The 288358-nt window shown below is 42.8% G+C and overlaps 16 protein-coding genes and 1 long non-coding RNA gene across 32 annotated transcripts; 12 read left to right on the top strand and 5 right to left on the bottom strand.

The window, feature by feature from the left end:
• Positions 1 to 6609: 6609 nt before the first annotated feature.
• Positions 6610 to 19883, top strand: LOC310876039 (sialoadhesin-like; the record flags this gene model as incomplete). The annotated part of the gene is made up of 15 exons (XM_083789486.1): positions 6610 to 6668; positions 8907 to 8986; positions 12859 to 13016; positions 13406 to 13523; positions 14484 to 14762; positions 15430 to 15726; positions 15874 to 16122; positions 16637 to 16879; positions 17177 to 17308; positions 17420 to 17435; positions 17534 to 17625; positions 17994 to 18071; positions 18510 to 18572; positions 19018 to 19555; positions 19667 to 19883. 14 exons carry the CDS (start codon positions 6610 to 6612, stop codon positions 19269 to 19271), a joined length of 2118 nt encoding a protein of 705 aa, XP_083645612.1. The 3' UTR covers positions 19272 to 19555; positions 19667 to 19883.
• Positions 19884 to 24125: 4242 nt separating this feature from the next.
• LOC310875538 (SLAM family member 5) lies at positions 24126 to 30737 on the top strand. Of its 2 annotated transcripts, none has more exons than XM_083788812.1 (7): positions 24126 to 24196; positions 25084 to 25410; positions 25880 to 26155; positions 26334 to 26459; positions 28983 to 29032; positions 29282 to 29368; positions 29977 to 30737. In XM_083788812.1, the coding sequence occupies exons 1-7, from the start codon at positions 24127 to 24129 to the stop codon at positions 30079 to 30081; spliced, it is 1041 nt and encodes a 346-aa protein (XP_083644938.1). In that variant the 5' UTR covers position 24126; the 3' UTR covers positions 30082 to 30737. The 2 variants fall into 2 exon arrangements, with proteins under 2 accessions (XP_083644938.1, XP_083644939.1); XM_083788813.1 differs by having other exon boundaries at positions 28986 to 29032.
• A 1116-nt stretch (positions 30738 to 31853) lies between these two features.
• LOC310875831 (SLAM family member 9) lies at positions 31854 to 37548 on the bottom strand. Its single transcript, XM_083789229.1, has 6 exons — positions 37430 to 37548; positions 34462 to 34677; positions 34238 to 34354; positions 33456 to 33725; positions 32821 to 32928; positions 31854 to 32132 (listed from the first exon to the last, which is right to left on the bottom strand). Exons 1-6 carry the CDS (start codon positions 37470 to 37472, stop codon positions 32011 to 32013), a joined length of 876 nt encoding a protein of 291 aa, XP_083645355.1. The 5' UTR covers positions 37473 to 37548; the 3' UTR covers positions 31854 to 32010.
• LOC310875830 (vang-like protein 2) lies at positions 37535 to 60847 on the bottom strand. Its single transcript, XM_083789228.1, has 8 exons — positions 60023 to 60847; positions 50347 to 50607; positions 50088 to 50217; positions 47669 to 48279; positions 45100 to 45236; positions 44013 to 44148; positions 42559 to 42808; positions 37535 to 41833 (listed from the first exon to the last, which is right to left on the bottom strand). Exons 2-8 carry the CDS (start codon positions 50415 to 50417, stop codon positions 41573 to 41575), a joined length of 1596 nt encoding a protein of 531 aa, XP_083645354.1. The 5' UTR covers positions 50418 to 50607; positions 60023 to 60847; the 3' UTR covers positions 37535 to 41572.
• A 1818-nt stretch (positions 60848 to 62665) lies between these two features.
• arhgef11 (Rho guanine nucleotide exchange factor (GEF) 11) lies at positions 62666 to 101033 on the bottom strand. 4 transcript variants are annotated; one of them, XM_083788862.1, is made up of 42 exons: positions 100677 to 101033; positions 99380 to 99719; positions 94733 to 94824; positions 93995 to 94099; positions 93414 to 93463; positions 92796 to 92853; positions 92385 to 92584; positions 91548 to 91619; positions 90981 to 91088; positions 90753 to 90801; positions 90535 to 90572; positions 89372 to 89476; positions 88773 to 88841; positions 88531 to 88635; positions 88279 to 88377; positions 87773 to 87815; positions 87521 to 87617; positions 87015 to 87137; positions 85526 to 85549; positions 84934 to 85063; positions 84654 to 84750; positions 83236 to 83265; positions 82774 to 82903; positions 82019 to 82255; positions 81099 to 81146; positions 80600 to 80748; positions 79372 to 79512; positions 77836 to 77912; positions 77138 to 77263; positions 76186 to 76303; positions 75122 to 75270; positions 74917 to 74992; positions 74374 to 74556; positions 73833 to 73914; positions 73357 to 73443; positions 72925 to 72980; positions 72538 to 72690; positions 71863 to 72111; positions 71247 to 71354; positions 70289 to 70641; positions 68405 to 68537; positions 62666 to 67292 (listed from the first exon to the last, which is right to left on the bottom strand). In XM_083788862.1, the coding sequence occupies exons 2-42, from the start codon at positions 99412 to 99414 to the stop codon at positions 67219 to 67221; spliced, it is 4458 nt and encodes a 1485-aa protein (XP_083644988.1). In that variant the 5' UTR covers positions 99415 to 99719; positions 100677 to 101033; the 3' UTR covers positions 62666 to 67218. The 4 variants fall into 4 exon arrangements, with proteins under 4 accessions (XP_083644988.1, XP_083644990.1, XP_083644989.1 ...); XM_083788864.1 differs by lacking the exon at positions 99380 to 99719; XM_083788863.1 differs by having other exon boundaries at positions 62666 to 67271; positions 99380 to 101033.
• A 1267-nt stretch (positions 101034 to 102300) lies between these two features.
• On the top strand, positions 102301 to 105879 carry LOC310875404 (myeloid-associated differentiation marker homolog). 3 transcript variants are annotated; one of them, XM_083788623.1, is made up of 3 exons: positions 102311 to 102415; positions 102544 to 102630; positions 104178 to 105879. In XM_083788623.1, the coding sequence occupies exon 3, from the start codon at positions 104307 to 104309 to the stop codon at positions 105150 to 105152; it is 846 nt and encodes a 281-aa protein (XP_083644749.1). In that variant the 5' UTR covers positions 102311 to 102415; positions 102544 to 102630; positions 104178 to 104306; the 3' UTR covers positions 105153 to 105879. The 3 variants fall into 3 exon arrangements, with proteins under 3 accessions (XP_083644750.1, XP_083644749.1, XP_083644748.1); XM_083788624.1 differs by lacking the exon at positions 102544 to 102630 and having other exon boundaries at positions 102301 to 102415; XM_083788622.1 differs by having other exon boundaries at positions 102359 to 102630.
• Positions 105880 to 113173: 7294 nt separating this feature from the next.
• Positions 113174 to 130734, top strand: LOC310876040 (uncharacterized protein). The gene is made up of 8 exons (XM_083789487.1): positions 113174 to 113317; positions 119240 to 119915; positions 120359 to 120556; positions 120666 to 120709; positions 121810 to 122108; positions 128320 to 128851; positions 129325 to 129598; positions 130220 to 130734. Exons 2-8 carry the CDS (start codon positions 119250 to 119252, stop codon positions 130634 to 130636), a joined length of 2430 nt encoding a protein of 809 aa, XP_083645613.1. The 5' UTR covers positions 113174 to 113317; positions 119240 to 119249; the 3' UTR covers positions 130637 to 130734.
• Positions 130735 to 141315: 10581 nt separating this feature from the next.
• On the top strand, positions 141316 to 155824 carry LOC310876041 (solute carrier family 12 member 3-like; the record flags this gene model as incomplete). The annotated part of the gene is given in 24 exon segments (XM_083789488.1): positions 141316 to 141342; positions 142468 to 142593; positions 142720 to 142795; positions 143201 to 143296; positions 143641 to 143780; positions 143873 to 143983; positions 144353 to 144464; positions 145482 to 145612; positions 146634 to 146736; positions 146739 to 146746; positions 147329 to 147455; positions 147842 to 147943; positions 148096 to 148251; positions 148631 to 148730; positions 149054 to 149165; positions 149872 to 150006; positions 150112 to 150218; positions 150350 to 150432; positions 151535 to 151603; positions 151810 to 151867; positions 152734 to 152820; positions 153084 to 153213; positions 154189 to 154256; positions 155686 to 155824. Coding segments are annotated over 24 exon segments (2403 nt in total).
• Positions 155825 to 157194: 1370 nt separating this feature from the next.
• LOC310875229 lies at positions 157195 to 160161 on the top strand. Its single transcript, XR_014570624.1, has 3 exons — positions 157195 to 157230; positions 158103 to 158163; positions 160004 to 160161. It is a non-coding gene; the product is annotated as an uncharacterized lncRNA (long non-coding RNA).
• Positions 160162 to 174474: 14313 nt separating this feature from the next.
• LOC310876042 (protein mono-ADP-ribosyltransferase PARP14-like) lies at positions 174475 to 187753 on the top strand (the record flags this gene model as incomplete). Its single annotated transcript, XM_083789489.1, has 16 exons — positions 174475 to 174652; positions 175190 to 175377; positions 176487 to 178604; positions 179073 to 179309; positions 179474 to 179698; positions 180453 to 180519; positions 181061 to 181210; positions 182067 to 182126; positions 182675 to 182851; positions 183310 to 183448; positions 183711 to 183763; positions 184242 to 184787; positions 185727 to 185942; positions 186379 to 186506; positions 186913 to 187090; positions 187465 to 187753. The coding sequence occupies 16 exons, from the start codon at positions 174475 to 174477 to the stop codon at positions 187746 to 187748; spliced, it is 4944 nt and encodes a 1647-aa protein (XP_083645615.1). The 3' UTR covers positions 187749 to 187753.
• Positions 187754 to 192093: 4340 nt separating this feature from the next.
• LOC310875532 (kelch-like protein 33) lies at positions 192094 to 197502 on the top strand. Its single transcript, XM_083788804.1, has 4 exons — positions 192094 to 192994; positions 194245 to 195202; positions 195990 to 196160; positions 196605 to 197502. Exons 1-4 carry the CDS (start codon positions 192139 to 192141, stop codon positions 197122 to 197124), a joined length of 2505 nt encoding a protein of 834 aa, XP_083644930.1. The 5' UTR covers positions 192094 to 192138; the 3' UTR covers positions 197125 to 197502.
• Positions 197503 to 198301: 799 nt separating this feature from the next.
• LOC310875425 (immediate early response 3-interacting protein 1-like) lies at positions 198302 to 199450 on the top strand. Its single transcript, XM_083788651.1, has one exon. It carries the CDS (start codon positions 198656 to 198658, stop codon positions 198899 to 198901), a length of 246 nt encoding a protein of 81 aa, XP_083644777.1. The 5' UTR covers positions 198302 to 198655; the 3' UTR covers positions 198902 to 199450.
• Positions 199451 to 208791: 9341 nt separating this feature from the next.
• On the top strand, positions 208792 to 210255 carry LOC310876043 (phosphatidylinositol-glycan biosynthesis class W protein-like; the record flags this gene model as incomplete). Its single annotated transcript, XM_083789490.1, has 1 exon — positions 208792 to 210255. The coding sequence occupies one exon, from the start codon at positions 208792 to 208794 to the stop codon at positions 210253 to 210255; it is 1464 nt and encodes a 487-aa protein (XP_083645616.1).
• Positions 210256 to 210779: 524 nt separating this feature from the next.
• LOC310876044 (mitochondrial glycine transporter A-like) lies at positions 210780 to 211709 on the bottom strand (the record flags this gene model as incomplete). Its single annotated transcript, XM_083789491.1, has 1 exon — positions 210780 to 211709. The coding sequence occupies one exon, from the start codon at positions 211707 to 211709 to the stop codon at positions 210780 to 210782; it is 930 nt and encodes a 309-aa protein (XP_083645617.1).
• Positions 211710 to 222360: 10651 nt separating this feature from the next.
• LOC310875706 (uncharacterized protein) lies at positions 222361 to 233813 on the bottom strand. 2 transcript variants are annotated; one of them, XM_083789020.1, is made up of 7 exons: positions 233589 to 233813; positions 227941 to 228026; positions 226163 to 226252; positions 225891 to 225965; positions 223229 to 223299; positions 222955 to 223126; positions 222361 to 222770 (listed from the first exon to the last, which is right to left on the bottom strand). In XM_083789020.1, exons 2-7 carry the CDS (start codon positions 227995 to 227997, stop codon positions 222570 to 222572), a joined length of 666 nt encoding a protein of 221 aa, XP_083645146.1. In that variant the 5' UTR covers positions 227998 to 228026; positions 233589 to 233813; the 3' UTR covers positions 222361 to 222569. The 2 variants fall into 2 exon arrangements, with proteins under 2 accessions (XP_083645146.1, XP_083645147.1); XM_083789021.1 differs by lacking the exon at positions 225891 to 225965.
• Positions 233814 to 237105: 3292 nt separating this feature from the next.
• LOC310875381 (FH1/FH2 domain-containing protein 1) lies at positions 237106 to 245566 on the top strand. 3 transcript variants are annotated; one of them, XM_083788589.1, is made up of 9 exons: positions 237106 to 238276; positions 239525 to 239665; positions 240872 to 241054; positions 241163 to 241282; positions 241594 to 241755; positions 242307 to 242560; positions 243558 to 243783; positions 245004 to 245112; positions 245320 to 245566. In XM_083788589.1, the coding sequence occupies exons 1-9, from the start codon at positions 237788 to 237790 to the stop codon at positions 245346 to 245348; spliced, it is 1713 nt and encodes a 570-aa protein (XP_083644715.1). In that variant the 5' UTR covers positions 237106 to 237787; the 3' UTR covers positions 245349 to 245566. The 3 variants fall into 3 exon arrangements, with proteins under 3 accessions (XP_083644715.1, XP_083644716.1, XP_083644714.1); XM_083788590.1 differs by lacking the exons at positions 245004 to 245112; positions 245320 to 245566 and adding an exon at positions 244625 to 244962 and having other exon boundaries at positions 241594 to 241635; XM_083788588.1 differs by lacking the exons at positions 245004 to 245112; positions 245320 to 245566 and adding an exon at positions 244625 to 244959.
• A 3839-nt stretch (positions 245567 to 249405) lies between these two features.
• hnrnpc (heterogeneous nuclear ribonucleoprotein C) lies at positions 249406 to 267524 on the top strand. Of its 7 annotated transcripts, none has more exons than XM_083788868.1 (10): positions 249406 to 249536; positions 253401 to 253438; positions 256400 to 256445; positions 257126 to 257391; positions 261887 to 261962; positions 262113 to 262166; positions 263204 to 263361; positions 264017 to 264130; positions 264821 to 264978; positions 265726 to 267524. In XM_083788868.1, the coding sequence occupies exons 3-10, from the start codon at positions 256441 to 256443 to the stop codon at positions 265822 to 265824; spliced, it is 930 nt and encodes a 309-aa protein (XP_083644994.1). In that variant the 5' UTR covers positions 249406 to 249536; positions 253401 to 253438; positions 256400 to 256440; the 3' UTR covers positions 265825 to 267524. The 7 variants fall into 7 exon arrangements, with proteins under 7 accessions (XP_083644994.1, XP_083644992.1, XP_083644996.1 ...); XM_083788866.1 differs by having other exon boundaries at positions 253401 to 253434; XM_083788870.1 differs by having other exon boundaries at positions 253401 to 253434; positions 265729 to 267524.
• Positions 267525 to 288358: the final 20834 nt, after the last annotated feature.

Consider the following 288358-nt stretch of genomic DNA (forward strand, 5'->3'; position numbering starts at 1 on the left):
TACTGAATTTATACAGACATATTTTATTCAAATATTTTTGTATCTCTATTTTTTTCAAAACACTTATACATTTATAAAATGCCATTATAAATAGTGAAAATATGTGATCTACAAGGTCACAATGGGATCGCATATCTACACATTTTAAGCTTGTCAATCGGCTGTTTTAGTTTATTGTTGTATGAAGAAATAGAGATTAAGAGGTTGATGACATATTTTTCTTCATTACTTTAGTCAAATAAATGTTTCCACATTTTTTTAAAGTAGGCTTTGTGAAGAAATGTATAAATACATTTTTATATTTGAGAATAAACATGCAGTAGCTTCAGTTTGTTAAGAAATTTGAATTAAATTTGAATATAAACATGGTTCATCCGATCCGTGTGCTTGTATAATTTGCATTTTAATTAAAACCATTTTGTTATATGAACTCCTCCCACTTCTCTTATCAATATTATTATTAGTATTATGTCATGTGTCATGTATTTAAGACAATTTTAACAGTCTCTCCAAGTAGTAATGTTTGAAATGAGGCATTAAGTACATTTATATACAAATATACTTTAGTACTTTTACTTTTACTTAAGTAAATTTTGAATTCCGGACTTTAACCAGAGTATTTCTATATCGCAGAATTGATACTTTTAAAGAGGTTTCCTACTGATATGTCATTGTAAAAGGGGTGTTACCGTGTTGCTATCCAGTCCATGCACAGCATCGCCATGCTAGAAGACTGTGGGGTAAAGTGTGTTGGCCTTTGGGTGGCCCCTCTACTGCCTAATGTAACAATGCACACCTCTGAAGATAAAGACGTTTCATTGTGCAACAAATGCATTTAGCCTGTCAGGCGCATGTACTGCATTTCAATGCTCATTATTTCGTTCATACTTTAACTACTTTTTAAGATGTTCTTCGTAAACAGTTTACTGCACTGCTACAGCATGTAAAACAAAAACATTGCTGTCTAAAAACATGCATAAACTAAACTTCAATCCACCAATCTTGCCACATTACTTTATGTTTTGTCTTTATATTAACCTATCCTACAAGTGATCATTTTACTTCTGTGTCTAATACACTTCTTGCTATTCTACGTATGTATATAGGGTTTCACAACAAGCATGTAGAGAGAAGTAGGAAACCACCACAAACAAACAAGACCTGAACAAAACCACATCCTCTTTAAGTGCTCAGACCCTACAGTAGCTACACCAATTGCACATGATGAGTCATAGCTCTGGCCTTTGCCCATTTATTAAATATGTTTTATACATGATCTTTGTAAATATATTTTATCACTCCATTAAATTGCTCATATTTCATATGTAGGACATGACCGCTACAACACTACCTCTACTGCACTGATAGACACTGATAGGGGTGTTTGGTCCATGGGGGGGGGGGGGGGGGTCCCAGCACCAATAGGCTAGACCTCAGAAAGAAAGATATCTAGGCTGTACCACCACAAGAGCCATCCCGTCGCTGCACATCTGCCACGCTGGAAGACATTGCTGTGGTAAAGTGTGTTGGCCTTCGGGGGCCGCCTCTAGACAGTGCCTAATGTACAGTACACCTCTGAAGATAAAGATTGAATTGAGCAACAAATGTATTTAGCCTGTCAGGCGCATGTACTGCATTTCAATGCTCATTCTTTCCTTCAGACTTTAACTACTTTTTAAGATGTTCTGTGTAAACAGTTTCCATAATTTTATGGTTATTTATTTACGTGTTTAGTGTATTGCACTGCACTAGCTGCTACAGCTATGAAAATAAAACAATGCTGTCTAAAAACATGAATACACTAAACTTCAATTCACCAATCTCAAGTTGCCACATTATCCTTAGTCTGTCTTTATATTTCCCTACATCCTACAAGTGATCATTTGACTTCATCACTTTGTTTAATAGGCTACACTTCTTGCTATTCTACTGTATGTATTTACGGTTTCACAATAAGCATGTAGAGAGGCAGGAAACCACCACCAACGAGTGAGGAACAAAACCATGTCCCCAGCACCCAGGCTAGATCTCAGAAAGATAATTAGGCTACCACCACAATGGCCTATATACTGCAGCTGGTTGTGTTTTCCATCACGTATGTGACACCATCTTGTCACACGCGTCCAGTATACCCTCGCAGGGTACACTGCGAGGGTACATTATATTATATTTCACAAAATGTGAAATATAATAGAAATATGATTAGGAGATTATTTTAATTGGTAATTGCATTTACGGATGTCTATATCATTCTTTCATAAGAGCTTGCAGCTGAGTCCAGTGATTCATGATTCCAGATATTCACAGATTGAACTAAACGATATGGGCGAGAAAAATAAGGGTGAGAAAACAAAACATATGAAATGAATAGAAACTATTATTAAGGTGAAGACATCTACAGTAGTGGTTTGTTTGAACACAGCCCACATCTGGTGTGTATGAGTGGGTTCATGTACCGGTATGTTGTTACTCATGCACATGAGGAAATTACACCATGAATAGTGTCCGAGCATGCACAGTGTCAGTCTATGAACATCATGAAGTAGACAAACTTTTGCACACTGTCCACCATATCAAGCACGCTGTGTCTTTACAACAGTGTTCAGTTATTGTATAGTATGAAATATTAATATTCCAGACAAGCTGTACAATTTATTGAAGAAGATTCAAGCTGAAAAAACAGCATTACAGCATCATAGCCTTGGCCTCCTGGCCCCAGCAGGGCAAAAGCACCCAAAGCACCCATCTCAGACAGTTCTAGTAGTTGTCCACACTAACAAGATCAAAGTCAAAGTCATACGATTTGTCACACACGTTACCGCAGTGAATTTTGTTCTCCGCATTTGACCCATCTCTTGGAGCGGTGAGCCGCAGCCAAGGAGCGGTGAGCTGCAGCGTGCGCCGCACTCGGGAATCATTTGATTAGTAGATTTGACCCCCAATCCAACCCTTTGATGCCGAGTGTCAAGCAGGGAGGCACTGGGTCCCATTTTTACAGTCTTTGGTATGACCCCGGCCACCGGCCGGGGATCGAATCCCGAGCTCCCAGTTTCAGGGCGGACACTCTAACCACAAGGCCACTGAGCTGGTATGATGCTATTCTAAATGGTCTTATAAAGGATATGTGCTAAAGATAAGGTAGTAAAAATAGTTAAAGTAGTACAGAGTGTAGGAGTAAGCAGCATGCAGGCATCAGTTGTTATATAGACAACCAGCATTCAAGTTAGAATTAGCACATTGGTGTGAAAAGTTGCTGACTAGACATTCGATGTGATTGAATGGAAGGCAAACAAGTACATTTGTAGATGGTGAACATTGCTCATGTCTTTATGTATGTAATATTGTTTTGTTCTTTGTGCCATGTCAAATGTATACATATATGTGTTTCTAATCTGCATACATGGCTGCTGGGCCACAAGACAAATTTCAGTGTGAACTGACAAGTACTAAAGTACTATATCATAACATATCATATCATATCATACACAATGATACATTTGTCAATCTATCAACTCTGCCAGCTATATCACTCTATCACATATGCAGTTGTTTTTTTGCAAATTTGAAAATCTTTCAGTTACAATAATAGACTTATTGCAAATTGCAATGCAAGTTATTTAGACATTGAATGAACAGCTTTATCATTGTTACAGTACTTTTTACTGTTGCTTGTTTTTGTCTGTTTTCATACTGCTACCTGTCTGGGCCATGGTCTCACTGTGTTTTAATCTCGTGACTTCCTGGTTAAATAAAGGTTATGTTGTATTCTAGTCTGTCAGTCTAGTTATTTTCTGTGAATGTCAACTTCAGAGGAGCCCACCTCCATAAATAAGTTTAAAAAGTTTAGTTACCCGACCAATAATAAGAGGTAACCTGACTCTGTCAAATGGTGGTGAGATTGAGTTCACATGTTCACAAGGATTGTGAATAGAAGTCAGGTTAAAGGTCTTTTTTTTTAGGTTTTCTGAACTCAATTGCACACACAAAAATTAACATTCAGGAGATTTTCTGTGGTCTGGGTTTTCTGGCTCAAACAAGTGCTCTGATTTGCCTGTGGACTGCGATGAAACAAACAAATAAAAATAAATTAAAATGAATGTCATGAAACCTTTAAATAAGAGGTACCAGGGCACCCTAACATAGCAGGCTACACCAGGACTGGTGAACAGATTTAATGGAGCCAAGGTGTTTCAACAGGAGCTTATTGGAGAGTGCAGGAGGCCCACATTCATTTTAGAGAGATTGATAACTACATCTGCCTTCATGGGGAGTATGACATGCTGTTATGATGACAGCCGGGGTCCGAATAACACCCACTAACCCCACTTCCTCTCATTTTCTCACGCCACACACCACCACACACCACATACCAAACCACTCCCCACAGCCCAAACCCTCCTCTCTATGCACCTTCCTCTTTATGCCTCAGTGTCATATAGCCATGGCCGAAACTCGTTTGCAGTTAAATAAAGATGTATTTGTATTCCATCTGAATCTTAATCCAATCCATTTTTCATTTTTTATCAAGAAATGTATTTCTACTTGTCTTAATCATGTTGTCTTAGTAATTAGTATGCATGATTTATACTATGTATAGGCCTGATATGTACTGGCAATGAATGGACTCAGCTATAGATCACCTCCTACAAAAAGCAGATCTGAATTTACTTAAGAAGGGATTTCTCTCTTTCGCATTTCCCCATTTCACAAAGCAGTTACTTTTGACTCACTGTGTGTAGGAAGTAGAACGATTTGTTCATCTCCGAAAAAAAGATAAAGAAAAAGATGGGGCACACGTTTCCCTGTGTGCTCCTCTGTGAGTATATCACTATTATTACTATAGTACTGTAGTGTAGGTCTATTGAATTAGTATTTTAACTTTAACATGGTTAGTGTCAGTATAGCAACATTAAGCTAAAGATAAGCTGCTGAGTTCGAGTACAGTATAAACATGTCAACGGTCATCAGTGTTATTGTATGAAGGATCTCCGTTCTCCGGTCTCACCAATGTTATCACAATGATGTAGATTTATACAATTTAATGTAAATATAATTTAAACCATATTTTTAAATACTGTTAACAAGAAGAACCAAAGTAACAGACTAGAGTAGAACGGTAATGATGCAACTATTCAGTTCAGAGACGGCACATTTTAGCTTCCACTTCTATAGTTCCACAATGTATTTACTTTAACATTTATTACACATTTCCTGGACGGGGTATCCGGACGTAAAAGCTAATCCAACAGATGATGATTCTGTAGCTACTTACAGTTTTAAATGGAAAGCAAGAAGGTGCTCAGCAATTAGCTTTTTTGATTGATTGAAATAATTATTAACAGTTTGCAGAATTACAGTACAAGCACAAACTCAATACAAAGACTGTTAACTGTGAGTGGACGACCCAATTAAGCATTACACTTGTTTACAAGAGGGTCCACCTTGTTCAATTCATCAAAACATTTAGAGACGTACAAATAGACACTTCTATATAGCCAAAGAACAGAACAGGAATTCATCATAAAGGAGGTAAAAAGGAATACAATGAGGGGAAAAAGGGGTGGTTCATAAAATTCAGATTTTACGGGGGCCAGTTTCGAATTGCAGCCGTCCGTCGGTGCCCTTTGAGAGCGGTTTTGAAGGAGTCAAGGGATTTGCATGTCTTAATGACTGTTGGTAGGGTGTTGGTAGGGCGTTCCCCGTCTAGCTGATCTTAAACCACCAAACCTGAGACATAGGGTAGGTAGAAGCTCATTTAAATATACAGGGGTGGAGAATTGGAACAAAATCCCAAGGGAAATTAAATTTGCCCAGTCTTTGAACATTAAAAAAAAAGTTAGTATAGTGCTGTATTTATCTATTTACCGGTATATATATTTATTGTCTTTTGTTTATTGATCTATGACGGCCGGTTGTAAATGTCATTAGTATTGTAATGTTAGTACACATGTTCTTCTTATCATATGCTGTAACCATTTATTTCTTTATTTGGATCACAATGGAATTAAGTCCTCTGACTTTTTGTGCAATCCTGATGATTCTGTACTGCTCTTCTATGAATTGTATCATGAATATATCAAATAAATCAAATCAAAAGTTCCTGAGATCTGTTGATATTAATAACAATCTTTTTGCTTGTTTAGGTTTTATGTTCTCACTGAAGTAACTTAAAAAAAAAAAAATTGTATCAAATTTCTTTCAGTGCTGAGTAGCTTCCTCTCCTATGGACACAGTCAAGGTGAAGATTGATTTACGATCTGTTCTCTTTATTCACTCAATCAAGAGCACATTTCCACCTGTCACATATTTCATCCTCTCAATTGTTACGTATATTTATATCAGTTTGCTATATTAAGTCATGTTTTGTATTGTACATACTTGACTTGCTTGATACTCTGATTTAGTGCCAGAGATAAGAATGTTTCTAGCAATTGGAATCATTCTATACTTGTGTGCTTGTGGTCTATGTGTTTGACTGTTCAGTGAGACCAGAAGCTGTTCTGACCCTGGATCCCAACCGGTCCCAGATATTTACTGGAGAGTCTGTTACACTCACATGTGACATGAGAGAAGGAGAGAAGACAGACTGGTGGTACTGGATGTACCACAATGGTCATAACCTTCGCTCTCACTACAGTGATCAGAACACCATTCAACTTCAAGGCGTGGTAGTGTCTCACAGTGGCGAATACCGTTGTACTGGTAATCTGAAAATGGACACCCAGCATCAAAAACAAAGTAGTCAAGTCACTTTGATTGTGTCGGGTAAGTCATATCATCACACACTTTATTGTCACTGGCATTATGTTTACGATCTTTATCATAGAACTCTCATATAAACCATAATCTCTTTGGTCATTTTATTGTCTACTCAGGCTTATGTGATAGTTTTTAAGTTGCTCGATTCAGTATTTAGATATTTGATATTCATTTTAGCTGCCCCCGCCCCCTTCCTATACAAACTCATTGTAACTTAATTTATTTTTTAATAATTATTTTAGATTGTTTTGTCTCCTGTGTAGACTCCTGGAGTATAATTAATTATAAATTAGTTATAAATAATTATAACTAGAAAAAGTGCCCTTCTGGGCACAGGTCTCCACCAGGATTCTTCCTCAGCCTAGTGGGAATATGCATGCACAGTTTCATCGCAATCGGACGCTGCATTGAGGAGTTGTGGCGATTTGTACAAAGCGGGCTACTCCTGAAAACTGTAGGAGCCAATCGTGGTCAATCAGGATGGAATATGAGAAATCAAACAAACCTGTCTTGATCACATGACTATGGAGATCATGTGTACCGATTTGCGTGAAATTTGGATAAAATGTGAAGGAGTAATAATAGAAAATGTGTTTTACATATGTCGGCCTCCTGGTGGCGCTATAAAGAGCAGATGTGAAAAATTCCAGACAAAGGTTTTTCCTTGGCCTCTAGGGAGTTGGCATACAAAGTTATCCACAGATCCGTGCAGTTAGAGGTAAAAACACTTTTCGGCCAGTTATAGCGCCACCTTGAGGCTGGGTTGAAATTGTTCATGTGGCATTTCGTCCTCGGCCTAGTGGGAATGTGGGTGCACAATTTCACTGAAATCACGCGATGTGTTCATGATTTGCACATTTTGCAGCATTTTGTTTGAAACTGAGCACTCCTGTGAACTTTGGAAGCCAATCTTAACCAATCAGGATGGAGTGTGAGAAATCTGAAAGACCGGTTTCGTTGAATGGCTCTAGAGAGACTGTGTACCAATTTGCGTGATGTTTGGACAAAATTTGTAGGTGTACTGTGCAAAAACTTGTTTTGCACAAAGCGGCCTCCTGGTGGCGCTATAACAGGCCGTTCTGGAAAGTTTGGGGCAGAGGTTCATCGTTGGCATCCAGGGAGTGTGTGTGCAAAATTTGGCATCGACCGGGTTAACGGTGGCCGAGATTAGCTGCTCACGGACACACGGACGGACACACACACACACGGACGGACGGACGGACACACACACGGACGGACGGAGTGCAAAACATACTCTCCACCCATGCCTTCGGCCTGGTGGAGACAATTATAAATAATAATTGTTAGAGTTTCTATGAAACATAACATGTACAGGTTCCATAATCCATGTACCCATGATGTTTTTGTTAGTTTAGTTGTTTATTTACATCCGAAATGAGATTGTGTATCGTTAATATCACTATCAGACAGGATTTTTTTTACATAAGCATACCGCATTTGCAACCTCTGTGGACTGTGTGCTTCAACACGATCGCAAGCTTGCATACTACAAGGCAGTGCTCACCGATGGAGTATACCGACAGCCGGTGCTGCTTGGTGGTGTGTCCGTCCACTGGCGGAACAACAGTGGGTGGATTTTGGGCCCATGGGATCAGGCACGCTACGGAGAACGATATGACACCGGGTGGAAATGCAGGAGTGGACTGGGAAATTGTTTTCCTCTGGTGGTCCAGCCTGGGACGTACCACCGCGGACTGGTTGTTGGAGGGGGTTTCGACTTTCGAACTCAGGATGCCTACACTACTTGTGCCCATGGAATGCTGGGTGACATGACATGCTTGTTGTATCGTGACTGAGGACATATGCCTTGATTTTGATGTAACTTTGCTGCACCTGAACTATTTATGTCCTCTGTGTGGACATAAATAAATTGTTAAAGTGTGTGTGTGTGTGTGTGTGTGTGTGTGTGCGTGCGTTACTTCTACAGAGCAACCGGTGCCTGTCCTCAGCAGACACCCTGACTTGCCCGAGAATTTCCTTGGAGAGACTGTTACTCTGAGGTGTACGATAGATGAAGGAAGTGCCTCTGACTGGGAGTACTCATGGTGGAAGGATAGTACTAAAAACATCAAGACTTACGGAGAACATGATGAATATGTAATAGGTCCTTCTGAGATCTATTCCAGTGGCCAATACGTGTGTATTGGACGCACGCATGACCAACAATTGTCCAAAGTCAGCAACAGCATCACTTTGTCTTTTAAAGGTAAAGCTATACTCTGCATAGCTTTGATGGTTTAAAATTGCAATTATGTTCTTTCTTCACACAACTGTTTCCACACACACACACACACACACACACACACACACACACACACACACACACACACACACACACACACACACACACACACACACACACACACACACACACACACACACACACACACACACACACACACACACACACACACACACACACACACACACACACACACACACACCATTTTAATTTAAAGACAAACATCTGTCTGATAAATAACGCGTCAACTCTGTGTCCACAGCTCTGCCTACCGCTACGGTCTCGGTTTCACCAGACCCGGCCTACACTGGAGAGACCGTGACCCTTACTTGTACCATACAGCCTGGCTATAGAGACTGGACATACACGTGGTACAGAGGAGGTGACACTCCAACCGAAGTTAAAGCTGGAAACACCCTCACCGTTAGTGAAGTGAAAGGTTCTGACCAGGACGATGATAGCTACTGGTGTCTGGGTCAGAGGCTGTCCCGTCCCACAACCTCAGCAAACAGCAATAAGAAAAAGATGGTTATTATTGGTAAGAAACCACTGAATGTTACACATTTACAGCTTTTAATGTCTGTTCTGTTAACTATAAAAGCATTCTACGGTATAAGTCTGCCTGTAACCGAGCCCTAAATCAAGGGCTGATCTGGTCTGGGAGTTGATGCCGAGAGATACCAACCTTAGCTCAGTCGTAAGGGATGGAAATGGGGTCTCTTGAGGCGAGCTGGTATAAAGTCCTTAGGTCGAAGTCACGATCGTAGTTCTTAGCTTAATTCCGTCTTTACTCGCTAGGCACCTATATTTATAGTGTTGAGATGTCAGGGGTGACGTCACCTCTGACACCACGGTTATGATGTCGGAGAGGCACTTCGTTCCTTCGTAACACTGCCTCTTTGCTGTGTGTTTTAACCCATTTTAGGCGGTTGTTATAATTTAGCTATTGAAAAATAGCAGATCTACAAGCTCAAGCTAAATGTGCCGCAAATCTTTGAATATATATTCTTTCAAAGTGAATGTTTTTAACTCAGGTCTAAATGGGTTAAATAACTTTTTAGAACATTTTTATTTTTATTTATGATGTGGTTATTTTGTTTCATCGTTCAATTTGTTCAAATTAGAGGAAAAGCCAAAGCCTAAGCTGACATCAGACAGAACAAGCGTAATTACATCAAATGGAGTGACCTTCACCTGTACTGTGGAAGACAGTACAGCTTCATGGAACATATACTGGTACGGAGGCAGCAGTCCAGTGACGGTGACATATGGATCAACCAACACATTGTTGCCCTCCAGTGTTTCGGAGAGTGGAAACTACTGGTGTCGCGGAGGGAGAGGAGACCCACCGTACTACACAGATTACAGCAACACAGTTTATATCTCTGTCTCTGGTGAGTTATACTATATGCTATATTGTATAATGTGATTCTTGTGAAACAACCAAGAACTAAAAGGTTTTAACCACATGAACCCTAGCATCGCTATAGTTGTGACACGTTGCGAGCTTGTATTGTATATCTTCTAGTGGACCAAATTCACCCCTGGGGGACTAGGGTTTACATAGTTATGGTCTATACTCACACCAATAGGTAAAAAAATATTTGACCTATTGTAATTTGTACAACTTCAGCATTTAGTTGTGTAATTCAAATGTGAATTTAGTTTTATATATTTAGTTTTATGCATGTATTTTAACTAAATGTAACCATTGTTATTCTGTGCATGGAACAGTGGATGAGTGGATAGCACTGCTGCCTCAAGAGTGTGTAGTTTTCTGAGTATGGTTTACATGTACTCCTACAAACAACATGTAGTGACATACTAATGACAGTGCTCTTAATCTAACCTCGCATCACCAGGCTTTCCACATGGCTGAAAGCCTGGTTTTAAATTTAAAGTGTGCTATAGGCCTACAGAGTTCAAAAACACACAGCCGAAAACAGTGAGGTATAGGGTCTATGGTCCTGGGGTGCCAGTTTCAGTTGTGCTCAAAGGCCAGAAGTTTAGAACTGTCTATACTGTCTACGGACTGGGAAGCTCTAAGACGCCCCTTGTTTCAAATCTAATTATTTTTGGAAGCATAGGCTATATCCGTATCTCCTGTTTCTGGATCTACTGGGTCAGAAAATTGCTAAACCTGTTGATCCCAGTCTATACTCTGGACTAAGGGTGGGCCTTTTGGATCTGGCCCAAGTGCATCTCAGTGGCTGCTATTAACTATCCTAAAATAATATAAAAGCGGTTTCTGACAGCTAGCGAGTGAGCAAACTGGTGTTGAAAAACTGCAGATATGTAGTAGCCTCGTGTAGCAAAACCAATATCACTGTGTGGATATATAGTCTCGTCCCTCTCAGTATTAGATTTCTTTCTGCAATGTCCCGCCCCAAATTTGCATACTGGGCCCTGCCTGGTTGGCTCGTCACCACTTCGGCCGTGAAGTCCCACAATTGACTTAATCTGCCTGGGGGAATATGCATTGCAAAGGCAAATGCGAGGGTGTGTGTGTGTGTGTGTGTGTGTGTGTGTGTGTGTGTGTGTGTGTGTGTGTGTGTGTGTGTGTGTGTGTGTGTGTGTGTGTGCGTGCATGCGTGCGTGCATGTGTGTGTGTGTGTGTGTGTGTGTGTGTGTGTGTGTGTGTGTGTCCTGAGCATGACGTTAAACTGCTCCGTTGTAACTACCATCGTTAATGTATCGGGTGCAGATTTAAGATGCATTTGCAACCTCTGTGGACTGTGTGCTTCAACACCATCGCAAGCTTGCATACTACAAGGCACTGCTCACCGATGGAGTATACAGACAGCCGGTGCTGCTTGGTGGACCTTCCCATGAGCAGCTACTGGGAAGAGAGGCATTGGACCTGGCCTTTAGCGGTGTGTCCGTCCACTGGCGGAACAACAGTGGTGGATTTTGGATCAGGCACGTTACGGAGAACGATATGACACCGGGTGGAAATGCAGGAGTGGACTGGGAATTGTTTTCCTCTGGTGGTCCAGCCTGGGACGTACCACCGCGGACTGGTTGTTGGAGGGGGTTTCGACTTTCGAACTTAGGATGCCTACACTACTTGTGCCCATGGAATGCTGGGTGACATGACATGCTTGTTGTATCGTGACTGAGGACATATGCCTTGATTTTGTTGATGTAACTTTGCTGCACCTGAACTATTTATGTCCTTGTATGCAATTTCCTCTGTGTGGACATAAATAAATTGTTAAAGTGTGTGTGTGTGTGTGTGTGTGTGTGTGTGTGTGTGTGTGTGTGTGTGTGTGTGTGTGTGTGTGTGTGTGTGTGTCTTCTACAGAGCAACCGGTGCCTGTCCTTAGCAGACACCCTGACTTGCCCGAGAATTTCCTTGGACAGACTGTTACTCTGAGGTGTACGATACATGGAGGAAGTGCCTCTGACTGGAAGTACTCATGGTGGAAGAATAATAACTACATCAATACTTACAGAGAACATGAATATGTAATAGGTCCTTCTAAGATCTATTCCAGTGGCCAATACGTGTGTCGTGGACAACGTACGCATGACCAACAATTGTCCAAAGACAGCAACAGCATCACTTTGTCTTTTAAAGGTAACGCTATACTCTGCATAGCTTTGATGGTTTAAAATTGCAATTATGTTCTTTCTTCACACAGCTGTTTCCATTCTTCCACCTTGTTGACTGCTCAGTTCACTGTATTCTTAGTGTTTTTTCTATGATTACGGAGATTCAAGTTGGATGTATTATAGATTCACGCACTATCATGAAGTGCGCACACGCACACACACCTCAGATTTCTCCAGAAAGAACCAGATTTTTAGTTTTACATTTGTCTTGCTATGAGCAGATCAACCAAAGGCCACACTGAAAGCTGACCAAACAGAGCTACCAGTAGGGGGCAGTGTTACGCTGACCTGCTCTGTAGCGGAGTCATATGGATGGAGATACTCATGGTACCAACATGAACACCCACTGATCATACAAGATGATGCTCAACACTCTAATGTAAGGCTGCACAATATATCGTTATCGTATCGTTATCGAGGTATGAACATGCGCAATATCAGTATCTAAAAAAAAAAAAGACAACGGTATCACAATATTGTCGATATCAATTCATCGATAAAACGTCCGCTTCTAACGCCAGCAACATTCCGCTGTTTTAGCCCGTGCCCCTCGGTAAATAAAGCACCACTCTGTTTCTCCCTCTTTCATGCGTTTTAGCCCTGGTCCCGTGCGTTAGCGAACTCACTAACACACTTTTTTTAAATAATGTTTAGTTTTCAATGTTGCAACAATTAAAATATAGAATGATTTTTTTAAGGTAATATTGTATATCGTATCGATATTGCAAAATTTGTCATAAATATCGCGATTTTGTCCATATCGTGCAGCCCTACTCTAATGGACCAATCAGTGTGTCTAAAGGAGGAGTGTACAGGTGCAGAGGAGGGAGAGGACAACCTGTTTACTACACCCAATACAGTGATGAGGTCACCATAGACACAATTGGTGAGTAATTTAGTTTGCTTTGTTATTGGCTGAAATATAATTTTTTATACATTTTTACGGCATAGCTGTAGACCACGTCATCTAGAACAGTGTCCGTCTGTACTGTAGAGCAGCTGTTTTGAACCAGTGGTCCTTGAGGGGTTCCAGGCAATCCCCAGCTAAATGATGGAGAGTTGGTAACTAAATGGACCCTTATAGATCTTTAACTCTGGAGTTAACTCAAGAGTTACATTATTGTGCACCGATTTCTTTATGCACGGTGACTGGATATTTGGTACCGGCAATATCACCCGACACCGTACCTGTAACCTAGTCAGAATACCTGTATTGTTATGCTGGGCAACGTGTCACTTCAGGGACGTATAGCTGACAAATTAGTTGCCCTACTCGTAGGATATTTGTGCTCCCCCCCCTCGACGAGAGCGCTGCATTTCCACATTCAGATTGGCTATTTTCGCCGTTTGCGAGGACGCACAAACAGCCGCTTGTTATTACGCGGAGAAATTTGTTATTATGAGGGTCGGCTTGGCACTTTTTGGCACATTTTGTTGCCCCCCTCGGCGTGTTCCCCTACTCGCGTATTGCGCGTATACGTAGAGACGGCACTGTGTCACTTTACCATTACAACAGTGCTGTATGAACAAACTGCTGAATACATTTTTTGAAGGGTGCTAGTCCCTCCTATGTCCAGCTATTGGTGTGTGTCCACAAACTGTCCTACACAAAAATTTAATTCCCATTGACAATGAAAGGACAATTTTACATCATAGTGTAAAATAGACATCATGATGATGTATGACGATAGGAGCGCCCCACACTTCATACTCAATGTTCCTCCGCTCTGGCTTCAACATTAGTTTAGAATGAATCAAACTTCTAGAGACAGACATACATAGAGATCTGCAGTATAATCAATCATGTTCTATGCTAATATGGACTTCTTAATGTAAACAGTGTCAGTGGGCAGGTCTGCTGTGATCCTGCAGCCCAGTTGGTCTCACATTTTCCATGGAGAGACCATCACTCTCAAGTGTGAGATACTGGAGAAAGGGGACAGAGACTGGACCTATGAATGGAGCACAACCAGTTTGTCTCAATATAGACCAGGAAACCAAGCTGAATTCAAGATCAGCCCTGCCTTTGAGTCTCTCACTGGAGACTACAAGTGTAAAGGCCGTCTCAACGATGACCTGCAGTCTTCAACAGCGTGGAGTGATGTTGTTACATTTACTGTGTCAGGTAATAAGTCAGAATATGCTGCATTTAATATAAAGGGTTTTAAGGGAACATTCCAAGCGAATTGGAGAGTGAACTTCCCCAACTAAACTCAGTAACAAAAGATCGGAAACTTAACTTTGGTCCATTATTTCACCACTTTAATAATACCAATTGGTATTGTATTTTATATAATTTTAATCGTCGATTAGTCACTGAGGTATAGCTTGTAAGCTGTTGGCTGTTGTGGCTGCGTTTGGATCTTCCACCCGCTACCGAGTTGCCACTGAGTGTAAAAAATAATAGTGTACAAATTGCCAATATGTGTTGCTTTTTAGTACTGTGTGAGAGTGCAATCATTCAATCCACTAAGCAACTCAAAACAAGGATGAATACCAACCACTTGCCATTTTGGCAAAATGTGTGGAGGCGCTACCCACGAACCCCATGAACGCCCGATCCTTACAAGCTATAGCCTACCTTGTTGTAAAGGTGACCAATCAACGATTAAAATTATTAAATAATACCTATTGGTAAAGTGGAGAAGAAATAATGGACCAAAGTTAAGTTTCCAAACTTTTGTTGCTGAATTTATCTTGTGCAGCCTCCAGGCATTGCATGAAACATCAATAACAATATCTTCAACTACAACATGTCAAATTTAAACCAGAGAAAATGTGCTTTCCAACAGCCAAACCCCAGGCTGCTCTGATAGTGTCTCCTCAATGGTTGAGTCCTGGAGCCTCAGTGACTCTGAGCTGTAAGGTTAAAGAATCTCCTGCAGGCTGGATGTTCGACTGGTACAGAGCTGTTCCTCAACCACCATACAACTCCTACACTCTTGAGCTCTTATCTGGTAATGGGACTGTAGATGGATCCTACATCATCCATGGTGCTACAGGCACAGGAGGATATGTGTGTAAAGCTGGGAGAGGAGATCCAGTTTATTACACTGAGAACAGTAAACCTCAGTTTGTGTGGTCTGGTGGTGAGTGCAACTCATAATAGAACATAATTAATTTGTCTAGATTGTTTTCTTGACATTCTACAGCACAGACCTATAGTGAATGAATGATTCATTATCTCATTGTAACGCTGCTGTCCGTTTGACCTCTGATCCTGTGTTGTGTTTTAGATCCTTTGAATTCTTCAGCTTCTCTCACGGTGAGATCTAACAGAACTCAGCACTTCATCTCTGAGTCTGTCTCACTGAGCTGTGTGGGAAATTCTACCAAATGGAAAGTGAAGAGATACACCGATTCATTGCGCGATATTTCGTATGGACCTTCAATGACCAGATATTTATATCCTAGTGAAAGTGGAGTGTACTGGTGTGAGTCTGGATTGGGACAGTCCAGCAATGCTGTCAACATCACAGTACATGGTGAGCAGTGTTGATTTTGACAGTTTTAGTCACATTTTACTCATCTGTTTTAGTTAGTCTAGTTTTAGTCGACTAAATGTCATACGATTTTAGTCGACTAAATCTACAGTTGATTTAGTCGACTAAAATGCATTTTGGCAGGTCTTGATGTCATCATAAAGGCTGATTTTACACTTTGTTACATGCTGAAAATTACCGATCTACAAGCTTGTAGCTTCTCCACTAGTCCCTCCTTATAACATTTTAGTCTAGTTTTTATTTATTTATTTGTTGAAATTGTGAATATATTTAGTCTTGGTTTTAGTCATCGTAGATTAGTTTTTATTCAGTTTCTATTTCTCATGTGTAAAAAGGTAGTCAAAAGGTAGTCAAAATCAACACTAATGGTGACTCCAGTTACTTCATTCACTACCTGAAAATAGAGCAGCGATCCATCAATTCATTATTGGCATATTGGTTTATTTATATTTGCTCAGCGTGAATCCTAACGTGTGGACTGTTAACTGTTTTACAGATGGTTCTGTCATCCTGGTGAGTCCTGTCCACCCTGTGACTGAGGGACACCCTGTGACTCTAAGCTGCAAACACAAAACAGACTTGTCACTTTCCAACGTGGACTTTTATAGAAATGATAAACTGGTCCTAAATAAAACCAATGGAGAGATGGTCATACCAGCTGTATCTAAGTCTGATGAGGGCTTCTACAAGTGTAAATACTCTGGAAAAGATTCACCACAGAGCTGGATGGAAGTGAGATGTGAGTAGACTAGACTGACAACAATTTAATGAATTTACCATTGTATATGGACTATGGAGAGGAAAGTACAGGCATTGTTTTACTTACACTTAATTTAGGCACTAGGCAGGGGGAAAAACACTCAAGGTTTTCTAAATTTAATAATAATAAAAAAAGACAATCCAGCTTTGTTTGTAGACTTACTGTAGATGGTAACAAACATGACAGTCGCAATTTTAGATAACAGTAGTTGAATCACAATTTTATGTATACGCTATAGAGCTCAAATTTAAATTGTTATCTTACTTGCTGTCCTAGTGTCTCGCATTTCAGTGTCTGGGCCTGCAGAACAGATTTCTCCACATGTAGTGGGACTGACTGTGGGACTTCTTGTTGTGATTCTACTGACTATCCTTCTGCTCCTGCTGTATCGATACAGAGCAGCTAAAGGTGAGAAGAACCAGTCAAGGGCTTGTATCATTAAAAAGAAAACACTCATTATGTGAAAGGACTGGCTTGTAGAGTAAAACACTAATAATATAGTTTGCTTTTTTTGTACAGAATCATGTTGTCTCAGGTACAGTAGGTATAACTCTCTTAAACTCTCATCTTAAAACATGGTCACAGTAGATGTTGCATACTACTTCATGCTGCTAAATATCTACCTTGAACTAGATCTGTCAAGTCCCAAGGAACCAATCAGGACTCAGAGAAGACAACCCACCAGAGAGGAAGTCCAGGCACCGTAAACTCCGCACTTGTGCAAGGTTAGCCATCGAGTCAATTTGCATGAAATGTTCTACTCACAATGGACCATTACCTGAAATCCAAGTTGAAGAGAAGTTTGTACGTGGAAATGTGTACAAAAAATATAGCTGCAAGCAGTGATAACAGGCATAATGTGTTGTCTTTCTTTCTGTCTGGCCTGTCTGTATGTATGTTTGGGGTACGAACATCTGCAATACCGCTGGGTGACCTAAAGTGGCACTGTTGAGCAGCCTAAAAGGGCTTATTGCTTGGTCCGCTGCTTGCAGCTATATGTTTGTATTGTAATAGGGAGCTGTTAGAATTTACAGAATCATAAAGTAACAACAACTGGTGATTATTTTGTTATGTCTATGTTTTTTTCTTTCAGATAAGACTACAGCCGAGTCCAGTGATGATGTGACATATTCACAGATTGAACTAAAAAATGTGGGCAAGAAAAAGAAGAGTAAGAACAAAACAACATTATGAAATATTAAGAATATGAAACATGATTAGGTGGAGGTTATGGTCCGTGTAGAAACTGTAGATTATTTGAACACAGCCCACATTGGGTGTGCATGGGTGGGTCCATGCGTGCGCCATCACTGCTATGTTGACACTCATGCACATGAAGAAATAGCAATAGGCCTACATTGAGTCTGAGAGCCTGCTGCAGAGAGTCAGTCCATGAACTTCACAAAGTGAGTCAACTATCACACACTGGCCATCACGTGAACCATGTTCTGACAGGCTGCGTCTTCCTAACACTGTATAATCATGTGAATATAGGTAGCATAGTGTATACCTAAACATAAATGCAAGTCTTCATAGCAGTGTATAATAATTTGTAGTATAGCTAGCTAACATGAATAAAAGTGTTTCTAACAGTGAGTTTTCTCCACAGAGAGGCCTGCTGATACACTTGAGAGCTCTTTGTATTCTGAAGTGAAGACTGGATCAGCCACAGGTAGGCCGGCCTAGATTGTGTTTTTTATAACATTCATAAATCTTCAACCACAGGGTGATTTAATGGTTATGATTTTGAACTGTGGCTGGTGAAGTTCCTTATAGTTTCCCTTTCACTTCACTAGACAAAACAGCCATTGGACAAGGTTGAACTCCATGCTAGAAATATGTTTGTCCTTGAAATTGTGTTTTTAGTTTTCTTTTCTTGGAGTCTTAGATTTTATTTTCAGAAAACAAGACCATATAGCATTTCCAATTCATTCATAATGTTGCCATGTTGTCTTTGGTGCTAAATATATGACATGAGTGCATGTGTCCCTTTCAAGTTTGCATCTGTGTGTTTTATAATGAGTTTAGGGGTGCATACAGCATGATGCATCACATAACCTAGTCTAATCCTGCATAAAGAATACTATGGTATGACGTGTGTGATGTGTTGTACTGTAAAGGAACAGGAGAACCAGATGTGACTTACGCCCAGGTTAACATTCAAAGCAAACGCAAAGACAAGAATAAGAAAGGCAAGTGGAAAATGCATATTCTCCTACTATGCCTTGTCACCATCGCACCTGCTCCAAATTGTCTACCGGGTGCCTTCTCTCCATACACTCTCAAGAGTAAAAATATTGTTAAACAAATGCATTACTTAATATACAAGAAGTCTACACAATTAGAGAATGTAGAAGAATTGTTATTTTGATCAACGTTTGCCTGTTATCACTCCTATGTTACCAACATCTATTCAGCAAGGAATTATCCAACGACAACAAATTATGAAAACGTTTTGGGTCATCAAATGGTGGTCCATGGCTCAAATGCTGAAAAAATAATGGGCCTTAATATGAAAAGGGTTGAAAACAACTGACATATACTAATCATTTCTGCTAACATCTTCTGTGTATACATTTCCATTCACTGAATCACCAGATCCAGAAAAAACTGAAGATACAGTGTATTCCCAGATCAAGCCATAAACAGCCCGTGGTAAGATGAATTTTCTTTTACAGGTGAAATAGAAATAGCCAGTCTGCTATGTAATGACAGCGAGTCACTATATTGAGTTTGTAAAGTTTGTCTGCTGTTGTTTTGTTCCAGGGTGTAAAAAAAAAGGGTGTCAGAAAAACGACGTAGAAGATGACGTGAAAGAAGCTTTCAAGAAGAGTTGTTTGTACACAGACACTATAATGAGGCATATACTAACAAATTGAATCCCATTTCAACAAACCATTTAAACTGCATTGTGTGCTACGCAGAACCCATAGATGAACCAGATCTCCATAGCATGTCTCCCCATCCCTTGTCTATTAAAACAAAGAAATCACGTCAAATTATGAATAGTTAAACGTATCAGTCAGTTAAATTGATTACTACATTTTTGCACAGTTACAGAACATTTCAACAGCTCTTCAGTCGGTATGCAGTTAGAAGTCATCAGGTAATCGTAAAATCTACCATGACACAGTAGGAATCATAATCTTAGACAGGGCCCAGGGGTGACAGGTCGGATGTAGATAGGGGCAGGGGTGGGCTCAGCCGGCTCAGATGTTTCTAGCCCACCCAATCAATAATTAATTACAGAATAACAATAACTCACGGCAGCAATCTGGGGCAGGCCGGACTGTAGACTGCCCCAACCAATCACAACATAGAACCAGTTTATTTTCTGTGCTATTTTTCCATTGGCTAACCACAACAGGTTCTACACAATCAATGGAAACTGGTCACACGCATCTCTCTCAAATTTCTACTATTCTTGCAGTGCAAATGCAATGCAATGACTACATTCTTAAGAAGCACGGAACAAGCCGTTCTCAGTACACAAACTTCATTAAAAAATACACAGTATATTGCCGTATAACTTGCGTAAGGACCTTGATTCTGTAGAATTACCTTTGTATAGACATTACAGCAAGAGTACGTGAGTAAATGCATTCTAGGATAGCATTCTATGAATATTTTTTTACTTCTTTGTATATAGTTGTGGATTGTAGATAAAGGGTTACAGTAAAAATCTACTAAATCCACTAATGAATATACAGCTAAATAATTTGAATAAGTATTAATAGTGTTGCAACTTAAGTTATTTAGACATTGAATGACCAGATAAAGCATTGTATCTTTTGTATTATGTCTGTTAAATGTTAATTAAAAATACATTTTTCTCCTGAATAACTGTCGCCTGACTGGCCAACCTGTCTTGTCTGGATGATGTTTGTGACCATAGATCTGCTTTGATCAAGCCCCGTTGAATGCTTGTTCACTGAACTCTGTCGGTATTCTTATTTTTATTTTTATCTATTACATTGTTGTTATTTTTATATTGCATCTTTATACTGCTGCATTTATTAATTGTGTTCGATTTTCCTGCTTTTTTGTGAATTTGCTGTACAGCACTTTGTGACTTTGTCCAGAAAAGTGCTATATAAATAGTTATTATTATTATTATTATTATATTGACTATATTGGAGTTTTCTATATTTTCTATATATATTTTATATTTGTTTTTTTATTATTTTGTTTTGAAACTTTTGAATATTCTTTGGTTGTCTTGATTTGGAGTTTGTGTTTTGTTGTGTGTTAGTTTTTTGTATTTGTTACTATTTTTAATCTTTTAATCTCAGCACCTCAGCAACATAATGTATATTAAACTATGATTCCTACTTTGAATAAAATGCACTCAAACTTGAATGTAATTTATTTATGTTTGTTCTAAAAAATAAACTGAGTATGTGCAACAACTAGTCAACTCAAGCTTCTCTCTCAATTATTGCTGCAATATCCTTTCAATGCAATCCCATTCGTGAAGCACTTCTCTATAATTATGCTAGTTTCCACTGGTGCCGGTAGTGTGGACTGCCATTCCCAGCAAACATGAAAATGTTCTTCTTACACAGGAAAAATGCAATGTGAAGGCAGAAGAGAATATTGCTGGGGGTTATCCACCTAACATATCAGTACGGTTTGTATTGTCTCTTGAACACAATCTAAAACAAGGAGCATTTATAACATAATCTAGATCACTAGATTGTTTTTGGAAGAAAAAAACAAGACAAGCTAAAAAAATGCTAATCTCAAAGCTTGTTTGCCAGTGGCTAAGTCTTCATAGCAGTGTATAATAATTTGTAGTATAGCTACTGTAGCTAACATGAATAAAAGTGTTTCTAACAGGTGCCTGGCTAAAAAGGCACTTGATGTGACCTCCAGTCACCACATGGTGTCGCCAAACTACCAAACTGAAGAGAGTACTGTCTTATGGTTGTACATTTTGTAGGATTCATTACCCAACCAAGCCCTTTAGTTATTATAGAGCAGGCTGTTTTTCATATACTGTACAACTTTCTGTATGATTGTAAAGAAATTGTTTTGCAAATAAAGTTCAAGACGATGTTTTAAAACTATGGATGTCTAATTTAAGATCTTTGCAGGTTCTGTCTGAGTGCTCCAGTAGTTTATTTGGGTAGTCTCGTGCCCGGGGAAAAAACTATCTTCGTTAGTTTGTTGTATGTATGTTGGCTAGTCCTCCCTCCCACCTTTGTTGAAGCTGCTCTGTCTGACTCATTGCTCACAAACATTACATTCAGCAATACTGAACTAGTGGTCCCACTGGTATCACTTCTTTTTCCCTAAAAATAAAGAGTCAGAAATCACTGTGTATGGGTATGGGCAGCCTAACTGATTCCAAGATAGTGAGCCGCACATTTGACAGGGTATACTCACAGCCACAGGGTAGTGCAGTTTGCTTATAGCCAGTCTACAATGCAAAATGATGTGTTTCAAGCTTGTAGATCTGTTATTTGTGTCATTGAAAGTTATTGACATTCTGATTTCTGCATGCATACATGACACTTACAATAGAATGCCAAATATAGGGAAGCCAGGTTGAGAGTGATATAAGGGCCTATAACACTGTCAACCTGGCATCCCTATTTTAACAAACATTAAAAACGACATTGACAATGAAGGGAAATTCACGTCATCTTGTCCCTAACACAAACATTAAATACCATTAACAATAAAGAGAGTTTAATGTTTGTTTTACATCACCTAATCATAGCAATATGAGTTAGACTTTAATATATTAGCACCCCTCACTTCAAACAGGTGTGATTATTTATGCCTATATACTAATATACAGTAGGCATACCCACCATGTTGTAAAACAAGCTAAATGCATAACAACCACAAATCAAAGACATTCACAAGCTCAGACATGCATTATTAATGGTAGGAGCCAAAACGCAAGGAATATTTCGACATCCTGACTAGATTAAAACAAAACAAAAGTGCGCAGCACCCCGGTAGCTCAACCAGTTCATGCTTTCACTTCCCATTATCCCCGTAGCTTTTCACTATCATGTCCACAGTCTCCACACTTCCCGTTTCTACAATGTTTGCTTTGCTTAGCAGGGAAATAGGTCTGCTTTCCCTGGGCATTTACAGTCATAGTGACCAACTTTTGGTATGTGACAAGTTCCACTTTCTCTAGATAATCGTAATCGTAAGTTTTGTCATCCTAGGATGCTAGTGCAAACCCTATAGTCACCTCCAGCGCTCTGGAAGCAAAAAAACTACTTAGATTATAGTATATAGTAGCCTTCATGTTTTCTTTATCTGTTCCAGGAGGTCCCAAGATAAACTAGAAAAAGTTCCCCTCGGGGCACAGGTCTCCACCAGGGCAGGTCAGGTTGTGGCCTCCTGGTGGCGCTATAATAGGCCAATGTGAAAAGGGTGACATTTCTTCTTACGCCTTGGATGGCAATTGGATGATTTGAGGCATTTTGTTCCAATAAATTGTTTAGCAAAAATCCACCTCTTGGTTGCGCTATAACAGGCCAATGTGAAAAGTTTGGGATATATTCCTCAGTCCGTGAAAGATTTCACGTAAATTGCACGCTGCGTTCATGATTTTAGGCTTTTTGTTCAAAACGGGCCAATCCTGCAAACGTTGAAAGCCAATGTTAGCCAATTAGGATGGCATATGAAATATTGGACAGATCTGGCTTGAACACATGACTATAGAGATAGTGTGTAACTTGGCATTGACCAGGTTAATGGTGCCGGAGATTAGCTGTACACAGATGGACACACGGACGGAGTGCAAAACATACTCCCTCCATAAAAGTACCATAAATCATATAATTGTTGTAACTTGTAATGCGGATAAGGTTTTATGGACAAAGGTCTTAACAGAAATGGCTCAGTTTGAAACATTTCATATCAGTCAGCCCTAAAACCACAGACAAAGACCTTCCTAATAGACGTTTCAGTGCTGCTCAAACCAAACCACACATGGTTTTCTGAACAGGTGACTTAAATACAAAATACTGGTGCATAATGAGGTAAAATGACTCATAATCTACCTCTCCATTCCACATATACACCCACCCACCATGAAACATTTTTCATCTGAACTATTGTTCAATATAGCCTGAGAGAGAGAGAGAGAGACAGAGAGAAAGTGTGCGTGTGCGTGTGTGTGCGCGACTGCGCGTGTGTGTCTCTTTCTGTCTCATAAGGGCTCCAAAGAGGAAACAGCATTGATAGACTTCACAGAGATGGCCCGTGGTCGCTTCCCTTGCCTGCCCTGCAAATTAATTCCCCTTCTGCTCATGCTATTCTTCCACGGTAGGTTCCTGTTCTAAACTGTTTACTTGAAAACGTTTAACTGTCACTCTGTCAGTAAAGATCTGTTTGATCAGTGAATTTATTTTTAACAGTGAAAGATAGAAATATATATGTGAACTTGCTGCTGTCTTGTGTTTGAAATATTTTTTTGAAGTTTGCTATTTATACAATATATAATTAAAAAAAACATTTAATCATAAAAAGTAACAATTAAATGATTAAATGAGCAACTGACTCAAAGTGCCGATGGTTTCACAGCCATGGAGTTGTGCAACTCCATGGCTCCTGGGTGAAAGGGGACTTCAGAGAACCAATGGGGGAAATAGTTTCTACCATGGCATTTATTAAATTTTTATTTTGTTAAAAAGTGTAATGCAATTTGAATAAAGTTTATGTGTTATGATTAGGCTTATAAAGTAGGCCTATAATGATTATTTATCAGCGCTTTTATGAGAAGATTATAAATATCTTATTTTTGTGTGTTCATAATGCGTTATAAACGTGGGATGCAGAGCAAGTGTTACAGAATATTTTAGTGACTATGAGAAAAGCGTGGTTAGATATCGTTGGAAGTGGTATGAAGAATGTTGATGTCAGCAGATTTCCTGCATCTACCATGCAAACAAAGAGGGGGGAAAAACAACTTTAAACAACTTCATTAACACAAGGGTGTAGCAGTAGGGGGATTATTCATTATGTGAGTTTAAAATATGTTAAAGAAAATATGACATGTACAAAGGATAGGCATCAATAAGCTATGAGCTTCAGCCTATGCCTTTTCGATCAACTATAAGAGAATGTGAATATTCTAGGTAATGATTTGTTACAATGTTGAATTGATCGAAATAAACTAAACCTCTCTCTCTCTCTCTCTCTCTCTCTCTCAGTGGTGGACACTGCCAGTTGCAGAGATATTAAAAAGAAAGTTGGGGAAACTGCAGAGTTTTCAGTCAATGGATGCTTACAGGAGGGAAATATTATTACACAAACATGGAACTTTGGAAAAGATCAAGTTGTTGTGGTAGAAATGGACGAAAATCGTTATATACAACCATCAAATAACCCTCAATTTAAAGGCAGAGTAGAGATGAACCCTGACAATTTTAGTTTGACAATAAAACACCTGACTCATCAAGACTCAGGAGAGTACAGCTTTGTCTCGGATACAGATGAGGGACAACATCCTACAATTGTCATCACTCTGCATGTTTATGGTAAGACATTCATTTTCCACAATAACGTGCTCTCTAGTACTTGTCTTTCTTTGATAGAGATCATTGTATTGTGGTATGATATGGTTATAATATAGAATTAATTGTCCTAATGTCTTATAAGATAAATCATGTGCCAGTGCAACAAAAACAGCTAGGCTACCGTATCATGGCATTTTGCAAAAGCTTGAAGTTACAGCATAAAGTATGTTTAATTCATTCAAAGAAAGAAAAAAAAATCAATTTTGTCATTCTTGCATGTGCCACTTCATTTAACAGGCCCCTTAACCAGTGGTACCGCTGCCATATATCAATTTGGGAGTCCTTGGCACAAAAACGTTTGATAAGATCCACTGATTTAGAAGGCATTTGTAAAATCGGCCTCAGGTCTTGGGTTGAATGTACCAATTTAGTTTAACAGACTTTGTAAAAAATATGTTCCATCTGAATCTGTCCCCTTTTGCTTCATCAGATTCCATCAGTAAGGAACCTGATGTGACAGAGTCCGCTTATACCTGGCATGCAGAGAACAACTCCTGTCTGGTTTCACTCGAATGCCGTGCTGCAATCCCTCATGCTGACAACATCACCTACAGCTGGACCGTAGGGAACCAGACCTTAGAGGGGGGTCACAACAAGGTGAACGTGTCCCTCCTGGCAGAAGAGGAAGATGCCACTGTCCACTGCACAGTTACCAATGCCATCAGTCAGCAGTCTGCATCGAAAACGGTGTCGTGCAAGCACCCGGGTAAGAAGAGCAGGATGGGGTCATTCGAACAGCATTATGAGACAGCCTGTTGGCCGAGACTGTTATTGTGCCATATTATGACACAAGCGTGTGTGTGTGTGTGTGTGTGTGTGTGTGTGTGTGTGTGTGTGTGTGTGTGTGTGTGTGTGTGTGTGTGTGTGTGTGTGTGTACACACAGTTAGTAATTTCATTACAGGTTCAGAGTCAGAGCAGTTGTTTATCGGCGCTATTACAGCCGGGACTGTTGGTTTGTTGCTGGCTGTGGCTCTATCTGTTGCCTGCTACTATAATCGAAGATCAGCAGGTAAGGAAGAACACCTAGTTATTAGTTAATTAATATTAATGTATATTTGAAATTCTTTATACCGTAAATAAATGATCTGTGTCATCGGACTGTCCTTCGATTTAACGGCTGACTCCTAGCTCGAGTCATTCATAGATGATCTGTCAGTGGTAGATGAGGGTATTGAGTATTAGTCTACTCATTCAAGATGTCAAAGTAACGGACCACACGTCAGCCAATAGCAAGAACTTCTTCTTCATCTTTTTCATTTTACACTCTCAACAGTTACCTTATTGTTAAACATGTGCATTACTTAATTTACAAGAAGTATACACAATTTGCCTGTTTTCTCTCCTACTATGGTACCACATCAATACAGCATGGAATTGTGGACAAAATCTTATCCAACGACAACAAAATATTCTTAGTTTTGGGTCTGCGAGGCTAAATGTCATCAAATAGTGGTCCGTGGCTCAAATACAGAATAAATAATGCGCCTTGATATGAAAAGGGTTGAAAACCACTGGAATAGAACATTTCACCCATTATGTGACCAGACCCCACTGGTCTCCTCCATCCATCCTCACTCTCATTATCTGCCTATGTGTACTCCCTGGCTGAGCCACCAGGTGTCCCCTCCCAATGTCTTTTGATGATGTCTTCATGACTAAATCTCATGTCCATTGTTGCAATAGCAGGTCAACTGAGCCATTTTGATTGTAAAATGTTAAAACCTCAGCAAGAATCAAAGAGAATAGAATACTTCACTCATGGCACAGCAGCCATTCAGAAAACTATCAAGAATAGAACATCAAACTCAAAGGCCACCCAGAAAACTTTAAACAAGAAAATAACAGAGCAACACAGACCTAATAGAATAATTCACTTACATCTCTCAGTAGATCTGCATGGGTGGTCCTCACTGCTCAAAGTGCTCATGTCCTGATGGTGCCACACTGCCAAGTCTTGAAAATCTGAGTGCTCGTCCAGCCATAAGAGTCTGTGTCAATGTTCTCTCTTCAAACTCAGACACACCATGTCAGTTCAGTTCCAGAATCCAACAATAATGGGCTTAGGTTACCGGTCCATCCTTAGCGGGTGCTGAAAAACTGTCTCCTAGGCCTAGTCTAGTTCAGCTTCATCTTCTTCTACTGACCTTCTAGCTCTTTCTTCCAACCAGCTTTGAAAGCGTCTGTCTGGAGTCTTTAGGCTTGTTTTAGCTGCCTCATGGACTTGAACTTGCTCCAAGAGGACCAGGACCAGCCTGGATACTTTCCCCCCATTTTCCTTTGTAGTTTGTACTGCTGGCTTTGTCGGCTACAGCATACATAAACCCCATACATTTGACTGTGGGCTATAAGAAAACCGACATCCTACTCTACACCAGCTACCTGATAAGTAGGTGATAGTTACACCAGTTTAAGTCTTTGTAGATGTAGGACCAGGTAGTAGGCCTATGGAAGCATTTGCACCACTTTCGCTAGTTATCTTATTAAAAGCCAGCCCAGTGCTTTATTTATCTACCTGCGTAACCATGTTGAAGTAGGACATACATAACATTTTATCACTCAACGGACCAGTCACAACATAAACACACCTGGCTGTGATTGCGCAGAATGCACAGATTGCGCACGCAGCTCTCGCGCGACAACAAAGCACCAATGGAGGGAGCCTAAAGATATTTTTTACTACTGAATTTAATAATACTACTGTACGTTATGGCCATGGAGTTTTGTTAAAGGAAATTCGCTAGACGTTCCTCCTCGCGGTCAAGCTAGGGACCGTCAACAAAGTGCAATATAGAAATGTATTTAAAATGTGAATTATGGATTGTTTCATTGAGATGTTTCTGTGTGAAGTTAACACACACGCCAAATGTATCAGGCTATGTCCTATACCTTCAGCTGTGATGTTTACGTTTTGATGTCTAGTGCAGTGGACAGTAAGGTTCCCAAACTTCGTCGTGTCAAGGACCCCCAAATTGACTAATGAGCCTGTGGATTTGAAGAGATATGCCAGGGACCCCCCATAACAGTGATTCTCCACCAATTTAATTTCAAGGACCCCCAGTTTAACATGCATTAGGCTACGGACCCCCATTTAATGGCATTTCTATCTCTGGATGGATCCCAATTTATATTGTAAAATCAATGTTTATTTTGAGTGTACACATGGAACCAAATGGACCTTGATGGGTCTTTACTGGTTTTAATGGGTTAAGGGAGGGCACAGCTCATTGGCCACAAGATCCTCATGTAATATAGGCACATATTACAGTTAATTGCCACAACATTAGGAACTTGTGGGCACAATTTACAGTTAGTATAGGCCACAAGATCAGGATCTTTATGGGCACGTGATGTCTTATATATATATGGTTTTCAACCAGTGGTCCAGGGACCACCAGTGATCTGGACCTTTTACGGGTCCATTTGGTTTCATTTTAGATTTTACACTCCTTGATATGAAGAGGGTTGAAAACCACTGTCTTATATCTTGTGGCTATTGTCAGTGGTTTAAATCGTAAACTGTCTCCCATGCCAGCAGGAAGAAATGGACCTGAAACAATATATGCTACTGTGTCTGACAGTGAGGTAAGTAATACCTGCCTTAATTCATGTGCTCACATGTGTGCTTCAATATACACACATACACTATCAGCAACTTTCATACTAATCCTTATCCTTTTGAGTGAAGTGTGATTGTTCCTCCTCAAAACAGCTCTCACTGTGTGTGTGTGTGTGTGTGTGTGTGTGTGTGTGTGTGTGTGTGTGTGTGTGTGTGTGTGTGTGTGTGTGTGTGTGTGTGTGTGCGCGCGTGCGTGTGTTTCTTCAATATTCCAGGTGAGATCAAATAGCTTGGTGGTGAACCAAAACACAATCTATGAATCCATTGGAGAAAGGATCAACTTAGTAACAGTTGGGATTGGGGTAAGATAATTGATTGAATACTTTATTAACAGTATGCGAATAGTACAGAGGTACGATAACACAAAAAGCCCTTATAGGGATTTGTTTCCATTGTGGTCCTGTGAACTTCACCCATTTTCAGAAGACAGCAAACTGTCTTCTTCTGGATCGGAGTAGTGAAGAAACACGGGAAGGTTGCCGTTGCAGTTAACATAAAACTAACATTGATGAGGAATAATTATATGAAGATGAGGTTGAAAATAGTTGATGCGCTCCTTTAAGCTGAATAAATGACGGTATTGTTTAATATTTCATTGCTGTCAGGCAGAAACAAGCTCATGACGTGTCGAGAACAAGCAAAACCATGTGGTGAAAACATAACCTTCGGCTAATATAAAGTTGGTTCTCCTAATATGCATTCCCCTGATTATCAAATGAGCATGTACATTTTTATGATGTTTTATATTGCTGTTACACACAGCCAGGGATACTGTGACACAGATAAGAAAAGAAAAAAACACACAGAAAATTAGACACAGATTGGTATCTATATGTAATTGCATCTGGTTATGACCGCGTCTGAGCTTGACTTTGTCTTCTGTGTTCTTGCACTGCACTTCTATCCTCAGTCTGTCTATGACAGGATCAATTTTAATCGTCCTCCGGTAGCCTCTACCTCTTCAATCCCGGATGTCTGCCAGACCCCAAAGCACCAGGTGACTGTCGGACCCTAAAGCACCGGACTGTCGGACTGCTAGACCCTGAAACATCAGGTGATTGCCAGTTCCATCAGGTGTCTGCTAGGCCCTAATCTCTCAAGAGCAGATTCCAAGCTACACTGCTGAATCTGTCGTCAGGGGCATTCAGAACGTGTACACATTGTCGTTAGTGGAAATTAAAACATAGGCGCCCCGCCGGAAGAGGAGGGTCTAAGGCGGAGCAAATGGGCAACATCCTGCTATCCACATCCTGTTTGGCGCCGCCCCCAGAGGCAAATTCAAAGGAAAACGGGGCACTTTTTTAATCATGAGGTGTCTGCCAGGGCCTAAAAACCATCAGGTATCTGCAATGCCCGCCCTAAACCATCATGGTGTCTGCCAGTCCCTATAAAACATCATAGCCTGTCCTAAAGGGGGCTCAGGCTTTTAAATGCATACATGAATAAGAAAAACAAATTGTAAATAGACATATTTCTATATCAGTGTTATGCTGCATGGATACAAAGTATACTCTTTTTGTAACATTTCTCTTTCAATGTTGTTGAGATCATTTCATAATTATTTCATTCTTTGCACGTGTAAGGAGAATAATGACAACAAAACGTGTCTTTTGCTGTTGTACCTTCTATTCAAGGTATTATGTTATAATAATAAATCTCTCCTTGAAATGAGTATTTGAAATGTTTCTCTCTTTAGACTGGTTATATGTTATAAAAATATGCCGGAAAGCAGTACTGTGTGTTTGATTTCATCTTAAATCCTAGTACTGTATATACTCCGTATGATGGTGACACTTGACAAAATAAATTAAGCTTAAAGCTGTTTCAATATAAATTAGATTTTAATGCACATACAACATAATACAACTTTCTTTTTTATAAATTGAAGATGCAAATATTTCTCCTTCATACTGGTTTTGTGCTTAAAATTTAAATACGTTTTCGTTATAGAGGGTAAGAGGGCAATTATGTATTAAGGCATATAAAGCTTATTAGCCAGGGATCCTTTTGAAAACAATAAGAAGAACTTTGTTTTGCTGAGAGCCGCTAAAACAGGACTGATTGTTCAAAATTGCATGGTTTTAGTTTACACTGACAGCATTGTGAACAGGCTGGAGTTTATGTAACCCCTGCTTTGTCAGTCCGGCATAAAGTGCATTACTGTAATCAAGTCTACTGGAAAATAGCATTGTGAGCCAGACTCTGTAACATCTCCTGTACATATCAGATAGATCCATCAGTAAAAAATAACAACAGTGCAAACACGCTAATAATAATATACTCAGAGGGTATAGGAATTTCATGAAGGCCATATACTACGGCCTCTGTTTGTCTCTTTGACACTCAAATCTTTATCTCTCTATGTCTTTCTCTCTCCCACCTATACTGTCTCTCTCACCATCTAACTATAAATGAACCAAGTCTCTGTACGTCTGTAATCCACGTAACTTGAGAACCGTTCGACCCACCTACTTCAAATTCAACACACGTGTTCCACACCCCCACAGGGAGTGAAGTGTCCATATCGCCATACTGTATATGGGCATACAAGGGGACACAGCTGACTTGCATCGTTCCAAGTAGGCCAGTGCCCAATGGGCACCGCTCTAGTTACAAATAAAGCAGTGTGTGTGTGTGTGTGTGTGTGTGTGTGTGTGTGTGTGTGTGTGTGTGTGTGTGTGTGTGTGTGTGTGTGTGTGTGTGTGTGTGTGTGTGCGTGTGTGCGCGTGCGTGCGTGCGTGCATGCGTGTGTGTGTGTGTGTGTATAGCATTATGATTATAATTGCCATTGTGATGTTATCATTAACACTTTATTTTCACGGACAGATTATGAGGCCAATTGATCAGGGGTTGAGTGGGAGGTAGAGCAGCCAGATGGGAACCATGAGGTTCCCAGTTCAATCCCTGTGGGCTTCCCCAGAGTTACTGTAGTGTCGAAGTGTCCTTAAGCAAGACTCTGAACCCTAATTGCTCCTGATGTGCAGGTTGGTTGCATGGTTTCCTCTGGGCCTTTATTCATGTCTTTCGTCTCTTCTGCATTGCCTGACTCTCTGTTCTGTATTTTTGCTGTTGAAATGAAGCAGAAAATGTGGAAAAGGAAAGAAATCGTAACAACAAAAATAATATAGAATCTGGAACACAGGGGAAAATATTTCTATGTATTGATTTTACTGTGTGTGTGTGTGTGTGTGTGTGTGTGTGTGTGTGTGTGTGTGTGTGTGTGTGTGTGTGTGTGCACGTGAATGCGTATGTATGTAGGGGTTGCTATGCGGGAAGGTGAACTGGAGATGGGTTCCTCACCCATCACAAACCCAAAGGTTGGTTGGCCTTCATTGGCTAAGAGACGAGAACAGCACTGCACTGTTTTTAGCTACAAAGCCTTACTTAAAAAAAGGCCTACATATCTTAGCAGCCTATTACGTCCCAAAACTGGACATCATCACACCCATTCCCAAAACTAGAAATCCCCAATGTGAATTCCGAACTGGGTAACAGCCTTTCATTACTATGCACGGAACTGTCTACAATCTATTTTAAAATGGATTAACTTGATTTCACTTGAACGATTAAAAAAAACTTTGAATTGTTTATTATCCTGTAATGTATTTGTGTTTAAAATTTATGTTATGTTTACTGTAATCAGGGCGTCATTGGAAAAGAGTGCTTGCTCTCAACTGACGTCCCTGAATAAATAAAGAAGAAAGTTAAAGAAGAAGAAAGCAGTCGCTGAAGAAGATATTTGCAAGATTTTCACCTTTAAAACAGTAACACACTGCTATCATGGCAGTTACAGAGCAACCAACGAAGAAAGCCAGGAAATAGCCTCCCCAGGCGGAGCTTCTTGCCTCCTTTAACTGCTCTGCTAAGAGGAAAAAGAGGGTTTTATCGTGCAGTTTCAACGCCCACTATATACAGTCACATCCTGCTGCAGTGTATACTTGAGAAAGACATTAAATCCTTTGCTGTTTATAACTATAATTGTACTGCGCTAGATAAAGGTATACCAACTGTCAATGTAATGGCTATAGGTTTATAAATATCACATATCAATATACTCTGCAACTATTATATTTTTGTCTAACCCCACCAAGAGCTCTACACAGAGTTATGGACATTCTAGTATCATATTATCTAATGTCAGTTTCAAAATATTGTCATATATATTTTTTATTTACTTTTTAAATTTAGTTTAGTTCTTTTGCCATGTAATTATCTTCTCTATTGTTCTATCTTGTAGCCTATACCATAATTGTCATACATCATATTTCATATATATTATTACAGTGCCATATCATCACATCACATCATAAATATATCCCACACACAATCTCTTGTTGCTGTTAAAAGTTTATCATATCATCCCATGCAATTCTGATGTGGTCTTCTTACCCAGACAGCCTTTGGTCACAACCCTGGAGGTTTTCTGTCCTTCCATACTCGTGGTGCAGGTGAAATTGACCTTGTTGTCCAGGCTGAAGGTAGCCAATAAATATGAGATGTTGTTGCTCGATGTCCAAAAAGAGATGTTTATGGACGGTTGAGCCTGCCAAGTGAAGATGACCCCTTTGACTGGAGATGTGCACTGCAAGGCCATGCGACAGTGTCCCTCGTTAATTGCCATACCAAGGAACGGCTGAATGATGGGCTTACTAAGGCGATCTGCAGACAGAAGTACAATGGTTATCAACAATAGCTAGCTACAGTATATAGATACAGTATCTACTATAGCCTACATATAGATGACCACGGTCAGTGGCCTTAAGAGTGGGGGTCTCAGGTCAGGGCACAGTTCCCAGCCAAGTCAAACTAAAGTCTATAAAAATGTTACCAAATGCCTCATTGCTTGAAACTCAAGGGTTGAACTGGGGTTAAATCCATGCGACATACTGGCGTCATGAATAAAAATCAAACGTGAAAATGTTGGTCCTGGGATTACTGTTAACTAAATGAATACTTCTCATTGGAGAGAGCATTAACTTTAATCATGGGAGACAGATATATGATGTTCTTCTTGGTAAAGGTAAAGATGTTCCACACATACTATTATGCATTGGTCCCATTTTTCAAAGAGTGGACATTTCACTTTGGAACAGACCTCTTTACCCATTGGTTCATTTTAAATGTGGATACAGGCATAATGAATGTTGTGTGAATAACCGTGTAGCCGTTACCATTGATTATGAGCCGGACTTTGTTGCGGACTTTGGTTTGGTTCCTTTCTGTGTTTTTCAGATCTACAGTGTATACCATAGCATCTTCCCTGGTCAAATCATTGATACCCAAATCACCTGAGATCAACAATACAAACGAATGAAATTACATTTATTATGAGTAAAAACTAAACGATTATGACTCAATATTGAATTCAAATTATTCAATAATAAATTCTTGTTACCTGAAGAAATGTTAAGTGTCAGCCTTCCTTTGTACCTCCAGAAACGGTTAACATTTGTCTTGCCACTGCGATGACTCGCAATCCAAGTGTTGTTCGTGAGTATGGACCACTCGATCAAAGAGATGTTCCATGAGGGGTCTACCCCCGATGGCAAAGTAATATCCTCGCCAATGTAGCCCGAGACTTCCTCTGAATCCTTGGTGGCAAGTAACTCCACTGTGAAATAAAGCAACATTTCTCAAAGGATCAATACATATTGTTCATTATAGGAGTCATTTACACAGGATAGAGAATCCCACAAGTCACCCAAAAAGGATGACTTTGTATAATTGGTCCTCAGTATCTCAGAGGACTGTTCCAGTAACATCATTGGTAGGCAGGTTTTTATTAAATCCTTTATTAATGCAAGAACATCCATCCATCCATCTTCAACCGCTTATCCGTACTCAGGTCGTGGGGACAACAGCTCCACCAGAGAGCTCTAGACTTCCCTCTCCAGAGCAACATTAGTTTAACTTCCTAACATTAGTTTAACATCCAAGGCCAGTGAGTCGATGTGATCCCTCCATCTGTGCCGTGGTCTGCCCCGGGGTCTCCTCCCAGTGGGGCGTGCATCGAGGACCTCCCTATAGAGAGACGCTCGAGAGGCATCCTAACCAGATGCCCAAACCACCTAAGCTGGCTCCTTTCCAGGCAAAGAAGCAGCGAATGGAAGAACAATGCTTCTATTATAGCATGATAACTTTCCAGGAAGAGAAAGAGAAAGAGAAAGCCTTCCGTTTCTATTAGCCGGGGAATCCAATCCCTATCGATGATGTCACTGGTAGGCGGCTTTTTGAACAGCCCTCTTCTGAGACACAAACAAATATGACAAAAATTGTACCATTATTATGATGAGTATTAGTGACGACCAATTATATGAAGATGAAGATATGGTTGAAAATGGGTGAAGGGGTCCTAAGGGAAGTGGTCAAATAGTGCACCTTTGAGGTTTTAATTTAGCTTCGCACTGTGTTTTGAGCTTGTATATCTGCTACTTTTTATACGTCTGTGTGACACTGTATTTAATAGAGTATTAACTCCTTGATGGCCAAGGCTACGTCAAGCCCATAGACTGCCATGTTAATTGACGTAGTAAATCAACAAATCCCTCCAAGCCAATGACGTTATCTGCGTAGTAGACGTACTGCCCTGTCAGTACGTCTTTTTATAACAAAATATTGCAATTGTTTGACATTTTTTTAATTATTTTTATGTAATCTACCAAAAACCGGCCGAAACCCGCGCGATCGTGCACTATCGTGCACGCGCGCCGTCTCTATGTGATCCGCGGCAAAAAATGTGATATTTTGGGATGTTCCTGGCCGTTTTTAAGCTTAATCTGACTAAATTATGACAAAGCTAATGATTAGTTTAGCAATCCGGACGGACAAGCTATAAGCTAGGGGTCAAATTAGCTTCCTTTGTTTACCTCGTTTGACAGGAAGTGATTTAGCCAGATTTAACACTTTTGTCAAAATCAGAATAATGGAACGTTCCTGCCATCAAGTGGAACATCTGGGTATTACTTTGAAATCGAAAGTAAAAGTTGATGTATTGTATTTAGATCGCTGATCCCTCTTATTGCATTAAAATGACGAATTAAGAAATGGGGCATTGGCCAGCATTGGCCAGATTTGGCGACTTTTTGAATGGCAATCGAAAAATGTGAGATATGACCACAATGTCACGAAATGTCTCATTTTATAGCTCCAAGTCACTACTTTACAATGAAAAAATAATTATGATTATAGCTTGTTCCATCGTTTACTTATAAGCTTTTTAGTAGACCTTGGTTTCAGTGATAAGTCAAACCAAGGTGTACTAAAGTGCTTATAAGTAAACGAAGGAACATGCTAGGAACATATTTTGTTTTTCGGTGTAAACTAGAGATGTGCAGCTTTAAAATGAGATATTTCGTGACATTGTGGTCATATCGCACATTATTCTATTGTCATTCAAAAAGTCAGCCAAAGCTGGCCTAAGGCACAATAAGATGTTATTAAGGTTGGCAACTTGGCCATTAGTGGGTTAATTTACGAAAAAACACAAAAGGTTAGAATATGGAGAATGGAGATAAGAGGTTTCTGGCCTGACAGCAACAATAATAATTATGTGTCATACGTCCTGCGGTGTGGAGAGACACGACATATCATATGCTGTCTATACCCACAAAGAAACACACTTCTCTTTTTTCAGCATAAAGACAAGTTTTAACATTGTACGTCATCATTATAATGCCTATTCATTATAATTATTATAAATATATGACAACTAGTTTATCAGCCAGTGAGCTGGTCATGAACACTTGTGTGACTTGGTGACAAAGAGGTAATGGTTGATACTAGCCAGTTCGATTCCTCCTAAAAGAAATGTCGTTGTGCTCAGAAGGGGGCCATCCTTATGATCCCCAGGTTCTATGTTCCCCTCTTACCTTAGCGTTTAGGGTTAGGTTAGGGTTAGTGTTAGGTTTCTGGTTTAAGGACTTCAGTGTTTTGTACTATACAATTGTATGTACAGAACAAAGAATGTTTGTTTTTGCCATCTTTGTTGAAAAGTCTGAGCAATTATGTTTTAGTTTATTTTATGCCAGTGTTAATTTTAGATAGTTTAAGTAGCCTAGGCAGGCCTAGAATTACTAAAATTAATAGGTTAGGTTTCTGGTTAGGGTTAGGTTTATTCTAAGTGGGGAACAAAGAACCTTTTTTTCCTCAGAAGATCTTTCTTGTATATTCGTAAGCATGTCTTTTATCAAATGCTAGAGTCCTCCTGGCAGTGTGCAAGCTCATATTGGTAACCATTCAGTTGTGTTAATTTTCCACATGGTAAATTCATTATTTATTAATTCAGCTTGATGGTGTCATAGTAATAATTGTATAGTCTTTATGTTGATTTAAACAAATGTCACTTGATGAAAGCGTTAGCCTACCTTGAAGGAGTGGAATCAAGAGAAGTAGAAGTTGAACCCTCATTGTCACCAAAAGGTTAGTTTGACTTCCTTTTCTTTCTGTTTTGTTGAGCCGTGCCAAAAAAGATCAGCTGCTACCGTAGTTGTGACGCAGAAGGGAGGCATCAGAACTTTCATTTCAACTTTCATTTATTTAAAAACGTTTCTTTTTTTAAAATCAACTCAGTCCTAAATGCATCAAAAGTGAAAAATAAAATAAAAAAAGAAAAGTCATTGTAACAGCAGTACAATCATATTTTTTTACAAGAAAACATTCTTTAGAAAAATGGGTTAGGAAAATGGGATCAGTACAAATAATACTTTAAAAAGTTTGAATTCAAATGCAGTAAAAGACAAACAAGACGTATGTGTGTGCAATGCTATTTTGTCAGTGTTTTTTTTTTGTGGGGGGGGGGGGGGGGGTGACAGTCAATTATTATAGAAAAGACATCTTTGTCTATCTGAACGATACATATAAAATTCCACACACCTGTGCCTACATCACATATCCACGCACGCACGCACACACACACACACACACACACACACACACACACACACACACACACACACACACACACACACACACACACACACACACACACACACACACACACACACACACACACACACACACACACACACACACTCTCTCTTTTTCTCAACTATTTAACAAACACCAAAGTCACTTGTGTCAAACAATGCTACTGTAGTTTTTGAGCTGCCAACAAAGATGCACATTGGCCAGACTTGACAATTGCGCTAGACCCCAAAGATGTCAGTAAGTCCTACTTATATTTGGATAAGCAAACATATCCACCACCAGTGTCTATGTATGTACAGCAGGTCACACTACATTGTGGCACATTGGTTATACTTGAGAATTGTGCTGGGGAGAAGGAAAGATAGGTGTCAGCAACGGATCCATGTTTACACTCTCAGAGTGTATTTTCTTCTGTGTACAAAGTTTGTGCTTCTCAGCAATGCTGTAATCACAACATAAAATCAATTCTGCGTTCAAACAGCAGTCATATCTGCAGTGGCAATGACAGTGAGAAGAGGTTCAAAAAACCAAAACAGTATAAGAAACTACAATCACTTGTTTACATTATTGTCCATCCAGTGTTGGAATTTCTCTGTGGTGTCAGTTTATAAAGTACAGTTGATTTCAGAATTACATTCAAAACCTGAATCATCCTTATGCAAACTTCCCATTTAGGACAATGAAGTGATATGTTTTAGGAAATTAAACTCCAGTAAGTAGTGCTTCTGCATGCATACTTCCCTATAGACCTTATACTGTAAGTGGAATTGCGTTGCTAGGGAACAGCTTGGGTCCAAGTTGATTTATTTCCAGCTATTGGTATTTACAAACACTGCAAGAGGAAACAAACTTGGAGCCATTTAGGATGTTCATGTTGAGTCAACAGGTCTATCTCTATTGATGTTACCAGGCTAACAGTCAGGAAGGAGGCCAGTACACAAAACAGTACCAATAAAAGCAATAAAAAGTAAGCACATTACGACTTGGAATTGTAATTTATAGCAAACCCACCTTGGGGAAAAAGGCATCATCCTAAATGGGAGGCAGGCTACATACGTAAGCTTTGATTGAACAATGAATGCCCAGTGCTTTATCCTAGGGTGTAGCTAGGCTATGTGCTATTTGGAATAGCACTTGGCACATTCTTGGTTGCAAGAGGATATTCAAATGACACGTTGTAACTGTAACCTCAACAGGGACAGGAAACATTATTTCAGCTTAAGGGGCCATGTCCACAAAAAAGGGTTTAAAATCTGTGCTGCTAGCACTAATACAGTAGCCTATAGTATAGAGCGTCAAAGTCCTGACGTCACTCGCTCATCCCCTGGTTCCAAGGGGTTTTCTCTATGGAGAAATGGGGGGGGGGGTCATCTTAAAATCATCTCATATAAGAATTGTGGTCCAAACAAACTGTCTCTGCGGTATTGTTGGGGAGGTGTCTCTGTATCATTTATGACAGTCAGCGAGTCATATTTGATACAGTCTGTTTCTAGTGAAAATGTTACTAAATCGGCAGCAGTGACATGTTTTCTCGCAGTCAGTTGATTCTTCATATCCATATGAGTGAAACAGCAGGGATGATTTTTTATTTTTCATGAGGTGATCTAAGATCCCTCTATGGGGATTATAATACAAATAAAAAAGTACACAAACCCGTGGGCTTAGCGCCCTCTAGCAATATTGACGTCAGACTTCAGTGCTCTATAACTGAAAGTGAACAACGGTAAACATGGGACTTCTCATGACTGTGGTAACGATGCAATGTCGGGTCGTAAATGACCGAGTTGTCAGACACCGCCAGGAGGATTGTATGTGACACTGATGAGCAGCAAAAAACGTATTTTCAGTTTGATGCTGCCCAGAGCCCCAATAAATTGCTGGATGCCGAAAGTGCTGAAAAGCAAAGCTCGGCACTGGGAAGAGGAGCCCTCGAGCTATGTCTTTACCATAGAATGCATGGCAGACAAAAAACACTTTCTGTGGAAATGGCCCCTAATTCAACCCAATAACATATTACTTTAACTCAGCGGTCCCCAAACTCTTTTGGCCGTGCACCCCCTGTTACTTCCATTGTATTTGGCCGAAAAGGATACATTTTTTGAATATGATTATGGCAAATAATCACAGAATGTCACTGCATTGAGAGACATGCAGCTGCTGTATACTCCCACAGCTTTTTACCGGATTTTGCTTTATTTATCTTTTTACCATTTTCATGTCACGCGAGGGCATTCGCGCACCACAGGGGGTGCACGCACCACAGTTTGGGAACCCTTACTTTAACTTATAAGCAGTGCAGAGCTACTTGGGCAATCCCCTACTAGTCTGTTGCAATGCGGGAACTGAAAGCTGCAAGCAGTGCATTGTTGTAAACAGGAGTAAGCAACGCTTCAAAGCATCAAAAAGGCACACGCAAAACAAATGCTAGGCCATCAGAGTGGATAAAGGTCGACACCAAAGAATGTCCTCCAGCCTTTCTAAACAGCCATGTCAGCTTTATGTTTCACTGTCTCACACCTGTCCACCGATTGCAGTTCTTCACATAAACACTCAAACAAACCATGTGTAATTGTGTATTCAGATCATCCGTGACCTAAACTGATCCATTTACTTATTTTAGTGATTGATTTTAGATTTATTTTGTTCTGATCGATGCCACTATACTCCCAGCAAAGGTTTTACATGTTTGGTCGTCTCTACTATGTCTCTCCTTCTTTCTTTCCGCCTCTCTCCCTCGACACGGACGAGGCAGATGGCCGCCCACCCTAGAGAGTCGGGTTCTGCTTGTTCTTGCTAAAGGGGGAGTTCGTTCGTTACGACTGTCGTAATAGTGCTTGCTCTGGGTGGGATCTCTGTCGGTATTCTGCTCTAACATGTAAAGTGTCTTGAGACAACTTGTTGTGATTTGACACTTGAATAAAATTGAATTGAATTGAATTACTGTGCTGTCCAACAGACGGTAAAAACGGTAAAGGTTGAATAAGTGTGAAAGGCAGGTGTGTGAAAGGCAGCAGCATCACACGACCATTCACAAGCAACTGTTTGGCCTGTGTGTGTATCTACACCAGTGGTTCTCAACCAGTGGTCCTTGAGGGGGTTCCAGGTGGTCCCCAGCTAAATGATGAAGAGTTGGTAACCAAAAGGACCCTTATAGATATTTAATTCTTGAGAGCGTAAAATGAAACGTTTCATTTTACCCTCTCAAGAATTAAATTATTGTTAAACACCTGCATTACTTAAGGTAATTTACAAGAAGTCTACATAATTAGATAATGTAGAATAATTATTTTGATCAACGTTTGCCTGTTCTCTCCAAATGGTACCAACATCAATACAGCATGAAAATGTGTACACATTCTTTAGTTTGGGGGTCTGAGAGGCTGAATGTCATCAAATGGCGGTCCGTTGCTCAAATGCAGCATAAATGATGGGCCTTGACGTGAAAAGGGTTGAAAACCACTGATCTACACCATAGCACACTTCCTTCCTCCCTCCCGTCCGCCTACTGCTAAGGCTCGTAATCTCAAATCCGCCCCCCTCCTCTCTCCTCTCTCCTGCGCCTTCTCTCTCTCTCTCGCCTCCTACACGGAGGTCTCTGACTGCAGCCTCATGACAAACTTGTGGCTTTTGGGGTCGATGAACTCCTCCCCCAGCCGCAGGAAGGGGAGGGGCGTCACCGTGACGACCAGGGAGAAGTCGAGGCGCCTCAGCGAGAAGACCTGCTCCTGTCGCAGGGCGGCCGTCACCGGCTCCTCGCTCACCAGCGTCCACTGGCGCCCCCTGTCGTTCTCCTTCTGGTACTGCAGGGTGGGGCCGGGCGTGAGGTAGCGTTCGAGGAAAGCCTGGGACGGGGGGGAGGTTGTACTTTATTGTTACATCTTGTGTAAAGGTACATAAGAGTACTTATTTTTGTTTGGCTTCCTTCAGACAATGCAGCATCATAGATAACATAACATTAAAAACAACAAAAACACAGCAAGCACAGGGATAGAATAAAGAGTGCAAGAAATTCAAAGAGTCAAAGAATAGTAACATATGTACATGTGCATGTTTTCCCTGTAGTAGCAAAGTTAGGTAAAACTTTACAATTTAGTTTAAAAAGGTGCAATTTGAGGCTATGTTCCATATACAACACATTTAGTTTAGAAAGGTGCAGTTCGAGCATAATGCGAGAACACATGCACCACTTAGAAATGTCATACATTGACTATTTGAAAATAGCCGATCTATAAGCTCACATAAATTGAGTTACATACACTAAAAGCTGCACATAGCCCTCAAAGAATATATATATATATATATATATATATATAGAAAATAAAAATCACACCCATGTGAAGTGAGGGGCGCTCTTATCATCATACATCATCTCAATGGCATTTAATGTTTGTGTTTGGACAAAGTTTGTGTTTACACGCACACTAAAAGCTGGACACAGGAGGGGGCCTGTGGGGGGCCCCTCACAAATTGAATATCTTTGACATTTTTTAACAACACAAATCCTGCATGGGAGGATCCACTAAATATTTTCATATGGGGGCCAAATCCATGAAACGTCTCTCCTCACCTTGGGGGACATGTTGTGGGTGATGCAGAACTGCAGGTGGTTGATGATGCTCTCCATGCTGTGGTAGGGCTGCTGCCGCGTGGTCCTCAGGAACTTCTGCATGGCGCGGGCCATGGGGGCGAAGATGGCCTGGGCCGCCTCCCGCGGGTCCATCGCCTCCCGTGGGTTTTTGGGAGAGGACATGCCAGCCACCTCGTCCTCCTGGAGCCGCTTGATGTGGGTGAAGGCCTCCTCTACGGCCACCACCAGCCTGGGAGGAGAAAGGACAGTGTCTACTGTATGTGTGTGTGTGCACATGATGCGTCTTTGAAGGTGGTGCAGTGGATGGCAACTTTCTCATGTAGCTGACAGGGGTTCAAATCACAGATGATATTTGGGGTTTTGTGTGTTTGTGTGTGAGAGAGAGAACTGTGACTGACTTTGCACTCCTACGAAACAAACAGTCTGATGTGTGGACTGATCCATTTTAAATCATTGAATCGGATCGCCATAATGAACCAATATCGTCCATGTATCGTCTCTTCAACCATGTTCGGGATACGTATCGGATCGCTATTAAAATGTATCGTTACATCCCTATTTTTCTTTTACCCCTTTTGTTGTTTGATAAATGCACATGACGCTTTGTAAGTCACTCTGTATAAATAAGAGCATCCTCTAAAACAGTGGTTCTCAAACTTTTACATTTCAAGGAACCAAATGGACTCTTTGATGTCCATTTGTACACTCTCAGAGTTAAATGGACTCTTTAAGGCCCATTTGTACACTCTCAGAGTTAAATGGACTCTTTGAGGTCCATTTGCACACTCAGAGTTAAAGACCTACACCCCACTTTGACAACCACCGCTCTAAAACAATTACTGAACAGATAACGTGGCTAAACTGGACATAAAGACGATTTTACATGTTGTGACTCTGGATGGATCTTTACACTTTTGCTCACTTTGAATTAACCCATTCTGACCGGGCACCCATTTTGGTGTTGGCATCATGTTGTGCTTTAGCTATTGAAAAATAGCAGATCTACAAGCTCATATCGCGCCACCGAGTGGCGCGATACGAGCTTGTAGGTCTGCTATTTTTGAAAAATCGAAGACACTTTTAGAATCTGATCTCAGGTCAGAATGGGTTAATAATGAAACTGTCAGGATGTAATAGACATTTTTAGAATCTGATCTCAGGTCAGAATGGGTTAAAACCAATAAAAAAAGTGTGTGTGGTGTGTGCGCACGTGCGTGTGCGTGCGTGTGCCCACGTGCATGTGTCACCGAAAGGTAGGAATGCACATTTGGGAGTGGATAAGGGGCAAGCTCACGTGAGATAAATTAGATCAGATTCTTCTTTATTGTGTAACACTGCTGCTGTGTGTGTGTGTGTGTGTGTGTGTGTGTGTGTGAGAGTGCGTGCGTGCGCGTGCGTGGGTGCACGTGTGTGTGTGCGTGCGTCATCCCTACCTGGCCTTGCGTTTGCGGACTCTGCGGTCCAGGTCAGCCTCCTCGTAGTAAAACTCGTTGTGGGAGTTGTCTCTTCTGCGAGCAGCGGCGGCGATCATGGCTCTGGACTGACCCGTGGAGTTGTTGGTGCTGCTCTCTGCAGATACAAATGTCACTTTAGCTCTAGCCTCGGAAACCCAGACGTTTTAATTTCCAGGGAGAAAAACAAAATCTGTGGCCGAGTCCACTTCAATTCGGCATACAGTAGTGCAAACGTCGCTCACTCTCTGCTGATTTCTGATCGTCTGCACCTTTGTTTTTTTTTTGTTTTTTAAGATATTTTTTTGCGGCTTACGCCTTTTTTATTAGTTTTTGAAGGGACAGACAGTAGGCTGACAGGAAACGGGAGAGAGATGGGGGAAGACATGCAGTAAAGGCCGTGTCGGGCTCGGGAGTCGAACCCGCGGCACACTGCGACTGGATTACCAGTCGGGTGCCCAGACGGTTACGCCACCGCCTGGGCCAGTCTGCACCTTTGTTAAATTGACACATGTACACACACACACACACACACTCCTCTCTCTCTCTGTCGCTCTAAGTAATTAGTCTCATGTCCAGCAGCTGTGCCTGCTGGGAGCTGCCTATGCCATAAAAAGCATACTGTAGGTGAGTTCCAGTCTACTTTAGCTCAAACCTGCTAAATTAGGGATCTGAGTCATGTGCATATGAATATAAATTTGTAGATACAAAGAATAAAGAAGAAAATCTGTCCCAGGGACAGTGACATTTGTTATTTTTTATTTTGGTCAGTCATGCACAGACCCCTAAATGAGACGATATCCAGTGAGAGTAGATAGACAGGATGAATTAGAGAAACATAAAAAGTGCAAGAAATCCCAAACTTTTCAGGCTGTGACCCTCCCAAAAATAATCATACTGAACTGGGGACCCAGTTCTGGAAATCCCGATTCCGACTCCCGACGACCTTTGCTGTGTGCGTGTCAGCCCTCCATTTCCTGTCAGACTACTATAAACCTATCAATAAAGGTAGAAAAAGCCCCACCTACACCCTAAAAAAATCTTTAGAAGAGAATAAAGCATGGCTCACCTTCCCCGAGGTTGTAGACCTTGAAGCCGGTCATCTTCTTTGTGAGGATGGACTTTGGCAGATTGAGCAAGGCAGGGTTGTAGACTGGGAAGTCGCTGTAGTACTGCTCCAGCACCCAGACCGCAGCACGCTGGATGCTGCGTGGAACAACAATGGTGTCAACACTTACTCCTTGTTGACCATTTTAACAGATGCTAGGCATTTGTGTAGAATGTAGATGCTAGTTATGACTTATGGTACAGGTGAGGGGTATGGCATTAGTGCTGTGCAGGAGTCTGCTATACGCACACCAGTCTTAGTAGTGGTGTCAGCACATGGCAGAACAATCTAAAAAGTTAAGTCTTAAAAAGACAAAAGAGGCCTGGGCTATGGCTCAGCGGTCCAGGCACCTTGGCCGGTAATCCAGTCTGGCAGTGCCGCGGGTTCGACTCCCGATTCCGACGGCCTTTACGGCATGTCACTCCCCCATCTCTCTCCCCCATTTCCTGTCAGCCTACTGTCTGTCCCTCTATAAAAAATATAAAATAAAGGTGAAAGCCGCAAAAAAAAGACAAAAGAGTGGCCGCTATCAGTGGACACTGATAGCCAAAGTGACACAGAGAATGAGAAACCAACGTTTCGGCAGACACTTCTTCAGGGTATGGCGTTAGTGCTGCACAATTAATCGAAAAAAGAGTAAGATCTAGATTCAGACACCTATGTGATCTAATTTCAAAATATGAGCAAGAATCATGAAGCACTAGTTGGCTGTCCAACTCTTATATTTTTTGCTACAAGACTCAAGAGAGAGACTTTAAGAGAGGTTTAAGTCAAGCTTTGATGTTGTCTGTTTAATGCCACAGGTGGTCCAACATTTTGAATGTATTAATGTTCAGCAACTACAGACGAAAGACAATAAATAATTTCACGGAAAAAATGATAATTGTTTGTGTGAGAATCGTGATCTCAATTCTTGTGGAGGAAAACCAAGATTCACATTTGAGCAAAGATCGTGCAGCACTATCCCATTTTTTTCACCCAGTGTCAATTATCTAATGTCCCCCTAAGGACATAACAGTCACATAATCAGACGCACAAACACAAATATTAATTATGAGTGTCTGTCATACCTAATTCAGTGATGACTGAACTTTAAAATATCCTAACTGTGTGCAAGCAGGCTACACAGAGACTTACAGTGCTATCCCTCGCATATAGTCAGTTACAGTAACACACTTAGACACAGTACTGCACACACTAGACAGCAGACCGTAATTACTCATCATGGGCATGGCTCATACTTTCCTATTCATTGTTTGCTGTGAGCACCCTGCACATCAGAAACAACAATGCGGTTCCTCTAAACATGCAGGCATTGACACTAAGGCTTGCCCACCTGCCCCCCAGCACGTAAATAAAACTTTCGGGCAGGTGGAGTTTGCTGTCAGGTTGCCCGACCTGTGCGCAACCGTCTAGAGATGTCTGTCTAAACTCCTGAACGGGGCCAGAGTGCCCTGTCTTCTGGTCTGTGGAATGTAAAATAAGAGCACTGTTTACAATGTGCTGTTTTTCACTAAATATAAATTAACAAGTGTGAGCCCATAGTTATATTCATAGTAGGTATTTGGCATAACAATGGAGGTGTGACAGCTTTTACCGCAGTCCCAGAAAGTAAAAGAATGAGTGTTAAATTGAACCCGTAATTACAAATTTGATCTATCATATAATATATAATGGATGATTTACTTTTCGGGCAAGTGGGCAATGTGGGCATGACCTTTGGGCAAGTAGAACATGACCTGCTCTTGCCCGATGGGCAAGTGCCTCCGAGACTTTAGTGTCAACCCCTGACATGTGTGTGTGTGTGTGTGTGTGTGTGTGTGTGTGTGCAGGAACTAGCATGACCACAGGGTGTGGTCAAGGAGTAGTCAGCTACAGACAGTGAACCACAGGGGTGTCTCTGCAGACCAGCAGCAGTGTAGCATAGGCTAATGTTTCTCTCCTCTCCACTCCACTATATATTGTTGTTTTATTTGTTCTTTCTCCCTTCAGAACTAGTAGGTACAAAGACAGTAGGAGATCAGATGACACGAGATGGTCACAAAACGTATGAAACCAAAGCACATAATGGATTATCGATACCACCATGTGCATGACCACATCTTCTAAAATTGCCATTCAGAACGCCAATACTTTAAAAAAACATGGCAGGCAGTAAGAAACATGAACCTGCAAATAAATACACATTACACATGAACGTGCTCGCGGTTCGCGTCGCAGCCTCGGCTATGTGTTGAAGTGCCCCCCCCCCCACAAACGAGCCCTATAACCATCTGAGCAGCTCTCAACCTCTTTGCTTTTATGACATTTCCGAGACCATGTCTATGGTAGAAGCTTCTAAACTTGGATTCTATTGTTAGTTTGATCACTTCAAAAACTCTTTCCCTCTTAAAATAACTAACGATCTACAAGCAACACACACCACGTTCACAGCACGCTTTCACAGAAGACACTATGGAATCCAAATGACTGAAATCGGAGAACGTATTAATCCATGGGGTCTCCCCCTCCCTCCCTCCCTTCGGCTAACCTGAGATGGCCCACGGTGTAGAAGCGGCTGGCTCCGTCGGTGGTCCTCACCACCTTGAGGCAGAAGGCGGGCTGCAGGTGCCTGACCTCCAGCAGCACCAGCGCCAGGTACTGGACGAAGAGCAGCGCGTCCACCAGGGAGGCCGCGTAGCCCACGATGCCGCGGTAGTCGCGCTCGCGGGGCTCCAGCACGCGCACGCCGTAGAACAGCCAGTAGGACGCCACGAACAGGAACACCAGCGCCGCCAGCAGGCAGCGGAAGGCGTGGAGGCGCGGCAGGGTGGCGCGCGGCGGCCGCAGGAACAGCGCCCACGTGGAGATCAGGAGCACGAGCAGCTTGAAAGCCAGCGAGACGTACAGGCCCTCGCACGGCGTCCCGCAGGGCTCCAGCGTGTCGCGCCACAGCAGCTGCGGCAGGGCCAGGAAGGCCAGCGGTGTGAGCAGGGCGAACAGGCCCAGGGCGGCGGCCAGCGCCGGGCCCAGGAAGCGCTGCCGGCACTCCAGCGGCGACGACTCCTCCAGGTCCTTGGAGAGGCGTGTCAGGTCCTCGTTGGACGCGCTGTCCACGGACGTGCCCGTCACCACCGTGGTGGTCTCGCCCCAGTTGTCATCCTTTAGTTCAGGGGGGGGGGGGGATGGAAGGGAGAGGATTTAGGAAGGTGTGCTTAACCCATTCTGACCTGAGATCAGATTCTAAAAATGTCTTCTACATCCTGACAGTTTTCTGAAAACGCTATGTTTCTATGTCAGTGGTTCTTTGATTTTTCAAACATAGCAGACCTACAAGCTTGTAGCGCGCCACTCGCTATGAGCTTGTAGATCTGCTATTTTTCAATAGCTAAAGCATAACGTAATGCTAACACCAAAAGGGGTTCCCGCCCAAAATGGGAGAAGGCAGAGAAAGGTCGGAATTTAACATAGTCTATTAGTTACGTATAAAAAGGTTGTTGGATGTTTTTTTCCCTCCATTGTGGTGTGGAGAATAGAAGATTTCTATTTCTCAGCATCAAGGGTTGAATTGGGACAAGTCCCTGCGACATACTAGAGCCATGTCTCACGCTAGAGAAACAGGAGATTACCTACTGTAGATTCATCATGTGTGACGTGTTTCCCTTTAACTTTCTAAAAACTTTCTATGGAAATACCAGCTCTGTGTCTTTTGTTGTGTGACGTTACATTTTAGGATCTTTATCGGGACACAGTAAACCAAAGGCTAGCAGCCGTTTTTTCTTTTTCATACACAAGGTACACAAGTTACTATGATGAAGTAAGAAAAAAAGATGATGAAGTGATGAAAGAGTAAAAACTAAAAAGTAACACAGGAAGTCTATAAAACTAAAAGGTAACAGCCCATGCAGAGAAGATTAGCCCATTAAAACCGGCATTGGCTATTCAGAAATGGCAGATCTATAAGCTCGTGCCGCGATGCGAGCTTGTACATCTGCAATTTTAGATGCTTCAAATGGAGAGTGTGGAAAAGAGATCAAGAAACGAGTGCATGCAGGTTGGAATCTTAGAGTATAATTTAGGAATAGAGAAGGCACCCAGAGGAAACCCTGAGGCGAAATGGACATAGTGGCCGAATTTGTCATTGCAGCTCGAGCCAGCGCTGCTCCGTTGACTATCATTGCGCATGTTCATGTGATTGAGGCCATGACACGTGAACGAATGTTTCATACGTGAACGCGCACAAACGGCACAATGATAGTCAACGGCAGCGCGTTCATGTGTTTGAGGCAAATCCATCCCAGAATGCACTCTGTTCCTACCAGGAAGGAGGAGTGAAATCGCCTCATGCGCTTTTGAGCAACTTAATGCAAGTGGATGGGAGGAGAACTCGGGTGTCTTCTCTATTCATATATATACTCTATGGTTGGAATGGGTGGGGAAAAGTGTCATGTGTTGATAGGAAAGTATCAGCATGAATGAAAGGGAAGGTGTACAAGACGGTGGTGAGACCAGCTATAGTCATGTTGTATGGTTTAGAGTGTCTTTTCCTCAGTCGCACTGAGGAAAAGACAGGAAGCAGAGCTGGAGGCTGCAGAGACTACAATGTTGAGGTTCTCTCCCTCTGGGAGTAACAAGGATGGGTAGGATCAGGAACGAGTACATCAGAGGGACAGTGCATGTCAGATGTTTTGGAGATAAAGAGATGGTTTGGACACGTACAGAGGAGGGATAGTGAGTATATCGGTAGAAGGATGTTGAGGTTGGAACTGCCAGGCAGGAGGCCTAGAGGAAGACCGAAGAGAAGATTTATGGATGTAGTGAAAGAGGACATGAAGTTAGTTGGTGTGAGAGAAGAGGGGGGCGGAGGACAGGGTGAGATGGAGGCAGATGATTCGCTGCGAACCCTTGAAGGGAAAAGCCAAAAGAAAAGAAGTTGTTTGAAAAATGTGCTACTGAGCGTGAACTCTGACCCTGTCGTCTCCTCTGGTGGACTCTGTGTCCAGCAGGGGCTCTCCGGGGGCCTGGATGGTGACAGACTTGTCCCCGCGGATGCTGCTGCCATCTCGGCTCTTAGAGCGATGCTGCTTGTGACTCCTGTCCCTGGAGACACAGACACACACACACACAATACACAATTATAATGAAGTAGAAATTGTAATTATACAGTTATTTGAGTTTATGGGGTTTGATTATTATTAAAAAACGTCTCGTCCCGTCTCAACCCTTTACCTGGGTTTGCGGGAGCTCCGGGAGTGGGAAGACTTGTAGGAGTAGCTGGAGTACGTCGACTCGTTGTCCATGTCGGAGGCTGGTGGCGGTGGGCGGAGCTTGCGGGCCCCGACTCCTCCTCCTCCGCCCTTCTCTCCGAGCGCGACCCTCAGCTGACTCTCCTTCTTCTTCTGCTCGATGGACTTGGAGAGAGGCAGAGGGAGGCGCAGCAGCTCCACTTTACTCCTGAGGGAATCTATCTTGGAGGTGCTGGAGTAGTGCCTGTGTGCAAAATAGATTATACTTAAACCAGTGCTTTTAAACACTCAAGCCACGAAGCACAATTTGATGACATTTAGCCTTGCAGACCCCAAACTAAAGAATATGTCCACATTTCCATGCTGTATTGATGTTGGTAGTGGTACCATATAATAGGAGAGATAGATTGATCGAAATAACAATTCTTCTACTTTCATGTGTAGATTAAATTAAGTAATGCAGATGTTTAACAATAATTTAACTCTCGAGAATGTAAAATTAAAACAAATAGACCTGTAAGGGTGGGGTGCGCACGCTTTTCCGACGCACCAAAGGTCCGAAGCGCGGGGACATGCGATGCGATAAAATGCGATGGTGGGACATGCGCTGCTCCCGTGCTTGCGGTTATGGTTAGGTTATGGATTGAGGTTTCATTTTACACTCAAGAGTTAAAGATCTATCAGGGTCCATTTGGTTACCAACTCTCCATCATTTAGCTGTGGACCACCTGGAACCCCCTCAAGGACCACTGGTTGAAAACCACTGAGTTTAGAACCAACAACCGATTTAAAACCGAATAACTGAGAAGTAGTTGTTTTGTTCTTATACTGTATCAACGAAGATTGTATTATAGATTTTTTTTTTATAATCTACAAATCGATTATAATAACCCAGTACTTCGTTGTACAATGATGGTGTACGCCGTAAAACAATTGCCGATCTACAAGCTCACAGCATGTCGCATTGTGAGCCTGTAGATCTGCTATTTTCACTATACATTCTTCTTTTTTGTAATCATTAATTTATCGTATTCGTATTCGCCCAGACCTAGGTGCTGGAGCGAGGGGTGTGGTATGTATGGGGGTGGAGAAGAGAGGGGATAAGAAGAAGGGGGAGGAGAACCCAGCCTGAGAGAAGAAAAGAGGGGAAGGGGGAGGGGGGGGATGCGAGATGGAGCATGAGAGATAGGGTAGAGGAGGAGGGGTGAGGGTGTGTGTGTGTGTGTGTGTGTGTGTGTGTGTGTGTGTGTGTGTGTGTGTGCTTTTTAAAGTCCCTGCATTGGTTGCCTATACATTTTAGAATAGATTTTAAATTAATTTTACTTGTTTTTAAAACATTGAATGGAAATGCACCTGTCTATTTTTCAGAAATGCTTCCTAAATATGTGCCCGGTCATCTAATTAGATCATCTAGTGCTGGTCTCCTAGAGATTCCAGAGACCCCTAGTACAAAGAAATATGGAGAAGCCACCTTCTATGCCCCTGTGCTGTGGAACAGCCTGCCAAGGGATCTACGCATTCTACGGTTCTCTGAATCTGTGGACAATTTTAAACGAAATCTTAAAACACACCTTTTTAGCATTGCTTTTACCTAGATCATTGCATGTCCTTTTCCTGTTTTAGTCGCTCCTTTTGTTTTTGTTATTACTATGTAGTTGATGCTCTCTTGTTGTGTTTTGCTCTTTCTTGTAAAATTTTTGCTCTTACTGTAAAGCACTTTGAACTGCACGTCTGCAATGTGCTATATAAATAAAGATTGATTGTGTGTGTGTGTGTGTGTGTGTGTGTGTGTGTGTGTGTGTGTGTGTGAGAGGGGGGGGGGTGTCACGTGTGTTGGATGTTGGAGTGAGTCGGAGTATGGGCGAGAAAGAAGAGGTAGAGGTAGAGGGAAACTAGAAGAGAAGGAGGAAGGTTGCCGAGAGAGAGAGAGAGAGAGAGAGAGAGAGAGAGAGAGAGAGAGAGAGAGAGAGAGAGAGAGATTGAGAGTGAGAGTGTCGAAGTGAGAGGAGACATGCAGAAAGAGGAGGAGGAGAAAGGAGAGATGTGATTTGTCACATCAGACAGGCTCTGGATAAAACAAGAGCCTCTGAATGACACAAAATACTGTGTGTGTGTGTGTGTGTGTGTGTGCGTGCGTGCATGTGTGCCCTTCGAGGATGACGTAAGTGTAAATGGCCACCGTGTGCATGCATGGGAGACTGCAATCTCTCTCAATGTTCTGCTTGCACAGGAACAGACCCAGTTAGTTAACAGTTCAAACGGGTCTGTTCTTTGTGTAATATGTCGCTTTTGAAACTATATTAAGGGATAAAACAGCCCACCTCAGAGTCTCTCTTGCGCACACACACACACACACACACACACACACACACACAGCAGCGTTACACAATAAAGAAAAATTAGATCTAATTTATTTCGCGTGAGCTTGCCTCTCATCCACTCCCAAATGTGCATTCCTGCCTTTCGGTGACACATGCACGTGGGCACATGCACGCACAGTCGCACACACACGCGCACAGCACATTCTCCTACCATCCCTGTGGTCTCTAGGGGCAACAGAGCACCACCATCACAATGGGAATGAATGGGAGTCTATGGGGAGGGGGGTTACCATGGGAACCCCCCCCCCCCCCCGTCTAGGCCTGTAGCCCCCCTCCCCCACCACAAACACAGACTACTGACACACACTGAGACAGTTCACATGAAAGTGGTGTAGTAGGTGATATTGTTTGGTTAAGTTAAAACAAAGGGTTTTTGTGTGAAAAGCTTTGTTCTGTTAGTAATCATTGCTACAGTGCAGTGTTTGCTCAGTAACAGGGGTCTCCCCGTCTCTCAAGCTCTTTAAACAGACAATTACATTTTCAGGTGGGTTGCCCGTTTCATCCAATATGGGGAAAAGTACCCATTTATCAGCTTCAATTTTATTAGGCGGTCCAGTTTACATTTTCAGCTCATTTCTTTGAGTCATCACTTCCAATTTCACTTGTTCATCCTGCATGTTCCTGTGTGAGTTCTCCCTCTTGACTGGAGAAAATTGGTATCCTGATTCCTGACGTGAACATGCTTTTTCCGTCAACAGACAATTACTGGGAGACCCCTGTTACAAACACTCTTATACCAACGATTGCAATCAAAATATTGAGCCATTTAAAACGTATTGTAACAAAAGAAAATAGGGCTGTCCCCAACTAAGGATATAGCCAAATCTTATTGGCCAAATGTTGCCTATTAGTCTAGTAGCCAGCCCATAGAGCCCCATTGTGAACCCAGACACGTTGAGTACACCAACGTTTTATGTTAGAAATGGTCACATATTATGCCAATTGTGAAAATTGCTCAACATATGCAAGTTAGCATCCGGCAGTTTCTACATGCTGGGGACCCATACTAAACATTTCTAACATAAAACGTTGGTGTACTCAACATGTCCGGGTTCACATTCTGGCTACTAGACTATAGTCGACTAAAAAAAGAAAGGAAGAAAAAGTCGAATCACGCAAAAGAAAAAAGAAAGAAGAAAAAAATCATGAATCGTCTAAGACTCCCTTGATTGATTCGTCGACTATTCGATTAATCGAGGTCAGGCCTAAAAGTCTGTGACTGCACCTTTCTTGAAGTCCCTCGACTTCTACTGCCCCCCTCTAGCCTCGCGTAGCCAGCCTTCATCTGCCTTTGCAATGCATATTGCACCAGGAAGACTGATATCCACACGTAGTGATATTAGTATCACTACGTGAGGCTAGCCCCCCTCCCCATTCACCCTGTGGTCCCCTAGCCCCCCTCCCCATTCAACCTGTGGTCCCCTAGCCCCCCTCCCCATTCACCCTGTGGTCCCCTAGCCCCCCTCCCCATTCAACCTGTGGTCCCCACAATGTGTGCGTTTCTGAGCTGGACAGCACAGTGCGTGGATCATCAGACAGGTACTTTCCTCGATCTAAATAATCCTAATCTAATAGACCCTAACGACCATAACCACCTCGCGCTCACTATTTCTGTCTCCCTCTGTCTCTCACTCTCTTCCCTATGTTCCTAGTCTGACTCTGGACAACAACTGCTTTTTGGATGTTTAATGGGTTTCATGTGAGTGGACACAAGACATTCGATTATAGACATTTACCAAGCTGATGTGCTTTTAAACTTGTTATATGCAGTGTTTTATTGGTTTTACTCTTTTAATTGTTTTTTTTCTAATAAAGTTGTGCTCTTTCTTGTTCCCCCCCGCTGGCCCCCACACATGTGTCATGAAAAGCGCTATATAAGTCCCAGATATTATTATTATAGTGACAGCGTGCACACACACACACACACACACACACACACACACACACACACACACACACACGTGCTACAAGCATGCATGAAGCCAGCCATGGATACATGTGTACACTTGCGTGCCGTGCATTGTATGCTTGCACACACACGTGCGCACACAGAAAATGCACACAGACATGACCATATGTGCCGCACACACCCCTCATAATAAACACTACTGTTTGTGCATGCATGCTTAAGTTTGTGTGGGAGTGCCATTGTTGGTCATGTGTTTACAAGTGGTCAATGGTCATGTGTTTACAAGTACAGTAAGCCAGCATGTCACATATATCAACTACACTGCAGAAGTCTTTAGTCCTGACTTTGATTCCATAGAGAGTCTATGTAATCAAAGTCAGGGTCTATGACTCTATGTCATAGACATAGAGTCATAGACAGTACCCGCCGCTATTGCATATGTGTAACTCTCAGTGAACACTATAGGAAGGACGCGAGGTGGCTCACTCCTTAGCCCACATTACCTCCAGAAAAACTAATTAACGAGTATTACATTTGTTGGAAACTTATTTTGTAATCTATGTCCAGCTTTTGGTGTTTGTGCCAAGTTACACAAACTTAGTCCTACACAAACATTAAATCCCATTGACAATGAATGGACAATTTTGAGTGTTCGTGTAAACACAAATATTGCATAACACAAACATTGAAGACGAATGTGAGGACGCAAATTCTGATTTGAATGAGATGATATATGCTAATAAGATGACGTCCCCTCACTTCACACGGGTGTGATTTTAATTGTTAATTGGATTAATTAAAAAAATATGACCTTTGTGACTGGATGCACACCCAGACCAAGCCCAGCTCTCACAACAGCTTCTTGGCATGTTGCTCATCGAGTTATTTTAATGCTATTTCTGGAATTGGAGCACATGCAATGTCCCGGGGGGCTAATATAAACTAGTCTTCTGCTGGCTGCACCAATGCCAGGGACCTTCAGTAAAACATGCTCTATTAGGTTTCTCAACTATTACCATTTGGTACTACTATACAGAATAGAACCGTTTACCAGCAATATTCAACTCCGGTCTTCATGGGGTTTTTACTCCGAAAGCCCACAATATAAATGATGGACCTAAAGATGTCAAGAAATTACTTGAGGTCAATGCCTGCACTCCCAAGTCGTCATCGAACTGTTAATTGTCTGATTATAAAAGGGAAATTATCCTGATCGGGGAGCCAAATTAAACTCCCCAGTGTATGATGCAGGAAATTAGCTCTGGTTCATTAGTGTCTCTCTCACAAGACCAATGCCCCACTCTATTATACCAGAGGGAAATGTATGCTGGCAATGTGCCATTGACTTGTAAGTAACATACGGTAGGCTACTGAAGCTGTCAATCACAGAAGAGATGTCCATGTTGATGGCATAATGCTTATGCCACTCATTTTCAGAGTCATGCTGTTTGTGGCCTATTTCGGAGGTCCAGTGCCGAATGAACCCATCCGGGGGCCCTGGCGCTACACCAAATCAAAAGGCCCCATGCACGCTCGTAACACACATCAAGAACGACACTTTTTGCATTTGCACGCCCAGTGAATGAACTTCAACGTACATGCGTTTAGCGCAGCGCCAGCACTATCGCCCCTGCTCCGAGTTATAAGGCTGCTCCCAGACGCTGGATTTGCTATTTTTGAGTCTCCTCCCACTGAGTGGTTTAACTGTTGGATGACCAAAAACACTAGCTGGGGTTCCTGTGTTGCGTTGAATACAGTTTTGACAGAGGCAACAGCTGAAATAGTCTCACACAGGGCCATGCAAGCAATAAGTTCCATTCTTAATCTGCGCCTGCTACTGTCTATTTTAATACATTACAAACTAGAAATGCACTCTGTCAAGGTGCCAACTTGCGCCTTGCACACAAGTAGGCCATACATGGCCTACCTGTGCGCAAGCAGAGCATGCAAGTACTGCTACTAACTAATGTCTATTACAACTGCTGTTCTAAATCCTTTAGACCCGTTATAGACCTTATACCAGGGTTCCCCAATAGGCGGCCTGCGGGCCGGGGGGGGGTCCCAGATATAAATGGCATTAAATGGGGGTCAGTAGCCTATGCATGTCAAACTGGGCATCCTTTTCAAATGGGGTCTTGCCCTGAAAATGAATTTTCAGGGCAACCTCAACCTCGCCTGTGCGGACTCGGCCCCCAGCCTGGTACCCTAGTCAAAATATGGCGCTTGAGGAAAATTATTTGGGGAACCCTGCCTTATACCAACCTTGAAAGGTGGCGTCACTTGGTTACGTCAGCCTGGGTATATGTCATATGCGGTCGCACGCGTGCACACACGCACGCACACACATGATCATGAGGATTCCGATTATACACCATCTGAGGAAGATGTTCAAACAAATGGTGAAATACAATGGTCATCAACCCCTAAACATCAAGGAAGACTGAATGCTGAAAATATCAAGAAAGATGAGGCCTCATGAGGCCCTTCAGGGGAAACGGCACGCTCAACTCAGACAGTCTTTAAGGGTTCAGGCGTGTGCTAAGTGCAGATTCAAAGAGAACGTACTGTATATAGGAAGAGAATAACATCCGCACTCTCAGTAGTAGTAAGCGTTTTGTTTAATAATGTTGAGGATCCACAGCAGCAGTCAAACCAGACAAACGCGTTTAATGAGGCCCACCAGGATGGCAGTGGCTCAAATCACTGAAGTGAAATCAGATTTTCAGCTGCTCATCCACAGATCACTGTAGGTAGAGGCTCATACTAAAAATTACCAATTTAGAGAGGGGGGGGAGATCGTGATCCACCAATAGATCACAAAGGCAGATAGGTAGGTAGGTAGAGCACGACATATATATAATCTATCACTTGAATTCAGGCAGGGATTCCCAAACTGTGGTATACAGCGCTCTGCATGTCTCTCAGTGCAGTGACATTCTGCGATTATTTGCCATATATATAAAAAAATTAATCATTTTTGGCCAAATACAAGACTGAGCGTTGGGGGGTGTGTCAGCTAGGTCAGGAAGTAACAGGGGGTGCACGGCCAAAAAAAATTGAGGACCGCTGAAGTAAGGTGACTTGATTGATAATGATTTACATAAAAAAGGGCCTGAGAGCTCAAACCCACACTGCAATTTCAAGTTTCACACAAACGTCAGTAGCATTACTAAGTTATAAGAAAACCTACCAATTCCATTCCTCCCCTCTATTTCCTGTCCCAAGTGTGTCTTATAACTTTAAAGTATTTCCAGCAAAAGGATAATAATTATTTTGGTCAGTAGATCTTGTTGAACTGGCAGTGGTCATGATTAAAGTAGCACTCAGGTCAAAAAAGTGTGAGCACCCCTGATTTACCCTCATAGTACCAGACTAGTCCACACAGACATGGTGGGCTAGGGCTACTCTGTCATTCTCTTTGGTGTGAATATTACAGTTGTCAAAGAACATCAGAAAGGTGTAAAATAAACATGCAATCTCGTTGCCTCCCCACATGTGTGTGTCAGTCATGGGGGAAGGCGCGCGCACACACACACACACACACACACACACACACACACTACAGTGGCATGCATTGTTTTCCAAGCAGGAGGCCAGTGTGTGGTGATTTACGGTATAGGAGTGGTCATGGGAGTGTGTGTTGTGGTGGATATTAAATTTCCTATTATTCTCTCCATTTCCTCCGACCGGCAGGCAGGTCTCAGGGTGGAACAACGCTCCCTCCAGACAGAGTAGACAGCTACATTGTCGTACTTGACTTTGTAATTTCCATGTTTACCATATAGTGCAATTAAACCACAATATATGATGGTGATAAACCTAAACACAAAACACATATTCCCACTTCTTAAGTCACAGTACTGTAGTACGTAGTAGTAAGTACTAAGTCAGTCTTTGCCTTATAGATGTATAATCCAGTCTGACTTGTGCTTTAGCCTTTCGAATGGATTCGCAAATGATTAAATTACATTTCCCTGCATACAGTACTTTTAAGTACTGTACTTAAGTACAATTTTGAGGTATTTGTACTTTACTTGAGTATGTAAAATTTCCAGTAATTTTACTTCTACTCTGCTATCTCAGAGCCAAAGATTGTAATTTTACTCCACTACAATTATTTGAAAACTTTAGTTACTGGATATTTTAATTTTGATTAGAAAACATACATTAACCACTTCAACTCTATATACATTTCGGCCATTTGAAAATAGTAGATCTACAAGCTCACAATGCGCCGCATCGGCTGTTTTCAAAACATCTGTAGACATTTGTAAACTTGAAATGGGACATTCTGCATTGTGACTATTGGTACTCAAGTACATTTTGATGCCAAGCAATACATTTGTACTTTTACTCGAGTACATTATTAATTCCGGGCTTACTTGTAATGGAGTAGTTCTACATTGCACTGATTGCAGTATTGATACTTTTACTTAAGTAAAAGATTTGAGCAGCCTACTTTTTCCAACACCACTGCTGAAAAGACGCGACCAAAGTTGTGGGATTTTCACTTTTCCAGGTGATCGGACGTTGCTGGTCTTTCACTCAAGAAAACGGCTCCCACCCACGGGCCTCTAAAGCCCGGGGGTGTCGGTGGGCCAGTGAGGCGTGGCGGAGCGACCCAAGCGTGACTACTGTAGGAAATCGAACCCCGGGCTTTGAGGCCTTTCCATTACGCACCGTCTCTCTCTCTCTCTCTGTCACCAGACTCACCACCAACAGACAGACACCCCCTGGCTGCCTCCTCCCAGTTCCAGCAGAACATATAACTGCTGCAGTCTGCAAAATGACATGATTTCTATTGAAACCATGCATCATGTTTTATTAAACATATAGTATCCCTGGGTGGGCTATGCGCGCGCGCGGACACACACACACACACACACACACACACACACACACACAGCTGCGCCGGTATATAAATTATGCATTGCAGAATGCAGAGCAGACAGCAACAGTTTACAGTGTCCCTGCATGAATCGCTGCCGCCGGTAACACATGACGCTTTCAATTCAAATTCACGTGTGCACACACAGCATGTACTGTAGTGTTTATTTTTTTGCAACTGTTATTCCATTTGGCACACAGTGCGTAAAACACCAATGTGTGGATACATACAGTCAATAGAAAAGAGACCCTTCGAATCTACAAACTGTAACTTAACAATCTTCTCATATCCTAGTGGTGGGTAGGCTATATCAGCTTACTAATGTAAATATACGCGAATCAATCACCTGGAAGTGGAAGCAAAGCAACCCCAAATTGTCAAACGTTGGCATTTACTTGCCCCCCGGCGGAATGTCTAGTTTTCAGACAACTAAGGAACATTGATACGGCAATAATACAATGTCATTACGAAACAAACTCACCTTAAATCGCGCTACCCGAACTGAAGAAGAACATTCAATGGGACACCGTCTCTCTCTGAGAGCAACAAAGGACCCAAACAACAACGCAGTGAAATCCAAAACGCTTTAAAAAGTCACCCTCTCGTTACGCCCGCTTCTGGAGATTATTATAGAGTCAATTGCAACTCGAGTCAGAACGATCTGCTCGTTTTCAACTTCAACTCAACAAGGATCAAACGACCATACAAAGGCACCGTCCGGGACTGATATGCATCAGATTCATCCTGCATCTGTTGTCACACAGGACAGGAGCCCCGCTGCGCTGCAGCGCTGCTGCCGCGTTGGGAAACAAAACTTCAGTCCGTTGGGTTTGCAAATTCAGTTCCACTTTAATACGTGGAATTCTTGCTATATAAATCCACAAGAAGACATGCAACAACACGTCGTCGTGCCGTGCCTCGTCGTACGCTCGGGACAATAATTATTGCTTGCTTGGACCCTCCTCTCTTCGCCCAAAGAAAGAAGAGTGAAATCTGGCTGGTTTCCCTCGTCTTTACTTCGACTACAAGGCGCTTTGTGTTCTGTTGTTTGGTCCACTTTTAGTCAGATGGTTATAACGGCTCTCTGCTCCCTGGTTCGAAATATACCGACGAAGGGTTTCCCCAAATTCAAAAGAAAATCCCGTCTCTTCAGTCTTCACGGTGTCCCAACTCTCTCAAATCCAAATGAATGGCCTCACTGTGTCTGTCTGTCTCCCCCATTCGGTGCTCCGCCCCTCACATTGAAGCCCCTTAGCCCCCACTCTTCTTCCCACCCCTTCTCATGCATGGTCCCAGCCCTGTTCACACCTTCCCATGGAGGCTACAGTAGGCCACTAGGCTACCAGAAATCAATTAATTAATTAATTCAGACATGAATACTGGGAGGGACAGATTCTCTAGTTTGGCTCACCAGGGCACCACAGCAACAATCCTATTATGTGATAAACACATGCCACCTTCAAACACCTGGCATGATCTGGGATTCTACTATGATCTTATATATTGCAGTGGTTTTCAACCATTTTCATATCCAGGCCCATTCATTATTTGGCATTTGAGCCACTGACCACCATTTGATGAGATTTAGCCTTTGACCCAAAACTAAATAATATTTGTTTTAATCTTTGGATATGCATTGATGTTGGTAGGCCTACCATTAGGAGAGATAATAGGCAAACATTGATCAAAATAACAATTCTTCTATACAATATATTGGGATGCCAAGCAAAGGTTGTTGGTTTGATCCTTATTATTCCTGTAACCAGGTGCATTCCAGATGTAAAATGGTGAGGATGTCACTGGAGTGTGATTGGTTGGTTGCCTGTCTACAGGGCCCATCAACTCTGCTAAAGTCACGTGATCTCCTGGCCTTGAGCAAGGCCATGTACGCCCAAAATGCTGCAAGGGGCCCTTGCCCCTTGTGTATGAAGTGCCCTTCATACACTGGCCTACTGCTTGCTGACTGTTATGACCTCTCCGATGCAAAGGTGTAGTAGGGCAGGCAACTTGTATGTAGTTGGTGTTGCGATAAACTGTTGTGGAGTATGCTGACACAGTATGATCATGTCTTGCATTGACATTCAGTCTCTTTTGTTTTTCCTCATTGCTGTCATTACAGCCATTGCATGTGAGCTTTGCAAATAAAATTCAGAATCTTATTTACATCTAAATGCAGGTGTGACATTTGTCACTTTTTCCAATTGAAACATTATCCAGTTGAGCAGTCTTTTGTGACTGAAGCTCATGCATTCATCCATTGCCTTGGCAGGCACCCTCTTTCAGTCACTTAGATTTTTACCAGCTGTTGTGTAAGCACAGCTGGTCTATGTTCTCTCTGCTTGGCTTTCACACCCACTCGACCTCTCTTTCTCATTGGCTGCTGTATTGACTAGTGACTACCTATCGCCTTGATTGGCTGCCTCGTCTCTAGGCAACCAGACACTTTTTGCCTCTCGCCAACCTCTCAGCCAATGGGATAGCATTGTAGCCGGCTGCGTCTCAGCGTTTCCAGACCTGAGCAAACAGCCTCGGCCGTGTTCTGCTGTTGGCCAGCGTCTTTTCCGGGTTTTTAGGAAAAGGAACGCGGCCGACGCGGCTGAATGCCACAACGGCCAGATTCCCGGAAACTCTTGCCCCCTCGGCAATCAGCCGCGTGGGTGGAGCTTAATTTCCATCCACCAGTTGTCTAAAAACCCGGAAAAGACACACCAACAGCAGAAAACGTCCACGCCTGTCTGGTAGGTCTGGCAACAGCTTCTGTGTACGCTTGTGACTGGCTCGGCCAATCAGGGATTGTGAATTGTCACCGGCACGCTCGGCCAATCGGAGATTGTGAATGTTTTGGTGATACCCTTGGCCAATCAGCAACCACTGTTTTTACATAAACATACATAGTTACGTCATCAGTCAATCCCTGATTGGCTGATATACATAGAGCCTGTTTATTTTTTACCGGAAGTCTGAGGAGCCCTGGCAAATTCTTTTACTGTCAATTATTTTTAAGGTATGACAATAGTCTTTGAGTCCCATCTGCACAGAGCAAATCAATAACAAATCTCTACAACCAAGAATATTTTTGGCCATTCACTATTTACACAGACACAAAAACACATTTCCAACTTTTTTTTGTATCCAGTTTTCTTTTTTTTAATTTCACAAAACACGTGAATCTGAAACATGAGTTCATTTTACCTTCTGTGCAGCTATCAATCTCACCATTTTTAAAAACAGGAGAAGAAAAATAATTTACACATCTTTTAAAAATCATATCTACAAAAATAAAATCAAAGATGAAGACTAAGGCTTTACAGAACGAACAAAATGAAACCAAGAAAACAAATAAACATATATATATATATAGAAAACAGTGGGGCTGGACTCTATATTACATTAGTGGACAAGATTGTGTTCTCTTTAAAAAGAATACAACGAGATGGTGGTTAAAGACGTTATGTGTATGCATACAGTAGTTTGCACTGTGCAGGGGGAAGGGATTCTCTGTGCAATATTTTACAAAAACAAAACAAAAAGGTATAATGTTATTTAGCTAAGTTATAGCTTCAACTGTCATGTCATTTTAGAAGATATAAAGAAAAGAAAAACACTGATGAGTATAAAGTTAAGCAAAAGAGGTAGAAATTCCCAAAATGAAGAATGCTGTAGGAATGAGGAAAAAAATGGTGGGAAAAATAGTTTTACAACAGAATTTGTGCGTTTCATTATGGGTGACATCTTGCATTGATTTTCAACACAAGCAGTTTGAGACAATGCATATTTAGTCCTTTGTTAAATCAACCTGACATGACGGAGATGCTTAATAATTAGCAGCCTTAGAATTCTTCACTGACTGAACTCTCTTCAATTGGCATCTCATTTAGATTTTATTTATTACTTTGTAGTGCATGCAGTTCTACTGGAGTCCATGAGTGGTCATGACCCAATACAGGCTTTATTATTATTATTATTATTATTATATTATTACTTTCATTAGGAAAACCTCCTCTGTAAGTTGTTTGAACCTGCTTGGGTAATGCATGTTTTTAAATGGTCCCTTGTTTTTTTTCTACCAGTACACATTTTTCTCCTGCTATTCTTTTAATTAAGCTTAAAAGTTTTTAAACACATAGCATTTGTTTTATCACAATGAATGTGTGCAAAATGAAAATCACTACAAATCTTGTATGCGCTAACACGGGATTCAGAAGGAAGACAAGTGACAGTTAATTTTCCCTCTCCTCTGGGCAAAAAACATTTTCTACTCAAGTAAAACATCAGCTGAATCAGTGATCTGATTAAACTCAGATAAGAGGAGCAGTTGGTTTAGCTTAATTTTGGCAGTAATGTTTCCAGTTTCAAGGTTGGAAAAGAGCCTAGGTTCGTCAATAATGCTACTCTTCAAAATATTTGAAACCAGTTCAAATACAGAGTGAGTGTGTGTTCTGTGTTGGCTCAGCTAGATAGACAATGGGATCCTCAACGTAGGACTTGCAGTCTAGAACCATAAGAAAACCAAAAGCATGGGTCTGTACGGTATTGAATCAAAAAATTCAACATTTGAAAGCACACCGGTTGCACAGACCTAAACAACAAAGGCCTACAAGATGAGTTACACAACGTTCTTTTCTCAAATACAAAGAAACAGCACATTGTGTGATACAGTCAGCAACGAGTATTATTAAATGGCAATTCAAATAACTGTGCTGCTCCAATATAACGATACAGCACAAGTATAACGAAAATACACTTTAACCATCTATGCTGCGGCTCTGGACAGATCCACAACGTTACTTTGCCCACATGTACAGACTCTTTCAAATGGAATCTTTCAGACTTATTGGGCCCTGTTTGTCAGTGCTAAACCCCTTATCCCTAAACTTTGCCTTTATCATTTGGGAAAAACATAGTAATAATAAGCCAAAGGTTTAGGGATAAGGCGTTTATTACTGACGAAAATAGGGCCCATTATCTCTGGACCAATCAGTGTTAAATGTCTTGTGCACACTACTAGTAGGCCATATGCTTACTTTTCTTTTCATACATTATTAATATTGCTTTACTTTTTAGAACTTTATACATTTTATATGGGAAAAGTCAATGGAAACTGATGAACCTTTAAGTTTGCTCAATATGGTAGATGACTAACGTCATAGTACTGACGTAGATAGTCTGGCGGAGATAGGCGCATGCACATTTCAATATTTTTTTTTCTCCTTTTCTCCCAATAAATATAAGTTCTGTTCTGTGCACGAGGGGAAGAGGGAGTGTGTTGCTACAATGCTACTTGGTAAATATAACAGTCCCTTCATGGTTTTCAGGCTTGGGCGAGGTGGTTAGAGTAACATAAAAAACGCTATATCTAAGACAGTTTTATGCGAACATGTGACACTGAGGCCCGGGAGAATTATCTAGACATTCATTCCAACCGACGAAAGGCCTCAACAGATAAAGTCCCAGGTGCTAGACAGTGAAACAGTCCAAAAAAGGACATTTATGTTTGTAATTTTTTTTTTAATGTATTTATTTAGCTGATCATAATTAATTCGTGGAGCTTGATCCAGTGTGTTGCAGACTATTTCACCAATAGCTCATGTTCAATCAGAGAGGGTGAAACCAAAATAGTGAAATGGCCCTCCTGGTTTGCATTGTTCTGGTTGGAATGAAAACCTGCATAGCCCATTCAGGACGGGAACCCCTTTTGGGGTTCTTGTTGCCATCTACAGTATATAGCAAACATCGGCCTCAGTCCTAAATGGGATAGACACCCACCATGTCCCATGGCTGAATAACACTGATCTATGCATATTACTGAGTGGGACAGAGGGATGGCTGGTTCACATGTGTTACACTCAATACAGTAGAGACAGGCCTGAGTGACGCACAGGCAATTTCTAAGACAATGCAGAGATTCTACTTTTGACTTTGTTTTTTGGCAAGCAGTTTTTCTTCTCCTGGTAAACCTGCCACAGAGGGTTCAAGTTTTTTATATATAAGCCTCCCCCCTTCAGTTTCTAAGCACACTAAAAAATTGCCTGTGTTCCATCTACCTTCTTAACAAGAACAAAAAAAAAGATGCATACAACTATGTATTCACTGAAACTGTTTGTTGTGGTAATCCCTGTGGGTCTCTAGAACAGCGCTATGGAAGGAGGGCCACACACAACACAGCTCTTCAGTAGCAAACAGCGCAGTAGTAGCAGTAGTGTTTTCTTCTATAGTCTCTCGAAGTCAGACCGTCGACTCCCACAATTTTCAAATGCTTTCGTCATGCAGTGCAATGTGCAATGGAAGCTCCAAATGTAAAAAAATAATAATCAAAAGCCTATATAGCTTGTTGCTATAGAAATGGAATTTAAATAAAGTGTAGGCCTAAAGATAGTTTAATATATTTTTGTGAACGGAAATGACCAACTTCCCTTTTCTTTCAGCTTCCAGGGAGGCGTTGTTCCAGACTCTATATACTGTAGCATTCGGAGATTGTGGAATAGTTGTCTGGCTACGCAAGACTATGTTTTATTTTCTATAACTTAATCTGTGATCAACAGGAGCGATATAGTGATCCATATGTTGCACCGACTAGTGGAGTCGGACAACGCTGACATGCGTAAAGCACTGAGTTAAACGTCAGCGTACGTGTTCCCAAAAATAACACACAAACAACATTTTTATTGTCTCTACCACAGTGCTTCTCAAAGTGAGGTCCAACTAAGGACCCTCTGTTTCTCTGAGAGTGTACAAATGGAAACCAAATGTTCCATTTGTACCCTCAGTCGAATGTTTTGAGAACCACTGCTCTAACCAGTTGTGAGGGAGGAGGAGGAGAGCGTAATAATGGGGCCAGGTTGCGTGAATAACACAGACAAACGTTTGAGTGTTGTGTTATATTGGTATCCTCAATGATGATGACCCAGTGCAAATAACCTGAATTATATACAGACACAGTCCTTCGGCTTCAGCGGTAGGTGAATTCAGTGTAAAAGCAACCGAAGATGGGGAGGGAGGGGGGGGGGGGGGGGGGGTAGGGATGCATAATTTGTGGGTAAAGTGCTGGGATTGCGGGTCCCTTGGTCTATTATTTACTTGAACAATTCAACACTTTCCTGCTCCCGTTTTCCTTCAACCAGCTCAAAGTACGCAAGTGACTACTAGTCCTCCCATCTTTCAAAATGTCGCCCACGTACGGTTCTCCTTCATGAACCTCCCCCGCACGCACGCACGCACACGCCCCTCCGTTGTCCAGTAAGGGTTCTTCCAACTTTTCCCCTTTATTTGTTCTTCAAACAATCTTCCCTTCGCCGTTTCAACATTTCACTTCTCCACCTTTGATTTTTAAACGTTTTTTTTCTTCTTCTTCCTTCATGTTCCACGAGTGCAGCAGGTGCTCGTCGCGACCTCGGCAATCGTGGGAGGTAAACCACCCCACCCCCCCCCCCCGATTGGTCAGGCGTCTAGACTTCCTGGTATCCCAGCACAGCGGTCCTTCCTGGGTTGTTACAGTGGGTGTGCATGCAGAGGCTGGAGGGGGGGGGGGGGGGGTGCAAAGGGGTGTGAGGCTGAGGTGCCTGACTGAGTCTGATCGCCAAGTACGTTACTGTATATGTGCGCGTGTGTGTACTTGTCTCTTGTTCACGCCAGCGACCAAGTGTGTGTGTCCGTCAGTTCACAGACAGTGAGGTGACGTCAGAATCCAGTGGACTGGATCTTGAGTTCTGCTGGACTGCTGCCCTCCTTGCCTGGATTAGATGACAAAAAATCTAAAATAATAAAAAGATTCATCCGTTACCGTCTAAATTATATCAGCTCTTCTTTCACAGGTATATCCATTTAAGCCATTCTTTAATTCAACCAAAGTAAGTTGATTTGAAAAGATTTGTAACGCTGAAATAAAGTACTTTTGCACACCTACAAGGACAAATGCCTAGGATAGAACAGCCAACATGGAGAAACACAAAACAAGTCTCACGTACAAACTTTTATTTATTCAGGTATCACACACATTTTTTACCAATGAATTTTTAAAACTTTTACAAAAACATTCCAGAATATTTAACCCAATTTCCAGACACAATAATGAGTCTCTTACTCCTATGTGTAACGCCCAAAGACTGTCTGGCATTGTAGCAAAAAATAAGGCATAGAATATAGAATATGATTCCATTCCAAATTTCATGCCAACGTTTTTGCTACACCACCACTAGGGCATAGGATCACGCTGCAGCACGTTGTGAGCTTGTAGATCTGTTCCGGTAGACATTAGGCTGCAATCGCGCAGCCCGTTTGGCGAAAAATGACTTGTGTTACATAGTTTGTGTAATGTTATATTATGTTCCATCTCGCCCTTGTTTTTTTTTAACGCTGACCTCACGCCGACCACTCGGTGCGGCGGTTCTTGTATTCTTTATTTTGTTTTACTGAGAATAAGGTTACCAATAAGTTTAGGGTTAGGCATAGTTTTACTGGGGTTAAGGTTAGGAATAAGGTTAGGTTTAACCGTTTAAGCATAATTTACTTAGGTTACTTTAGGAATACTGTACGCCCGAGCGAAGTCGCCCTTTTGGTAAAAGGGCGACTTCGTTGGTATTTGTATGAGGATACCCTGATGAAGGACAGTGACTGAAACGACACCCAACTACGTACCCCGCCGCGTCCTTCGAAAGCCTCCACGGGTTGTGCAAGGACGCGCTGTGATTGGCCAGTAGTCACTTTGAGTGGCAGTGGGGGGGGGGGGGGGGGGGCAAACACTCTTGCTACAACATTATTTACTATATCGGGTTGCAACTCGAACGGCCCAGAGGCTATCCTTTATAACTCTATGGTTGCGAAATCCAAACCTGCCACAGTGAACTTGGGAGCCCAACTCACTCACCGTCCCCTGAGCCGCGGTCCAGAGATGGCGTCCTGGAGACAGTTGTCGAAGCACACGGCCGCTCCTCTGACTCCTGATTGGTTGAGGACTCTCTGAGGGTTTTAAGGAGCTCCTGGTGAGCCTTCTCAATGTCCTGGGGATGGATGGAGGGAGGGATGGACACAAGACGGTGAACTTAAAACATTACAATTATTAGCTCTGGTCAAATTATATGCAGCATATCGTTGATGCAGGCCAGAAAACTACCATTTCCATATTTCTAACGCCGTGCTTTTCAACCCTTTTCATATCAAGGCCCATTATGTATTTGGCATTTGAGCCAAGACCACCATTTGATGAGATTTAGCCTCTCAGACCCAAATAATATTTTGTTGTCGTTGATAAAAAAACCATACTACAAGCCTCGGCAGCAAGCCTCGCTAATCATAAAGACTTTCAACCCCAACGTCCTGGGTTCTAAACAGTTCGGAGGAGCGCCGTGAGATGCAGACTTGAGGCACGAGAGGTACCACTGAGCGAGCTAAAGCGAGCGAGTTGGCGTACCGAACGTTGCGAAGGTTGGCAACAACCTAACCTACCAGAGGCTCCTGGAGGGCCAGTAGGGACTACTGAACCACCATAGCTATAATAATAATACAATTTATTTATATAGCACCTTTCATACATAAATGTAGCTCAAAGTGCTTTACAGAGCAGAAAAGATAATAAAAACAAAAGCAAAACAAAACAGCATTAAAACAGGCATGCAGTTAAAACTAGGGATGTCAGTAACGGATAGTTTCCCAACCGGTTACCCGTTAGGATTAACCGGTTCATTACCGGATAGTGGTTGATTTTTTTTCTTTTTTTAATAGGCTACCCCAAATGTAATATGCATGTATTGTATAGGCTACATAATTAAAGTTGGTAGACGAATGGTATACATTTATTTATGCTCCTTTTTAAAAGACAAACAAAAAAGCAACATTTAACAATATAAATAAATTGTTGTCAATAAACAACGCATCGCATCTGCATGATGCTGATGAATGCATCTGCGCATCTACAGTACAGAGGTCCGCCGGTTCTAGTCCAACACATAAATAAATCCAGTCCAGAACTGAGCAACCTATACCTATAAAGCCACTGGACGCATGAGCTAAGCCTTTTTTTATTATTAAGGAAGATCAGTATGCATGTCACCGTGTTCTGTTTGTTGACTTTTCGCTGACGAGAAAACCCTCAAACATCGATAGCACATGGCTAACTTTTGATAGCCGTAAGCCATGCCAGTGTGGAGACGGATAGGAGAAGGCAGCGGCGGCTGTAAACGTTCTCCCTCCAGGCCAAATGGCCAATAATGGATTTAATAATGTAGGTCTCTGCATTGATACGGTCGACATGTGTTCATCTCGTCTCGCTGTCACTCGCTAACATTTTGACTACCGCAAAGCTACCGTTGTAACTTGTAGCCAACTAGCCATTGAAGTACAACAGAGAACGGGGACATTGAGGGGGCAGAGCCCGAGCGCTGTTCATGCAGCCTGGAGTGCGACAAGCTGGGCGGCGCAAATAGCAATTTTAGGCATGTGTGCAACATGACAACTGTTTTAAAGTATTGTACAGTGACAACTACAGTCTCTGTAATGTTTATGTTGTACTATTACTAAAAACGATCTAAAATAAAGGGATTTAAGATCAGAACACGCATTTATTATTATGCAAATTAACCGTTAAAGCTGATAAAAATAACCGGATGTTTCTTAACGGTCGGGTAACCGGGTAACCGGTTAACCCCTGACATCCCTAGTTAAAACAATGCCTATGGGATGATAACGGGAAGATCGGCTGACCACACATTCAATGGCGCAAGGCAACTCACCCTGGCTGGTATTAGTAACTCACCCTTAGCCGGTGCAACTTGCCCATCAGCACCTCGATTGTGTGGAAGATCTCATCTACGTTAGTGATGACGTGACTCTGGGGGCCCGCCTGCTCCTCCAAATGGCACAATTCCACGTCCTGCTCCTCCTCCGGCTGCACAGGGAGGTCCGACAGGTCCGTGTCTGTGGCGCAGCGTGCTTCCTCCTCCTCGTCCTCCCCAGGCCGGCCTGGGGAGGACGACAGCACCTCCTCCTCTGGGGGCAGAGGGAACAACACCGCTGCGGTAGTAGGGGCGGTGGGGGTGGCGGGGTCGTGGGAGTCATCCGTGATGCTCTCGCCGTGCTCCGTTGGCATCACCAAGTAGAAGACGTTCCCTGAGACATACAGACAGGGCCTCGTCATTATGAGAGCGAGGACGCGGGGGGGGCTGGGTGGTTGGGGGAAGGAACTAAAGTACATTTACTCTCAGACGCTGTGACTCTACCCATTTAGACCCGAGGCTGATCCATTCTACAAATGCCTTCTTGATCAGTAGTACTCAAGCACCCAGTAGAACTAATTAGGCTAAAAGCGTATCAACATTTTAAATGAAGCGCTAACCTTCCTATGGATTTCTTGTGTAGCAGGAGACTGACGCGTGTTTATGACTGAATTAAACCACCGTCTTTGTTCTGACCTGCATGGACTACCAGCAGGGAAGGAGTAGGCCTCATCAGGACTATGCATGCAATGTCATATGACACATACAAAAACATATGCGATACTTTCCTGTGATTGTCCAAGCTTTCCAAAACTCCCTGTAGTCTATAGTGTATTGTTTAGTGTGTTACGCAACATTCAGTGGGCACAAAAGAAGTCGAGAAACTAAACCAGTATAGTATATTTGGAAAAATACTATTTGATCCCAGTTTGGCAGGACAGAAGACTTTCAACAAGGATGTGACTGCATTGAGGTGCCTACAGGACACTATCTGGTTACCATTACGCTGCTCTGTGGCCTCGCCTCTCGGCTCAGATGATTGGTCGAAGGGGAGGCCGACATCATCGGTGATGTCGTCAGGGATAGAAGGACAGCCCGCAACCACAGCTATGCAGAGGATAGACGTGAAGAAGAAGGTAGTGCATGTGTGTGTGCGTGTGTGTGTGTGTGTGTGGAAACAGTATGGGAAGTGTTTGTGTGTTGCACATTAAGTGAGAGGGAATGAAGAGCAGGCAGAAAAAGAAGTAGCAGAAAAAGAAGTGAATGAGAAACCACCACAAAAGAATTATTCAGAGTGTGTGTGTGTGTGTGGAAATCATGCAGAGGAAAAGCCGGCCTTTGCAGAAAGTTTACCCACACCACAAAGGGCCAGTTGCCAAGTTCATTCAAGTCTCTATTCACCTTTAATTCAGTCAATTAAAATACTAACCAATACCCAGGCCAGAAGTGTAATTAATTGCAGCGCCTAAGGGTATGATTATTTTATCACACCGTACAGTGAATATGTAAAAAAAATAAAAAACAAACACGTTTTGTTGAATTGGCTGAATAGAAAGTGAATGGTCAACCTTGGTAGAGCAACGGGACACTCAATGATTCCTAGAAGTATCTTTACCTTTCCTCATAACCTGAAAACTACGCTGCTGTTGCTCCGCCTCCTCCTCGGGGGGCGGGGCCTCAGGAGGAAGGCAGTCGTCCTCAGGCTCTGCATCCCATTGGTCGGTGCTGCAGCTGAGGACGGTCTCCAGGGACTCGGGCCTCTGCCGGTCATTGGCTGCCTCGTTGGTGGGCGTGTCGTCCGAGTCGTGGCTGCTCCAGTCGTCCTCTTCCAGATCTCTGAAGATGAGCTGCCTCAGCGTTTCCACTGTGAACAACAAGCCAAAGAAACATGCATGTAGGAGCAAATAACACAGTCCGTGTCTGCGACTCCGAATGATATGATATAGTACTTTATTGTCCGTTCGCACTGACATTTGTCTTACGGCCCAGCGGCCTTGTATGCAACACGTATACACACACATTTGACATAACACAAAAACAGAAATAAAAAAAGGGCACAGAGCAATGTCCACAGCTCAGTCTAGTCCTGGCCAAAAACCTGACTAAGCCTCAAAGTCGACTGATGGACAATGGATTGTTGAAAAGTTGATTAAAGAAATGTCAATAACATCACATCCTTCTCAACTATGTCCGACACTGAATGAGGTTAAGGGGTATAAGTAACTAGATAATTTCTGTGGCATGGTAATTAGTGGTGTTGGTAGAACTGCCAACAGGCTTTCATTCTCACCGTCTTGGAGAGCGGCCTCTGCCACGCCAAGAGCTTGCACATCACTGCAGAGGAAGGATGCCGATTGGTCCGTGGGTGTGGTGGGTGTGAGAGCTTCATCGCCAGTGGAGGAATCCGTCCCCATGGAAACCGATCGCTCTGTCATAGAGTCATCTGGGAGACGAGTTGAATCAATTGTTAAAAACTGAGAAGAACATGATACCGTTTTCATAAAGCAAAATCCAGTTACACATTTTACTAGTGCTGTTTATCAGTGGAGGTTACGGTAGATCATTTGTTGCTGACGATAGCTGTTAGGAATGAAGGGTTGACTGAAATACTGTATAGATGCTTTTGCTAAAAATGTTATACTTGTTAATGTCTACTGGTTAATGAAGTAACTCTCACCTGAGGTGAGATGGCTGCTTGGTGAAACCGGGGAAGAATTGCAGATGCCAGGGGAACTGTGAGAGACACGAGACATCGTATTTACCAGTGCTTATTAATTCAACAATTGAAAACAAAACTAGAAGTGACGTGGTCCTCCACATACACACAAGGAAATCTACATCTGCATTCTATTGATTGATTGATTTAAATTTTTATTTCACAGTATGCAGATTGGGTACATTTCAAACGAAAGTCAATACAAAAACTGTTACTTTGTGAACTTATTGTCTTATTTGTCACAATTATTCACAACAGGGTCCACCATTTTCAATTCATCAGAATTGAAAACCATTTTCAGTTCATCAGCATTAAAGACATTTACAACAGTGACTTGAAACAAAAAATGACATTCTTGTATTTTTGATAATGCATTAATCATTAGTCACTCACGATATAGGTGTGGTGGATCCGTGATTGGTTAAAGGTGACGAGCCTCCTCCAGCCAGTAAGATAGTCTTTTCAAGTAAGTCTTTCCAACTGGAAAATGGCACAAACCGTCAGTCAGGACGAGTTAAACTAGCGGAGACAGACAATTTAACCCATTTAGACCTGAGGATACGTCTGGGTCGCCTTAGCTTTTAACCACTTTATTTTATACTTTATCTGTTGAAAAATAACAGATCTACAAGCTCATAGTGCGGCACCGAGTGTCGTGCTACGAGCTTGTAGATCTGCAAATCTTTGAATTTATATTCGTTCACAGTGAACATTTTTTACTTTAATCTTTGCTGCTGGGGGGGGGGGGGGTCCATGGAACAAAATATTTTCAGATGGGGGTCGGCGGCCTAATAAGAATTATTTGGTGGGGTCCTTGACATGAAAGGTTTTTCAGAAAAATGTAAGTAGAATCTTGTCTCAGGTCTTACGTGTTCTTCTCTGAGGAGGTCCCTGCTACCAGCTCATAGATCTGCCTCTCCATGGTGCTGATAACATAGAGGGCCTTAATGTCTGGGGAGAACAAAAACCAAACACACAGAAATGTCATCCATCGGAGGTCCAAACTAATCTTTAGAAATGTATAGATATAAGGCACAAATTAAAATAGAAAGTTAACTGAATAAGAATGAAAGAAAATTGAAACGTTTTCAATTTTAAAAAAAAAGAGCAAAAAAAAAAAGCTTTGCAACGTGTTGTGAGCTTGTAGATCGTGACACTCAAATGACAAAGTCCTAAATAGTTAAATGTTAGTTAAGTTGTTATCATACAACATTAAAGGAAAGACAAATTCAGAGGCAAGGAACAGGACATGAATTCATGTCCGTTTGTTGATTTACAGTATAAGAAAAAAGGAAAGAAAAGAAAAAGAAAACCGTGCTTCTCATTTTATGTGATTTAACCCACAGCAATATGAAGTTGGTTATTGGTTCTAATGGCCCGATCCCCTTTACTTGACATGCTTCAACAAACCTGTGGCCACATCGCGAACCAACAGCGAGTCCAGCTTGACGAGGGGGCTGAAGGAGGTCTTGGTGTCGGCGCCCCCGCCTCCGCCCCCGCCCAGCCAACGGGACGGGCAGCGGAGAAGCAGCCTCTCGTCTGGGCCCCTCTGCAGCAGGACCAGGCAGTCTGATAGCAGCAACGCCTGGATCTCTGCATGTGGTAGGGAATAATAAATGGTGATAGTTAACACCTATGATGCCCAGGACGTTTGCACACGTCTCCATAATTACACCCGTAAGAGGCCCGGGACGTGTGGACACGTTTTTAGGTCCTTTGATTAGTAGTAATGAAACAACCTCCCGGTTTTGGGGGCTTTTCAGAGACGTTTCATCATCATTAATTTCGAATTGATTGTACAACGGAGCTATACGTCTTGTTAATTGGTCTTAGACTAGTTACATCATGACATGTTAAGTACACAGTAGAGCTGTGAACTTCATAACGTCTTTCGTGTGCATGTTTGATTCTGTATCTTGTGTTTTGTGTATGTATACATGTATAAATCCGTACCTAATGTCTTTTCTTTGCTGACTTTCCAAGTGAGGGGACCCTCGTGGATCATCGTCTTTGTGCTCAGATTAAGACTCTGTTGGAAGCAGCAGTAACACAAAAACAATAGATTAGACAGGAGTGTGTCTGGACACGCATACACGCACAGTCGCACACGCACACAGCCACACAAACACACACACATATGCCAGATAAAGTTGTTGACCTTGAACTGAGGGGCAGCATCCAGCCTGCGCTGGTACTGGTTGAGTCGTTGCCGGTGTTCCGTTATCCGGACCACCTCGTTGACATCCTGCAGTATACCACGACAATATGCCAGGGCCTGCTGGAGGTACGGGAGATCCGACGAGCCAGCTGGAGGAAAACCAGAGGGTCCACGTTTTATTCGCCATCTAACTATAAATGCACCATGTCTCTGTGTGTACGTCTGTAAACCACATAACTCCAGAACCGTTCGCCCCACCTTCAAATTCGACACACGCGTTCCACATCACCACAGGGAGTGCAGTGCCCGGCCTTGAGTCGGTCGGACCCACGGTTGTCCAGAACCGCCACAAAAGGCCTCTGCCCAGGCTTTGGACGAGGCCCAAATTAGCCACTATCACACCTGATCACCCCTAGATCTCCATATATGGAGCTGGCCTGTTCTGACATCACAATGATGTTCTGAATCTGCATAGATAAGACTCCATATTTGAGCATGCCTGACAAAGAACACCATACTACAGTATGGAGTTCAGTAGGGGCATAAAAGGGACACAGATAAAATAACTGTGTGGGGCATGCATTTCCAACTTGCATTGTTCCAAGTAGGCCAGTGCCACCTTTCCACCAGTTGGTTCCCAATGGGAACCGGTTCAGGTGTTTTTGGTTCTTAGTTCATGAGCCAGAGCTCCAAAATTGGAAAGTTAATTATGAATTGAGTGGGCAAAACAATTCCTTTATTAAATTGTTTATAGGATCAATATAAGTAAATTAATATATGATAACTTACCTTCCACAGTAGTAGCCATTTCATATTTTCAATTTTTTACTCATTTGCATATTTAAAAATAAAATATTGTCTTCGTGTAAGTAATCAACTGGGGAAGTTTCATGGTGAACAATTTAATATAGGTATGGTTTTGTATACTCAATTCATAATTAACATTCCAATTTTGGAGTTCTGGCTCATGGACTAAGAACCAAAAAGAACTGAACCGGTTCCCATTGGGAACCAACCGGTGGAAAAGGGGTCTGTGTGTGCGCGTGCGTGCGCCCTGCACTCACCTTCTGTGTGTTTGATGATGTTGTCCAGCAGTAGAGGATACTTGGTTAGTCTCTGCATCTCTGACACCAGCAGGTCTTTGAGCTGCAGTCTCCTGCAGTGAGGGCTGGCTTCACACTCCTATATGAAAGCAACACATGCACAGCTCAGTTCACTAGTAAACACTAAATGCTGTTTATTTATTTATTACCTGTGGAAGAGTTGGAAGTCAAAATCTTGTCAGACACACATGGAAAATATGTATACAATATTATTTATTATATATATTATTTATTTAAATAGTGGAAAAATTGCATATAGGCATTAGGAAAATTGTGATTTTTCAATTTGTGTCCCAAATTGTATTGGTTGTTGGTTTCAGGGTGACGCCAACAGGCGGACCACCACAGTTATGTGGCTGGTTTATTTTTCTCTTCAGTGGGTTGGCCAGGCCTATCAATTTAAAATCTTTTACATAATTTACTATTGGCATATGAAGAGACCAGTGTTAATTCTTTTCACAATATTTTGATTTAGTCTTAGTCTTTTGAATAACACACCATTTAGTCTTAGTCCTATTTAGTCTTCTGAAAAACCTTAGTCGACTTAGTCTTTAGTCTTAGTCAACAAAATTAACACTGGAAGAGAGACTGATGAATAAATGGTAAATGGTGCATTTATAGATTTACATAGATTGTGCATTACATTCACCCGTTCACACCGATGGCGGAGGAAAACATGCTAGGCACCAACCTGCACATCGGGGGCAATTAGGGCTTCAGTCAGTGTCTTGCTCAAGGACACTTCGACACAAACTCAGATTCTTAACCAATGTAAGCCATCTATTAGCACTTATCTGTCAATGTTTGTTCTGACATCACAATGATGTTCTGACATCACAATGATGTTCTGACATCTACATAGACTCCATGTTTGGGAATGCCTGACAAAGAACTCCATATATGGGTGTGTTACCTGGATAAGGTGCGCAAAGCGTGGATCTTTCCGCTGCTTGTTCTTGATGAGCTCCAGTGCCTCAGACTGCTGATTACACAGCTGGGACACGTGGTCCAAGAACTCCTCTCCTGCTGGCCCCTCAAACTGAGACACACACACACACACACACACACACACACGCTAAAGTGATTCCCTCCAAACAAGCTTTACCATAACAAGTAATCACTCAAGCTTAGCTACTAAGACTTGCGTTCATTCCCGTTCAACACTTTTGCAGAGCGTCGCCGTCCCGCCCTCTTTCAGAACGACCAGCGGCCCAGAAGAGAGTTTCCCATTCATTTTTTCCATAGACGTTTCAAAAAGTAATTATTTAAAGACCTTTAAGCCTCAGACAAAGCCAACTCGGCTCCTGACAAATCATGACAATAAACAAAGAAATTTGGGGACCGAACAAATAATTAGCAAGTAAAAGTCTAAGAAATAAAAGAAAGTGTTGTACCTTGCACTTTTGTCCTTTCTAATCATTTGTTCGTTCTTTAAATAAATACTTTCTGAAACGTCTATGGGAAAAATGAATGGGAAATTATCTTCCGGAACTCGTCGGGGGCGGGACCACAACGCTCTATTACAAGCACAAAGTAGAGACGACAGGTTCAAAGTGGCCGAGACACAAGGGGTTGGGTTGTACACAGATGCATTAATAAACAAACACTCACCCTGGCAAACATAATGTCCCCGATCTTCTCAACGACAGGAGACTCTCTTCGCTTCTTCATCGCCTCACAGAGGTTTGCTGCAACATAACACCAAAACAGATGAATGAGAGAACTGAATCAAGTGGTGACTGTACTGTTCCCAAGTGGTTGCACCACTCAAAAAAATATCGGCAGGGAAGAGGGTTTTCTTATCGATTACTCAAGTGATAAATGTGTTAAACCACTTTGGTCTGGCCGGGTTTTACAACACACCTGTTTAGGTTCAAACTGAAACGTGGCTCAGTCAGACCTGACCTGAACTCAGCTTGAACACCAGCCTGTTGCAACAGTTGTGAGAGCAGTGACTTTGGACTACATGCTTTAGAACAGTGAAGAAAAAAAAAACTAAAACATGAATAGCATTTTTATGGCGCTTTTCAAAGTGCTCAAAGCGCTTTACAATGGTTCATTCATTCATACATTGGGAGGTGAAGCGGCGAACAGTCGACGCCAGCGTCCTCACTTCCCACATTCACACACCAATGGTGGCAAGCTCACACCGACCAACTCATTGGAGGCAATGTAGGGTTCAGTGCCTTGCCCAAGGACACTTCGACATATGGACAGGAGGAGCCGGGATTCGATCCGCTGACCCAGGGATCATTGAACGACCTGCTCTACCTCCTGAGCCACAACCGCCCTAACTAACATAGGGGCGGCAGACAGAACATATCACTCAGTATTATGCCTCAACAAAACAGCAAGTGTGCCTCTATGTTGAGTGAGTCCATTAAATACAATCATACATATTGTGCCTATATGTTGGGTCCATTAAATACAACAATCCATATTGACAAAGCAGGCCTATGGGCAGAGATTTACCATTACCAGTGCCACACACTGCTCTGAGTCTGAATACATATTTGCTCGGACGGAGTCTGAATACATATTGACCCAAATGACAACTGGTTTCAGTGTACACAAAGCAGAGCTAGTGTTACTAATGCAGGCATAGTATGAGAGGCAGACTGTAGACACGTATGAGAGTGCATGCAGAGACAAGCACACATACAGGTCATGCACGCTCATACACAGTACATTTTGTTAGATATAAGGAAATTAGGACGACAATGATATTTTTAACCATGACCTTAAAAGCCTTACTTTATACTGAGTTATACTCATTTGCACGCCAATGTCACAAGCTCAAACAGACACGGCATTGTGACCTTGTAGAGCTTCGGTTTCAGTTTCAGCTTCACCAAGCAGATGGCTGCTCTGGGCCCCTAAACCTAACCTCTATGCCTAATCCTAAACGAAACCCGAGAGAACTCAAATTATATATATTTTAACCATAATATTCCTCTTCTTTTCTACTATACTTCTGGGGACATTTGGTCCTCACAGGTATAGAAATACAAGCGCACGCCTTCAACACACACACACACGCTTGTAGATCTGCTATTTTTGCAAAATCGTGAAAATGTGTGCAAATCTTTGGAAATGTATTCTTTCACATTGAACGTTTTAACACACTACACACACGCACACACCCACCATGGAGCTCGTAGACTTGTTTCAGGTTGGGGAAGATGCAGGACAGCTCGTCTGGCCTCAGGACGTCCCTCATCTTCTGGAAGAACACCTGGTCTAGAACCCTCAGCGTCCTCAGGTGAGATGCCTCCGTCGTAAACAGTTCTACGGAAGAGGACAAAGGGGAATTCAGTTGGATTTTATTACGACCTTTTTTTGTTTAATGGATCTAGATATTTTTGAGTGGTGCAACCACTCAAAACCACTCAACCAGCTTGCAATGTCCTCGTACCTGTTTGTTTGTGTGTGTGTCTGTGTAAGCATGAGTATGTGACTTAATAATAGCAGTAGGGGGCGCCAGAAACAGTGAGAGGGGTAGTGACTCTAATGAGAGAGAGTGAGAGAGAGAGAGAGAGAGAGAGAGAGAGGGGGGGGGGGGAATTGCACCACTCAGTTCACACGTGTGTGATTTTTATTTCATATTCGACTGTCTAAAAGACTCTTAACTATTAGGGCTGGCAACAGACAAGTTGCTATTTGAACATAATGTACATGATCAAAGGCATTTTAATTAAACACTTAAACCCTAGGGTCCCCCAGTCGTCGGCTCCTTTTATCCCCCCCATTTACACCAAATGTCTTCGCAGAGAATAGCCAATCTACATGCTCATGTGTGTTGTAGCACTATGTGTTGTTGTGAACTTGTAGATCTTCTATGTCGTCGACAGATGTTCTAGGACGTCTTTGTAAAAAAATAAATAAATTTGGTCTAAATGTGGGCACCCCACTTCGCTATTTTGAAAGAGTTAAAATGTCAATTCATTTTTTTTGCCCTCAACTGCAAAAATCGCTTTCCTTCAAACTTTTACATAGGGACACTGAAGTGTCTTGAACAATGCCATTGATTGGATTTTGATGGGGACAGAGAGATGGAGAAATATATACAGAGATAGACAGACCACCATTTGATGAGATTTAGCCTTGCTGACCCAAAACTAAAGACTTTGTTATTGTTGGATAAAAATGTGTCCACATAATTAACTTACATTCTCTAATTGTGTAGACTTTTTGTAAATTAAGTAATGCAAATGTTTAACAATATTAATAATTCTTGAGAGCGTAAAATGAAACCAAATGGTTTCATTTTACACTCTGCGTCATTTAGCTGGTTGAAAACCACTGTTCTAAATCAAGATGGCTACTAGGCACCAGGCTGTAAAAAGAAGCCATGGTTCCGACGGTGGGTTTTTACCGTAGATGACGGCTTGTCTGTCCACCTCCCGCGGGCTGAGGGTGCAGAGGAGCTGAGGAGACACGGTCTCCTGCCAGTTGTGACCGTCGCTCACCTCCTCCTCCAGGGCCGAGACGTCTGGGAGCAGGGCCAACGGAGTCTCTATGCTCCTGCATGGGAGGCCACACACACACACACACACCGTTGTCAGTTGTCACTCATTGACATTTTGGCAGCAGCTATGCCGTCACATGCTAATGCACAGGTGCAAGTTATATTATTCAGAGCAGACAATCATTGCTAGTTATTTTGTCCTCCTTTCAAGTGCTTCTGAAATTTGACAATTCACATCTTGACACACATCTCTCATGATAAACACCTGTCAGTTTTAAGTGTAAAACTGGAGCGCAATCTCCAAGTTAAATGAACATTACGGACTTTCCCCCCAAAAAAGCACAAAAAGAAAATCTTAACCAATGAAATCAATTGATCAAATCTATGCAGGCTTGCAGGAACCCACCTGCGTCTGGACCTGGGGGTGTATGGGGGCGTTGCAGTCTCTAGAGACCTGAGGATGAGAAAGAGCAGGGAAATTGGAGGGGTGGAAAGAGAGAGAGAGTGCCTAAGCAACACAGGGATCCCAGCTATTGTTTTTGGTCGTCCAACAGTTTCTTAACCGGTGGGAGGAGAGAGGAGACACAAATATACCAGTGTCGGGGAGCAGCCTTATGCCTTATAATTTGATTTGATTTAGAAAAGCAATCATAATAATACAACATTATAATGAGCGATTATAGCGAAGTCCAAAGACTTATTTCCACTGAGGTCCTCTCACACTGAACGGAACAATACTTTAACCTATTTTGGGCGGGAACCCCTTTTGGTGTTTTAAGCATTATGTTATAATTTAGCTATTGAAAAATAGCAGATCTGAAAATATTTATTTCAGAAAACTGGAGGATTCGCCTGATGGAGGGGAAAGGAACTGGTTGGAATAACGTGTTCCTTCCACCCGCTACGTCCAACAAAGGAAACTCCCCCCTGTCAGGTGTAAAGGAGCAACTTGGACACTCAGGCATGAAGGAAGCATGAGTTCAAGTCCGTTGCTCTCCCCAAGTTGGAGGAGGGTGTGTAGAGCCCAGGATCACATTAGATGATTGACACAGGGGTGAAAAATGGGTTACAAAATCGTGGGATAAAACATATATTGAAAAAAAAAGAAAAGAACTGAGGATTTAGAAGATTCTTTTTTTATTTCGAGGTCAGGCCTAAATGGGTTCAAATACATCACAAATACATAACAGTACAAGTACGTCCCTATCCATCCCTCTAAGATGACCCTTTATAGGGGAACCTGGTATAGCTCCAGCGCCCTCGGAGGGGTTGATTCAGCACTGTGTGTGTGTGTGTGTGTGTGTGTGTGTGTGTGTGTCCTCTCACCGTGCAGAGCTGCTGGAGGCCGAGGACGAGGCGCTGTGCTGCAGAGGTCTGGGCCCTGCCGGCCCCTCCCTCTCCTCCCCTCCCCCTCCACAGTCCTCCATGTCCACGTCGCTACGGGAACGGGGCACCACGAAGTCCGGCCCGGAGGAGGAGGGCACCACGCCTCCCCCCCGCCGCCGCCCCTCCCCCTGGGCCTTCAGAGACTCGCTACGCGCCAGACGCACCGAGATGGTAGGACTGAAACACACAAAACACACACACACACACACACACACACATTGAAAGAGAGAGAAAGAAGAAAGATTGTTATACAAAGTTTGGTATGATTTGAGAGCGAGATGGAAAAGAGTGGAAAGTAGTAGAGAATATATAAAAATCGTTATAGATTTTATTTCAAGGACAACAATGGAAATTAAGTTAATTTATTTGGTTTAAATATTAAATTAAACAGGGATGGGACATGTAAGATTGGTTCATTTAGTTCTGGAATGAAGTCTGCAGTCAGGAGAAATGATCTTAAAGACATAGTGAAATGAAAAATGAAATGTTTTCTGTCTCTCACTTAGAAACAGTCGACTCACGCGTCGTGGATACTAACGTCCCATAGCCTGAAGGGTTGCAATGCTCTAATTGGTTCAGAAACACACAGACGTCCGTTTCAGACTGAAACTTCAAAATAAAATGCCCCCCAAAAAAAGCCATTTCACCCCATCTTTAACCAAGCCACCCCCCAGCAGTAGCACTCAGTCAGTCACCTCTCCATGCCGTCGTCTCCCAGGCTGCTGGTGGACAGCCTCTGGGTGTCGGGGCCCCCCTCCTCCTCCCCCGGGACCTCCGTATGGTTCTCAAACTGCTGGATGATGTTCCTCACATTTCCTGAACGCACTGTAATAAATGGAGTTAAAAGAAATAAAGTTACTCCACATGCACACAAAATGAAATCTCAGGACTGAAAATGTAATGATGATATTACAGCCGACCAGCTGAAGAAATCATGACATTTATGAGACCATTCATGTTTCTGGAAGATGCTTCTAAACTTGTATTCTATTGCTAGTTTGATCACTACAACTAGAACTTTAATCCATGCATACAACCATAATAAGAACATGAACGCACTCACAAGCACAGCTCAAGTTTTGATGAACAAAATCAATCTATAAAAAAAAAGTAAAAAAAAAGGCAACAAGCAGGAAAAAACAAAGAGGAATGTGTACCTTCAGTGGGAGACAGCGGGACATGGAATGCTGGGAGACCAAAACCAACCGAGAACAACAACAAAAATATACAATGAAATTAAAATAATGGGGAAACCAATGAAACATTCACAAATACAAAAATCAGTCAAGCCAAACACATGTGATGGGATGGAAATAAATGAGGAAGAAATCTATATTGTTGATTGAAATCAATGAATGAGTGCATCTGGAATTCACATGCAGTCAGTGGGGAATCGAGGGCATGCGTTATATATACTGCGGAGTACTAGTGGACAAGGAGGTAACCGTGCTAAATAATGCGTCCCTTGTTGGATTGATGTGTTTTTGGGTTAGCCTGGCAGGACTCTTGGCCATGGTTTATTATATTTAGTGTGATTTGATGTGTTTTGGATGGGCCATAGCCGCCAGCCGTACCAAACACATATGGCTGGATTATACTGCAAACATACTTTGATCATTTCGTTATGGTTTGGATGTTTGTTTGGGATGCACACGCAGATTAGACACACCGACAGACCAACATGCGGAAACAACTGTCAGACATGCGGTCGGACATGCACTGCTAGGTTGTCGGTCTAATGACCGTCGGACCAATACTATGTCTAAACTAAAGCCTGTACCTGTTTATGTCGTTTTGGATCTCTGATAAACTTCGCTATATAAATATGGACTTTATATTTAGAGAGATTAGTAGTAATAATAATGTTTTACTTCGTAGCAAATTTATTTACTGCTCCTAGCATTTTGGAAATGAGTAACAAATAAAGAGGAAGAAGTATATTTTCTGAGTACACATAGTGGTCAGTCAATCATGAAATTAAATATGGAACGTAATCCCAGACCAAATGTATGGTCAAAGGTGTCTTTGTGTATTATGTGATTGTTAAAGGTTTTATGACATTCATTTTCATTTATTTTTCTTTTTTCTTTTAGGTTTTATGACCTCAATTACACCCAAAAAACCTGAACTTTGAACATTCAGTGGATTTTCTGTGGTCTGAAGTTTTCTTTGGGGTTTTTTGGGCCTTTTGAGCTACAATGAAAACAGGCAACACAGTGAAACAGTGACATCTGCTGGCAAATCCCATTGACATATATGGGATTTGCAGTAAGTGATGTCACTTACTGCCGGCAAATCAGAGCACCTGTTTGAGCCAGAAAACCCCAGATCACAGAAAATCTACTGAATGTTAAAAGTTCATGTTTTTTGGGTGCAATTGAGATTAGAAAACCAAAAAAAACAAGAACAATTCCAAAACCTTTTTTTTTGTCACAATCCCTTTAAGTATTTTGTTTTGCCTTCAGTGTTGCAAATGGCAATACTGATGATGCACAACAGATTTCACAGCAATATGACAACAAAAAGCATAAATCAAGTCCATGGGCAAATCAAGTGTGTGTGCGTGCGTGCTTACTGGACTGCGAGGTGCTCCGTGGTTTGCCGATATATTTGAGTATTGGATTTCTCTTCTTATTCTCCTCTCCGTCCTTCTCTTTTTTGGTACCGCTCAGCTACAAACAGAGCAACATGAGTCCAGTTTTATTCAATGGAAGCTTAACAAATTAGGGCAGATATACTACTTCTTAAGACAAATAGCAAAAAAAATGTAATTTTGTCTAATTACAGAATATATAAATATAGCATAAACATTGAGAGGTAAGCTATATCGTATGCACCAAACCCCGGCCCATTACCTTCTTGGTCTTGGGGAAGAAGGCCAACCACTTCTCCCTCTCTGTGCTGAGCCCTGGGAAAACCTTGGAGTCCCTCAGCTTGATGCCGGCATGGCGGAGATACAACAAGACCACTGAGGCCAGAGGAGAACTGTGGACACGAGACGACAGCAGAGAGAGAGAGAGAGAGAGGGAATAGGAGGACACGAGACGACAGGAGAGAGAGAGAGAGGGAATAGGACAGGAGGCGAGACGAGAGAAAACGAGAGAAGAGGTGGACAGGAGACGACAGGAGAGAGAGAGCGAGGGAATAGGAGGACAGGAGACGAGAGGAGAGAAGAGGTGGACAGGAGGCGACAGGAGAGAGGAGAGAAAACGAGAAAAGAGGACGGGCAGTGACACGAGAGGCAGAGAGAAAGAGAGAGAAAGGAAAAAAATAAAGAGGATCGATGAAGATCCGGAGACAAGAGGGCAAAGGAGGAGGGATGTGTTAAAGTGGTGTGCAAAAAAGACAAATATAACAAGTGAGTTAGAGGAGCAGATGATAATTCACAAGTGTTCCATGTTATTGTAAAAAAGGGGTCGGGCGATAAGATGACACACTCTGTCTTACCTTCGGTCCTCCTCGTGTTTCGAGCTGTGGTGGGAAGGGGAAGAGAGAGACGAGAAAGAAAGAAAGAAACGCTCATTAAATCCCTCCACGGTAAAAAAAAACGAACAGCTCTGACATCGAACGCTGGGTCGATTCAAAGCCGGGTCTCCATTTCAAAGCCGGGTCTCCATTTTATCCCAGGTACCTGCAGCTGATTCAGACACCACTGTGGAAAAGCTGAAAACTGTCTGGGAGGATGCCGGTCATGTGATGGGAGTCGGTGTGTGTGTGTCTGTCCCTGGCTTGTGTGTACAGTAGAAAATGTCATGTGGTTGTGTGTGGCTGTGACCTTTGATACTCTCCCTGGTTCTTGGCAATAACTTTTTTTTATTAGCCTGCTTATATTTGGGCCTGTTGCTTGGCAACCCCTTCTCACTAACCTTAACGCCATGTGAGATTCTGTTTAGCTGATATTAGAATTCCTAATTCAAGTGCTAGTATGTATCCTGATGTTTTGACACTCGCCACACCTCCCCGCACACCTTCTTTCTTAAGTAAATAATGTGAGCTGAGACCTCCTCTCACCATCTTCTGAACTCTGCTCTTATGTCTGACCGTGAGCTCTGCTAAACTCTTTGTACCCTTTGTAAAGAGCATTGCAGGAACAGGTTGTTTGTACACCATTGGATAAAATTCTTGTTCAGCATACACGTCTTCCTCAAACATTTGAGAGCTTTGAAAAACTTTGTTTTGAAAAGAGATGAACATAATCTAGCGCCTCAAGTCCTGTGCAGGGTGCTGGTTCTCTCTCACTGAAGCTTTTCTATGATTGCTACCAATTAGGCATTCCCCTTATCGTTCTTATAAAATTAAAACAGGGCATTGGTGTGGTCTACATTAACCCATTTTAGGCGAGAACCCCTTTTGGTGTTTTAAAACATTATGTTATAATTTAGCTATTGAAAAATAGCAGATCTACAAGCTCATAGCGCACCACCGAGTGGTGCTATGAACTTGTAGGTCTGCTATTTTTGAAAAATCGTTCAGAAACTGGAGGACTAAAAATTAAAACTAAAAATTTCGACGTCAGGCCTAAATGGGTTAAAAACGGGTGTCTGTCCTAGATACACATGCCGTCGCCAGCTGCTTCTTTTGACTTGACATTGTACGTTACTCCTTCCCAGTGAAATTCCTCAGATTGAACATACTATCCTCCCCAGTTCCACTGCATGCAGAGTAGCCACCCCTCACCAAGCTGTATGAGTCGACAGTGCATGCAGCAACAGAGACCGACCTCCACACCCGCAAAAACAGGCAATTGTGTTTGTTAAAGTGCCTGGACAAGCTGGAGGCAACGTGTAGGAAATGAAACCCATCTGTATCTATAACCGTGGACAGAGGCGAGCAGAAACACACACACACACACACACACACACACACACACACAATTTCACTCGCACATCAAACACCATCACTCTCCCCCCGTATGGTTTAAAAGCAGTAGACTCACAGTATCTCCCAGAGGGCAGTGACCTGTCTGTCCACCACCTGTCTCTCTTTAGCTGGGTCTCCGTCAAGTTGTAGCAGGTCTCCCTCTCCAAACAGAGAACCCAGGCCCATCATCTGCTTGTTCCTAGGAGACACACTTTCATTATGATCCTTAACACTCAAAACATGGGTATAGAAACCTTATTTGTTCAGTGCAATATTGGCTAAGATATTTTTCCATAATGGCAGCACTAAGTTGCAAAAGAATGGTACATGGATAATACTGGAAAATTCTGATTAGAAGTATATTTCCATGGGAGTGCATGATACCCCCTTCTTCCAACTAGAGACTAAATTGCACCATGTTTTATTAATTAATACATGCCGTCTCTCCCAAATAAATGAAATGCAATTAAATCTAGAGATTTACACAACCGTTTTATCAGTTCGTTTTTGGTTTGGCTTCTTAAAACACTAATATAAATCCCCCCAGACATTGGAAGTCAGAGCCAAGGAGGATCATGGTACCTGTAGTCCTGTATCTGATCCTGGATGTCAGGGAGAACCTGCTGCTGGAGCTCAGACAGCGGCCCTCGGATGTCCTCCTGGGCATGGAGTCGGCTCTCTGAGAAGAATAGAGAAGAGTGGAGCAGAGGACAGAATAATTAGCATTTGGGCCTACAAAAGGATGAAAAAGAAAATAGACAACAAGCCAATAACATAACCAATAGCAGTGCTTAGTTAATTCTACAAGAAGCAGGTGTCTATAGGACGTCTTACCTATGTCTGTGAGGTACTCCTCTCTTACTTTGATTTTCAAAGGCTGAAGGCAGAAAATACATAAATTAGTCAAGAGGAAGTGCAGACACGATGAGGCGAGAAATAAACGCAGTACGTCAGGACAGTCACAATGAAAAACAAAATAATTGGCTACCGGTATTTTATCCTAATAATAATGAAAATATGTTTAAAACTGCACTCGCCAACACCCATTATATCACAACGACAATATCTCACAACGGGTAAGGGCTAGTACAATCAATTATAAGGTTGCATAATAGAATAACAAATTGAGCCAAATCTGGAAAAATCCAGACACTCGTGAGGACATCTACGCTCATGTGAGGGACATTCACGATTATGGTTTTATTGCAATCAAATTTAAAATCTTTTAACCTCCAAAACCTACGACAGACACTCAAACACAATAGAACCCCAAACATTATAAAAATGGAACAGTTATATAGTATATACACACGCTTTCAGTATATAAAACCAACACGTACTGCGTCAGGGTCCAGGAAGTGGGAGCATATCTGAGGGGCGAGAGAGCGAGCGTCTTTGGGACTGGAACCAAGGTAGGCCTCCACAGATAAGTAGAACAACTGTCTCACACACACACACACACACACACACACACACACGTACGTACGTCAATGTACAGTATATCAAATAATACCACTTAACATGTGGGGTGATAAAGCAATGACATGTATGTCAGACTGTCATATGAATGGGACAGACAGACAGACACTGACCAGTGGGTTGGGGTCCAGCAGCTGAGTGAAGACATATCTCATGAACACCGTCATGTGGGCCGGCCGAGACTTTAATAACTCTATGTCCTGGAACGGACCATCCATCTGAAGGGGGGGGGGGGGGGGGGGATTTAAGAGTCGGTGAGAGTGAGACAGTGAGAGGAAAGACAGAAATGGGGGGGAGGAAGACGAGACCAGATATGGCAGAATTGAGGCTTGTTGAGGCTTGCTCATGATGTTACCTCATTGAAGGCATAGCCATCATCCTCTTCCTCCTCTTCCTCAGGGCCAATGATCTGTGCTTTACCACCCTTCAGATAAACACACACACAAAATGACTGATGTCAGGGAGCTGCAGTTGGCACACGAAGTGAAGGATTAGTAGCTTTGCCGGTTCCTTTCACTGCTCGTGTGTTGCATGCATGCGAGTCAGGAGGCCTTTTCAAAGTGTCTGCTGTGCGTATGTGTGCACCAGGAAGACAGAGGCAGCAGGAGACACCAAGAGAGAGACACAGAATTACGAAGAACAGAGGGGGAAAAAGGAAAGCCGCAGAGACGAGACCCAAAGAGAAAAGAGTGCGGGCACAAATGCGCGCGAAGAAGCGTCAAGAAAGCGTCTAGAGCAGACATCTCTTCCGGGTTTTTAAACACCTGGAGACTGGCAATGACGCTTGCGTGCGGCTTCAATTTGTAGCGTTGGCAAAGCGTTTCCGTTACAAGTTGAAGCCGTGCGCGAGTTTACTAGCTGTTTCAAAACCCGCAAGAGCCGCCTGCTCTAGGCGCTTTCTTGACGCGACAGTGTAGTTGTACCAAAAACAATGGCCGGCGATGTCAGTCTCACCGAATCAGAGGTGGTGTGTGTGTCGGAGCCCTGTCGCCTGTGTTGGGGAATCCTGAAGGAGGTGGAGGTGGATGAACAGGGGGAGGAGTGGGGGCTCTCACAGGCCTGGGGAGGAGCAGGGGGAGGGGAGGGGGGTGGGTTGTAATGATTGCATGGATTTAAAGCAAAATAAAATCTCACAACTGACAAATGCTGCTAGGCCAAGTCCTAATATTTAATTAAGCGATATCACATGAGAGGGTGTTCTCATTAACGCACGCCTGTGGTGCCGTAGGAATTCGCCCGCAGGGCGAGTTCCGAAAGGTATCGCAGAAGTGATTAGGTGTTCCTTTGCGTTTAAGGAACGGCTAGAAGCCGCTTCAACCAAACAGATTGCTTCCTCGAAACGACCTGTTGTATAATTTGTGAAACAGCGTGAAAGGAGCCACCATACGCTAGCGCTGTATGTCCAATCGTAAATGTACAGCATTATGATTCATTTGGTTGCCATACAGCTAACCAGTTGAACAAATTTCAGATTTGAGGCGTTGACGATCGCAGTTATGAAATATCTGAGATCATTAGGGTTTTCTGGAAGACATCTACAAGCTTACAACACATTTTGTAAGCTTGTAAATAGAAGGCATGCTGACTTCTATGGAATCCCAATAACTGAAATCAGTCGTGGCGACTGAGAACTTCAATTCATGTGATTGGGAATGTCATAAACGTGCCAGGGCTGCACAGTCCATCAATGGACATGATCTTAACAGCAAAGGACGAATAATTGCACAAAGAAACTGAATATTATTCGAAACTGCAGGCACTCTATTTGGTGTCACTATCACCAAAATCAAGCTCAGCATGTGAGCATCATAACCAATCACAGACATCTATTGAGTGCACAGACGAATCAGAGGCCAATATCCCGAACCGGACATTATTTCATACACTTAGGCCATCCCTGTAAAAAACAGATACACTTGCTTCGTTTTATTAGTAAAAGATGTCTGACCTTACCCCCACTAGCAGTTGGAATTGGTATTTAATTATAACTTTGTTTATCACACGATAAGGAAAATGAACATAATCATCATTTTGATCATAATTGTGCAACCCTAGCACCATTACACACACAAACACTAGTGGGGTGTGATTCTGTTATATTAAACGCTGGAGCTCACCTCCATGTCTCCTTCACTGGAGTCCACTGACAATCGACCTGCAAAAACACAACATGGCAATCCAGTTCAATCCACCATGTTTCACAGTAACACAAATGCATCATTAATATTCAGGATTAACGCCGTCCTACAGTAAATTTGTACGTCCTTGATTTCCCCCAAACTCTCTCACCAAACAACATAAACACACTGAAAATGAAGATAACGGGGACACAAACCTTCTCCTGCAATGAGATAGTTGGTCACAGATTCTGACCGGGTTCCCTCCTTGGGAAACAGAGGAGAGGGTTCAGTTAAAGGACGGTGAAAGGCGTCTATCCATGCATTGCATTTGCTTACATTTTGGTATGCTTGAACACCTGTGGGACAGCAATGCCCAACAGAATAGAGTACAGGTCAGATCAATCAATTCATTTTAAAACCCATTGACAACAAGTCGTCCTCACCAGATCCTGCTGAATCTTAACCCGCACTTGGTGAGCCCGCTTCTTGGCACTTGCGATTCTCTCCTCTAGCGATGTAGAGGGGTTCCGAGACAGCTCCTCCATCAAGTCCTGTCGACGGGTCAGTGTTATGTGATTATTAGTCATGACTGGCCATGAAAAGCTCAAAATGTTAAACCTTGATTATGCTAATAGTCTGGTGACATAAAAAAAGGGGCGATGATTGACAGGCAGCAGTGCCATCTGCTGGCTAAAATAACGCGTTTTTCCATTGCATGTGAAGAAGCAGAGAACACAGGAAAAACACCTGGCATGGCATACTGTAGTGAGTTTTCTGTTAAAATATTTGAATGCACCTTTGAAGGACCATGACAAAATACTTTAAATGTTAAATTGTTAAAAAATAAAGTCATTATACCTTAGCAAAGACTTTCATTAATCAATTAACTGCGGCCTTGTTAAGGTTGTTCAGCTTTGTGTGTGTGTGTGTGTGTGTGTGTGTGTGTGTGTGTGTGTGTGTGTGTGTGTGTGTGTGTGTGTGTGTGTGTGTGTGTGGGGGGGGGGGGGTACCTGGAGCTCCGCCTCTCCCTGCTTCAACATGTTCCTGAGGATCTCACTGGCCTGTTTCTGTACCTGCGGGTCCTAAATGACACATTTACAAGATTTTGAGGAGGAAAACACTACAGATAAAATGGGTTTGGTCTTGGCAGGAAATTCCATGCTTCTGTATCCCATTAACCCAGTGGTTTGCAACCCTTTTCATATCAAGGCCCATTATTTATTGGGTATTTGAGCCACGGACCACCCTTTGATGAGATTTATCCTCTCAGATCCAAAACTTATTAATATTTTGGCGTCCACAATTCCATTCTGTATTGATGTTGGTACCATTAGGAGAGATAACAGGCAAAAATTTAATTGTGAAGACTTCTTGTAAATTAAGCAATGCAGATAATTTAACTCTTGAGCGTAAAATTAAATTTGGTTTAATTTTACACTCTCAAGAGTTAAAGATCTATAAGGGCCCATTTGGTTAGCAACTCGTCTCCATCATTTAACTGGGGACCACCTGGCCCCTCAAGGCCCACTGGTGGTCCCCAGACCACAGGTTGAACCCTTTCTGAAAGCCTCTGGTCATTTTAGATTTGAGCTAAAACGTATTTGTAGATCTGCTATTTTAGAAAAAATGAAAGCATGCATTTTTAACTCCCTGGTACAAAATAGTTTGAGATGGGGGTCGGCGACCAAATATTATAATTGTGGGTAGTCTTTGACATGTAAAGGTTTGAGAACCACTGATATAGAAACGTACGCGTTTTCTGAATTCTGGATTTAAAAGACAATTTTACAACCGGCCTCCGGTCTTAAAGGGTTATTGTATGGTGTGTGTGTGTGCCTCAGAATCACCTGCAGTGGCTTGGGTCCAGTGATTCTTTGGGAAGGCGTGCTGCTCAGCCCAGAGGGCAGCGGTGGAGGAGGAGGGGGTGGGGCCTCCCCACCCAGAGACGTCCTCTGATTGGGTAAGAGGTCAGTGGGGAGGGGCTCTAGGGGCAGGGCAGCAGCCGAAGGGGGTGGCCCTTGTAGCGTGAGAGCGACATAAGTCCCAGCTGGAGGATGACATGGAATTATTTTTAACTGACATTGTTGACCATAGGGCCACAGTGGCTAGGCTGTGTAATACTAGAAAGATCAAATATTTCAAGTACTTAAAGGTGTAACACCAGCGTGTACCAAAGTCATAGTTTGTACTGACATTATGGTAATAGGCTTTTGAATTACAAGCATTTTGTTGCCTTTTCACACTTTGTTTGTACTCACATTTGATGAGCTTCACCACCTCTTGATGAGACATGGAGGACACCAGAGAGCCGTTCACCTGATTGAGAGACAGAGAGATTAAGTAAAGTGTACAGGAAATTAAATTATCCCCAACAACGAAGCCTTCTACTGTAAAGTACATAAAACTAAAACTTTAAAACTTTTCCATGCTAAGGAACCTCAAATACCCATAGTCTCTGGCTGTGGTCACTATCGGGAAATGGCTTTAATAAAAGGGGGAAAAATTGGAAAAAATATACTACCGGTAGTCTATATTTAGTCCACTTGCTAGAATGTGAACCCGGGCATTTTGACTTTTTAGTACCCCAACGTTTTAGGTTAGAAATGTCGAGTATGGGTCCCCAGCATTTAGAAATTGGCAGATGCTAACTTGCATATGTTGGGCAATTTTCATAATTGCCATAATATGTGAACATACCATTAACAACCTATATAAGGCAAAAATGTTTTAAGTAGCATGTGATGTGTCAAACTAGGGGATTTTCATGATTCTGAATCCATTCCAAGCATTAGTTTTGCACAAAAAAACTAATGCTAAAAACGGCCATAGGAGTCATCACAAATGTGATGAGGTCAGCACATTTGGGCAAAAATAACCTTTATGATTCGATCCCCTTCGTGGACTCCTGCCTTGACCGCTGCTCCGCCTGTAAGGAGTCAAACAGTAGTTACAACAAGGTGAGGCCAAGGAGGAGAAGAGCACGACCAAAAGAATGCATGGATTAAAGCAAAATAAAATGACTGAAACCATGTTTGTTAGGCCAAGTCCTGATATGCGAATGGTGGAACGGTGTGAAAGGAGTGCTGCATGGTTGTTATAAACAATTATCACACTATGTAAAATAATGTTGTTTGGTAGCCATACAGCCAACCAGTTGAAGTAATTGCAGATTGATGCTAAAGTCGGCCACACCGGTGCCGACGAATTGTAATTTTGTATTTTAAAACAAAACGCTAGGATTAACCTTTACTTTCATGAAATATCTGAGATCAATAGGATTTTCTGTAAGACAGAACATGCATTCTATTGCTAGTTTGATCACTTCAAAAAGTTCAAAAACACTTTAATCTTAAAATAATGAATAAGTGAAAAAGGCTATCTATTTTCCCTCCATGACATGCAGACTTGCACAATAAGAAATTGCATAAGGGCATGCACAATAAGAAATAGAGCTGACCTGGGCGGACGTTTTGTACCAGCTTGATCCTCTCTCCGCACACGGTGAAGCCGAAGCCAAGCTGGTCCTTCTGAACCACCACACATCTCTGGATGAGACCCGGACCTGGGCAGTGAGGGTGACATGTTAGCCAAGCAGACCGACTCTGAAGTCTACATTGTATTGTATAGGGTCCTACAGTTCAGTACATAATCACATTAGTTTAGTTTGCGTTTTAGTGATTAGTTCAGGTGCTGTATAGTTGATCAGTCTAGTTATTTGCAAAAACAAGTTGATAATAAAATAAAAACATGCCGTAAACAATTATTTAATAAAATAAGAAACATAACTAGCAATGACACCGCAGATTGTGGAGGAGCAAGATGATGTCAAACCCAAATAGGGGAAAATAAAACAAAAATAAATAAAACACACAAATGTGAATTCTGGCAAGCCATGATGGACAGAATGGATTATGTCATGTGAACTAAACAAGTGCTCCCTCCTCACGTCTGACTCTTTGCCGATCACAGGGATTGAAGACAGGATTTTGAGCTCAACTGTATTGGGAATTTCTCACAAAAACATAGCCTGTGTATGTACATACATGAGGAATATCGATAACATGAATTTCAATCGATATACAGAGACAATCCATCTTCCAAAAATAACTTTACCATTTATTCAAGTGTGTGTATGCGCAAGCATGTGTGTGTGTGTGTGTGTGTGTGTGTGTTGTTTTCATCTTCAAGCGCCTACCGGTGCTCTCAGCTGGGATGTCGGCCGTTGTCTCCCTCTGCTGGGTGCCAGAGGACTTGCGCTCCGAGTCCCCAATGGTCAGGCTGCTTAACCTGTGAAAGGAGAAGACAAGAGGAGACAAAATCTAAGTACAGATAGAGCGGAACTGGGGAGAGATGGAAGGAAAGAGGTGTAAAGGCCTATTCATAGTCCAGTTTTCGGTGAAGAGGTGGTTAGTAAAAACAGAGAGATGTGTGAGCGGTGACCACCGCGGTGTGACGTCATGTTGTAGTTTTCGGTGGTCACCTCTTAACCGAACTGGACTATGAATAGGCCTTAAAGGGGAATACCACTCATTTTCAACATTGAACTATGTCATTAATATACCTTAGAGAAATAATAAAAAAGTTCCACCCCTTCTATTTAGTCTAGATCTGGAGGTCTAAAACCTGGGGTCATATGATCAGTGACATCACAAATATGTACTCTTTGGCTTGCAAAGTACGCTCAGAAAACAGAGACATATGAATAGCATATGGTGAGATGTGAGTACGAGGGAGGTAGGGATAGGGTACGGAAAAGAGACAGAGACTAGAATAAGGATAAAACACAACAGGTGCACAAAAGAGAGTAACAGACATGGGTGCTGGAATGGGGGGGGTATTATTAAGTCTAGTCCAGGTGCTATGGTTAATAGAACATTGGTGACACTGATAATGCTGTCTAACTTAGGCTCTAAGGTTATCACTATTGTCTAGACCCCCCCCCCCCCCCCCCCCCAATAAATATTGTTAATTACTGTTCATTTTAACTTGTATAATGTGTTGTTTTTTGTGCTGTTTGGCCATAGCATTGCGTGAGTGGGGAGACCACACACACACACACACGAAAGAGTGAGATAGCAAAAGGGTAGAGAGAGGCAAAAACAGAGCGATAAGAAACTAAAAGGTGGACAGTGCAGTGGTGACACACTGGCAGTTACGGGTAATAGTACTATTTGGCTTCTTTTTTTTTTTAAGAGGCATTTAGAGCAGTAAAGGAAAGCAGTCAGTCAGACTCACCAAGCAGCGAAAGGGCTGAAAGCGAGGCAGAAAAGGTTGGGGGCAGGGAGAGAAAAGGAAAAGATACACACACACAAAGAAGAAGAAGAAGAAAGCAGACATTAAGTATGATGAGGTGATGTCTAGAGAAAGAAGCAGAACAGTGAGGGCATGGACAAATATAAGGCCAAAACATGTCCTTTTACATCAGTGGTTCTCAAGTGGGGTCTGGGGACCCCCAGGGGTCTTTGAGCGGGCTCCAGGGGGTCCCCAGCAAAAACATGTTAATACATCAATCATTTTAACCATTTATTATGTATAGCAGTCAGATAGCAGATACACAAGTGACATAGCATGTCACTTAACTTTGTGCCACGCTATCTCTCTCTCTCTCTCTCTCTCTCTCTCAATTTGGGGACCATTGGCACAAAAAAAAATGTTTAAGAGATACTTACTGCTTTACATCCCACTAGGGCTACACAATGATTAATCCGACCAAAATAACTGAAAATTGTGATTTTTATTTCAATCATGAAACTTGTCGATTAGGCTAATTCACCATGTTATTTGGTCAGCTGCTGCGCTGTTCCCTTTTCTCCTTGCTCTTATACAAAGATGAATAACCTGTACTGTACATGGTAACCCATCTTCCCATCCATCAGGATCACAGAGGACATTGGATGACACGGAGAGAAGCACAATGACCAAGAAAAGCCTTTGCAACATTAATATTGTGGTTACAATATTCAGCAAAATAGGAATAGTTTTAATCATAATCGTGCAGCCCTCCATACCACACTCTATAGGCTTAATGATTGTTAACGCAGACTATGTTTACATGGACTGCAATCACTGGCTTTTCTTAGATATGAGACAATATTTTGATTAATAAGGTGTGCTTATAAAACTATCCCATGCAATTTCACGGTTTACGTGCCAAGGAGTATTGCCTGGTTGATGACTGAACTTGAAGATGACAGACACCGGGCCTGAGCAGCGCGATAGCAACTGCTTTTTAGGGCCAGGCGATACATCAGTCTGCCAATATTGACTTATTGCAGATATATTGGTATTGTCAAATGATATGCACTGTATGTTACAATACTATATCCAGCACGCAAGGTGGCAGAGTAGCACATCACGACTGAGGGTTGACTTGAATGACTTCTTGTTAGGTTGCCAATAGCCGGGGAGACACAGGCCCAAAAGCTCAAGGAATAGAGATTAACCTGTGATGTCATCATGACATTAGTACGTTAGTACAAATGAAGTAGACTTCCACCGCTGTTTTCATGCAGCAGTTGTGGCATTTTAGTGTCCATTCCACATACAGTTGATTTTACTGTAGGTTCAAACGCTAATTGTATTCTTTCTTTTTAAATCATACCCGTGTGAAGTGAGGGGTGCTTTTATCGTTCATTATCATACATCATCTCATTCCGGCCAATCACAATGGCAATCAATGGCATTTAATGTTTGCATTAGGACAAAATTTGGGTTTTACACACACCAAAAGCTGGTCATAGGAACACACTATTTTTGAGTGCTAGCTTTGTAACATTGTTATTAACATGTATCATGGTAAGTTGACAAATTAATTCATGAAGGAAGTATATTATTTTTTTAATTGGATGATAAGAGCGCCCCTCACTTCCCACAGGTGTGATTTTTACATCTGTGATACATACATCTGTGTATACACTGGTGTATTCTTTGTTTTTGTGTTGTAGCTGTGGTGCCACACCACTGCAGAATGAAAGCAGTGGAAATGTGTTAATGTTCTCAGTAGCACTGACACCCCCCCTCATCCCAATGACGAGGACTCCCATTGCACAGCTGTCCTACCTGAGCAGGTGGGAGGGTTTCTTATTGGCTGGCCCACTGTCACGTGACATACACAGACACAGGAAGTAGTGTACACAAGGAGACAAGACAATGCAAGACAAATAGCAAAAAAGCCATCCTTCCATCAACAGGACAAACATGATCACAGCCACAGTTGGGGCTAATGTTGGTCAGTCACCAACAGCAAACAAGTTAAATGAGCAAGATCACGACAAACAGATCTACACAGAGACAGAACAAACAGCCAAACACAATACTTTACACTCATAGATGGACACTAAACACAAATCAATAGAGGGTATGCGCGTGACATCATCATACCCGGAAGTAATGCGGGAACGCCTACTGAGTGGCAAGAAAATACTTTCTGGCCTTGACAGCCCATATATCCAAACAGAAAAGTCCTATTTGATTGCATTAATTGGCTTTAATCAACATTAAATTCACTTTGTCACTCACTTTGCCACTCGATTTGACATTCACTTTATGCCTGCGCATGCCCTCTATATAATTACTTGCCAGTTGACAATAGTCATGCAATACTCTTCTCTCATCTGTTTCTCCCTCTGCCCGACTGACTCTGTTTCAGTCTTGATATTGAAGGGAGCTTTCTATTGTTTCCTCTCTTTATGCTAAAGTGAGCAGTTTTAGCAACTCTCAGCTTGCCTGACTTGTTCTTCCCAAAAGGAGCCTGGCCGACTGGCAGCAACTCACAAAAGATAAAGAAATTGTAAATTGGTTGAGCTGGGAGAGCTGCATTTTTGGGGGCAAGGTGATAAAAGTACTGTTATGCCCAGAAACCAAACAGCAGTAAAACAAACACTAAAGACTAAAGCTAGTCTAGCACAACAGAATCTGATTAGCATATCCCTTCAAAGACTGAGACCAATCCGCATCTTTCTCTCTTTTTTTTGGCAAGCGTTAGTGGAACAATACCTGTAGTTTACAGTATGTCCCTATACTCACCAGTCTCTTCTCAATCAGCTGCAACCTAAAAACGATCAGTAATGGTCTACTCTACATCAGCAACAGAACTTTGACGGTGTGCCTTTCTTTCATTCTGGGGTCTTATGTTAACATTCTACCCAACACTGCTCTCTCAAATGGTCAATAATATACCATCTATTATCTGCAGCTGCCAGTCGGCATTGTGTTTTGGAGCCCAGCGCTCCTACTTACTCTAAATGTACTTTGGGGAATATTTGCAAAACAAAATAGACTCATCTCATTCTCAGTCATTATTTTAAATAATTTGCTCTGGATGAAAGCATCAGCCTAAATGTTCCACCAGCATTATGCTGCTTGTACCTGCATGAGTGAGAAACATTTAAGGCAGTGGTTTTCAACCTTTTTCATATCAAGGCCCATTATTTATTTGGCATTTGATTTTATCCACAATTCCATGCTGTATTGACGTGTTAGGTGTTACCATAGATAGGCAAATCAAATCAAATCAAAATAACAAATCAAAATAACAATTCTTCTACATTCTCGAATTGTGTAGACTTCTTGTAAATTAAGTTATGCTGATTTTAACAATTTAACTCTTGAGAGCATTAAATTAAACCGGTCCATTTGGTTTCATTTTACGCTTTCAAGAGTTAAGGGTCCATTTGGTTACCAACTCTCCATAATTTAGCTGGGGACCACCTGGGACGCCCTCAGGGACCAATGGTGGTCTCTGAACCATTTGGTTGAAAACCACTGATTTAAGGGAAAACACACATTTGGTTGGCTGGGGAGGGATCATGCCAAATCCAAGCCAACAAACAGCCTTTGTTACCTGTCCAGTGTGGAGGTGGGCTGGCGAAGACTCATGTCTGCAGCTTGAGATGGTGCTCCACTGTCTCAGGTGTGACTGTGAGATATCCACAGGCCCAGCTCTGTCACTGGATGACTGGCAACACCATCACTCTCCTCTTCTAGTTTATATCAGTCCACGGCACGCTACAGGGGTTCTATAAACCTCCACTGGGCTTTCAAACTGGAAGTTCAGTCCAAAATCTCCCACGCTGTGTGCATCAGCTAGCTGGAAGGTGGTCTGATTCACTGAATGCTCTGAAGATGCTCTTCATGTTTTAGTGATTCAGGGGCGTACGCCAACGGGCGGTTTGGCCAAGGTGCTGCAAGTTAACAAAGTGCCACATCTATCACAGTATTGACGGTCAACAAAACACGAGTCCAATATAAGTCCAAAAACCAAAAGTCTAATCCTTTCGTCCCCTTGCTGTCATTTTAAATTAGATTGTGCTGGTGCAAAATGAATGTAATTCATCAATGAATGATGAATGAATTCATAAGTAAAGTGTGTTGACGGCTTAATGTAGGGGTTTCCTTGTAGTCTTGACAGGGAAAAAAAAAGAAGAGCTCGGTTCCTCAGAGAGGTCATCAATTATGAATTATTTGAGGGGAAGTCTCACTGTGTTGAGGTCAACTCCCAACTCCCAGGCCGTGTGCTGTCTACACGCTTAAACCAAACATAACTAACACACATTCAGCTGAGCGTACGTACATTGCATTGCAGATGTGTGCAATTCCAAAATCACCCAAACAGTAGTACCTTGCGTAGTCTAACATGAATATTGTAGTGCTAGTTACTGGCTATAATCTATTCAACAAAACTTTACGTATGTGGCTTTGAACACTGGAGACCTAATAGCCCCATACAACAGGCACTAGTTTGGTTCATTTGCTTTGTCAGTGAGACCCTAGCAAGGCTAACATCTGGGGCTGGTATTCACAAATTAAATAACACAATAGCTTAAGTTTCTAGTCTCATATCATCATGGTATCAATGTTATATTGATACAGCAGCTCATACAACAATTACATTGGTAATGCTACTGAGTTTAGAATACATTTATAACAACAGTGCAGTTAGTAGATCAATGCAGTCTAGTGCTAGCCAGGTCTGACCCCCAATGTAAACAGTGCCAGTGTGTTGGCTCGCATACTGTAGTCAGTGTAAACAAGCCTCTAGTCTAGCGTTACCTGTAAAGCTTTGCTATGGGGCTCGTCGAAAAATGGAGGCCCGTACGTCATGCAAACGATATTATTTACACAAAATATGAGTTAGTTACCCAGGAAACATCAACGACCATCTATAACGAGGCCTAGTGTCGAGCTGGGCCAACGGTGGCAATCCCCGGCGTCGCGTCGGGACCGAGGCCGACCAAGGACGCTGTCGGTCGGCGTCGACGTGCGCCACCGTGTCGGTAGTGCGGAACGGCTAACTAAAGCTAGCTGGCTAGCCTAGGCATGCAGGTAATGGAACCAAGCCAGCAGCAACAACGTTACTCTCCAGCTGCATACGAGCGGTTTAAGTGATTATATCGCAGCATTTGAGATTATTCTAATTATTCGGAGTCCATTGAAATGCTCAAAAGGTTGACATTAAAATCCACAGTCTTGTTGTTTTCCGTGCAGTGTCTTCTTCTTCGAACACCAACACTAGTACTTCAGTCTTCTTCATGTAGAATTATTAATGCGGATGGCATCCCAACGTGATGGCGGATTACCGCCACCTTCTGCCCAGGAGAGAGAGAGAACGTGTGTGTGTGTGTGTGTGTGTGATAAGAATTCGAATTTTTGATTTCGTTTTAATTAGTTATATTTGTATTAACTGAATTTGAATAAACAATTTAGCAAACCATTATTTTATCCATTTCACTCTGAGGTACAAATACCTTTTTTGTTCTGGTAGAAAAGCTTTAATAGTATAAGATACGTTTTTTGGAATTAGTGTTTTGGCTTATCCTACACAAGATATGCTGTATTATGAGTATGACATGGGGACACAAATGACAATACTATGATGTTTATTGTTTTAAACAAATTGGTCTGCATTTTAAATTGGCATAATTTAGCCGCAAAAGACCTACTGCAAAGTAACCCGTAAAAATGTAATGAGTTGTCAACATTGTTCTGCCAAGAGCAGAATAATACATTGACACGGTATATATTATTTATTTGTTTACATGTTGTAGCCTAGACTGATTGATTGGGGCTGACTCTATTACTACACCATGTCCAACAAATCACACAAACAATGTTGCCCTCTTCTGGGCAGACTTCGTTACAGCAAGCGAAATTCTAATCTGACAATCACCAAGTTAAATCTGAGAATTTATAGTGTTTTTATAAGTAGCCTGTAGGCCTATTTGTTCACTGTCTGTGAGTGTGAAATATCTCAAAAGAAAACGGAGTTGATAAGAAGTGTTTATATAGGATTAACTTTAACCTTCAAGTGAAGTCAGACAGTCAGTCACACTATACTGTTTCCAACTTTTTAACCTACGCCTACTTCGAATAAGCAAAGGCCGCCTGACCTGCATAACATTTACTCAAGTTACTACAATGCTTATTGTGCTTAACATAAATGATTTGACTATCTAAATGGGTCTACGAGCGCGCGCGTGAGTGTGTGTGCGCGAGCGTGGGAGGCAGGGAGCGAATAAACGTGACTTGGATATAGCCTAGGAGTCGGAATCTCCTCATCTCCTGTAACATGTTTGATGTTTCTCTTTTAATCAATTCAACTCTATACTGGCTCAGCACTGCAGTCAGACATGTCCTAGGCTCTTGGCCCTTTATTTTAGCCACAGCCCACCACGCGACCCCCAAAATGTACTTGGAGAGGGATGAATCATGGAGCGCACAGCACACCACAGTACCAAATTTGGGCATCATGGGGCGTGGGGTAGACACAGACTTGCAGAAATGCAGTGAATGAGCCTCGGCACGTAAAGTAGGCCTACGCAAGTTAAGATAGGAACATAGCTGGCAAAAGCACAGAATTATGAAACAGAACCTCAGACCGGTAAGAACGAAGAAGACTAATCATGCGCTTTGTTTTAGCCTCATACCATTTATACGAGGCAAGACTTTGCATGTTGTGTCAAGAATGTTTTCTTTCTTTCTTCCTTTCGTTTTAACATCCTGTTCTAGGCTGGCTATTTCTAGAGCTATGACGGTGGCGTGTCCGCTATCCATGCAGACTATTGTCTTCTCCGGCCTGGTGTTTATAGAGAATCAGTGAGTATCATTCTTTATTACAGTTCTAAACTTAAAACATAGGCATATCCATCGATTTCCGTTAGGCAACAAACTTTACTTTTAAAATGGTGTCTTCTGTGTGTGTGTGTGTGTGCGTGCGTGCGTGCGTGTGCGTGTGTGTGTGTTTATTATAGTCCCTACAAGGCTTAAAGCTGCATTCCCAAAAAAGTAATTTTTTGAAGCTCAATGATCTTTTCAGTAATTTCATGACGAAATCAAAGAAAAATCTAATAAATTCCATAAATTAGAAAACTAATGTTAAAGGGTAAGACCACTTTTGTAGAGGTTTGTGTGAGCTAACTGAGGCGTTGTGAGCCTATATATTTTCACTTAATTGAATCCCTCATCTCCTACATTCCAAATGCTTGTCAGGATAGGGGGGGGAGTGGTCCCTGGTTCAAATATAATTATTTTGGAGGGTCACAGCCTGAAAAGGTTGAACCACTGAAAGCATCAGTAGAATTTAAATTTGTATTGGTTTAAAGTTCGGCTGGGGTGGTGCTCATGTGGGTTCCTGTGTGGATGTGTTGTTATGTTAAGTGATTTCCTGTGCTGTGTGCATGAGTATTATTACTGAAAGGGGAAGTGTGGCAATGAAATTCATGGCTAATGGACTGCAGCGTGCTCTGTTGTGGCCTTTAGGTCTGCTCTGATTGAATAAACAATAGTCCTATGGATTTGCAATACAAAATAATGCATTTGATGCACGTTATCTCCAGAGGGACTTTAGACGTTGAATCTGTGCAGCGGTTGAGTAATCTTGAACCTTAAAGCAGAGGGTTTTATTTCATCATATGTAAATATACCGGTTGATGCTACTGAGTTTTCTATCATTATGTATTTTAATTGTATTGTATTACTGAGTACAATGGACCACAATGAAACCTGTAGGCTATACTGTTAAAGTAGTTAAAGTAGGCCTATTCAGTCAATAAATCAAAAACATGACCAGACAAAGACTGTGTTCAGTTATTTATGCTCTATACATTTCAAAATATGACAATGCAAGTTCTATGTGCCATCACGGTCAAAACAAATAAGAAACGGTCTATGATTAGATGTAGGAAACCCATTTCAATATCATGTAGACTGCCAAAACGGCACGCCATAGTTTGTACAGTAGATGGTGCTATTATTATTGACTCTCCTCTGTGCCATGCAGGGACTTTCCAGACACAGACACACACACACACACACACACACACACACACACACACACACACACACACACACACACACACACACACACACACACACACACACACACACACACACACACACACACACACACACACACACACACACACACACACACACACACTCTTTACAAATAATGTCTTGGTCAAACACTGGGCTGAGCCACAGTAATATAAAATATATGATACAAAATATAACAACTAAGAAACACATATTAATGGTATTGGCTTTAATCCATTAAAACTGGGAACGCATATCTTATCTGTGTGCACCAACAACCAACAACCAATTTATTCTAATCATGTTCCATTTCCTTTGTTTCCTTACAGAAAATTTGCTAAGTGTCGACAAGGGATGTGATAATAAAGGACACACGCAGAATCGTCTCACAGATCACTCTAAACTAAAGGGTTCTCCGGACACCACGCACTGACCCTCTGACATTGACCTCAATCATCATGCCACTGATTGTGCTGTCCACTTCACAACTGCTATGGGTCCGCTTGGCAGCACTCGTGTTCACCTGTGTGGCCTTCAGCGTGGCAGCCCACGGGGCTGCGCTTCCTCACGGAGGTATAGCTGACTGGTGCATCTTCTGCTGGGCCTTCAGCTTCGCCGGCACCCTGCTGGTTCTCCTGGTGGAGCAGTTCGGCCTCCAGGCCCGAGCCCCCGTGTCCTGGAACAACTTCCCCATCACCATCGCCTGCTACGCCGCCCTGCTCTGTCTCTCCGCCTCGGTCCTCTTCCCTCTCTGGTTCCTCAAGGACCGCGTCTACGGCGAGGCGCGGGGCTACCGCATCGCCTCCACGGTCTTCTCCTGCCTGGCGGCCGTGGCCTACGTGGGCGAGGTGATCCTCTCCAAGGCCCGGCCCGGAGAGGTGGCGGGCTACATGGCCACGGCGCCAGGCCTGCTGAAGGTGTGCCAGACCTTCGTGGCCTGCGTCATCTTCATCCTGGTTAGCAGCTACCCCGTGACGTACGACAGACACCCGGCACTGGAGTGGTGCATGGCGGTGTACTGCATCTGCTTCATCCTGTCCATGGTGGTGGTGGTGCTGTGCGTGGGCGAGTGCACGGGATACCTCCCAGTGCCCTTCTCCAAGTTCCTGTCGGCGTACGGCCTCCTGGCCGTCATCATGTACCTGACCGCCACCATCATCTGGCCCGTGTTCCAGTTCGACAAGCGTTACCAGGGTCGGAAGGACTCGAAGGTGATCGCCACGGCGGTGCTCACCGCGATCAACTTCCTGCTTTACGTGGCGGACCTCGTGTACTCTGCCAGACTGGTGTTTGTCAGCATTTGAGAGAAGACGGGGAAAGGAGTGTGGAGTAATAGAAATAGAAGTGAATACACCATATCTTTATTTATACAATAAATATAGTACTAGTGAAATAGAACGCTAAGGGCCCTATTTTCGTCAGTGCTAAACCCCTTATCCCTAAACCTCTTTGCCTTTTTTACTATTTTGAAAAACATGTTAAAATTGTTCAACTAGCCGATCTACATCAACACGTTGTGAGCTTGTAGATCAGCTATTTGAACTATTAAAAAAAAATCTAAATAGTAAAAAAGGCAAAGTTTAGGGATAAGAGGGTTATCACTGACGAAAATAGGGCCCTTAAGTGTTTTATTATCTTATTTTCTGTCACAGATGTGTAATTCTGAGCTAACCACCGAGAGAGGGAAACCCAGAAAGAACATAAAGGGTGGAAAAAGCTGACTTTGTGCTTGTGCAAACATCTGTGCAGTGAGACCATGTCATAGCTCTGCTGCCATAATTGAAGTTTTGTTAAGGTCGTTGGATAAGGTATACAAGCTATAACGTATGTATGCTAAATTCTGTGCAAAATACAATGTGGAGGATCTTGCTTTGATCAATGACAGTGCAACGAGGTAAAAACTTGCAAAGAGTTTTAAAATAGGGAGCGATCACAGAGATTTATTTTAGAAACTTCAACCTTTCCCAGTAGGCCTATAAAGTATTATTTTATTAGTTTTCATTATCACCCCAATTAAGTCAAACATTTTTACCAAACAGCAATTGTCACGAGTACATTCGTGATCCATTTGGGTTCCTGAAACTTAAAGTAGTGCTTCTCAACCTGTGGGGCAGGGCCTTGCCGTGCGCGTATTGCAAGTGGGTCCCCAAATAATTGGCAAAACAAGGAACATGTGAAAATATAACATTAATATAAAAAAGTTATACCAATAAATAGGAACTTAAAGTTGTTAGTTACATTGATCCAATGTGGATTGTAGAACAGTCAATCGATTGATTCGGCTATACCACTTGGGTCGACATATCACGCCGCTGAATGCCTCGTCCCGTCTCGACCCTTTGGTGTGGCTTTAGAGTGCTCAGTCAAACCCAGCTAAACTCAATGTTGGGTAATGAACATGACATGGCTCGTTTATGACACCCAGAGGCCAAATGTAGACATATTATGGCGTCTGGGGTCTTAAACAAGAGATTTATTATGACAAGAGATTTATGACAAATTCCATAGAAGCTTCACACGTATTCAAATACTGTAATTTCTGTGCCTTGAATGTGAACCTGGTCCAGTTAAGGTTAATCAGTTACAGAGTATTTCAAATTAATTATTTCATATTATATATGTATTAGGGCCGGGACTAATTGCGATTAATTTAGATTAATTAACTACAGAAAAATTAATCGCGATTAACTACAGATAAATTAATCGCACCTTTTTTTTCACCGCGGAACGTTTCTCACTGGGCGCTTTTCTATAGTACTGAAAACTGGAAATAATAAAAAGTCACCCCATTTTGTGTTGCCTAGAACTGGAGGTCTGACAAAAAACAGTAACAATATGAAGTAAGTACAGCTTTTTTGATGTCACTGAGATGTACTTGTTACTGTTACTAATTTTCTTTCAGACCTCCAGTTCTAGGCAACACAGAATGGGGTGACTTTTTGTCTCCACCAGGCCGAAGGCATGTGGGGAGAGTATGTTTTGCACTCCGTCCGTCCGTTTGTGTGTCCGTCCGTCCGTCCGTCCGTCCGTCCGTGTGTGTGTCCGTGACAGGCTAATCTCGGCCACCGTTAACCCGGTCGATGCCAAATTTTGCACACACACTCCCTGGATGCCAACGATGAACCTCTGCCCCAAACTTTCCAGAACGGCCTGTTATAGCGCCACCAAGAGGCCGCTTTGTGCAAAAACTTCACCGTTAACCCGGTCGATGCCAAATTTTGCACACACACTCCCTGGATGCCAACGATGAACCTCTGCCCCAAACTTTCCAGAACGGCCTGTTATAGCGCCACCAAGAGGCCGCTTTGTGCAAAACAAGTTTTTGCACAGTACACCTACAGATTTTGTCCAAACATCACGCAAATTGGTACACAGTCTCTCTAGAGCCATTCAACGAAACGGGTCTTTCAGATTTATCACACTCCATCCTGATTGGTTAAGATTGGCTTCCAAAGTTCACAGGAGTGCTCAGTTTCAAACAAAATGCTGCAAATCATGAACACATTGCGTGATTTCCGTGAAATTGTGCACCCACATTCCCACTAGGCCGAGGACGAAATGCCACATGAACAATTTCAACTCAGCCTCAAGGTGGCGCTATAACTGGCCGAAAGTGTTGATCTGTGGATAACCTGGTGGAGACCTGTGCCCGGAAGGGCACTTTTTTTTTAATATGTTGAATCTAGATTTTACCACCAATGACAGCCCTTACATCCAAACAGAAAAGTCCTATATCAGATCGTAATAAACAACATTAAACTTACCAACATTGCAGCTGTAGCCTATGGAAAGCTTGAATTATTGTCTCCACCAGGCCGAAGGCATGTGGGGAGAGTATGTTTTGCACTCCGTCCGTCCGCGTGTGTGTCCGTGTGTGTGTCCGTGAACAGCTAATCTCGGCCACCGTTAACCCGGTCGATGCCATATTTTGCACACACACTCCCTGGATGCCAACCATGAACCTCTGCCCCAAACTTTCCAGAACGGCCTGTTATAGCGCCACCAGGAGGCCGCTTTGTGCAAAACAAGTTTTTCAATGCCATATTTTGCACACACACTCCCTGGATGCCAACCATGAACCTCTGCCCCAAACTTTCCAGAACGGCCTGTTATAGCGCCACCAGGAGGCCGCTTTGTGCAAAACACGTTTTTGCACAGTACACCTACAGATTTTGTCCAAACATCACGCAAATTGGTACACAGTCTCTCTAGAGCCATTCAACGAAACGGGTCTTTCAGATTTATCAGACTCCATCCTGATTGGTTAAGATTGGCTTCCAAAGTTCACAGGAGTGCTCAGTTTCAAACAAAATGCTGCAAATCATGAACACATCGCGTGATTTCCGTGAAATTGTGCACCCACATTCCCACTAGGCCGAGGACGAAATGCCACATGAACAATTTCAACTCAGCCTCAAGGTGGCGCTATAACTGGCCGAAAAGTGTTTTTACCTCTAACTGCACGGATCTGTGGATAACCTGGTGGAGACCTGTGCCCGGAAGGGCACTTTTTCTAGTTATTATTATTTCCACAACAGGTATATTAATGACAGTAAAATGTTGAAAATGAGTGGTATCCTGTAGTCACTATTCATTGATTCACTGGGATACCAAAAAACATTTAAAAAAAAGGTTTCTCGCTGTTCTCGGGTTGAATATTGATATGCGATTAAAATGCGATTAATCTAGATTAATTAATCGCAAAGCCTCTGATTAATTAGATTAATTTTTTTAATCGAGTCCCAGCTCTAATATGTATACAGTGGTGTTGGTACACCCAACGAAGAGGGAGTATGTGTTCCAAGAAATTACAATAAACTATAATGTAACCTTACTAATACATATTTATAGAAATGTTGTGTTCAATTATCGCACTGTAATGCTTACTGGGCACTGGCACCAATTTGACATCACTTGTACTGTTTGTTTATTTTTTAAACATATGAGGACTGACATTAAAGGTACATTTAGCTGTTTTTGCAAAAAATATATATGTTAATGATGTTTGGAAAATCTAGAACACTTTCCTGGGGATATTTATATGTGTAATATGTGGTTTTATATATTTTAGATTTTATCAGTGAGCCCAGTGTCTATGATGTCATGGACACTGGGCTCACTTCCTTCCTGGACTACAATTCTCATTATGCTTTGGTGCACTGCTCCTCCTTGCGGATAGGGGAGAGCTGTCTAAGGGTATGGGCATCTAAGATTCCATGCACGGCCAAAAGAAGTTGACTCCCGACGTCTTTTCTGGGTTTCTAGACAGCTGGTGGATGGAAAAGAAGCTCCACCCACGTGGCAGGTTGCCGCATCGGCCAGATTCCCGGAAAAGCTTGCCCCAGCGGCAACCTGCCGCGTGGGTGGAGCTTCTTTTCCATCCACCAGCTGTCTAAAAAACGGAAATTACGCAAAACACAGCTTCTTCTGTCCACGGATGGAATCTAAAGTGTGCCCAGGCTGTTACTGAGACAACATGTAGTCCAGGAAGTAAGTGCTGCTAAAATCTAAAATATCTAAAACCACATATATTACACACATAAAGACCCCCAGGAAAGTGTCTTCTAAACGTGTCCCTTTAAGACAGTCAGTGAATAAACTATGTTTGTAGATAATTATAATACCTTAAGTTCAAATGCTTTAAATGCTGTGCTTTAAATGTCTCTGATATGTTTTTGTTCCTGCTCTTGCCCATCCACCTATTCTGAAGCCAAAAAGTAAATAAAGGAGCTTTAAGTGATACACGTTTGTTGTGTGTTAGTTATCAGTTAGTTAGTTGTTGTTGTTGAAAAAAATCACACTTGTGTGAAGTGAGGGGCGCTCTTACCATCATACATACACAATTGGCGTCATCACTTTTCTTTCCTCATTTTTGAGGGGCGCTATAGCTCCTCCTATGCCCAGCTTTGTCTGTTTGTGTGAATTTTAGCGATGAATTGATTGGCTGACCACCCCATAGCGATGATTTGATTGGCTGAGCAAAGTACATATTGAGGATAAAAAGTGAGGGCAGAAAAGTGAAGACGCCAAAAGTGATTGGCCGGAATGACATTTGTGATGATTTGATTGACTGAGCATGGAATGTGATGATGACTGATGTATGATGATAAGATCGCCCTCACTTCACACAACTGTGATATATTTTATCCTGATATCCTCACATTCCGTGCTCAGCCAATTCAAATCATCGCTATAGGCCAGGGTATACACAAACACACAAAGCTGGGCATAGGAAAAACAAAAGTTATATTCTGTCTTAGTAATCATTGCTTATAGCCTAGAGTGATGGCCTATTGTTCCGTAACAAGGGTTTCCCCAGGAGAGAGAAATCATAAACAAATCGAAAGTGATGAACAAAACAATTAGCAGACATAATTGGAACTGGAACACTAAATTGAAGCTGATAAATGGGTACTCTCACCTGACTCCTGAAAATTGGTAACCCGCCTGATAGTTTATGAAAGAGATGTGGAGTCCCCTATAGAAATGATTACAAACACAATATAGACTAGAGCTTAAACGTTTTACACAAATTACAGCTTACAGCACCTTTAGGCAAGTTGTGAATTTCATTGAAACCAAAGCAGACAACTGGATCAAGGAATACATATGCGGTATAGAGCGTATATAGCGTTTTTTGATGACACACGATGAGTTACATTTTTCCAGGGCCCACTTTAGCATCTTACTAATGAGTGAGGGGGTGTCACGTTTGGTACAGCCAGGTGAATATATATTTTTAAAAACCACTCTAATTTGGGAATTATATTATCTTTTTCTTATTGGATCCTCTTGAATGAATACAATATTGAATATTGGAATGTATTATGCCCAGTTTTTATAATGTTTTGCCTGAGAATAAATATAAATTGATGCGTTCATTATACCCTAGATTTAGTTTGAATTTGTTGTTTTTATATTGTTACTATTGGTTCAAATATAATACATGTAAGTTTTTTGGTCGGGTATGAAATTTGCCTCATAAGAGAATGAGGTAAATAAGAAAGTATGATTATGATTTTACTTTTTAGATGGGTTATCATAGATGATAAGCAAGATACAGTAGCCTATAATATAGGCTACTGTATATTGATTTTCCTTATAGGCCCTAAGGGCCTATATATAATAAGGAAAATCATATTAGGTTGTAAGGTTTACAACTTTACACACATACTGTATAAGGGCATCATTCAAATTGACTTTAAATTTGATGACTATCATCAGATAATCATCAATGTCAACTTGATGACATAATAAGGACATTGTTTTCTAAAGGATGAATCCCAAGTTCTCAATAAATTCATATCAAGTAATTTTCTGAAGCTTCAGGCAGTTTAGTAGCCTCGGAAACCCAGACGTTTTTATTTCCAGGGAGTAAAAAAAAGGCAGTTAAGTGGCTTCCCTGACAGTTCCCTTCCCAGCATGCCTTGGGGCACGCCTATACACGTTTCCTAGTCTCGTCTGTGTGTAATGTTTTGGGGAAACAATGTGACTTACAGTGTTAATTGCAGTGAGCAATTTTCTGTACATTTACTTCTACTCCACTACAACTCAGAGGCAAATTTTATAATTTTACTCCACTACAATTATCTGAAATTATTATTACAAAACATACATACATTCAAATGTATACAAAGATTTTGAAAATAGCTGATCCAGAAGCTCACAATGTGACACGATGCGATGTACAGTATTGTGAGCTCGTAGATCTGCTATTTTCTAAATATTAATATATTTGAAAACTTGGGACATTATGCATAATAAGTAGTAGGTACTTTAAGTAAGTAAATGCTGAATACCAGACTGAAGTTGCCCGAACGGCCAAGGCTCCAAGAACAGTCAGAAATGGTAGTTAAGGGCTTTTATTTCCCCCAAACTCCTCCACCAACCTCCAGACAGTTTTCTTCAGTGCAATTCACATATGAAAAACTAAATACTGGCCAACAATAGACCAACAAAATAAATACTTAGGCAAACATAATTGAACAAAACCAAACGGGATGAGAACTCTCTTCAGGCTTAACCTTGATCACACAAGGCTTTGTAGCTCTCCCTCAGGAATGTTACCTGTGTTAAAGCCCACAACCAACTGACTAGTCTGTGTCCCTGCAGCCTCCCTTAAATAGGAGTGTATCCTACCACCGGACAGAATCAATTAACAACATTTCTTACACATAAATAAATAATTATAAATACTTCCATAAATAATCCATTGTATAAAAGTAACCTAAACATACTAAAGATGTGTTACTATTGAAAATATACAAACAAGCATGAAAACTCAATGACAAATACTCAAAGCATAAGAAGAAACACCCCTCTCCTGCATAGCACTTGGCCCCTTCCTACTCAAGGGAAATGCCACCAGCAGTGCAGGAGATATATATAAAAAATAATATATATATAGGGCACGGGTTGCCCCGTGACACAGACCTTTACTTGTAACAGAATTTCTACATTGTGGTATTGATACTTTCACTCAAAAGTAAAAAAGTCACACCTGTGTGAACTGAGCGGTGCAACTACGCTGTTATTGTTATAGGTACTGTAGTGCAACTCTAGAGCAAACCCCAGGTCACACAGTGCTAGCCGCCCAACAGTGCCACCCCAGGTCACAGAGCGCTACTGCAGCTGTCCGTGCTGAAATGGACATATATACACGGGGACAGACACACATAGCTGCGTATTGGAGCGGCTAGGCGCCGCTCAAAAATGTGAGTGCTAACCTACTTTTTCAACCACGTCTATACAGTATGTGTACAGTATGTTTGTGTGTTTCAGTGCACCCAGAGCCAGACGTGAAGCCTACCTGAGAAGAACAGACTTTGTTCACAGGAAAGAGAGTATGTCTGTGACCTTTGACCTATAGTGTCAGCTCAGCTCCGACCCTACAGCTATCGACCTGCTAGTAGATGGACGCATGCGGGCAAGCACACACACACACACACACACACACACACACACACACACACACACACACACCTCTTATCTGAATTGTGTTAATGAATTCTGGAACCCTGTTCGCTAGGTTTTTATTTTTGTCATTCACTCATACAGGTACACGTACAGGTGTGTGTGTGTGTGTGTGTGTGTGTGTGTGTGTGTGTGTGTGTGTGTGTGTGTGTGTGTGTGTGTGTGTGTGTGTGTGTGTGTGGTGGGTGTGTATGTGCGCGCGCATTTGGGTGGTGGGTGTGTATGAGTAATTATATTGACAATGTTTGAAAAGACAGAGGCGGGCCACATAGCAGCCATAGGGACACACCCTCCTGTCCACAGCACTTTAAAACAACTTTTCATGCTGTCAGGGAGAGTAATTAAGAGACAGACAGAGAGAAACACAGTAACTGTGGGTGAGGATCTTAGGGGAAGAAAGAGAGACACCGCAACAGCTCTAAAATATTTTTCATTCATTCTTCCCAGGCCTTGGTGACGCGTTCTTTAATTTTCTCTGTGGCGATTACCTATATTGGTGAGTATACCGGCTCTCTCTTACTTGACATATTTTCCACGCCAGCTGAGATTCAGTGGTTTCATTTGTGGTAGACCTTTATTATCTGCTGGCAAGCCAGTGTATACTTTAGTTACTAGTTAGTGACTTCACCTGGTTTAATGGGTCTTAAAGCATAAGGCGTAGCTATATGATTAAAGAAAATAGGCACAACTTTGTGCCACATAAAACTCATTTTCATGCTTTTACTATTTGTTGTGTCAAACTTCTAACCAGTTTCTTATCCTCTGGAAGTGAGTAACACAGTACACAGTAGGCTAATAGCCAATAAACACAGGTGTTATTGAACAATACATTATAAAGGGAAAAGTATACCTATACAGTCGACAAAAGTAAGCTCAGACTACAAGTTTGCAGAACTTGACCACAAAATCACAAACATCCTGTGCTCTCACTCATTTATTTTTAATTATTATTATTTTTAACATTTATTTAAGCACATTAGTCTCACTGTTTAGATAATACAAAACAAGATCTCTTTTGCAAGAGAGATGTGGCCAAGAAAACCAGCACATAGTTACTGACACACACAAATACAACATTATACATCCACTGGACACATAGGTAGGCTACTGTAGGCATAACTGCAAATGTGTATACCATTTCATTAAGTATTTCCTTTAAAAAACTGTTTTACTCATTATCCATGTGACCTATTGGTAGACAATAATTATATCTTCAAGTCAGTTGTACAGGTTGTACAGGTTAACTAAGAGCTTGCTTTAATTAATTCAGTTGTCTTGTCACAAGGAGACAAGACAAGGCAACAACAGGTAGCCCAACTGACATATACTACAACAATTTAATAAGCCGGAGTCCATTATGTTCCAATGAACATCTCAACTACAGAGCCGTTCTTGTTGTATAGTGTCGCACCATGACTCAATAAATGACATCACAGCACTCACCTGGTGTACCGGGTCAACCGTGACATTGACAATGCAGTTGGACCAACTTTCTGTAAACACTGACCATGTGTTCGTGTTTCTATTTATTTACCCATCTCCATGACAGTTAATCATATAATATACAATTGTGATTTTGTATTCTGCATTGTGACACCTTGTTGTTAACAGGCTCTCTTGTCCCTATAATAATTCATAGCACATGACACAAGTTTCGTTGTTTCTTTGTCAAACTGGCTTGGTTAGTGTATACAGTAGGAGCGTTCGTTGTTTTTTTCTTTTTTTGTGTTCTAAACGGAAAGAGTTTTCCATGCTTGTGTGTGGGTGTGTGTGTGTGTGTGCATGTGTGTGCATGTGTGTGTGTGTGTGTGTGTGTGTGTGTGTGTGTGTGTGTGCGCGCGTGCGTGCGTGCGTGCGTGCGTGTGTGTGTGTGTGTGTGTGTGTGTGCATGTGGGCGTGCAGTGTACACAGTGCAGTCTGTGCATGAGTGGACCCTAAGGTGTGTCGGTTCACTGAGTAAGACTTGAGATATGTTGGACAAGCAATGACACGCATTCTGTATTACTTAAAAGAAAGTACATGCCGATGATGATACAGTTGAAACTAATTGAGTGATTGACAGTACATGACACGTGCAACGTACCGTGGGCATCTAATAACCCGCAAACAAAAACAAGTAAAAAATAACACACGCGGCCCAGGCGGTGGCGTAACCGTCTGGGCACCCGACTGGTAATCCAGTCGCAGTGTGCCGAGGGTTCGACTCCCGAGCCCGACACGGCCTTTACTGCATGTCATCCCACCATCTCTCTCCCATTTCCTGTCAGCCTACTGTCTGTCCCTTCAAAAACCAATAAAAGGCGTAAGCCGCAAAAAAATTAAAATAAAATAAAATAACACACGCTCATACCTGCATTTTGCCATTTGTTTTCACTAGATGGTATAGTTGACAACGAACGTCCTCTAGGTCTAGGATGCAGTCTTCAAATTAAATTAAATTAAGGCAGAAACAGATACTAAAGATAGCCAACTGTATATCTAGATACTGTACATCAGTGGTTCTCAAAGTAGGGTCCGGGGACCCCAAGGGGTCCTTGAGGCAGTTCCTGCCGAAATGCCATTAAATGGGGGTCCGTAGTAGCCTATTGCATATCAAACTGAGGGTCCTTGAAATTCAAATGGTTGAGAATCACTATAGAGCCGTAAAAATGGGGGTCCCAGGCATGTCTTTTCAAATGGGGGTCCGCACTCCGCGGGCATAATAAGTGTCAATTTGGGGGTCCAGGTCCTTGACATGAAAAAGTTTGGGAACCACTGCTGTAGGGTACATAGCAAATGATAGAGCGGAAGCGGACTAAAATGTGTTTAAGTGTGCAAAAGAATGTGTCTTGGCTCTAAATTGTTTCTCAACCCCTGCATGGCGTTGAGAACTGCTCAAGGAACTGCTTAACTCATGTCTGGTCTCGTTGTTGAAGAGCTACAGATTCCCCGTTACAACCTGCCAGCCACCCTTACGACACACTCCCACATTTACTGTTACAGACAAGGGTCTCGGTTAGTCAGCACAAACGTGTGTTTGGATTTTAAGTACTTGCCGTGTTACAGCGTGGAAGGATTACAGAGAAATTATGTTTAGGGGCGATGTATGAGTGGCCACAATATCCAGCTCCAATTCATAAGCGATGATTAATTGGGAGCAACATCTTTAAAGGGGTGCAGTACTTAGTTTAGACAGTTTTTGGTTTAGACTATAGTCATTGGTTAGACCAGTCATTAGTCCTACAACTACAACCTATCTCAAACCCTCACCCTAAACCTCACCTCCCACGGGGCAGCACACCGGTAACCTAACCTTAACCCATGTCTAACCAATGACTAGTCTAAACTAAGTATGCACCCCTTTTAAATATATATATTTTTAGGGCTTTTCTGCCTTTATTAATAGGACACAGTGAAGAGAGACAGGAAACAGAGACTGGGAATGACATGCAGCAAAGGTCGTCGGGGTCGTTGAACCCTTGACACGCTGTCAGGCATGCGCCTACTATACTATGTGGTATGCACCTGGACCGCTAAGCCAGCAACATTTAATCAAACCAATTGATTTAACCAACTATAAACAATAATAGATTAGCAGATCTACAAGTTTGTAGATCGGCTATTTTTCTGTGACACTATAAGGGCTCAGGGCTAAGTGCAGGTTACCGGTAATCGACAAAATCAATTGACTTAGTCGATTATAAAACATTTATTCAACTTTTTCATGTTGATTCGTTGATATATATTTTTTGAAATTGTCCAAAAAACACACACACTTGATTATTCGACTAAAAGGTAATCGATAGAATAATCTTAAACAACTTAAACAAGAGTTGCAGCCCTAATTACGAATAAGATCAGATAAACCAAATGACTGTTATTAATCTTGAGGGGATGTTGGGCACATGTGGGACATTTTCAAAACATAAGGTCAAACAGGCAAGCTTCTAAAATCCTCACCTACAGAAGATGTTATTGTCCTGATCCGTATAGTGGCTTGTAGGGATGGAGCGGTATGTATTTTTCAGGGCTCTCCCAGTCTCCCCAGGTTGACAGACAATTGGCACCGGGTGAAAAATGAGTTACAAAATCGTGGTATTCAAATTTAAATTAAAAGACGAATAATCGCGGATATTAACTTAAAGGACAACTTTAGTTTTTTTCAACCAAGGTTCATGTTTTAGGTTGTTATTAGAGAAAGTAAAAGATGAGTCTTAATTTTTTTTCATTTGCTGCTTTCTTTCGTTTTAGGGATTTTAGCTCTTTTTGACAGGGGGGCGGGGGCATTCGAGCATGGGGCTAAATATGTATTTTTTTTTACAACATTTTATGGTGATTTATTTTTGTATTATTTACTATATTCCTAATAAACCCCAGGAAATTACATCTGGCCACAGCAGATCACAGGATCTACTGAATGTGAAGGTAGCCTACTGGGGGAAGGCTTATAGGCCCTCATTTATCAATCGAGTGTAAAATCTGCCACAGATTCGAGTGCAGGTTTCGTAGTACACCCACGTCGCCACGGCATTTATAAAGTGATCACAAACAGCTGATCCTTCCTTCATTTCGTTCTCACGTTAATAAATGTCACGGCTGAATTTGATCTGGCACGCCCTAAGAACTCAAGCCTCGCCCTCGTTTTTGCGACCTGAACCACTGCTATACGATCTGGAAACCATGGTTACCGTGCCTTTCTGCCCGCCTCAAGTCACCCCCCTCTCTCACACACACACACACACACACACACACACACACACACACACAGACGCACACACGCTGCACGCACACGCAACTTGCAAGCCCAACTAACTGGTGTGTTGTTAAATAAATAAACAACGAACACCTGCATGAATTAAATAAAGTTGTAGGCCTACCCTGTCTGTTTCCCTCTCACCTCGCTTGCCTTGCTGTCATATCCACGCACGCACGCACCTACATGACACATCGACATCGCATCGCCATGAATGGAATACGTTTGGGCTGGCCTATATTAATTTTACCCATTCATGCGCAGTGCACGGCGAAGGCGTGAGACTGCGCACTGCTGTGATATTAAAGTCCTGTGGGTGAGTGTCAGTGATGCCTGCATGAGAGATAGGCTATCATGTCGTCAAGGCAGTCATAATCAACGTTTATGTAGTGATTTGATCATTGATGAACGAATCATAAACATATGGATGAAGGCTTGCTTGCATGTGTGCTGGTATGTGTTGGCGACGCACGCCGCGGTCCTGTCCTCCCCCGACCCCCGAAAATGATCTCGCTTTTATCTGAACTGTCAAAACTGTCAAAACCTGTCTAAGCACTTATTTAAATGGTGAATTATTAAGCCCCTTACGCCTATAGCCTGCTAGTAGGCTACTTACTACAAATAGGCAAGCTGTATGCTTGTCATTGTCACTTGGAAATAAAGGCGTGCAGTCCATTTATGCCTTTTTTAAAATAATATCATAATCACATATGCCGCATCACCGCATGCGCTCCAAAATCATCTCACAAGTGCGCTCGCATAACAAGGCCAGTAAAGCACTGTTTGATTAAGAACAAACTAATACATTGTAAACATGTTATATTGTTTTTAATTGCGCGATTTTAATTACTGGAAATCTCTCTTTTGTTTTTTACATACACATACCGTTTTATATTAACATTTTAGGAGTGAAAACATATGTTTAAATGTCTGTGACAGCCTCTCAGCTGGTCAAACAATGCTGCTCCGCTGTTCTACGACAGAAAAACAGGTGAGGACAAAGCGTACGCCAGCTGCCGAGCAGACGTGGGTTTTGAACGTTGTCATGTTCAATTTCAAGCTTTGCCGGAAATGTTAAATGCCGAAAATGACGGTAATTTCGGCGTGCGCCCATATTTTGGCGTACGCACGGTTGATAAATGAGGGCCATACTGTGTGTATAGGCTCAATATGTCAGTTTGTCACATTCAATAGATCCTGTGATCTTTTGTAGTCAGATGAAATTTCTTGGGGTTTATTAGGACTATAGTAAATAATAAAATAATAAATCGCCATAATATTTTGTAAAAAAATACATATTTAGCCCCATGCTCGAATGCCCCCGCCCCCCTGTCAAAAACTGCTAAAATCCCCAAAACAAAAGAAAGCAGCAAATGAAAGAAAATTAACACTCACCTTTTAGTTTCTCTAATAACAACCTAAAACATGAACGTTTGTTTGAAAAAAAACTAAAGTTGTCCTTTAATACCTCTTAATAGTCTGCCTTAATAGTATGCCTTACATTGCGGTTATTGCACCCAACCCTATACCTGTGGCCACTATACACAAGAACACAATCTACCATCATTTGCTGAACAGTGAAGAACACATTCTCACACACATACAGACAATTAACTAATGTTGGTTACTAGTTACATTGTTCATCAAACCTATAATGACCTCCTGTATACATTCTCTCTTTGGCAGCTACCTCACAATGTCCCAAAGCAACAAAAGTGCTACGTTCCTTCAGGTGACTCGGTCCCTTATCACAGCCATACCCACCCTTAACCACTCACGGAATGCTCTGGTCACCTCTGTCCCCATGGCTGTGCCTGGTGTCAACACTACTACACCAGGCGTCTTGGACGGAGGCATAGTGAACGACGCATCCTCCACCACGGTGGGCGCCCTCATCCTGAGCCTCGTCTTCCTCCTGGGAGTGCCCGGCAACCTCTTCATCATCTGGAGCATCCTGGCGCGGGCCCGCAAGCGCTCCGTCACCACCCTGCTCATCCTCAACCTGGCCTTCGCCGACGGCTCCCTGATGGCCCTCACGCCGTTCTTCATCGTCTACCTGGTGCGGAAGTCGTGGGTGTTCGGGATGGTGATGTGCAAGATCCTCTTCTACCTCTGCCTGGCCAACATGTACGCCTCCATACACCTCATCATGCTGATGAGCCTCCACCGCCTCGTGGCGGTGGTGTGGCCCCAGCGTGTCGGCACCATCGCTCGCCGGAAGACGGTGTTGCGGGTGCTGGTGGGGGTCTGGGTCGTGGTGCTGGCCACTTCTGTTCCGGCTATCATCTACAGGGAGGAGAGGACCAAGGACAAGGACAAGATGCAACTGGAGTGCGCTTCATTCCATGACGAGTGGCAAGAAGTGAGTGAACAAGGGAATCGGGGGCAGGCAGGCAAGAGCCCAGAGCTGTATTTCTCAATTATGTGTGTTTGGAACCTGTGTAATGGGTCATGGAATGGCTTTGACAGGGCTGACAACACGTTTTTTAGAGGTATATTGAACAATTAATATACATAGATAGTAACAAGAGCATCTGGACTAAAACACTTCATAGTATGCAACGTGTCACTTCGTGCCACGATGCGAGCTTATTGTGCATCTGCTATTTTTGGACATTAATTGTGAAAAATCTTGAAAAGTGTGCAAACTACTGATTTAGATGGCATCATAGAATCGGCCTTAATGGGTTAGTGTCAATTGTAAAATGTATCAATGTACACATATTGTAACTGACCAATGATGACCATGCATTTGTGCAGTGTTGACAGCCCCGACTGACAATCTTCTCTACACATTCTCAACAGACGATTCTCCAGTACGGATTAGAACTAGTGCTAGGATTCTTTCCATATGGAGTGATTGTTGGCAGCTACATCTGTATCTTGCGCAGGATCCGACAAACCAAGTTCCGCCGGCGGATCCGCAGTGAGAAGCTCATCTTGGCCATTGTGGTGACCTTCTGTGTGTTTTGGTTACCATACCATATCATCAACATGGTGCAGGTATGCTGGGTTTCAAAGCTCTCCGTTTATATACCTGTACAGTAGTAAAAAGATTATAACGGTCTGATTTATCTTTTTTTAAACATTCAATTCATTCTTGTCTTTGCAGATTGCAGCAGCACTATGTAACAAGGGTTCATCCATAAAGGAAAGGTATGTGAACGAACAACGTGCCTCTGCATAATGCTATAGCCTGAGGGGTTTCGGTCTGAGAATGTCCAGAGCTAATCTTGCAAACCGCTGGAGCAAACAGAGCCAAATTGCCAGAAGGCAAACTTTAGTAGCTTCACAAAATCATTTTCTTTGCCTATGTTTATATATAGCTTTTTTCAATCAGGCTGAAACCTTGCCTCAAAGTTGAAGTCATGCGTCGTAGATATGTTAGAAGATGTTATAGATGCGATTGATTGATTGTGGGCTCGGTCCAGTGAGCACACAATAGTTCTCTACAGCCACTTTTACCACACATAGGCCTACTTTGTGCTAGAAATTCAAACCTCAACATGTTCAGCTTTATGCAGTTATTTTAAGCTTGTACTTTTCTTTTTACAAATGTTTATTTTGTAAAAAGTTTTTGAGGAAGGGTCAGATCTTTTTATAGGTTCACCCAGAGGTGCTATTTGTGGTTGCCAAAAACATCACATTCACTACGTAAATAGTGACACACAAATATGTATACAGTACTACTACTAATGTCCTAATGTCATATAGATGACGGATGTCATAGATGACTGACATTACAGGACATAGTCAAAGAGGTGCAAACTACATTCACAAGGCCATTTGTTCTCAAAGCGTGGTCCAGGGACCCATAGGGGTCCTTGAGAGAGTTCCAGGGGGTTCCCAGCTAAATGATAATTAGGAACCAAATGGACCCTTATGGGTCTATAACTCAGAGAGTGTACAAATGGAACCAAATGGACCGGTTATAGGGTCCATTTATTAACTTTGATTTTACAATATACTGTACATTGGGGTCCCAGACTGACACATCTACATACACATCTGACACATCTCAAACAAATCATGTGTCTTTTTGGCAAGCGACAGACACCCTTGTAAGACGCCCTAAAGGGCGAGGTCACGCTGAAACAACAGAGCTTCTTAAGAAGCACAGTTGAGAAGCAGGAGTTAAACAATGAATCTGGTGTCCGTGAGGTCAGATGTAGAGTTGCTCACTGCCTCCATATGCAGATGTATATATGTCACTTAATTGTCTGCCCCTCTCTGACTTCACCATCTCCATCCATCAGTTTGGATAACATCTGGAAGAAGTACCGTGCTGTCACCTCCTCCGTGGCGTTCATCAGCAGCTGTGCTAACCCCGTGCTGTACACCTTCGCTGGGAAGTCCTACATCCGCCGGGACGGCTTCGCGTTCATGGCCCGTCTGTTCGAGGGCACGGGCCTGGACTCCGGGACCCGGAAGGGCCGACAGAACAGCCAGAACAACAGCCGAGACAAGGACGCCGACGCAGTGATGATGAAGGACAGAGATCCAGAATCTACGACCAGCGCCAACGCCAACGCCAATTTGAAACCTTTGAAGAATGGTAAATAAAGAAGGGTTGCTATATCAGAAACGCTGATTGCACCGTGGACTTCTGTGCAACGTGCAACGTGCAGATGTGTGTAAACCAAGCTTTGTGCAAAAACTATGGGTTTACAAGGCAACTGAACAATTGATTACCTTTTTTTTTTCTTTTCTTTTTGGCTTTCACCTTTATTTTATATTTTTTATAGAGGGACAGACAGTAGGCTGACAGGAAATGGGGAGAGAGATGGGGGGTGTCATTCAGTAAAGGCCGTCGGGTTCGTGAGTCAAACCTGCGGCACACTGCCAGACTTGGACTACTGGCCAAGGTGCCTGGACCGCTGAGCCATGGCCAAGGCCAGAGCTTATTAACTTTTGACAGTGAGCCTTGTGCCAATGGAGGCTTCATGAAGGGCAGTTCCCCATTTAACCACCAGAGGGAAGTACACATCCTTGTCTCTGACTTGGGCAATAGGATTTTTAAAGTGATCACCACAAGGTCTAATATTCGATATTTCTCAATATGGTCAAGGTTTCTCCAAACATACTTCCCCACAAAATTCAACAACTCTGTGTTATGTATGCAAGTCTTTATTTACTGACATGAGGCCTCTGTCCCTCTGATGATTCCGTTTTTTTCTCTTTACTCTGTGGGTAAGATATGTTGAACATTTGAATAATTTGAATGCTTATCCTTTTCATATATTGAATTGTACTAGCTTGAACATATATGGAAGCACTGGGCCTCTGTGGAGATTGGATAAACAAATAACACACGGTTGGACACTTCTGGAGATAATATTATGGCCTTCTGACTGTGTCACAATTCGGATATAGTCATTGTATTACCTGCAGGTCAACATTTAAGTCATGTTTGTTTACAGTGCATATGGCATGATTACTGTGGGAAATTGTAAACTGGACAATGTGTACATTTGCCACTTTCCAACAGTCCTTTTGATAGTATTTTTGTTTTTTACTTTTTATACAGCTTTAACTTTCAGAACAGACATTATAAAGCGAACAATTCATATAATATCATGGTACATACCATGACCACAGAATGTTTTTGTGGTCACCAGGTTCTGTATACTTCAGCGGGTTCTTTAAAATACCGGTATACCTGCTGTTCTTTTGTTTCGTTTCATTTTTCCCATGTAGCCTACTGCCAAAACAGGGAGAAAAACAACACATTTTTGTGAATAAAGATTTCACGAGAACTGAAAAATAAATGTATGTAACCCTTTAGCTTCACGTGATGGCAAGATCCAAAATACTGAAAATGCCACATTATACTTCTCAAATGGGAGTATAGTACATTGATGCTTTAATTTAGTCCATTGTTTTTGGCAACTTAGCGACCTTAACATAACAAAGACACAAAGAAAATAGCAGGTGCCACAATATACAGACATTACATGACAATATACAGACAAGAAAAAGCATGTAAAATAAAATAGACAAACCCACAAGTAGGCCTACACCATCAGTTTGATATGATTGTGTTCATATTCCAGGTTAGTCTTTTTCATTTATTTATTTATTGTTTGTCTTTGAATTCCTTGTTTCATATCTCCGCCAAAGAATCTTTCTTCATCAATGTGACTTCAGTCTTCAGCCTAAGTCATGCGCCATTGGACAACAACAATTCGCACGAACACAAAATAGACATCCTAGTCCTACAAGCTCATTGGTGTACGACTGTAGAGGCCAGTCTGGAGTGGCGGGACTGAGTTCCTCCCAGCTGGTAGTGCACGTGCACTGTGCACAATCAATTTTGATGCTGGTGAACTATACTAGTGTAGTTGTTTGCCACATTGGCCACAAACACGCACACACACAGAAGACACACATACAGATGAGGGCGAAAACATAATCACAATCTGGCAGAGATCATGATTACCATGCAGATATTATTAATAAGCACAAGGAACAAAATTTGAGTGAACATAACAAGGGGGATTAAAAAACAAACAAAAGTATTATAGTATTATATTAGTACAACCTCAGCTAATCTGGAAAGATGACGAAGGTATTTCATGCAATCTGGCACTTTGAAGCATACTGTTCTTTGTTCTACAGTGAGATGAGGCAGGTACTATACGTGTTGCAACAGGAAAACCATAGCTAATTTGTCAGACCGTTACACAGAGGCCTGCGGTATAGGGAATTAGACAGTTTATGAGGAAATGCATGATTCAGAGCTTAAGCAACAGAACATTTTCCTGCAGTTCTCTATAAACACTTACCCTCAAGATACTTTATCCAGCAGCAGATCCTTTTCCCTTTAAAATTACATCACTCTCAACCCCGTGCATCATTCATTTTCCACCTCTCCAGAACCATATCTCTTCCAACCTCTTTCAGTATGAGTTCATTTTTAGTTGTGCTATGGCTATAGAGGCTCTAAAGATCGGTCAGTCGATCTGTACGTTGGTCCATCCACCGCTTTGGTCCCAATTAAAGGACCACTTCACCACTTTTCAACCTATCTTCATATAATAGGTCCTCACTAATAATCATGAAAGAATGGCGCAATTTTTTTCTACTCGGCCTGTGTCTCATAGGAGGGCTGTGGGCAGTTCAGAAACCGTCTTCCAGTGACATCATCGATGGGGAATACAAGCTAATAGAAACTGCAGGCTTTCTAGTTCTGAAAAGTTGCAATGCGAAAATGGAAGCCATCGTTCTCACGATAATGAAAATCTAAACATTTTTGTAAAATAATCTTGTTTGAAAAAGAAAAATCTGCCTAATGATGAAGACGTCACTGGAAGACGGTTTCTAAACTGCCCTCCTATGATACACAGACTGAGTAGAAAAGAATCGTGCCATTTTATCATGATTATTAGTGAGGACCTATTATATGAAGATAGGTTGAAAAGTAGTGAAGTGGTCCTTTAAGCGACACGTTTCTAAAATGAATGCCATTTTCTGTGCATCTTCAAGCTTCCCAGAGGATGAACCCCACTGACTTGATGACCTTTCATCTAGCGCCACCATTAAGGCCACATTTTCTATATGTACACATCTCAAATCTAAAGGGTAGATTGCCATGATAGCGCAGGATCACAGGAGTAGTATCATACTCCTCGGAACCCTGGCCCCAAGCCCTTGCAGGGCAGTAAACTCTACACATGATATCTTAACTGACAAGTTTGCAGAGAAAACCCTACTGATTTTGGTGACTCTGGTCCCACCTGTAGGCCAAAATGTGCACTTCATTTGGGGAACTCACAAATGTAATTAACAATAAAATTAGCAATACATTTATTTGATTCGACACAGTGTGTATCACTCAACAGCCCATGTGTACCACCTGTTTAGAATTTGCACATAATGCAGGAGGTTTTTACTAGTGATAACGAGTGCTTCCAAACTCTGAGACTTCTCTGCAAGGAATTTCTTGACAGGAAGTAGCTCATAACACGTCTGCGGTGGAACTTTATGAAACAAACGTGTTGCAGATAGTAAGACGATAATTCAAGCTTTTCATACAGCTGCAATGTTGGTGAGTTTGATGTTATTTAATACAATTAAATAGGACATCTGTTTGGATGAATGGGCTGTCTATGGGAAGTTACACCTAGGTAGCACCTTGCTGGCAAGATGGTGGCCGTGTGCATATCATCAATTGCTGGGTAACCTGGAAACCAGACAAATATGACAAAATGTCGCTGCCCCATAAGTTGTGCAGCACCTGCACCAATCAGGGCCCAGAATGTAATGATTTGGGGCAGGTTTATCACCAGAGGCATTTCTGTTTTAAATCAGCCCCATGGAAGGTTCCACACAGAGAACACATCTTACGCAGTGATAGTATGCTATACGGGCAGCAGCAGCAGCACAACACAACAAGCAAGCAAATACAATAAGCATTGCAAACCTATCCGCTGAAAACTTCATAAAGGAAAAAGAAAATGGAAGTGTGGAGCTGAAGCCGATGATCAGCTGCCAGTAACTGCAATATTTCTTGACTGAACTTGCTCTGTGCCTGTTGCATGATGGCCATTGTTTTTTGCGGAGCTTTGTGTGTCCCTGGGTGGTTCCAGGGACCCCCCGGGGGACCCCCGCACGGAGTTGTACCACTCAGTTCACACAGGTGTGATTTTTTATTCAAAGACACTTTGGAAAGACACAGGAATTCCTTTTATGTCTCTTGAAACCTTTTGAGGCAATAAGGGTCTTTGCATATTGAGGGGGATGCACTTTTTCAGTAGTCAATATGTTTTATCGCATCCGTGGAAAAAAACCCACAGGAATCGAACTGGGTTCATTTGATAAAGATCATGGGTAATTCTTTATTTTACAGTACAGTAATAACCAGGTAATTACCTACTAGTATTTACCTGGTAATTACCAGGCATAGTAAGAAGTATTTACTGGTTAAATTACCAGGTCATTTCCATGTCATTACCTGGTATTACGCAGTAAATACTTCTTACTAATTCAATACTAGGTAATTACCTGGTTATTACTGTACTGTAAAAAAAAAAGCGTTACCAGATCATGCACCATCACAGCCCACTCATTGGATGGCAATGTAGGTGCGGAAGAGCTCAGAGAAGTGTGGGTTCATTTAAAAAAAAAAGGTCTGTTCTTTCCCCTTCCAAATAAAACAGAATATGTTCATTTGATAGAGCTACTGTACACCATAATCATACTGTACATCTACGCCCTAGTTTGCCATCTAGCTGCCAAAAAACCACATTATGTAGAAACCAACAGATTTCAGTTTGATTTCGGTTTGATTATGATGTATTTTGATCAGACGTGTACGTACAGTATGTACAGTATGTTTATCTTGGTTTCTACTTACTTACTTGTAAGCAACTTTTCTTGCACTTGTTTTGAAAGGTTCCCTGCAGTTACGAGCACACATACAATACAAGTGTGCCCAAGCACTTGCACAATTTCCTTCATAGGAGAAAGTTCTTCTTATTTCTCGTATACTCTCATTCAACACTTTCACGGCTAGGCTAGGTCATCTTGTTTCCCCTCCGTATAAGTCTGGCTTTAGACAGGTTGTTGCTGACACAATTTAGTGTACCAAGTCTATACCGGCTATGTGTGCTGCTATGCATTTAAATCAAAGTACGCTACTTTCATAACTTTGCACAGCCATCTCTCTCTGTAATAGAACATACCATCAGAGGGTATCAGTACAGTGTGTGTGTGTGTGTGTGTGTGTGTGTGTGTGTGTGTGTGTGTGTGTGTGTGTGTGTGTGTGTGTGTGTGTGTATTGGGAAGTGGGTCCCAAACTCCCAATACACTCAATGCACTCAAAAATCAATGCATTCTTCAATGCATTCTTCTTGGTCCTGCCATCCACTCGTGGTTGAAACATAGCATGGATGTGAACGGCAATGGTGGCCCTTCATAAGTAGGCTAGAGTTTCAACAGATTTCCTTTCTGTGGTGATCTTTATGACAAAATGATGATGCAGTTCTCTGAGCAACAGAAACAAGGAGGGACGTACTGTACAGTGTACAGTATAGCCACACAAGGACTCTGAACAAATCAGCCAACACAAACCTGAAAGACGCTTCTTGGGTGAATTTACTGTATTTCCCGTCATTTTACAAGGGGGGTCAGCGACAGAAGGTCAGTATTACTGTAACTATTAAGTGCTAAGGAGAATATGTCAATTTAGACTTGTGGACTTGGCTATTTCATATTTCTGCACATTTCATTCTATACATTTGTGTGATTAAATGATTGTATGCATTTTGAAAATAAACTTGCCAAAGTGGGATAAATATGTTTCATAACATTTTGACTTTACATTAACATTTCTTACGTTTTTAAAAGTTTGAAACACATTCAGAATAGGGCATTCATTCATAACGGCTTTCTGGTCTGTAGTTTGTATTTATTTTAATGATTTATTTATTCGTATGAATTTATTTATTTATGTCTACACGGTCATTGCGTTGAATAACCTAATGATAACCCTTAGCCTACATTATGGTGTTCCAAAGTCCTAACCTTAAAAACGACTCAGATGTATAGTCGAAAGTTATGGTAGGAAAATTGTCAGATTCCATAATCAAGTGAGAAGAACAACTGATAAATGTGAAGAAAACACATGACGCAATGATGGCACAAACCCGTCATGATGGCACAACACAAACTGCTTATCCTGTTTGATCAACTCTGTGTTTTTCCCCTCCTAAGGTCTGAGCTATAACAAAAAGGCAATCATAGTTCACAAATCACATCGGCTTCAGATCCACACCGTATAACCATCCTGATGGCAAACACCAGTTTCCCAATAAATGGCTCCGGTGGTCCACTCATTCTCAGCTCAGCTGCCGCGCCCATCCCGCTCTCAGCGCAGGTCGGCATCGGCATCCTGACCCTGGCCTTCGTCCTGGGTTTCCCCGGCAACCTGTTTGTGGTGTGGTCGGTGTGGTGCCAGGTGAAGAAGTGCTCGGTCACCTGTCTGCTGGTCCTTAACCTCGCCGTGGCGGACGCCTTCGTCCTGCTCAGTGCCCCGCTTTTCATACGCTACCTATCGGGGCTGCCGTCGCGAGGCTGGGAGTTCGGCTCGGCCGTGTGCAAGCTGGTCCACTACCTGTCCAGCGTGAACATGTACGTGTCCATCTACCTGATCTGCCTGATGAGTGCGGACCGCTGTCTGGCTGTCACGCGGCCGTTCGTGTCCCAGAGGATGCGCACGAAGCGCTCACTGATGATTATCTTACTGGTGGTTTGGTTGATGGCCTTCATCCTGTCACTGCCCATGCCCTTCTACCGCAAGTGAGGCTTTGTGTGTTTGTGTGTGTGTGTGTGTGTGTGTGTGTGTGTGTGTGTGTATATATACTGTATGAAGCATATAGGGCCCGATTCACAAAGCTGTTCATACCCAGATTTTGGGTGTAAAGGAATTTTCCAAAACTTCCCATGTGAGTAGTCTAGAATAAAGGTGTGTTCAGGATAGAGCGGTGTGATTACATACTGTACAAACTAAGTCAATGCAAAGACGAGAAGTTGCGCGAACGGAATACATATATTCAGAAAAATTCATAGACAAAAAAGGATTACTGAATTACTAAGGTGGGTGGTTTGGAAAATGTCTAGGTGTAAACAGCTTAGTGAATCGGGCCGATAGAGCGTAATGCAATACCAACACGTTACTGCTCGACTTAAAACAAAGTTAATCAATAAGTGCATATTATTATCAGCATCCTAAATATTCCCTTGATTGTCACTGTTAATTGTTTCATTCACAGCGTGGTGCAACCTTACATAAGTAACAACGTCCCTTTGAGACTCTGCGATCCGCACTGGGCTAGTGATGGTCATCGTGTTTTCCAGTACCTGTTTGAGACGGTCATGTCTTTCCTGCTGCCCTTCACCATCATCACCGTCTGCTACTCCATCGTCATCTGCCGCCTACGCAGTGCCATGTTCCAGCGCAAAGGACGGGGCAACCGCCTTATCCTGCTCATCATCGGGACCTTCGCCCTGTTCTGGCTGCCCTACCACCTCACCAACATCATAGAGGTATTATCTATACTCAATTCTTTCTTTCTTTCTTTTGCAATAACCCCCCCAAATTTATTGTGTGTAGAGCCCATGGGGAGAAGCAGGCGACATTTTGGTTGTGAGGTGCAAGTGGTAAAGCGTGAAATGATATATCACCAGTGCTCCTTATTTTGTTGGGGATATGCTTGCCATCTCAAGCTTGTGTTGTCTTCTGATGTTTGATAGTGTATTTACTACTATATATTCTTCTTTTTTACAGTGCAAAGCCCACTTTTTTATATATTTTTTGAGCTTTTTCCTTTATTGATAGTTGTACAGTAGGAAACAGGGAGAGAGATGGGGGGGAAGACACACAGCAAAGTTTGTCTAGATTGGGATACAAACCTGCGACACAATGTCATGCTGGATTACCAGCCAAGGTTCCTGGACCGCTAAGCCGGCCCAGGCCAAAGACCCCACTTTTAACCCTATTGTCTTAGTTGGCCAGGGTTCCCCTAGGGCTCTATAGGTCCACTAGTATTATTTGTCCATTTGTCCATCCTCTACACCAAATGCATAATAGGGGCTCATGTGAGAAAGTTTCCGTATATATGCGGACAACAAAGTTGACATTGCGTGCTGTCCTCCTCTTGTCTCCAGGTGGTGGGCCTTCTGCATGGCAGCGCCACGCTGGTCGGTGCTGCTAAGACGGCCCGGCCCAACGTCACGGCCTTCGCCTACTTCAGCAGTGCCATCAACCCCGTTCTCTACGTGTTCGCCGGCAGCTCGCACATCCGCCAGGCGGGCCTCAGCTTCATGGGCCGGCTCTTTGAGGCCACTAACTCGGAGTCCAGGAACGCTTCCATCGCCTCGCGCGGGACTCGCACCACCAGCCGCAGCGGCTCTGTCGTGGACGAAGGGTCGCCATTTCGCTCGCTGTCCACTAAGCTGGGGAAGCCATTCCGGGCCAAACATACGGAAACAGGGCACGGCATTGCCGACGGTCAGGGCACCGGGGCTGATATGGCCGGTTCTGAGCTAATGACATTGGCTAGCATCGACAACCAACGCTATTAAAGGCGGTTGTTATATTGACATGACTCTTGACTCACTGCAGGCATATAAACAACCACTTATTATTCTCTAGGCCGGGCAACCGGAATATTGGGCAGCATTTATTTTTATTTTTGTATATTGATGTATGCCCCCTAGCAGCCATAATCTGTGGTCTGCCATGGGACATGCACACACACACACACACACTTGCACGCACTCGTGCACGCACGCGCGCACACACGCACGCATGCACACATGCACGCACACACGCATACGCATGCACTCAGAATAGATGCTTATGTCCTATTGTTTCACAATTATCCTATATATATCTTTTCAGTAAATAAAAAAATTATAAAATGGGATGCAAAATGTTTTGATTCATCCCTTACTTGCCTCTATGTGAAGCCTTTTATGTAAGCATTTGAAATTGTATGCCAAAATGAGATAAATGTGTACCATAACAATTTAATATACCATTGCCTTTATCCTCATCATCATCATCATCATTATTACTACTACTACTACCGCCTACAAAACCTTTTTTCCTTTCCATACTGTCTTTTCCCCCTTTTTTAACTGTATATGTGATTATTTCCTTTTTTTCCATAGAAGTGTATATTTGTACATCATTAAATGTTCTGATGGAGGACCTTTATGTAAACAAGTCTTTGTGCTTTTTCTGGTTCTATCCTCAAGTAGCAGTTTTTGTATTGACCTGTACTTTAATTTGAAATTTACCCATTCTGCAAACTGTGAAATTAAAAATTCAATCAATCAAACAAGAAGTAGGATGCAACAGCGCTGAGAGTCAGGGCACCGAGGCCAACAATGCTGGTTCCGAACTAATGACCATGTCTTGCATTGTCAGCATTGATGAGCGATATGATGCTAATGGTGATTGTTATTTGGCTATGTGTCTAAAGTACTAAACAGGTGCTGCAGCACAAGGCTATGAGTGAAAATATGCTACAAATGTATCATAGTTCTAAAAGCCATATCAGTTATTTTGTGAAATGTGCAGTATGTGTCGTCAGCAGTGGTTTGTTGCACACTTGCACACTCACAAGGAAGTCAGCTTGTGAAGCTGTGTATTGGGTATAATATGTTTATGTTATTAAGTCCTCAGTTGTGAAAACAGTTTGGCACATACATATACTTGCATGCAATGCCGCCATTAACGACATGGACCCTATAGCGTCCCTAATTTCTGGGCTCATAAGAGGTGAACATTCTGCGAAAATAGGTGAACATTCGCCAGAAATCGCAGATCTACAGGCTCACCATTAGTACCGCAACTCAGGGCGTTGTCAGGTTGTAGTCGCCTAGGAGACAGCATGAAGGAGTGGACCAAGTACAGATCCCTGGGGGACCTCAGTGAATGAACTAGTATATACTGTACATACCGTACTACAAGATAGAGGATAAGTGGGTCTAAAGCCCAAGTTTGAACATTAGGATGATAATTAACATACACAGACGTTAATGCAATGCTCAAACTAATTTCTTACTTAGAAAATAAATGTAGCAGTGACGCCCACGTAGCAGAGGACATTGCTTTAACATAATTTCACAAAGGATAACCTGTTTGGTAACAATCACCATGGCGATAGGTATAGGCATAACATCAAAGCAGTGTCTGATCTCTGTACTAAATCTCTGATCAAGATTGGGGTTTACCTCAAACAGGAACATAAAACATGTTATTGGTGCACACAATCTGTCTTTAATTTTCTTTTTGGAACATTGAATGTAACTAATAAATAGTACAGTACAAAACAAAAAGTATAATGTTTTTAAAAGTGAAAAAAGCGGATTATGTCAAACATTAATGAGAGGCTGAAACAAAAACAATGAATGTAACAACAGTATTAATATGAATGTTAATTTGAAGTTGCAATGTTGGCTGCAGCAGACATCACCATGGTTCTCAATCTGTCAAAAAAGGGGACATTATGATAAAATATGGCAAAACCAACAATTGATCATTTAATTAACATTATTGTTAACAAAAAAGAAAAAAGGTAATTGTTTTAGCAAATAACTTTTTAACCTTTACCATTTATAGTGTAAATAGTACAGTATAGTTAATGCAAGGCTTGTGTCACTGTCAACTTAAAAATTGTTCAAAAGCAAAATAATTCATTGTAGTTTGCGGTTGCCCATTGACCAATAGGTCAATGTTTTAAGTTTGTTGGTGTCTTTAATTCAATAGCTACATATTGTCAGGACCCGCAATGTGACCCAAATGCAGAACTCATTTTAAAGTTGAATCAGGAAACCCAGGAGGACTCTTTAATGAGTTGACGACTTTACTTTAAAATAAACAATAATAATGACAAACATAAACAGTCGAAGTACGCCACAGTACACAGGGAAAAACGCCAGACACTACAGGGCAGGAGAATGAGAATGCACAGGGACCCGGAAAAAAGGAACATGACACTACTAATGATCCAGCACACAGTCACTGAGCAGTCACAGGCCGCCATCTTAAATAGTCTGAGGCTCATTGGTCAACTAGGCACAGGTGAGTCCACTCTAGGAATCAGAGGCCCAGGAGGAGAGGAGAGGATAGAGGGGAGGGGCTGGGGAGAAAAGGAGGAATGCACACAGAGGCAGGCAGTACAGGGGCATAGTGTGACTGTGACACATGATATAATGTATGATGATTCCACATAAAAAAAGAAAAGTGCCAAAAATAGCACTATATGGATCTTTAGCATGTAATCATAGGGAAACCTCTTTTGTTGCTCGAGTCTATAGCACCTATGTTGAAAGTGGTACAGTGTATATAGGCTACTGTATCACCTTTCTCAAATGGTATTATATACAGTAGAACCATTAAGTTGAAGGACCACTAGAGTACATCTAAAGAACCACACAGGGACTTAACAGGTTATTTATTACAGCTATTAGAGCTATAGCACCTCAACCACCCCAAAGAACTACTGAAGAACCAATATAGGCTATTATTGTGTGTGTACAGTATAAAAAGCATCACCACCTCCTGCTAGAGTGATATACTGTATGTCTGTCTGTCTGTGCTTTCATTTCACACAGGCCAGTGCTTCTCAACGTGGGGTAAGGGGACCTCCAGGGGTCCTTACGGGGGTTCCAGGGGGTCCCCAGCAATAGTAGTTAATATAGCATCAAAATCAGTTGAACCACTTGAACCATATTTAAACTAAAACATATTTGAGAGACAATAATGTTTTGGGTGAACTCTTTAAATCACGTCATGGAGGAGGAGTGCATTAACTCACCGCCACTCTCGCAGATAAAGTTGAGTTTCTCACTGGTGTTCACGGGGGACCAACGATAGGGACATTCGTTGTCCATCGCTGCACTCGTCCCACACATCTCCCTCGGGGGCTCATCAGTAATCAGGGGCCCGAATTCACTGCAGCTGTAGGAGTCGCCACTGAGCCAGTACCAGAAGTCCAGAGTGCAGGTGTAGTGCAGGCCCAGCCACACACAGTCAGTGGTTGCCCTTTGGGCTTCCTTCCGCACACACCTCAGCATGATCTCATCACCATCGTTGATCGAGACCAGCTCAAGGTGGTGTTCCCTGCAGTAGTTGACTGCCTCTGCCCAGGTCTTGTTTTCATTGACCAGGACTAATGGTGGACAGTCAACTGTCGAAGACAGAAGGACGCGCATGCACGCACGCACGCATGCACGCACGCACGCACGCACGCACGCACGCACGCACGCACGCACGCACGCACGCACGCACGCACGCACGCACGCACGCACGCACGCACACACACACACACACACACACACACACACACACACACACACTTTGGCCCGGTTTCCCAAAGGACACCTCTTAAGCCCACCACACACCGTCTGCGAACGCCACGCGTCAAAACAGCCGCCTCCGTTATTTTCAATGAACCTATCCCACACCGGCGGCGTGCGACGCGCATTCACGCCTCGCCTGACGCACCGATACGCCACTGTTCTATTTTCCAGACGTTGCCGCGTCGCTGCGCACCCGGTGTGTGTTGGGCTTTACACAAGAGGTATGGTGTTGCACATGCTCAGTTGCCCTCTAGGCCACACATGAAGCTGTGTGCGGCCTACTTGGCTGCATGACAGCCATGTCCTTTTTTGAGAAACACTGTCAAACACAGCAACATAGAAATACACAACCTAGAGTCTAGACCATACCTGTCCTCATTGCGCACGTAAGGCCTCCAGCATGAATACACAAACCTGTTTCCCTAAAGCCTCTTTAGCCTATATACACACCTCTCGGCATGTGGCAGTATTAAAACCATTTGCAGAGAAATGTGTGGTGCGAGTGGTGACTTTCTTCATCTCATTTAAATATAAAAACTTTGAAATTTTGTATTCAGCATCAAAGAAATTTAATTTAATTAAAAAGAATTAAGAGTGAAGAGAGCCTACTGTCAGCTGTCCAGCAGTCCAAATATTATTAAATTAAATTTCAGAATGGTAGACCTGAGGCCTGAGGCCTACCATACCAGGCCTGAGGCCTATACCATACCAGGTATACCATTGCGTGGCACATCTATGCACGGAATGTCTATGTGCACAGGCTTCATGTGCGGCCTAGAGGGCAACTGAGCATGTGCAACACCATACCTCTTACACCATGGTGTCCTTTGGGAAACTGGGCCATTGTGCGTTCATAAGAGCATCGCAAGACATTTAAGGAATATATTTGCTTATTGTAATTTGTGAGTCAAAATGTTATACGTTTTTGGTCAGTGGACATATGACAGACTACCAATAAGAAAATAAATGATACGTATAGCCTGCGGAGTTAGTTCAGTCAGATATACTCGAGGGAGTTCATGCCGTGCTCAAAGGCGCATACACTATACTCAAGGGGTTAACATGCTGCATTTCTATGTGGGTGTATAGGTGTGTGCAAGTGCACGTAATTCGCTGATGTGGCAGTCAGCTGACCAATTGGGCGGGCTACTTAAGCTCAATAGACTGTATGCTCTTCCTGCCTTCCTCTGCATATGGTTCCTGGTTGTTATGTGATGTTTATGTTATTTATGCTCCCATGGGGGTTTTATTGTATATCTATCTCCCTGCTCTTAATGTTGTATGATGGTGTTTAATTGCGCCGAGCAGAGAGAAAATGCAAAAGAGCCGTACGCCAAGTCAAATATCATATGTACACTCATTCTATAATAAATATTGGTTATCTATTCGTGAGTTGTCTGACTGAACTAATTGTTATTGCATTAAAACATGTTTGTTTGTAGGTGCATTTAGTAGACGCACATTAGAGGATAACAATATAAATGTAATACACAATGTAATGTCGCTGGAACCTACCAGTCTTATTCTGGCACAGAAATGAACGGTGGACTGGATCCATACAATCCCTGTCATTCCACACTCCACGACGGTCGAAGTTTGCTTCTACACATTTCTCTTCTTTAGCATTCGGCTCACTTATATCCCAATTGGTAAAATTGGAATCACTTCCATCAGACCAGTACCAACCTTTCGGACTGTCATCTCTATGTAAACCTATCCAAATCCATGCCAAACCCTGACCCTTTATATCCTTCATCTGAATAATATAACAATTTTCTTCGTCATCTGCAACTGTGGCCAAGTTGTCAAATTTTTCTCTGCAGTAGCACTGGGCATCATTCCAGTTCTTTTTCTCTTTTTCTCTAACAAAATGATACTGACTAATTCTGTTTCCACTCGGTTCACCTGCACTGATCCCTGTTTTCAACAAGCAAGATAGACAAACAAACAAGCAACACAATTAAATGGACTGTATTAACTATAGTACAGTTATGGACATTATTATTATTACAACAACAGAAACAACAATGACAAATTTGTACAAAATGTCACAATGTAAATGGTTGCCCGACCAACCAAAGGAAGATACTGACCTGAGACCAGCAGGAGTAGGCCAACAAGGTATTTCATTGCTGTTGAATTCACATAGAGAAGGCATTTTTATTGACGACTGTTTTGCTGTCTTTTCCTGCTGTCCAATTCTATCTGAATGATTGAACTGCTTATTTACAGTAGGCTTACTGTGTTTTTGGCCTGTCCCTGTCCAAGAATTTATATAGTCGAATCTGAAAATGTCTCTCAGTCTAAAAATGTCCTTATAAGACTAAGAATTGTCAGTATAGAATCAGACTCCCTCGATCGATAATAGTCGACTATTCGACTAATCGAGGCCAGCCCTACTATGTTTTTACAATAAAAAATAACTAAATAAGAGAAATCCACAATGGCTCATATAACACATCAAATACAATGCATAAAGATGCAGCCATTGAACCAAATAAAAACAAATTAATATATCCACATGTAAATATATCTACCCATGTAATCATTTGGCAGATACTCTAAACTAAAGTGAACTTTCGCATGAAAGTGCAACTCATCAATTGTACATCGATGTAAGTGAACAGAATGGAAATCTCAACATTTAACGTATATTGCATAGTTACTACTGTAAGTCTACAGTATATTACTATGTTTTAATGGCATAGAATCCTTACCTTCCATCATAAAACAATGTCGTGTTCTCATGTGGCTCTGCCTCACACAATGGTTAACCTGTATGCTAGCCTACCTTTAAACTTCATTCCGCATATCTTTTCCGAGCAACATATTTGCATATGAAAATTGAATCTCCCTGTAACTCATTTGTATGTACTCATTTGCTATGTATTTGTACAGTATTTATTGTAGGCTTGCCAAGTCAACACGAGGCCAGTTGGTTCGTTTCTAATCTCAATGACTGACTACAGACTGTAGAATGTATAGTTTTTGGTTCCATTGTATTCCTACAGGCTAGGCCAGGGGTGGGCAACTTTCAATAGATCTGCTATTTTTGCTATAATGAATTGAAATCTTGTTTTCTTTTGCAATTTTTGAATTGGACTCCTGAAAAGTTTAATTTTTATGTTTATTTCAAATGCCTTTCAAATGCCTTTAATTATAGGTATGTTAACTTTATGAACTAAATACATTGGACATAAAAAAGACAATAACATTGTAATACTAGTCATTAAGCTGCCAATATACCTTTAGACTGAACTAATTAAAGCGGCTCATGTTTGCATGGAATTGTAACAGCAGAAATCATTAATATATCAGTATTCTGATATTAACCTGCTGACCGCATTGAGTGAAGGTGGGAGCCGCATGTGGCCCCCGGGCCGCCAGTTGCCCATGTATGAGCTAGGGATAAGGAGAGCGACTCCTTGAACCGAGTCACTCTGTCTGTGACCTCCTGACTCCCGTCCCAGGCCAGTGACTACATTGTGACCTATTGACCTCTCTCTTATCAGTGCTCAGTCAATTACCTCACCTCATGATATGATATGATATAGTAGGCTACTTTATTGTCAGTTCACAGTTCACACTGACATTTGTCTTGCGACCCAGCAGCCATGTATGCAGTAACACATATTTGACGTAGCACAGAACAAAAACAACAAAACAAAACAAGATACATAAAGACATGAAGACAAGAGCAATGTTCACCGCTCAGCCTACCCATGGCTACAACTCCTGATTAAGCCTCAAAGTCGACTGGTGAACAAATGAACCTAAACCTCTTTAGTGTTATTGTATGCTGGGACACCTGGGCTCCATTTTCGTTCGAGCTTTCTAAATACACAATTTGGGGATTTAGCAGTGGGGAAGGGGCGTTCCTCGACTAAAGCTGGTATTTTGGTTACCTCACCAAAACACCTCCGTTACTTGTTATATTATGCATAGGTCTGGTTTGGGCGTTACAATAATTAAACCAATCACTGTGCCACATGACATTGCCTTTAAGAGACCCCTTATCCGTTGCCCGTTATGTCCAGTTCTATATTGCTTCATAGCCTTACGGTCTATAGCCCATGGAAGAGTGATGTGTTCATTGTGTTGCTGCCTTGAAGTCTCACTTGTGCTGCACCCAATCCCCCCCACCCCTGTGCCGTTTTTATTTTTTTCCCACCCCGCACAGAGCCAAGAACACTCGTCTTTTCATTGAGTCACAACTCGCTCAGATCTCGCTCGTTTTTTTAAATGTTAAAGTACTATGTAAACTACGAAATTAGGGCTTTCATTTGGTATATACAGTCAGGTCCGGAAATATTTGGACAGTGACACAATTTTCATAATTTTGGCCCTGTACGGTACCACAATGGATTTGAAATGAAACACTCGAGATGCAATTGAAGTGCAGAATTCCAGCTTTAATTTGAGGGTATTTACAACAAAATTGAAAGAAGGGTTTAGGAATTGCAACAATTTTCAAACATAACCCCTCATTTTAAAGGACCTTAAGTAATTGGACAAATGAATATAATCATAAACAAAATGTTCATTCTTAATACTTTGTTGAAAAGCCTTTGCAGGCGATGACTGCCTGAAGTCTAGAACCCATGGACATCACCAAACGCTGGGTTTCCTCCTTTTTGATGCTTTCCCAGGCCTTGACTGCAGCTGTCTTCAGTTGTTGTTTGTTTGCAGGTCTTTCTGCCTTAAGTTTTCTCTTAAGCAAGTGGAATGCATTCTCGATCGGATTCAGATCAGGTGATTGACTCGGCCATTGTAGAATTTTCCATTTCTTTGCCTTGTAAAACTGCTGGGAAGCTTTCGCAGTATGTTTTGGGTCATTGTCCATCTGTATGGTGAAGCGCCGTCCAATCAACTTTGCTGAATTTGGCTGAATCTGAGCAGACAGAATGTTCCTATAGACTTCAGAATTCATGAGGCTGCTTCCGTCTGCTGTCACATCATCAATAAACACTAGTGACCCAGTGCCATTGGAAGCCATGCATGCCCATGCCATCACATTGCCTCCACCATGTTTTACAGATGATGTGGTGTGCTTCGGATCATGAGCCGTTCCAAGCCTTCTCCATACTTTTCTCTTCCCATCATTCTGGAACAGCATTCTTTGGACAGATGAAACTAAGATAAACCTGTACCAGAATGATGGGAAGAGAAAAGTATGGAGAAGGCTTGGAACGGCTCATGATCCGAAGCACACCACATCATCTGTAAAACATGGTGGAGGCAAAGTTGATTGGACGGCGCTTCACCATACAGATGGACAATGACCCAAAACATACTGCGAAAGCTTCCCAGCAGTTTTACAAGGCAAAGAAATGGAAAATTCTACAATGGCCGAGTCAATCACCTGATCTGAATCCGATCGAGAATGCATTCCACTTGCTTAAGAGAAAACTTAAGGCAGAAAGACCTGCAAACAAACAACAACTGAAGACAGCTGCAGTCAAGGCCTGGGAAAGCATCAAAAAGGAGGAAACCCAGCGTTTGGTGATGTCCATGGGTTCTAGACTTCAGGCAGTCATCGCCTGCAAAGGCTTTTCAACAAAGTATTAAGAATGAACATTTTGTTTATGATTATATTCATTTGTCCAATTACTTAAGGTCCTTTAAAATGAGGGGATTATGTTTGAAAATTGTTGCAATTCCTAAACCCTTCTTTCAATTTTGTTGTAAATACCCTCAAATTAAAGCTGGAATTCTGCACTTCAATTGCATCTCGAGTGTTTCATTTCAAATCCATTGTGGTACCGTACAGGGCCAAAATTATGAAAATTGTGTCACTGTCCAAATATTTCCGGACCTGACTGTAGATCGAGACAATGATATAAACACAATGGACACAAGGAAGTGGTAGGCACTGCACCTCTGCTGATTCTAGGACAATTATAGCCCCATATGTGCCCTCTCCCTACGCTCATTCTGTAGCTCCGAGATGAGGTCACACACTGGGCCCCTCCCACCGCGTTTCAGAAACGGCGCAAGTTTCCGCAAGGAACGTTTCTTATCCTTACCACACCATTAATCCAAAACGTGTTATGCCCATGTAGGTTTACACTAATTCAACCTTAGGATCGGCCCAGAAAATCCAACTCGCCATTTGAACTGAGCCTTTACGTCCCATCTTTTGTCAGTCGCTTCCATGTTTATCAAGGAAGTTGAAAAGCTTTAGCGCCTCCCCGGCGCCCCCCCTGGTCGAAAATTTCCAACTGACTTCAGTTCACTCGACATGCACGCGCACACGCACACTTCCTTGATAAACATGGAAGCGACTGACAAAAGACGGGACGTAAAGGCTCAGTTCAAATGGCGAGTTGGATTTTCTGGGCCGATCCTAAGGTTGAATTAGTGTAAACCTACATGGGCATAACACGTTTTGGATCAATGGTGTGGTAAGGATAAGAAACGTTCCTTGCGGAAACTTGCGCCATTTCTGATACGCGGTGGGAGGGGCCCAGTGTGTGACCTCATCTCGGAGCTACAGAATGAGCGTAGGGAGAGGGCACATATGGGGCTAGGACAATTACAAAGAGATGCGTTGGAGAATAAGGAGAGATGACACAGTCTGCACTATACGCGGACATCTCCATGCAGGCGTGCGGTGCGCGTCGCTCTTTACCAAACTAATTTGGCATACAGCTTACGGGTGCTTTTAAACTCCACTATCGCCTTCCCAAATGTGTGTGTCCAATTTAGCGAAAAGCGTGTCAGCACACCCATGACCACACCTTTAGGCGCCAATACAGGTGTCGGCAAAATAGATAGCGGGTGATGCTGGACCAAAATACCATTAAGGGACAGAGCAAGCTCCTATATTCGTAATTCTCAGGCAGCGGCTGACTTGCGGGCCGCGTCGCGGGTAAAGGGCGGCGACAAAAATGGAGACCCTTATCTCCTTCCTGAAGGTAGCAACCTATATTCTCCACTATAATTGAGTTTTCCCAATCCCTGGGACCAAGGATACACAGAACATACAAATTAATTGTAGAAAAATGGCATTACATCAGAAACAAGCAAAAGATTGTCATTCCATTTCTTTCTCTCACGTATTGAGTAAAATGAATGACTCAAGATGACTTATGTTTTTAAAGGCGGTTTTGTAGGAGAATGAAATAAGATCATTGACCACCCTGCAGGCTCTACGATTAGTAATTAATTATCATAAAAATAAACATCTACCATATATTGTATAGTGTATCCTTTGTTTTGTCAGTTATTATCAATATTCACTATATAACAGGAAATTATTTTTTGAGTAATACCATCAACACACTCATCACCATACGCAATTGTCAAATATTTCAAATATAGTAGCATCACGCGTACACATAATCGTGTGATGAATATCCTATAAGCAGTTCTGAACGCCCAGAGAAGGTGAGTCCCACGACTCCCACCCATGGCATCATCAGTGTCTCTAGTCTAGAGAGTGTGTGGGTGCGAGCAAGGTTCTCCGCAAGGCTATCGATGTGAGCCCTCATCTAATTCCCAGTTTACTTTTTTTTGTGACCTATTCATTTATCAGGCACGTAGGTCATTGGTTTTCAACCAGTGGTCTGGGGACCACCAGTGGTCCTTGAGGCGGTTCCAGGTGGTCCCCAACTAAATTATGGAGAGTTGGTAACTTGTTGGTAACTTGGTACTGCATGTAAATGTAACCAAATGGATGCGGGTCCATTTGGTTTACACTCTCAAGAGTTACATTATTGTTAAACATCTGCATTACTTAATTTACAAGAAGTCTACACAATACGGAGAATGTAGAATAATTGTTATTTTGATCAACGTTTGCCAAAAGCATGGAATTGTAGATAAAATCTTATCCAACGACAACAAAATATTCTTTAGTTTTGGGTCTGACAGGCTAAATCCCATCAAATGGTGGTCCATGGCTCAAATTCTGAATAAATACCGGTAATGAGCCTTGAAATTAAAAGGGTTGACGTACTTGAACAAATACACATGCTACTATTTGTTTTTCAAAGTGTATGTGCAAGAAGACAGTAATATTATCCTTATTTACGTAACAGAATGAGGCGACAGCAGGTAACCCCACAGAAGTTTGCAGTTTGCCAGGGGTCAGCAGATCTGAACAGGCAAAGGGTTCACAGACAGAGAAGGCCCCTGTACGGTTTGGTTGGATGAATGGAGTCATGGTGAGGGCACATATAGGCCTATATGCACACAACTTTTATTTCTTCTTCAATTATTTACCATTTCCCAAAACATATTACAAACATATTCCCTGTCTGATGATTGATTTATATTATATATTTTTACAGATGCGTTGCATGCTGAACATCTGGGGTGTCATTCTGTTCCTCCGTTTATCGTGGATCATCTCCCAAGCAGGCATCTGTGAGTCATCATCACCTCAATTTCCCTTCATTCCTTTGTTGAGGGAGCTTCTCTCTCTCCCTCTCGACACTCAGAAAACTAGAAAACTGTGTGTTAACATAGAGCTTCACTAGGTGAAACAGCAATCACAATTGAACAAAAGAAACACGAAAAATAGATCAGAGACAGCAGGTCTTGTATTCCATATGCGTGGGAATTGTTCAAGAAAATACACTATCAATTAAGCATGACCAATTAAACACTTTTTTATTAACTTTACTCCCCAGGCCTAGGGTCTATCATTTATTTTATACGCTACTTTTCCCCCTCCTCTCTAATCTCTTCTGCAAATAAGATCTGCTATTGTTGCCGAATGAATGACAAATGGTGAAGCTAGTGAGTTCTTGTGCTTCCTCTTTCCATCAGTGTTGACCTGGCTCATTATTGCGATGTCGGCGGTCGTGACTACAGTGACCGCCCTGTCTGTCTCCGCCATCGCCACCAATGGAAAGGTGGTCTCAGGTCAGTGACAATGTGTGCGTGTGCGTGTGTGTGTGCAACTGTGCGTGTGTGCGAGTGTGTACGTGTGTGTGTGTGTGTGTGTGTGGTGTGTGTGTGGGTGTGTGTGTGTGTGTGCATGCGTGCGTGTGTGTGTGTGTGTGTGTGTGTGTGTGTGTGTGAATCCGCAGAATCCTCATCTATAACTGTACACATCGTCAGCATCGCAGTTGGAGGAAGAGGAGAGGACTGTGGTTGTACTGAGGGTATTGGAGCGGGGTCATCTACTGTATAACTTTTATGATTGTGATACTAGTTTCTGCCGTAGACATGCTCCGCCACGGATAAAAATCTTGTCCACGGTCCAGGTGGAGCCTATTTCATGATCTCCCGAACCCTTGGGCCTGAGATGGACGGGCCTATCGGCGTGGTGTTCTCCTTCGCCAATGCCCTGGCTTGTGCGCTCAACACCGTGGGTTTCGCAGAGACGGTCTGTGACCTACTGAAGGTATACTCGCAGTCACCTCCATATAAGATTTGGTTTGTTTTTACTCTATTATATTGTCATTGTTATTGTGTTTGTGTTCATGCACCGTATAGGAGTTTGGCATCGTTATGGTGGATGACATCAATGACGTCCGTATTGTGGGTGTGGTCACGGTGACCATGCTCCTGCTCATCTCATTGACTGGAATGGAGTGGGAGGCAAAGGTCTGCTTCGCAACCCTCACATACAGTCACTTCCTCCATTCATACATTATGCTGTCGCTTCAGGACTGTTCTATTGTCTAACACCCACGACGTTCCCTGTCACCTTCAAGGTTAACTTTATGATCATTTATACAAGGCAAGTGCACAGCAGAACAGAATCACCTTACAACTAGATGCAGAATGCAAATGAGAAATAGTAAAAACTGTCCAAGTAAGAGTTATAAGTTAATTTCATAGCATACTATAAACAAACTTGGGTATATTGTACACAGTAGAGTACACACTATGCTTGCTAAGTGGATTTTTGGAAAATGTTCTGCTCTCTCTCTCTCTCTCTCTCTTACAATGTATTTTCTTCCTACCTCTCAGGCCCATATCGTGTTCTTCCTGGTTTTGATGGTGTCATTCTGCAACTACTTTGTGGGAACAGTGATTCCTCCAAGTCCAGACAAACAAGCCATGGGCATCTTCAGCTACAACAGTGAGTTTCCAGGAGAGACACAGTAATGCAGGGAAGTGAAATAGCTTCAGACGAGCAACACAATGACATAATGATGATGAATAGTTGAATAGTTCAGGCAAGTTATGTATGACAAGTTGACAACTCATTAATCATTCATGATGACAGTCTTGACTTGGACCTTTGAACTTTGACCTTCAAGTTGTACCAGATCGGCTATGTGGCTTGGTGGCCTTGGGTTGTGATTTGACAATGACACAGTACAGTCATATGAGTCACTGTAGACAGAGTGACACAGACAGACAGCCTCATTACAATAGATTTAAAACTAATGACTTCACTGCTAAATTTGTTTTGAAAACAAGACGAGGTCTAAATAATGGCGTGGCTTCCGCGTGGATCTTGGATTTCAGTGCAGCACGAGATTGTATATCTGTAATTTTTAAATAGCCAATGTATAAAATATGGATAAAGTGGCGGTATACTTAAAATGAGTCTGAAGTTGTATTAACACATATTGCTGAGGAACCCCTGGAACCGCCCAAGGACCACAGGGGGTCCCTGGACTTAAAGAACCACTGACCAATCTGACCTAGCCTTGCGTAGCACAATAGACTACTAATATCACTGTGTGGATATTAGCCATTCGGGCTAGGCGCACTCTGCCTGGGGCAATATGCATTGCAAAGGCAGTTGAAGGCTGGCTACACAAGGCTAAATCTGACCTACTTTGACATAGGCTACAGTATAACATTTAAATTTAAAATGTTGACTATTTCAAAATCAAAACATATCTGAATAATATTTGGGGAAGTACTTCCTTGGCCTATAGTGGCAGCACGCACAAGACATTTGGTGCTTGTTGGTCTTGTGTTTTGAGAGATGGGCCCTGAAATCTTCAAATCTCTCTCCCTCTATCTCTTCCTCCCTCTCTCTTTATCTCTCTTTCGCACGCACGCACGCACACGTCATGACACACACAGTATCATGCCGCAAATACTGTATTAACATAACGTAGATTGTCATGGACTTCAACAGGAGAGATCTTCATGTCTAATCTGCTGCCAGACTGGAGAGGAGATGAAGGCAGCTTCTTCAAGGTGTTTGCCATCTTCTTCCCCTCTGCCATCGGCATCCTGTCTGGGGCCAACATTTCTGGAGACCTCAAAGTATGGAAAGAACCAAGGCTCTAAGAATAGAGATACATGCATGATGCATTACATCCATTAGCTGTTAATTGCTACTAACATTACTATCACCACTTCTGCTACTGCTTACTATTAGTATTTCAACATTTTGGCAGCTCTCCTATTTTTCCACAAGGTGCATGGGGACATTTAACAATGCCTTTTATTCAAATATACCTTATTGTTTTGATGTTGTACTTTATGCAAAAAACAAATCAAACCCTGACAAGGAACGACACCCTTGGCTGTGTGGGTCTGGGTTCAGTGGGTTGCAGCCTGGGTTGGAACTTCACGCAAAGTTCCTGTCGGTTTGGCCTAGCCAACAGAAAAAAGGTATATTCTCTCTATACAGCTTTGCCTATACCGCCTGTTACTGCGGCCATGTCAAGGTTTTCATGTTTCAGTATGTGTCCTTTTGGGGGCGCAAGTGTGTTCTATGTGTTGAGGGTTCTCAATTATGTGTCTTGGTTGCATCTGTGTTCTGATAATTAAGCTTGTTGGTTACACCTGTTTGTGAGTGAGAGAGGGCAGAAGTCTCATTACACTGAAGGAGAGTGCACTGTGCAGATCACTGAGAGAGAGAGAGAGAGAGAGAGAGAGAGAGAGAGAGAGAGAGAGAGAGCGAGAGAGAGAGAGAGAGAGAGAGAGAGAGAGAGAGAGAGAGAGAGAGAGAGAGAGAGAGAGAGAGAGAGAGAGATCTGTGCAGAAGGAAGTAAGCAGTTGGAAGGAAGAAAGCAAAGTAGACCAGAAGAAGTAAAGTAAACTAAGAAGTGAAGTGAACGAAGTAAAGTTAACTGTAATATGTAAAGCAGAAGAAAGTTAAGTTAAGTACAAGAAATGAAGTAAAGTAAAATAGAGAAAAGAAGAGAAAACAAAGAGGGTTTTCAAGAAAGACTGAAGGATCCAAGTCGAAACCCCCCCATGTGCAAGCAGGCAAAGTGGTCAGTATTGTATTTGTTTGTGAATCTTATTGTGAAAGTCATGTATTATTCCAATCCATCAGGTACTGGGGCTGGGCCAGGTGTCAGGGTTCTACTACCTCATCACGGCAGGTGTCTTTGCAGCCAGTCTGTCGTCAGCCCTCGGTTTCCTTGTCACTGCACCCAAGTGTTTCAGGTGAATAATGGACTGTGCACAGCCTCAACCAAGTCACCTGTTATATTATGGTTCAAATTTTCATGCTTCATAAGAAAGTTGCCCCTCCATCAGGCGCCCCCCCCCGCGCCTGATGGAGGGGAAAGGAACTGGTTGGAATAACGTGTTCCTTCCACGCGCTACGTCCAACCAGGGAAACTTCCCCCCCTGTCAGGTGTAAAGGAGCAACTTGGACACTCAGGCATGAAGGAAGCATGAGTTCAAGTCCGTTGCTCTCCCCTTGTCCCCCATATATGGGGACTAGGTTGGTGGAGGGTGTGTAGAGGCCAGGATCACATTAGATGATTGACACAGGGGTGAAGAATGGGTTACAAAATCGTGGGATAAAAATATATAAAAAAAAAGAAAGTTGCCCCAAAAAAAAAGTTGCCTATATAAAGGAACATTAACACCGCTTTGGTTGACAATTCCACACAGCATATTTATATTTCAATAAATAGTAATTCACTCTTGAATACGTTATTAGGAATGACTGTAAATGCTGATGCTATGTATGTTCTGTTATTTGTTTTGTGAGTTCATCTTGATTGCTTAATCTTTCAGTGTCTGTGTAGAGACAATATCTACCCCTACCCATTCTTCGCAAAGGGATATGGCAAAAAAGATGAGCCACTCAGGGCCTATGACTATGTACTTTGCTATGTCACCGCCGTGGCCTTCATTTTAATTGGTAAGTGTGTCATTCAGTCATATCGTGTGCGGACATTCCACTTTTTTCTTCATTCAGTCATTTTTGGGGTCCAGCACCGTATTCTGAAACTGGGATGTGCATATCGTTTTCCTGCTTTACATAAGTGTGTGCCACTGCAGCCATAAAACAAATCCAGGTGTGCCTTGGGATTTTGTGACAAGTGACAACCACTCATTATTATTGCAATATACAGTACTGTACAACAGCGCTATAAACTGTAATGAATCTTTTTTTAATTTAAAATGTCAATAGATATTGGAATGTCATTCAAGGGAAACCGTTTAAATGTTGTGAGGTTGTATATGCCAATTGTTTTTCTTGGCCTAATGTGTACCTAATGTCTCTCTTATGTTGTTCTTATACAGCTGAGCTGGATGCCATCGCCACTCTCATCTCAAACTTCTTCCTCTGTTCATATGCACTCATAAACTTTAGCTGCTTTCATGCATCGATCACCAACTCTCCTGGTGAGTCACAAAGAAAAAAATAAGATAATTGAATAGGCCTATCATGTTTGTTTGGCCGTGTGACCTCTGTGTATTCCTTGGTCAAGACAGCTTTGAAATCACACCAGAGCCTCAAGTCTAGTGTTGTCTTTGCCTCCTGTCGCCCCCTATAGGCTGGAGACCGTCATTTCAATACTACAGTAAATGGAGCGCTCTGTTTGGTGCTGTGATCTCAGTTGTATTGATGTTCCTGTTGAAATGGTGGGCAGCTCTAACAACCTTCTGCATCATCTTCTTTCTGCTTGGATTTGTCACCTACAACAAACCCAGTGAGTCACCGATGACCCTACTTTAATTGGTTGATGTAAATGGTTGATTCCGACATTCCGTTAGATGTTGTGACCCACACATCTTTGATGTCTTTATTCTAGGCCTAGCTAGGGTCTATTGTCAATCTCTATGAATGGTAAATTATCCATTTATATAGACCCATTCTCCTAAGTGCTTTACATCACCCAGTAGCACACATTCACAGACTGACAGGGCAGAAACTAGGCGAGGCACCATCCTGTCAAGTGTCTTGCTCAAGAACACTTGAAGATCCGGATCCAGGCATTGACCCGGGAACCTTCCGAATCCAAAACTCCCTCGTTCTCACTGTTGCTCATTGTTCTCACCCCCCCTCTCTTCTTGTGTTTGACCCCACAGAGGTGAACTGGGGTACGTCAGTCCAGGCGGGTACATACAACATGGCTTTGTCGTATTCCGTCTCACTCTCAGGGGTGGAGGATCACGTCAAGAACTTCAGGTGAGGGCCCACAAGAACACCATGTCACGTTACAGTATTTAACGGGCATCCTGTGGCATTTAGTGCTCCATTAGTAGACGGCTCAGAGAGCTCAGACAGTGTTCAGTGTTGTTATAATGTATACCTTGAAACACAACTGCCACTGTGTCTTTATATTACCTAGATTACCTATATTACCTATATTATCTAGTTAGAACTCTAGAACTGTCATATTCTGTTGATGATTCTTCTCACTGACACTGACATAGTTTGTTTTTTCATACAAACTACCAGTTTCAAACTATATGTTTTTCTCTATTATTATGTCTGTGGACCCCTTCCAGACCCCAGTGCCTGGTTTTAACTGGGCCCCCAAACCAACGCCCGGCCCTGGTGGACTTTGTTGGCTCCTTCACCGAGAACATAAGCCTGATGATCTGTGGACACATTCTCATGGTCTGTGTCTCTTGAAAAACATAAAGAAATCCAATTTGAAATATTGTTCAAAAATGGTGGTGGACCAAACAAATGCAAACAATTGTATGGTTGTTTTGCCGCTGGTACAAGTCCACAAGATGGTTGTTTCTTGTGTTGTTTCTTACTTTTTTTTTTTTTTTTGCGGCTTACGCCTTTTATTGATTTTTGAAGGGACAGACAGTAGGCTGACAGGAAACGGGAGAGAGATGGGGGGATGACATGCAGTAAAGGCCGTGTCGGGTCCGGGAGTCGAACCCGCGGCACACCGCGACTGGATTACCAGTCCGGTGCCCAGACCGTTACGCCTGGGCCAGTGTTGTTTCTTACTTGATTATTTAGTTGAACCATAAAACTCACTGCACTGTATTGTTTTTCCTTGGATGGCATGCAGACACATAGCTCAGACACTCTGTGAATGTCTAAGACGGGGAAGGGAGTACTCGATTTGTAAGTGATAAGCAATTCCATCGCCTACTCAGCGCCCATTGACATGCAAGCTCATTTGCTACTTGACGTGCACGGGCACCTGGATTGTTATTAAACCGTGCACAAATGCCAGACTTTGAGTGAACCAAAATGAGCCCTCCTTTCTGAATGCCATCCTAGGAAAAAGTCTGTAGAAATAATCCTGAACGAAGAAATCTCTGTTGAATGATGTGTCCCTGCTCCTCCTCCACTCGTTTAGGACCAGGGAGGACAGACTATATCCCAGCACACAGCAGACAGTTTGGTGAAATGGTTAAACAAGAGGAAGGTGCGCTCGTTTTATGCACCCTTTGCTAGCGACTGTCTCAGGAGCGGAGCTCGACATTTGCTTCAGGTATAGCCCAGTAAGAAGAGAGGTCATTATATCTGTGCTGTGCTCTATATGATAAGGTGTGCAATGTCTAAAATTAAATTCTGTCATTTGTTCTTTCTTCTATAGGCTTCTGGTCTTGGAAAGCTGAGGCCCAACACTCTGGTTCTGGGCTTTAAGACCAACTGGAGAGAATGTTCTCCTGAGAGCCTGGATGACTACATCAAGACTATATAGTGAGTACACAGATATTAGATACAGTTATTAATACAAAAAAAAACAATAAACAACAACCACAAGCTAATTGCTATTTTGTTTAGTGACTAGTTTGTGACTGCATGGGCTTAATTAATTGTTCTTTCTGCAGTGATACATTTGACTCCAACTACTGTCTGTGTCTGCTGAGGATGATGGACGGACTGGATATCTCTGAGCAGTTTGACTGCAAAGGCAAGAACCCCCTATGTCCTCACTCCTCATACGTGTGTGAATATCCTGTTGCCGGTGTTGTACAGTGTCAAATACACTCAATCATATTTTACTCTGAATATAGAAAGGTTTTCCAAGGCCTTTGTGCTATTTTCAGTCATATGACTTAAACCCCATTCACTTGCATACATCTGACTATCAGCGCCACTACGACTTGACTGGTTTCAGTTCATCAGCAATTCAACAATCTTGAGCTAATTTAAGTAACATTCCAAAAAGGTTAAAATCCTAAGCCTTCTGTTTATGTCATAATACTCTATAGTCAAGTGTACATGACAAAATAATATAACATTGATTAATCACTAATTGCTATGCCTACAAGTAGGCTACTGTATATTATGAGTAGACTACACTCTCAAAGCATAACTACAAGTGCTTAATTGATGACAGATTGGCAGATCCTGTTGTTATCCAATAGATCAAATGTAGAACAAGATACAGGGTGCATTATTTGTACATCAACTAGGAGACAATGACATATTGACCATTGTCCTCAAACTTAAGCCTGAGTTATATTCAGCTGCACACAGGTGTCGCACACCGAAATAAGCTGACCTACAAGCACGCAACGTGTGAGGTTGTATAACTCAGGCAGCTAGGCAAATGATGTGAACTTGTTCAGGCTGTCGTGTTACTGAAGCCGTATACATTTCATTCAAATCAGAACCCAAATGAAGGTGGTTGATGACGGCCTTTCGGGCAGACAGATATTCAGATGTAATGTTGTTGTCTTGTCCACAGACACTACACGCTGTTTGCTTGTCCATATAAGTTATATAGACAGATGCTTTGATGTCTGCTATTGCATTTACTTTGTAGCACTTGTTTTTCTTAGCACTGTATCTAACTAAGTACGTGTACTTAAGTACATTCATGGCGAGGTATGTTTTAGGTTACTAGAGTATTTCTAATTTTCAATACTTTTACTTCTACTCCACTATATCAGGATGATTTTAGATTTGACATACATACTGTGCATACTGTATAGACAATAGATATACCACTATCTACAGTTGAATAAAAGCAGGAATGTCATCAGTGTAATGTTTGATGTGCTCTCCAGTGAACCAGGCCTTTGAGCCTGATGAGCCTGCAGAACACAAGGACCACTGTTCCCCTGACAGGAGCTCAGGTGGGCGCAAGCACGCATGCACGCCCCTCTCTCTCTCTCTCTCTCTCTCTCTCTCTCTCAGTCTGTCTTGTTGCGTTCACACACACCACACAGGCAGATGAAACGATGCATGCAAAGACGCGTTGTGAGTTGATTTGGAGCATGCAACATACATTCTGGCTTCCATTGACAATGAATGGTAGACTGCATCGTTTCGTCACATCCAGGTGATTGTGAGAACGTCAACCAACGTCACCAACACAACATGGAGGAAGCCCGCAATGAGTATGGTTTCTGTTACTGTCATCTCCATACAATCAAATCACACTGCATGGTGCCTGTTGTGATTTGGGTTGACCATCTGAATGGTCCCTAGAGTCTCCATCTAAATTCTAAACCAAAGGGGTGGTGGGTGAGGATCAGCTGAGTCGCACACAGAGAACATAATGTCAACATCAGGCTGTATTACATACACATTCAGAAGTTAACTAGAAAAAGTGCACAGGTCTCCACCAGGGCAGGTCAGGTTGTGGCCTCCTGGTGGCGCTATAATAGGCCAATGTGAAAAGGGTGCCATTTCTTCTTATGCCTTTGATGCCAATTAGATGATTTGAGGCATTTTGTTCCAAAAATGTGTTTTGCAAAAATCCAACTATTTGTGGCGCTATAACAGGCCAATGTCAAAAGGATGGGATATATTCCTCAGCCTAGTAGGAAAGTGTGCAAAAGATTGCACACTGTGTTCATGATTAGAGGCTTTTTGTTCAAAAGGGGCCAATCCTGCAAACTTTGAAAGCCAATGTTAGCCAATTACGATGGAATATGAAATATCGGACAGATGACTATAGAGATACTGTTTTGCGGGATTTTTGGACAAAATCTGGAGGAGTAATAACAATACATGTGTTTTACAAAAGTCGGCCTCCTGGTGGCACTATAAAAGGCAGATGTGAAAAATGCAGGTCAAATGTTTGTCCTTTCATTCATTCAGTTTAGGTTTCTACAGGGACACTCACCCTGAACAGTTCTTGTGAACCTCTGAATTTATCAATATTTACAGTTAATAATAAATGAACACAAGTTAGATGTATTTCCTGGTGCATAGATAATCCGGTTTACTCAAATGAACTGACGTTTATGTTCATTTTCAGGATGATTTCTCTGCTAAAGAGGTTCCGACTGGACATTCATGATGTCATCGTAATGACGGACAGCGAGAAACCCCCTCACGCCAAAAAGTATGCCCATTGTTGACATTTCCTATACTGATGGTTTCAGGCTACACAGCTGCTCTGAACGTTCAAGCCTTCAGATCTACAAGCTTGTAGATCTGCTTTTTTTTTGCCATTTATGAAATGTCTGGATTTTTCTTTTTTCTGAAATGTTTTGAAAATGTTTGCCTATGACATGCCCAAAACCTTTCGCCAGCCACAGTGAAAGGGGTCTATAGCAGAGTGTGTGTGTGTGTGTGTGTGTGTGTGTGTGTGTGTGGTCCCCACAGCCTGAGGAGGTTTGAGGAAGACATGGCTCTGTTCAGACTGCAGGATGAAGAAGACAGTGGTGTTCCAGAGCTGAGACAACGCTGTCCTTGGAACATATCTGACAAGAAGCTGGAGGCCTCCAGACTCAATGTGAGTGTGTGTGTCTGTTTGACTGTCTGTGTCCACATAATGTCCATGTACAAAAAATAAATACAAATTAGATTTTTTGGGTTAAACCAAAAGAAAAATGTTAAAAGGTATTGTAATAGTAAACATTGCTATAGAGTGTTTGTTCAGTAACAGCAGTTCCCCAGTCTATCCAGCTCTTTAATAAACACTAAGTACATTCCAGGTGGGTTGCAACATTTCTGCCATCAATCAGGAGAAAGTACCCATTTTGTCAGCTTAATTTTAGCATTCCAGTTCCAATTTTGTCTGCTCATTTCTGTCTGGCATCACTTCCAATTTCACTTGCTTACAGTAATCTGAATCCTGTCTGAGTTCTCTATCCCGATTGGATAAATGTTTTATCCCATTTAAAAGTACAATATGTGTTTAATAAAAAGCTGGAGAGATCGACACTCCTGTTACTGACAAACACTCTATAGCAATGCGACTGAGTACTATCATAAGCCATTTAACACTTTTTTTGTTAGGCATCAGTATAAAGTGTCATTTCAATCACATCATATATACAAATTTGTTATTTAGATATACATGGAATGACAGCCTTTTATAACAATTCTGATTAAATTGCCTTGCCCACTATTTAACACTTATTTTAACCAAAGGGAATCACTTACCCCATCTTTAAACTAAAAACTAGAACTGTAAATGATCAAAGTCAGTCATCATATCCATTTCCTTTGCAAATTATTAGGGTTTTTTCGTGTTGCTATTCTTGGGAGAATATTCAACTGAAATATCAGATCTACAAACTCGGGTATTTACAGTATACAACGCTTGTGAGCTTGCAGATCACTACGTTCAGCGAAGATATTGTGGGGGAAAGGTGGTTTGGGGGTTCTTTAAAACCAACATGACCAATTTCAGTATTGCTTCAGTAGGCCTACTTTGTTGTCTAAAATGAAATACAAAAATATCTACCCTTTGGCCTTTGTCCAGTCTGAGAGGAAGGTGAGGCTGAATGAACTAATCCGGAGGAATTCACAACAAGCTGCTCTCGTCCTAGTGTGAGTATCATAAAAGTGGTCTTGTATTCCTACTTTATCTAATCAGAATCATTAAAAACAATCTAATTCACATACTGTACATTTATTATAAAGTATACAGGTAAGGATAAGATTAAGCAAAACTGGGTGTGTACACACTCACGCACGCACGCACGCACGCACGTATGCACGCACTTCTGTATAGGCTCCACACAGTCCAATAAACAAATATGTACTGGCTCTCTAGAACTGATATAGGCCAGTTGTAGATCTGGTCCATAGCTCTAATGAATTTCATTTAAGCTATGTTACTCTCAACACCATTATAAACTGTACTTTTTGGCCAAAAGGGGATTTTGTTTCCACTGGAACAAAATACTTTGTTACTCCACTGCGCCTTCTACTGATATTGCCCAGAGAATTGCCTCATAGAGAATATTTTTCCTCTGGTGAAAATAAATCCCTTTCTGACCAAAAAGTACAGTTTATACGTGTGGTGGGGGGCTCAGAGTGCGTCCAAAGTAGGCTTTCTAATGACACGACCTGCCTTTGTTTTGGTGAGTAGCAAAAACTTTCTTTTTATTTACGCTAAAGAGAGGCTGGTGCTGGTCTGCATTCATGCGAGCGGTGGAAGTTGAGAGTAACATAGCTCTAAATGAAACACATTAGAGCTATGGATCAGAGCTAGGCCAGGTGCATTTCCATGGAAAATCAACTGAGATGTTTGCTAGAGATTGGAGATTTTACAGTATATGCAAACAATTGTACTGTCTATATGCAAAGTACTGTTGTATACTGTACATCAACATGCCACTCAACTCTGCCTTCCGTGTCATCAGTCACTCCTAATGTAGACATGGCCTGAAAATAGGATTTAAGGCCCGACGTCGACATTTAAAAAAAGTCTTCTAAATAATGACAATTATTGACAATTGACATAGATGTTTCTAGATCAGTGGTTCTCAAACATGTTCACCCCCAAAAATAGATGTAATTGTCCGCCGACCCTCATCTGAAAATATGTTGTTCCAGGGACTCCCCCAGAAGCAAAGATTTAAGTTAAAAACATTCGCTCTGAAAGAATATGTATATTCAAAGATTTGCGGCACATTTTCACGATTTTTCAAAAATAGCAAATCTACAAGCTCGTAGCGCGACACTCAGTGCCGTGCTATGAGCTTGTAGATGATAGATCTGCTATTTTTCAATAGCTAAAGTACAACAAAATGCTTAAAACACCAAAAGGGGTTCCCACCCAGAATGGGTTAAAGAATACAGTCCATGCAGTATAATAATTGCAGTTGCAGAATGTCAGTTCGTGACATTTGAGGAGCGTGGGACAGCTTTTGCCTCACAGTAAGACTTGTCCATTGTTGCTTGCAAAGTTTTACAAACATAAACAAAGCTTCTTGAATGTTGAATGTGTGGTGAATCTTATATATACCCACAGGAGCCTTCCAGTGCCCCAGAGTGACTGTCCCAGTGCTCTCTACATAGCCTGGCTGGACACGCTGACCTGCAACCTCCACTGCCCCGCTGTGCTCATCCGAGGAAACCAACAGAACGTCCTCACTTTTTACTGCCAGTGAACTATGCTTTTTTTGCTTTTTTTAAGAAAACGGGATCCGGTGATCAGTATCGGATCCCGGGAGGAGGACGTGGGCAGGATGCACCAGAGATAACGTTCTGTAACTGAACATTTGCACTGCAAGGATCTGTGCTCGGAGGGAATACACTCAAGGCCATGTGGTTCCAAAACGTTTTAGCTCAAGACCCAAAGATGTAGATCTGCTATTTTCACTAAGCCTACTTCTTAACCTTTAAACAAAATCACACCCGTGTGAACTGAGTGGTGCAACTCCCCTCTCCCCCCTCTCCTCTCTCTCTCTCTCTCTCTCTCTCATTAGCAGGCAACAGTGCAGCACTAATACTATCTCTCTCTCTCTGTTTCTGGCACAACAGTGCCCCTACTGGTACTCATAGTCATATACAGGTAGGTGAACGTGTTAACGTCACATAGCTGTTCCTTGGAGTGGTTGCACCACTCAAAAAAATATATATAGCCTATTTATGGAAATTATTTGATTTAGATTTTTATTTTATTCATGAAAAACTTTTGAAAAATGTTGGAATTATTTTCAGGTTAAAATGAATTGATCAAATGTTGTGATGTTTCTTTTGTTTAAACTTGTTTTAAATAATATGCATTGCATAAATGTAATGAAATCGCGACCCATAAAAATTGGTCCAGTGCTCAAGACAGACACAGAACATGGATTGAAATGCTTGTTCTGAGGTTTCGGTTGTTGGCACGGTCAGCATTGACTGGTATGCAGACCTCAGAGCTCCGGAGGGATTGTGGCGCTGTATGAGTGAAAGGAGATATTAGGTCATATGTCCCTCAACTATGACGTGAAATTGTGGCAACACAAATATTAAATGCCATTGACCATGAAGGGAAAATGTACGTCATATGTAGACGAGCAAATTGGCTAACCAATCACATAAATTCAGTTGTTCATGAGATGATGTATATGATGATGTAGATGATGTATATGATGATATGATAAGAGCACCCCTCACTTCACACAGGTGTAATAATTATATGGGCCATGTTTGGGTACATTATATACAGCAAATTTTAATTCAGCACCTTCCAATACAACTAACACATTGTACATGCACATTGTACAGACTACTAGATAAAATACTGAGTCTGGTTTGAGTTTCTCAAATTGGATAGACCATACTCTGCCATAGTTGTTTATAAAGCATAATGTTTTATGTCACAATAAAAGGCACTCATTGTCAAAGATAAACATCTGGAAAGCAGGCTAATATTGCACTGCATTTGTATGTTGAAAAGTTCACATTTGCATGGCCGTAAAATGACACACTGGTTATGCACAGCGCCCAGTTATAGGTCTACTCTACTGTACATCACCAGTTCTAGTAGGACCGAGGACCGAGGGAGGCTCACATACCATATAGAGCAGTGAGTTGTTTATATAATGAAATTACATTAATATAATTATGGCATTCATGTTCAACACAGTATTTATTACTACTGTATATGGTTTTTTAATATATGACAGCATTTTTATTGACAGAAAATTAACTGTTTTACTCTTTTGTTACAGTATCTATAATAGCATAATGTACTAGGGTTTTCGGTTTTGGAAACGAGTACCTATAAGAGATGTAGTATGTACAGTAAACAGTTCCCATTAGTCATTAATCTATAACAGGTATGTACAGTATAGTGTTAGTAATTGCTATCTATAACCTGTATGTACACAGTATAGTGTATGTAGCCAACATTACAGCTTCCGTTTGTCATTTATCTATAATAGGTACATGTACAATATTTGACATTGGTTTTGCCATCCATAAAACAATATGTACAGTATAAGTACTAAGTTCATTACTTTGATCTGCAGATAATGGCTATTAAAGATAAAGTATGTACGGTTAGTTATTGCCATTTATAACGGGTACTGTATGTACAGTATATTAGTTATTGCTGTCTATACAGGTACAGTATAATTTTGGATAAGTCGTTTTTTTTGATGATATAGGTGTCACTGTTGTGTAGACTAGAGTATGTGAAAACACATTTTAAAAGATTCATTACTTTCCCTTCAAAATGCTAAGAACATATGACACTTTGATAATGTTTAATGTCTATCCACAGCACACACTCGCCTGCCCAGCCCTGCATAAAAATACACAATGTAGAAGTGGATTTGTGTGACTGTGTTGGTGCGTGTATGTGTGTGTGTGCGTGCGTGCGCAATTAATTCTTACACAGTACATTTCCAAAAGCATTGCGGCATGATGATGTCATTATTATATCTTATACACTAGATTCCAGTTTCCTTTGACACAGCCAAGATGCATAAGAGTCTATTTCTTATCATTCTGATGGGTAAGTGTCTTACCATAAGATTATCTGTTCTATTCTATTGCCAAAACAAACGAAAGGAATGAATTCTCTCTCTCTCTCTATACATAGTCAGTTTCTGCTAATCTCAAGTGGTGTCGATTGTGTGTTGCTCCCTATACTTATACCCAGAGGCTAAAACTGCCTATGGTCCTCTCTTTCCAGGGCAGTGTAGGCCTACCTCCTCTGCATGTCAAGCACGTGTATACCATTTTGTTGATCAGAAAAAGAACTGGTCTGAGGCCCAGAGCTACTGCAGAGAGAAACACACTGACCTGGCCACCATAAACGACATGGAAGACATAAAGTTGTTGAACGATTCTGTGGAGCGCAGGGGGGACCAGTCTTGGGTCAGTGTTAATGTAGCCTGGATTGGGCTTGAGAAGACGGGTGAACGCCGGTGGCGCTGGCCAAAGCTTGATATTGAGTTGAATGAAACTGAGGCACGGTGGAGATATGGTGAACCAAACAATTCACCATTTACAATCGGTCTCAAAGCCTTCAATGACCCATGGAAGTGGTCTGATGGCAGTAATGCTTCATTCAAACACTGGCAGAAAAAGTTCAAGGAAATTCCAGGACAGAGCAGAAACTGTTCTGTGACACATTTGAAAGATGAAGGCAAATGGAACGCTATGACCTGCAGTGAGACGCTACCATTCTTCTGCTATAGTGGTGAGTTTACACAACAAAAATAACTAATAATCTTCTGTAACAGTCCCAAATGAGCAGTGGACAGTATCTGTATTTTACTGGAGTATTTTTGGATAGGCCTTCTTACTATTCCACTATTTCGAATCGACACGTTGTGAGCTACAAGATATAGCACTTACTTAGTCTAACCCAGTGTTTCCCAAACTTTTTCATGTCACGGACCATTTGAAAAGATATGCCAGGGACCCCCATAAGAGAAGATTTTTTTTACGGCTCTAGCACTGATGCCCTCATCCATTTTAATTTCAAGGACCCCCAGTTTGACATGCAGTAGGCTACAGACCCCCATTTAATGGCATTTCCATCTTTGGAACCACAATTTATGTTGTAAAATCAATGTTAATTTTATTTAATTAATTTAATTTACAGACCCATAAGGGTCCATTTGGTTCCTAACTATCACTTAGCTGGGGACCCCCTGGAACCTCCTCCAGGATCCCTGGGGGTCCCTGGACCCCACTTTGAGAACCAGTGGTCAAACCTACAGTGAAAATAGCACAAGCTCACAACGGGTTACAGGTGAGATGCGTTGGTAAGTTTTATTTTCTGGCACTTCATAATTTGTATCTATTTATGTATGTATAAAAGCATGTACTCCAATACTTTAAGTACAAAGTTGAAAGAGCATCTTTCAATTGTAGTTGAGTAATATTTGACCAGCAGTATCTGTTGTCAGTCGTTCCGTTTACATGTAGCCTATGTTTAATTAAAATTCAATAAAAAGTAAATTGAAAAAAGAAAAGAAAAAAGTGCTGGGGTTGAGTAGCCTACTTTGAAATTGTCCACCACTGCAAATGAGTCACATAATAGTGTTACAGTATATATACAGTACAGTTATACTGTTCAACATGACACTTACGTCTAGCCAGTCTGACAACCAAATTGCAGTCGGATACGTCAGAACCGATACCTGCCACTGTTTAGATGCCCCAATATTACAATATTAATTACAACGTAATTAACTGTGTGCACACTAAACATATTTATATTCCTGAACTGATTGGACGACAAGAAGTAGTGCATTCACTGTAACACTGTGTGTGTGTGTGTGTGTGTGTGTGTGTGTGTGTGTGTGTGTGTGTGTGTGTGTGTGTGTGTGTGTGTGTAGTAGTAGTAGAGCTTCACGGCTGTCTTGATGGCTGGAAGAAGTTCAACGGTAGCTGCTATCAGTACTTTGCTGATAAACGCAACTGGTCTGCTGCTGAAGAACACTGCCAGGATCTCAACGCTCACCTGGCCAGCATCCACTCAAAGGAGGAACAGGATTTTGTCAACCGTAAGTAGTGTGTGTGTGTGTGTGTGTGTGTGTGTGTGTGTGTGTGTGTGTGTGTGTGTGTGTGTGTGTGTGTGTGCGTGCATGCGCGTGTGTGTGTGTGTGTGTGTGCTTAGACTAAAATGACATGGAAAATATCTTAACTGGGGGAATATGTATCATAATTACTGAAACACATGCTAAACATCTGCTGTGTGTGTGTCTGTGTGTGCGTGCATGCGTTCGTGCGTGCGTGTGCATGCATGCGTTCGTGTGCTAGACTGTGCCCGGGACCTGGGCGATCAGTGGATAGGACTGAATGACAAAGATGCAGAGGGCAAGTTAAAATGGACAGATGAAAGCTCACCGGTGAGTTATATGGCCGGTTGAATTCTTACAAATTTCGCTATAAACAGCGAAGTCGGGAGCCCCAGTCGGGGGCCCCCGGGCTGTAGCCCACCCTAGCCCAATGTCCGCCTTTGCATTAGCTATAGCACAATGCAGTACAGTCACGCATTTTGTCCAAAAGGATTTCACAGAAGATTCCATTCGGGTCCTATGCACTTACACACAATCATGTATGACACGAATAATAATTGACATGCAATCTACACTATACGTACAGGTTGGGGCCGGAGTAAGTCAGAGAGAGGATGATAATTTAAAACAATTGAAAATTCTTAAAACATGGAATCTACAGTATTTACAAGTTGGGGCTGAAGTAAGTCTGGAGGATAAAGAGGTGGGGGCGATCACCTCATCTCCCTTTGACCTGCTGACACGTGAATTCTTAGGCCTGTCTTAAGGAAGCCAGTGTTTGCTTGTTTTGGTACTCCTGAGGACAGAATTTGTGTATTATGCGATTTGGAAGAATTTTTTTATGAAATATTTTTTTTACTGTCCATTAAATGTATAGAATAAATTAAGATATGTATTATTTTGTCAAATTATTTGTGTTAACCTTTTTTGGTTGGATAATTATGAAAGACTTTCAGATGCAAGGCTTGGGAAAGGCTTGGGAATGTCCTGTATGTTTGAAATGGATGGGCACCTTTGGTGCATGACAGAAATATTAAAGAATCTATCTATCTATCCATCTCTATCCGTCTATCTGTCGTCTTGAGGTCTATACAAACTGGAAACCTGGGCAACCAGGGCCTGATGACAGCCAGGAGGCGGAGGACTGTGTGATGATCAAGGGAGGCAAGTGGCATGACCTCTCCTGCGACGATTCTAAATCCTTCACATGCAAGAGCGTACCTGGTAGGTACGCAGGTTCGGCAAGATGGATACATACATACATGAGAAGCAATTAGGCAAACGTACGTCTCTTCAACACAGTAAAATCCTTGAGTTAATGTAACTCCAAGAGTATATACGTAGGTTCCATTCAAAATGCAATATTCCATCCATCCATCCATACGTAGATGAGTGAATTAGCATAGAATACATAGTACTAATATACGGTGTAAGTCTCATTAAATATAGTGGCACTTTGAACCGTTTATAAACATTCATCCAATTAATTATGCGACAGTTTTCTGACTGAGCTTGAGGCAGCATAATCCACAATATGCGGTACCAGAATAAAACAGCTAGCTAAACATTGTGTATCCTACAGTACATCTGTTTTTTCGTTTCTCTGCAGATAACCTGATCCTAATCAAAATGAATAAGACCTGGTTCGATGCCGTGGATTACTGCAGAGAGTACCATCACGACCTCGTCTCCGTCCACGATGCTTTAGAACAGGAGCGGGTCCGGCAACGAGCCAAGATGGCAGACACCCACCACGTGTGGCTGGGCATGCACTACTCCTGCCCTTTCGACTTCTGGTTCTGGCTCAGCAACGAGGACTCCTGCTACCGAAAGTGGGCCCCAGGGAACGGCACGGGGTCGTGCGGGATGGCTGCAGCTGTGGAGCACGGGGGGAACCAGTCTTGGGTCAGCCTGCATCACGACAACAAATTAAATTTCATCTGTGTGAGAAAGTAGTTCTAAAGTATATGATTCATTGATGTGCTGTGTGTGAATGTTGGGGGTATAAACCCACAGTTAGAAGAGATTTGAGGGATGTATATCATAGGGTATGGCCTATATATGGTAGGGTAACGTACATTATATACATGCTATCATTTTGTAATAACGGGAAATAACAGTGTTCCCTGAAGGATGTCAAAATTGTTGATGAATCATTCGTTTTGCTTCTTCCATAAACTTAACTTTTTATTCCTCCCTCTATCACATTGTGGGACATATTTTGTGTTTGTTTTTATTTTCTGTTCATTTTTGTTTTGACATGTTTTCACGTTGTTAGTATATTGTTATTCTCCTTGCTAGTTACACAAGTTTATTATTAATATTATCGTCATCATCATCATCATCACGGTTATCATGATCATCATTATTACTGATAATACTTTTAGGGTATAATAGTATAATAGTATACAGTATAGTATAGTATCATTCAATGCCACTTTTACTATGCTTGAACCTCTTGGTTCTCCAACATCCCAATGTAAAAACGGTTTCAAACTGATTCAACAGATACTTCTCAGCCTAAAGCCCATGAATGACCCACCAAATAACACATTTTGCTAGTCTGGGACGGCTCACGGTACATTTTAAGCAATTATTTTAAGCAATTAAAAATGCAAAATGGGACTAGTAACTGACACCCCCCAATACTAGGGAGTGAAATGAAAATTCATCTTTCAGGAGACCTGCACAAGGGGAGATAAATTTGTTTTTCCGGTAGAAAAGAGGTGACATTCACTGCTGACATTTCCCCCTTTTCCCTCCTTTGTACATAGTGTTTTACATTTGTTATTGTTATGCTATGTTGATTAATTGAATTCATATGACCACATTAGAAACCCAGGACTCTTGTGTGTCACCCTTTTAACCTAAATGCCTGACTGTACCTTGTGCCGTTTTCATTTCTGTCTAATAAATTATCCAATGAATGAATGAATGAATCAATTATCTTTCTCCATTGTTGAATTCGTTTTTTGCCCCATCTCCCCTATCCTAATAGAAACCTTTTCTTTTGTAATAAGAATCAGCTTGCCTGGTTAAATAAGGTTAAAACAAAACAAAAAAACATTTATATAATCACTAGCCTATTGTCCAGAAACCCACTGTTGAATGACGGCTGACACTTTGCAAATAATGTATATCAAACTCATATCCAGTCTCTATTCTGGGCATGTCAAAAAAGTCCTGAAATTCTGTTCAGTTTTACACAGTAGAGTAGATAACCCCTTGAAAAGGGCTAATTGTCTGCACAAAGTGTTACAGAATCGCCTCCATGCTGGCCAGGGACTTCCACAATGCCAACTATTTGTTTAGAATTTTGAGGCATAAACAAGAAGTTGAAGGATGAAATTAAGTCTGATAATGATGTACCGTGCATGTTCTCATCATGTATACTTTACAGACCATTTTTCAAATATATTATTACAGTGGGCTGGTGCAGTTATGTGCAAAGCTTAATGTGCAATATTTGAGAAAACACTGACAACTCGAGGGATTTTTCAAGCCTCAACGGAAGCTGTGGTTTCAGCTGCTTAGTTGTCTCCACCAGCCGAAGGCATGGGGAGAGTATGTTTTGCACTCCGTCCGTCCGTCCGTGTGTCCGTGTGTCCGTCCGTGACCAGCTAATCTCAGCCACCGTTAACCCGGTCGATGCCAAATTTTGCACACACACTCCCTGGATGCCAACCATGAACCTCTGCCCCAAACTTTCCAGAACGGCCTGTTATAGCGCCACCAGGAGGCCGCTTTGTGCAAAACAAGTTTTTGCACAGTACACCTACAGATTTTGTCCAAACATCACGCAAATTGGTACACAGTCTCTCTAGAGCCATTCAACCAAACCGGTCTTTCAGATTTCTCAGACTCCATCCTGATTGGTTAAGATTGGCTTCCAAAATTCACAGGAGTGCTCAGTTTCAAACAAAATGCTGCAAATCATGAACACATCGCGTGATTTCCGTGAAATTGTGCACCCACATTCCCACTAGGCCGAGGACGAAATGCCACATGAACAATTTCAACTCAGCCTCAAGGTGGCGCTATAACTGGCCCAAAAGTGTTTTTACCTCTAACTGCACGGATCTGTGGATCCTGGTGGAGACCTGTGCCCAGTAGGGCACTTTTTCTAGTTTGTTCTGCTTTTTATTGCCCCGTACCTTCTTCCGCGGGGGAGGGGGAAAACAGGGGGTACACCCATAATTCTGACGGTCCATTGTTCCAAAGGGTCGCTGTTCCGAAGGAAAACAGACAGTGCTGTCACTGTGTGACTACAGGCCTTAACTTGCTTAAGGGTTTCACAATAAAGTTGTTTAGGGCTGGTTTAGGGCTTAGGCCAAGTTTCTCAAACATTTTCAAGGAACCTGAAATTCTAGCCATGGTTCATGACTCTCGTATTCATACGAGAGTCATGAAGAAACTTCACCCTGTTTTTTGCGCTCGCTGCATTTACAAGATTTCCGTATATATAAACATTCAGATTTCAAATATAAAGTACTCACAATTTGTCCCACGGGTGTTAGTTAGTAGCAGCTCCAGCGATTAGAATTTCTGCATCCTGCGTTGTTTAATAAAAAGCATTTTTATTTTGCCATTGGCTTTCAACTACGCGCCCCTATCGGTCGGGAGGAGGGTGGCACTCGGTGTGTTCGATATAGGTACGCTGACCGCCCTGCCAATACAGACTAATAGGCGAAGGGGATTTAACTGCTCATGTAAACGTAGCCAGTGAGTGAACCCAGAGGCAGAACTAAACTTAGGTACTAGGCCTACAGTAATAACTGATTGCACCAAACAAGGAGAATGCCCAGGGGTCCAAAGTAGCAAGGAACATGGCAGTCCTCCTTGACTGTAGATCTCTGACTGTTTGATTTAATTGAAGTCTTTTTATGATATTTTTCTGACTAGTTACGACAAACACAATATCGATAATGTGACTAGGAAATGGGAAAGGGACTTTCAAACTGAGTACGATGAAGATTGTTGGTCTGAATGCATTCAATGTTCTCAGTCTACTTTTCTAAGTCCAAGTCTACGATATGTAAAGATCCTGGGCAATTTTTTAGGGCTGCCATTCAAATTTGGGGTGCTAGATCCTAGAAGGGCTAAGCTACTTAATAAGCTTCTCTGTGTAGCTAGAAAATGCATTTTGTTTAATTGGATTCACGAAAAACCTCCATCAGTGACTCAGTGGTATAGAGAAATCTACAAGTACTTCCAATGGAAAGTCTCAGTGCCAAATTAAAAGAGAGAAAATAACTTTATGAATATATGGCGGCTGCTGATAGATTACTTGCCCAGGGATCTATCTACTGTGATTTATAAAGGAAGTGATTCATTGGATTGGAGAGCTGTACTCTTGCAATTTGCCTTCTGATGTGCCCATGTGTGTTGTGTATATATGTGTATATATTTTTTTATTTTTCCCCCTACTGAATAACTGACTGTATTGTGTATGTGCTGCTCGCCATTTTATTTTTTGTTTTTCTTGTCTGTTTTATTGTATTGTGCTTATAATTTATACCTTTCTAGTTTGTCTCACTTTATCTATACATTTGATTCATGTGAAAACATAAAAATTTAATAAAAAGAAAAAGGCACAAGTCAATAGGCTACAAAAACTGTGACACAAACTGCGACACAAAGCACTAGACTTGTTTACATCAGGGTCCTCCATTTTCAATTAATCAGAACATTTAAAGACATATTCTATACACTTTACTGTGGAAGAGATCAGGTGTTACCATTGGGGTTTAAGGTCAGATTCTCACCTAATACTTCGGTAGACTCAGATCTGTATGGGCGGGGAAACGGGATTCTTGCATATTTAATTGGCTGCGGTTTGCCTTCACACTGTCATTCGCAGCAATTGGAAACGCAGCAAGGGGGACCTTTATCAATGTGTTCCGTTCATAAACTATAGCCTACACAGTGAAATCTATGGTGATAAAATTACACTCATAACGTGCATGTGTCGTGCCGTCTGGGACCCCCTCTCTCTACGCACGCAGCCGCCACACACTGTTCTTTTGGGCATGGAGGCACAGCGCTGCATGAGCGCACTGATATAACTCCCCAGTCCCACACAGTGACAGCACTCCATGTTTACGGCACGCACAGACAGACAGACAGACAGACAGACAGACAGACAGAATATTATGTAGGCTATAATACACTGCAGTGTTTTTATGTGTTTTCTTAAGCAATTGATTAATGTAGCCTCGATCAGGGCTTCAGTCTCCTTATTCGACCACGTCTATCCACAGTAACGGGACATCTTTGCGCTGCGTAAAATATGCCTTAACCGTCTCCAACTGTGTTCAGCTCCTCACCCGCCACATTATGTTTGCTTCATTTCCTTTATTTACTGCGGATTGCATTCACACCTGCACCGAATCGTAGTCAAGTGCGATTCACGTCGAAGCGAAACCAACGTTTTTGGGCGGAGTAAAATGCGGTTATTTGCTGCGCATTAGGATTCGAATGAGCCTTCACACCTGCCAAACGAAGCGCACTTTCTGACAATGCGCAGCAGGATTCGTTTTAATCGCAGCAAAGCTCTCTGGTATGAATGTGACCTAAGTAGCCAGCACTGGTAATTGCAGGATGGAAGGCAGCCAGGTGATTGCCAGGACACACCTCCCCACAGGCAAGAGTGCAGCTCCAACCTAAAGGCAAATAAGACAAATAAGCAGAGCAAGAGTTACCAGCTGCCATCAGTGCCATGACATAATCCTGTAAACAATCGTAGAAACACACTACACAAAGTTAAAATACATATAGGCTGTTCTGCCCTTGCGACACGTGCCTATGTGCAGCTAGACAGCTAGGTAACACTTTTCTGAGATCCTCCAATAAAGAGAGTTTACTGAAGTCTCCACAGGTAATTTTGTAAAACTGAAACAGTACAGAAATAAACATAAAAATGAATTAGCACACATGTAAATAAGCACAACAAAATAATCAACACAGGTAAATGTGTGTGAGTAATAGTATGCCTTGTAGGCTATTTGCATTGAACTAGTAGGAACACAAAGTTGAAACACAGAAAGCACTACAGCCACTGCTGCAGTAAGCTAACATGAAATGCAGCACATGTGCTTACATAGCCGCAATTTGCAACTCTAGATCTTTTTACAATGGGTTGAATCTAGAGTTGCAACAACCTCCATCCACTTCCTATTCATCTTTTTTGGTTTGTGATCTGCTTGTCTTAAATGACGTTAAACTCACCAACATTGCAGCTGCAGTCCAAGCTTGAATTATCCTCTTTCAATCTGCCGAGCTTGTTTTTCATAAAAAATCCCCCGTAGACATGTTATGAGCTACTTTCTGTCCAAAATATTCCAAGAGTCACATTCCGAGCCACCACTTTGTATTTTTTCAACGTGCCATAAAACAAGACGTGAGGGGGAGCGCTTGTTTAATATCGTCCCTCCCTCACTAGGGTGTCGGCCTCTTCTTTGGGTGTCTTACCTGCGCAGCCAGGTAAGATTCTATTAAACAAGCGCTGGGAAATGCTGATTCTACTGAGTTTAGTTTCACTTCCTCTTGCTTTCATACCTGTTACATCCACCACTAGATGGCAGTGCAAACAGTAAGAACTGTTACAATGCACTTCACATTTTTAACTTAAAGGTATATTCAGTGATTTAACTTAATTCAAATATCACTTATTTTTTTGTTTTGTTGTGATAATCCTCCCTACTATAGAGTGTGCTGGCCATATAAGGAGTTCCTCCCTGTCCCCAGTTAACCCCTGGGGGTCAACAAACCTTAGGTTTCGTTTTTGACTCTCTATCCTGATTGGACGAAAGGCTGGGTCCCACAGCCAAAAACGAAACCTAAGGTTTTTTGAGTGAAATCACTGAATATACCTTTAAACTTTAAAATGGTAGAAATGAATTGCTAATGATGGTCAGTAGTACAGCCTAGCCTACATCAGTGCTTTTCAACCAGTGGTCTGGGGACCATTAGTGGTCCTTGAGGGGTTCCAGCTTCTAGGTGGTCCGTGGTCCCCAGATACATGATGGAGAGTTAGTAACCAAATGGACCTAATAATGTCGTCCTACCCTAATCAATCAACGTCACCGCGGTAAACACTCCATATAACGTAAACATTACATTACACGTAACATACACGTAAGATACAGGCATGTTACATGATGACTACGCAATGTTACAGTCCATTGTAGACTACAGGCACATTACACGTATGGGGTTGAGAGGTAATGATTGATGTAAACTATAGCCAAGTTGGCAGTTAATAATAATATTGATAATACGGGACTGTTGCACTTAACGAGCCAGACTAGACATAACTCTGTCACTTCAGAGGAATTAAAAGGAGCTGCTACTTCGGTGAGTTGCATAAAATCCTTTATTTCTGCCATAGGCTAATAGTCTATAGTAGCCAGCCCATAGAGCCCCATTGTGAACCCGGACATGTTGAGTATACACCTGCAAAGTTTTATGTTATAAATGTTTAGTATGGGTCCCCAGCATGTAGAATCTGCCGGATGCTAACTTGCATATGTTGAGCAATTTTCATAATTGACATAATCATACCATTAACAACCTATAGAAGGCAAAATATTCAAAATTTCATCATGCTTTATGTAGCATGTGACATGTCAAACTAGGGGGTTTCCATGATGCTGAATCCATTCCAAGCATTAGTTTTGCAAAAAAAACACTAATTGGGCTAAAATGGCCATGCCCAATGCTGACATCATCACATTTGTGATGACGGCGATGGCCGTTTTTAGCCCAATGAGTGATTTTTTGCAAAAATAATGCTTGGACAATGGCCATAGTGGCTTTTTTAGTGTTGCAACCACTCCCTTACGGAGCTATGTGTGTGGGTGGCTGGCTGGCTGGCTGGGTGGGTGCGTCTGAGCATGAATCAGCAAAGCACAGCTGGCATTTAGGACCTTGCGACCGATCTGGCTATCCAAACAACTCTCTAACAACACCAAGCTACAGATCTTCAACACCAACGTGAAGACTGTTTTGTTTATTTAAAAAAAAACATGTACAAAGGCAATTTAAATAAATGTAAGCCACTTTAGCATATTTAATATAACAGAAATGCAATTAATATACGTGTAAATGGCTCAATTGAATAACAACATTGCTGTAATTTGCATCAATTGAGTCCCAGTTTCAATGTATTGATTTATAAACAGTATGCAGAATGAGTACATTTAATTCAAACAAAAGTACAACTCAATACAAAAACTGTGGACACTATGATGAAGCATTACACTTATGGTTATAGATGTGACGTGTAAATGGCTCAATTGAATAACAACATTGCTGTAATTTGCATCAGTTGAGTACCAGTGGCAGTTTCAATGTATTGATTTATAAACAGTATGCAGGCAAATGGTTTGGGATACTTGGACAGTAGTTTATATGAGTTGAGTTGCTTAAAGTAACTTATGACTATCAACTTTATCTGACTAGTGACTTTGTCTGTCTAGTATTGTTTCACTGGGAAAACAGAAAACAGGGTCTCAGCAGCATGTGGTGTTTGTTACAATGGCAAAAGAGCTTGTGGGCTGTATGCTGGTTGGTGATTTTATACTGGCCCAGGTGTGTCACAATCTCCACGACACGCCTCCAATCTCTACTGCCACTCCCACCATCCATCATCAGCACTGGAAAACACTAACAGTGGATTATACACAGACCAAAACACCACTAGGGCCACATAGGACCGTAACTCAGAGCTCAAACTGTTTTATGATACCATAGAAAATGTGTATAATTATTTTGGCCACAGCATTAAACGGTGGGCCATGCTGACTGGCATAATTTCCTCAGACGATTCATCTCACCCAGGCATCACGTTGAAGCGATTATGACCTACCCGTTGTTGGTCTTCTAGATATGACTCCCTTGCTGCTATACGCTACAGACATGTGGACGTGATGAAAGCACTGACAAAAATAGCTCTAATGACTGTGGTGAAGCAGCGGGATTGAAGAAAGCAATGGAAAATGTAGTTTCATTTTTCTAGTGGTTCTCCAGACAAAAATATTAGAGATGCTGTCTCTAAATTACTCCAAACCAAATACATGGAAATGCAGAAGGCCTCGAACTTGCTGGAGAATATGATAAAGGTCTTGTCTGAGTACAGGAATGCTTTGGATGAGGCAAAGACAACAGCACAGACACTTGCAGACAAATGGGGAGCTCAAAATACCTTAGAAAATACAAGAGTAAGAAGAAAGAAATGTCATTTTGACGAGCTGTGTGAAGATGAGCGGCTATCCAATGCAGAAAGCTATTTCAGAGTTAATATTTTCAATGCCAATCTGGACATAATCAACCAGCTGTCCCAAAGATTCATTAGTATGTGCGAGACCTCTCTCATGTTTGAGGCTCTGCACCCCATGACCCTCCAGCATGCATGGCGACGATGAGCTATAATGAAAAGGCAAAACGTCTATCTGACCAGTGATCACTATACAACAGGGACCTAGCAAATGACTTTCCCACTCAACTCCTGTCAATCAGGGTCTGTTTTAAAGAAGAGATTGCTAAGGAGTCCTCAGTGTTCCAACCTGCAAAAATGCTGTTTGTGGATCATTAGTCTATGGCCCTCATTTATCAACCGTGCGTACGCCAAAATATGGGCGCACGCCGAAATTCCCGAAATTTTCGGCATTTAACATTTCCGGCAAAGCTTGAAATTGAACTTGACAACGTTCAAAACTCACGTCTGGTCGGCAGCTGGCGTACGCTTTGTCCTCAGCATCATCAGCAGCATTGTTTGACCAGCTGAGAGGCTGTCACAGGCATCTAAACATATGTTTTCACTCCTAAAATGTATAAAACTAATAATAGCCTACATGTGAAATTTTCTTTTTTGTAAAAGCATGTCATATGAAATTGGTAGGATATTATCATATTTCCAAGTGTGCAAGCTTATTAAAATCGCGCAATTAAAAACAATACTGCAAGTCATGCTTAAGCCATTTAAACAGTGTTGCATGCGAGCGCATACCGGTAGCCCCCCCCGACCCCCCGTGACATATCGAGAGGCATTTGCAGTGCTGCAGCCTGCAGCTTTAGCTTTTCTTTTCGCAGATAAGTAAGTCTACAGCCATGTCTTTCTCACGTCTCATCCTTTTAATTAAGGATAAACCTGACGCACTCGAATGCCACTAAATGTGACATGCCGACAGTGCAGAGGGACCGCATCTTTTCTTTTTTTTCCCGTCATATGGAAATCACAGGGTGCCAACTTAATTCACGGTCCACGGACCTCCACCACTACAGCCTACCACCAGTACCACATAAGGTTTAGGCTGCGAGGCATGCAGCCTAATACAGTAATGTCATAAACGTGCATGCAGGTCACGACAGTGACAGAGACAGACAGAACAGGAGCGGAGGAGGAGATGCAGAGTTGCAAAACAGCATTTGTCACGGGCTGAAACTCATTCCAATGACGTGAGCAATGTTATTTAATTAATGCTTCACATAATCACAGGTTCAGGTTTTCGTTCACTAATCTTGTTGTATATTAAATGAATAAACATTTTAATAATTTTATATACAACTAACAACACACAGTGAAAGTTGCTTGCAAATTGCAATATGTGCGTGCGTGCGTGCGTGCGTGCGTGCGTGCGGGGGGGTGAGGAGCAAGGGAGGCAGCAAGGGAAGCGAAGCGAGAGGAGAAACAGACAGCTTTATTTAATTCATGCAGGTTTATTTATTTAAGATACAACAAGTTGCAAGTTGCAAGTTGCGTGTGCGTTGTATTGTTGTATTCCACTATTCCAGGAATTTCCAGAATTGTAACGTGTGAGAGATGGGATCTGTCACGGGGCAACCCGTGCCCTTGGCTTAGACAATATCAAGGACCTTGCAAATAGACCACACAGTTAAGTCAACTTGATCAATTGACAAACAGCTGGACTGGAAGTAACGGTTTTATATATATTGTACAAATGACATTTTTTGTCACAATGGTTGAAAGAGTTTTAAATGTTTATTTGTATTTATTGACACTGAAATTGCATTGGTATGTCTGTCACCTGTCTCCCCTCTGCAATGCTGGCACTCCTCTCTAGATTGGAGGGTGCCAACTGCCAAGTACTGTAGAGGAGGAGGGGTGTTTGTTCCTGTCTACTCCAAGACTGTATCTCTGCAGCGTGCAGACAGACCTCTCGAGGAGGTCGGTGGGCGTACCTCTCAACCGGACCAGTTGAAGCCACACCACCCAAGCCTCGAAATTTCCCAATAAAAGCTCTCGGAAAATCTTGCCCGTGGGAGGTTAGGGTTAGGGTAGCCTCGATACCCAGGCTTTCATTTCGTCTGCGCGAAAGATGAAAGCCTGGAAAAAGCCGTGGGCTGAACCAGTCTAAAAGTGGGAGTCAACCCTTCCAGGTGGGCGTCGCTCTAAATGATGTGACGTAGCGCTGCACTAGGGGGGAGAGGAGGGGCCGGGGGTGACGGACAGATCGATGAGATCCAATCAGGGTGCGCGCATTTCTGAGGCGCGACCCGCCCCTCTAGACCAGAAATGTCTCTGCTTAGGTCAGGCTAGGGTTAGGGTGAGGGTTTGAGATAGCTTGTATAGTTGTAGGACTAATGACTGGTCTAACTGCGTTAAGGTTAGGTTTAGGTGTGCTGCCCGTGGGAGGTTAGGGTTAGGGTGAGGGTTTGAGATAGCTTGTATAGTTGAGCTTTTTGAGGTGGGCCGTTGAACACGCCCACCTCCACTGTAATGGAGTGGAGGTCATGAGAAGAGGAGGTCCCACCCGCTCCACTATGAAGCTGCAGGCTGCAGCTATACCCGACTCGTCTGTATTATGTTTGGTCTTGTTTAGGTTCTCTAAATGAATTGGACCTGTGAAATAGTTGAGTGTTTGTATATCTTGTATTCCTTTAATGTACATAGTAATGTGGAAGAATTACTCATACAGTTAGCCGTGTGGTGAGTTAACTAATGACCTCTTACTTAATTAGAGGATGGTTTGCCCTACCTGTTTAAGAGCAGGATTGCTGCAGGTGGAGGCAGTTCAGTCTCACTTGAGGCTAGGTAAGAGACAACAGGGGAGAACTGCCAGCCAGGGAAAAGCCTGTACCAGTTCCTGCTTGTCTCTTGATTGTATATGGTTTTTCACGTGTTTGTTTTGTTTTATTGGAATGTTGTTTTGGCCAGTATTATTTATTGGTTGTACTTTGTCGCTGACTCGCACTGCACTTTCAAGGTAAATAAAAAGCCTAAAAAGTACTTGTGGACCTGTCTACTCCCTGGAGCCTCCGGCCAGCATTATCACAGGATCATAGGAGAGAGAGCGATGGGAGAGAGACCCATGACCCAGCTTGGCTTCACAGTAGAAGAGAAGACAAAAGCAATTTGATCATTCTTTATTTTTTTATGACCCTCGACTTTAAGTTGATGGACAAATATAAGCTAATTACTATACTATATGTCTATTTTGTTTGAATTGACCTTTCTGGCAAACACATAGGTGTAGATAGATCATAGACCTATGGGCTATATTTGTATTTTGGAGTGGACCTGTGTTTGTAGTTTTTTTAACAACTTCCTGTATGAAAGGAGTATAGTTCACCCAAAACATTACTTATTTTCTATCCATCACCCCATGCCTATTTTTTTGTTTTGTTTAGTTTTTGTCACATTCCTATAAGCGAATAATGTGATGACCAGCAGTGGTTCCCTATGGAGACGCAAAGAGTACTATGTGTGATGTCTCCATAGGGAACCACATGAAATGATTAGTTTATTTTCCTCTGCTTAGTAGTGACAAAGGGATCAGGACCCATTTTAGGGTTGTGGGACAAAAAAAAGTTTTAAAAAAGTTTTAAAAAGTTTTTTTGTTTTTGTAATATTTCAAAAGATAAATAAATAAGAATTATAAAAATAAAAATGTCTAAAGAATTTCAGAAACGTTCAGCGTTTTCTTTATTAAATATATACGGACGGACTCTCTCTCTCTCTCTCTCTCTCTCTCTCTCTCTCACACACACACACACACACACACACACACACACACACACACACGGACGGACGGACGGACGGACGGACGGAGTGCAAAACATCCCCATGCCTTCGGCCTGGTGGAGACAATAATGGGTCAACATGGGCATGGCCCCAAAGGTTGAAAACCACCGAGGAGAAGGCGGGGGAGGAGGAGGAGTGGGAGGGAGGCAGGATTTAGGAAAACGCCTGGGGTTTCCGAGGCACTTACAGTGAGTGAAGGAGCTGTAGCACCTGCGTCCTTATTCTGGCCGCAAAATTACCTGTGACCATGGGCGATCCACACACACACGCGGTGTTCTTCGAGTGTCCATGCAGCCTGGATACAGAGCAGAAGAAGAGAATAGAAAAGTACTTCCAAATTCGCCGCAGATCCGGCGGAGGGGATTGTGGACAGCTGAAGACCGTCGCTGATAAACTTTATATGATTGGGTTTAGAAATAAAACAGGTGAGTTAAACGGGAAAAACAGGACTAAATGCACATCATATGACAATTAACACGACGTAACAACACACGCATTTGTTATTTGTCTGGATCATTGTTGGCTGTTGTGTAATAAAGGAAAGTGAAAGTAAATCTGTGCAAGTTACTTTATCAGTTTGTTAGTCAACTGCTAAATAATTTGCATTTTGCACAGATCTGCAAATTTAAAACAACGATGTCCTAAAATGATTAATAAACTGTCCTACAAAAAAATATAGTGGATATTTTCAGATTAAACGTAGGCCTATTCCAAAAATAGTTTCACTTTCACATTTGAAGATGACACAGCAGTTTAAGTCACATTGGTAGCCTGCATTAGTGGTTCTCAAAGTGGGGTCCAGGGATGCACAAGGGTCCCCACAATCTCTTATGGGGTTCCCTGGCAAAAAACCTTTTCAGATGGGGGTCCACGGCCTCATAGGCTACATGTCAATAATATGAAAATGTTAGAGAACTGGTAGTTATAACTAAAAATAACTCTCCACTCATCTCTTCTCTCAGATCAAGAGCGGGTTCTGCAAAAGTCTCAACACATAGTGCAAAACTTGCCTGACGGGCCTCTGGCATTCACTGTCCAAAACAGTCCCTCCACCACATCCACTCACCCCAGCCCTGGTCCTTCCACCCTGTCACCCACCACATCCACTGCCGCCAGCCCGACCATCAAACTGTTTGCTACTTCAGTGGAGGTGAGGCATTCAACGTGTGCAAGCTTCAGGCATTTGCCCACTCTGGGCACGATCACTGAGGAGTGCCCCCTCGAAAACGAGATGAGTCATTGTTTTGTAGTCATCAGGCCGGAACCCTCTAGTCTAGTCTAAACCACAACATCCTTTCCCTCAAACCGGAAGAATAATACCTTCCCAATAAAAGCCTTGATGCGGCGTAGTGCGAGTCATGCTTTTATTGGGACGGTATTATTCTTCCGGTTTGAGGGAAAGGAAGTTCCAGATTGAGGGTTCCGGCCTGAATGCTGCCCAGCAGTGCCGGTTCTAGGAGTCAGGTGGCCCTATGCATTATTTTATTATTATAATTGTATGTGGCCCCCCACACACTGCCCTGCCTGGGGTTCTGGGGGGGGGGGCATACCCCCCCTGTACACACACACACACACACACACACACACACACAAACAAACAAACAAACACACACACACACACACACACACACTAGAACATATATTAACCTGCAGGCCGCATTAAGTACAGGTGGGGGCCACATGTGGACCGGCCCTGCTGCCCAGGCTAGAGTGGGCATGGCTGCTCATCTGATCAACTTCACACTCAACACTGCACTTCCTTGTGTTTTCAGCAAGGTAACCGGAATGCTTGCCTAAAAACACGCCGACCGCTCATGAAGTGGGGTGGTTCTTGTATTATTGTATTTGTTTTACTGAGAATAAGGTTAGAATAAGGTTAGGCACAGTTTAACTGGTGTTAAGTTTAGGAAAAGGGTTAGGATTTGGCACCGTTTTACTGAGGTTAAGGTTAGAAATAAGGTTAGGTTTAACCGTTTAGGCATAGTTTACTCAGGTTACGTTTAGGACTACCAGGCAGAGCCGTTACGCCGGCTGTACGCCAGAGGCGACTGCTTGTGTTTTGAGGCGAGCGTTCTGGCATTTTTCAGCAATTCATCTGCCAAGTGTGAAGTCTATCAGATGAGTGGTGGTCCGTGATACGCGTGCTCAACGGGAACAGGCTGGTTCTGGGGAACCACTGCTCCAATTGACTTCACAAACACTGAAAGTGTTTATTTATCACTGTTTGAAAATAATAATAATGTGTTTTCTTTACTACAGAGTCCCCACCTCTCTCATGAAGTACACCTTGAGCCATACCTTGTCCGGTACCTCGAGGACTGCTCCAGGCCCTGGAAGAAGCTAGAGGATGAACTCTCCTCTGTAGGGGGTTGTGCACAGCTCCAAAGAGCCGCAGGTAGCGTTTCGGTCAGGAGGTCATCCCAAACCAGCCCGGAGATCTCGTTTGGGATGGAGGAGGTCAAACACTGGAGGGCTGAGGTGGAGAGAGTCTTTGACTGGGTTAAAGAACATTACACCTGCCACTTTGAGGTGGACCCACACAAAGTCAATCTTCTCCTTCAGCCTTGTAGTCAGCCCACAGATGACGTCAGGGTGTACAGCCAGGTTGAAGAGTCTGTTGTGATGGCCGTTGTTGTCGGGGAGTGTTCCAAAGTTCAAGCCAGGCTCAGGGAACTTGAGGACCCGAAGGTCAAACGTCAAGGGTCAGGAGTCAGTCAGAAGCAGACCTCCACCCGCCGACTGGGTGTAGCCAAACTTAGACTCTTGTGGAATGATATAGAAAATGGCTTGAAAGAGTTTGTTCCTGATGTGACGGTCAACCCGGGAGGCGAGGGACAGTTAGTTTTGGAAGGCTCTGTGGGAGACGTTCGCAAAGCTGGAGAGTGGGTCTCCAAGAAGGAGGACATGGTGCTGGAGAAGCTGGTGGCTAAGGTGAGCCCTCTTCTCTTGAACCTCCTCAGAAAAGCATATGGAGGTCCTGGGGAGCTTAGGGACTTGTTAGGAGTTGGTGGTGAGGTTGAGATTGAGTTAGGTGACACAGAGCTACGACTTTTTACCCTCTCTCCTGATAAACTGGATGACATAGAGAGAGCATTTCTTAGCGAGTTCAAGGAGGTAAAGGTTGAAGTTCCGAACTGCTCTGCTGTGCCTTCTGAGCTTAGGGCAAAACTCGACTACAGGCTCAATGAGTTGAACCATGGAAGATGCAAGGTTGCGCACAGGTTTGTCTCAGGCAGTATTGTTTACCTTCTAGGTCACGCCAAAGAGGTTGACGAGCTGAATGAAGTGATCATACAGTTCATTCTGGACCTGTCCAGTGTAGAAGGAAGAGTTAATCTCCCATTCACAGAAATAACTGACTGCTTACCTAAATTGCTGCAGCTGAATGGCTTTGACCATACAGGGGTGACCTTCCACCCTTTATCCTCATCCTCCAGCCCCAGCGTAGTGCTGGCAGGTCCATCCAGTCAATTAACCCAGGTTAGGAATAGGCTGGGTCCACTTCTGGACTCCCTGACTCGAGAGACGGTTAACATTGACCTGCCGGGGGCATTGCGTTACTTACAAAGCCCTCCAGGGAGAGAGACACTGCAAAATGTCGGCAGCTCTCACCATTGCCTTATACAGCTTCAGGATGACTTGGTATCAGGTGCAGGTCCGAGTCAAGGAGGCACAACGCTCGCAAGTTACAAACTTGGGGCGCTGCAGATACTGGTCTGCCAGGGCGACATCACCAAAGTGCGGGCTGACGCCCTGGTTAACGCGGCCAATGAGGACCTGGAGCATGGCGGGGGTGTTGCTGCGGCACTAAGCCGTGCAGGAGGTCCGGAGGTCCAGAAAGAAAGCAGAAATCTAGTGAAGCGGAACGGTAAAATTGCTACCGGCGACGTGATGGTGACCACGGGAGGAAACCTGAATTGCAAGGTCCTACTTCACGCTGTCGGGCCGATAGCAGGAAGGGTGAATGGAAAGGAGAAAGTCTTATTGGAAAAAACGGTCACGACAGCTCTGAATTTAGCAGTGACCATGGAGCTTCAGTCCATTGCGTTACCCTGCATCAGCTCCAATCTATTTGGGGTTCCTATTAAGGTGTGTGCAGAGGCTATTGTGACTGCTGTGCGGGTCTTTGCGAGTCAGAAGCATACCCTGAATAAAGTCGTGCTGATTGATAACAGAGGGGAGGTAGTGAGGGTATTGCGGGATGCCTGTGACAGGCTTCTCCGCTGGAGGGATGTGGGACAAAGTGTTCATCATGGGTTCCAAAGGGGTCTCACTGATGCTACTGCCCCAAACGAAGCAAGTGGTGCCGCAGCGGGTGGTGATGTCAGCTGCTGTGTCCAGGTGGAGATCATTCAGGGAATCATCGAAACGCAGCAGGTGAGAGTCAAGTCACACAGGTAAACACAATGTGCTTCACTGAAAAGAAATGCATAGAAAGATACTGTAGATATCGCTGTTTTGCAACACGCAACACAAAACTTGTTCATCCCAAACCGTTCCTTTTCTGGGAACGGAAAATAGAACTTGTTCCAATGTAGCCAGTGGAGTTATTATTATTTAATTATGTATTTATAAACCCAACAGACAGATTTGACCACTCAGCCCGACATCCCTGTTTTGGGTATGTCGTTATTTAAATGTTTAAAAAATAGCACATTATAGCAGGTCTACAAATAGCAGATAGTTAGAACTTGTTGCATTGAGAGGTTTCTACCTGGCAGCAGTGAACTACAACGTGTATCACAATCACAAAGCATTCTCACTACTCATTGAATAATATATTTGGAAGGATCCCCCCCACCCCCTCCCTTTTTTTGACTGCCTTACTTATTTGTATTTTCCTAGGTGGATGCTATGGTCTCACCTATGGTCAGCCATGATCCTGTCTCCACCCGTGTGGGGAACGCGTTGTCCTGTGTTGTCGGACCTCAGCTGACTGCACAGTTCCACAGAGAGGCTGGGGGAGCTACGCTTCCCGGGGACATGGTTTTGGTGGAGGGGTTGCCTGGGCTCGCCTGTAAGGGGGTGTACTTCCTCAATCTATGTCCATGGGATAACAACCCACACGGAACAGCAGTTCAGGTCAGAGTGTGGGATATGCGTGCGCGCACGTGTGTGAATGGCAGAGATAAGAGTGCCTGTGCATACGTACATGCATGTCTCTGGAAGTATTTTGAAATATTTCTGATAAACAACTTTGACAAGTTTGACCAAATGTCCTTTCTGAACTAACCTGGGTGAACCAGGCTCTGAGGCAGGGCACCCGCAGTATTCTGGCATCGTGTGAGAGCAAAGGCTTCGGCTCCGTGGCGTTCCCTGTGTTGGGGACAGGTGCTGCCTTGCGTTTCCCTCATCACGTGGCTGCCAAGATTGTCTTGGAGGAAATCCAGAGTCATGAACAGAACCGAGCCAGTAGAACGCCATGTTTGGCCCGCCTTGTAATCCACCCCCATGACAAAGAATCTGCCAAGGTGAGCAGAGACTAGTATTAATGTAGTAATGTCATGATTTAGTTATTTTATTAATAAAGATTATGTATATATTCTTTAAGTTGGGATTTGTTTAGCGGTAGGAGTTTGGCTAGTAGTAGGGACCGGATTTTGGTTAACAGTAGGGGTTTGGTTAGTACATTAGTACTAGTTTATCTGAACCACATGGAAAAAGAGGTTAATTTGGCAAAGTAAAATGTTCAGATGGTCGCTACATGCATAAAAACACATAGTAACCTCTTATTAAATCATTGCAAATCAATGCAGTTTATTCTAGCAAAGATTGCAGAAATACGAGCGCTGAAGTATCTGTCACAGTAATTAAACTAACCATTAACTCGTTTAGGACACTTCATGAGATACTAGTGTTAATTGTATCTCAGAGTATAAAGTCCAAAGTGCCAGTAAAGCTGCCAGGTTGCATTTAAAAGGGCCTTGAATTTAACACTATCAATATTGTGGATGTGTTTTTTTATGCAGCTAAATTGAGCAGAGGGAGTAGATGGGGTTCTACTTTATATTGAGGTTGTCGCTGCAGTGCTGCACTTGTACCTGGCAAATAACCCCCTCTTGATTGTAGGACTATCAATATAAGTGTATTTATTTTTTATTTAACTGTGTGTGTGTGTGTGTGTGTGTGTGCGTGCGGTGCGTACAGTACGTGCGTGCGTGTGTGTGCATATATTCTGTAGACAGTATAACATTCTTGCCTCTGTTTCATTTGAATTGACTTCAGGCTCTGCAGGCTGCTCAGGGGGCTCTGCATCTCAGAGGCTTCACAAACGATGCTCAACCAGATCAGGGTGGGTCTAGCTAGCGACTAGCTAACGGCTCGTTTAAATCTTTGGCCTATTACCCTTTCAACAAGTGTTGCTTGACAGAAAACAAAGGTGGCAAAATAAGTATGAGTTGTGTGACCATTAAGTACATTATACTGTAAACGAGGCTTTACACTGCCAGAACATCTGCTGATGTAACATGTTCTACAGTTTAACATAATTTGTTGCTGTCGGGAGGAAACCACCCAACTACATTTTTGAGGTTTTAGATTTTTTTTGCATATAGGCCTACCAGTGCTATTGAATCAGTGTTGTTTCAAAAATATTGAACCAATGAAAAGCAGGACAAAACCTCTTAACTCCATTGGACCATCAAACAGTCTGCTAAAGCAACTAACTCCACCACCGATCTCCCCCACCTCTCATGGAAGTAATTGACAATTATATAAAGACAGTATTGCTTTGTTTTCAAAATATATATGGTATCCTTCATTTCCGGAAAAATGCACTTTGGACTTTGGTTTCTTCCCGACAGCAGATATAATGATATTCCTCTTTATTTTAGCTTACTTTTATCACCATGTCTCCTCGACGCAATATGAGGTCACGTCCATGCTGGGCACGGTCAAACTTCAGCTGGTCTGTGGTGACATCATTCATGAGACCACTGATGTCATCATCAACACAACTGACTTCTCCAAGCCGCTGGAATCAGGTACTAATACCCAGGGGTATTATACCCCCCATTCTGTATGAGTGTTAGGATTTCATTTAAGCAGTGTGACAGATCATTAACAGTACAACATGTACAATCGTTCAAACTAAGCAATCCGTTTGGTTGAAATAGGCTCTCCAGCTCTCCAGCCCATTCAGCATTATGACAGCACACCTACAGTAGCTGTACTAAAAAACATTACTTCACCACTGATTAGAAAGATAACCAACTGGTCAGTAAATTCCTCCATAGTATACTGTGTACTAGACGCTCCCACTCTGGCATCCTCCATCAGCTATCGTAGTGAGTCGGTGACACAGCATTAGCCGTTTAAAAATGCATGTGAAGTTCGCAGACATAGTAGCTAAATCTGCCTCTGTCCAGGGGATATCTTAGGCCCTTACAATTTTGTGTTTCTTTGTGGGATTTCTTCAGTTTGGGATACGGTATGTGCAGTATCTCATTAGCTCAAGTTGGCTAGCTAAAAATCTGTATTGCTTAATTTACATGAGTACTATTCACATTTAGAGAATGTAGAATGGTTATTTTGTTATTGTTTGCCTGTGGTACCACATCAATACAGCATGGAATTATGGACAAAATATTAACCAACAATAACAACATATCCTAGGTTTTGGGTCTGAGAGGCTAAATCTCATCAAATGGTGGTATTTGACTCAAGTGCCAAATAAACAGTGGGCCTTGATATGAAAAAGGTTGAAAACCACTGATTTAGAACATATCATCACGCTAAAGGTGTACAACATACCTAACAGCATAAATATATGGTGTAAACTTGGGTCACATATTTGTACAGTATCTGTATCTTAAGGAACAACCCTGGTTCTTTCCACAGGTGTATCCAAGGCCATCGTGACTGCTGCAGGGCAGAGTGTCCAAGCAGAACTGACACAAGGTGCGCCTGAAAGTTTGACTTGCAATTGACAATTGTTGTAACAATGCAGGAGAGATGATTCATTATTGTTTTTATGAGACGATTGCTATATTATATGGATGATTAGTTATTATATGAGACTGACAAAAATATGAATCATCCATTCATTAGACATTTTTATACTTTTTCAGTCAACCACAGACAAACAAAATATAATGTTTAACCCTTGAAAAGATTAATTATGTAGATTTTATATAATATTGTTTCTGTGGAAACTTCATGTGCATGTCCAAAACTCTTACTTTTAGGATTCACATTCAAAAGTAGCAAAAGTAGCATATCAACAAGTTCAAAATGCGTCACTTTTCGAGCGTTTCGAGCTTCTGGATTAATAATCTATCCGTCGTATGGCATTAATCTACAAAAATATAACAGTTAAAATACGGAGATAAGATTTGTCTGCCCCACAATATATAGCAACATGGGGTTTTAAGAAAACTCTTATTATGATGTATAAGACATTTGTAGTCAGCCTCAGGTCTTAATTAATGGTTATTTTTGTGTATCAGTCGGTGTTCCAGCAGACCGCATGTGCTCTACCGGACCTGGTCTGCTGAGGTGTAAGAGCATCATTCATGCTAGTTTCAAGAGCGATTCTCAGAGGATTCACAAGATTTGTGGAAAGATACTGAAGACGTGTGAGAGCAAAGGCTACCGCTCAGTGTCCTTCCCAGCCATCAATACTGGTATGTGTGTGCACACATGTGTGACAATAATTATGATATCCAAAATCCCAGAATATATCTAGTCTTATATCACGACGATATCAATATACTGGGAAACCTTACCATTACAGTTAAGGCCGGGGATACTGTTGGAAAAACTTGCCATGTAAAATATAGTCATTCTACAAAATTTAAGTTTATTCTTATTTTTAAATTAATGACATGTCTATTTAAAGAGTCACATTTGGAGATGCACTCTTGTTCACCAGTAGTAATTACAATTCTCAGTGAAGTCAACTCTGAAGACAGCCACCAGAGGGCAACATAACATTAGAAAACACAATTTAGTCAGTTTGAAGCAGTTTTTGTATGTCTAGTTACTACAGTATTATAGCCATATAGCAGATCTGGTGTACATAATAGCCATTAGCCATGTCTGTTTTCTGTATTCATGTGTCTTTTCATTTTACATTCCGCAGGTGTAGGACTTATGGACTTTGCCACTGCTTGCAAAGCCATGCTGGATGGCATGGCATCGGCTGTGAGGGACTTGAACCCGAATATTCTGTCTCTTATCCGCATCGTCATATTTCAGCAGCCTGTCTTCCAGGCCTTTAGGTCAGAACATTATCTTTTTCCCATTAAAATAAACAAATGGAAGTAGAGAACAAATGGAGTTCTACCAAGCACTGTTTTTACTATGCTTGGCATTCATTTGTTTTTTTATATAATGTCCTCAACAAAGGTTTCTATAATGATCATAGCACAGTACCTACAGTACCTTCTGTGCAGTTAACAGCCATATCTTTTCTTTGACATTAAAATGTACATAATGTACAGTGTAGTATAACCCCAACAACCTTTTCTGTTGTTCTTGTAGATCAGAACTGGGAAATCGCTTTGGACAAATCGCCCCTCGGCCCACCCTGACAGGTCTGTTTTACAGGGCCAGAATACTGGCGGGCAATAAACAATAGCATCTATTTAGTGTTGGACATAATTATCATACATAAACCTAGAGCATTTCACTGTAATTGACATTACTTTTAGATTGCACGTTTGTTTACATTTTCAAGAAAGCCACAGAAATGTTACCAATTTATCTGAATACCTGGGTTGATGAATGTTGGGTAAACATATTTGTGTGGTATATAAAACTAGGATGTTTGAATTTCGGTTGTAAATACTTTTTTCTCAAGGGGCTATTTGTCTTTTCAAATAGACCTGTGCTTTAACATGTATTCAATAATGTAACTTAAAAATAACCACACAGATCAATTGGCATGCCAGACCACCAGTATGGTATAGTATAGGAATCTTTGCCAATGATGTGGGTACAGAAACTGATTAGATGTGTTATTTTTCTCCCTCTCTCTCTCTTTCTTAATCAATCTTTTATTAACCCATGTAGAAAAAGCAAAACGCGTAATTACAAACCTGCGTAAATCAGACACCTTCCAAGGCCTTGCCGGCCGTCCTTCAACTCCCCCGGGCCCAGTGGGCCCCTGGAGGCCGCAGCCGGCCGTGCTGTGTGTGGTGGGGCCTTCGTCCAGCGGCATTAACCTGGGCACGTCCGTGCAACGAGACCTGGAAGACGTCCTGCTGCAGCAGCTCGCGGAGCGAGAGGTGCGGGCCGGCGAATTTACCCGGCTCAATGACATGGAGATGGAGGCCGTCCTCGCTAAAGCCAGAAGCCTCGGGGTGGGCCTGGAACTGAGACGAGCTCAAAGGGAGGAAACGGAGAGCAGAGGCGCCGGGAACGGGGGAGGAGGGGGCGCCGTGGGCGGGGCCGGCGCCGCCGGAGCCCGCCGGTTAGGGAGCGAGGCTGCAGGCGTCTACGTGCTGAGAGGCCTGAAGGAGGACGTGTTGAGCGTCAACGAGCTGGTGGACAGAGCTCTGAAGAGAGCCCTGCAGGGAGAGCTCCAGGAGAGACAAGAGGCCATGGTGGCCTTTAAAGGTAGTGTAAGCTATTTTCTTTGGTTAAAATAAGTGTTAAAAAAGCTCTATATTGTGATGGTACTCATTGCTATATAGTGTTTGTTCAGTCACAGGAGTCTCCATGTCTCTCCAGCTTTGTATTAAAACAGAAAATGCATTTTCAGAAACTGGGATACCAATTTTATCCAATCAGGATAGAGAATGCGATCCTGATACAGATTAAACAAGTGGAATTGTAAGTGATGACACAAAGAAATGAGCATACAAAATTGGAACTGGAATACATATTATTAATATTTATAGTATATTATAGCTTAATATTATATTAAGTTCATAAATACTAGCTACTCTCTCCTGATTGGCTGAAAGTTTGTCACCTACCTGAAAATGTATTTTCTGTTCATTAAAGAGATGGAGAGACAGGGAGACCCCTGTTACTGAACAAACACTCTATAGTAATGATTTAAAAATGAGCATTTGTGCCTGTCGTAGACATGCGCAGAGCAAGTTCAGTCAGGGAACCTCAGTTCAGTCGCTGCTGGCCGCTAATTGGGCCGCCTCAGCATCATGCTCTCATCCACATGATTCACTCAGTCAATCACACATTCACTTTAACCGGAGGTTTGCATTCCTCCCCCTGCTTGCTTGCTTGCTGCTGCCTACTGTATACTGTGCGCTGCTGTATACAACCTGCTGCTCACCCACCTCCACCCCAGCTACCACCTGTCGCTTTGGATCTACTGTATAGGTACGGGGGATTCGGAGTCCCTATGGTCGGGACTGATGCGCTTGATCTGAGTACCTAAAAAGCAGATGGAATACATCGCCAAACCATAATAAATATACTGTATTGCTCATCTTATATTCAATAAAATATATATTACATCCTTCTTGAGTTGTCCTGACTGAAATACGTTTTGTTTTAACAAAAGAAACATCACTTACTCTACCTTTAAAGTTCAGTGGTCGGTGCAGGGAGTGAATGATGGTGTCTGGCAGGAGCTCAGCCTGCAGGCTAACTACCAACTGGAACACAGCTACCAGGAGAAGAGAGACGTGTTCGTTGACGTAGAGGGACCATACGGGACCGCGGTGAAAGTGAACCTAAGGAATCAGGAAGCAGTCGACATGCTTACGGGCCTCACCCACAAAGTAAAAAGAACGGAGACTTCAGGTACTTTGTATGGTGCTGTTTTTGGTTTGTTTTGATCTCCTTCGTTCTGTCATCTATTGATTCATGCAAAACGTGCCTAAAATAGACTGATTGTACCATGTTCCCTTTCCCTCGAATTTAAGGTTGAAGCTCCTTGCTCACAGAGTCCATTTTATTTGCACACCAAAAAAAGAACGAAAAAAACAAGCACAATTCTCTATGACCTCTCGCTCACCTCTTTTGTGTGACGGGTGTGTGTGTGTGTGTGTGTGTGTGTGTGTGTGTGTGTGTGTGTGTGTGTGTGTGTGTGTGTGTGTGTGTGTGTGTGTGTGTGTGCTTTCTTTGTTAAAAATGTTACAAATTACTCAAAAGTACATGTAGGTTATTTAACATTAAAGATTAAGGATGAATTTGGTACCGCTAGCGCTAAATGTGAAATCATCATCTTTAACTGCAGAGTTACCGTCATACTGGCAACCTATGACAGCAGGACAGACCTTTAAGGTGGAGCTGCTGCCTAGTTCAACAGAGTACCAAACTGTTGCACAGGGCTTCCTGAAGACCGCTAATTACACCATTCAGAAAGTAAGTGACGCACGTATGCACGTATGCATGCACGTACGCACGCACACACACACACACACCTGCGTTTGTTATCATTGACGATGTGTATATGCTGGCATCTACCACATTTGATTGCATATACTTGGTACACACACACACACACACACACACACACACACACACACACACTGAAAGCAATGGGGAGAACATGGTTGACCATGACCTTTTAACTGATTTTAAAAGACATAATCAATATTCTGTTTGACCCGTCCCCTAACGTATATGCCACTTCACTCACACCGGAGAAGTGAATAATGAGAGAGAGAGAGAGAGAGAGAGAGAGAGAGAGAGAGAGAGAGATAGTGATGAAGATAGGAAGACAAGTCAAGGGTGGTTCTTTACATCTTTGTTGTTGTCTGTTTTGCAGATCGAGCGTGTGCAGAACTTCTTCCTGTGGCAGGCCTATGCACTGTGCATGCAGCGAATCCTGAGCAAGAACGGAGAGAAAGAGCTCGGGGAGAGAAGGCTGTACCACGGAACATCGGCCGAAGCATGCGACTGTATCGAAAGAAACAAATTTGACAGGGGCCTTGCGGGAGAGCATGGTAAATAAGGCTGTTGCTGCATGTTTATTACTGTTTATATTACTGTTAAATTACAATTTACAATTCAAGTCATTTCACAAATCATACTCAGGACCAGCAGTGTATATTTAGAACCTATCAATAAAAATAATAAGCATACAATCCCAAAGTGCAGTGCATTCAAACTGAGCAGCATATTATAAAAAAGAAAATAGCATCTGCAAAATTTTGGCATTTAGCAGATGCCCAATTCATAGACATGACATGAAGAATAACAACAGAAATCTAATCATCACAGTAAAAATAAAACACTGTAAAAACAGTAAGAAAGAACAAAAACATGGTAAAAACAAACAACATATGCATGCGTTTTCTTTTCTGTAATTCTCTCGTAGGTGCAATGTATGGAAAGGGCGTTTACTTTGCAGTGAACGCCAAGTACTCGGCCGACAGCTTTTCTCCGGTCGACGGCGCTGGCCTGCGGCGGCTGTACGTGGCCCGCATCCTGACGGGCCGCTACACCGCCGGGAAGAGCTCCATGAAGACCCCGCCTCCCCGCTCGCCCTCTGACCCCTCTGACTGCTTCGACAGCGTGGTGGACAACCTGCAGAATCCCTCCATGTTTGTCATCTTCCACGATGACCAGGCCTACCCAGAATATCGCATCACCTTCAAGTAGACCTAATCTCGTGTCACCAGGCTTTCCACCTCGGAGGAAAGCCTGGTCTGGTCTGTGTTCGCCGGGTGAACCGGTCTGGAGCGGATGGTAATTGACGTCATGTTGTAGTCACTGATTTGTAGTCATCAGGCAGGAAACCACAAGGCGGAATAAGAAGTACCGATTCATCGTACTGATTCCGCCTTGTGGTTTCCTGCCAGATGACTACAAATCATTGACTACAACATGACGAAAGTTACCATCCGCTCCTGACCGGATCATAAACCCGAAATGGAATGCTGCCCAGGCTAAAGTAGACCACATTGTTCTAATTCACATTGTTCTGTAGTAGATCTGTACAGGTCTACACTAGTATTAACACCTATATGTACAGTATGATGCTAAAACGTGTATACACGTCTTCTCTAATCAAACCGGGATGTGCCTTGGACATGTACGTGTCTTTTAGTCTTTTATAATGATATAAAACGGGATCGCAGTAATCTATTTATTGACAGCTCCCGTTGCTAGGCAACGCCTTGTGCAGCGCTCCCGGACATGTTTTACGCATGCGCGCAGCCGTTCACTTCTTGTTTACGGGCTGGCAAATGTTGCTCATATCTCGAAATCTACGGCGCTCTCCATGGTTTTGATCAGAACGCTGATGTTCTGTCCTAATTTCTGACTTTTTTTCTGAATTTCTGACAAGCATCTCGTTTGGAATATTAACGCTTCTAGAGAGAGACCAGACTTATTAGTGCGAGGTACTACTAATAGACTGACACCACGGCGCGTATTCAGAGCTTCAAGCTGTGACTCCGCCCACCCCCGGGGGAAGTTGTGATTTGCTCTTGCGGCATTTCCAAAACAATATTGCGCAGAGTAGCGATTATCAAACGTATTTGCAATGCCATACGTTGAAAGATCTGTTGCCCGTGGACAAGGCACGCTACCTCCGCAAGTTAGATATTATCGGCATAGATGTTTGTCCGTATGTGATTAAGGATTGGACCAAGTTGCATTGGCAGCCATATAAAATTCTTACCCCGGGCTAAAACCGGATGTGACATTTGTGAGCGTTCCTGTCTAGCGTGGTGTCAGGGTGTCAGTCTATGGAATATTACACCTCCCGGTTTTGGGGGGAAATGGAAGGCGGGGCTTTTCAAAGTAATCTGCTTCTCATCTGCTTGGCACTATAGCACCTTTATTCTGAAGAACTCTTGGAAGCATCATACAATAAGTGGTCACAAGCTCTTGTTAATACTTTTCATTGGTTCAATGTTAAAAAAAAACAAAAAACACACTTAACCACGTTCACAGTTTTTCAGAGTTTCAATACTTTTGTTCAAACGTTTGTAGGATACTGTACAATTAATTAAAAAAATCAGACCTGTCTGAAGTGAGTGGTACTGTACTGTACTGTACTGTACTGTACTGTACTGTACTGTACTGTACTGTACTGTACTGTACTGTACTGTACTGTACTGTACGGCCTGTCTGTGTCTGTGTTAGGCTGTGCAACAGTGACACCTGGAGGTGAACAAAACAAAGTTTCTGCCCGACAGCAACAATATGCTTATGCAGTGCCTAAGAGGGTTCATTGTAGGAGACCAGAGCGTTGGTGTGCAGGCTGGGCATTTCTCAAACCACCCCATACCCTCTCCCTACCCACCCCCCTTCCACTGCTCAAACCACCCCATACCCTCTCCCTACCCACCCCCCTTCCACTGCAACCACCCCATACCCTCTCCCTACCCACCCCCCTTCCACTGCTCAAACCACCCCATACCCTCTCCCTACCCACCCCCCTTCCACTGCAACCACCCCATACCCTCTCCCTACCCACCCCCCTTCCACTGCAACCACCCCATACCCTCTCCCTACCCACCCCCCTTCCACTGCAACCACCCCATACCCTCTCCCTACCCACCCCCCTTCCACTGCAACCACCCCATACCCTCTCCCTACCCACCCCCCTTCCACTGCAACCACCCCATACCCTCTCCCTACCCACCCCCCTTCCACTGCAACCACCCCATACCCTCTCCCTACCCACCCCCCTTCCACTGCACGGACACGTGCAGGCTCCGCCCACTGACCACTTTCAACCTTGTGTAAAGAAAACCTAGTCAACAAACGACATTGTAAATGTCTTTATTTAGATGGCATCTTTAGATGGATGCCAGGTTTAATCTTTACCTGGTATCCTAAATGTGTTTATTTTCTCTGTACTACTCACATGATGAAAAAAAGAGTAACAAAAAAAGATAGCACTTCAAAGAAAGGAGGGTAAAGGTTAAACCTAGCTGTCTAAATGTAACATTCTTTGCATGTGGTCACATTTTGTTAATTACCAGGCACGTGCACACATAGAGGGGCTTCAGCCCCTGCCCTCTCCTGAACTTAAATGAAGCATATTTGCGAAAAAGAGGAACTCACCAGCAGATCGAGGCATATCTATGTAATTACTATCAACTGATTGGCACTCACGTGCCTCTGACAATCGCTAATTATCTCATTGCAAAGCTGTGTTTCTTGTTGCTATATAATGAGTGTGTTTGGTGATGTGCTTCATTCTTGCCCTGATGACCAGTTAATGGTCCAAACATGTTGTCAGTCGCCTTTTTAATTTAATAAAGGCCTCCCTCCTCTTTTTAACTTTATGAGTGCGCGGATCGTCTCTTTTTTTATCTGAAAAAAATATTTGCGTTGAAAGAATGTATCCTCTGTGTAGAAATCGTATGCCGCATCTTCAGTAGCTAAAGAATGTGGGGTTGTGACCCGAAAAAGGCTGATCTACAAGCTCGAGCTTGGAGATCCGTTATATTTTTAAGGAAATGACTGCACGTCCCTGTTAATATAACATGATATGAACAAGTAATCAAAAACAAATACAAGGTACTATACATAATTATGTTGTCACAGAAGAACACTAAATGCTGTATTTGCAGTAGGAAGTATCAGAACAAAGAAGTAAGACGCTCTCTCACAGGGTCTGGAATCTGTAACTCCTCCTGTACTCATTGGCCCATGCGTGTCAAACCCCTCCCTCCATAAACTGCTGGCAGGTCCGTCTGGATTAATTGATGACCCCCAAAGAGATCAGATCCCGTTCCCCTCACCGAACACATTCAGTATTAGCCTCAACAAAAAATATCTCCAACCCCCGCTTGAAAAAAACAAAAAAAGACATCCGCGTGATCTGACCATTATAGCGCTGATGGATTTTTAGAGAAGGAAGAAGAGCGACACCAGCAAGTTACAAAACAAACAGAAACTTATGAATTTATTTGAGTAAATGGTGCACAAGATGTGAGTTTGTTTTGGTTTGATTTAATCAATAACTTCATTAACTTTTCGGTTTGCATTTTATTTATGCACAACATGCTGTCAGTGCTCGTTACACAAGAATCTTTAATAATAATAATAATAATAATAATACATTTTATTTATAAGGCGCCTTTCAGGGCACTCAAGGTCGCCGTACAGGTTAAAAACAGAAGAAGACACAGGTCACACAGAGTCATAGGCCTGCCTAAACAGGTGGGTTTTGACATGGTTGGATTGCCTGACCTCTGACCTCCTGGGGCAAAGGTCTGGGAATTTCATCCAGTTATGTGATATGTAATGTAGGCCTATAGAAATCATGTTGCTGCGCCTGCTTGGACATTCAGCTTTATTATTTCCATTACAGTCAAATTACTATAAAGAATCTAGGCTAAACTAAATCTACACCCAACGGCTCCCGGGCCATGTGGACCATACATAGGTCTACGATTATCTCCAATTTATGTATAGGGTATGACTGAGGCAGCTCAAGTACACCGCCTGGACATGACGGTAGTATGTCGGAGGGATTAAACCCCAATAAAACCTTTGATGCTGAGTGCCAAGCAACGATTTTTATGCAGTTGTATATTCTATTAGGGTCATGGCAACAGATGCTGCATCTTGAAAGATGCTGATCAATACGGAACCATAATGTTATGAAAGGTTTCGACAGGTCTTGTTTCTGCCAGAGACAATGTTTGTCCCAACGCTTTATTTATACTATACTTTAACCACTTAAACCCTATACTTGGTTGACCTATAGTGACTTTTCAGTTTTTGTTCTACATTCAATATGTTATTGTTCGTTGTGCACTTGTAGATCTGCTATTTTCTGCTAAACATTCCCCCCACTTTACGGATGCTGGGGTTTAAGTGGTTAATGAAGGGTGCTTCATACTGTGACTGTTGGAGAAATGCCCCCATGACTGTTTTGAAACTGAAACTCCTGTGACCCGGTAGCTATAAATAACTAGTTGTTTTCATACACAGCCCTGCACAGCAGAGGAGAAAGTCTGCTGTACAGAAGAGAAGAAAGTCTGCACAAGAAACAGACTGATAGACAGTACAGTAAGAGTCTGGAATGAATGAGCAAAGAGACAAAAAGCCTTTGGAATCAGGCAGCGGATCAACAAAACAAGACAATGATGAGCAAGACAATGAGTTTAGAAAAGCAAGTTTAACCACTGACATGGAATTCACAAAGCAGCTCCCGGAGGAATTTGAAGAGACCTGGAGGAGAGAGAAAGAGAAGAGGAAAAGAGTGATTGAAGAGGGCGGCGAGGCCTTGGAACGGTCCGAATGCGAGCTGCGGTGGATCAAGGCTTACAATGACACCAGAATGGGACTGACGAAGAAGGAGAGATGGAAAACATCTGACGCTAACGATGACAAAAAGGTTCACGCGTGTAGCAGCCGAACCCATCCCAAAGAGGTGTTTGAGGCTTTGAGAGAGTTCAGGGACGCCTCCCTCCTCACTGACCTGACCCTGAGAACCGGGGACGGGAAGAGCTTCCACGTGCATTCCCCCGTCCTGGCTGCGGTCAGCTCCCTCATCAGGGAAAGAGTAGTGGAGGAGAGGGCATCAAGAGACGTTGATGTGGTGCAGCAGGACACTGAGTCTCAGCGGTGGTCTGTGGTTCTGGGTCCCGAGGTGGACTCTGTGGGACTGACGGGCGTTCTGGAGTTTGCCTACACCGGGGCCATAGCGGCTTTAAACGCAAACACTCTGATCGCTGCAGACACCCTTGGAGTTCCCAGAGTGATGGACCTGCAGTGCACCAGCACCAAGGAGCTGAAGGCGAAGGAGAGCGGAAGACAGAGGAAGATCTCTGCTGAGGAGCAGATGAAGATCACTCTGCTGTCTATCAGAGATATGTGGATGAAGAAGGTGGCATGTGATGTCATTTTGGAGGCAGATGAGCTGGCGTCCTTTCTTGGTAAGGAACACAGACAGGCACATAATGTAACAATTTTGTTCTTTGAATTTCTTACACCTTTTTAGGACAATGCAGATACAGTAGTTTTAATGTACCTAGTATCCATGTAATAAGATTATAATGTAACAATGTGGTTTTAACAATAACAACCATATCGATAACAAATAATCAATAATGCTTGGATTTTACTCTTGTTTATTGTCAGTTCACTGACAGTGTGTTCCTCGGAGCACGGATCACAGTTTGTACGATAGAGCACGGATCACAGTTTGTTGTGGTGCACCCTATGGAGGCTCTGTAGAGGCCCCGGAAAACATATTCCACTTTGACTCACAAGACCATTTTGTACTACCTCATTTGGTGCGTGCGTGGGAATTAATTGTTTCTTTAACAAAATTACATTATGTAGCATTTGTGGCATGTCCTGAATCAATCAGCATCTGTCAATCACAGGGCCCTGAGCACACAGGCGCTAATTGGCTAGATGAAAGTATCAATTTTCTCAATAGCTCTCACTAACCTTTGACCTTTAACCTTCAGTATTACAAGCAGTTTTGCCCGTGTTGCCGGGGTTATTGCGCTGACAACACATCTTGAAGCGACATGTCAGCATGTTCAGGTTTCAGTACCCAGCTGCATTGGCTGGATTATTGCATGGTTGAAATATTCTCTCTCCCTCGCTCCCCCTACCTCTATCCCTGCCTCCCTCTCTCCCTCCCTCTCTCTCTCTGTCTTGCGTGCCCTGATCAAGCTCTGGTCTGACCTTAGTTCTGGCCCATACTGCAGTGCTAGAAAGAAATATCCTTCTAACGCTATGGACCAGAGCTAGTCACTCACTCACAACAGACACCGTTGCCTAACAATGCAGTCATCAGTCATGTCGAGTCCATACTGTATAAACTATAAAGGCAGATTGTCTAGAGACAGACCCACAGATAAAACTTTATAAGGGGCGTGGTTCAGGGAAAGAGTGGCCAGTAGAGCGGCCGGATTGCAACCGTGAGGTTCCCAGTTCGATGCAGGCTCCCCCAGAGTTAGTGTCGAAGTGTCCTTGAGCAAGACGCTGAACCCAAAATTGCTCCCGATGTGCAGGTGTTAGTAGCTTGCCATCAGTGTACGAATGTGTGTGTGAATGCATGGGTGAATGTAATGCACAAGCTATGTCAAGCTCTTTGGATAGAAGTGCTATATCAAGGCACCATTTATAGAATAGATCAGTTTGTTGACGTTTGACTCTTGTCTATTGCCAGTTCATAGAGTTATCCTGGCTGCTAGCAGTGACTTCTTCAGAGGAATGTTCACAAGTGGGATGAGGGAGTCCAATCAGCCCCGTGTGAACCTACCCTTCCTGGCAGCTTCAGAGTTGGAGGCTCTGATTAACTGCACCTACAGCGGCACCCTCCCACTCAGCTGGGGCTGCGTCTTCGAGATCACCTGCACCGCGCTGCGGCTACAGTTCCAGTCGGCCCTCTCGCTGTGCCTCGACTTTCTGTGGAGAGAAATGGACGCAGCGTCCTGCCTGGACGTGGCGTCCTTCGCCGAGGCCTACGGGATGACCGAGCTCCTGGAGGAGGCGGACGACTTTGTCCTGCTGAACTTCCGCGAGGTGTCGGCCGTGTCGAAGTTCCAGGACCTGCCGCACGAGAAGCTTCTGCACTTCGTCCGCCACGACGGCCTGTGCGTGTCTTCGGAGCTGCACGTGTTCCGGGCCATCGTGTCCTGGGTCGAGGCCGACCCGGAGCAGAGGCTCAGCCTAGCCGGTGAGCTGATGAGCGGCGTCCGTTTCCCCCTCATGACATTCCGTGAGTTTAAGGAGGTCCGGGCCGTCCAACTGCGCATGGAGTGCAACGGGAATAACGAAGAGTTGGAACTCTACGGCTTGGCAACGAGAGAGTTCTACTTTGGCGACGCCGAGGGCCCGGACCGGGGCCGCGTTCGAAGGCCTAAAGACTCCTTGGTTGTGATCGGGGGAGACCAACTGAATACATATGATATGGGCCCTGCACGCCTACCGAACGGGGAGCTGTGGCATGTCAACTCTGTGCGCAGCGGCACAGGGTTCATAAAGCAGGTTGAATGGAGGAAGCTGGGAGTGATGCCAGACAAGCCGAGGTTTAGGCACGGGGTGGGAGTGATGAATGGACAGCTGTATGTGGTCGGCGGCTGTCACTTCTACACAAAGAATGACATCATGAAATCTGCCTACAGGTGAAAAACATTGAACATACAAGTCATACAAATTCTTTTTTACCTGCTTTTGTTCCTAATTCTTTAGTCGCTGCAAGGATGGAAATGTTGGTCTGTTGTTTGGTCAATTGGTCATCGGACGTGTCCGTTATAAAATAATATATCTAAAACATTATTGGCTGTTTTGTCAGGAATTTGATTTGCACCTTCATACTCCACTGATGATGAAGCCAGTTAATGTTGGTGACCCTGTGACCCCATGGCCTTTTCTGTAGCCCCACCCACCTTTAGGCCAAATATCAACTTTACCCACAAGATGATGATAATAAATGAAGTTGTCAGTTGTATTTATGTTCTGCGGAGGATGAGCCCTAGTACATTTGGTGACCCAGTGTGGCCTTTCCTCAAAGTGCCACCCACAGGCAGGCCAAAATGAAAACTTTGCATCCAAGATATTACCCATTAGCAACCTAGTCTTATGATCCTATTTCAAACCCAGCTGGTTCACTCATCCACTGCACACCTCACACCAATATGTCAACACCAAGATATAGGGCTAGGCCCCTTCATTTTATTTTTCTACACATAATCATTATACACAGATATGCCACCCCTGAATGTGTATGGAGCTGGAAGGTTAACTTGGCTCATATTCTCTTTAATTTCCTCCCTCACGCAACGCATGCACGCACACACGCACGCGCGCACACACACACACACACACACACACACACACACACACACACACACACACACACACACACACACACACACACACACACACACACACACACACACACACACACAGATACGATCCAATGCAGGACAGCTGGAAGAGGCTGGCTGACATGCAGGACTACAGAAGTAACTTTCCTGTGGTAGTGCAAGGCGAGCGTCTTTATGCTGTTGGAGGAGACACGGAGATCAACACCAACATAGACAGTGTGGAGGTCTACAACCCTGACTCTGACAGCTGGAGGTGAGACCAGTTATACAACTGTCTAAACTAAACATCACACTGATCTCATATACTATACTGTATCTAGTTGTGATAGGAATTAGACAGAGTTTAAATATTTAGATTTCACAGTGGGTTACATGAGGAAATGTAGACTCTGTTGTCTCTCTTACCAAACATGTGACATGCTGAATGTACATGGAGCAAATGTATATATATGGTTCTGCATTGTACTGTTCATCAAGTGTGGGATCACCATGTCTCTGCACAATGTTTATGACCCAACACTGCATCTTTCTTTAAAACTGTTACATGCTGACCCTGGGAGCTGAGCTCCAAGATTTCCTATGCATTTCTGCAAATGGCAATAGTCTAGTCTATTCTACCCCACGAGATGAATTACTGCACAGCTAATGGTACAGGGATAAAAGAAAACACACATTGGTTCTGATGTTTGGATTTCAGCTATGTAAAAGCGCTGGACCAGGCCCTGAGTGGACATGCCATGACGGTCCTGGACGGCGAGATCTTTATCTCAGGGGGGTTCAACTGTAAGTATGTGTGTCTGGTCTCCATGTTCCTCTACCACCCGGAGAGAGGAACCACCTACCTGGCGGACATGGCCCAGAACCGCGCCCAGCACTGCATGGAGGCACTGCGGGGACGCCTGTATGTGGCGGGCGGTGCGTGCAATCTGAGGGAGTTTTACACCGACCAGCTGGCCTGCGAGGTGTACGACCCAGCGCGCGACACCTGGACCTCTCTCACGCCAATGCCCGTGCCCCATGTCGGCGCGGCATCGGCCGTCCTGGAAGGGAAGATCTACGTACTGGGAGGTTACTCCCAGGAAGGCTATGCCGAGTCCGGACTGGTGCATCGGTATGATGCCGGTGCGCAAAGGTGGGAGACCTTGGGCAAGATGCCTGGAGCCATTACTGACATCCGGGCCTGTCTGCTTACTCTGCCGAAGCACCTCAGACAATGACATTATCGACACAAGTTGGAAATGCATGCACCCAGTTATTACCTGTGTCCCTTTTATTCGCCATATATGGAGTTCTTAGTCAGGCATGCCCAAATATGGAGTCTATGCAGATGTCACAACCTCATTGTGATGTCAGAACCACCAGTGTGATGTCAGAACAGGCCAGCTCCATATATGGAGATATAGAGGTGATCAGGTCCCGAGCCCGGGCAGAGGCTTTTTTGCTGGTTCTGGACAACCGGCTATCCGACAGACTCGACACCAGGCACTGCATTGCCTCTGGGTGTCGAATTTGAAGCCGTTGGGGCGACCAGTTCTCGAATTGATGTAAGACTAGATATTGTAAAATCCTGAAATAGCATCTTTACCTGGTCATAATTGAGATGCATTGTGAGCTTGTAGATCAGCTATTTCAGCTATTTTTATCAAATTGAAAAATTAAAGGATATTATTGTGACAATATACTGTATTGAGGTATTTTGTGAAACATTGTGATTTTGTCTGGGCGCCCAAGACTGCATTCAAATTCTGGTTACTTTTAATAGTGTGGTGGTTCAATGAAAAGTGTCATGGATTTTAAATAATACAATTACTATCAACAATGCAGATTTGCATAACAATATAGACATTTAACCAATTTAGACCTGAGAACGATTCTATAAAATGTCTTCTAAATCATGACAGTTTTCAGAAAAACCTATGTTTCTATAAGTTATGCTCAAACTATTTCATGTCAAAATATGCTGTTCCAGGGACCCCCCCCCCCTTCCCAGAAGCAAAGATTTGATTTTGCTCTGAAAGAATATATATTCAAAGATTTGCACCACATTTTCACGATTCTTCAAAAATAGCAGATCTACAAGCTCGTATAGCAGCACTCGGTGCCACGCTATGAGCTTGTAGATGTCCTATTTTTCAACAGCTAAAATATCATAATGCTTAAAACACCAAAAGGGGTTCCTGTCCTGAAAGGTCCAAGGACTTCGTCAGAGGTTTTCAGGACATATTAATGATCAATGGATGTGAGTGTTGCATAATGACTAGGCTATTGATTCATCCAAACATCAGGGTTTCCGCTGGGCGCCCGCTGGCCTAGCGGTCCAGGCGCATCATGCCACATAATAGGCTCTGGAATTCCGCCGATTCGTAGAGGATTATGGCGATTTGTAGAGGATTACTGCGATTACGCCCTCCTAGTCCCAGGGCGGACACTCTAACCACAAGGCCACTGAGCTGGTTGGATGTTATCAGTAATCTATGATGTCAGTACCATGATGCGAGTCATATACTTTGCCTATATTTGGGAAAGTTTTAATCCGACCTCCATTGACCTGAAATAATGTTCAGAGTATATGTGTTGGTGTCAGGTTGCTATGACATCATGGACCTCTACAGCGGGCAAGAGACTGAACCGGAACTGCATATTTGGGCATGGCTGTTTCATAGTGACATCATAGTCACGACCTGGTCATTTTAAACGGGACGCAGTGAGGTTTTGTTCGGATTATCCAATTTCTTGTTGAGGAACGTCATGGCTTTTACATTATATGCTCTTATCCAGGCATTCATTTTGTGTGTAAACGCTGTTGCTGTTTTGCATGAAGAGAGGTTTCTAAGTAAAGTCAGCTGGGGTGTGGACCAAAGTGTTGGAGGATTTGGTGATGAACCAGGCAACGGAGTTCAACTCATGAACCTTATCCGCTCAGTCCGAGTCATGAGAGCACCCTTGATGGCCGTGAACATCGTCTGTATCACTCTGCTGTTGCTGTTTGGATGAGTGAAGACGACAGGACTGGAAGATATCGGATAAGACCAGCTGCTAACAGCAAAGAACCAGAAAGATGCAATTCTGGAAGTGTGGTTGCCTCAATCGCTAATATAGGCCCCTCCCACAAATCTTGCTAGTCATTTACAATGTCACGTCACCCATGTATGTGATCTTGTCTAAGTAATTTGGTAGGGATTTATCCTAACAAATGGTTATATTCTTTGCATTTGCGCCCCCTATGGATGAAAATGTAATTTCTTTTGGCTCTGTGTTGATTTAACCACCCGAATCATGTGTGATTCAAATTTGGGATGAATTGGACATTAGGTTCGTGATTTGTGGCATTTTTTGTCAAATAGGCCCCTCCCACTAACTTCGGACGATGATTACGGCTGAATGATATGGACTTATGGACGATATGGACGAGATTCTGACTGCTGGTTTAATCGGATCGGTCCATCTGTACCACTTTTTGTGAGATTTGGACAAAATCTGTAGGTGGAGGATTAAAAAGTGTGTTTTGAAGAAAATTCTAAATTGCGGAAAATCTATCCTGATCCAAATGGGCGTGGCCTATATGGGGAGATGTGTCATGAGCAAGGCCCCAGTGAGGCTCTTCAACGTTGAAGCACTGGGCCCTAGCCAGTGGTAAGAGGAGGGACTACAGGCGGACGACCCGTGGATTCATGACCGGGAAACCCTGTGCAGCTGGGCTTTAACATTGAGCGCTCGGTTGCACTTCCGCATTTGACCACCAAAATTTGGTGGTCTGTATGTATGAATAAATTAATTAATATAAATTATTAAACTATACAACATTTCTCTTAGCAAAATACAAGCACACCATTCCTGATGAAGCAGGTCGATTTGACATATGGCTCAATGCATGCCGTCAACTGTGGGACAAGTATAGCGTGCCAAACTTTGGGTTATTACTAAAAACCATCATCATCATATCATACTATAATTCACTCAATGTCTGAATGTCTGTCTGTCTGAAACACTGTCATATAGCTCCTCATTGGCTGCACCAATCACTCCGACTTTTCACACAGGCATTGACCATAATATTACGGAGGTCTTAACGAAGCCCTTTTTTCAATTTAACAAATTATTAATTTAATTAATTAATTATTATTATTAATTAATTAAAATACCCGAAAGTACTTTATTGTGAAGGTCGTTACCTGTGCTTTTATTTTGAAAGCTCTTTGTATTTAATGCGAGTCACTTCCTGTTAGCACCATTTTGATGCAGCAGTTCACAGAGATCACAGGCTGTTCAGAGCTATGAATCCCTAGAATCCCATCTAACCCAATGCCGTAAGTTTTTCAGTTATGTTAACTTTCTGTACAACTTTGTGACTTAATTTTGTACATTTTGTAAGACCTGCTGTTTGCAGCATAGTAGCCTAGAGTGCACAGGTGTAGGGCTTTCTGCTAATTGCCTTGAGTGTGTGTAGGTGATTAGCTACTCAATTGGTTTCTTTCTTTTTACTGTGAAATGTTTACAATGCTGTCAATGAAGAACACACCCTGAATGTTTGCATTGTTTTATATTTGCATGTTGAATGTTGATGAGGAAGAGCAACGGTAAATAGTCCAATCTTACTTAGTCTCTGTCTTCATTGGCTACGGTTTAACTCATGGTGACAGTTCCCTACACTGCATGAGAACACTACTGCTATTTGGGATGGATGGTTACCTTTGCAGAGTTTACTCACCAAATTAAACTGAATAAATGTATAGTTATAAATTAATATGTGACTAAAGTGGCAAATAACCATCCCAAACAAACCCAGCATGAAGATAGGACACATTTTAAATGCACACAGATTATTATTTATTTGAAGGAAAATGCACAAAAATATGTACTTTAATAAGACCCAAACAACCAAGACATTTTGTGGTAACAGAGAAACTGCAGGATAAATTCAATATACTGTAGGCAAGGTCAATAGAGGGTATGTGCGTGCATAAAGTGAGTGACAAATCGTGTGGCAAAGTAGTTTAACATTGTTTAATGCTAGGACTTTTCTGTTTAAATGTATGGCCTGTCAAGGCCAGAAAGTAGTTTTTTGCCATTTGGTACGGTAGGCTTTCCCGCATAAATTCCGGGTATGATGATGATGTCACACACACACCTTCTATAAAGTCCAATTATAATACACTTGGCACAATACACACATACCCATGCATGATGCAAATGTTTCTAAAACAACGTACACACTTACATACAGTGCGATGCTAGTGTTTTGAATATCATGTATGTACGGTATACCTTCTTTCACATACGCTAGGTGTATATCGTTGTGTTCTATTTAAACCGTTTCCTATGACTTTCCCTTTGCTTTCACTTTACCTCTGACCTCTCTCACTGAATACTTCAAAACAATAGAGAAAAAAAGAAAGAAATTCAACCACTGCAAATTATTATACTGTACGTTTTATCTGCACTTGAAAAGCATTATTTTCTACATAACTGTGATCAACTGTCTATAGCAGTGATTCTCAAACAAACAACCCCCATACAATTAAGATACTCGGCTGAGTAGTAAGATGTGAAACCATTTGCCTGTTTGTTTGCCTAAACACACAAGGGCCTCCAACTTGAGAACCACTGGTCGATAGTACAGTTTGGTCTACAGTGGGTAGAGAAGGAAGCCACTGAAAGTAGTGTGGTGGTTCCAGTTGTCATACACCTGACCGTTTTGCCAACGTTTTATATGCACTCTGTCTCCAACATTAAGTGACAGAATCACTGTGTTACTTGTGCTGTCGTTGGCGTCGTTAGTCTTGAATTCATAAGTGCTGACTTGATCGACTCCATTCTTCGCCAGGATGGCCCCAGAAGGGTAGTTAGAGGTGTAGCCGAACGTCGTGAAGGTGAATTGGTATGCTCCCTTCAGAGGAGCAGTGAAGTAACCTGTAGACACCAGCAACATGGAATTATTATTTCACACTCACCAGCATAGCCTCATCTGCACAGCACAGCCTTCGCCTTTGCAATGCATATTGCCCCAGGCAGATTAAAGTCTGGCCCCTCTTAATTGTGGGAGGACTTCACGGCCGAATTGGTGATGAGGGCCAAGCAGATTCGTCTGGAACCAAGATATAACCAACCAGGGCCCAGTATGCAAATATGGGGCGGGAGCCGCGGGACATTGCAAAAAAACTGAGAGGGACCAGACTAATATCCACGCAGTGATAATAGTATTGCTATGCGTGGGCGGTGTGGCTATCACCAGCACACATTGGCTAAGATAATTTTGCAAAGACAAATTGTTAAGACAATAGTCAGGAAAAATGTCATGACCAGTGTTCAACCAGTGTTGATGAAGACATTCTTGAACACAATGGTTGCTTGTTTTGCTGTGGGTCCATTGAAGATACCAATCCTTCTTCCAAATGATGCAGAAAAGGCCACTTTCTGACCATCTAAGGAAAATAGAGAGGGAGAGACATTATTTCAAGTTTGCTATTCACAGTGGTGGACTGTGGCAAAGTACATTTACCTGAGTACTGTACTTTACCTGTATTTCTATCTTTGCTTACTTTTGACTTTCACTCAATTTTCACTTTTCAATAGGCTTACTTAAGTATTTGTTAAAAGCATGTACTTTTATTATGTTTGGGTTTTTTTCCCCAGTAACTACACATTTAGAGGAACTTTTACTTAGTAGTAGTAATATTTGACCAGGGATATCTGGGGTTGAATACTTTGTCCAGCACTATTCATTAATCTGTTGTAACAGAGATTAGATTAGAGATTTAATTATTTGTAGGCTATAACTCTGACTTACCGCACGGGTTTGCAACTGCAGACTGCAGAGTTGTCCAGCTCAAGAGGACCAGGATGGTGATCCATATCTTTGCCATCATCAGGATGTCCTTTATGCACCTCTTTGGTTGCAGTGGTTACTGGTTACTCTAAGGAGAAAACATCTAATAGGCATCATATATGGGTAGGCCTATATATACTATATAGGTAGCCAAAACCTGCCACCCATGACAACAGGGAGGATGACAATTGATGGGTCATCCCCTCGTGTATCAGGAAATGCATATCTGCAGCTTGACAGATGCATTCAAGGAATTAAAGAGCGAAACTACCTTCATCAACATCATCGTCCTAAACAATCTTTTAGTTTATCCCTGCACCACATTGTTGCACTTGCCGGTATCACTAAGAAACCAGTCTTTTAATGAGGAACTCACTTTTCATTTAAACCATTCATTGTCGTCTTGACTGTCCCAGTTAGGTGATTCAGTAACAGAATGTCTCCAAGAAGACACATGTGCTGTGTTATTTTTCTTTAAACTCGAACTTTTCTTGGAAAGTATTGCAATGACAGATTGTTTCAGAAGAATGATGCTGTAAGCCCATATTGACGAGGTCCGTGGAGAATACACAGTATTAAATTAAAGTTCAAGGTGTTTATTTTTATTTTCTCATGTGTTATAGGCAGTACAATTCTTATTTCTTCAAGGTTCTCAATAGTGCATAGTAGTTACCTAGACAGTTTGTACAATGTAATAAAAACATGTCCATGTCCATAATGAATGTGTCATGTGCGGAACCTACCCACCAGAGGCAGACTCTCCTCACTACTCCTACCCACCTATGAGCACCCATTCTGGGCATATAAACCACAGGACAAAAGCAGATCAAACCCACCTCATGTGGCCCTCTTAACTAATGATAACTATAGTGACATTAATTAGCATGAATTCATTATGAATTAAATGTATGAATTATTCATAAAATAAGTGTTAATTATGAGGTGTTGCCGAAACATTACTACTGCCTAGATTGGTGTTGAACCAATAGAAATGACTAAAGGAACACTAGGTTTTGAATAAATCTTTTTGTTTGTTTCTGTTTTCTCTTGTTCTTATGTTTTTGTCATACATGTCCTAATGCTGTATGTGTACTGTGAATCTGTGATTGTGGTGTACTTGATGGAAGTAACGCCACAGAATATGTACTTATAAGACCCAAACAACCAAGGATACTTTTGTATATAATTTGGCAACAGATAGATAAACTACAAGAGAAATCAAATATACTCTAGTGCAGTCAGTATATTGACTTTATCTTACAGACTACTTGGTTTGTTTGCTTTGGAATTATTAAGTATTTTACAATCCAAGTAATTCAGTACTTCTAACACATTTGACAGAGCATCTTTCACTTGTATTAGAGTAACTCAGCACAAAAGGTTCAGAAACGTAACTTTGGTCCATTATTTCTCCACTTTAATCTCCACTTTAATCTATATCATGTTGATTAGTCACTGTTACAACGAGATACAGCTTGTAAGGAATAGGTGTTCGTGGAATGAGCAACACTTCTAAACGTGTGGGTTGCAACCCCAAAATAATTGCCAAAATGGCAAATGGTTGGTATTCAACCCTTGCTTTGAGTTACAGTACTTAGTGGATTGGATGATTGCACTCTCCCACAGTAATAAGGAGAAAACAACGCATATTGGCCATTTTTACACTTTATTCATTTTACACTCAGTGTTGGGGAACTCAGTAGCGTCTGGAAGATCCATACATAGCCACAAAAGCTTGGTATGGTATGGGGCAGTATCTCTCTCACAGGAAAGACAGAACTAACTTCCTGCATTTCTTTAGCATTGTCGCTCGGTTTGTCTGCAAGACACAAGTCTGCAACAGACTGAGGAGTTGACTTTGCCATCATCAGAATGTCCTTTATGCACCTGTTTGGTTGCAGTGGTTACTCTATAAGACAGTAATAGGCATCATACTTAACGGTACGCTTTTATATTCTGTACAGATACCCAAACCTAGCTGCCTGACAGCCTTAGGATGATGGGACATTCACCCATGTACCAGGAAATCAATAATGTTGTCGGGGGGGGGGGGGGGGGGGGAACCACCTCCTGCTGGATGCTTGCCACCCTGGAATCTCTTCCGTGTGAGTCTCCTTCAGTATACAGTAGGTAGCCAAAACCTGCCACCCATGACAACAGGGAGGATGATTGATGGGGCATCCTCTCGTGTATCAGGAAATGCATATTGTTTGTTGCTGTTGGCTCACTTGGGTGGAAATGTCCAAAACTGATACTTTTCAGGATCTACGAGCTGAAAACAACTTACTGTGTTTTATTGTAGATGAGCTATTTTTGTACTTCTGTGACACTGTAGTATGATGAACGGCATTTGTTTACAAAAAGAAACTCATAAAAAGTTTAATTATGGAGATATGAGGTTTCTATAGCCGACAGAAACATTATAATAGATAATCTTTCACTATTGTGTATCACCCAGTTGAACAGGTTCAAGCAGCACCCAACTTTGCACGCAGAAGAAATACACTCCAGATTTTTTTTCTTTTGACCAATCCATCAATGATACCTCAACTATTATAATGTTATTTAATATAGTGAACTGAATTCATTATCGCAGAATATAAATAATTTACGTTAGTGAACAATGAGGAATTCTGAAGAGAGAAAACGCTGTCCACACATGAGATAATTCCTGCGGTTCACAGTTTGGGAGGGAAATTGAGAGATTGTGTCACTATAAAAAGTACAATACAGTGTACATAACATGGAAATGGTGGAAGGATGCAAATGTGAACTCTAAAAGATTGTATGCCAATATTAGACTAGACAATTAGCCATCTTCAGAATGCCTCCATCTCGCAATAATGTTCTTAACCTCATTTCCACTCTTGAGACATCTCTGCATTTACAATTATTTCTCAGTTCATTGCTCAGTTTAATACTACTCAAGTAATCTCATCATCTAAACACATCAGTTGCCCTGCAATCTGATTTCCATCCTCAACAGACTCTTATCAATCTTAAACTCTTACTAAATCTCGGACAAACATAATCTCTCTCACAGGCAAGGCAGAACTAACTTCCTGCATTTCTTTAGCATTGTCGCTCGGTTTGTCTGCAAGACACAAGTCTGCAACAGACTGAGGAGTTGACTTTGCCATCATCAGTTATGTCCTTTATGCACCTGGTTGGTTGCAGTGGTTACTCTATAAGACAGTAATAGGCATCATACTTAAGGGTACGCTTTTATATTCTGTACAGATACCCAAACCTAGCTGCCTGGCGGCATAGTCCTGCAAGGAGGATGATGGGACATTCACCCATGTACCAGGAAATTAATAGTGTTGTCGGGGGGAAACCACCTCCTGCTGGATGCTTGCCACCTTGGAATCTCTTCCGTGTGAGCCTCCTTCAGTAAAGATGGGAGATTGTAGGGAGATTGTAGGCTCCACCTGGGCAACCTGGGGTAGGCTACTTAAGACTGCTATTGATGTCTAAAGACGAATCCACAGAGGGGTGCCCTGGGCGCAGCCATTCTGCTGAGGTGAACCAGCTCAGCTTTACACCTCGGCACTGATTAGCTACACCAGGCGTACAGGGCACGGCTCCATGGACAAACCATGTTTAATGCATGTATAGAAGAATGTTACTTGGGGAAGAATAACCTCCCATCAGTGTTAATTTTGTCGAGTAATACTATGACAAAAAAGGCTCGTCAACTACCTTTTTTCACTGACGAAAATTAAATGGAAACTAAATTAAAACTAAGCTATGATGACTAAAACTGAGAGAAAATATATAAACAATTTTGTCAACAAATAAAAACTAGACTAAAATGTTAGGAAGGGACTAGTGGACAAGAGATCCAGTAGAAGTAATTTTATGCTGAAAATAGCAGACTCGTTGTGAGCTTGTAGACTATCTATTTTCAGCAAGTGTAAAATCAGTCATTAGGACGGCATCAAGACCCGCCAAAATACATTTTAGTTGACTAAAACAACTGTACATTTAGTAGACTCAAATCTCATGATATTTAGTCGAAACACAAAAACATTCCAGGTGACTAAAATGTGACTAAAACTAAAACAATTGCTGTAAAAATCAACACTGCATTCCATCCATCTTTATTGTCCTCGCCTATATACTGATCCTATGATGTTTTGAGAAAATGCTGTCATATCCACATAAGATCATTTCTGCGGTTCACAGGTTAATCGGGAGGGGAATTAAGACATTGTGTCACTAAGTAAGTACAATCCTGTATACATAACATTAGCCTTATACCTTTGGGGAAGCTGGTGTGTAGCTGACTGGTGGAAGGATGCAAAGGTGCCCTCATTATGTAAAGTTTAAAAGATTGTATGCCAAAATTATAGAAAATGCTCCATCTGCAATTGAGACGTCTCTCGCATCTGCAATTCTTTTTTTAATATGACTCTTAATACTTCAGTGGTGTCACTTCCTTCTGTAGATTGAAAGTGTTGACCTTTTGACTGTCTACTTGATTACCTTCCCTCAGGAGATTCTCAGTGTACATGTTTAATTTTTCTGTACATCCAGCTGTCTTTCCATTTAATTCAGTTTGTTTTCAAGGTAAGCGATTTTATCCACCTGTGTTCAGGTTTTTTCCATAGCCTTTTTAGTCTATGTCCATCTCTTTGTTTTTTTTATTTTTTATTATTAATAATTTTTATCCCACGATTTTGTAACCCATTTTTCACCCCTGTGTCAATTATCTAATGTGATCCTGGGCTCTACACACCCTCCGCCAACCTGGGGAGAGCAACAGACTTGAACTCATGCTTCCTTCATGCATGAGTGTCCAAGTTGCTCCTTTTCACCTGACAGGGGGGAGTTTTCCTTTGGAAGGAACACGTTCTTCCAACCAGTTCCTTTCCCCTCCATCAGGCGCCCCGGCTGGCCAGGGGGAGGCAGTTTAGAGACCAGGATTACATCTCGTTGTTTTTAATGCAACAGTCTTTTCAAAAAGGTTAAAGGACAAGGTCACAATTGAGAACAAGAGATGTTGATGCAAGCTGCACTCACATGTGCCTTCATATTCAAGGCATATATTTCAAGGTTCTCAATAGTGCATGGTAGTTACCTAGACAGTTTGTAGGCTACAATTTAATAAAAACATGTCCATGTCCATAATGAATGTGTTATGTGCAGAACCTCACCACCAGAGGCAGACTCTCCTCACTACTCCTACCCACCTATGAGCACCTACTGTATGGGCATAGAAACCGCAGGAAAAAAGCAGATTAAACCCACCTCATGTGGCCCTCTTAACTAATGATAACTATAGTGACTTCATTAATTAGCATGATTTCATTGTGAATTCATAATGAATCAATGTATGGATTATTCATTAAATAAGTGTTAATTATGAGGTGTTGCCGAAACATTACTACTGCCTAGATTTGTGTTAAACCAATAGAAATTACTAAAGGAACACTAGGTTTTGAACCTAATTCTTACTGAGCTGATATATCATATATATATATATATATATATATATATAAATACATGTTGCTTTGCACCGAGTTTCGAGCTTGTAGATCTGCTACTTTTGATGTGTTAAATGATGGTTAAATGACAAAAACAATCACACCCGTGTGAAGTGAGGGGCGCTCTTATCATCATACATCATCTCATTCCGGCCAATGACAGTTTGCGTTCTCACCTTCGTCTTCAATGTTTATGCAATGTTTGCGTTTACACAACTGGCCATTCATTGTGAATGGCATTCAATGTTTGTGTTAGGACAATGTTTGTGTTTACACAAACACTCAAAACTGGCCATTCATTGTCAATGGCATTCAATGTTTTGTGTTAGGACAGACCCTCAAAGCTGGACGGACATAGGAGGGGCTATCGGCCCTCAAAAACAAACAAAAAAAACCCTTTGGAATATGGAGATAAGAGGTTTCTGCCCGAAAGCGACGATATTTAGGTTCAGGTGATGACATCAAACATAACACGTCATCACGCACGCCTTATATATCCACCAGAACCCTGATGTTAATGGGCATTCCTGTTTCCCTATCACATAATGTGAGGAGGTTTGTGAACAAATATGTCTGGACAGATAATGGACGGAACCAGTGTCGGGGAGGTGGCACTCGTCACGTCGATGGCCCCGCTGGGCCTCGTCATGAGAGGACTGCTGCTCATTCTGTGTCATCGGCGCAAAGAGGCCGCGCCACTACCGTCCCCGTGGATCCGTCACCTCCTCCTAGACTTCTGTGTGACCGTCATGCCCCTTGTTCTGTCGTACACCATCCTCAGTGATAATCTACACCCGGTCATCATGCTCATGGCATTAGTTTTGGCGTGTCTGTCCTTCTACATCTACCACGGCAGTGGTAGTGGTCGTCATCTCCAGAAGACCACGAGGAGCTTTCTTCACAGTCGTGTTCAGAGCCAAAACCGGGTTCCCTTTGTGACCTCCTTCCGAGCGCTGGTGAACGTGAAGACGGCCATAAGCATCCTGGCCGTGGATTTCCGTGTGTTCCCCCAGAGATTTGCTAAAACGGAAACTTACGGGACGGGCCTCATGGACGTCGGCGTGGGAGCTTATATCCTGGCCAATGCTTTGGTGAGTCCCGAGGCCCGGCGGAGACGGGAGGATCCACCCAGGTACCAAAGGGATGCGCTCAGGAAGCAGCTGTCGTCTGTCTGGCCGCTGGTTGCTCTCGGCTTGGGAAGGCTGGTGAGCGTCAAGATGGCCGACTACCACGTGGACGTAACAGAATACGGTCTTCACTGGAACTTCTTCTTTACTCTAGCAGCGGTCAGAGTCTTGGCCTCTCTGCTTTTCACGTTGTTCCCGGTCAACAAGTCGTGGCTGGTCGCCGTTTTGTTGTGTGTATTTTATCAGTTTGCCCTGGAGACGTCGGCTCTGCAATCGTTCATTATCGATAACGACTGCCAATGGACGCAGGGCTTTCTTTACGCCAATAAGGAAGGCATCTTCTCCATCACCGGGTACCTCGTCATATACATGGCGGGAGTTCAGATCGGGCTCTATGTCATGCGACCGAGAACACGGGTGAAGGAATGGCTTGAAGTAATGGCTTCCTTCCTGTTCGGAAGTTGTGTGCTGTATTGTGCGCTGCACGTGTGTCAGATGACCTTTGAGCCGGTGTCCCGTCGGATGGCGAACGCACCATTCTGCGTTTGGATTGGCGCTCAATGCTTGTTCTCCATGGCCTGCCTCGGCACGGCCGATATTATTTTGCTTTACATGCAAAGCCTATCGGCCTGTTACTGCGTGCCGTCCTCGTGGAATCCACACAGCAAAGACAAAATGAGAAGAAGCAACGTTGTGGAAGGACGTTGTCTTCTCCAAGCTGTCAATAGGAACCCACTGTTGTTCTTCGTGCTAGCAAACGTAATGACCGGTCTGATAAATGTGACGGTCGACACATTCAACGTTGGTCGTTACCTCTCAGTATGTCTGCTGTTAACATATATGTTCATAAATTGTTGTGTGATGCAAATGTTACATATCTATGGAGTGACTGTAAAATTCTGGTGAAAGTGCTTTCCCCATCAAAAGGTGGTGCCTTTCACTGTCATTCACTATATATAATTGTGTGTGTGTGTGTGTGTGTGTGTGTGTGTGTGTGTGTGTGTGTGTGTGTGTGTGTGTGTGTGTGTGTGTGTGTGTGTAACAAGTGGCAACAGGAATGGTTTGGTGGAAGGAGTAGTGTGCGTCACAGACACCCCTAGTGTTGATTTTGACAGCAATCAAACAACAACAACAAACTACTCTTAGATAATGAAAAAAAATCTGGGCATCAAGAGTTGTGTTACCGACCCTTGTGCCCATTCCCATTATGTCAACTCTGGCTGGGAGAACATCACCATGGTGATTATTGTTGTTGTTTGAGTTGATATGATTTTTACCTGAGCGTAAATGATTCTTAACGTTTTGGATTTCAAACACGTTGCACACGAGATGCATTATATACTTTACCCAATTGATACTTTTGTATCTCTTTTCATCTCTTATATTTAACATAACTTCCATCTCCCTTTTACTCTTCTCTATTTCCACCATCATCTGTTGGACTTGAGCGTCGTGCCCGGCCCCAGCAGTCCAACACGGGCGATCATCTGCTCGTACACCGTCCAGGCCATGGTGGCCATCATGGCTCGCCTCAGAGAGCGTGGAACCACGCCGCAGAAGAATCCTCTTAGGCCACGTTCGGCGTGGACGAGCCGCACCGTGTCCGCCATGGTCCTGTACAGCCGCGGGTTCACCTGCATGTGCGTCTTCACCACATCGGCGGGCTGGGTGACCAGCGAGGCCGACACCCCGGCCGCCAGGCCGCAGCCGAACTGAGCCAGCGGCCAGTAGGCCGCCCGGCCCACCTCCCCCGGCGGCAGCAGAGCTCTGGCCTGACTGTAGAACATGAGGTAGAGGCCAGAGAAGGGAGCGTCTCTGAGCAGGGTAGCCGTCAGGCCGGAGAACAGAGCCGCGGCTCCCTCGGTGCGGTAGACGCTCCGCAGAGCCCCGCGCACGCTGCTGTAGTCGTCGTACCTGCCGCTCTCGCAGCGGGCCTTGACGACGGTGAGGGGCAGGAGGAAGACCCCGGCGGCCGTGCGGGCCCCGGCCCCCAGCAGCACGGCGTCCGCGGCCCCCAGGGGCCTCTCCCCCTCCTGCCCCTGGAAGAAGAAGCTCCGCCTCAGCCAGTCGTAGACGCCGAAGTAGATTCCCACCCCGGGGACGGTCCTCGCCAAAGATGGCGCCACCCCCTTCCACAGTCCCGGCAGCTTCTCGGTTTGCGCGACCCTCAGGAACATGGAGACCATCCCCAGCCTGGCTGGTGCTGCGGGAGGCTGCGTGCCGCCCTGCAGGGTCTGCTGCTGCGTCTGCAGCCGGGTCTTCACCAGGTCCAGCGGCTGGAAGAGCAGCGTGGAGCAGGCTCCGCTGAGAGAGCCGCAGATGAAGGCTTTGATGACGGGGTGAGTCTGTAGGAGCTCCATGCTTCAAGGGTCAAAGATCAGACATCATCCTGTCTCCTTCTTTGATAGGTCTGTTCTGTGATGTGACGTGACCAGCCGTGCCCATATATGGTTATATGGATGGAGCTAGTTTATTTTGCTTATTGAGTACCCGGTAGCATAAAGCTTTGGATCAAACCTGTTATCGAGCATGACGTCATGCTTAAAAAATCAGGACAAGAGGCGATGAATAAATCAATCTAATCACCCATGCTGGCACAAACATGTCGGTCTAAAAGTTTATTTAAATTTTTAAATACTTGCCAACCAGCACTGCCCGGGTAAACAAATTTACGCTTTTAATGTGACAGTAGTCACAGTACACATTAACCAGTTAACAGTTGTCCATCGGCAACTGCTGAATATTATTTCCCAAAAGTAAAAAGGTCAATTAATTGTTTGTTGAAAAAGTAGGTTACTGTATTTAAAGGCCCTGTAAAAGATACTGGTTTTGTTCAGAATGTATTGTCGTCTCCCGTCTTTCCACAAAATAATAGAAAATGCTCGATGTGCAGGGTTTGATAATGATAAGCCTGATCGATAAGGTGCTCGTTAACAATTATCAATAAACATTAACGAGGAGATTAGTTTAGTTCATGGGTCTTTAACAGGGGGTCCATAGGACCCCTATGGCAGGGGTTCCCAACCTTTTTTGGACCAGGTACCCCTTTTGCAGTAGATATTTTTCCAGGTACCCCCTCATCCTCGCAACACAGATAACAATATATTTACAACCACAAGCAGTGTTTCCTGCAGGAAAAAGCTTTGGCATGGTGCTGGGCGCAGGCCGCAGGGGGGCCTTCTTGCGTCGAACATTTTGATTAATTAATTAATTTGATTCAATAATTAATGAATAAGATTAATAAATTAAGATTGATTTGTATTATTGCTCTTGTATTGCTATTGGAGACACTGGGGGGACACTGGGCAGGCACTGGGGAGGCACTGGGGAGACACTGGGGAGACACTCGGGAGGCACTCAGGGAGGCACTGGGGAGGCACTCGGGGGGGACACTGGGGAGGCACTCAGGGGGACACTGGGGAGGCACTGAGTGGACACTGGGGAGGCACTGGGAAGGCACTGAGGGGACACTGGGGAGGCACTGGGAAGGCACTGGGGAGGCACTGGGGAGACACTGGGGAGACACTGGGGAGCATGGGGAGGCACTCAGGGGGACACTGGGTAGGCACTGGGGAGGCACTCGGCTGGTCACTGGGGAGGCACTCAGGGGGACACTGGGGAGGCACTGGGAAGGCACTGGGGAGACACTGGGGAGACACTGGGGAGGCACTGGGGAGACACTGGGGAGCATGGGGAGGCACTCAGGGGGACACTGGGGAGCATGGGGAGGCACTCAGGGGGACACTGGGGAGGCACTGAGGGGACACTGGGGAGACACTGGGGAGACACTGGGGAGGCACTGGGGAGGCACTGGGGAGACACTGGGGAGACACTGGGGAGGCACTGGGGAGGCACTCAGGGGGACACTGGGGAGGCACTGGGGGGACACTGGGGAGGCACTCAGGGGGACACTGGGGAGGCACTGGGGAAGCACTGAGGGGACACTGCAGGAGGCACTGGGGAGGCACTGGGGAGGCACTGGGGAGAAACTGCAGCCACTGGGGAGACATTGGGGAGCCACTGGGCAGACACTGGGGAGGCACTGGGCAGACACTGCAGGGAAGACACTGGGGTGGCACTTGGGGAGGCACTGGGGAGGTACTGGACATTTCATATCACACACACACACCATGATTCACAAGCCCCCTCAAAAAAAAAAAAAAAAAAAAAAAAAAGTTTTTTTCTTTTTCTTTTTTTTTTTGAGGGGGCTTGGGTACCCCCTGGCTATGCGTCGCGTACCCCTAGGGGTCCGCGGACCCCACGTTGGGAACCGCTGCCCTATGGTATGTGGTGTATGCATGCAGAACAGAGTGAAATGTTTCTTAAATGGGGGTATGTCTACCCCTAGGGGTATGTGGAGGTGCTGCATGATAGGCTACCTAGCCTCGATACCCAGGCTTTCATTTCGTCTGCGCGAAAGATGAAAGCCTGGAAAAAGCCGTGGGCTGAACCAGTCTAAAAGTGGGAGTCAACCCTTCCGGGTGGGCGTCGCTCTAAATGATGTGACGTAGCGCTGCACTAGGGGGGAGAGGAGGGTGCGCGTTTTTCTGAGGCGCGACCCTCCCATCTAGGCCAGAAATGTCTCTGCTTAGGTCAGGCTACATGATACCTGACCTCTATCTATGTACCTGACAGGCATTGGGAAATGCAAGTATGTTTTGTTGATACAGTATATAAAACATTAGTGTGAACCTGATGATCTAATGTGTTTAACCAATTTTTTTAACATATAGATAGATAGGTAGATAGATAGATTGATAGATTGATAGATTGATAGATAGATAGATGAGATTGAGACACGTGCACTGAGAACATATGACACAACACCATACAATATCATAGACTGTATGTATATCTATGCTGTGCTATAAATACTGGACTATAAATTCGCCTTTAACCACAACCTTCGAAGAAAATAACAGATCTACAAGCTTGCGCTTGTAGATCAGCTATTTTCACTATTTTCAAGTACAGAATAACATGTGTTCACTGTCCACAGATCTCTGTCCATATAGCCATAATGTTGTCACGAAATTGACAGTCCTTTTTTATATCCTTTCCACTCTTGTTTGACTCAAGTAGCCTACTGTGGTTGTGTATACTCTGTCCTGCACATGGACAACCACGGACAACTCTTCTACAATCTCTGTTCGTCTCGAAAATAGCCTACATTTTTAACAAAATATAATATTTTAGAAATGTTAATTTCTGCTATAAAAGCAGTGCGCTATGCTTCGATTCATTTGATTTACTGTAAGTTAGGACAAATTTGCACATGGGGTGGCATTCCCTTTATTCCAGAAAAGAATTGTCAGCGCTTCCATTGCACAGACCGTATCAGAAGCATTTGAAAATGGTGTGAGAGAACAATCTGGCTCCAGAGAGACTGTCACCTTACAGGAGCCATGCTGATGATGCATGCTTCCACCAATGTTTCCAGTCTCCAGTTTCAACTCATGACTATAACCACCCTTCAGCGGATTCCATCCATAACAGCTGCATGTGTTTCTGCAAGACAAGTGTCTGTGGAGTTGTGGAAAGCACTAGTGTTTTATAGCCCGGAATGGACACACCGCCTTTAGAAGCGTTCTCCTCTTCCCCGTGTAGATGACCCTGTCTAGTCACCATTTGTTTCCCTATTTTTATTCCACCATGGTCTTCTTGTTTATGCTTATAACCTCAACACTGTGATGTACAGTAATGTACAATGTATATCTAATCTAAACATTTTTGTCCAGGACAACCTGTGCTATCAGAATATATATGCTGTACAACACTGATGTCACATGCATGTATGGATACTGAATAGACAACTTTAAAGACAAAAGAATAAACCTTAGCAATGTTTTTTAATCTAAATCAGAGAAACGTTAAACGACTGCAATGTGTTCTGCTCAAGAATAACATTCTCAGAGAGTGCATCAAATTACACCCTCCACGTCAACCGTCAACATAATTGGCACACTATGTACAATATGTAATAATAATAATGATGAATAATAATATTATTAATAATAATACAGCTCTCTGAGCTCCTGTGATGCTATTTTCACAACTCAGAGGGTGCAAATCTATGTTCTCATTGTCTGTTAATTCATCTACTTTGTCTCTGAGTTCTTCTTGGCATCTCTCTCGATCCACTTGCTGAGGTGTCAGAGATCCTGTGGTGCTATTTCCATTGATCTGAAGCTCTCTGCATTGTGTTTCAACATCTATTTGACTCCCTAATTCTCTTTTGCCACTTGCTTCTTGTTCTTCATCATCTTGGGGTAGATCCGGCTCGTTGAGATCAGTCATTACTCGGCCACCTTCATTTTGTTTTTCAACATTTAGCCCTGCTTCCTTTTCCGTTTTTTCTTCTCTCTGCTTTTCAAGCTTTTCAAGTTCCTCCGAATCGTCGGCATAATCAGAACCCACCGAAGGGTTTTCTTCTGTATCTGTTTGCTTCTGCGGAACCGCCTCTTCCTCACGCCTGCGCTGTTGTCCATGTTCGCAGTCATGTGCTATGATGGCAAATTCTACACCTTCCTCCTCCTCCTCCTTGCCTTCCTCTTGCCTTCCTCCATTCTCTGACTCCCCCTTTTCCTCTTTCGCCTCCTTACCTCCACCCTCATTCTCCTCCTCTTCCTCCTTTATCCCTAATTGCTCCTCTTCCTTGTTCACCTGCACACCTCCACCCTCCTCCTTCCTCTCCTCCTCTTCCTTCCCCCTTTTCCTCTCTGACTCTTTCTCTTTCGCCTCCTTTCCTCCGTCGTTCTCCCTCACCTCCTCCTTCGCCTCCTCCCTTTTCCCTGGTTCCTCATCTTCCTCTTTCACACCCTCACCTGCATTCTCCTCCCTCTGTTCATCTTCCTCCTTCCTATTCCCCGATTCCTCCCCTTTCTCACTTCCACCCTGTTTCTCCTCCTGCCCTCCCTCCTTTTTTCCAGATTTCTCTGATTTCTCTTTTGCCTCCTCGCCGCCACCCTCCTTCCTCCCCTTTCCCACCTCCCTTTTTCCTGATTCCTCATCTTCCCCTTTTGCTTTCTCATCACCACCTTCCCCTTCCTCTTCTTTCTTCTTCCCCTTCTTGGATTCCTCCTCGTCCTCTTTTACCTCCTCAGCTTCCTCTTCCTTGTTCTCATTCTGTGATTCCTCCTTTTCCACGTTTTCTTCCTGACCTCCATCCTGACCCTCCTCTTCCTCTGTCTGGGGTGGCAGTGGCCCAGGAGGTGCAGCGACCGCTTGGGAAATGGATGGTTCCCTGTTCGATCCCCTGCCTACCCCTGTGTCAGTGTCTAAGTGTCCTTGAGTAAGACACCGAACCTCTAATTGCTCCTGCGGATCAGGTTGGTGCCTTGCATTGCTTACACTCTCATCCTCCTCCATCCTTTCCCCTGGGCGTGGTAGTGGTCCGGAAGGTAGAGTGGCCGCTTGGGAAACAGACGGTTCCCGGTTCGATACCCTGCCTGCCCCTGTGTCAGTGTCGAAGTGTCCTTGAGCAAGACGCTGAACCTCTAATTGTTCCCGCGGAGCAGGCTGGTGCCTTGCATGCAGGTCTCCTCTGCCATCCTTCCCTTTCTCTGTCCTTTTCCCTGGGGGTGGCAGTGGTTCAGAAGGTAGAGTGGCTGCTTGGTAAACGGACGGTTCCCGGTTCGATACCCTGCCTGCCCCTGTGTCAGTGTCGAAGTGTCCTTGAGCAAGACGCTGAACCTCTAATTGTTCCCGCGGAGCAGGCTGGTGCCTTGCATGCAGGTCTCCTCTGCCATCCTTCCCTTTCTCTGTCCTTTTCCCTGGGGGTGCAGGCAGTGGAACAGAAGGTAGAGTGGCAGCTTGGGATGAGGAAGGTTCCCTGTCGAGCCGGTGTGATCCGCATGCTGCCCCTGTGTAACTGTCAAAGTGTCCTTAAGCGAGACACTGAACCCCTAATTGCTCCTGATGAGTAGGTTGATGACTTGCATGGGTTACTCTGCCATCCTCCTTCTCCTTTGTCTTTTTCCCTGAGTCTTCCTCTTTCACCTTCTCATCACCTCCCTCGTCCTCCTTCGCCTCCCCAATCACATCCCTCTCATTCCAGGGTTTTGTGTATTTCCGTCTCAGTCTCTGTCTCAATTGCCTCCTCTTGTCTATCTCCATCCTCTCCCTCCATTCAGTCCACTCCTTTAGGGAACGTCCTACATTTGCTGCCATAATATCTGCTTATTTTACTGCATGAAAAGTATCACACAAAAAAGGAGGAAAGAAAAGAAAGATTTTCTCTGAGGATCTAACTCTCTTTCTTCCCCGAGCAGTGGCTGACAGATATTCCCTTCCTGCCTGGAATGATGGAAGAATCCAGATCACTTACTTCTCACACAGGTAGCGTGGATGAATGAACAGGTTCACTTCAAGCTGAGCGATATGCGTACTGTATGGCAGTCCATTGTATGGAGGTGAATTGTTGCATGCAGCAAGAGTGCTCTTGTTTTGTCCTCTGAGCCTCCGTGTCTCTTGTGGAAGTGAATCTCTTGTGAGTGACAATCCCTTATGATTTCCCAGACAACCAATCCTTAACACAAGAAGAGGTATTTACTTGGAAGCTAGTTTTAGCTCTTGGTGGTTGAGAACTTGGGACCTTTCATGTACCGGGGCTGTGCCCATTCCGCATTCTGAGGCATGCTTGAAGGGTCACCAGTGGGATCACATGGCTCTTCTGCAGGCAAATGTGGAATCTGGGTCAAGAGGAGATAGAAGTGGTGAGACAACACATTTGAAGTACATACTGTACATTGTGATGACAGAATACTTTATATACATAGGCCTACATTGTATATAGGTTTCATATGATCTATTACTGTTTATTTTCTAAATGCTATGACATGTCTTTTATCTGGACCCTGCTGAAATAGTTTGAATTTAATGAAAAGTATACAAATGTTTCCTAAAGTAATAAGTAGTGTACTGAAGAAAAGGCGGCGTTCCGAGCCCTGAAAAAGGTATAAAAATGAGGAGAGGGTTTTTATACCTTTTTTAGTGCTTGGATCGCCACCTTTTCTTCAGTATTCCAGTCGCACTGATCTTTGAAGTCTACTTTTAAACTTTTTTTGCACCTCCGTCGAGCTCCTGGTTGATTCTCTCTTCGTCGCTAATAGGTAGTGTATTTCATCCCTGTAATTCTGAGATATGTCATAAGATGTTATATACAACCAGTGCTTTGGTTTTATTAGATTTATGTCTCCTAAAGACTAGTCATAGTTGTAGTTGAATTAAATATAACAATTAGAAAAACAGTAAGTCCATTATTGCAGTGCTAATTTCATTTATAGACACACGTCCTACCGTATATCATTCTGGACTATATGGACCTTGCTGTTGAATTAATTGAATTAATAATAAGATGAAGAAAGAGGACAAGAAACGTTTTCGTTATACAATCTAGTTTTATTTTTATTATCATGGCTCATGGAGAAAATTAAATTACACACACACACACACGCACACACAAGGAATTATATATTCTGTGAAATCTGGAATAGAGAACATTGATAAAAGGAAGTTCTTCCACATTACACAAATCATACATCTGACTTAAATTGTGAACGAATGCAAATCGTTGCAGAGGTGATGTCAGTCAACATCACAGGAAAAGTAATTTCTGATTGTACTAACGTATACCGTACAGTCCTCGTAGCTTGAAATAAGTACTATACCACAGCATACCCTTCAGTCTCTCAAAACAAGTGATAGAGTTCAATTGTACAGTTGGTCGGTTGCACATAAACGCATGTTGCAAAGCTTTTTTGATTTTTTTGATCAGTGTGTCACATCGTAGATAAAATATAATATGAAGGTTTCAGCCATAGCGATATTTTTTGCTGAAAAGCCAATTATACGAATAATCCAAAGTGTCGAAACATACTGTACTGCACAGTAGGCTACAATCCTATATGGCTTTTAATTACACTGGATACAGTTCAAGATGGGAGCAGTGGTGATATTTTGTTGGAGCCAATTCAGTTATCAGTCTGCAGAGGTGGGACAAAGTCACTGTTGTGCAAAGGAGTCGAGAAGCCTTTGCTCTCGACTCCCGAGTCAATTCAGGCAAGTCCTAAACCTTTTGTCCAAGTCGAGTTTTTTATTTGATGAATTAAGTCTAAAGTTATCAAATATGTGACTCGAGTCCAAGACGAGTCTCAAGTCCAATTCTAAAGTCCACGCCTGTCAGTCTGATATAGTTTTGTCTTGACAGTATTACATAGTCATCATTCGTTAACTAAACACACATACCATCCAATCAAATCCATATATACAGACACACTTAATCAATTCTTAGATTGACATGAGGATGACAAATTGTTTGCTGGATGCGAGACTTTGGAAGCTATTACGCTTTAAGTCCAGTTTGTTTTTAACAGTGCTTTTTTTTTAACAGTGCTGTCAAATTAGCTGGGATTGTCAAAGCAATATCTCCTTCCTTGATACTACAAAACAAAAAACAAAATGACTCATGTTAGCAGTGTGAACCGCGTCAGATTGGAGCAAAGATAACAATACCTGCCGGGAAGCCAGTCATAATCTAGTTGTGCTATCAAGTCTATCTGCAACAATACAAAATATTTATCATCTATTCATGAAACAACAGATTACCAATGTTACTGTAATACAGTATAAACTACATAATATGTTTAACAGGAAGCCAATTAAGAATAGAATCCTTTTTGTTTTTCCCCAACAGCATTATCGGGTCAATCTGCAACACCAAATAAACTATATTTATCTTCCACTCAGGCCCCACACCCCATGACACTGACACAATGTGAACGTGCATTATACAGTTCCAAATCCTATATCCCCTCCAGCAACTGCATTTGAAAAAACTAGGTCGGTCTCTATTTTAGAAGCGTATACGTCCCTGCATTGATAAAGTGTATATAGCTCAGGGAGGATTCAGGATGTGGTAGAGGCTGAATGCAGTTCCAAGGACAGCAGAGGTGGGAGGTATAGAGAGAAGCTATTGCTGTAGATACACTGTGACTGAGGGTACATTGTATATATATATATATACACTGTATGTGGGATTGCATAGCTCAGCCTTAGCTGCATTTGTACATAATGTTTCCCTGTTCCATCCATACCTGGGTGACCGGGTGCCCCCCCCCCCCCCCCCTGAGGAGCTTGCTGAGAGCTCTATTTTTACAGACTAGAGTAGGGGGTGAGAGACAGAGCGAGCTGTAGATGCCAGATGCTGTTAGGTTCTATGACGAAGGACTGTAGCTTTGATGTGAATGCACAGGGACGCGGAGAACCAGCTCTGTTTTGAGCCCCTCCTATATATATGCCCAGCTTGAGTGTTTGCGTAAAGAAACAAAACACAAACATTGAAGACAAAAGTGTGTAAGCACAAACATTGAAGACAGACGTGAGGACTCAAATTGTGATTGGCCGGCGTGATTGGGTGGGAGATGTGCCATTGGTTGAGAATGAGATGAAGTATGATGACATAGGATGATATAAGAGCGCCCCTCACTTCACACGGATGTGATTTTTAAAATAATATTTGATGTTTGAGATATTGTGATACTTTGCAGACACAGGTTTGTAATTCTGTGACAATTAAGGGCTGAGTTAACACTCTAGATACATATGTCGATCCTTCGGTATATGCCTACATTTGTAGTATGTAAAACATCCCAGAAAGAATCCAATAAACAGAACGTTAAAAATCAGGTAAGTTCAACTCCTCGTATACTGTACATATTCTTTGCTACAAGTAAGACGCGCAAACGCAGCTCGTAAATTGCAATAACAACAATTAGAATAAATTACGTACTTTTTTACTTACGTAAGTTTTCTACTGTGTGTGTGTGTGTGTGTGTGTGTGTGGTTGTTTGTGTGTGGTTGTTTGTGTGTGTGTGTGTGTGTGTGTGTGTGTCTGTGTGTGTGTGTGTGTGTGTGTGTGTGTGTGTGTGTGTGTGTGTGTGTGTGTGAGTGTGTGTGTGTGTGTGTGTGTGTGTGCTACAGCTGCGCCCTCTGGTGGCGGGAGGGTGGTGTCACAGCGGGACAGACACACAGACGGACACACAGACAGACATGATCTGCAGGGTCTCATAGTTAGTGCTCATTGCATTCGCAATTATTTAATACGGAGTGAGGCCGAATCTGGGAACCCATCTGCAAAACAAACATACATACTGTAAATAAAAGAGAGAACAACAACAATCATTACTGGAAGTCTTCTGTCCAATATTTAGCCTCCAGATAGAACAACATTGTCACGGTACACTCCTCTGCCCTTGGACTTTGTCTGTGTTTTGGGATTACTTGTATTTGTGTTCTGTACCTTATTTTGGAGTAGTGTTCTGTGATTTCCTGCCTTGTTTTCTGTCGCCTGCCTTGTCTCACCTCCCTGTATTAGTTTAACCCTAGCCACCTGTGTCCTGTTGCCTGTTAGCCTATCCCAGTGTTGATTGTGTGTTCCAGTTCACCTGTGTGTAGTTAGTCTTGTCTATAAATATGCCCCAGTGTTTGCAGTTCCTTATCAGTTCATCGTTGTGAATGATGTGGTCAGTTCCTTATGTTTCCCTAGTTAGTTATTCCAAGTCCTAGTTATGTCCTAGTTATTCCAAGTTGTTTCACAGTGTGAGTTTTTGAGAATTAAAACCACTTGAATTCACTCCTCTGCCTGTGCCTGGTCCTACACCTCCAGAACCACATCGTGACAAACATGACCTTGCCGGCCTGGTCAAATCCTTTCTAAAAAATCACACCCGTGTGAAGTGAGGGGCGCTAATATATTAAAGTCTAACTCATGTTGATTAGGTGATGTAATGGTGATGTAAAACAAACGGTGCAAACACAAACATTAAACGCCATTAACAATAAAGAGACAATATGACGTAAATGACACATTATGACGTACATTTTCCCTTCATTGTCAATGCGTTTACAAAACAAACATTGAACTAAAGACAAACATTAATTAAACCTGTGTATAGGAGGGGCTGGCGCCCCTCAAAAACAAAGGTTCCTACTGTTATAGGACAGCTGGCACTGTCTTGCCAGCTGTTTACAATGACCTGAACACTCCTCACAGTACTAATGTTATTAGATTAGAACCTGAACCCTTACGTTTGCCGTTTGGACACATCCGGTCCAATGCTGTCACTAGAGTTGAGGGTTGAGAGTGAGAAAATGTCGATTATTTTGTATGTTTTTTGGTCTCGGGTATGAAAAGAAACCTAAAAGAATAATGGGGTTGGCCGTCAAATGCTTGCCCACGGCAGCAGAAAAGACACGAGGAACATGACGAGGGACAGCGAGAGGGGGAGCGAGACGAGAAGGATGACCGGAAGAGACGGGGACGATGACCACAGAGATGCCATGCGTCCGCAATACTCCGGAGACTTCTGTCCCTCCATGCTCTGCCGACAGATGACCAACGGCCTGACCTGAGACACGCTCTCCTGAAACAGAGAAAGAGAAGCAAGAAAGAAATATTGAATGAAAAGAGAACATAATGTCACACGATATGATATAATTATTCGTCTGTGACAGTCGTAACTATAAGCACCGACTATCACATGACGTAACGATATTATCCGCTCCCGACCGGATCATAAACCCGAAAAGGAATGCTTCCCAGGCTACCTCCAGAATGGTCCTGCTGTTTGCCTTATGGGGACTGAGCCGGAGGTTCCACCGATGGGACCGGTGGCTGCGTCCGCCATCGTCCTCGCTCTCTGTGGTGTCCTGACGTGCCACCCGTGGACGCCTGCGTCTCCGCGAGCTGATTCGCTGGAGAGAGCCTGACTCCTGCAACCTGGACCAATGAAGTCGAAGATTAAAAATCTCAGATGGGAATAAGGGGAAAAGAACAAGTTGTGTGTGTGTGTGCGTGTGTGTGTGTGCGCGCGCGCCAAACCTGCTGTCTGTATCCTCCGTGTCAGCATCTGCGTCGCTGTCTCCTTGAGGATCAGACAAGACACACTCTTCCTGCAATACATGAATATGACTGTGTGACTCACTTAACCCACTTAAGACCTGAGGCCGATTCTATAACAGTTAAAGTATAAAAATATGTTGCTATATCAGTGTTGCTCAAAACTTTTTCATGTCAAGGACCCCTACAAATGTTTTATGTATTTGGCCGCCTACCCCCGTCTCAAAATATTTTGTTCCAGAGACAACCAGTAACAAAGATTGAAGTTAAAAAAATTGCTTAAAAAACATTTTCAAAGATTTGCACACTAAAAAAGAATAGCTTGTATTATCTACTATTTTTAAATAAGCAAAGTAGATCGGAATGCGGTCTTGTCTAACTTTGGATGCCTCTGCCTTATAGTCCCCGGTGAATAGGCAGGTTGCTATTCACTGGTAACCTAACTTTGGTTTTGTAGGCTTGGATTTGACTAAAAAGCCCCCCTTTTAAAATACATACATACTGTACGTACGTACATACATACACACACATACATACATGCATATACCCATCGAGCTCACTGTATTTTTGGAACAGCAGTGGGTATGTGTGTGAGTGTGCTGACGTCTGCTGATATGCATGTTTGTGTGTACTTGTATGTGTGCGCGACACGTTGGTCCGTGTGTGTGTGTGTGTGTGTGTGTGTGTGTGTGTGTGTGTGTGTGTGTGTGTGTGTGTGTGTGTGCGTGCCCTCTTGTATCTGCGAGCACGAGCATGCACAACTTAATTAGGCTGTGACTAAGAGTTATTTCGCAGTGATTCACCGGACCCCTCAGTAAAACAGGTGCAGTTCATGGGTAATTATTAACTACGGCTCTGCATAACTGGCCTAACGTCAGACTGGTGGGCGTTTCATGACTGGCCTAACGTCAGACTGGTGGGCGTTTCATGACTGGCCTAACGTCAGACTGGTGGGCGTTTCATGACTGGCCTAACGTCAGACTGGTGGGCGTTTCATGACTGGCCTAACGTCAGACTGGTGGGCGTTTCATGACTGGCCTAACGTCAGACTGGTGGGCGTTTCATGACTGGCCTAACGTCAGACTGGTGGGCGTTTCATGACTGGCCTAACGTCAGACTGGTGGGCGTTTCATGACTGGCCTAACGTCAGACTGGTGGGCGTTTCATGACTGGCCTAACGTCAGACTGGTGGGCGTTTCATGACTGGCCTAACGTCAGACTGGTGGGCGTTTCATGACTGGCCTAACGTCAGACTGGTGGGCGTTTCATGACTGGCCTAACGTCAGACTGGTGGGCGTTTCATGACTGGCCTAACGTCAGACTGGTGGGCGTTTCATGCGGCTTCCATGAAACGTACAACGATGACAGAGCCCCAAGAGGGTTTCATACACAACAAAGTCTGGAGTGTTAGGAACTCCCGATTATCCTTCGCTCACAACGCATCACGTACGTTGCGAAACGTTGTGAGTGAGCTTGCAGGTCTGCTATTTTCGCCAAATCTTCGCCTATTTTCGCCTACTCGACAGACGCTAGAGTTTAGAGTTTCTATTGTAGGGTTGTGAGGGTGAGGGTTGAGGTTGAGTTGGCCATCTTAGCCCGTAGCACTTGCCCTAGCCTCAGTGACCTTACAGGCTAAACTTAAAGATGGAGTGCCGTGATTTCTTCCCACCCTAAAACATGATCATCAGGTCTTATTGTTATATAAGGTATAGTTTTTTCAAAAAAAGTGTACAGTATTTGTTAAAATGTTGTTTTTATGTGGGCACGCCGCACGCCCACCAGTTCATTAAGTATGCCTGGTTTGCCTGGTGGGTGGTGATCCACCTGAACTGAAGCCACACCCACAGCTGTAGTTGTATGATAAAGGGGGAGGGGTTAGGGTAGGGGCTGATAGTGTGATGCCACTATATTACTGTTTATTTAATTTGCCCGTTTGACTATCAAGGGTTCAGCCTCCAGGGAAACCCTAAATACAAAGTTAATACACAATTGCATATACAAACGACTCCAGGGTGTCTAATGAAGTACTGTCACGGTGTCACCTCATAGACACTGGAAAACTGGAAAAATACAACAATTGTGGCACTCCCTCTTTAAGTAACTTAGATAGCATTTTATGTAGACATACCACTCTATAGTGTATATGTATAGATTCATTATATAGATATTCCATTGTTAGGTGCTTAGCTTACGTATGAATCATGATGACTAATTAAAAGAGTTTTTTACTCTTAATCCAGAGTGACTTGCTTACTGCAAGTAAAATGGTGGTTGGGAGGTGGAGGAATCAGCACTGGAGATCGCCCAGATGAACATACACTATGCTACACGCACATTGATATTGGCAATAGACGACAGAAGTGTCCCCCGAGCGAACGCATGTTGTCATTCCAACCAAGCACCCCACAAGGTGATTTCACTCATAAGCTCAGCCATAACAAAAGAGAGAGATGTGGTCATATTGAAACACAAGGGGTAGACACTAGACAGGCAACCGCGCGCACGCGCACACACACACACACACACACACACACACACACACACACACACACACACACACACACACACACACACACACACACACACACACACACACACACACACACACACACACACACACACACACACACACACACACAGTTACCTCTGTGCCATATCCATCAGAGTACCTGGTTATCACCACCCTGTTCTTCCCACACTGGTCACACATCAAAGTTTCCTAAATACACAAGAAATATACTGTATAAAAGTGTGTGTGTGTGTGTGTGTGTGTGTGTGTGTGTGTGTGTGTGTGTGTGTGTGTGTGTGTGTGTGTGTGTGTGTGTGTGTGTGTGTGTGTGTGTGTGCTAAAGATTTTGAGGCGATGGCACCAATGTTTGTCGACACACACTGTAAGTTAGAGGAAGGAGTTCTCACCAGTGGAGGCGCGTGTGTGTTTGACACTGGAGCACTGGGACCAGTCTGGCAGAGACACACCATGTCCAGTTCGCCACAACTCGCCCCCATCTAACAGAGGGAGAGAGACGGGGGGTGACAGAGACAGAGAGATTCACCAAATTCTACAAATAATCAGTAGGCCTAATCAGACTTTTCCAAAAACCTTCAAAAATAGCAGATGCACAAGCTGTGAGCTGACCAGGCCTCCCTATAAAGTACATATGCTATTTTTGAAAATCCAGCGCTAAAATCTAAAATTATACAGATGCTTTCCTTTTCTTTTTTCTTTTTTATGTTTTTTTGTGTGGCTTTCGCCTTTATTTTATTTTATTTTATGGAGGGACAGACAGTAGGCTGACAGCAAATGGGGAGAGAGATGGGGGGAGGACATGCAGTAAGGGCCGTCGGGATCGGCACACTGGCACACTGCCAGACTGGATTACCAGCCAAGGTGCCTGGACCACTGAGCCATGGCCCAGGCCTGCTTTCCTGGTTTTAATGGAAAAATCACACCCGTGTGAACTGAGTGGTGCAACTCACCCCCCCCCCCCCCTTTCCCCCTCCTCTCTCTCTCTCTCTCTCTCTCTCTCATATTAGCAGGCAACAGTACAGCACTATCTCTCTCTCTATTTCTGGCACAACAGCATCCGCTACTGGTACTGATAGTCATACTCATGCTCATTAACGACACATAGGTGAACAACACGGACATTGCTGTTCCTTGGAGTGGTTGCACCACTCAAAAATACAGACTGTGTGAGAGACTCGGAGTAGAGTCGCTGCTTCTTCGCCTGGGAGCCAGCTTAGGTGGTTCGGGCATGGTTAGGATGCCTCTCGGGTGTCTGCCTAGGGAGGTCCTTGAGGCACGTCCCACTGGAAGGAGACCCCGTGGCAGACCAATGCGCAGTTGGAGGAAACACATCGACTCACTGGCCTTGGAACGTTTCTCGGGATCCCCCAGGAGGAAGTCACTAATGTTGCTCTGGAGAGGGAAGTCTGGAACACTCTGGTGGAGCTGTTGCCCCCGCGACCCGACTACGGATAAGCGGTTGAAGATGGATGGATGGATGGACAGACTGTGATGGAGAGATGCTGACAAGGCACTTAAGTATATTAGTGCCATTCTGTGAAGTGATTTCCTTATGTTAAAAATACTGTATATATCCATCTATCTCCAGCGCCAACAAAGATATGCATATGCTGTCATTGTACTAATAGTATCACTTTGACAGCACAATGTAGCTGTCAGTATGTGTATCGTATACGTATAGAGCCACAGCCACTCAGCCAGACCAATATATCAGTCTGAACAAGATATCGGCCATGAATTTTGACAACTTACAATTTAGGCATTCAGCAGACGCTCTTAATCCAGAGCGACTTCACTTGTCTTACAGTAAGCAAGAACAATATGGCAACACAAAAACCTGGTAAAACATTGGCCAGATTGTCAAATATTAGAAGAAAGAGACAAAAAATTATGATTATTTTAGTGGGTCGCAGCCTGAAAAGGTTGAGAACCACTGTCATAGTCGTAATGACATACTTTCTAGCTTCAATCACATATCTGCTCGCATCCAATTTCCTCTGTCAACTAAACCACTTTTCGATAAGCGGTCATCCTAGCTTAATGTTTGCAAGAGATAGTTACATAACCTCATTTGCATCGTAGATTCCAAAAGCAGAATCCATTCTCACGCACACACACACACACACACACACACACACACACACACACACACACACACACCCCTTACCTCATTGTAGGATGTCTCTCTGGAGGAAAGGAGGGGGTTCAATTCCCTCCGAGGCATACCCTTTGAACTGGCTCACATAGACCAGCCTGAACACAACACAACACAACACAACACAACACAACACAACACAACACAACACAAGTTACACAACACAACACAACACAAGCTAGTTAGTGCACTGTTTCTCAACATCAGGTCCAGGGACCACCAGGGGGTCCACACATGTCATGGAGGTATATAGATATATTTTTGGGCTTTTTCTGCCTTTATTGGATTGGATAGTGTACACTGTACAGTATGGTGACAGGAAATGGGGAGAGATATGGGGGGTGACACGCAGCAAAGGTCGTTGGGATCGGGAGTCGAACCCGCGACACGTCGTTATGCTGGCTTATAGCAATAGGTGCCCGGACTGCTACACTAGCTGCCCGGGCCAGCTCACGGATATTATTGCAGTGTGTTGTGAGTGAGCTTGTAGATCAATAGCCTATACCACTATAAACAAGTAGACAAAGCTACATTACAGTAATTCCAAGTGCAAAATGTACCTTTATGATAATTATAGAATATAACTGACACTCAATACCTGTCCCATTTTCTTTTGTTTGTTTTTCAATATTATTATTCTCCTTAAGTCTTTTGATGATGATGATGATGATGATGATGATGACGACAACTATAGAATATCTGGTGACGCGAGGTTAGGTCTGCCTATGATGCTATCACTGCAGGGTGGGGTTACACTCTGACCTCACTGTCTCCACTCTGACGTCAGATCCACTCCCACACAATCATAAACTGCTACAGTACGGTTCAACTCAACAGCTGTTTAGAGCAGTTATTTCATTCGGTGAGTGTGACCACGCACGCGCGTATATACGTGTGCGTGTGTGCGTGTGGGAGGGAATGGTATATGGATACTCTGAGGCTTCGTACACATAAAGAACAACTGTGCTGTGCTCTGCCTGTGTTTCATGGCCGCCCCAATGCTTTTCCGTGGTTTGACCAAACACTTGTGTTTGATTGCCCCCCATCACAGATCACACACAACTGTTTCCATTGGAAAAGCATTGAGGCGGCCATGAAACACGGACAGCACAGAGCATGTTGGTCTGATATGTGTGTACGAAGCCTGAAAAGAACCTATACAGGCTACTTCAACTCATGGGACACGTGTGCCACACCGCCACCACCACCACGTGAAGATATTGTAATAGAAAAAGTTATATGAGCCTATTATATTAGGCCTATAAAGAAAGACCACTAGGCTATAGACCATGCATACATGGGTCAATTTATGATTGATCATGATAATTAGTATAAGTAAAAGTACTCAGTAGGCCCTACTGTACCTCACTCATTCTTGAGATGAGGGACAAAAGTGGAAAAAACATGTCCCACACATAAGAGCCTTATTATTGTTAAAAATTAATTAATTTAATAAAAATAAAAGCACTTGCAAAGTTAAATGTAATACAGTTGTGCATTATTATGCCATTAATTTCATTATAATTGTTTTCATATGCCATCTGAATTAGTTAAAAGCAGGCACTGTACCCAAAAACGCCTGTATTTAGCCTGTCCCCAGCAAGTGGTCATAATTTCAAACTGCTAAAAAAGTGTCTAATACTGTCACAATCACATAAATATACATACTAAATTAAAGTAGATTGTCAACAACATAGCAAACAATATACACAATAATTTTAATTTATATTTTCCATTAGATATCTCATATCAAATGTGTGTCCCACGTCTCCCGTCAACTCCGTCAGGTTTTTTAAAAGTCTTAAATTAATCAGAAAATATTGTCGACAGATTTAGCCTGAAGACTCCTTTTCCAAGTCCCGTTTGTATTTGTTGCAACAGTGGAGCACCTGGTCTGACAAGCATTCAATTGTTTGATATTTTAAACAAACAATGTTGATATCAGGGTGGTCACAGCTTTTACATGTCAACTCCGTCAGGACATTATTATGATCTTTGTTAAGAATTCCAAAATAATGTTTATTATAAAAGTTTAGGGTTAGGTTTAGCTAACAAATGAAGCAAAAACAAAATGGCTACATTGTACTACAGAGGGTTAAGATGAAAACAAATGACATTTTGTCAACTCCGTCAGACGTCAACTCCGTCAGGGTTTGTGTCTGACGGAGTTGACATGTATCTGACGGAGTTGACAAAAGTGTTCCTAAAACAATAAAATGATAGTTTTTGAATAATGGGACGTATTCTAATTTGGCACACAGTTAGAGCATGCCTTAAGGAACATTTTTGGCTATAGGGCCATCACAGATTTGTCTCGTGGTGACCATGGCAGCCATTTTCCAAAATTGCCGCCACCTGATGTTATTTTACAATAACTCAAGTTCTACACCACCTAGGATCTTGATTCTGGTGACTAAGACTACATTTTCAAGGATGAGGGATACATTGGTACTATTTAGATTTGTCCTGTGACCATGGCAGCCATTGTTTTTCAAAATGGCCGCCACCTGCTGTTATTTTACAATAACTTAAGTTTTAGACCACATAGGATCTTGATTCTGCCGACTAATAATACATTTTAAAAGATGAGGAATACAGTGGTACTATTTAGATTTGTCCTGTGACCATGGCAGCCATTGTTTTTCAAAGTGACCACCAACCTGCTGTTATTTTACCAATAACTTAAGTTTTAGACCACCAAGGATCTTGATTCTGGCGACTAATCATTACATTTTCAAGGATGAACTTTCTCTGGGAGGGGTCAGGGCTTATTTCAGGTGCAGGTTGAGTTGCTACTGACAGGACATTAAAAGGAGGTGGGCTTTTGGCCTTTGACTTGTCTCTTTCAGGTACAGACGCACAGTTTGACTTCACTGGCCACTGCAGTGTGGCGTTGTATCTTGGTGGCCTCCTGCCAGTGTTTCTCCATCCTTCTCATGAGCTCTGTGTTCTGGGGCTCTGTTATAGTCAACTTACATTGTCTTGGCTGGAGATTGCTTTCCTGCAGGGTCCAGCCCAGTCTTGTGCAGATGGCTGCTGGCCCACCTGGAGGCCCCAACCTCACTTGTTTGGTTGGTGTGATTAGGTGGGGTGGTCTTCCCCAATCAGGATGAAGGGTTTGACCCTTTCAAACGGCAGTCTGGCCAAGTGTCTGTATTTAGTTGTGAGGCTAGATACAGGATACGATTGCTCACCCAGCCCCAGGTGACTTGAGGTGAAGGCTCCTTTGATTTGGTAACATTGCTTTGGTTGACATGCTGGGGACACAGAACGACACTGATGCCTTCAGTGACTGCACATCCTGCCTGATAGTCCTGAAGGCAGATCTTCTGTCTTCAGTCTTTCACTGCTCACTGTTCACCTCAAGCAGGTCTTCAAGGTGTTTGCCTTTGCACAGGCTATATGGCTAGGACTCATGCTTCAACCACTCAGAGAACTCCAACAGGGTGTTGGTTGCTCCTGGGCCGCAGAGCATTGTGCGGCAGAATTCAGCTCTCATCTCTGGTGGCAGCTTGTTGAGGAGTCGTGCAACATGTGAGCCGCATCTAAGTTCTGTGTCTCCCTCTGGGCCTAGGGTAGACACTTGCTATTTTCCGTAACACTAATTGGTGGGGCTGTCCAAACTTGTTGTTTAGGTGTCAATCGGGTCTCTGTTTGTGAAGTCGGGTCTAGGTGGTCTAGAAGATGAGTTATTTAGTCAGGGGATATTAATACAATCTGGTAATAAATTCCTTATCAAGAATGTTCTTCACCAATGTGTTTGGAAGGGTGTCTACTAACATATCCCACATTGCTTTATATTCAACCACCCTAGGGGACCTTTTGACAGCTGCTGAAAGTTGGGGTACCATCAACAACCTATATAAGGCAAAATGTTCATTATGCTTTAAGTAGCATGTGACATGTCAAACTAGGGAGTTTTCATGATTCTGAATGCATTCCAAGCATTGGCTATGCACGAAGAACACTCCTTGGGCTGAAAACGGCCATAGCCATCATCACAAAATGAGGTCAGCACATTTGGGCAAGTGGATATATGGCCGAATTTAGCCCAAGGGGTTTGACCCCTAGTTTGGCCATAGACTCCCTAGTTTTGCCATAGCAACTTGGTATGGTACCCAACTTTCAGCAGCTGTCAAAAATGCCTCTAGGGTGGTTCAATAGAAACCAATGTGGGATATGTTAGTAGACACCTTTACAAACACATTGGTGAAAAAAATCTTGGTAAGAAATGTATTCACAGATTTGACATTATTCTGATAATAGGCCTATTCCCTGACTAAATTGGTAAAATAATAGCAGGTCCACCATTTTTTTTAAATGGCTGCCATTGTCACGGGATAAATCTAAATACATAAAACTGTATTCCTCCTCATTGAAAATGTAGGATTAGTCATCAGAATCAAGATCCTAGGTGGTGTAGAACTTGAGTTATTGGGAAATAACAGAAAGTTGGCGGCCATTTTGAAAAATGTCTACCATGGTCATAGGACAAATCTAAATAGTACCAATGTATCCCACATCCTTGAAAATGTATGATTAGTCACCAGAATCAAGATCCTAGGTGATGTAGAACTTGAGTTATTGTAAGATAACGGCAGGTGGCTGCCATTTTGAAAATGGCTGCCATGGTCACAGGGCCAATATAAATAGTACCACTGTATTCCTCATCCTTGAAAATGTGGGATTAGTCACCAGAATCAAGATCCTAGGTGATCTAGAACCTAAATCAGTTAAACTTGTCAACTCCGTCAGATGTTCGTCAACTCCGTCAGATGTTCGTCCCGTGATGTTTTTGTTAATTTCCAAAGAAATAGAAAATGTGATGTTAAATATTTTGTGCATATGTATTGAAACACCAACTGAAATGATACGTAATGATGATTTTTTTTTTTTTTACATGGTTTTCATGTTATAATATTGAAAATAGAGGTTGAAATGACGGATTTGAGAAATTGGATATTTCATAATAGTGTGATATTGGAAAAAAACAATATTAAAATAATTGTATTACTTAACTTGATTACTGAAAGCCATTATAAGAGAACTGAGGACTTTATATTATTGTTGAAATTATCAAATTCAATTAAAAGGTATTTTAGTGTGTCTGACGGAGTTGACATGAATCGGGTATTAAGTGCATAAATGTCCCATTTTAGAAAGAAATGTTATGCGAAAAACCTGTTCCTTCTCAATATTGGTAGTTGAGACCTGTGTCTACAAATACATCCATTTGATTTGAATGTATCTTAAAAAAAAAAAAATCCAGTTTGAAAAAAGTTTTGTCCCTTATCTCAAGAATGGGTGACCTATATTTATGCTAAATTATCAGCAGTCTAGCATACTCTAAAGCGGTGGGCAAATGTTTTACATAATCTTAAACGCGTCACAAAATGCAAAATGCCAGCTGTCACTGTCACGCATAACAGCTGGTCAGCAGAGCAGTCTCCGCACTCCAATTACGTAATACGGGGGTACCAACTTTTCCATTCGCATCATCCCACGAACTGTCAAGAGGATTAGCCCATGCTGCTATATCGCAACAAAAATAAATAATCACACAACCCTGACATCTGTGCCTCAAACTCTGATGTTATATTGAAATACACTTAAATAAAAAATAAAAGCAATAGCCTACGCTGTAAATCCTATAACCTTACCTTTAACTTGAATGCATCCTTCTGAGAGAATATTCCATGTATCCAAATCCTTTATATTTCAAGGTAGTGGACAATAATACGGCAGCAGCAGAGGTTGTCTTTGCAGAACTGTGGAGCCATGAGCTTGCAGCGATTGTAAAATATCAGTCATTATTATGCTCTGTGTGATGGTGATGATGATGTCAGAACGAACGCCGACGAATAATGATCGACAGCCAGGGAATCGGCGCCGGCGCGCTGACCACAATAAAGGTTCCAAATCGAAAGTGTTCCAAAGACAACGCGGGGGCGCGCAGAAAGGCGGGGCTGCATGGGGGAGATTATATGGATCATGGAGCTGGAGGCAGGATCCGCTGGAGGGGAGATCAGAATCAGATGATCATCACTGTGATGTTTTTTACTTTAATCAATGCATTATTTATTCTGCATTTGAGCCACGGACCACCATTTGATTACATTTAGATTTATCCTCTCAGATTCAAAAACTAAAGAATATTGTGTTCATGTGTTGTCATTGTCATTGCAAGATTATAAATTGCACAATTCCAAACAGAATTGATGTTGGAATACCATATATTATATAGGAGAGATAACAGGCAAACGTTTGATCAAAATAAAAATAAATCTATATTCTATAATTGTGTAAACTTCTTTAAAATTAAGTAACACAGATGTTTAACAATCATGTATTATACAAACTCGAGTGTAAAATGAAACCAAATGGACCCGTAATGGTTGTTAATCCATTTGGTTGTTAATCTCAAGAGTTAAAGTTCTATAAGGGTTCATTTGGTTACCAACTTTCCATCATTTATCTGCATGGGGACCACCTGGAACCTCCTCAAGTAGGCTACCACACGTTGGTGGTCCTCGGACCACTGGTTGAAAACCACTGCTTCTTTCCCTGATAGCTTTTAATTTCCCCAAAACATTATAAAAAAATAACTGAAAAAAGTAATTAAAAAAACACGGGCACCACACGTATTAGGAGGGCAGACTGCATGGGCTTCAGTCAACCGAAAAAAGGATGGGTGTTTTTGATGAATCTATCATGGTATAAATGGAGTTTGAAGTTACAATGGGTTTTTATATATATAGGGGGAAAGGCAGCCAAAATGAATATCTAATTAAAATCTAAATACTGAATCGAGCAACTTAAAAACTGTCTGGGGTGAGTAGATGATAAAATCACCAAAAGTTTTTTTGAAAGTGAAATATCCCTTTAAAGGAGCTTGCTAATTCAGTCAAATTCTCTTTGAGATATCTGATTGATGCCAATTTAAGTTCAACCATAGCCAAGACAACTAAGATTAACAGTGCCTGTATCCGATTGTCCATTCAGGCATTCTAATTTCACATATTTGGACAATCCTAGAAGTGACAAACTGAGTTTTTGTCCATTGCAGTCAAATAGTAGGCAGCAGTAGCCCATAAGGGCCAGGGATTTACCATACTGTAAATCCTGAACGTATATATTTCCTCAAGGCAAAGTTGGAACATAATTATTTTCTGACTTTCCGAGCTATATCTATATCTGAGTAGCCTATCCCAGGGGCAAACAAACAAACAAACAAACAAACAAACACAAACATCTCTGCACAGAGTCTGCAGAGAGAGAATGTTTTCGGTGGACACATGTGTGCACGCAGTAGCCTACTCCGGGGTATAGTTTCATCAAAGGAAATCATCCGGAAATGACCATTCCCATGGGAAATTCTGCTGCACAGTTACCGTTTCAGTCAACTAATCACTAAGGACTGCATAACTAGCAGCATATAACTAATGAACTAGAACCTGCTTTACTTAATTTGACTACTATAGGCCACATTTACCATATGGCATTTTGATTGTTCAAGACTTATTTTAATTGATTTCAGATTAAACTAACACTACATTAGGAAATTGTTATATATACTTGTCTGTGTGAAGCATCATTAAAGTCATGGTCATATATTGTTTGATTTTAGTCAGGCATGCACTCGAAGAGTCACTTTGATAGAAAATTAAGTGATTTGACTAACACTAACCCTCCCATCCTCAAGTGCATCTCAGATAATATTTACATGCTGCTCAGTGGCCAGCTGTGGCCACATACTTGCCCTGACGAAGAACAGTTGATGGTCGAAACATGTTGGCTTTTCAACTTTTTGTAATGAGGTTCATGCACTGATGTTTCTGATGTTTTCTGCGTCGAGGTTACAATATTAACGCTTCTGAAGAGAAATAAAGTGTCGGTCCACGATGTCACAAGTTCCGTACCCTGATTTTACGCCCTCTCCTCCGTTATTTTTCTAGTGCTCATTGCTCACATCTCTCCACTTTTTCAAGTGGAAGAGGAAGAACATATAGTTGTAGTTTATAATTCACAGATGTAGAATTTGTAAAAAGTGTACATTAATATGAAAAAGGCAGTACTAGAAATTAACATAACTGACTGCCCAACAAACTGGCTGTAATTTAACATATAGAAGCCATTTTGGTAGTAAATCCCCCTGAGGACCCTCAAACTACTGTAGACAGCAAGGACACACAGATAAAGTGTAATTATGGGAGACTTAATGGCAAAAGGGAGGGATTCTCATTATAGCTGCATGTCGACCGTACAACTTGTACAAGTAACCTCTGTAAACAGTGCAAGACCGTGTACAGCTGTTAAAAAAATAAAAAGTGGCCAGATGCGAATCTGCCAGTATGGCCAAGCCATGAGGCTAGTTCAAAAAGCTGTGGGCAATATATTATAATATCATATATATTATTTCCTTTCGTCTTTGTTGTGCTTGTTTTACACAATGGATGTGAGATTTGACTGTAGACTATAATGTGTCATCATATAGCATATCTTTAATTCACATATTTAAAAAAACATATATACAGTATATTTCTTTGTCATCCCTTGTGTGTTGTGGTATGCTGGTCAAGCTTTCATATTTTTATTTGAAATTTCTCCTTTGCTATTATTGCACAAGGGCACGGCTTCCACATGTCATTTGATAAGTGCTGAGGATATTGAGTGGCGAATGTAAGAATGATGATATGGCCTCATTCATTGTACTGTATACTTTGCAAGGTACAGTGCAGTTGCAAGGTACAGTACAGTTGCAAGGTACAGTCAATTGTGCATGATATATCTTTGATACAAATATATCACTGCAAATGTGAGCAGAGCACTCATATGACACAATGCAGAACAATCGTAGGAGAAAAAGGTCATTCTGATGATCACACAGCAGGGAAGGGGTGATGGTGGGGGGAAGTGGGAGGGAGGATGAAGAGAGATCTTCTGAAGCAGATAGACGGGTTTGTGTAAACACAAGTAGCAATACAAACAGGAGATGCTGCCCCGATAAGGAAATTAAGGGAAAGGGTGCAACTCAAATAAGCCAAGACTGATATACACAAACTGTTCAAATGAGAGAGCGAGAGAGAGAGAGAGAGAGAGAGAGAGAGAGAGAGAGAGAGAGAGAGAGAGAGAGAGAGAGAGAGAGAGAGAGAGAGAGAGAGAGAGAGATGAAAAGAGAGGTTGGCTGTAGAAGCAGGCCAGTAGTGCATGTGGGAAATGCAGGCCTGTTCCTTAGGTTTTATTCAGTTCAGTTTATTCAGCAAGACTCTGCAACTGATGCAACTCTTAAAGCAGAAAAAAAAACGATGTACAATCACTGCGTTCACTTCAAAGAGGGATTCTGAATCTTGAAGCAGAGGCAGCAGAAAATATTTGGAATAAAGTCTAACATTGCCACTACTAGATGAAGCAACCAAGAAGCATTCGACTTTTGGATCATCGTGTATTTGCAACCACTCTGTGAAATTCAATTTTTTGAGGGACAAACATCCACTTCACCGGAGGCAATTACAGGTTACGCCACAGCGAGAACACCCAGAGGTCGTTCAAAGATTATGGTTCGGTTGGCCGAGCTATGAGCTTCTCCCTGTGCACTTGTGGTCAACGAGGGAGGCAGTGCAACCCGGAGACGCTCAAATGCAAACACAGGGGCTGGAGTGAAGTTGTTGACTCCACAGTGAGGAGAGAACGGACGTGAGAAATTCTAAAGCCTCTACTCTGCAAAACAAGAGAAGACCAGGATGAAGCAGCGCAACGACAATCAGTGTGATATGAAAATGAACCGTGTTTGAGTGAACCTTTTTTGGGCACAGAAAACTCAAAGTTATTACTTGGCAGGACATTCTTAGCAATTCATTCAATGAAGGAGTCTGACCAAACCGTGGAGGCACCCCTCACCTGGGGTTTTGACCAATCATGGACCGCCTTCCTAAAGCATGGGCGGCGTCTCCGCCTCAACACCTTGGACTTTTCTGACCTCTGGGACGAGGAGGACCTGGGAGTGGACAGCACAGAGGACGATGGAACCAACTCCAACAATCAAGTGCCAGCAGGGTGTCCTCCTCAGAGCCCTCCTGTCCCACCGCCTCTGCCTCCGCTGGCACCGCCCCTTCCCATAGCTCCTCCCCTACCACCTGCGTCCCCTGCAGGTACTCCCGTCAAATGTCGCACCTTGAAGTTACACTGGAGGGGACTTCAGAGCCTGGACCCCCTGCCCAGGAAAACCCGCTTTGGGACCCAGACCATCTGGGCTAGGCTGGAGCCAGTCCACCTGGACACGACCCAATTGGAGCACCTGTTTGAGACCAAGGGCAATAATAATACCTGTACAACTGTCAGTGGGTGGAGGGTAAGAATGAGTTGAAAATGGATGTTGCTTTTAAGAGCTAAGGTAAATACTTTGAGGACTCCCACATGGGAATCAAACTTGCCAAAGCTAAGCTATTACCTATTATGTTTTGTAGGATTTTCCCATGTGTCATCTCATCTTCTTACCAAGTTTACAATTAGCTGTGTACTGTATACACTCTGTTGTAGCGTAAGTGATAGCCAGTGTACTGAATGTAACTTTTTTTATCCATGGGCTATAATACGTATTACTTACCAGTGGATGACATTGTCCAATAAACCCCCATTAGAATGTGAAAAGAACCTACATGTATGCTGTCATACTAGTGACTGATAAAGATGATGATTCACCTTTTTAGGCAGTTTTTGTTTATTTAGATAAACTGTGAATGCAGAGAGACATACGTTGAGGGGAAACAACATGCAACACAGGAGATGCTGTGGTTATACAGTATGTGGTCAGTGCACTAAAGAAGATTACTGCAATACCCGGCCACAACCAAAATTCAGCAACTCTCTGCTTGATGCAGGTGGTAATTTACTAATTTCTGCAGCTAATGCTGCATAAATCACACTGCAGTGATCACACTGCAGTGTGTATCTTTATAGTGCAGTGTCTTCCCAGCAAGACCTAATTCAGCATTAGTGTAGGCCTATAACTATCTAGGTCTCCTTCTGACAGAGCATAGAGGTGTAGTATGCACCATGATAAAGTAGCACTAGCAACTGCAGTGAATTATCATTGTTTGTTTTGACCTACTTGGAGTGCCAGGAGGGTGTGGTCTAGTATAAGGGACACACAATGAAACCCTCAGAACCTCTCACAGATTCAAATTAACCCTAAGGATTTTAGTTTGTGTGTCAGATAAACTGTCAGACTGAAAAATGTCCTTTCAAGTGTATTTGAACTGAATTGACTGGATGGATTCACATGAAGAGCCCATACTACTTTTGCTCTACGCTCTAATAAAATTGACCGATCTACAAGCTCACATCTCGTCACATTGCAATGTGCTGTGAGCTTGTAAATCTGCTAATCCTCCCAAATCTTTAGTCTGTATAGGATAGGGTTCAAGTGGTTCAACTTTTCTCCAGTCGTTGCATCTGATATTACAATCTCACTTATATTGGGCAGGATAAAAAGAAAAGAAAAAGATACAGACTGAGGAGGCCTGTAATGGAAGTGATTAAGGCATTCTCACGTTGACATGTGGTCTTTCCTCTCCGCTTCCCCTTGCCTCAACCACAGAAGCAGCCTTCGGTCTCTGTACTGGGAGTGAAGCGCAGCAATATCATCACCATCGCCCTGAGCAGCCTGCCGCCTCCTCGGCTCCTACCCCCGGCCATATACAGTATGGACAACAGTGTGCTGGACAGGGAGGATGTCCAGGTACTGTTTCTTATGACCCCTAGGCTGGCTTTCTTTTTAGTGTGCAGATGAGTGGGATTCTGCTTCTCAGAGGAAGCATTCTCGTCTTGGATCCTGTTCCGGTTTGCACGGGCCAGTTGGATTAGTACACCACTATCTTAATATTCTTATACATTATATATATTATTATCCGACAACATTGCTATACCATATTATATTATCCTACACTATTACATTCATTATTATTGTTATTGCTAAACTACTTATTTGTATTTGTATTTGCCTGCATCTCTTTCCCTGTCTATCTTCTATTTTCTTTCTTTCTATGGTTATGGTTGTTTATTTCTTGCTCAAAACAGACCTATACAGTTTGTTATAACCCTCAGAAATGAAGCTTCAGTATCTGACCTCCAGGCTCCAGCACATTTGTCTTCTTCTTCTTTTCTTTTTCTTTTATTACCATTTCTATTAGTATTCATCCTTTGTTGAGTATGAAAGATGAGCAGGATGCAGCAGACACAAGAGAGGAAAAGTTCAGATTTGTTTTGACAGCGAGGCGGAAAGGAGGGGTACATACTGTGTACGGGTATTCACATTTCGCCAGGGGGGTCAAAGAAGGTTACCAGGCCCAGGCCGTAGCGTAACGGTCTGGGCACCGGACTGGTGATCCAGTCGCGGTGTGCCGCGGGTTCGACTCCCGGACCCGACACGGCCTTTACCGCATGTCATCCCCCCATCTCTCTCCCGTTTCCTGTCAGCCTACTTTCTATCCCTTAAAAAATCAATAAAGGCGTAAGCCGCAAAAAAAAAAAAAAAAAAAAAAAAAAAAAGAAGGTTACCAGAGCGTGGGGTTTTGACTACGACAATTTATTTTTGGGCACAAAATGCCCTGAATCTGTCTGTTCTTGTATGAACCAGTGACCTGCTAGATTTAAGCAGCCAACAGACAGACTGAATGGTTAGAATTTTGTATAATGTTAATGTAATTTTATATCATTCCTCTCTTTCTCTCTTTCCGTTTAGTCTCTCTCTCTCTCTCTCTCTCTCTCTCTTACGTGCCCTTTTACAAGGCATTGAACCCCTACCATGAAATGTTCTATGAGCAGGGCCTGGCTGTAAACAAGTTATTGAGCTTAGTCCAGTTACCCTGGGTAAACATAGTACCTATCCTTACCTTTCCTTTCTCTCTCTCTCTCTCTTCATCTCCTTGAACCTCTCTCAAAACAGAGGCTTCAGTCATTGGTCCCAAGTGAAGAGGAACTCAAACTGATTCATGAGGCCAAGTCTCTGTCCCCACATTCACCTCTGGCCCCGGCTGAGCTCTGCCTCCTCACACTGGGGGATATCCCTCACCTTAGCTCCAGGCTGCAGCTGTGGGCCTTCGCTCTGGACTATGACACGTTAGAGAGGGTCAGTGACAAAATTATTTTTTTATGGCATTTGATTTGACAAAGGTCTAGTAGTGTCAATGTTATTCTACTCTGTTGATTTATTCCTTTTTATTCCTATTATTTCCAGGAAATTGCTGAGCCACTGTTCTACCTGAAGTTAGCGATGGAACAGCTGTCAGCCAATCAGACATTCAAATGTATACTGGCTACGGTGCTAGCCATTGGTAACTTTCTCAATGGATGTAAGGTGAGTGAGTGCATTACTGTGTCATCCCCACTGCATGCACCTGAACTAATTCATTCATTTATGAATACTTTAATTGTATTAATCATTAACATCTGACTGTTTCTCATCTTCCTGCACACACACACTGAACACACACACACACACACACACACACACACACACACACACACACACACACACACACACACACACACACACACACACACACACACACACACACACACACACACACACACACACACACACACACACACACACACACACACACACACACACACACACACACACACGGATGCGGGTAATTCCCTCAGGCCCGTGGTTTTGAACTGAGCTATCTGGGGAAGTTAACTCAGGTGAGGGATACTCACTCACGCCAGCCTCTGTTGCACCATGTCTGTGTTCTTCTGCTGGAGCTTTACCCGCAATCCAGTGACCTCTACTCTGACATCACCGCCGTCACCAAAGCCAGCAAGGTGCGTGTGTGTGTGCGTGTGTGTGTGCATGCATGTGCGTGCGTGTGTGCGTGCGTGTGTGTGTACACTCTATCTGCATCTCTCTCTGTCTCGTTTCTATGGTTTTGTGAGTAAAACCACTATCCACACATCACGTTGTTTGTCTCCTCTGCCCTTAAATAGCATCACCCTATAACCCAGTGCTTTCTCTCTCTTGTTCTTCTTTATCCATTGCTCTCTTTCTTTTTCTCTCATAAGTTTTACCTAACTTTGCAACTACAGGGAAAACATGCACTTTTACTGTACTTTTACTGTTACTCTTTTTTGTTTTTGTTATTTGCTCTTTGTTTGCTGTGCTTGCTGTGATTGCTGTTATGTTATCTATGCTGCTGCATTGTCAGAAGGAAGCAAAAATAAGTTTTACTCTTATGTACCTGTACACAAGATGCAAAAATAAACTACAACCTTGAACCTTGAACCTTGAACATCTCTCTCTGTCTCTCGCTCGAGCATGTAGCCACTTCTCATGGCGTCTCCACTGCCCTCAAAGTACCGCTCTCTGTTGTTCACAGTATGATTACGCCTTAGTCCAAACCAACCTGACCCAGCTGGAGGCCACGTGCAAAGCGTTGTGGGAGCAGCTGCGCACACTGGAGCGCGCGGACGAGAAGCGGCGAGGGGGGAAGGGGGGTAAGAAGAACAGAGGCGACGACGAGGCTGCAGCGCCCCCGGAGGGATCCCTACGCCGCAGGTTGCCAAAGTTCTTGAAGGAGTGTGAGGAGAGGCTGAAGGTCCTGAGAGCTGTCCATCGCCGGGTTATCAACAGGTAGAGGCTGTGGCATAAGTCCATTCTAGTTTTAACCACTTGTCTTTTTATAATATTTTTTTATTGATTTTTTAATTTTATGACGAAGACAAAACAAAACCAGACACAGACAGCTCAGCTCAGACACGTTGCGAAACAAAGGGCACAGATATTACACACATACACATACCGTCCAACATCCATAAAAACATACACCAAACAACAAAATACATTTGTTTGATGCCTGACGGTCTAGATGGGTTAACAACTACCCTGAGAATATTTTTCTTTATATAAATAATACGACAGTAACAGTATTAATACCCACAGCCAAAGGTAAAAAGTTAATTAAACATAAAGTGAATGGGGGCACCCACTGGCCTAGTGGTCCAGGCACGTGCCACATACAGTATAGTCTCTGGCCTGACAGCGCGTCACATATTCGAGTCCCGTTCTTGACGACCAAAGAATGAATAAAGTGAATAAACAAGGAATGATGATCCCTACATCAATTATCTTCCCCTGAAAAAAGCCCATCTAGAAGATCTACAAGCTCACAACGTGTCGAAATCTGCAATTTTCACTTAATCTTTGCCCAGGAATAGGGATGCGAGGGCTGAGGTTTCATGTATTTAATTTTCTGTTCCAAGGGCAACAATCAAACCATAGAAATTGTGTGAATAAGTGACACATTCAATACTGTGCAAACAAAATACTTAGCATTCCTATGGTCACATAGCATATTCACACTCAAAACCACAATCTTGTTGTACTGCTGGCAACTGAGCGGTGTCTCTGGAGTAGCTGGTGTTTATGTGCCTTGCACAAGGGCATCTTGAACAGTGGCGGAGATAAGGAGTACTTGTATCTTCACACTGTCTGTGTCTCTAACTCTTGCTTTTGTCTTTCTTGCTGTCGGCCTTTCACCCTCCTCCTCCTGTTTTCTTGTTTTGTTCTTTATACAGTATCACGCCATTCTTTGATTATCATTGTTAATCTTTCTTGTCTCTCCATGCAGGTTCCACTCGTTCCTGTTGTTCCTGGGCTACTCACGGGCCATGGTGAGAGACACGAGCCCCGAGGACTTCTGTAGGATCATCAGTAACTTCTCTCTGGAGTACAGAGCCACACGGCTTGCCATCCTGCAGCAGAGGGAGAGGGAGAGAGAGAGAGAGAGAGGGAGTAGCCCGGCACCCAACACACCTGGAGCACGGAGGAAGCGTCAGCCGACTCCCTTGTCAGAGGTAGAGAGAGAGACAATGGAAGATGGAGAGAGAGAGAGAGAGAGAGAGAGAACGGGTTTTAACTTTACATCCTCTCCTCTACATTCTCTCCTTCCTGTTTAAGATCACTCTTCCTTTTAGAAGCATCGTCAATATATACACATTTAAGAACATTTTCATCTCCCTTGAGCACCTGGTTGGCTGTACATTTAACTGCACATGCATGCTGTTGTACGTGCTGGCACACGGTAACACGGTGAATGAAACTCACACAGAATTCATGCCATTACAGTACCCTTCTATGACACATTATAGTCCCATGTATTGCACTGCTGTACCCGGCCGGCATCCCTGTATCTCGATCTCCCCTTGCAACCGACATATATAGCGATTCCACTGTTAAGTTCTTAGCTTACGCATGTTTCATGAAAACTACTTTTTATGTATGTGATGTATTGCCATGCTTTTTTGTTTGTAATTCGCTCTGGATTAAGAGCGTACGCTAAATGCCTAAATTGTCAATTGTAAAAATTGACAGGAAACCACACCCCACTGCCACAAAGACCCATGTATAAGCATCAGGCTAAACTTTTGACCTTTGAAAAACAGGAGGTTCTGACGTTCCCCCATTAAGCACTTAAACCCATACAGTACTTTGTTGACTGGGGTACCCCAGGGGTGTGCATGCCAAGTATAAACGTTTCAGTCATAGACATTCTTGAGCCATCTGCTCAGTTGCCTGGAGAGGGTAATTTCATTTGATCCTAATATAAATGTACCACGTCTCTGTGTGTGTGTACGTACGTCTGAACTCCATATAACTCGAGAACCATTTGCCCCACCGACTTCAAATTTGACACAGGCGTTCCACACCACCACTGGGAGTGCAGTGCCTGGTGTCAAGTCCATTGGCTCGCTGGTTGTCCAGACCCAGCACAAAAGCCTCTGCCCGGGATCTGGACAGGGCCCCTGCCTCCTGTGCCCAGGCTCTGTGCATCTCCATATGAAGCTGGCCTGTTCTGCCATCTGTATAGGGCCTATAGGCTATACTCCATATTTGGGCATGCCTGACAAATAACTCCATATATGGGCAAAAAAGGGACACAAATAACTGGGTGGAGCATGCATTTCCATCATTCTAAGTTTAGGACAGTGCCCAACGGTCACCGCTCTGGTTAATTAAATAATAAATAATACACGATTCACACTTGTGTGACTTGTAATGCGTTGATTCCCTATAGGAAAGTATAGAACAGTATAAACTGGAGGAGGTGCTGCGGACCCCAGAGCCAGCGTTCAGACTGGACCTCACTTTGCCCCGAAACCGCAGGAGGATGAGCAATATCAAAGGTGTCTGTCTGTATGTCTGTCTGTCTGTCTGTCTGTCTGTCTGTCTGTCTGTCTGTCTGTCTGTCTGTCTGTCTGTCTGTCTGTCTGTCTGTCTGTCTGTCTGCCTTTCTGTCTGTCTGTCTGTCTGTCTGTCTTGTCTGTCTGTCTGTCTGTCTGTGTCTGTCTGTCTGTCTTAAAGTTAATCTGAACATGATGTTGATGTTTCAGGTCCATTCTCTCGGAAGCTGAAGTGGTGAGAGGAGTCCTGCACTGGCCAAAGTTGTTTGCAGGCATACCTGCCAAGTGCCAAGTTCCAACACAGTTCCTCTGTGAAAGAGGGGGGTTTTCTGGACGAGGAAGGTTTTCTGCCCCGGACCCCAACCCTACACCTCTGTCCTCTGCCCCAACCCTACTCTGTCCCCTGCCCAACCCTACTCTGTCCCCTGCCCCAACCCTACTCTGTCCCCTGCCCCAACCCTACTCTGTCCCCTGACCCAACCCTACTCTGCCCCCTGCCCCAACCCTACACCTCTGTCCTCTGCCCCAACCCTACTCAGTCCCCTGCCCCAACCCTACTCTGTCCCCTGACCCAACCCTACTCTGCCCCCTGCCCCAACCATACACCTCTGGCCCCTGCCCCAACCCTACTCTGTCCCCTGCCCCAACCCTACACCTCTGTCCCCTGCCCCAACCCTACTCTGTCCCCTGCCCCAACCCTACTCTGTCCTCTGCCCCAACCCTACTCTGTCCCCTGCCCCAACCCTACACCTCTGTCCCCTGCCCCAACCCTACTCTGTCCCCTGCCCCAACCCTACTCTGTCCTCTGCCCCAACCCTACTCTGTCCCCTGCCCCAACCCTACTCTGTCCTCTGCCCCAACCCTACTCTGTCCCCTGCCCCAACCCTACTCTGTCCTCTGCCCCAACCTTACTCTGTCCCCTGCCCCAACCCTACTCTGTCCCCTGACCCAACCCTACTCTGTCCCCTGCCCCAACCCTACTCTGTCCCCTTCCCCAACCCTACACCTCTGTCCCCTGCCCCAACCCTACTCTGTCCCCTGCCCCAACCCTACTCTGTCCCCTGCCCCAACCCTACACCTCTGTCCCCTGCCCCAACCCTACTCTGTCCCCTGCCCCAACCCTACTCTGTCCCCTGCCCCAACCCTACTCTGTCCTCTGCCCCAACCCTACTCTGTCCCCTGCCCCAACCCTACTCTGTCCCCTGCCCCAACCCTACATCTCTGTCCTCTGCCCCAACCCTACTCTGTCCCCTGACCCAACCCTACTCTGTCCTCTGCCCCAACCCTACTCTGTCCCCTGCCCCAACCCTACACCTCGGTCCTCTGCCCCAACCCTACTCTGTCCCCTGCCCCAACCCTACTCTGTCCCCTGACCCAACCCTACTCTGTCCTCTGCCCCAACCCTACTCTGTCCCCTGCCCCAACCCTACACCTCTGTCCTCTGCCCCAACCCACTCTGTCCCCTGCCCCAACCCTACTCTGTCCCCTGCCCAACCCTACTCTGTCCCCTGCCCCAACCCTACTCTGTCCCCTGCCCCAACCCTACTCTGTCCTCTGCCCCAACCTTACTCTGTCCCCTACCCCAACCCTACTCTGTCCCCTGCCCCAACCCTACTCTGTCCCCTGCCCCAACCCTACACCTCTGTCCCCTGCCCCAACCCTACTCTGTCCCCTGCCCCAACCCTACTCTGTCCCCTGCCCCAACCCTACTCTGTCCCCTGACCCAACCCTACTCTGCCCCCTGCCCCAACCCTACTCTGTCCCCTGACCCAACCCTACTCTGTCCCCTGACCCAACCCTACTCTGTCCCCTGCCCCAACCCTACACCTCTGTCCCCTGACCCAACCCTACTCTGTCCCCTGCCCCAACGATACACCATAGTCACCATACTATAATAAAGAAATCACACTCGTGTGAAGTGAGGGGCGCTCTTATCATCATAGGCTACATCATCATACATCATCTCATTCCGGCCAATCACAATTTGTGCCCTCACTTTTGTCAAAACTGTCAAAACTGGCCATTCATTGTCGATGGCATTCAATGTTTGTGTTTGCACCATAGAGTATTAAAAGGATAGAGACTAAACTGGCGCGAAGCTCCGCCCCCTCCGCTATTCATGTCAGTGGAAGTTGCTCAGTGGCGTTTTGAAGCACCCGGAAGGCTGCCGGAAGTACCGTCTATTTCCGCATTTTTTCGCTGATTCAGCATTTGGACACCAAATTTTGATGTCCGGAAGTCCGGAAATGCGGAAGTGCAGCTGGGCTTTAACATTGGGCGCTCGGTTGCACGGGGTTTCCTCGTCAAGAATCCACGGGTCCGCCTGCAGTCCTTCCTCTTACCACTAGGGCCCAGCGCTTCAACATTGGAGGGCATAGCTGGCCCCTTGGTTTGCACACACTCAAAACTGGACATTCATTGTCAATGGCATTCAATGTTTGTGTTAGGACAATGTTTTTCTTTACACGAACCCTCGAAGCTGGACATAGGAGGGGCTATAGCGCCCCTCAACAAGGATGTTGTGAATGTAAAATTAATTACTTTTTAATTAGTCATTGACTCATTGGTATTAAAAAAAAAAAAAAAAAAGTGCCGCTCTTATCATCATACATCACATTCTGTGCTCAGCTGAGCACATATATACAGACATGCACAAATTAAGCTGTGCATAGGAGCCGGTCAAAAAATATTGTAAAGCATGCATCCAACTCACGGAAACATGACACATGCAGCAAAATGTACCAAACACATCACAAAAAATATAATGTACAAATTGATTGAATGCGAATGAATAAATAAATAAATAATAAAAGTTTAAACTTTCAATTTGTTCTTCGACATAAACATGACGAAAGTTGATGGTCCAAACAAACTTTCTTTTTGTTTTGTTTTGATACAATTTGCTGTGAAATTTTGTCCTTTTATTTGTCAAAGTTGCATGTTTTTGTGCTACATTATTTTGCAAACTTGATCTACCACTTAGACAAGACAAGGATCAAGGACAAACGAATATCGCTCTGCCTATTCAATTTGAATGTAAACGTGTACAGTCAGTCAATGATTAATAATAATAACATCTGACATTATCATCTGTCTTGAGTGAGTTTGTGTGTGCGCGTGTCTAGTCTGCGACCTGCGTACAATAAGCACGTTTGCATGCTATTTACTATTACTATTTGAATTTTCTTGAGAAAAAATGATGCAACATCGATGAAATGTGACATAGCTCTGTTTACAAAATGCGGTATCAACTGTTGTTAGTATACTTTATACTGTATACTTGTATATACTTTATAATGTATACTTTCCCCATTTTCAAGTGTTTTTAAAATGTGACACTTCATTTCTTTGGCAATGTAAACCTATGTTTTCTCATGCCAATAAAGCTCCTTTGAATTGAAGTGAATGAATTGCATGCATGCGCGCGTCGGCATGCGCGTGCCCGCACATGCGCACGTGCTGTGCGTGGTTGTTGTCCGCCTTGATTGACTTGCGTGTCCACCAATCCACGAAAGGAATGTCTCGCTCAGGCTTTGGAACATCCAACCAGAGATCAGTATTCCCGATGGGCGTGATTCGTTGCATAGTGTTGCCATATCCGCTTATTATAAGCGAAAATGGGTTTGTTTTTTTCTGTACAGTTACTTGTAAATATTGCGGGTTGTGGCGTTTTTGGGGGGCTTAATAGTTTCTAAATTGTAGTTGATGACTTTGGGCTTGTTTCATAATGTTTTTAAACCAGTGATTCTCACACATTTTCATGTGAAGGACCTCCAGATGAATGTAGGCTATTTGTCCAACTAGGACCCTACATCTAAAACAAAGTGTGCCAATAAGAGGCAGGATTACATACAATATTTGTGTTGTTAAAATGTTTCAAGGAATACTTCCACATTTTGTGCACCTTTCTAAACTAACATTGTTATATGGAACATATAACCTCGAACTGCACCTTTTTAAACAAAAATTTGTTATGGTAGTTTAGGCCTAACTTACTACAGGGAAAACATGCACGTGTTTCTATTTGTTTTACTCTTTGATTGATCTTTATTATATCCCTTTGTTTGCTGTGCTTGCTGTGTTTTTGTTGATTTGCATGTCATGTTATCTATATATGCTGCTGCGGAAGCCAAACAAAAATAAGTTTTACTCTTATACCTGTACACAAGATGTAACAAATTAAAGAACAATCTTGAACCTTGAGGCTACTTTTGGGCTTGTTTTCATGGTCCTGGTTGCTTATTTCTCTCACACAATCTGGCAGTGTTGCCTGCCAGTTGCTGGACGCGTTGGACGGTTGGACGACGCCATTTCGTGGTTAGCTTAGCTGGTTTCAAGGTGATGGTATCAGACAATTGACTCGGATATTAACCTACACAAGTAAAAACAACGGTTGAATTTTACTCATTTTTAATAGTAAGCTCCCGGTGAGTATTTTTAACAGAGAGATTTTTTTTCCCCTATTTTTATTTTTTATTTTTTTTATTTTTCTGACTTTGAACCATCTTTGGGATTTTTTTGATTTTATTTTTAATGTATTTTTCTGGCTGGTATTCTCACTGACACTGTGTTTGGCTTTTATAGTGGCGTACATTTTGTGATTCGGCTGGTGGCGATTGTAATTAGTTTACAGCTTCCACAACAAGCGACACACGTCTTTTGCCTTGGTTTTTTTCCTCTCGAATAAGACATTTTAAACCTGGTATTTTTCAGGGTTCACACTACAGTATGAGCGTATTTGATTGTTTGTGGTCGTGTTTTTAACGAGGTGGAAAAGATCGAATCGAAGATCGTTCTTTTCTGGACAGAATGATAGGTGGTGCTTTTTCTGGAAATCCGTTTTTAAAAGGCTTTTTATTGTCATTCTTTGTTTTACCCCCACCAGTAACCTGATTTTACGGCCGTTTGAAGTTGGCTGCTAAAGATGTGTTTTTCGTATTTTCTTGGTAATCTTCAGACAGTAAACGTTATGTCCCTGGCCTGACAAGTGATGTTTTTTCCGATGGAGAGAGAGAGAGAATGGGGGCGTTTTCATGAAGCAAGCATACAGCTCTGTTTTGGCGTGTTGTGCTGCCATAGACTGATGCTATAATATTGGGAGTTTCAAGTTTGTATATCTGGTGAATATCTATGATAATCATTAAAGTCATGATCTGCAGATTAAGAAACTCATGTTGCATCCATACCTGTTTGTTCTGCATACTGCTTAGCCTAAAAAAGCCAAGGCTGGTGCATAGTTTTTTGTTTGTTTGTTTGTAATTAAAATGAATTAATGGACTATAAATTCGCCTAGTTTTGGCCATTAACCCAGGGAAGGGCGGCTCGATCTTAACTGTCTTTCGTGAATGATCACTTTGTATTCCCATCTATCTATTCTATGCAATGATTTTAGTCCAGTTGTGGGAATTATGTGGTGTGGCTGTTTCTCAGTGGGTCTTCTTTATAAACCTCTTTGACTCCCAAGTGTCTGGCCTTGGGGGAAAAGATCCTTACTGTTCTTGCCTGGGGTCTGCTGCAGGGGGAAAAGATAAATGTCCCTCTCCAGCAGACCATCAAAATGTGTAAGATCTCTGGTGTCCATATGTACATTACATTAGTAGTACTAGTATTACAACCACAGCTCAAATCCGTAGGCTCTCACCTTAATAGCCATATTATGCCACATGGTGTGGTGTTTTCATCAAAGTGCCTATACTCCTAGCCCCGCTCGGAACCCTACATAAAGTTTCTGACATTTGGATGACTTTACATGTAGGGTCCCATCCCATCTCCCACACAAAATGGAATACAGACGTACATACGTTCGGAAATGGTCGTGCTGCGTTTTATTGATGGGGGTTAGATGTTTCAAAATAAGCATATAGGAGCTATAGGAGACAATGGAAACGTCAGAATTTTCCTTTGGTGCATAAGCCGTTAAGTATTTTTAATCTGTCTTTGACCGTTTTGGCACCTGAAATTCTCCATTCCTTCCTTGACTTCCTTATTGACATCCCATTGTACCGCCTCCAGCACAGACATAGCCCCTCTCGGAACCCCGTGGGTCAGCCCAATCGATTCGTGCCGAACCGGGCTACTCGTGGGGTCCCTGTGCGTAACTGTGTTTTCGTATGTAAATGTTAGAACGCGGACATAAATATCGTTGGATACGTTGTGTCTGTGCCGTTTGAGGGCTTCTTTTCGTTTGAGTTATTCTGAATGTGTGAACTATAAGTACCTATAAATACCGCTGCGAATTCTCCTGTGCTGCGGAAGCCGTTAAGTATTTTTAATCTTTGTTTGACCGATTTGGTCGCTTTGATTCTTCTTTTCCTGCCTTGTTTATTGACATCCAATTGTACCGCCTCCCGCTGCGGGGTTGGCTTGTGCCGCTGTGCGTGGCTACGTTCCTGCCTCTGATCTGCTCTGTCATAGCTCACCAGCTAGCCAGATAGGCGGTACAATGAGGTGTCAATAAACAAGGAAGGAATAGAAGAATCAAAGCGACCAAATCGGTCAAACAAAGTACTTAACGGCTTCCGCGGCACAGGAGAATTCGCAGCGGTATCTATAGGTACTTATAGTTCAGACATTCAGAAGCCCTCAAACGAACAAAAGCCCTCAAACAGCGCAGACAGGACGTCTCCGACGTATTTATGTTTATTTATGTGTGCGTACCACGTGGCAGGGTAGAGGTGGAATAGGACCCCATGGCTACTGGGTCTCCAAAATGTCAGAAACTTCAGTACCATTGGGTTCTGACTTGTAGGGCTAGCACAGACAGTGGCTAGCTGCACGTTCCTGCCTCTGATCTGCTCTGTCGCAGCTAGCCACTGTCGGTGCTGTAGGCAGTACAATGGGATGTCAATAAAGAAGGAAGGAAGAGAGCATTTCAGAGCTGCCAAAACGGTCAAATACAGATTAAAAATACGGCTTCTGCGCCAAAGGAAAATTCTCTGATGTTTCCGTTGTCTCCTATAGCTCCTAGTCCTATATGCTTCTTTTGAAACATCTAACCCCCATCAATAAAGTGCAGCACGACCATTTCCGAACGTATGTATGTCTGTATTCCATTTTGCGTGGGAGAGATGGGACGGGACCCTACATGTAAAGTAATCCAAATGTCAGAAACTTTACGTAGGGTTCCGAGCGGGGCTACTATACTCCATGAGTATACCCACACACCCACACCACATAGCATGGGTGACCCTGGTGCAAATCAGAAACCAAAATCGGAACATGAAAGAAAGAGAGAAGAAAATGAAAGGAAACCCATCAACTTGACCCAATAATACCGGGAAAGCATCTGATGTGTCATTTTAGATTTTAGTGGGGTGGTGGATATAAAAAAATGGAAGATAATACAAGCTCACAGCGTGCAGCACCCTGCGAGCTGTTTGTACATCTGATCATTTTGAACATGAAAATCTTGAAAGTGTGAGAACTAACTAAAGGCATTTGTGGAATGGGCCTCGGGTCAGACTGGGAAATATTAGCCAGCTGAATGAGCTCCCTGACATTGAACAAGATCTGTTGCTTTTTGTCTGCCCTTTAGTTTCTTTTATGTAGTTCACTCCTGATAACATTATTTTGTATGGCCTCATTGCCCTGGTAATATACAACAAATCATAGAGCTAACTCTATGGTATATTGTTACTTTAAAAGTCACAAGTGAAACAAAAGTGCACACATTCTGCAGGTCGCTGAGGTCCTGTGCTCTTATGATTTGAGTTTATTTGAAAACTTAATTTAAAATAAAATAATTAACCATTAATAAAATTGACAAACAATACTTTTAGCTGGCCAATAAAGGCCAATAGGCCATGCTGTTTATTTTCTGCCCTGAAAACAGCCAAAATATAAAGGTATAAATGTATAGGGCATTTTATGTTTTTCTTAGTTTTTTCTTTTGTTGCAGCGTCAATAAACTATATCTTTCTCAAAATGTATAATTAAATAATTCAGTATTATTTTTGGTTAGCAGCAGCACTTCCATTTGAGTTGACCTCTTAACCCTAGTTTGAATACTATCCTGCAGTATATAGTGAGCTAAAGAATACATAATGTGCTTTATAAAACTATTTCTGAATTTATGGTTCAAAGGTCTGAATTGAGACAGATTGACTGAGTGTTTCTACCAGGGGAACAGATGGTGACGACTTAATAAGTCATAAGTCTGTACTATTTCTTTGAAACTCACCATGACCCACATGTCCATCCCTGGTACTGCAGGTATGCTGACACATTCAGGTCATCTTTGGCAAAGGCCTTATTTTCTAATGTCACTTTTTTTTGTGTTTCCCCTTCTTTAGTTTTTGAAGCAGATTTTTTGCGCAGCAACAAATCGTAAGTTGGTCTCTCAACCCCCACCCCCTCCTATTTTTTTTCATCCGTCTTTCTTTTTATTAATTTTTTTACATTTCAGATCTGCTTTGCCCCCATGTGAACTAGCCTGATTTCCTTCTAGATTCCCCAACACAAACTAGCATGTAGTGTTTTTTTTCTTCTTTTCTTTGTGTTGTGATGCAATCAAAACAAATGTTTTCTTAACTGCCGTTTTAGATTTAGTTACCTTATAATAGACCCTCCCTCTTCTTCCTGGGTGACTATTACGGTGGCCCTATCAGTGTATAGAAAGCTGTATATTAAGACTTAGTAAGTATAAAATAACACTATCAAAATATATGATATATTAGAAAAAAGACTTCTCCCACAAACAATACAGTTTAAACATTTTCCTTTAAGCACTTAACTAATCTTATCACTGTGCACTCACAATGCTTTTTCCATACTGTACATGAATACACAGTTGAATTCACCAGCATAAGGCGGACAGTAAAGTGTTACCATGAATCTCTTGATGTTGATTACTGAAAATGAAAACAATTATTTGCTTTTTAATTAACACCCCATGCTCTGTGATTAAGGAATGTGTCCTTGGAATGTGATTGGCTGTGTGCATGGGGATATTGTGGAATATACATACACACACACACACACACACACACACACATTAAATTATCTGTCTTTTAAAAAGGATTATTACTCTCTTACTGATAGTACAATTTTTGCTATCAACTATCTGGATGGGAGTTATATTAGGCCCACATAAGAATACCCAATCTGTGTATCACATTCCTTCTATCCTACAGCAGGGGTCTTCAACACGAGTCAGTCCGGGACCCCTAGGGGTCCTCAGTTACTACGGGGTGCTGGAAAATCATACTTTTTTCCCCCTTTTTTTACATTTTCTGAAACCCTAGCATCCCTATTCTGAGGGGTAAACTTTCTGTAAATAGCAGATCTACAAGCTTTTAGAACTGCTATTTTCAGCAAACTAGTTTGGTATAGAGGGGAAAAGGAGCAAACCCAGTATACCGTAGAGTCAACGGTGAAGTTTCCTAGTTAGTACTTAGGGTGTAAGTGGTTTAAATTTCTGAAAATACATATTAACACAAATCAAACATATTAATGTCAACAATGAATTGATGCTGATGATAGTGCTGTCAAACAAGTCTATGAAATCTATGAAAAAGTTTAATCTGCTACTACATAGCAGATATATACAGTATAGGGGGGGGGGTGTCTCTGCTTCATCTCTCTCTCAGCTATAAGGGGTCCTTGGCCTGGAAAACGTTGAAGACCCCTGTCTTGTATAAATACACAGTCCCCTGTGCCAGTGATGCATCCAATCTGTGTTCCCAAGCATTAAACTATGAATTCTAGAGTCTCTTAATTTAACTCCTGACGGTTAATTTAAGACTCATGGTATTTACTGTCCACCCGGCACCGCACCAATGAATTTCTTGAATGAATACACTGCATGCCGCAGGCTACTACACCATACTGTGGAGTCCCATGATGAGACAGATGCCGTATCTGTAGCCCCAGCTTTGCCAGGCTAGATACCCCATGAGTTACACAAGCAATCACAAACGATATCACAAACATAACCTCTTAGATTATTCATCAGTGCATAAAGACATGTTTTTAAGGCTAAATGAATGCTTAATTGATATGGTGTGCTGAAAAGGGAAGATCTATCAGCTCGCAATGTGTCGTCAGGCGACGAGTTTGCAGAATTCATGCTTAATAGCCTATATCAAATTCACACCACCATAGACAATGCATGGAACCTGGGAATTAGGTGGGAAAGCCTTTGTCTGTCTTTTTCATTTCCCCAGGGAAGCAAACCTTTAACCCCAATGAGTTACACAAGCAATCGCACGCATAAGGCTGGCAGTGCCATGCTCTGCCCAGGTAGGGAGGGCATCACATCTCTTAAACGGTAGCATTATCCTCATACCATAGGGACAAGGCCAAAATACTGGCTCAGACTTCAGGTTTCTCTTTGGAGAGATTATCCACTCAAAGTTAAACCTGACATTGTCAATAGTTTTTGTTCTAGTGTGAACATTGTTCACAATTATAAACATTCATGAGTGCTCTGCAGTACTTAATACCTGCCCCCTGTGAGCACATCCAGTGTGTATATCTGCTGTCATGTGGCCATGGGATGAAAACAACCCGCCAAATCATGTAGAGGAGATGAGAGCATTAACCACGGGCTTAGATAAACAATGTGATCTCCTTCTGGAAACAAGTGCCCAGAGAGAGATGGAGAGATTATAGGTCACAGTTTAGAGTTGGGAGCAGTGTTTTTTTTTAATGGCCGTAGCGGCATGCATGGTTTTCATTGTACGAGACGGTGTTGCTTGGTGAAAATAGTCTGATTGGCTATTTAATCTATTTTATATATGACATTAACAGTCTATATGCATTCAAAAAAGATACATACAATACATTCACGCACAGACATGCATACACACACGCGAGCCGTTCTCTTAAAATAATATGTATAGTATGAGATATTCACTTTTCAGCACAAATGTCTTAAAATTGTATTTTCAGTCCAATGTAGACAATGTATCTATAGGCTTTGCGACAGCATGGGTTTTGAAAGTGTTTTACTGTCAATTTTTTGTCCGTTTAGGCCCAGCTGCTTTATCACTGTCATTCAATATTTTATACTATTGTGATAACACATATGTGTCCCCAACAGGTTTTTGTGTGGTGTCCCCTGTTTTTTCTCCCCTCTTTTACATCCTGGCACATTCCCAACTTTGTTAACAGAGGTAGTTTTACATTAAATCCCTCTAGGAGTAAAAAATACAACACATTTTGTTTTGTAGCTGTACTACAGTAGTTTTCACCCATAGTGACTATACAGCTCCCACAGTGGCCAATCATTGAGCCTCCCTCCCGCCCCCAGGATCAGGGGGGACATTAACAACACTCTTCTCTCCAACAGAGGCAGGCAGGCAGACCTCCACCGCCAACTCTACAGACACAATGGAGTGAGTGATGGCAATTTCAAACCCCAAACACACAGTATATTGTTCTGTAATACTACTATTATCGTAGGCTACTATGTTTCAAAAGCTGAAATATTACATAACGATGACACCATTAAAAAATATTTGTGTATACTAATTTAATTTGCTCATTGTCAGTACTTTATCTTAAAACCCAATGACACAGGCCTGTTTAAGATAAAGGTGTTAAAGATAAAGTATATTGTAACATGTATTTTTCATCCTATTGCATCAAATATATTAACATAGCCTATTGTAAAGTATGGGAATGCACATTAACAAAAAGTGTATTTATAGCTGTGGGTGTTTGCTGTAAGTGTGACATGTACTGTATTAGTTCTCTGAAATAAATGCTGTAGCCTACCTGACAATTTGTCATCTTGTCAGGAGCCTTTGCAAGTTTATTGATATGTTCAACACAGAATAGCAATTATTTGTGATTTACCTAAAGCATAAGGCATTATGTGCATTGAAAATAATCATATACTGACATACTAAAAGTATACAAATATTTTAAAATACATAATGTAACATGTTTATGGGCAGAATTAAAAGTTGTTACAAGGCAACTCAGCTGAGCTTCATCGAGGATTCATATAATAAACAAAAAAATACTCATCTCTATCTCCTCTCCTCCTTTCTCCCCACCCCTTTTTTCCCAGTTGGTCCTCCTCCACCGCCGCTGACTTGGCCAGCAACGTGACCAACAAGACGGACCCGCGCTCCCTCAACTCTCGTGTCTTCATCGGCAACCTCAACACGCTGCTGGTCACCAAGAACGACGTGGAGGCCATCTTCTCCAAGTACGGGAAGATCGTGGGCTGCTCCGTGCACAAGGGCTTCGCCTTCGTCCAGTTCGCCAACGAGAGGAACGCCCGCACCGCCGTGGCCAACGAGGACGGACGCATGATCGTGGGACAGGTGCTAGGTGAGTGAGTTTGAGTTGTGTAGTGGTTCTCAAACCTTTTCATGTCAAGGACCCCCAAAATGATGCTCATTGGCCTGCCGAACCCCCATTTGAAAATATATGCCCTCCCCATAAGAGAAGATTTGTATGGCTCTAGCAGTGATTTTCAACCATTTTCATTTCAAGGGCCCCCCATACTGTACAAATCTGCTATGTAGTAGCAGATTAAACTTTTTCATAGTTAATGGCATTTCTATCTCTGGGGCCCCAATGTATATTGAAAAATCAAAGTTAATTTAACTCTGAGAGTGTACAATTGGACCCATTAGGGTCCATTTGGTTCCATTTGTACACTCAGTTACAGACCCATAAGGGTCCATTTGGTTCCTAACTATCATTTAGCTGGGGACCCCCTGGAACTCCCTCAAGGACCCCACTTTATGTGTGTACATGTGTGGTTGGACTAATAATAATAATCTTTATTGTCCCAAAGGATATTCATCTTCACAGGTCTGTTCAACACCAACAACAAAAACAGCACATAGTACAGAAAAACATAACACCAAGAAAAACATGAGTTCCCCACTGTGTACAGAACCATCCTATCGGCGGGGCAGTTTGTTTAATGCTGTGATGGCTGAGGGGACAAAACTCCTACTGAAACAAACCTTTTTCCAGGGTAAGGTTCTGTATCTTTGTCCTGATGGCATGAGGTTGAAGAAGCGATACAGGGGATGATCAGTGTCACGTGATATTGAGAGTGCTAGCCGTGTGATGGCATTATTGTTCATATCAGAATGTGTTGGAAGTCCGATAATCTTGGAAGGAATACGGGTAATACTGAAAAGTTTGTTTCTGTTAGGCATGGGTAGTATGCGGAAACATGCGGAACAGAACAGGTTGAATAATGCTTTTGTACAATAATAAAAGAAGATCAGGAGCAACAGATCATGATCTTAACTTGCGGATTACATGAAGTCTTTGCTGAAAATGTGACTGGATAGATGTAATATGTTGATCAAACCTAAGTCTATTGTCCAGGGTGAGTCCAAGATATGTGAAACTGGCAAACTGTTCTACTGTCTTACCGTTAATGAGGAGTGGGTTAAGTCCAGTGTGGGTTGTTTCAATGACCAGTTCTTTTGTTTTGTCCACATTCAACTCTAAATAGTTGTCAGTGCACCACTGTGTAAAATGAGAAATGGTGTTCTGATAGACCGTAATAGAGTTATTGTCATGGAGCAGTCCGAGAATAGCAGTATCATCAGAGTATTTAAAATATGTGATGTTGCTGGGTGAGGGGCTAAATGATGGCAGAATGATGTTTAGGATCAATCTTTCCAGGCATTTCATCATTATTGATGTTAATGCTACGGGTCTATAGTGGTTAGGTTCTGAGGTGGCGGGTTTCTTGGGTACCGGTATGATGGTGGATGTTTTCCAGGGGGTGGGTACGGATGCTGTCCTGTAGGATTCCCAGAAGATGGAGTGAAGGATGGGGGAGAGCTCCATGGCACAGAGCTTGAGCAACTTTGCCGAGATGCCATCCGGCCCTGGTGCCTTGCCAGGCTTACACCTGGCCAGCAGCTGTCGTACTCGTACCTGCTCCTCTGTGAAAGGGGGATGCGACGGCTCCTGAAAGGGGAGGGCTCCCAACAGTTCCTCAGTCCTCACAGACAGCAGAGTAGTCGTGACTGTCAAACCGTTTGTAAAAAGTGTTCTGAGTATTTGCAAAGGTGGTAGGATCTGGAGTTGTGCAGTTCTTTTGTCTTGTCTCACCACCAGTTAGGATTTTTACTTTATTGAAGGCTTGTTTTGTGTTCATGTTTTTAAACTCCTCCTCCATATTATTTTTGTATTTGAGTTTGGCCTTAAGAATATCATTCCTAATTTGCCTGTCAATTATTTTGAGGGCGGCCCAGTCCTTGCGTTGATTCAAAACTTGATGTAATCGGTGATCACGGAGACCTGTCGTCCAGGACGCCTTCAAAGACGTCCCAGTCCGTGCAAGCCATGGTGCAAGCCAGAGAGCCCTGCAGCTGCGTAGTTGCGTCCTCCGTCCACTGAGGGGCGCAGTAGGTCTGCGGTTTGGACCGCTTCAGCTCCGGTTTGTAGTGTGGAAGCAGAAACACTGTGTTGTGGTCCGAGTCTCCCAGTGGAGGATGCGCTCGAACACTAAAAGCACTGCTCTGGATTCGATTGCTGTGTGATGGTCATAAGACAAAACAGTAGGTGAGCAGAGAGTAATTCTGCCTGTAGACCGAAAGCCTTTTGGCTGAAAAGTAGATATTTCCCGATGCTGGAGACTGGGGGTTCAAATAATCCAGGCTTGACTTCTGACATTGTTTGATGCGTGCAACACCAAAAGGGTACGTGATACATAGCCCTACAAGCAGAACCCAATGCTACTGAAGTTTCTGACATTTTTTAGACCCAGAGCATTGGGTCCTATTCCACCTCCACCCTGCCACCGGGTACGCACACATATATATCGTAAACAACTTCGGATAAGTCCTTCTGCGCTCTTTCAGGACTTTTTTTTCCGTGTGAGGGCTTCTGAATGTGTGAACTTTAAGTACCTATAAATACCGCTGCGAATATCTCCTGTGGCGCGGAAGCCGTTAAGTATTTTTCTTTGTTTGACCGATTTGGTCGCTTTGATTCTTCTCTTCCTTCCTTGTTTATTGACACCTCATTGTACCGCCTATCTGGCTAGCTAGTGGCGCTATAGCTATGACAATTCAATTCAATTCAAAGGGCTTTATTGGCATGAGAAAACATACGTTTACATTGCCAAAGCAGAAAGAACAATACAACAATACAGCAATACACTGACACGAAAACGCGTATTCTGGGCGGAGTCACCACCCCCAGGGTAAGTTGAGTGTAAGTTGTGATTTGCTCTCGTTCACTGCAATGCAATTTGCGGCATTTCCAAAACAATATTGCGCAGAGTAGCGATTATCAAACGTATTTGCAATGCCATACGTTGAAAGATCTGTTGCCCGTGGACAAGGCACGTTACCTCCGCAAGTTAGATATTATCGGCATAGATGTTTGTCCGTATGTGATTAAGGATTGGAAAAAGTTGCATTGGCAGCCATAGAAAATTCTGCCCAGGGTAAAAAACCGGATGTGACGTTTTTGGGCGTTCTTGTCTTGTTTCGTGTCAGTGTAATACAATCAATACAAAAATTATGTACATTTGAAGGTCAGAATCTTCAATAGATCAAATTCTATGTACCCAGGTCACTCGATGCAGGTATAGTGCAGGAATATACACAATGCTTAGTCTTTAGGGTGGTTGTGTTCCATTTGATATCCTTCTCCTATCGCAGCAACTCACAAATCTTGCTGCTGTGTTTGCACATTGTTGTACTTCGCCCAGCAGATATGGGATTTTTTTGTCATTGGTCATGTTTTCAAAATCTCTGTGTGTGGTTGTAATCAGTGGGAAGTATGTGTCTCTGATGTCTTGGTACAATGGACAGATGGTTAGGAAGTGTAGCTCGGTTTCCACTTCATTTTGTGTGCAGTGAGTGCATAGTCTGTCTTCTCTTGGGATACACGTCTGCCTATGACGGCCTTTCTCGATCGCGAGACTGTGCTCACTGAGTCTGTACCTACAGTTAAGATTTTTCTTTGTTTTGGGTCGGTCACGGTGCTCAGGTATTCTGCCACTGTGTATTCTCTGTTTAGGGCCAGATAGCATTCTAGTTTACTCTGCTTTTGTGTTGCTTCTTTCCAGTGTGTCAGATAGTTTTCCTTTTGCTGTTTTATCATTTGGTTTAGTCCAATGGGTTTTCTATCTCGTGGCTCTGTTTGTGTTTGTGCCCGGAGTTCCAGGGCCAGGTGGCTGAGGGGGCATCTCTCTAGAGTTTCACTGTGTGTGAGTGCCTTGTTATGGAGTGCCTCTAGGTCACTTTCTTTTAGGTGGTTGTAGAACTTAAGTGCTCTCTTTTTTATTTTGATTATATGACAGAGCAGATCAGAGGCAGGGACGTAGCCGGCACAAGCCAACCGCACACCGGGAGGCGGTACAATAAACGGTAAACAAACAAGAAGAAATAAAGCGACCAAATCGGTCAAACAAAGATTAAAAATACTTAACGGCTTCCGCGCCACAGGAGATATTCGCATATACTTATAGTTCACAAATTCAGAAGCCCGCAAAGGAAAACAGGCCGTCAAACGGCGCAGATACGATGTTACGGAGCATATTTATGTCCGCGTTCCAAAATTCCCATACGAAAATATAGTTATGAACAGCGACCCTACATAAAACTCATCCAAATTTCAGAAAAGCGGAGGGTTCCGAGAGGGCCTACGTGATACAGTGGGTCACCCTCATCAGCCTTTTATATTTGTATGCTAACTAGACCGGGAAAGACAGTAGGAGTGAAGCAAATGCCTTCTTCACTTGAGCACAAAAATAACACATGCACGCACACACACACTCACTGACTGACTGACTGACTCATAACATTAATTGGAATTTCTCACTTCTCTCTCTCAGACATCAACCTGGCAGGTGAACCAAAGCCCCACAGATCAAAGACAGTGAAACGGTCCGCGGGAGACATGTACAGCAGGTGTGTTTTCATCGTGGCATTTTTTTGATCATCATTTCTAGTAAGGTTGCATGCATGCATGTGCAGTATGTGACTGTGTGTACTGTACATTGCTTTAGTTGATCCTCCTACAAACATGTCATCTACTTATCTGTCTTTTTCTGTGCACAGCAGTCCCGGCTCATTTGAGCTGGACTACGACTTCCAAAGAGATTACTATGACAGGTGAGTTATACATTGTATTTTCTTGCTTTCTTAACACGCATAAGTGTGTACGCGTGCATGTGTATACACACACACACGCACATACGCACACACACACACACACACACACACACACACACACACACACACACACACACTCTTTAATGAATGAATATATAGGTAAAGGTGCACACAGAAATGTTGCTAAACATTCAGCGAAGGTCAGAGACTACATTCCAGGGAATCTCTGTATGTAGTGTATGTGTGCAGCATGTATGTAGCCTATGTATGAATGTATCATCCACTCCACACACTTGACACTTGCTGGGTGTATTGCTGAGAACCTACAGTATAAGCATGTGCAGTGGTGATTTTGACAGCAAATTTAGATTTTAGTTTTAGTCATATAGTCTCTTGAAATGAATAGTTTTCATTTAGTTTTAGTCACATTATAGTCACCTGGAATGTTTTAGTCTTTTAGTCGACTAAATATAAGATTTTAGTCAACTAAATCTACGGTTGATTTACTTGATGGTGTCGTAATGGCTGATTTTACACTTGCTGAAAATAGCCGTTCTACAAGCTCACAATGCGTCACAGCGCCATGTGTTGTGAGCTTGTAGATCGACTATTTTCAGCATGCAACCAAGAGTAAAATTACTTGTCTTTTACTTATACTGGATCTCTTCTCCACTAGTCCCTTCCTAACATTTTAGTGTAGTTTTTATTTGTTGAGGGAAAATGATGACTAAAGCTAAGACTAATAGTCTTAGCTTTAGTCACCATAGCTTAATTTTCATTTAGTTTCCATTTCATTTTCGTCAGTGAAGAAAGGTAGTCAACGAACATTTTTCAACACTGGTGTATTGCTGAGAACCTTTGAGCATGTGCAGTGTGTAGATTTAAGTTATTTGGTCAGAAAGAAACGGCCAGATCCGAACGACAGGCATGTGTGCATCCATCCATCGTCCTTGTTGTGCCTCTCCATCTTTTTAGGGTGTACACCTACCCGTCACGCATCCATCCATCATCCTTGTTGTGCCTCTCCATCTTTTTAGGGTGTACACCTACCCGTCACGCGTTCCTCCGCCTCCACCTCCTCTCTCGCGGGCCGTCATCCCCTCCAAGCGTCCCAGAGTCAGTCTGAGTGGCGGGGGCGGTCGACGCAAAACGAGTTTCACTTCCTCTAAGAGCAGCCAGAGGACCTCCCGTGCAAGTAGGACACATGCACGCAGCACTCTAACACACACACACACACACACACACACACACACACACACACACTCCTCCAGCCAGAGGACCTCATAATTAATAATGCACGATATAATCTGTAACATATCGAAATCGGCCATATCGTTTTCACAGATATTGATGACACAATAATAATGTGACCGTCAATGGCTCTGTCGCCTTTATTTTGTGTCTTTCTTATGTTTGAAGGCAGCATCATCCGTATAATATTAGAATCGGTTAGAATCGGTATTGGCAGATATGACCCTGCAAATAATCGGAAAATCGGATATCGGTCATAATTTCATAATCATGCACCCGTTTCAAACAAACACTAATTATTATGACAGCATTAGGGAGTTCCAACCGCGCCTCAAGCCTATGGCAGGCCAGTCTGGTGCATCTCAGAGGCAGAGACAGGTTGCAGGAGGAAGGAAGGCGTACGTTGTCTCTTATTTACTTGCACCCTGATAATAAAATAAGGGCTTAAACTGTCCGAGTTGCTCCAGTGCCTTCCTTCCTCCCACTAATTATTATGAGTCATAATAATTATCAACTCACTAATTATTATGAGTTATAATAATTAGTGTTTGTTTGAAATCTATCTGTTGGACTGACTGATTGTCTTCCTCTCGCCACAGTGAAGGTGGATGACCTGCAGACCATTAAGAGAGAGCTGACCCAGATCAAACATAAGGTGGACTACCTGCTGGAGAGCCTGGAACACATGGAGAAAGACCACAACAAGAAGTCAGGTAGGCATGCAGGCACTTTACTTGCAGGCAGGAACTGTATGCGGGCATTAAATTAATTTAGCTCCTGTGCCACTAAAATGTGTGACGCCCTACCAACGGCCATTAAGAAATGTGAATCCCTAGACTCCTTCAAAACCGCTCTCAAAGAGCACTTAATTGCGGGTGGCTTCAATTCGAAACTGGCCCCTGAAGAAATAAAAACGTAGCAGTATCGTAGTATAGTAACGTATAATAACGTAGTATCATTAATCCACAAAATCCCAGAGGATAGCACTTTAAAGGCATTACTGAAAACACTTATTTACAACGTAGTCTAGTAGTAGTTCTGATGAATTAAAAATGGTGGACCCTGTTGTAAACAAGTGTAATGCTTAATCATGGTGTCGTGCACAGTAACAGTTTTGTATTGACTTGTGCTTTCGTTTGAAATGTACCCATTCTGCATACTGTGAAATAAAAATGTCAATCAGTCAATCAAGTCCTCGATGGAAATAAACAAATTGACAGGGGAAATGACATGCATAATGCATGCAATATATACTGTAGGTCTCCAGCAGAAAATGTATGCTTAGCGGCCAGAACCTCTAGTGTAGCAAAAGCTGTGTCCACATCATGACATGTACGGAAGAGACTGCTTCTCCTCCGTACTATTCTCTTCCTCTTATCCCCTACCATTTCCTCTCCCTACAGAACAGAAGAGCCAAAAGCCAGAGCCGGGGGAGGTGTCTCCCCTCCACTCCTCCACATCCAGCAAGAAGGAGGACAGCCTGAAGAGGGACAGAGAGAGGGACAGAGAGGACCTCCTGAACGACTCGGAGGAGGAGGGAGATCTGTTGGAGGAGGAAGAGGTGAGTGGGGGGTTGCAGAGGGTAAAGGAGCCAGGCTCGCAATCAATGAACCTTGAAGCAGGGATTTGTACTCAAGTGTATCTGTAGTGTAGTGTAGTGTTTCACAGAAAACATGTCCTATGTATAACAGAGCTATGGTGATAGCATTAAATCCTTGGTTTAAGTTGGTTATCATACCACAAATTGGCAGAGTGACGTACACTTGTGTGGGACCGAGAAACTGTTCACTAGATGTGACTGTGAAAAAATAAGGAGGCAGACTAGAGAGATGCATGGCTTCTCATACAAAGTCTTCTCGAGCTATGGGAAAATGTACTGTAGCAGCCACTGTACTTGCACTGCCACCTACTGTCCATAGGTTGGACTGAGCACCCTGCAAATCAACTTAACTTTACTGTCTTGTCACATCAGGTGTATAAGAGTGTGTGACATTTTTCAGTGCAAGTTATAATGTATCAAATAGCGCTACGAGCTTGTAGATCTGCTATTCTTTTGAAAAATCGTGAAAATGTTTTTAACTCAAATATTTGCTTCTGGGGGTCCCTGGTACAAAATATGTTCAGATGGGGGTCAGTGGCCCAATACATATCATTTTGGGGGTCATTGACATGAGGTTTGACCACCACTGATACAGAAACATAGGTTTTCAGAAAATTGTCAGGATTTACAAGATATTGTTCAAAAAGTCACAGCGCTCTGGTCAAGGCGGTCGTGTTCACACACTGACACCTGCCCTCTCTTACCTAGCAGGTGAAGAGTAGAGGGAGAGAGGAAGAGGAGGAAGAGGAGGGAGAGCAGGAGGAAGGCGAGGATGATGGAGATAGCATCAACGGAGAAGACCCCTAAACACCACACCTAACACAGACAGACACACACACAGGCACACACACACACACACACACACACACACGCAAACGTGTTGCATAGGATTGTATTCACACACCATACTGCGGTCATTTTTTTATTTGATTGGACACATTTCCACAATTCGGTGTGTTGTAGCTCATCTCTCCCATTCATCCTCAAACACACTCACACACAGACACACAAATACGTCAAATATATGTTCGTCCTTCTATATCTTCATCTTACTTTATCTTTGCTTCTTTCATACTTTTGTTAACCATCACCCTTTTCTGCCACTGGAGAGATGCAAAAATCCCAGAATGGTACATTTACGCAAATTGTCATTTAGTTTGGGCTGAACGTATATAGCTCATGAAATCCTTTTATCATTCACACTAAATCAGCATTTCCACCACACGCTTGGCTTGAATAGCTTGGCTTGAGTGTAATTGTGCCCTGGTATAATCTCACGTCTACACAGAGAGTTACATTTTAAACGGCTTGAACCGTATTCTGGGGGCAAAGATTCAACAAAGATAGCGAATCTACAAGTTTGTAGATCAGCATTATTATTTAGTTTTTAGCAAAGATATCGTGTATAGGGGAACAATAAGTGGTAGCCTAGTATAGACCTGTGGTCAACTAAGTAAAAGCATACAGGGTTTAAGTGCTTAACCCGACACTTCAGCAGCACATCAGGTGATTTGAGTAAATACCTCCTACCCGCACCCCATACCCTGCACTTGAAGCTATGGTAATGGGCTATATGCACACAGAAAAAAGCCGTTTCCACACGTCTAGGCGCAGCAGTTTTCCGCTCAGAGCTGGCGTCTCTTCCTGGTTTTTAGACAGCTGGCCGCTGGCAGTTTTCTGCTCAGAAAACTGCCGGCGGCCAGATTCGGCCTAAGTGTGGAAACGGCGTAACTATTCCTACTTCCGGGCTGCTTCCCTACTCAGTGTTACCGATGATACTAATTAAGGCTCTGTTCCATTTAGTGTGCCGTGCACTCAAAACGTTTTAATAACCTTAATGGGTTACGCCCTACAGGTCCATTTGGTTCCATTTTGAAAACTCTCAGAGTTACACACCCATATGGGGCCATTTGGAACCCACTCAAGGACACTTTGAGACACACTGGTGTAGCAGAGTGTTTCCAGTGAGCCAACATGCAACAATAGCAGCACCCTGACTCTGTTTGACCAGAATGGAACAGTTCATTAGTAGTATCGGTAACGCCTATATCCAAAATGGCGTGTGCATAGAGTATAGAGCCCATTGGCACATGATTGGAGGCTGCACCTGGTGGATACTGAGGTCTTCTGTAAAAACTGCCTCGTAGCCTCCAGCAGATGGCAGTGTAACATCACTTCACTCATAATAGGACACAAGGACATTTTTTACTGTTGGTTGGGCAATGTTTTTTTTTTAACTGTTCAGCATGGCAAATAAATAATATAAGCCTGTGCAAGAAAACAACATGGGATTATGCAACTGTGCTCAATTGCTCTGAAATGATTCACTTTTCATTCATTGCTATACTGTTGTTAGGCTGTGAGGCGTTGTGACCTTAACTGACCTTGACTTGTGTAACGCTGTACCGCCCGCTCCATGTTTGTTGGTTTCTGTTTAGTGTGTTGCATTTATGTTTGTCATTTGACTGCACTTGGTGAGTTTGAATAAACATGTTTTCCAAGCCGGATCACAGCACCTGTTTCTCTGAATCTAGAATGCCTATGTGCGTGCAGGAACATAAAACCTATATTCAGCTGGCTATGGCCGTTTTTAGCCCAAGGAGTGTTTTTTGTGCAAAACTAATGCTTGGAATGGATTCAGAATCATGAAAACCCCCTAGTTTGACATGACACATGCTACAAAAACCATAAGGAAAATCTGAAAATCTAGCCTTATATAGGTTGTTAATGGAAATGTCACATAATATGTGACATTAACAACCTATATAAGGCTAGATTTAGTAGGATACACTATGAAACACATCTCTCAATACCAACAGCCGGTCATTAATGTATGTATATGACAATATTTTGGGCCAATAAAAAAAAACGGTATACCACATTTCCCGCTTGAAACAAAAGAAGGCTGTTGGCTGCCGGACTAAAACGGATTGTAAATTAGAAAGAGGGATGAATAATTGGCAGGCAGCCTTTGTGTTTACATGTGATTGAAGTGAGACCAACATAAGTCATAGCCGGGGAAATCATGACACGGAGGCCGGTGATGAAGGCATGGAGAGAAGATAGATGTTTTATAGCCAACGGAAGACTGGCGACAGATGGAGGAAAAGATGACAGATGGAGAGAGAGATAACATCATTAGTGCAAAAGAAAAGGTTTTGTGGCTTTTGGCGGCAGGACCGGGAGATGAGAGAAACAATGGAATTGACATGACATAGTTAATATCTGTTCGCCACATGACGTTAATCCCTATGGCTCAGATAGGCTACATGCCACAAGAGAATGTTATGCAAAAGGTTCATAATCTTTTCAATGTAACACTTGTGTTTTTGAAAATACTATAAACCACGTACAGTGTCAAGGATGTTCTCATCCACCAGGTTCCCAGTCTGATGGTGAGATAGTGCCCTCACCCCAAGATTAGTTTGTATTGATAACTGGATTGAAAGTTATTTATGTATATTACAGTTAACTATGAAATCTATAGCATTTCCTGTCAGTGTGTGTGTTGGTTTGTTGGTTGGTTGGTCACCCCAGGCAAGACCCCATAGGCCTCTATAGTGCCCAGGTCACCGTGACATAAGCCCACATATGGTGCCCAGGTGCCCAGGTAACATCACATGACATCATCAACGATGGATATCCCTGATGTCATAGTAAATGCAACATTGCTGTCGCAGTTAAGCCCATATATGGAGATCCCTTGTGTCATCAATATTGGCCAGCAACTCTACATCTGACCTCAAACCCTTAGATCTCCATATTGTTCTGACATTCCATATGTTGATCCTTCCCCATCCATCCTTCCTCTTCGATGTCTCCCTTTTGACTTATAACTGTCCATTCAAACTCTAGATGGGCGCCTGGCGCCCGGCAGCTGGCAAAAACTAGAGTTCTCAACAGGCCTACCTGTCCATTCAAACTCTAGACGGGCCTGCACCAAAGTTATTAGTGCAGCCGCAGCCGACAAAAACGTTCTCAACAGTCCCGGAAATTAAGGCCCGGCCCTACGTGGGCCCTCATCAAACCCTGTACACTCAAGAGAATGTCACCGCTACCAGCCTTAGATCTCCATATACTGTATGGAACTGACCTGTTCTGACATTCCATATGTTGATCTGACCTCATCAAACCTCCTTATATGGCCAGTACAGAACTAATTCCATGTTGGTCTGACCCCCCATTCCAAAGCACCAGCAGTCGCCCAGCAGTCTGCCGCCAACGAGGCGGATGCGTGCACACCACTTCTCGCCCTCAGGCGTCTTACTGGTAGTATGTATTGATTGATTGAAAATTGTATATTACAACATTTTGTAGAATATACAGTTCAGGGGAAGTACAGATACAGTACAACACAATCTTCTAAGAGGATAAAACCATAAAAAAGCTCTAAGACTTGTTTATATAGGGTCCTACAAGTAAGCTATGAGACAACTACACACAGCCAGGGCAGTGAGTACTTTCATACAGATGTATTGTTTGTGTGTTTGTGTGTGTGTGTGTGTGTGTGTGTGTGTGTGTGTGTGTGTGTGTGTGTGTGTGTGTGTGTGTGTGTGTGTGTGTGTGTGTGTGTGTGTGTGTGTGTGTGTGTGTGTGTGTAACGAAAGCCTTATTAGCTCACATGTCCTCACAATATGTGACTTCATAACAGTCATTTGGTTCAATTTACCAAGTGCAAATTAATTAAGTGATGAAAGTAAAGCTCACATGACTACTTGGTGGACGAAAGGTTAGAGAAGTAGGCCTGTGACCATTTCACTTATCTATAAGTCATTGATCCAGCTGCACAGTATTAATGTTAATTTAACTTTGAGTGCTACTTATTTTAACGCTACACTGAGGATTATATTAGTGTGTGATCTCCCTCAGTCTACCACTGAGGTGTCCTTGAGCCAGTCGTGTAACCTCCAGATGTTTCAAGGACCATACCACCATCAATACTAGGCCTATGCATCGTCTAGACTGAGCATTGGTTTTCAACTAGTGGTCCTTGAGGGGTTCCAGGTGGTCCCCGACTCCCCATGCAGCTAAATGATAGAGAGTTGGGTAAACAAATGGACCCTTATGTATGTTTAACCCTTATATAACTCTTGAGAGTGTAAACTGAAACCAAATGGACCCGTAACCATAAACATTTTACGCTCTCAAGAGTTAAACAAGAAGTTTACACAATTAGAGAATGTAGAAGAATTGTCATGTTGATTGTTTGCCTCTTATCTCCTATACCTATAGCATGGAATTGTGGTCAAAATATTATCCAACGACAACAAAATATTCAAAGTTTTGAGTCTGCAAGGCTTAATGTCATCAAATGGTGGTCTGTGGCTCAAATGCCGAAGAAATAGTGGCCCTTGATATGAAATGAGTTGAAAACCACTGGTCTAGAGCAGTGGTTTGCAACCTTTTCCATATCAAGGCCCATTATGTTTTTGGCCATTTGAGCCACAGACCACCATTTGATGACATTTAGCCTTGCAGACCCAAAACTTTGAACATTTTGTTGTCGTTGGATAATATTTTGTCCACAATTCTAGCTTTTGGCTAACGTTGATGTGATGCAGATGTTTTAACAATAATTTAACTCTTGAGAGTGTAAAATGAAACCCAAGGTAGCTGATCTACATTGTCTTGTGTTGTTGCAGTGCGATGCACAGTGAGCTTGCAGACTCGCAGAGCATTTGAAGTCTGAAAACATTACATTCTTTGCCTCTTTTTTTGTCAGGGTTAAAGTGGTTAATGAATGCGAAAACAGGACGTAAACAACAAAATCAAATCCTTCCTTGGAAAGTCTCTCCACAACAACATCACGCCTGTAATGGATGGATTCACATGACCTCGGCCCATGTGATGCTAGCCTAACTGGGTGTATGTATGTATACGTCACCCTTGCCTTGATCAATTATAAAGTCTTAACGTGACTAAACAATGTAATCAATACACGGGGGATGTTATGTTAGGCCATGGCATAATAATAGTTAGATGGGGAACATTGCCCAGTCCAGCAGAATCAATGGCTCAGTGGCACAGATAAGTTTTATGAGTAAATCTTCACGAGCATGGAAGGCATATACACTTTATACAGTGCCCCCCCCCCCCGCCTCTCTCGCTCTCTTAGTCCTCTCTCTATAGCTCTTGCTTTTAATCTTTGATCTCTTTGTCTCACCCATCATCACACATACTGTACATATAGAGATTATGTGTGTTTACTTTATTTACAGTACATATATAACTAGCACATGCGCTACTTAACCCATTTAGGCCTGACCTCGAAATAAATAAATAAAAACTTCTAAATCATGACAATTTTCGGAAAGATTTGAGGCACATTTTAACGATTTTTCAAAAATAGCAGACCTACAAGCTCGAGCTTGTAGATCTGCTATTTTTCAATAGCTAAATTATAACATAATGTTTAAAACACCAAAAGGGGTCCATGATATATATATATATATATATATATATATATACAGTATACGACATCATAAGCGCCATGTTTACACATACACCCAACCACGCTTATAGGGTCCCTGTGATGATGCTTAATTAGTGCTATGGATATCATAACCAAAGCGTCTTCATATATATTGATGCCCGCCCCCACGCTGTAGATATGATTGATTATACTTCCTCTTCTGTGTTTGACATGATGGGAGTGCAGCATTGTGAATGTAAATGTTCATTCTGTGCATTTATAATATATCAGTCCATGCAATATATAACGATGGTGGAAGAAGTAGGCTACTCAATGTTTTTTACCTAAGTAAAAGTATAGCCTACCTACCGCAATATAGAAATACTCCGTTATAAGTAAAATAATTGTTTAATTCATAATTTGCAATAATAATCAAAACCTACAAAGTAACTAAAGTTTTTAACTAAATATTTGTCTCTATTGATGTAGATGTAAAAGTACAGACATTTTAAAATACTATAATAATAGTAACAACAGTGGATTCTGTACTTCAGTACATGTACTCAGGTACATTACACCAGGTGTACACCAGTGGGGTCCTTGAAGGAGATCCAGGGGGTCCCCAGCTAAATGATAGTTTGGAACCAAATGGACCCTGGTCTGTAACTCTGAGAGTGTACAAATGGAACCAAATGAACCCGTCCATTTGGTTCCATTTGTACACTCTCAGAGTTAAATTAACATTGATTTTACAATATAAATTGGGGTCTCAGAGATAGAAATGCCATTAAATGGGTACCCGTCTGTAGACATGAAAAGTTTTGGGAACCACTGCATTACACCACTGATTTAATTACTATCAGTCCCTATTATAGGCATATGTCATAACATTTGTTGTGGGGAAAACCCTAGGATTTAGGTGGTTGAACGCATGTGCACACAAATACAATTGCACTCATGTCTCTCACTTGAGGCCTGTTTTAGTGTATCTCCTTGCTGGCCACTCCCACATTCAATTACACCACATGCCTCATGCTTCCGTTCTCATTACTCACCTGTGACAACTTCTCCAATCAAGCCACCACCTATAAAACTGGACTCATTCTGCCTCATTCTGTGCTAGAATATAATGTAATGTTGTTGGTGTGTCTTCTGGACTCCTGCTTTTCAGTATTTGATGATGTTTCTCAGTGATCCTCAGGTTTGACCTTCTGCTTGTTTTTTGAACTTTGACACGGCTAGCTCCTTTTTGTTGTGTTTGCCTTTAGGACGGATATTGTGTTTTTTTTTGCTTCAGTTTATGTAAGCTTTTCCCTTTTGTTTGGTCAGACTCACTATTAACCCATTTTGACCTGAGATCAGATTCTAAAAATGTCTTCTACATCCGGACAGTTTTCTGAAAAAGCTATGTTTCTATGTCAGTCGTTCTTCGATTTTTCAAAAATAGCAGACCTACAAGCTCGTGAGCTTTTATATCTGCTATTTTTCAATAGCTAAAGCATAACATTATGCTAACACCAAAAGGGGTTCCCGCCCAAAATGGGTTGCCATAGTAAAACAGAGGTACGACATGGGGCCAGTCCAATATGGCAGCTCTTCTACATAGACTATAGGCGAATAGTGACAAAGGCCTGAATCGGAACTTTACGGATTACATTGGAGTCTTTACGGTCTTTACAGACAAACGAGTTACATGAACCACATGACTGGGCTGTTTTCTGCCCCCTCAACGTATTTTCGGCTCTCGTTGGGGTTATATTGCACCCAGAGTGACAGCCAGGCTGTTCTTATTTTTACCTTTAGTTAACAAGACACAGACCCGCTGGAACGCTTCAAATACTGTCACACACACATCTGTCAAGGAGAAAACACAAAAAAGGGATTATATTTCCATTGCTGTCCTACGAGAGACGGAGAGAGCGAGAGAGAGAGAGAGAGAGAGAGAGAGAGAGAGAGAGAGAGAGGGAAAAGAAAAGATGGGGATGGTATGAGAGAGAAACTGAATTAGAAGATGAGAGCGAGGACTGTTACAGTGCCAGGGAGGTCATGACACGAGAGGAAAGAAAGGAAGGACGGGAGAACAGAGGAGAGGAGAGGAGAGGCGGGGGATGGATCTGTAAGCCTTCTGGGGCGATTCATCTTTGTTTGCCAACTGAGAGCTTTCTCTCTCTGTGTGTGTGTGTGTGTGTGTGTGTGTGTGTGTGTGTGTGTGTGTGTGTGTGTGTGTGTGTGTGTGTGTGTGTGTGTGTGGCAATGTTCAAGGCAAGCAGGAAAAAGTAGAAAGTGTGTGTGCTCAGGTACTTCTGCTTGTGTGGGCATGCTTGTTTTTGGCCGCTACACAAATGGTGTGTGCGATTCATCTTTGTTTGCCAACTGAGAGCTTTCTCTCTATGTGTGTGTGTGTGTGTGTGTGTGTGTGTGTGTGTGTGTGTGTGTGTGTGTTTGCGCGCGCGAGTGTGTGCGCGTGCGTGCGTGATGCAAGGCACCAACCTCAACCTGTTTCTGCAGGAGCAGTTATAGGTGTCTTGCTCAAGGACACTTTGACACTGTGTGTGTGTGTGTGTGTGTGTGTGTGTGTGTGTGTGTGTGTGTGTGTGTGTGTGTGTGTGTTTCTTCATGGCTTCAATGTCTCCCAGTGAGATGCAATGTGCTGTGCATGCACATTCCACACACATTTTTGCACACTCACGCGCACGCACATTCAAAGCGAGAGGGTTGCGCTGTGGCGGGTTTTCTGTGTTTTAATGCAGCCTCAAAGGAATCCAAGTGACCCAACTGTGTGTGTGTGTGTGTGTGTGTGTGTGTGTGTGTGTGCGCGCGGTGGGGGGGCAGGGGAGGACAGGACATTGTGTTGTGGTCGCCCTGTGACTAGCCCCATAGCTGGTGTGAATGTAAATTAGATAGAATGAGGGGTTGCACATAACACAAAGCAGAGATGAAGAGAGAGGGGCACAGGTTGGGGGTGAGAGAGAGAGAGAGAGAGAGAGAGCGAGAGAGAGCGCAACATTGGGAGAGAGGGAGACAAAGGGTGAGAGACAGGGGCAGAGAGAGAGGGATGTTTACAGTCCGTTTTAACAGCAGGCGACAGCCAGACGAATGTTCTATTACTCTATGGGACCGGCCACTACGGGTGATAGTCGAAAAGTGGGCGGAGGAACGTAGCCCGAAAAATAATGAATCTCTTCGCCCGATAGCGGGCAATTAGGCGATGTGTCGCCCGATGCTCGCCCGCTGTTAAAACACACTGTTATAGGGAGATGGAGACAGAGAGACAGAGAATCAGACAGAGAGAGATGAATTGAGAGAGAGAGCAACATAGGGAGACAAAGGGTGAGAGACGGGCAGAGAGAGAGGGACGTTTAGAGGGAGATGGAGACCGAGAGTCAGAGAGAGGGAGAGTTAGTGCAAAAGGCTGATTCCTGCACGTCGTTCTCCCGCAGAGAATTTTCAGCCAATTGAGGCAGAACAGGATTAGCTCTCTCTCTGTCTCTCTCTCTCTTCACCTCTCTGCCCTGCATTCTCTCCGTATACCCTGTCCTGACCTGCATCCTGCAATAACATATCTCTCCATCTTTCCTCCTCCTCTCTCTGTCCAGCTTTTACTCCCTACATGGCTCTCCTCTATCTCCACCTCCCCTCTTTTTCTCGACCTCCATCTCTCCTTCACTCTGTCCTGTCCTGTGCTCTCTCTCTCTCCCCCCTAATACAGGTCAGTTTGGGTAGTTATTTCACCCTCACAAGGGTTCAATTGACACCGAGGACCAGTGGCCACTTGCCTGCCCAACATGTAATTCCTGGAAAAGCCTCTGCCGAGGACTTTACACTGTGTCTTGTCAGGGTCAAACACTGCTGACCGTGGCCTTGGATTAAAGCTGCCCCGTGGCTGTAATCCAGCCCATGCAGCATCCTCTGCTCCTGTGCAGATATAATCTGCCTGTACATCTGTTTGTCTCTTTCTCTATACGTTTATGGGTCAGGCGATGCAGTGGATGTGAGTGTACGAACGGAACAAAATGAACTCTTTGGCCTTTGGTCTACAGCAGGGTTTAAGTGTTCATTATTGCAATTCATTATTACTATATACTGGAGTGAATATAATTACTTTTTTCTTTACTATTTTTATTTTATTTTGCTTTATTGATATAAATGAAGATAGACAGGGAAGAGGGAGAGAGATAAGGGGAGAGACATGCAGCAAAGGTCGTCATGAACGGGACTCGAACACGTGACGCGCTATCAGGCCAAAGCCTATATGTGGCATGTGCCTGGACCGCTAGGCCAGCGGGCGCCCTGAAAATAATTTCTTGATCCCCTCAACTAAGGGTGATTGAATATAATTATGTATAGTCAACGTCCGGCCATTGCTTCATGTCACCCACTCCGTGACCCGTGTGAGGCGGTTTGCACAGAACCTTCCTCACAACTCTTTAAAACATCCGTACATGTGAATCCACTTCCAGTCTTTGTCCTGTTGTGCTACATCTCTGCATAGCTACATCTCTGCATACAGTAGCTACATCTCTGCATAGCTACATCCCTGCATAGCTACATCTCTGCATAGCTACATCTCTGGTAGTTCAACCGGACAACGAAACTGACTTCCGCCGCATCATAGGTTATCTTGCAAAGTCAGGAAAGGTGGATATACTTTGGGTTCAAATCTTGACAATCTGACAAAAAGTTAAATATTACAACAAGTATAGAACATAATGTGAACAAAAAGTAGTGGGCTTCCACGTTAGTGCAGAAAGAAGAAATGTGGTGTTGATCGTCCAGCAGTTTATGAAATGAGCTCTGGACAGTAAAAAGTAAAAGTCTGTAGCAAACTATCTTGAAATTGTACTGGCTGAAACGTGGCTTTGTATCGTGTTGTCAAGGGACACAGCCTTTAGTCCAGAATATGAATATAGCTTTAATTTAAACTGTAGTTAGGGAAAATAGGTAACCGGCAAGATTGGATGTCTTTCTCCCTCTCCGTCTTCTGTGTGTATTCTCTATCTCTCTGTGTATTCGCTCCCATCTGTCTGTGCTCCCTGTCTCTCTCCATGTGATCTCTCTCTGTCTATGTCAAGGAATCTCTCCCATTTCCTCTCTCAACACACCTCTGCCATTCTCTGCCACTCTCATTCCTTCTCTGTCATTGTGCGTGTGTGTGTGTGTGTGTGTGGGGGGGGGGGACAGAGAGAGAGAGAGAAAACTCTGACGTCATGGCCAATTTAAGTAGGTCAGACACAAAGATGTTGATGTTATGTTATGTCATTTGTGTTGGAATCGTCCTGCTGACCAATCCTGTTCATGACACACACACACACACACACACACACACACACACACACCTTCCCTTTACATAAAAAGGGAACTCTTATCAAAGAACAGTTATGAAAAGAACCAACAATAGGAACTGTCAGCAACTGTATAGAAAGGATCTGTCCAACCTTAATTCCAAGGTGGATATAAACATGCAATTACAGTATTGAAATGCAAAACAATAAATAATAAAATATTAAATAGGTATAATGAGGGCCTACAGTTATAAAAATCACACCCGTGGGAAGCGAGGGGCGCTCTTATCATCGTACATCATTGGCCATTTCCAGCCAATCCTAATTTGCGTCCTCACCTTCGTCTTCAATGTTTGTGTTACGCAAGGTTTGCATTTAAACAAACACTCAAAAGTGTCCATTCATTGTCAATGGCATTTAATGTTTGTGTAGGACAAGGTTTGTGTTTGCACACACACTAAAAGCTGGACATAGGACCCTCAAAAATCCAACTGAAGGGCGCCTCACTCCTATAAACTAACAAACATTAAAAGTCCATAGACTTGGCTGCCACATGACGTAATTTCCAAAAGCCAGACATTGAAGGGGGTATAGCACCCCTCAAAAAATAAAGTGCAGAAATTAGAAATAATAAATGAACATTATATTACATTTGAATTTATGGAAAGGCCTTTCGATACAAAATATATATCAGGCCGTATTTGTCACATTGGTCGATGTTTATCTGTTGTTATGCCTCAAATTTACACCGGCTATGTTGATATGTTGGTTATCTGCAGGCAATAGCTGCAAATTGGGAAATGTTACATATTCTAATCTCCGTTTCCCTGGCACAAAGGGGAGAAAAAACAACAACAAAAACTATATAAACAAATATTGGTATTGGCTATCGGCCATTATAAGGTGCATCCTTAATTGATACGTTCCAAACACACATGTACTTGCTCACATACTCAGCTACATACTACGCGATGTTAGCCACATACTTAACATCCATTTTTAAACTACCTAGCTAGCTGCGTATGTTTCTTCTTCGTCTTTCACATCCCTTATTTCCTCCGGTATTGCTCTGTATTAGGGATGCACAGACGTATCGGCCACATATGGGTATGAAACTGACATAAACCGATGGCAGTAGCCGATATTTATCTGTTGTTGATAAAGCATACATTTTTCGTTGGCTATGTCGGTGTGTTGGTTATCTGCAGCCTATACCAAGCTGTAGATACTGAACATTTATTTCTTGTATTGAAGATGTATTTGTTTCCCTGGCACAAAAGGGGGAAATAAAAACAACAAAAACTAAATAAACATATATCGCTATAAGTATCGGCTATCGGCTAAATTGTTATTTTAAACATCGGTATCTGAATATATTGCTAAGCTCTAGGGGGGCTTTGTGTAGCCGACGGATCAAAATGTACATGCTGAGTGAAGGGTATATGTAACCATATCTATTTTTACGTGGAGTGTAATTAGGCCTTAACTCGATTTATTTGATGTTAGGCTATTATTAAAACAAAAACACATGGTACATACTTCTTACATAATTTCCACGGTGGTCCTTGGTTTTGGACAAACAACACATTACAGAGAACTCATTGGAACATATAACAGTAAAAACACTATACTATAAATGATAAAACTAAAAACACAGCATAAATAAAAATAACTATTTAGCTTTTCTGCAACCTCTTCTAAAAACCATGATTCAACCGTTCCATATCACCAGGGGTTAACAACCAGTTCTATATAGTTCTTATCAATTTAACTCAATATGGGGTCTAATAAATAAACATCAAATCCTTAGAGAGGTGTTCTGTACAACTTGGAGCCTATTAACATTTTGTATTACATTTTAATGTTTTTATTTTATTTATTTAATATTGTATAATTAAGACATTAAAACACAATTTTGTCAATGTGTTATTTTGGTTAGTTTGTCCGAGTTCAAATAAAGGACATTATTTGACATTAAGTATTTTAATATCTGCTAGACAGTTAACCAAAGGGGGACAAGTTTGTAGGGTTGTTGGACTTCACCAGAACATATAATTGTCGTCTGCATAAAAATGAAAGATGTGCCATGACTAGTATGAAGTCACCATGGGAAGCATTATTGCCTCTTTTGGGTGGAGACCTGTCCAAAACCGTTTCGAGCGTGCAGATCTGCTACTTTTGATGCTTTTGTGTGTCGCTTTAGTATGATCAAGTACATGTCGGAAGAAATGACACTTGTGTGAAGTGCGGCCCGCCTTTGGGGCACACAAACATTACATCACGGGGTCACGCACAAAAGCAAACGTAAAAAGCTCCTATCTTTGTAGGAGCTTTCTGTCTGACAATAAGACAGGGTCCAATAATGGACTGTATGTGTGTGGCTCCCATGTGGATCTCAGACAGAACTCTGAGATCTTTGACTAATAGGTCTCTGGGACCTAAACTGTACAATCCACAGTGTTAATTTAACTCAAATGGAACCAATGGAACAGACCCAGTTAACAGATCCATGAGGGGTCAATTTGGAACCCTAGTGATCCCTGTGGTGCATGTTGAGAAACTGTGCTTAAGACGACGGCATCTTGTAAAGATAGCTAAACTAAATTCTCTCCAGTTTCTTCTGAACAGTATTGTGGCTTCCAGCTTCTGTGGCACAGCCTATAGAGGGTTATCCAGATGTCCATCCATAGATTGGTACTGGAGTTTCACATTCCTAGTCAAAGCCTCATTTTCTACCGATAGTCCCTGTCTCTCCTTTCCACGTTTCTCCTGCTCCATGCTAAATGCCAGGTACCAGCGATTCTCTCTCGTTCTCAATTCCTCTTGGACGAGGTGGAGCTTTTCAGCCAAAGCCTTGTTTTCTATAGCTAAAACCTGTTTGTCCTTCACCCATTTCTCCTTCTCCATGCTAAATGCCAAGTACCAATGAGTCTCCCTGGATCTCAGCTCTTCCTGGATCTGCTCCAGTTTGTTCTGGAGTTGCGCATTCTTCTTGGCCACGGCCTCATCGCTAGCTAGTACCTGTCTCTCATTCCCTGGTTTGTCCTGCTGTGTGCACCTGCTGCAAGGCTCTTTTGTTCTCTGCAGCTCTTCCTGCACAAGGTCCAGTTGGTTCTGGAGTTGCCCATTCCTCCTAGACAAGGTCACATTTTCATCAGCTAGTCCCTGTCTCTCCTTCCCTAATTTCAATTTCTCCTGCTCCGTGCACCTACAATAAAGCTCTTTGGTTCTCAATTCCTCTTGGATGAAGTCCAGCTGCTTCCGGAGTTGCACATTTTTCTCAGCCAAAGCCTCATTTTCATCAACTAGTCCCTGTCTCTCCTCCAATTTCTCCTGCTGCATACACCTACAATACCGCTCTTTTGTTCTCAGCTCATCTTGGATGAGGTCCAACTGGTCCTGGAGTTGTCCATTCTTCTTAGCCAAAGCCTCGTTTTCATCCGCTAGTCCCTGTCTCTCCTTCCCTAATTTCATTTTCTCCTCCATGCACCTACAATAAAGATCTTTGTTTCTCAGTTCTTCCTGGACGAATTCCAGTTGGTTCTGCAGGTGTCCATTCTCCTTAGTCAAAGCCTCATTATCTTCAGCATTTGTCTGTTTGAGGTGGGTGATCTCTTTGTCCTTCTCCCCCAACCTCCTTTGGAGTTGTAGGAGGGACTCTGCCATTGACTGAAACTCCGCCATTGTCTCTGCATCCCTGAAATTCTGTTCCATGCATAGAGGCTGTCTGGTTCTCAGTTCTTCTTGGGTGAGGTGCAGTTGGTACTGGTGCTGTATATTCTCCTCTATGACGAGTGTTTGCTTCTCAGACAGGACCCTCTTGTAGTTCTCCTGTTGAATACAGAGACTCTTTTTGAGTGCAACGATCTCTTCTTCCTTCTCCTTCAACGTGCTTTGGATTTGTTTCAAGGTTTTGTCCATTGTCTGGAGCAGGTCCTGCTTCTCGTCCGCCAAGGCGTTGATAGTTTGCTCTGCAGATAATAACTTTTCATCCCAGTTCTGCTTCATTGCCGTGATCTTCTCCTTGGCGCTGTCTAAATGGTGCTTCATGCAGACAAAGTTTTCATTATACATGTACACGCCTGTACCATGAGGCGGATCTCGACAAGAATACATATTGGTGGCCATTAAGTCTCATTAAGTCTTGTACATGCTAGTACTGTCTGACAAATGTTGTAATATCTTTATATAAGCCTGTGCTTGACGTAACAGTCATACTGTAGGTAGTACAAAAACAATTCCCAAATATGGACTATATTTCAGCACATTGACGCTTTTGGGATGACCAAATGTTGCACAAATAATTATATTGTCCATTGTCTGGAATAGCAAAGTCAATATTAAAGCAGAATAGAATCACATTTTGGTTGTGCAATGTAACATTATAAAACCTGAAAGAGCTTTTTTGAGGGGCACTAGCCCCTCCTCTGCTCAGCTTTGTGTGTAGGTATGTTTGTACTATAGCACGGAATGTGATGATTTGATTGGCTGATGTATGATGCTGTGTGATGATAAGAGCACCCGATATAATTCTGCTCCCCGTTTTTATTTCCACTTTTTTCTTCATTCAGTCATTTTTTGGGTCCAGCACCGTATTCTGAAACTGGGATGTGCATATCGTTTTCCTGCTTTAGATAAGAGCACCCCTCACTTCACACGAGTGTTATTTATTATATATATACATATTATTTTTCTTTCTTTTTTTTACTATTAATTTATAATTCATTCTGGACTGGTTTAAAGATCCAGATCAGGATCTGCAAATGGTGAAAATAAACTCTTACGCAATTACAAACATAATGTACACAGTATGAAACTACCATTGTTTTTTGCAGATGGGTCAAGGCAGCAGCCTTTTTCCAGCAGCAGTGCTGAAAGCAGGGCGGGAGAAACAGAAAGGCCTGATGTCCGTCTATTTTAACTTCATTGTACACAAGCTATTTGACTATTTTGTCACAAAACAGACAAAATAGTCGCTGGACTTTTATCAATTTCACACCTACAATCGCTCGATTGAAACTTTGTAATCAAATGTCTGTCCGATTTTATTTCTGTCAATCCAATACTGGGTTGGTCTTTTTTAATTAAGGGCGACACACACTAAGTGCAGCTGCGACATGCGTTGAGTGGAGCAAGCGTGATATGACGCTCAGTGCACGTGTAAATGTACCATAAGCTCAGTGACTTGACTTGCATAAGGGCACTGGCAGGAATTTGTGTCTATAGCATCATCATGTGTGGGAGGAAACCAGAGCAAACCTATGTGAACATGCAGACTCCACACAGAAAGGCCCCAGTGGGATTTGAACCCACGACCCTTCTATATGAGTGCTAGAAATGTTTTATTTGGTGTACAGTACGCACGTTTCTTTGTCGGGTACATGACTACAGCAACAGTGCTAACTGCTGATCTATAGGGCTGCAACGATCCAGCCTAACAGTTCCTCATAAGGGGCAAATTAATGAATGAATTATTGCCTAATTAATGATTAACTCTTAATTAATTAATCATGAATTTATCATGAGATCATCATTAATTCCTGTTACTTAATAGTGAAGTCACTAATACTATGACTTAACCTTACTTACGCCTCTAGGTCGTCTCCAACCGGCTTGCTGGGGATTGAAGGCGAGGATGGTGTGTGTTGTTGGATGTTCCTCTGGCGGATGGTGTGGCCGGTAGCCATAGATAGATCTTTATTTGTCATTGCAACGTGTACAACGAAATTAAAAGTGCCAACCAATCAGTGCATCATATCACAAAACATACTGTACAAGATAAAACAAAAACACATGACTTCTTGTTATTGCACAACCCCAGCAGCCCTAATGCACAAGCATGTCATTTTCAGCTGTGTACAGCTGTGTAGCTTTGTACAACAAACCCTTATTGTACTTAAGATAATAAATAGTAATAGAAGGTAATAGATAATAGATAATAGAAACTAAAAAGTGTCGCAGCAACAGATCATTTTTTAGCAGCATTTAGTGCAACTACCGCTGTGGGATAGAAACTGTTACTGAATCTGTTGGTCTTGGACTTGATCACTCTATACCGTCTGCCTGATGGCAACAGTTCAAACAGTGAGTGAGCGGGGTGGGAAGTGTCTTTTATAATGTTCAGAGTTTTTTTATGACAGCGGTCTCTGTGTAGTTCTTCCAGTGTGGGGAGAGGGCAGCCAACGATCTTCTGTGCCGTATTTATGACCCCCTGGAGCTTTTTCCTCTGCGCCACTGTACAGCTGGTGTACCACACACATATGCAGTACGTTAGTATGCTCTCTATGGAGCACCGATAGAAGGACACCAGCAGTCTCTGTGTGATGTTGTTCCCCCTGAGCACCCTCAGGAAGTAGAGCCTCTGCTGGGCTTTCTTCAGCAGCTCAGAGGTGTTCGTGCTCCAGGTCAAGCCCTCCTCCATGTGGACTCCCAGAAACCGGCAAGAGGACACCCTCTCCACACAGTCCCCATTAATGAACAGGGGTGGAATGACTGTTTTCTTCCTCCTGTAGTCTATGACCAGCTCCTGGGTCTTGGATGTGTTCAAGAGCAGGTTGTTCTCTCTGCACCAGTCCGTCAGCTGCACCACCTCATCCCTGTAGGCTGACTCATCTCCCTTGGAGATGAGCCCTACTACTGTGGTGTCATCCGCGAACTTCACCATGGTGTTGCTGCGGTGGGCGGGGGTGCATTGGTGTGTGTAGAGGGTGTAGAGCAGCGGACTCAGCACACAGCCCTGTGGGGAGCCGGTACTGAGGCTGAGGGACGTAGACATGTGCTGTCCCACTCTCACCCTCTGACTGCGACCAGACAGGAAGCTTTTAATCCACATGCAGGTGTTGTGTGGAAAACCCAGTTCCCCCAGAACATCCACCAGTCTGTGGGGGAGGATGGTGTTGAAAGCAGAGCTAAAGTCCACAAAGAGCATCCGCGCGTAGCTCCCCTGCTGCTCCAGGTGGGACAGTGCAGCATGGAGGGCTGTGGCCACGGCGTCCTCTGTGGATCTATTTGCCCTGTAAGCGAACTGGTGGGGGTCAAAGCCACGGGGCAGGAGTGATGTGATGTGACCCCGGACCAGCTTCTCAAAGCACTTCATCACCACTGGTGTGAGTGCGACTGGCCGGTAGTCATTTAGACTGGAGATGTTGCGCTTCTTGGGCAGGGGGACTATGGTGGAGGATTTCAGACAGAGTGGGACAGTGGACTGGGCGAGGGACTGGTTGAAGATCTTGGTGAAGACCCCAGCCAGCTGGTCCGCGCAGTCCTTCAGTACACGTCCAGTGACGCCGTCAGGACCTGCAGCCTTCCTCGGGTTGATGGCCCGCAGCGTGCGCCTCACCTCGTGCTCCTCCACTGTGAAGGTGAAGCTGCTGTGGACCGTGGGGTGTGACGTTGCTGCCTCCGGTGGCTCTGCCTCGAAGCGGGCAAAGAAGGTGTTTAGCTCCTCTGCCAACGAGACGTCACCCTCGACAGCTCCGACGGTAGTCCTGTAGTTGGTAAGCTGCTGGACTCCCTGCCACACCTGCCTGCTGTTGTTGCTGTCCAGATGGTCCTCGATCTTCCTCCTGTAGTCAGCCTTGGCCTCTCTGATGCCTCTCCTCAGGTTCGTTCGGGCTGCGCTGTAGTTAGCCCTACCCTCAGACCTGAAGGCGGTGTTCCTCTCCTTCAGCAGCCGCTGGACCTCCCGGGTCATCCAGGGCTTCTGGTTGGGGTAGACCCGGATGCGTTTGTCCACTGTGACATTGTCTGTGCAATTTTTTATATAGCACAGAACACTGTCTGTGAACACATTCAGGTCCTGGTGTTCAAAAACCTCCCAGTTGGTCCTGTCGAAGCAGTCCTGCAGCTGCTCAGAGGCATCCTCAGGCCAAGTTTTGACAGTTTTTGTGATGGTGGGGGCAGTTTTCCTTAGGGGGGCATATGCAGGAATTAAAAGCAGGGACATATGGTCAGACTTGCCCAGGTGCGGTAGTTGTTTTGCCCTGTAGCCAAGTTTGATGTTAGAGTAGACCTTGTCCAGAGTGTTAGCTCCTCTCGTAGCACATTTAACATGCTGGTGGAATTTGGGGAGTGCTGCTTTCAAATCCGCCTGGTTAAAGTCCCCCGCTACGATGTGTACAGCGTCAGGATGTCTGCTCATCTGGCTGCTAATGCTGCCATGTAACTGTCCGATAGCCAAGCTAGCATTAGCATCCGGTGGAATGTAAACAGCCGTCGTCATGACAACGGTAAACTCTCTCGGCAAGTAAAAGGGTCTGCATTTCACAGTCACATACTCCAGGTTCGGGCAGCAGTGACTATCTACAATCACTGTATTTGTACACCAGTTGTTATTGACGTACATACAGAGCCCCCCTCCTTTGCTCTTACCCGAGTTCTCCGTCCTGTCATGACGCTGTGCGGTGTAGCCTGTCAGCTCGATAGCAGAGTCCGGTATGAGTGAGTGAAGCCATACCAGCACACTAGCCGCATTGGGAGCTGTTATTGGGTTTGCTCTCTTAAAGCCTAGCTGGTTTATGACACGCTGGCTTCACATGATGCCTTCGATCCTCCTGGCTCTCGTCTGGAGGATCGAAGGCATCACATGGTGGGTTTGTAGATCTGCTTTTTTTTGCTGGCTTCTATGCCCAGGGTGAGTGGTCATAGGTGGGTAAGATTAGCAAGGTTCCTAGATGAAACATCAAAATGAGGGTCTGTGGGCCGTCTACAATCTTCAACCAAACAGTGGCTCCAAAGCAGTGGAGAACGACAGGCAGCTATGTAAGTGCTGAGCGCAGGGGGGAGCAGTTAGGGTATTATTAAAGTGTCTTGCTCAGGCATAATGCCTTGACATAGCCAGGGCCATGAATCAAACCTGAGACCCTCAGCCTGCCACTGCAGGCTCTCCGTGACCGTCCATTCAACTATGGCCGCCCTACTAGTGGATCAAGATGAAGTACTATACAGCCATTACTCATCACCGCAGTGGAAGTAGGCCTATAGTGAGAGGAATTGGCATTAGCTGCATGGGTCCTTACAGATAGAGTGACGAGACGAGAGATAGTTCACATGAGAAGAGGAGAGAGTGAGAGAGAGAGAGAGAGAGAGAGAGCCGCAGAACAATTTTGAAAAATGAATGTGAAAATGAACCCAGGGGACCGACTGAACAGTGAATTAGATCACTGAGGTGTGACTGAGCTCAAATGCCATTATGTTGGTCTACTCAATCCAATTCTGTTCAGAAGCAAACCAAACCAAACCAAATAATAGCTCATTTTCTAATTATTATGATCCATCTCTCTAGGTCGTTTTCAGACGAGCCCTCCATCGTTGCTTCCAGTCATCCCGGTTCTCCATACATCTGGCCAGCTCGTTGGTGATTTCTTGAGCACAGTCATCCACATATATTAATGTTGTACATCCTCGTGACCGGTGCCCGTGTGTTGGTTCCCACAGCACTACTTTTCTGACTGGCAGCTCTTGGTGCCTTTGGCAGTGTCCTGCTAGTCTCATTCTCCTGGCTTACAGGTTCTCGTTGGTAACATGTGTACTCTTGCTGATGCTAAGTACTACACGCAGCAGTCTGGTGTAGCACCCATCTAGAGACTTCTGCAGGGTTGGCTTCAGGGTCCAGCATTCACTGCCGTATAGGAGAACAGACTCTACCGTTGCATAGAAGCTGAGTTTGGTTTGGTTTCTTTGTATGCCAAGACTTTTTTATTTATTGTTGACTTTATTAAGCAATTGCATGGACAAGCACAGGGAAGTATTCATGGTCTGCTAAAAGGATGAATCCAAGAAGGCCTATTGGTTTGTTTCCATTGGGGTCCTCGTGTACTACTCAATTAATCGAAAAACATTAATGACAGACAAATATACGTACAATACTATGCAAAAACATCATATGAACTGAACGACTGGGAGAAGAAAAACTTTTACAGACTGCAAAGAAGTTGTGTTTTCTGTGAAACTGGTGCATGCAGTGCCAATAAATTGTTCCACAAATAACCTGCTGCTGGCTATAGCCTCTATACAGCCAGTCTGCCTTTGGCTTATCAGAAAACAAACGACACCTGTACCACGCTGTGCAAGTCCATTGTTCTGTGGACTTCGGAGCAAAAACTAAACGTGGCTTTTGTTTTTTGGTGATAAATAAGTGGTGATGTATTATTTCTCATGTCATTGATTAAACAACTGCTGGCCTGGTATGGTTATATTGTGGTTCATTGGTTTCTGCACACTGTGGCCTGATGTGTAAGGAATGCCAAACCCTGTGCAACAATACGCACACATATACAATACACTGCTAGCGCATACACACTCACGCTCACACACACTCTCTCTAGGTCGTCCTCAGACGAGCCCTCCATCGTTGCTTCCAGTCATCCCGGTTCTCCATACATCTGACCAGCTCGTTTGCTTTGCGCTCCTGTGTCTTGACTCTTTCTTGAGTACATCCACATATGTTAATGTAGGACGTCCTCGTGACCGGTGCCCGTGTGTTGGTTCCCACTTCCCACAGCACTAAGTCGCTCGCTGGAAGCTCTTGGTGTCTTTGGCAGTGTCCTACTAGTCTCATTCTCCTGGCTGCTGTTTTCTGGCTCACCCTTGGCATTCCATCATACAGATTCATGCTGGTAACATGTGTACTCTTGCTGATGTTAAGTACTGCACGCAACATTCTGGTGTATCACCAATCTAGAGACTTCTGCAGGGTTGGCTTCAGGGTCCTGCATTCACACTGCTAGCAAATACATACAGTAGCAATTGCATTCAATCAAATACGCAAATTTGGAAATACCCGCAAATACACACCAAGGCCATTCAGGGGACAGTAATGGTACAAATTAGTACATACCACATTTTTAAGTGGTGCAACCACTTCCTTAAGTGACTATGTGTGTGGGTGGCTGCCTGCCTGGGTAGCTGGCTGGGTGAGTCTGAGCACGAAAACAGCATGGTTGTTTTTCACCACATGTGCGTAACCTAACACACACACACAAACACACACGCACATATTAACTGTATATATGGTGATTTCGGGTGTGCCAATATAGTACAGTGACAGACAGTACAGTATAGTACTGTAGAGGGTACAGTAGAGGGACCCCCTCACGGTAACTGTCATTTCTCAACCGTTTCGGACACGGGGCGGCTCGCCGGAATCGGGCCGGCACCCTGGATGCGTTCCTGTGGGTCTGGAACTCCCCCCCCCCCCCCCCCACACAGAGTTGCACCACTTACTTCACACGGGTGTGATTTTCATGATCCGCTGATCATGATGGCAAAAAAGCAGTTTGCAGTATACTACTACATTCTGGATTTGAGCATCAGACAGATTGATACACAGCAGCCTTGGCCCAGGATTGATTGAATGGCCAAGGTCACTTTAGGTCATCAGACACAGCTCAGGTTAATGTAATGCCCACGTGCATGTGCGAGTCCTCTGACTCCTCTCAGCTGAAGCTCAGCTGCCACGAGATGATAAGATAGGGTCCTTTGTGGTTTGTGAAAAATGTGGGTGTGGATGACTGATGATTAAGCTAAAGCTACACATGGAAAAGCAGGCATGGCTGCAGTGGAGATACGGACAAGAAGAAAACAAGAATAACAGTGTAAATAAATACCCACTTATCCACCCCACAAACAACTAATGTGAGCGAAAGGC

The sequence above is a fragment of the Protomyctophum parallelum genome (assembly GCF_964188405.1).
Source record: "Protomyctophum parallelum genome assembly, chromosome: 18".
In the NCBI taxonomy this organism is placed as follows: Eukaryota; Metazoa; Chordata; class Actinopteri; order Myctophiformes; family Myctophidae; genus Protomyctophum; species Protomyctophum parallelum.

Coding starts and splice junctions, on each gene's coding strand:
- LOC310875538 (XM_083788812.1), top strand. CDS start 24,127: ATGGCCCGTGGTCGCTTCCCTTGCCTGCCCTGCAAATTAATTCCCCTT. Junction 24,197..25,083: donor GCTCATGCTATTCTTCCACG/GTAGGTTCCTGT, acceptor TCTCTCTCTCAG/TGGTGGACACTGCCAGTTGC. Junction 29,369..29,976: donor TAGTAACAGTTGGGATTGGG/GTAAGATAATTG, acceptor TTCTATCCTCAG/TCTGTCTATGACAGGATCAA.
- LOC310875831 (XM_083789229.1), bottom strand. CDS start 37,472: ATGAGGGTTCAACTTCTACTTCTCTTGATTCCACTCCTTCAAG. Junction 34,678..37,429: donor CTTGATTCCACTCCTTCAAG/GTAGGCTAACGC, acceptor TTTATTTCACAG/TGGAGTTACTTGCCACCAAG. Junction 34,355..34,461: donor GACACTTAACATTTCTTCAG/GTAACAAGAATT, acceptor TGTTGATCTCAG/GTGATTTGGGTATCAATGAT.
- LOC310875830 (XM_083789228.1), bottom strand. CDS start 50,417: ATGGACAACGAGTCGACGTACTCCAGCTACTCCTACAAGTCTTCCCAC. Junction 48,280..50,087: donor CCACCAGAGGAGACGACAGG/GTCAGAGTTCAC, acceptor CCTGAACTAAAG/GATGACAACTGGGGCGAGAC. Junction 45,237..47,668: donor TACACCGTGGGCCATCTCAG/GTTAGCCGAAGG, acceptor TGTTCCACGCAG/CATCCAGCGTGCTGCGGTCT.
- arhgef11 (XM_083788862.1), bottom strand. CDS start 99,414: ATGAGTCTTCGCCAGCCCACCTCCACACTGGACAG. Junction 77,913..79,371: donor ACAAGTCTACGAGCTCCATG/GTGGGTGTGTGC, acceptor GTTATGTTGCAG/CAAACCTCTGTGAGGCGATG. Junction 67,293..68,404: donor GGACCGCGGCTCAGGGGACG/GTGAGTGAGTTG, acceptor TTATTATTTTAG/ATTTTTTGTCATCTAATCCA.
- LOC310875404 (XM_083788624.1), top strand. CDS start 104,307: ATGCCACTGATTGTGCTGTCCACTTCACAACTGCTATGGGTCCGCTTG.
- LOC310876040 (XM_083789487.1), top strand. CDS start 119,250: ATGTCCCAAAGCAACAAAAGTGCTACGTTCCTTCAGGTGACTCGGTCC. Junction 119,916..120,358: donor TCCATGACGAGTGGCAAGAA/GTGAGTGAACAA, acceptor CATTCTCAACAG/ACGATTCTCCAGTACGGATT. Junction 120,557..120,665: donor ATATCATCAACATGGTGCAG/GTATGCTGGGTT, acceptor TTGTCTTTGCAG/ATTGCAGCAGCACTATGTAA.
- LOC310875532 (XM_083788804.1), top strand. CDS start 192,139: ATGAATGAGCAAAGAGACAAAAAGCCTTTGGAATCAGGCAGCGGATCA. Junction 192,995..194,244: donor TGAGCTGGCGTCCTTTCTTG/GTAAGGAACACA, acceptor GTCTATTGCCAG/TTCATAGAGTTATCCTGGCT. Junction 196,161..196,604: donor CCTGACTCTGACAGCTGGAG/GTGAGACCAGTT, acceptor TTTGGATTTCAG/CTATGTAAAAGCGCTGGACC.
- LOC310875425 (XM_083788651.1), top strand. CDS start 198,656: ATGGCTTTTACATTATATGCTCTTATCCAGGCATTCATTTTGTGTGTA.
- LOC310875706 (XM_083789020.1), bottom strand. CDS start 227,997: ATGCCTCGGAGGGAATTGAACCCCCTCCTTTCCTCCAGAGAGACATCC. Junction 225,966..226,162: donor ACACACACGCGCCTCCACTG/GTGAGAACTCCT, acceptor TTGTGTATTTAG/GAAACTTTGATGTGTGACCA. Junction 222,771..222,954: donor ACAGCAGGACCATTCTGGAG/GTAGCCTGGGAA, acceptor TCTCTGTTTCAG/GAGAGCGTGTCTCAGGTCAG.
- LOC310875381 (XM_083788588.1), top strand. CDS start 237,788: ATGAAGGAGTCTGACCAAACCGTGGAGGCACCCCTCACCTGGGGTTTT. Junction 238,277..239,524: donor CAACTGTCAGTGGGTGGAGG/GTAAGAATGAGT, acceptor CCTCAACCACAG/AAGCAGCCTTCGGTCTCTGT. Junction 239,666..240,871: donor TGGACAGGGAGGATGTCCAG/GTACTGTTTCTT, acceptor CTCTCAAAACAG/AGGCTTCAGTCATTGGTCCC.
- hnrnpc (XM_083788868.1), top strand. Junction 257,392..261,886: donor GATCGTGGGACAGGTGCTAG/GTGAGTGAGTTT, acceptor TCTCTCTCTCAG/ACATCAACCTGGCAGGTGAA. Junction 263,362..264,016: donor CCAGAGGACCTCCCGTGCAA/GTAGGACACATG, acceptor CTCTCGCCACAG/TGAAGGTGGATGACCTGCAG.